Source organism: Anopheles bellator, chromosome 1 (assembly GCF_943735745.2).
Source record: "Anopheles bellator chromosome 1, idAnoBellAS_SP24_06.2, whole genome shotgun sequence".
Classification (NCBI taxonomy): Eukaryota; Metazoa; Arthropoda; class Insecta; order Diptera; family Culicidae; genus Anopheles; species Anopheles bellator.
The window spans coordinates 37,913,170-38,201,527 of NC_071285.1; the positions used below are offsets into that span (position 1 = coordinate 37,913,170).

The following is a 288,358-nucleotide window of genomic DNA, read 5'->3' on the forward strand; positions in this document are numbered from 1 at the left end:
GGCAAATCGAACTAGCCCGCGAAAAAGAGTAGACGAATTTTTATTCGTGTGTTATTTTTACTAAGTGCGAATAAAATTTGCTCATGCGGTGATCTCAACTATAATAAATTCAACAACAGTGTTTTGCGTACTTACCGCTAGGGTGCGCTAGTATCGCACGAAAGAGTCATTTGAAACCAACGTTGAGAATTTTTGAATCTAAGTTTTACGGGATCCCAATTCTTGTTTACTTGGGTTTTATTTTAAAATTGCACAACTTAAGTTTTAAGAAAAGGTGCACGAAATCACAGGTTCATTTCATAAACTCTTATCAACAAAATTTAGAAATGTTTCAACCCTTAGAATGCTATTAATTCAAATGCTATCATGAATGGCTGAACTTGGTTAGCGCTTCCATTCTTGTGCTGTTCTCGTAAAAAAAAATTTCTACAATACTCATAGAGGGTTTATATCTGTCATGGCAAGATGTGTTTTTGCCAGTAAAATTCAACTGCCCTGCATCGGCGGAATCCGTTTCCCGATTGAAAAAGTTCAAAAATACGATCCGACGAGTGCGTCGTTCGTGCAGCGTTTCCGGTGCACGCATGTGTTCAACTAATTAAATAAATCAACGCCCCAAGAGGCCGGGCTTTCATCACATCACGGTGCGCCGGGCCGTTTCGGCGGATATTCAATAATGTAACACATGTCCCGGAAGGGAATAAAATGGAAATAGACAAACCAATAGAACCCCGCGAACCGATAGCGTGCCCTCCGGCGGCTCTTCGCTCGCGTGTTTACAACCGTCCGTTTTGAATTTAATGCCTCTCCCAAAAACACGTCGTCATTTAAATTTGACCAGCACCGCCCCAAAAGCCCTTCCCGCCGACAACACCCTTTGCCCGAACATGTGTCCCGACCCACCCGGGGAGATGGCGTTGCTGGTTGTTGGGAAATATTTTTTCACTCATGAAAATTGAATAAATTCCCATAATTCACCCAAAACAACAAACCAAAGGCGCTGGTCAGTGTTGCGGGACCGGGCCGAATTCTAGTGCACGCATACACACACACACACGGGGACAGGCGAGCAGGACATTTGGTCCCGTTTCGGTCGCATCCTGATGGGGCACACACGGGCACGGGCGGTGGGAATTATTATCTCCACATTGGGAACTCGAAACTGCGGTTTTGGTGTGTGCATTATGTGCACTACGGCCACCCGCCCCCACCTCCCCCGCAGCATTGCGTGGACACATCCGACGCCTTGGGGTATTTGCACGATTTTCCGTCTTCTTTTTTGTGTTTGTAGCTGGATTCCTGTTTGTGTGTTAGCTTTGTTGTAGAGAGCGGCCATTGCTGCGGCACAGGACCGCACGTTGACACACGGCTTCTGCGGTTTTGTGGTCCCCAATTCCCGGGGGTGCCATGGTGGGTGGTGGGTGAATCCGGCGTGGTGTCATCGTACACATGTCCCGCTTTGGGGGGCCAGCGAACTCTCCATCGCTTTGGGGAATGCACTTCCCGCGGCAAAAGTGCAGCATGCGCTGTATGCGTTTTTTTCTGTGATCCTGACCGTTGTCCTGACCCCGGCAGATGACGAGCCTGGGGGGTGGTCGGTTGTGGGACGCGGGTTTGGTCCCTTGCAACCGTAACGCGTCACGCGTACGCGAGCAAACAATTTCGATACGCATGAAATGATATGAAAATATTCATAATACATTTCAAATTGACATATTTTCCGATGTTGCGGAATGCGGGCCGAGGGCCGGTCGGCTTGGTCTTTAACCCCCCTCCGCTCCTTTCGCCCAGAAGCAGGGCCCCTTTTTGGGGAGGGTTTTGCAAGTCACAGTGTCACAAATTGGTGAGCTTCATTTAATGCTATTTCAACCTTTCAGTTGCACTGTCGTTCAGATTGATAGGTGCAGCAACGTTTGAAACACCCAACAATAGTGTTTGTGAAGTGAAAATTTACAATTAACACCGGGATGGGGGTGGCATTTCGCTCGAACCGACCGTTCCATGGTTACAATCACTTTATAACGATCGTTAGGGGTTACTATTGTGTCGAACTGGTCGATGTTGAGTGGTGGTGCCCAATAAATGGACTAGCAGTGGGGCGGGCGGTCACTAAATTGTATTGTCCGACGTAACGACTGTCATCTCGGGGTCACTAACGAATGGCATATCAGGAAAAGCCTGTCGAATGGGGTCCGATCGCGAGCGAATGCTTGATGTGCTGTGACTGGAAACTGACAATTTTCCATTTTATATACATGGGATGAATAGAACGGGGAGCAGTGTGTAAATTAAAATGGCTGCAAATGATACCATTTTGTTACTAGACAAATCACCGAGTACATTTGCAGATTTGCGAGACTTTTACGATGGTGACACTGTCAGGTATGCGTCAATATTATGAATGTTTTCCATACAGCTTTGCAATTCAATTGTTCTTATTCATATAACAAAAGCTTAATGATATTTATACCTCTAAAATTCACCACATGTATTTAAAATCAGCATTATCTGAAAGAACGAAAGAACGAATATCATATCTGTTTTGATGTATATTTGCTAGTACATTTGTTGTTAACTAATTGACTTTAATCGCTAAGAGTTTTCAATACACAGTATCCTCTAAAACCTTTCAGAAGTAAACATAAAATAGTGTTAACGGATGTGATCGTAAAACCAACGTTTAAATCGATCACATGATGAGCCATTTGACGATATTCTGCCAAGGACATAATAAAAGCCCACGCTACGGAGCAGGGCAAAACAGTAAGATTAAGTCTAAGTTTTAATGCAAATGGAGTCAACTGAAGAAAAAAAATTTATTTTCTAAATCAAACACGTTTTTTACTCTCTAATTCTCCAATAAGTCGATAGTTAATTTGCCGTTTGTTAGTTTGTCGATGAATAAGCAAACTAACGAATCATCGATCCATCCAGGTCGATCCATTATTGATCGACAATCAAACACAATTTGATCCCAATTTTTACGTACACTTTGTTTTGTTTCGATAGAGCGAGGAAGATGGTAACCCCTAGAGAACTGCCTGAAAAATCTGTTTGCCAAAAATCATTAAATTTTAGTGTCTGCTCAGGAGCGTAGCGGTCCTTTTAATTTGCAAAAGTGGCCGGTGTAGCGTTGTGGTTCAGCATGGTTTCTCACACGGTGGCCTTTTCGTGCATTTCTCGTCAAACTCGGTGCACTGGTTTGCTGGATGGTTGCCCAGCATATTTTCGCTAAACTATAATGTTGCACGTTGAATGCCGTTCTCCGGAGAGAGCCCATTACCGAAGTTATCAGCTTTCAATTCCCTGCATTGCTCATCGCATTTCAAACAACCTCACAACAGTTTCGAAAATATTCCTTTGATAACACTCGGCAACCATGCTAGTTTGCTGCTGGGTGTTCCAAGTTGCCGTTTTCCCAATTGAATGCTCTCCTTTCCACGCTGAAACAATAGTGAAACGAGCATGACACGCTTTTTCTTGTTCTTGGGATTAAACGGTGCAGGGTGGAGAGGTGTGAGCAAATCAGGGAGTTTCATTCGACAAACTTTTGCGCCCGTTACCACACACTCGGACTTCGCTGTGGCAATAAAGTTGTAACTTCCGCTTCCGGTAGGTTGTCGAAGGCTGCAGCGGCGTTAGTGCACCCTGCTAACTGGGCGTTCTTTATCAGCGATGTTCTCGCTCCGTCGGTGCAGTGTTTGGCGAAACTATGCTTTGTGTTTGTTTCACAAAAGTTTCGTTTGGTTGGCCTCCGGCGCTTGGGCTGCATGCCCGCTAAAAGAACATCTTGATCCTCCGGGGTTTGGGCGATCGAGATAACAGTGGAGTAGCTAAAACTACAAAACGATTGGATAAGTTTCACTGTTCGAATTATAAACATAGTTAAACAGGGACAAACAGTAAAACAGTTTACAATTCGTAGAAAATGCTTCGCTGATTGGCGGCACAACGGCTGCCCCTTGGCAGAGCAGAATGGTAAGCGAAGAATGCCGTAACTAATTGCCAACGCACAATGATTGGGTGTAATGCGCTTATGTGCCAACATACTTTCACTGTTAATGGAACATTAAGTGAGAATCCATGCTTTAATAAATTCCAACGCATACAGAACGGGTCAATAATGCCAACCGTAAATGAAACGATGATGAATGGCCAACCGAATGGAAAATGGGCTCTCCGGTGGAAAATTGTAAAGAGATCAAACCCGAAGCAATAATTAACATATTTACAGCCTGCATGACTGAATTACGGAAAATTTCACATATTTTTCTACACTACTGGTCCGTAGTTTTAATGCTATTTCCTTATTCTAACGACTTAATAAATTTAACGGCTATGAATCGTGGAAGAACAGTGGCATTTCCTCCACCGAGCGCGCCTTATCTCGAACATGGTTTGTTGTCGAATGTCGAATCTTATTGTTTATCGTGTTGGTTTTGTGTTCTATTGTTGGTCAATTGATTTCATTTTCAAACATAAATCCATTGACGAGCTGGTGATCAATCGCTCCGTGCGTGTGCAATTCCCAGGTGCTCGATGACCTATGGATTACCATCCAACGACCGTTGATACCAAAGGTGTTAAATTGTGTTGAATGCAATATTTTAATGTTTCAAACCCTAAAAAGTCCCAGCTGATTAGCGTTCGAAAGCTCTAAAACCAAGTGTTAAATAATGACGAAACCCCTTTTTAAGCACTTTCAGGAGCTAATGGCTGCCATGTGGGGCGAACATTTACTTACATTTCACATGGCAATTGATGGGCCATTATTGTGGGGTCCTCGGAAATATAGACAAATGATGAACAGGGAACCCATATATTTGAACAGACAACTTTAAGTGTTGAAAAATCAACTGACTATCATTGCGTTAGATTGATTCTTTTGACATTCACAATAGAAATTCAGGGAACGAAACAGTCGGCAGTTATAATAATAACTTTTCCCACTTTCTCTTCAAGGCACGCGAATTAGTTAGGAAGCTGGAACACAATTTTTTTACGCGTGCATTTAAAGGGATGTGTGGGGCCGCAACTTCCAAACGCTGCGACCGACTGTAAGTGACAGAGGCAAAATCTATCGCTCCGGAAGCGGGCGAGCATTTCGCTCTTTCGATCCTTACCATAAATCGTCACGTTCGTCGCATAAATATACCGCAGTATGATACTCGGGCGCGTCCCCTCGAGATAGTGGATAAAAAAGATCGAAAGCTCTTTTTAAGTTCATCACCGACTGGGGCGGACTTTTTGCCACCGTTCCTTTCTTCAATCCTTGTTGGTGCCGTTCCGAGCCTCTTTCGGGCAAAAAAAAACCGCCGACAGCGGGTGGTCGTGAGTCATTTATATTTATTAAGTGCGAAATAATCCGGCTCGTTAGTAAGTGCTCGCCCATTAGCCCGCCGAAGCCGGCAGTCGATCGGTATTGGGCCAAAGATGTCGCCGGAAGTTGGTGGCGCCGCGCGATGTACCGGGTCCTGCCTGGCTGAAAGCCGATGGCCCCCTGGGTCACACCACTGGCAATTTCCTATTCCGCACCGCCTCCGACGGCCGGGGCTGTGGTATAAAGTGGAAAATGATGGTAATACTTGTGGCTGCCGCGAACGCAAGCGAACATCCGCCCGAGGAACAGGATATAAAGTGGACCGAACCACAAACACACACGCGCGCGCGTATGCACGGGTTGACGAGTTCGCATTTGTGCCGTCAGCCGTGAAAACCAGAAAGTCAGTCCCCCGAAGGATCGATCCTCGCCCGAGATGATTGTTCGGAAAATGAGTACCCCTCGCTCGGCGTGAGCCACCAGGCGCCTCCATCGGTCGATTAATGGTAATTTTATCGTCGCTTCTCTCTCTCTCACTCTCACTCACTCTAGTTTAGACCAACGGCACGACGGGATTCGGTGGGAAACTCGTTGAGAAAGCCGTTTATCATGCGCTGCAAAATGGGGCAACCGGCGTACCTAAGGGACATCCGTAATGATTGAATGTACGTAACGCAACGTGAGTTGTTAACTTTAACTCCAGCAACATGGCCACACTCTGCGGTGGCTTTACAAAACACTACCATGGCGAACTTCAGACGGTATTGTAATTTTCCAACCGTTGATAGTTATTATAATGTGACAATATATTACGTTCAATCGGCAAACGGCGTCGTAGCTACCCGAGGGGAGCCCGGGGACTCACGGAGGGCTGTGGTTTCGAGCCATAACGTGTCAATTATAAAATGGAACCATGGCAGGCGCCCTGGGTGGTCGGCAACTGCCGGAACCGAACGATCCTGGCGACAGGAGATAATTTCCCGTAATGAAGTAGCTCGGTTCAGAGTTCGAAGTCGGGGTGAGCATTAGCGATTCCTCTACGTTGAACGATCGGTGTAAGTTGCGTGAGCATGTCCCTCTTTCCACGTTGCCACATCACGACAGTGATGGAGCTTGATGCAGAAGCATAACTTCTTTACATCAGGCGTGCTTCGTGCAAATGAAGCATAAAGCAACTGAACATAATCATTAGACTCACAAACAGCTTAAAAAAAAAATAACTAGTTAAAATTAATTGAAGAATGACGAGTTTGCAAAAATTCGTTGTGTTTTCTAGCCGGTGCACTCTTGTTTAATAAAACTCACACAACGCACCCAAAATCTACACTCATTTTGTGATGCAAAGTGATCCTCACATATTATATTTATCCGCACATTAACACACGCCTCATCGACTGATTGCGATGTTGTATCAACGTCTGTTTGCACATTGTTTTCGCCAGCTGCTGTACAAATAAACATTTTAAAATGAAATGAAATATCTAAAAACGTAGCGAAAAAAGCTCCGTTACCATCCCTTCTGACAACATTGACACCCTTATTCGGCTCGTGCCACTCGTGTTTGGAAATGAAACGAACGTTCATAAAAAGCTCGCGTTGCCCTCTGCCTTTGAACCGCTTTCCGGAGTTCTGCATCGGTTCCGGATCGGCCATTGGTACGGCCCAATCAACCCCACCCGCCGGCCGGGTTGGCGGATGTCTGGTCTGTTTTCGTTTCATTATTCATCACATTTGCCGGAAGAACCAACCGTCCATGGCGAGGGTTTAGTTAGATGGTGGGCAGATTCATCGGGCGACCGGTGCCCCTGGTGGAAAACCTATCCACTTTTCTATTTGCGCGAATTGGAAAATAATCATAAATTGTAATGAACATTTTCAGCACATGATTCCGATGAAATTTTAATAATGCTCCACCATGCGCCTCCATCGAGCCGGGTTCACGGCCAGGCTCGTGCTCGTGGGGGTTAAGCCTTAGTGAGGGTTCGTTTTTTTCTGTTGCATTCTACCCCGTCCTGATGACACTGCCAGAACCTTGGTTCGGAATTCGAATATGATACGGTCATTTGTGCTCGGTCACAGCGCTCGCAGCTGGTAACCGCAACATCGGGTGGCATTCGACAACAGCCACGCCACGGCGGCCGATGAGCTTTCGGGCAGCAGCTTTTTTTTGCCGGCGTTAGATCTCAAGCAGTTTTTATGTGCTCACCGTGAAACGCCCATCATAAAACGGCGGGTTACGACGGGGGTTTTCGGTAGCAAACCTCAGCCGGGCATGTGCTGCAAACCCGCGGCTTAAAGAACAATCTGTCCATTTGATACGGAAAATGGAAAACCACCCCACTGGGATCGGGCAAACAGAAGTAAAACAAGCCCCGGCATTGATGAGCCGGTCAGCGGCGTACACCAATCAATGAAACTCCATGCATCGCCTTCGATCGGCCACCAAAGGGATCCACCGCTGCAGGTGGGACTTTTGCAAAGTTTTGGTGACCAACGGCGAGCTTCGCTTGGTGATCGTTGTATTCGCAGCTTGCGGTTTTGTTCGTTTTGCATTCCAGTGAGCAATATGAACAAAATCGAAACAGCTTGTGTATCAAAAAAGGGGAAACTATGATAAAAGAGTTGGCAGTTGGTCGTTCATAGCTGTTCGGAGGCAAACATTTCAGTTGCTGAAATCGGTGATCTAAACACAATAAACGAAAACATTATTAGTAATTATTTGACATGGGGAATAACGAAGAGAAGCCACAAATTTCTTTGTTGGCAGTTAGATAAGCTATTTAATAATAATATTAACGACGAATTTGACTTACTAGCAATTCAAGCTGAGAGCTACTAGCGGATCTTCACTTAGTTACCATTTTACATTTCTATTTAAATCATCATCCTACAGCAGGATCAATTTCTATGTCTACACACTAGTGGTTTAAGGTCTCTACACTTCCACTGTTCCTTCAAGTTCGAGCCGGTTTAAATAGATTCACGAAAGGTATGCGAACAATTTGTCGTTCAATGTGCGCTGCAGATGCAAAATTTCACCTCCCTTCGGTCGCTACTTTTTCTGTAACGCATTCCATGTTATGTCGAAGTCAATGTGGGACAAAATGCGTTCGCTAATAAGCCACCGTCGTGCTGAGCGGTATGCCCGATTGGTTTTGGAATGTATTTATTGTGTTGAACGCCAAAATAGTGGACGAGATGCACGGTTTCCGAAAAATTAAATTCTTCGAATGCTCCGGTGTAATATGGATGAATTGTTGAAATGATTGTGGCCTAGCTGTGGTTAGATCCTTTACACATTTCATAGCTCACATTTCTTCTATTGAAATGCAGTCTGGCATGAGCTAATAGCTAAAGGTTTCCTAATACAATCCTTTAATCATCCGCAAGTGAAGCATTTAAACATTTTCAACTCCAACTAAATGGATGTTCTATCTCCTGACGTATTCGCCATTAACGACGTTCACTTCGAGTTTCCCCAAAGAATAACTGTTGGAAAATGGCGACCAAAATACTCCGCGACAAAAACAATCGTCACGGTTTATGCCACTTGAGTGTGTTTCTTGAACACGGATTCACAATGTAATGCTTACGCACGCACCGATGTCTGTGTCGTTCGCGGAGCATGATACGGACGGATCCTGTCCAGGGGTTCATGGGTCTGTCTCGAAATTTTATTGATTTGGCAAATACGTGGCTCAATACGCGACGCAAGACACGAACTAGAGCTTTAACTCGAAATCCTAAGCGTGGTCTTTTCTTCCTCTGCTCTCGGGATGGCCACTCTCTTTCTGTGGAGCTTACCGGATGAATGCAACGAATTCAATCGATAGGCACTTCCAACAACTTGAACACAAGTTCGAGGAACTAGAATGTTCTGCTAGACACAAATTGCAGAGTTGTTGCGGTGCTATCGTTCTAGTTCTGATTGCTGGCTGAATTCAAACGCGTGGCCAGCATGTGTTCGAATAAATGTCACGGCGACAGGGCGTATGTCGCGGGACCAAAAGAGTTAACTAACCACTCGGCTTGTGGGAGAAAATTGGGAAAAACAAATTCGAAAACTATTCCCGAACCAGAATGTGTGCAGTGAACCGTAGCCAGAGCCGCCACTGCAAACGATAGGCCGGTGCGGCTGGTCGGACCAGCCCATAGAAGGCTGTCCGTGGCCGTTGGGTGCAGCTGACGACGTCGTTGAAAGCGATTTGAAGGGTGGATGCTAAAAGTTGCCCATAAAAAAACCGAAGCAACCAAACGGATTGACGTTGTAAACCGAGCCGGTCAAGGCTTAAGGGACATAGGGCGGGTTGACCGTTGGGCCACGAAGTGAAGTGCTGCGGTGAGAGGCGATTTGCATCTTCATGTAAAGTTGGTCCTCTGGGTACAGCGGTCGGTGCATCGAGTCCCTTTCACAGGACCGCGGGAGCGGGGTTTCAATTCACATGCGATGTGACATGGTCATAATGGGCCAACCATCCACCCAGCCTTCGGTTGGGCAAACCCTTATTTGGGTTTGGGACGTGATCAATGAATCCGACGCTAGTCGAGCGGCCAACGAACCGAAAGGAGAGTTGCGGAACGAGCGCCGAAGCACAAAAAGTCGCCCAAAAATGCGGCCCGAGAAAGTGAATCTTTTCGGTTTCGATTGGAAATGGCATGCGTTTGCTGCTGCTGCTGCTGAAGGAGGCCGGCATTTTACCACCAACTCAGCACATGGGGAACCGAGGTCGGTGGCGGCGCTGGTCGACCAAACTTTGCGGGCTCGAAAACGAGCATCCAACGGTGCAGGACGAATGTGTGGTGAAAAGGAAGGACTGTGGGGCTGGCTTCCACCGCCGGCTGGCTGGCTGGATGGACGTGCCCGTGTCCGAGAATTTCCATATGTTTCACATAAATTGCACGAGTATAATACAGTAAAATAAATAACACATAACCGGAATCCAACGGCAGCTTGTGGAAGACCCACAAGCAATCCTCGTAACGCAGGCTTGGTTACTTGTCGAAAAGGACAAAAAAAAAACGCGTCCGTCTCCACTATCTCCGGGTTCCGGGTTCCGGGCTGGTCTGGGCAGCGTAATCGTGGCCATCGTCGCCTTTCGCTGGGTGACCATTTTCTGCACTGTCACCGAAATACGCTTTTAAATTACCAGCTCCATCGGCAACACGGGGGGCAAAAAACCCGTAATACGCCACCGAAACTCAGCCGTGGGTTACAGTGGGTTCCACGTTATGGGCAGTAAATATTCCAAGTGATGAAAAGGCAGAAAATATCCCATTATGATGTTGAATAGATTCATTTTGTTTTAAGTAAATCGAAGAATTATTTTTATTAAAAGATTAAATTTCAATAATCAATCAATAATTGTTTAACATTAATTAATAAATTAAAGAAAAATATGTGTAAGCGTCACTTAATTATTATTTCTTCAGAAAGAACTGATAGAGTCATAAATATGGCCCGGTCCATTCTTCTAAGACAAAAAAAAAATGACAGAGTCGTATTAGTACCAAATTATAGTTTGTAGTCGAATTGATGCCACGATTTCGGGTTCGAGCTGTACCACCTAATATGTTAATTGTACCAAATCGTGGCTTAGATTCTCTTTTGTAATTTTGTAGCTATTTGTAAAAATATATAAAATATATCATTCTTCTAAAAGAGAATCGTCATCAACTGATTTCCAGATACTTCAGGTTCGGCGTATTTGTTTGGAAGAATACGACAAAAAACTTCTGACATATTTTCAAGAAAACAATTTTTATTGGCAGCCCATCGCGTTTAGGAAGTTCAGTAGATGGAAGCTTCGGTTGTTTCCGTTAAAAGGGACAAACCACCATCAATGGGTAGATTGACACAACTTAATAATAATATCGATACCCTGGCGAGCAAAACTTTGCACCGCACTGTAGTCAGGATGGGCTTCGCTTGCCAATCTTTGCTCTGCTTTCAATGTGGCTATTCGGTTTTTTCCTGCCGCTGATTTTCACCCGGTTGGTCAGATTTTGCCCTATTTCTGGATTGGGTAGTGTCTGCAGTCGCCAATGGTGGCCAACCTGCTGTACATAACGTATGGCCGGCGAAAGGACGAAAAAAATGTCATACAAAACTCAGAAGAGACAGTTAATACGTTACATAGTTGCAGTGGCCGCGGTGCCATCGAGTGAAGGACACTATGCTCCAATTGCACTCATACGCCGACGTTAGGCGGCTCGCTGTAATAGAGATCGCCGATGTGCCGATAGGCGATCCCTTTTTTCCATGCGCTCACCCTATCAGGACGCAAATTTTAGTTCCGGAACAATTGAAATCTTTCTTCGGTCACACTGTGTGATGACAGGAATGTGCCGTCAGTTAGATTGGTGTAATTTGAATCGCGTACCCTATCGGAATGTCCAGTCGAAAGTCAACCGGACGCGTGTTTCGGCCTTCGATTTGACGTTTGAATGCATATTTAAGCCATAAAATGTGCTGCTTTGAGGGGCCGGTGTATTGGTTTCAAATGGTTATGCAAGGACCATTGGCCGACCTAGAGCTTTGTCTCTGTTTGTTTTCAAACTTTAGTAGCCCTCCAAACGCTATTATGTATTAAGTAACAACATAAAAATCATAAGGAGCAGTTCAGCGTGAAACTTTTAATTTTTTTTTTAATTTTCCAACGTGACACAGTGAAGTAAGACAACTCTCAAGAAACTTCACAGGCACGCTTCACGTGCACATCGATGTTGCCATCTTAAGCCGCGGAGCTGGAGGAGCCATGGCGTAAGCCTTTCATCGCGCGAAACGTTGTCCCAATTTTTATAAAAGCATCGCGCAAAGCAACAGCACCAAAAAGAAACAGGATCCGCCTGCCTGAAGCATAAATACCGAACTACGGGCGGGGGCTGAACCAAATCCGGCCACCGGCTCCGGGCACTTGGCATGTATTAATTCCAAACAATTAGGTCGTCTTCTGTTTTGAGCAGCGAATCCTGGTTTTTGCCTCACACCCGGTGGCCATTATCGAATGTTACAGTGAATGCTTATGGCTGCCGTTTCTATTATTGCTTGGCGTTGGCGTTGGGCGTGCAGGATGAGCCTGGCATGCAGGATCTGGGCATGTTTAGGTGGCGCTTCAATTTGTGGCGGGTGCTACTTTCCGTTTCGGCAAAGAAAAGCCCATTGTACACATACACACTCAAAGAGAAAAAACCATCGGCTTTGTGGTGCCGCCGCTACATAGTTGGTTTTTATGCTCTTCGCTTTTTCACATTTTTCAGCATTTTGCGCCTTCTGTCAGCCGAAGGACTAGCGCAGTGAAACGCGTTTTGTTCGTGTTGTGGTCTGCAGCGAAACAAGTTGGTGGAGGCTTTTCGCGCCCCCTCATAGAACCCCCTCTCCTCCATATTACACTGTGATCTTCTTCCAGTTGAATACCACGAGTCAGGCCTTTGCGGCGGGCTTGCGAGAGAAAATACGGCTTCATTCTGTGTCTTGGAAATTGGAACGAAAACTGAAAAAAGAAGCCCTGTGCAACGCAAAACAGAAACCTAGCGCCGTAGAAGGCAGATGGCTGGAAGAAAACGGAAAGCTCTCCTTCGATGCTGGGCACGTAAACATGCGAGTCCCGGGCTTGGTAGAGGCGTGCAAGATATATGAAGTGAGAAACGGTTTGTTTTTATATAAATCATCATCTCAGCTCGTCTTCTCGCATCATACTCGGCATCTGAAGATTTTTCTTTCCCTTTCACACTTTCTCTCTTAGTTTTAATCTGCTGATAAATTGGGTAGCGGTAGTGTCCCGTTTGCATTGCAATGGCGAGCTTAGTCGGGCTCATTAATTTGCAACGAAGCCAACAGCATCCGTGCGCCGGTAATGGAAAGTGGAAGCTTTACTGTTCCGCTTCCAAACCAGCTCCGTCAGCTTGGGCCGGGTCGAAGTTAGTGAGAAGTTCAGCGCAAAAAATGGTGTTCCAAATTGTTGGTAAAAACCCATTCGAAACTCGGCTTAATAATCTGAAAAGTGATTCGCAAAGCGAACCCGCCAACGAAGCCAGCAACGAAACAAGTATCATTTATTGCACTCGTCCGCCAATTTAATTACAGCAAAAGCGGCACGGGGTAAAAAGAGTCTCTCAACAAACAATCAATTAAAAAGTTGGTAAAGAAACGAACACCAGTCGCATGATGGATTCACAAGACGTAAGGTGATGCACGGAAGAATGCAACCAAAAAAGTCGTCAGCGTCTTGCACCATGATTACGTTTTGTCGTACGACAAAACCGAGAGCAATGGTTGTGTTGAATGTTTTTATACCAGGCCTTTTCGTACGAAATCAACCAACTAAATGTTGAAAGCCAACACACGCTGTAAATAAGCAGAAAGCTAACATCGGGAAGCGAATTGACCGCACGACGAAAAATCAACACTCAGAATGTTCAGTAAACATTGGGACTCACAGGATGTTCACCAAATGATTCTGTCCTACTGCGGTAAGTACGTACATAAACCTGTGTGGTAAAATGCATTAGCCAAGTCTTCGGGTCTCCTGGGCGATGTGTTGCTTTATGCACCGAAGCGGTAGTATCATTTTGGTTTTTTCATGCCCCAGAAGACGTCCCACGGGGCAGATGTTCCTGCAAAATAAATTCGTATTTACTTACGTTTCAGGTTTGCATACCGAAAACAACCTCGTTTGAGGTAACTCGAGAGATGAAAGAATTGTAGCCATTTTTATGCTGTTGAAATGTTTAAAATTGCTTAAAATTTACTGAGATTGTTTAAGTATGGAAGAATATAAAACAGTTTTTGACTAATTAGGCACTTCAGAATGAGTTTGTTTTAGAGTAGTTTTTTTTTGGTTGAGCTATAAATTTCAGCCTCAATTAGGCATCCGGATTGCAATTGTTAACGTTACTTGTTTAAAATCGAGTGAGGAACTTTTCATAATTTAATTTCAAAACATACTTCAGATTTATGGTGCAAGTATATGGTTTCGTGATTCGTGGACGGGCGGTCCTCTCCACGTCACTCAATACGTAGCTAATTTTCATGCCCGTGTTGCTTACCTAAACATTCCGGCTCGACCATGGCAATCGACGGTCGTACCGGTCGAATGCGTTGCTCTGCGTTACTCCACAACTTTTCACCTCACGCCGACAACATATCCGTGGCAAAACAAACATCAGACATCAGCCACATTTGCTTTCCAACGATGGAACCGTTTCAGACGAGAACTTTCGTGAGAGCGTGGCGCTTGAAATGGAACCGCTAGTATCGCAAGAGCGCGATCATTGCCCGCATTTGCGCAACTTTCGACTGTCTCGAACACATTCGAATCGATGGTACGTGACTTGGCATCGGCAGGAACATGATTCTCTACATACGATCGGAGAAGGAGCTGTTGGAGCCCGCCAGAGTTTATCAAGTGGTTTGGCACGTCCATCAACGGTGAAGTCCCGATGACACATGGATGGACTATTGCGAGAACAGCAAAAGCTTCTGCCAGACTAACACCCATTACCGAAAGACATTGCAGTTGAAGTTGAAAGTGGGCTAGTTTGCATGACCGATTAGCTCGTCATTGTTTGATGCCGAGCCTTGCCGTGCCTTCGGTGGAAAGTGAATCCAACTTGGTAGAAATTTTTATAACACGATTCCAGTGTTAAACAAATCAATCATTTCGTTATTTCTTTCTGTTAATAATGTTGTATTTAGTTTGCATATCTATATGTGTAGAACATTAGCAGCAATTCTTATTCTGTATTTAATTTTTATTTTGACAGCAATTGATTAGTAATTGATTCGTGCTTCTTAGTTGATATATTAGATGCGTTTTAAAGCAGTGACTGACAATATTGAAAAGGGCATTGCCATATGTGAAACAGTTAGAATGCACTTCAAACCTAGCCATCGCTTGGTAATTCCGATCATCAAGAGAAGAAAATTGCCTTCTTTCTAACTACTCATCTATTCTCTAACGATTCGAACTGATCAATTTTGTGGGTCAGCAATTTGGCATTTGCGAGTTTAACTTTCGAGTAATTTGTGGTTCGGATGAAGCGCGGTTGCGTGGCAGCTTGCGCTTCGTCGACTGAATCATGAACTGATCAGCACTCATGTTTTCTTGCCAAAGTGCTTAATTGCTTTTGCGGCAAGCTCAATGATGATGTAAATACTTGGAAACACAGAGCAGCGGAAATTAAAAACCCAAAAAAGGGTTTGCCTATGCCGTATGATAGTTACTTTACGAAGCAATAAAAAACCAGCTGATGGTAAAATTAATTTCAAGCTTCATGCAAGTTTCTAGTTTCATTCGGCACTGCGAAGGGTTTCTTCCGTAGAAAAGTAATAAACTTCAGTTTTTCCTCATTTTTCATTTTTTTATGGATTGCAACGCCGATGCGCACGGTGCTTCGGACAGCAGAGTAAGGCACTCGGTGCGTTCGAGTACGCCAGGCAATCAAAATGGTAATGGATTCGATTGCACCGCATTCGGCACCGTCAGCGTATCGGAAGTGGGCCATTCGGGCGCTTTTTGCTCCGCTTATGATCTCGCGGGTCTTCGGAGTGCAAAGGTTTTTCGATCGAAAGATTCATCGTTCATGGCGGGGAAGATAAATTTTTTAATTGCATTCTACGCTGCGATGATTCCGCGACCGCAGGCCATGGCGCCTGGCGGTCGGTTATTGCAAATGCCCATTCAAATGTTTGTTTTATGCTAATTTGCAAAGTTTCCGGCTCGTTTCACGGTGGCTTTCTTTCGGCGCTACCCTCGCGCAGCGGGCAGCGTTTCGTTGCGAATTAAAGAAAGTGGCCCGATCGCTCGTTCGGGAGCAGCGAGCCTCAAGAAAGGCTCAGCGGTTAAGAAATATGGGCAAATAATAATGAAAAAAATGGCCCGATTTTTTCTCCCCCTGGGGTCCCTGTGATCGGTGGCCGAGGAAGTTTTGTTTAATTTTGTCCCATTTTATGCTGCTGCTTTTTCTTCGCCACCCAGCGCAGAGCCTTGATTTCTTCGGTCGCTCCGAGCTCCGTCCGTCTGTCATAATTTTTCCGTTGTATTCGCCCGCAAACTGTCAGTGGCAGCAGTGCCCACCGTCCGCCAACATCATCGAGTTTCCTCCAGTTTGGGCGCACCGGCAAAGAATGAAACGACAAAAGTCAAACGAAACAACATAGGTAACGGTAAAAAAGCGCTCCAGCATAGCGGAGGTAAGTGTGCGATAGCATGCAATTGAAGGACCAGAGGGAAAAAAATGGGCCATGATCACAATGTGGCTAGTGGAACCGAATGTGGTACAAATAGATTGCAATATCAATGGAGTTCTAACTATTTGCAGATGAAAATGTTTCGATTTATTAATTACTGAATGAAAGGTTAACCATTGTCAACCTTTAAATTTGACTTAGATTCGTAGTGAAATCTCGAAGCTGGTTGCATGAATTTCGTGTCCATTTACTGCTTACGAAACCGTTAACCAGTCGGGTGTGTACCACATTGGTGGCCACATAAAAAAGAGAAGCGTTATAAATAAATAGCACCCCTAACGCGGGTCGCTTGAGTGTAACGGGCAGTTTGCGGTTTCCGGACTGGACTGGCCGTTGGTCTGCAATTTTTTGTGCTGAGGTATCGGCCCAAAATTCTTCGCAGCGTTCGCGGGTTCGCTCGGATGCTGATTATGTTGCTTGACGTTTTAATTAAAATTGCTCCCCGCGGGCGGAATTGAATTGTGATTTTCGTACCAACCGACCACCGTACGCTCGAACGCAAAGCAATTCGGCGCGCAAATACAATCTTTTAAAGTAATTTTTGTTGTTCTTCCGAAAGGCGAGAGGCGAAAGTTTGAAATTAATATTTTAATGTATGCCGTTTCGTGGTGGGTCCCGTGGGAAGGTTAAGCTGAGTTGCAATGGTTGCAATGGAAGAAAACTGAAAACGATAAGAAGGAAGCAAATTAATAAAACAATAATTTTTTTCTGTAAAGTTTGCATAGATTTCTTGGTCAGGTCAGGTCAGGATAATGTACACTTTTATGTTGGATGTTGAAATGTCTAGTGTCGATGTTCTACATGATGTTGCGTGCATTTCTAATGCTACCTTTTGGAAAGTAAAGTCATGCAGGAATGACGACTCGAAGATATGAAGCATTCTTCGCGAGAGATACGGGAGACCTGGCGCCTCCATTCCGACACCGCACGCAGACCGTTTCTTTCATCTCCGGATCGTTGTTTGCAAAACAAGACTGTTCATTTACTAGAAACCATAAGTGGCCTTCGGCTGGTAGAATAAAAAGAGAGAGAGACAGGAAGAGCATAAGATATAAGTAGTGCATCCACAGGGCCCAACGAAGATTGGGCAAGCACCAAATTTAACATTCCTTTGCTTGGCCATCGCTTTGTAGTACGATCCCTACGCTCACCACACATACACACGCGTGCGTGCGCAAATGCTTTGAGCCTGCTTACCCTCGAAGTGAAAGAAATTTAATTAAGTTTTCCCGACCGTCCTCCGCGGGGTACTGGCCGGGCCAAGAATCGAGATTCTGAGTTGCGCTGAGCGAGTCCCGAATTCGCCGCACACAACAGTACGGTGAAGCTGCCCGGGGTCCGGTGTGGAATAATTTACTACCGTTTGTTGTCTTGCACTGGGGCCCTCGCCTTACCCTCGATCGCTCCTTGTGCTTTGCACTCTGCTTGTACCGAACCGAGGGTGTTGCTGATGAACAACAGTCAGCACCGGGGACCGCATCGGCATGATAGAAGATGTGAGATTAGCCAATAAAGTTCTCAGTCGAAAGCTAACACCGTGCTCCTGCTCCTGACAGGGCGACGTTGCGCTGTGCGTGGTCGTATCGCGTCACGTCAACTGCAAACGCGAGTACACCGTTTCAATCCGAGGCAACCGGAGCGACGCTGAAAAGAAATCAAAGAAGAGCAGATAAACGTCGTCAAGATGCTAGAATTGAAGCGAACATTTCGGGAGCCTCGCAAAGTAGTGTTTACAGATTTACAGTAATTAAAATACAGCAACTTCATCATCTTCCATGCTTCAATTGAATGAAGATGTACCCAAGCAAACCGAATTCGCAACATCGCTCGCTGCCGAACGAATTATGCTCGTAGGTGAAGCAAGCTGATGTCCTCTGACAGACAGCATCGGCAGGACGAACAATGGTTCCCAATCAGCGCCAGCCAAGGCAACAATTTTCTCCGTGCGAGCTCTGTGAGATGCCGAAATGCTGGATCCGGCAAATCGACAGTGAACAGGAGTCAGGAGTGCCTCGGAGTGATGGATTCGGTGGCAATGACTTCAGTGAATTGCTAAAGATTTTTCGTCTATGCCTGTGTGGGATGTTTCTGCTTACACCACAGACCGATTGCTGACGTCCGAGTTTGAGGAGCCAATGGAAAGAATCGTTGCTCGTTAGGCTGCCTGACTTCTGGTCCGAGGCTAGACTTTTCTGCGTGGTACAGTAACCGAGTTTTGGTCGTTTCATAACGTAATCAGGGCGTTCCGAGCGATCGATTACCCCGTTTTGCCGGAGGATAGATTCGATTGCATTACGCAAATTGACTTCTGCTATTCGGCGATCAGTTGGAGAAGCAGAAATCAATATGCAGTTCAGAATATCGCGCCGGGTACTGACTGTGACCAAACGATGTCTCTACGAATATGTTTTACAGAAAGTAAGAAGGCAACCAACGAAGGGTCATGAGGCCGATCGAACAGCGCATAGATTCGTGATTTGTGGCTTTTTGTCCGACGACTGGAAAAGCACAAAGTTTCCGTGCCTTGATTTACTACCGATTGCTCACAGACACGAAGTCCCCCGGAAAAGCATAACTTGGACCCATATTTGATTCCGATGAAAATAAAAAAAAAGCGAGCCGTGCGTGGGGCACCAGTAATAAAGTTATAATTAGCACGCCCCTAGAATGGTATTTTCTCACCTGGTTGAAGCAATTTTCCCACCACCACCGAGTTTCGGTTCGGTGCTTCGCGAAGGCTGGTGCGTGATTTCGATCGGTGGCGAGGGCGAAAGAACGAAACACCACCAATTTGAAATGTGCGTGCGCCACATGGAGGAGGGTATACTTTTTATACCGTCGAAATGCTTCCCCCTTATTCCGGAACGGTCGGGAATGCGAGAAATAGAGCCGGGGAAACGGTCGAAACGTGCGTACGAAATAAAATTCACACAAAAATACTCAATTAAATGTAAATAATCCTGTCACTCAAAGGCATTTGCCAGGGGCGTTACTTTGCAAACTACTGGTGGTCCCGAAAACTTTATGGTTCGCGTACCATTTGACTCGGCCACACGCATATCGTGGAGCCGGAAATGATTTGGCGCAACAAAGGAAAACTGAAGCGGGAAAAAGAAAATATCGATCGATCGATCGGACGGAGCTCGCCGTAAGTCATCTGTTCCGTTTCGTACCGCGTCTCGCTTGTGCTCATATTTTGGTTTGATTCTAGATTAAGTACTTACCGGCGCTAGTGTCGGGCGCTTTTCCGGTGACATAAATCTCGAAACGTGTTTCACTTTTCCACCCCAGCGGGCAGGGCGGACGTAATAACTCTTCCCGCGAAGCCACTCGGCTTTCGGGCCGTAAGCGGCCGAAACACCCTATAACTATGCCGCTATGCTGCTGGTATAACACAAGTTTAATTGGAATATTTAAAATATCACTCCACGCGGTACAGTAAGTTGAGTTTAATTAGCAGCGAAACACGGGCCGTAGGGCCGAGGATACTTTAAACGCCGAGCAAGACAGATGAGCGTCATTAAACCGGCGTCCCCGCTCCCCGGTAGTAGTAGGACCCCGTGGCTGGAGTCGCGCCAATCATAAGGACCGCCTAGGGCAGCGCCTTTTTTATGTTCAGGCAGTGGTGCAGGACTTGTGACCGCGCAGGGCGAGTAGACGCACGGCGAACAAATCCATCATTAAACATTGCCTAATTAACAACTTCCGCACGGGGTGTCGCTTTTTCTTCGCACCCAACGAACGACGGGAGCCGTCTCCGGCGGAAGCCGGCTTCCGTGACCGTGTGGACGGTTTCCACTTCATAGCGTGAAATGTAAACGCCAGACGACACCTGAGCCCTCTGCTCTGGTCGTGCCCGGTTGATATGTGAGACAACAGACGAAGGAGACAAAAAAGGGAGAAAATTTCATTTCTCGAGAGTGGTTTCTAGAGCACCGTGGCCGTGGCATGAAACGGAATAGAAACAAGAAATCGTAAAAGTAACGCACCAGTATCGCCATGGTAGTACGATGGAACCCTTATCATGTCCTTGCGAAGAAAAGAAAAAAAAATTGTCAGAATCCTGGGAAGTCCCTTCAAAACTTTCTTGATGAGCGCAGCAGCGTGAATCCGGCACCAAGAACCAAGCATCGAAACAAACGGTCGGCGGCTCGGTGGAAAGACGGAGAAAAGAAAAAAAGGTCCTCTCTCCGGGGCGGGGCGGCCAACAACATAACCCATCCGACAGCCGAAAGCACATACGCACATGCACCACCAGCGGCAAATGAAAAGTATATCCGCGCCGAAAAACCGCGCGGTTTTCTTATCAGTCAGCCGCGCGAACGAAATTATGACAGCTATATATTTCACATTATGAATGTCGCGCCGGTAATATTATTCTGATGTATTCAAATTTCGTGGCGTGGCGGGGTGGGGAGCCACTCCCCACCAGCGCCCGCGGTCACACGACACGGATCGTGTGAATGTGAGCGGAAGGAAAGAAATAAATCTTTGAACGGAACAGCGAAAAAGTAAAGGGAGGCACGGCACGCGCTCACATCCGGGCTTCCTCCCGGAATATGGGACCTGCCGTATTATGTTGATGTTGATTGGAGACTCCCGCGTGCCCCACGCCGGATGTCGCGGCTGATGCTGGTTGACAGCAGGAATGCGGCGAGAGTGACGAGAGTGAATCCCGGGACCAGGAATGTGACGTTTGTATAAATAACGCAATCGATGCGGGAAGAACTTTGGCTTGCATATTCATTATGGTGTCCCCGGGGCAGGTGAAGTCGGCGCCTTTTAGCTTTGCCATGCTGCCATCGATTTTCGCTTCATAAAGAAAACATTCAGCCGGCCGGGATGGGGATGGGATGGGAATGGGATTTACGTATCCGTCGGTTGAATGTTGGCCACCGAATTGGCAGCGAATTTTGGCGAACCGAGCGAAAGTAGCAAATATTGGGTTCCAAAAGCGGTGCAACGATGCGCAATGCGTGGCCCACAACAATGTAGTCATGTTTTGCGAATGGACACGGAATAAGTCGGTTATCGGTGGCTACTCATTCATGGGTGCATTTCCACTGCCAGCCAGTAACGAAAGGACTGCATTCTGGCCCGTAAGTCCAAACCCGTGCGATTTCCTAAAATACAATGAATTTTTAACCGTAGCGGCTGATATCACGATTCGTTAGTGTCTGGAGATAAGCAGTGCAGGCTGCACCGTTGTGGTTTTGTTGTGATGTACATTTTGGGCTGAAATCGGGCTTCACAATTTGATGCTCAAAAGAAGCGCCACCAGATTGTGCTTTTTAGTAGATTCGTTGCGATGAGTATAAGAAGTGAATTGAAACCTTTTTTCAGTACTTCCTATCGGACGGTTAGCAGAAGCCCACAATGTTCGCCGGCAAACCAATTTTCGAAAGTTCAGAAAAATGTGCTTCAAACTCGCGGCACCGACGGCAAATGAGATTTTTGAAATTAGTGAGCTGCGGTGCAATTGCATTCGGAGCCCTCATCCAGCTCCGACTTCGCGGTTTGGTTCTTTTCATGTATTTTTTCTTTGCGGTTTTGGGTGCTTTCGCTTGTCAGGGTTCTATAATTTCGCAGTGCGGATCTTCTTCGGTGGCTCAGCGGGCCGCGCAGCGCAGCAACTGTGACCTCTTTTTGGGGGACAGGATAACGACAGAGCGATCGGCTTACGGTTCATACTTTCGGACTTATTTTTGAAACAAATTTTAAGCAGACACAGCACGACAGAAAGGAAAATAGGGTATGCACAAAAGAGAACCAGATTCACCGACACCGTGAACCGGCGGTATCGAGCAGGCCGAAAGGGATCAAGAAATCAATTCCGCATTTTATTATTTCTTAAACAGCGTGTCCTTGCTGCTGGTGCTCGGGTGCTCGGTGCTCAGCCGCCGGGCCGTATTAAAAATCTCATTGGCGTATTTTCTGCTTACCGCAATCCGATCGAAACCGAGACTTATAATCATATTACCCGGAGCGAAACTTATTTGGCAAACGTTCGATGCCGGGCAAATCGGCGGAGATTGGCCGATTTGTTCGCTTTATGCTTCGATGCGGTTTTGATAAGTTTCATTGTCGGCGGCGGCGGCGGTCTCCCGTCGGCTGTGCTCACCCGTTTTCAGCATAATGCTGGGGCCATAGGAAAAAACGAAAACAGCAACGACGCCGACGGCAGGACCCGGTGGTGCTTTTGAATGCATAAATTCGAAGAAAAGATGGTTCCATCGTTTGTGCCATTGTTTCCGTGGCAAAGCACGGTATGAGATAGCGGTTTTGTGTGTGTTTTTTAACATCTCACATTTAATGGCCGGTTTTGGAAAGAAATCATCGATCAGTTTGGGCACGGTGGCGATATCGGGCACTGTATTTATTTTCTCCCGGCACGCACACAACACGGGTGGGTTTTTTCACATCAGAAACTTGAGAAATAAATATTTGAATGAACTTACGTTGCAAGACGATCTTTCACCTCGAGAGGCTTCGGTAAACTTGGAAATAAGCCGTACATTCTTTGAACATGTCACACCAAATGATTCTGACTTTCAGGAGCTTATCGTACTCGTTTGGGTTTGGAATCGAAAAACTTTGATCCTTTCTGTTGGTGTTCCGACTTTTTCCGTGCATCCGTAGATGGCAATTTAAAGTTGATTGGTACTTTTGTCCATTTCTAAGAAGATATAGCTAAGTAAAATGCTTAAAACCCATCTTCTAAGAAAATTCGAATTAGGTCTTGTGCACAAAAAGAATAATAAACAGTTGAGTGATCGTCATGATTATTAATATGATTGGATGTTACGAGAAAAAACGGAAATAAAACACCGGAAAACGTTTCTCATGTTGAAAACGAAGGTGAAAAGATTCAACTTGCGTTTTGTTTTGTCATTGAAAAGTGAAAATATATTTAAAAAATTCATGATTTTACTAAACCACTACCATTTATTGGACCCCCAAAATTTTTGTCACCACAACAATGCTTAGTTTAGATTCAGCAATTTTGTCCGTGCCATCAATTTGCAAAATAGAACACGGAAAACACCCGGTCTTAATAACTGCAAACAACGCAAACGCAACTTCTTGAAGCGACAAGCCTCGCGAACAGTACAAGATGGAATGACCAATCCTAGATTGTGCACGGGGCGCACCAGATGGAACTCAACATCAGGGTAATGTCCTGTGGTGGCGAAAAAATGGGGAGATATAATTAAAAAAAAAACTGCATTAAGAAGGTCGAGAAAGGAGTGAATTAATTAAAAAGTCCTCAAAAGAAAGAAACGGTCAGAAAATTAAAATGCTTTCGCTTACTTCACTCGGCCGTCTCACTGACCCGTGGTGGTCCGAGAACTGTGTTTGGTGAGCGTTTGGTATGTCGTGCTGGCGGCCTGCAATACGTTTAATAAATTTCCTATAATTATGAAGGATTCGTCTACCCTTCCGGGTGCTTGGAAGGGATCACTTCAACTTGATGTCCGAACCTTCTTGTAATGGATAATCCTAAGTGATGTTTCCGGCGCAACGCAATCCGACCAGTTGATGGGATCGTTGCGGAAATTATTAATCTTCCCGTTATGACTTGGCATTAGTGTTGTTTTGGTTAATTTTTTTCCCCCAAATTGGTGGGCTCTAGGGTTCGGGTGTTTTTCTTTTCACAATAATTGATTAATTATTTTTGCGTTATGCATGTTTTTACTGCAACCGTGTTCTGTTTCATGTTTGGGAGGCTCGTTAATAAAAACACAGAGAAATCACTGAAAAGTAACGAGTGCAATGCGAGCCTTGAAATAAAATCATATTCGGTTGACGAATGCCAGTGACATGTCGGGGTGGCCAAACATAAAAAAACCCGCTCTTTCATTTCGACATTTTAATTTGTATCTCACCGATGTGTCTGGTGTTTCCCGTTTCATGTAGCTACCGGAACGTAATTTTCCGAGTGGCGTTGATCCTTTTGCAGGCTACGTCCTTTCAAAACCCCACTTCAAAGCATCGGCAACGACGACTGGTCGATGTAATGAGTGTAACGCACATTAAACCACTGTTCACAACATTAATTGCCATTGATTCGATACCATTGTCATTCGGATCATTTACAAGGTTGTCCCATTAAAATTGTTGCTTAACATTATGATTGTTGATACATGTTTGGCATAATGTAACGCTTTTTTATGCTGAAAAAAGGGGTTTCGTTGTTGAAATAAAAAACCATAATGAAGATTCGACCTTTTAATAATAGCCAGCAGGGAAGCAAATTGAAGTACAAATCATACGAAATCATTTTTACGAGGAATTGTAATGTTTTTTTTACCAACATGCTATAAATTTCATTTCTGAAAACATCTTTTCAATAAAAACCTTTTCAGTGTTTCTTTACTGCAAGTTATGCTTTGTTTTATCCGATGTTAAAGAAACTGAAAATTTTCCTTGATTTCTTTTTTATTATTAAATATTGTCGCACAAGAGTTGCTTCTGTGTTGTCCCATGTTGCATTCCACCAGCTTGGGTTTGTCATGTCGTAGGTATCTGTCTGAGCTGTCAAACTCATTCGCAAAGCTTATTTTGGGCAGCTTATACTGCGAATCATCTTCAGCTCAACGCAGTATCTGAGCTTCTGCAAGACAAGACAAAACTTACTGTACTTTTACGTGCTAATCAAGTTTGAGAGAATCATGATGGTCTTAAACATCAGACAGACATCCAGGGCATCGTTTGGCAAAAGTATCTTTGTTTTATCACGGAAATGAGCAGAACAACAATTTGCTGTTGTGAAATGAAGAGATTTGGCGACGTGTACTGAACATTTTGAATGAACCGACTTTCTGAAGGCACTATCCCCAAGAACACTTCATTTGCATCTTCTCTTTTTTGAGACTGGCCAACAGTGTCCATTGGCGACACAACTTTCTTTTCTCTAGACTGCTTTTGATAAAAACGATCCACAAACACTATTTTCTCTCCTTACCTGAGTAGTGAAGCTATCGGGACGGCGATACTTAACAATCAGTGAATGGCCATTGTCGTTGTGAAAAGTGGTTCATTAAAAATCTAGAAATTTGAGTTGAAAAGCCATCACCTCTCGACGTGAGCACCCTTTGATTGGGCGTTTCGGCCCGAAGACAAAGCGGAGAGCAAATTAGCTCGACTTCCGCGAAGGATCAGCCTAATCCGGTATTCAAAACGGCGACAAAGACCCACAACGAGCCACGGCAAACCCAACTGGGGCGTCGTTTCACGATCCGTCGGTGACATGTCCAAAAATTAACACCCTTAAGGTAGAGAGAAGTGCGTCCTTTCGTGGACGGGAAAAGAATAAAATTAATTAACGCCCGTTCTTTCAGGCGGGCCTTATGCTTACGCACAGCACAGGCGGTACCGGATTTCACGGCAGTCGGAGGACAAAATGGACAAGAAAATCGACGAAGAAGGATCATGCGTCGACGCAACGTTTGCATGGGTTTTAATGGTGGCGCACGATGAAACGGCTCGGGGATTTTAACTTCGCAGTTGTGGGTTTTCTTACATCCTTTTTTCCAGCGCCCTCATCGTAATCAGCCGGAATGAGATCGTTAAAACTTTGCGGCACGGATACACACCGTCCAGGCTCGCCACGTTTCCGGAAGGAAGGTTTCCTTCAAACTGCTCGGCGAAAGAAAAAAGGGCTCGCTCCGTGACAAATTCGTAGCCTTGGACGAAGCTCCTTTTTGCATCGGTCTGCGGGAACCGAGTTGCTTGTAATTCACCTAGGTGTCACTGCGGTGATTCAATTAATAATAAAGACTTTTGGCATAACTTTGGTTAGAGTTGAGTTTTTTTTCCAACATTATCCTGCTACAGGCGCATTGTAAAACGTAATGAAGTTGACGCAAAACACCAACTTGTAAAAAAAAATTCAAAAAAGGGTACACATACAGTACAGTGTAGTTGTCTGGTGAGATAAGGTGTACAATTCTAATGCTAAGTATTAGCCCAAACAAAGTCTGGAATTGCTTATTGTGTTAATAAAATGGCTGTCAAATGCGTTGCACTGATGATTTATTTTCACTTAGCTAGATGAAAGGGGTTTTTTCTTTGAAAGTGCAACACACTTACTTGTATTTAGTGATAAAACTTTCTTTAAAGTGAATGAGGTTTTTTCTGAAATTCAGTTAGCTGCTTATTGTCAATTCCATGGATAGAATTTCTTTCACAAAATAAACATCCCGAAACGCACCATTTACTCGTTTCATTTTTTACGAAAAGAAAGTTCAGTTTTATTAGACTTTTTGTTTGCGTTTTTATGTTTTTTTTGTCTCTGTCTCTTGTCGATCTGTTTTTCCCAGTGTTGCTATGCACGGTCAAGTTTTTAACCTTGTAACCTTAGGGTCCATGTTGGGAGCTTTGGGGGTCGTGATCGGTTGTTCTCAACCGGAGAAGCACAGTTATAGATTGTGATCATCTTCTGTGATGCTGCGCAACGCTTGGTTGGCGCGTCGACAGTAAATTCCTGTGAGTAAAGTACACGCAATGCCCGAACGTCCAAAAGAAGGACTCCTGGGAAGTGTGGCCTGTGGCTTCGGTGATCTTTCAGCTTCGGTCCCTCTGTGTGCCGAATACCAAGCAGGCATGCTTCGTTACAATTCCACGACACATCTTCATAGCCCTTGTGTCCACAAGTAAGGGTTCTCATTCTTCTTCGCTTGGCGTAAGAATTTCACTATTTGTTGGTAATTCGTTTTCAATTATTAGAGTTTTTGGTTGGGTTTTTCCTTTCTTCCTTTCCACTGCTTAATGATTTCTGTGTAAGGTGTAATTATTTTACTAGTTTTTTCTTGTTTTCCTATAGTTTCACGGCCGAAGAGTGTTTCAGTTTCAGTGTGTTCCGCCATCCGCTTACCAACAGAAAGTGAGCTTATATTACAGCATTCGATTGCATCTGATGCAACAACTCTGGTCAGACGTCAGAGCGATGCTTCTGCCCTACCCACGCGAAGAAGTATTTATTGGTTTTCCCGCCTTTTTCGCCATCTTTTTACATCGCTGTAACAGAAGTGCTATGTATGTGTTTATACCGCTTACTAGAATCTGGAGAGGATGGTAACAAATTCAATTATTTTCTGATTTCCTTTCGCTAACCTTTTTTTTAGTTTTAATCTCTAACGTTTGTAATCCATTCGGTTTGCTTTGTATTGCCCTAAACTCATCATCGGTGACCAGCGTATGGGTAAGTAACAGTTTTGGGTTTGTGCATACATTGCTCCATCGATGATTTGTTTTGAAACATTTTTATTTTACATTACGAACTGAACGAGAAGTTATTGCAGGTCAGAAGAAACGGTGTGTTACAAAATGGTACTACTAAACGTATTGAACTAATTTTTGTCAACAAAATCCCGCCACTGTTGCGGTCGGGCCTTTAGCGTTAGTCTCGTGCTATCGTCTCTTCGACCGAACGATAGAAAGTAACTGATTTGACGCCGACTATCTCCCGCCCAATGAAGCTCTAATACTTAATTTGAGTTACTATTTACAGACAGTGTTCGTCCTGCTTGAGTCTACGGGGTAGCGGATTTCGTGGACGATGATTCGGTTTCCGTCTACGCGTCTTCCAATGAGCCTTTCCTTCATGAACCTTCGTTTGTGGCCGGTTTGTGGTGGACTCACTTTTACACTCGCTCGGTTGTCTTATGAAGTGAATATGAATTTCCTACAACGTCACTGCCGGCATGAATCAATCCCTTTCACAGCACAGTCCCAACTCTAGTGGGAACGGGCTGTCTGGCACAATGCCAGCGATTTAGCATGATGGTGGCGCCTCTCAAAAAGGGCGAATTTTAAACTCCCGATCCTTGACTCCCGGCTTGAGGCGCGCCCTTGATGCACATTTGCAAGTTGCTCCAAATTTATCCATTATGTAAATGTTCCTTTTGTTGGGCGAGAAAATTTCTTAACCAACACTTTCCGAGAGGCTCCAGCAACTTCTGTGCTTCTGGATACCACCAAAAATAAAGCAATATTCTTTGCAAAAAGTGATACAATGGAGCGCAGGAGCGCATTCGTCATTTGCGTTCGAGTTGGGCGAAGATTGTTTCTAGAAAAGTTTCCACACCATTACGGTGTCTGGACCCGATTCGCGATTTCGGTGGCGACACCCGATTGGCCCCATTTTTAAACCATTCACCCAGTACCTTCGAAGGGGCAGAGCCCCACAAGACCTCTCTCTCAAGGGGCCCGTTTGGCGTCAATTACCCGAAGCCGCGGGGATTCGAAATGAAGTGCAAAGCGAACTGTAAATTGTACTTTTGATGAGCTTTTCATAAACCGTACATCATTGTTTCGTCACGATGGGGTTTCGAGCGCCGAGTTCTTCAAATTGAATCCACTTTTTTGGCGCCAAGAAGTGTTAAGAATTGGCAGGAACAAAAAAAGACGGCGATCGAAAGCGAAAGAGTAACACAGTTCTGTGTCTACTTTCATTTTCACTCGCCGCTCCCAGCCACGCCCGGTGGGTTGTAAAACTTTGGGTCCCAATCGGGCGAACTTTTGCCCGGCGAAGGGCAAAATGTGCACGAGATGTAGGAGGCTGATTATGAATTTCCCGGCAGCCCGGGCAGTTTCGCATTTCTTTCGCCCGAGCCGCGATGAATTCGGCCCTTCTAGCCGGGAGTCACTAACAAAACTTTGCAGCCAGCACGTGTCACCGAGACGGGTGGGACAAAAAAAGTGGAAACGACACGGTGAGAAAATGTGAAAAGAATGGAAATCATTCTGAAGCGCTTTTCATTTTACAACACGCGGTGTGCTCAATTGCTGGGTGGCACTTTTCTTTTTTGGTTTTTGCTACGAAATTGGAATTGGGTTCGAATCGATTTTATGCATTCGGGCACCGGGTGCGAGAGAATTCAATTTGCGCGCTGAAACAGAGGATCATTTAACTTTAATGCAGATCGGTGTACTGTCAGCGATTCATAAATGAGTGACTGTTGTGAGTGCGGCTCGAGGAGTTTCACCGGCGCTCGCCCGCCGTTTGCATAATTAACGGCTGGTTAATTGTGATAAGCTTCAATTAAGCGTTAATCCCCGCGTTGACCGCGTTCGAAAGGTTATGTACGCACCGACAGGAGAGTGCATTCGCACTACAATGCGCAAAGTACTTGCACTGTTGCATTGTTGGAAAGGATCCCTAGCTTATTGAACTGATATCCAAATCGCTTCTGAAGAGGCCCAAAACCGCTGCTTTCAAAGCGAATGTTTCAGAGCACGTTTTCTAAAATCAATCGCTCGCTCAATGAGGCTCACACGAAATATATTAAGAGTTTCTCATCAAACAGAGTTCGGGTTCGGCTTCATCAACCTTGGACCGGCACAGGTCCACCGTGAAGAGCGACCGAACATGTTCCGGCGCTTGAAACGGCAATGCACAAAAGGGTCAGCTTGAAAAAGTGGCTGACCCAGCTTCGGTGATGATGTTCGGTTCATTATCTGACTTTTGACCCACTCGTTTCGTTCACGGCGAGTGTTTTAGTGCTCTCCGCACCAAGCCCAGGGTTCGATGCATTATTAACGCACCCGAGCCGCGTGGTAAAATCGAATCCTGGCAAAGGAAGCACTTACAACGGCCGGCAAATTGCACTTGCTGTGGCACACGTGATGGGGTTTAACATCTCTTTGACCATAAAATAGCTTTCGAAACGGAGGATGGCGTAGTGTTTCATTAAAACTCCATTGGCCTCATTCACCACCCTTTTGTGGACTTCCGACCCGGAGGGGTGTTTAATTTACCAATTTTTTGGTTAAAAAAAGAACCTCTGGCTGATGGTTCAGTGTTGCAACATTTTCTCTCTCTCTCCTTGTGTGAGTTAACATTTGTTTTAAATTTCGCTCCGTTGTTTTGTAGTTTTATTCATTCGATTACCGAGCGCCCTCAGCCCCTCAGCTGGGTCGTTGGGTGAAAAGTTTGGCCGTTTGTTTGCTCTGTTTCGCTGGCGAAGGCTTTTGCTGCCCGCTTCGGCCATTTATCTGGCCTTTTGCATTTCCGGCAATTTCGCTTTCTATTTTTAACGGCCACCCCACACGGTTTTTGTCCTTAACAAGGCGTACATACACACCGGAGCCATGTTTGATTAATTCATCGGCAAGTACAGCAGCGCAGCTCTTCAATAATGCTGGCCCCGGGTGCCCCGATGCACCGATCCGTGGCCTTTGTTGTTGCCGCCCTGTTTAAGCTCTCGATTTATTTACACGTGACCGAAGTATTGGATGGCTGGCCCTGTTGGCCGTTATTTTTACCGATGTTTCCGTTCGATCTGTTTTCATTTGTTGTTTCGCCGCTCCAGAATTCGATATTGGCCTTCTTTGGCCGAGTTGTCCGGTACCGGTACCGGGCAACGAGTTAATTTATTTAATAGGCTCGGCTTGGTAGCATCGCACGACCCACGGCCCAGGCCCACTGGGTCGTAAAGCCGGTTTCCGGAAATGGATGATTAGTTTAGCAGTCCGTTTGCTGCGTGATTGAACGATCGACTGAAATATTTATTTCTCTTGATCCGTTGCACGTTCCGAATGTCCGAAGGAACACGGGACAAGTCGAGCAAGTCCACCACCAACAACACCACCGACACGAGGTTTGAAGTGAAGGCTTTAAATGGAAACAAATAGCTACTTATTTACAGAAAGGATACTCTTGTCCGCTCACGGTGTTCACGTTTTTCGCGTTCGCCAATACCCGACACTGTTCGGATGAGAGCACACACGTCACGAGAACGTTCGATTTTCTAGTCACATCGCGGTTCAAGATGCGCGCGGTCCAAACAAAACTCTAGCCACCATTCCGGTCCGGAGTGGTTATCCCTGTTTGCTGGCTGGCTCGTCGTTCGGTCGCACCCAACCGGCATCTGCATCCTTCGTCTCGGCGCTGATTAACTCCGATCCCGTCACCGCCGTCCATTAGGCATAGCTCGACTTCAGCAGATAGGACAGTATCACGCTGGGGAAGAACAGACACTCCAGCAAGATGGCGGACAGTTGGGCCGTCGCCGCGGCGCCACTCGTTTTTCGGCGCGATATGGCGGCCGTATTATCGCCTGAGAAGAAAGAATTAGAACGACGCACTGGTATTACTTATGGCTGTCGGATTGCGGGGTTTGTCCTTGAAAATTAAATCTTCAAAAAAAAAAACACTATTTAAAATTGTAATTGATGCGCATCCTTGGAAATGATTAAATCGATTAGAATTATGTGCAAATAACCTAGCAATGGGTATATGAACAGAAGGGTAAATTAAATAAAGATTCAGTTGTTTCATTTATTTCCAACCTTCAATTAGTGCATCTCCATCTATACGAATTCATAAGACTTTATGCTACAGTTTCGAAGATAATTCAACAGTATTTATTTTGGCGTTAGCTAACATCACGAAAGGACGCTGTACAGGACGCATCAGAATCTTCGCTGGCCGCCGAGCGGTGCTGGCCTGCAACAGTCATCACAATCGGTGTAGACTCAATAACAGCGGTTTTTGCAGTTTTGCGCAAACAACGTTGAACTACACTACTTGACAAAATGATACTCAACGAAACTGCGTAAAAATATTGAATAATGTTTAAGGCGAAATTGACGATAGACGCCAGTTGATTGACTTCCTTTAGATCAGTGCCCTACGATTGACCTAGAACTTTGATGCCACCACATTAATCGATACGAATTCCTTTCGTCGGTGTGTTTAACGAATGAGTTTCTGAGCGGCACACATTCACCCGAGCACTATCGAGCGGAACAGCTGGTCCACTGTCTTATCAGTAATTGCGACCTGCATTCGAGGCATCCTCGAAGTATTGCTCATCCAACTCCATCAGTCAATAGCGTGCGGTGTTGGGAACAGGTTCTCAGTGGAATATTATTTGAAGTTTAGCGATTTTGTGCCGTTGAGTTGAGGCAAAGTTGTGAGTGAGCATGGCAAAGTCAGCCTGGTTTGTACTATGTGGCGTCCTGATAGTGTTGACAGGTAAAAAAGTGAACCGGAAGAGGGTCTGAATGCAGCTTGTACCGATGGTTTCTTCCCTTTCTCGCGTGTAGTGGTCAATGGATCACCGGTCGCGAATCCCGAGTCGTCGGAAGAGTCGGAAGAGACGAAGGAAGCGCTGCGAGAGATGCAGGAACTGTGCCGCAACAATAGTGGTTCCGACCAGGCCTACACGAATGTGGTGGAAGAGGTCACGAAAACTATGGTTTGCTTCGCGAAATTCGACTTCGAAACGTTCTTCGAGGACTTCGACCAGTTGTCCAACGAGACGCGTACCACATTCTTTGACAAGTGAGTTTCGGAACAAAATGTACCGCATCCTTGTGGACATCTTATCTAATGAGAGCACCGGGGGTTTTCGTTTCCTGTCTGGTAGCTACTGTCCAAAGCTTCGGTCGGCCGTTGCGTGCAAGAACGGGCTGATCACGGCTGTAAGACCGTGCCTGGATGAGGACGACTTCGGCATTGTCGAGGGACTCGTGGGCATCATACCGGACGCGGTGGAGTTGTTGTGCAAAAATAATGGAGAGATTGTTTTCAGTAAGTGACGGTGGAACCATTTTGTAGTCGGCACATTCTGGTAATGTTTTGTGTTCCATATGTTTGCCGTAGAACTGGAAGACGAAGACGTCCTGGAGTGCGCCATAAAGTCGATGGACCAGTTCATGGAATGTGGCAATGCCGTCATGAACATGGCCGAATCGTGGGAACTCTCCCATCTGACGCAGGAACAGTGCGGGTAAGTCTGATGACCAGGTTTACGTTACGACGGCACTTACGACACTTACTCTGCTTTCAGGGTTGTAACCGATTTGCGGAAGTGCTTTAAGGAGAAGCTGGCTGTTTGCAAGGCACCGGACCTAATCAGCATCTACGATCTCTTCCACAACGCCCTGATCCGTATGACACCGTGCCGTAATGTAAGAAGGAACACCGAGTGTGTGCCGTTTCCGTGTCAGTATTAATGTGTTCCCCATCTATCTGTCTTCCAGTACGTGGAACAGCCGAAAGTCACTATGATTGATAACAACGCGATTAACGAGGTCTAGGCGGACGAATCGCAGGGGAAAGTCCCCCTAGTTGTTTGCAAGTGAGGCCAAGGTCGTATGATTCGCGTTCAGTGCAGTTTGTGGTGTAATAAAAATATGTTTACTTTTGCACACCAATTCCGGGTGATTTTTTTTTTGGGAACATTGATGACCTCTGTGCAGCGGGTTTTGTAGTGCATTGCGAGCAGCAGTTTCAGTGGGACTCCCTTTTTCAATCAAAACAATTTCGAAGATGTAACCTTGATCCGACAGTAACAGTGTCTGTCACGCATAGCGCAATGATAACAGTTTCCAAATTAATTGAGTCCAAAAGCAAATAAAACATGGCATTATTTTGTACATTGTTTTTAAATCTAGATTAAAGAACCAATTGAAAAGTCGAAGAATTTTTAAGGTAGCGTGTAGTGCGAAACCGGAAGTGATTTATAAAGATGTCGGCTTCCAACACAAAATTGTTTCATCGTTGTTGACAAATGACGATAACTGCTCTTTCACAAAAATCTTCAACTAAGTGAATTTCGTTCCGCAAACAGTGAAAATGTCTAGCTGAAAGCTTCCGCCATGCCATGGTTGAATCACGGCGTCTTGTGCAGCCCTGAGGCAAGAGATTGGCCATTTCACGAAAACCAGTTTCATGCCGGTTGTCTTCCTGACGACGGTATCGCACGGCAAAAAAATGACCTTTTCAGAACAACTTCCGCCATCTGCGCGCCGTCGGGCCACTTCGAAAACTGGCACGATAAAACTGATGGAACAAAATAAAAGCTTTCACCCCGAGGCCACGTTGCGAGCCCACACCCCCCGGCGAGACGATGTCGATCGTCGAAAGTTTAATGCAAACTACGGTGTACGGTGCTCAGGGTTTGCAAATGCATCTGCCGACGGGCGTAGACATCGGGATGCAACGCGAAAACTTTCTAATGCACATTGAAAACTTTCACAAAACATTCGCCATTATACTCCGTGACGTCGTGCGTCATCGGCGTCTGTGGAGCTCGGGAGTGGTTCGGAGACTGACGGCTACTAAATGGTTGCCTTTGGCTGAAGGAGTCGAATTTCGTGAAGCTCGTCCGTGGCGAACAAAAAAGTCACGCTGCTTGGAAGTATGCTGATGAGAGATTCGAAAATAAACAAGTGATTATGCGAGCAAATACATTTCACTCACACCGAGCCGCGCCTGACCTATCCGTCTCCGGACCCGTGCGTTGCCGAACGGAACTTCTTTGCCGTCCGAAAGGGGTTCCCTGGAGGAAAACGGCCACACAACTAAGATGTTAGTGAGTGCAAAAACCAAATTCTCAAAACTTTCACCACTCGGCCGCTTCGCAAGACACTCGAGGTGGCTTTTTGGGCCGAGCATAGTAGCATGGCCAAGAGAGCGGCTGGCGAGACACATTTCACTAATCAATCACTCGCCCTCCACTCCACTGATTCATATCCTTCAAGAGCTTTTCGGCAGCGTGATTCATGATTTCGTGAGTGAAGTTTCCGTTCGTTCCCCGGCTCTGGGTTCTGGGTTGTTTTTCTGCCGGTCTTTAAAACTCCACAAATGGCCGCAGCCATTTTGGAGTTTCGAGCACTTTTGGCGCGAACGGAGCTGGGTGCCCCGGACATTGTCTTTCGCGTGGATTGGGTTCGGGAAGTACTGCCGGTGTGAAAGGGAATATTTAAAATGATAAACGATCATGCCGGAGATGTCTATTATCACGTTTTTTTTGGTTGTTAATTTTTTGGCAACGATCAATCCTTCGCTCCTACGTGCTGGAGGTGCTCGATGACGGTGCTACGAAAAGCAGTCTTAGAACCATCATTTATTTGGCCATTTTTTCTTCATTGAATTTAGTGGAAAGTGAAGGAAGAAAAATGGTGGTTGGTTTGGTGAAATTTCTCGAGTAAAACTCAAATTTGGACAAGTCTACGAATACTGCATGTGAAAGGGAACGGCTAGGACTTAAGTGGTCTCCGTTGGGACATGCACGCTTAAGTGGAATGGAACCATTTTCGCGCTCAAGAAAAGAAGTAGAATTCATAGAAGAAGAAACAAGTGCTAAACTGCAAAAGTGGAACTGCTGTACGACATTCGTTCGAAGTCCGTTTGAAGCGCACTGTTTGAGGGGGGGAATAGCCTGTGCCAACTTGCTCTGTTGGCGCCATTTTAAAGGAAGGTGCAGTTTATTTTTAGTGTTTCTCGTGTCAGTATTTTTTCGAACCGATCACGGCGTTTAAAAAGGCAAAATGATTGATTACTGGCCGGATGAGTATCTTAATCTGTTCGCCGCTCCGTCGTCATTCCGGCGCGAGCCGAACGTATGCGAGCGAAAATCCGCTTCGGATGTGATCCGCAGTTTGGTGCTAGCCGTTTTACTAATGTTTTTTTTCTTTATTTAGTCCACTCTTTTTGCTCCAAAAAAACGAACTCACTGAGCGGCTGACGGGCACATTTGACGGGTTTCCACTAAATGTTCGTTTGAGAAGCCGGAATACCCGGATCACCCGGAAGGACACCTTCAGCGGTGACATCTATCCCGCTACCGAAGTGGGTCAACAGCTTTGCGAGCACAGTGCTCACAGAGTTGCGAAAGCGATGGTGATGAGTGCGCGAAAACGGAATCTGGCCACCAGCCAAAGGGCTCGTCTATTTTTCCGGACGATGGGCCAGCTTTTAAAACGTTCCCGCATACCGGTTTATTAATTTCATGTTCGAAAGCGCAGATGATTTATCGATTCGCCGTTGAGTGCGCTAGCGAAGATAGATTAGAAAGCATCTGTCACGATCGGCAAACATTTAGTATAGCCGGGGAGAGATAATTTTTTTCACCCTACGCTGAGTGCCTATCAAATGGTAAACGTTATCGGGGCAGATTGAAAAAAATGCTTCCTGGAAGCGTTTCATGTTTCAGTTCTTACTCCAAATTGTTGATTTTGTGTATTCGGAGCCTTCATTGCGTAACGGTTTCGATGAGTGATTCGATGCTCTTTGAAGTGGTGGCCGGTTTGGGATAAATTTACTAATAAGTTATCAAACAAGGCAGTATTTAAGCACCTTTATTTCAATTAGTTTTGTTACGCTGAATAGTAGGATAAAATGCTTGATGAAACACTGCTTATGATACATTGTAAAACAAGTCGGTTATTTTAAAACTTTATCCTGTGTTTAGCCAAATGAAATGATTACTTGACAAAGCATAGTCTAGATAGAGTTAGTTTGTTTCAATGCTAAGTGATGCAGCAACTACACGGTTCTTTTCAACTTTCTCTGAACGGGTTGATAATTGATTTATTAATTTTATTTTCACCAGGACGCCGAGGTGCCAAAACATGCATCAGAAATGCTTGCATCCGTGAGAAGATAAAATGGTACTGTGGCTCTAAGCGTACGAGCAAATGGCCTAAAAAATTGACAGACCAGTACTTCAAACGTAGGTTGAAGCGCTTTGTAAACAGGAAACAAAGTACATCGTTCCCCTAGTTGTGCACTAGAAGTCCACTGTAAGGCGCAATTGTTCGCATGCTGCTGTGAACAAACGTTCGGTGGCCTTCGAAGAGGCAGATTGGCCGACCCATAATCACGGACCGTATGTTTAGTTAATGAATGCATGTTTGCCGCCATCGCCGGTGCCTGTTTGAGGTGGCTCCTTAAGCAATTTGCAGTTGCATCCACAACTCGGCCCATCGGGTGTCCCTTTTTAATGTGATTCGTCAATTCGTTGCACACCAGCCCCGAGCGCCTGGACTGGCTGATCTGGATAGTGCCTTGACGCGTTGGAAAGTGAAGGAAGTATTAAACACCATTCACTCACGAACCGCTCCCCACTTCACTTGCAGGCGACGTGGATTCACGCCGCCCGTCACGCACGGACACCGGCAGCATAACGCTGACGACGACGGCGACGACGACGACAATGATGATGATGATGATAATGATACTGACGATGATGGTAAAAGCTCATTCAGTATGTTAATATGCGATTCCGGGAGTCACGAACGAGCCACGGACATTCGTCGGGGGCCGGGCGGTGGAACCGCAACCCCTCAAGCGGGCACCTGGAGGTTGACCGACGAATCGTCCTTTCGTGCCGTTCCGTGCCGGTGAAACGATGTAATGGAACCCTTTGGAAACGGAGGGCCTACTTCCGTGGCCGTCGTGTCCTGTCATAAGACCGGCGCTGACCATGCTAACCGCTCGGTCAGGTGCTGCTGGACGACCCCTACCCTCTGGCTGCCTCGTCCTGGTGCCGTCCTACGCGCAGTTGCTGTCACAGGACCCTGGCGCCTTGCGCGAGAACGACGGGAACGTGATTGCAATGGAAATTAAAAAGTATAACGCCAACGGAGATAGACCAAACCTAACGACGGTCTGTGTGTGTGTGTGTGTGTGGTTAAATGTCCTTTGCATCCTGCCCTGGCCGCACCGACTGCGCACGCAACCCAAGAGCACGCACCGCAGCTGGAGGGACCGGGCAAATTATTATTATTCCACTCAGCCGGAAACGGACGAGATGGAATGAAATTTGATTAACCTGGCCCAGGAATGAATAATTTAATGAGCGGCCCGTTCCCTCGTTCACCGATCCTGCGTTCCGTACCGTACCGCCCGAGGGAGTAGCAAAGCGGGATTGGAGTAAAAATATGATTCCCTTTTGATGGGTGTCGCTATCACGATGGCCCGGCCCCAGAAGATGGGCTGGGCAAGTGAAATGATGAGCATGTTACACTAATAAATATTAATTTGCCACAACGCCGAGCCGTCCAACCGCTTGAGACGGGATTTGTAAATCCGGCTTACGGCCACTGCACTTGGGTGGGATTAGCGGAGGGATGATGCCGTCTGACCGAGGACTAAACTGGCTGTTGCTGTCATATTCTCACACCTACAGAATAATTTTATTTATTTACTTATTTATTTATTTATTTATTTATTTATTTACTTATTTATTTATTTATTTATTATTTTTTTTATTTATTTACTTATTTCATTCTTTACTTTTTTAATGACACACAATTCGTGTATTGTCAGAAAAACGTTTTGATGGCTCGAATCAGACTGGCACTGAGGGTTTGGCATGCATTCCATCCACACTCTCTGGCAACAGCAGAATGCCATTCGGAAACTGTAACGAACAGTGTTCGTTTCACATGAACAGCTACGTTACACTGGCGGCGGAAGTTCCGGCTGAATTTCTAAAATCTACATTCCCGTTCACATTCCCACCTAAACCCTACACCAACGGAGGGATTATTTTTGCCCGCACTCGCACCGTATCTCGTACTAACGGTGCACCATTCCAACGCGGCAATCACCCGGTTCCGGTGAGGTGATTCGTGAATATTGCGCCGTAATGAGCGCAATGCTCGATGCATTTTAATGCACCGCTGCATCGTGCGCCCGAAACATTTGAATGCGCCCGTTCATGTGTGCATTGCATGCGGCTCAGCCCACCGACATTCGATGTGTCGACATTCGAGTCCCACAATTTTACTTTCTGTCACCATCGCCGCGCGGAGTGCGAAAATCACGAGACGGAAACTGAAATATACGTGCTGCGTGTTTGATTATATTTTACAGGCATTGGCGATGTTGCCGAGACGGATATAAGCGGATAGGAATCAATGAGACGGGAGATTGCGTCAGCCAACATCGCCACATTCTTTGTGTAAATTGCGCTGCAAAAACAAAAGGATAATAGTTTCATCTTTCGTGGTCGATTGAGTTGTGAGCTTGTTGGATGCACCAATTTGTACGTCATCAGCGTGAGTAAGCATGAATGTAAATGTGTGGGAAACAACTTTAGTTCCCGCGAGAAGCTCCAATCAGAAAGCGGCGGTTCAGCCACGGCACGCAACATTAAAAAATAATGATCTCTCGTAAATCTCGACACTTGTCACAACGAAACACTAACCACGGGTGGTAGCATATTTTAATTTCAATTAGCCATCCCCGTCGATCGGCCGGGCTACGCTCCCACGTGCTTTTGGAAGGCTCCGCAAACGGATCCTTGGTACCGTAAAATTACCACCCAGAAAAGGGATCGCGCGAATCGCTTGAAAGTAAATAAAATTTAAGTGCTTCATAAAATGTTTCGCAAAACCCATCCACAGAGCAGAGCGGTCGCACCTCACCGCGGTGGCCAAAGTGAGTGACGCTGGAGTTTCGGGCGATTTTTTCTTCATGCAGTTGGCATTGTTTTCCGAGTGGTCCCTTAGAGTAGTGTCCAACGAGGGAGCGAACAGGGAACGATAATTTTTGGGGAAGTTTATTTATTTGTTTGCTGTCGTTCTGCTCGGTGACTTAATTTATAAACTGACGCCGACGAAAAAGGAACATCAAGGAAACGCTGCGTTCCTGGCCACACAGCTCCCGGCGTTCATGCTTTCCGCGGGCGCGATGCTGAAACGGCTTTATGTGGAGGTGCTTGACGTTGGTTTTTCCTTCTTCGCTCGCTCGGTGCCATCGAAAATTCAATCAAACTGCACAGCCACAGTGTTTAGCGCCGGGAGACCGGCCCGCTTTCGGCCGTCTGCCCAACTTCCCACCGCGCGTGAACGGAAAGCCATCAAATTTAATTTCCTAAGTTTAATTTTTATGGACTGCCACTTGCTGCAGTACGCGCTGCTTGAACGCTTGTCATTCGGTCATCGACTGTAATTGGTTTTCGGGGCTACCGAGCGGCTGTACAGTTTATGTTGGTTTAGGTTCTTTTTTCGCTCGCGGTCGTTGTTCGCCTCGCAGCCTCACTGCCCGTGGAGAGCGTTCGCGTGGCCAAAGCCGAGTGGGCCATAAATTGAGTTGATCTCGATTTATGGTCACGAACCAACGGCACCGGGCGTCCTGCGACACTCCACCCGGTCTAGCTGAGGCGTGAGGCCAACGAAACAATAAACGTTTGCGTCGGTTAGCTTTCGATCTATTGGTTTTTGCAGGCATCCGTCGGGCCATTTGGTGTCGGTTGAACCCGTTGTGTCTGATTTTCTTCGAAGCCGTATTTCGGACGCCACTTTAGGAGCTCGGCAGCGGGAGAGTTGAGACACCTCAACCAAGTGGCCGCGTTGTTTTGTGAGTCCTTGATGAAATTAATCCGCCGAGAAGTGCCGTGCGATAAACCGATTCCGCGGGAGATTATTTATTTCCATCGCTAGATCGCTCAATAAATATTGCGAATCAACGTGTTGCTTGTAAGCGTTACGCTCATTTCGCGCCATTTTGGTCTCGAAAATTGATGAATGGTTCATTTCTTGTGAAAGACAAGTGGAGCAAAATTGTGAAGCCATTCAAGCGGGCCTCACCATGCCTTCGTCCTAGCCTTACACGAGTGTGTCAGTGGAAAGACTACAAAATGAAATTTTCATCGGGGACTCATTCACCCAAATCGTCAATAGTTGATTGGAAAATGAAACCATAAACTGCGCGCTCAGCTATCTTTTGGAATAATGCCCTGAGTCGAACAAACGTACCAGGAAATATATGGTTTAACATACAGGCGTCGTGCCCAAGCGGGGTCCAAAGGAACATTACCGAAAGCCTCCCCCGGGGTATCAGTTTCCAAGCTTCGTCAGCAGTAACATCCTTGATTTCCTGGGTTCCCGAATCGTCGAATTCCGTTGTGGGTTCGGATTCGAAAGTAAAAAAATAATTTCAAACAGAACCGCAGCCTGTAGAAAAAAGTTACAAAGTGGGCATCTCGCTTTGCACTTCCATTGTTGGGAGAGAAAATTGCTTGCGGGTGAAAGTTTCCGCTTCATTTTCCGCTTTAGTTCGATTCATAATTTAGCCACACCAGAGACCAGTCGGGGTAACTATCTTTGTCGTTTTGGGGAATAGTTTTCGTTTGCGGCTAGCCTTTTACGGAGGATGCTTTCGGCATGCATGCACCCGATGCTGTGCTCAATGTGGAGTCAGTTTTGTTAATCCGATAGCAACTCAAAATTGAAATATGAATGCGTTTTTTGACGCTTTAGAGTCATATATGAAATGGTGTCATTCTGTTCTATATGCTGATTTGGACGTAGGGAATCATTGAAAAGTAGCTCAAAAAGGGCTCACCAAAGTTTTCTCGTCTATAACTTGGGCAATTGTTTTGTAAAAAAACGATGAAAATTATTGTTTTTTGTCCCAATTTAATGATCGTTGCGTCGTCGCTTGTTGACTGTGTTTTGTAGTGTGGCACCTTTCCGACACACCGTGGCTGAGTTTTGAACATTCCAACGCGAATCTATCAGAACGGCTACTAGTAAATCATTTCGCGACAGTAGCAAAGAACCCACTTCACGAATTGCTTCCAAAAAACAAAAAGATATTCCTGACAAACCGGAACACGGCACGGAATCGATTCTGGCTCGCCCCTAGCGTTGCGGTACAATGTAGCCGAAGAGAGAAAACTTTTAATTTTTCTCGACTTTACAAAAAGTGCTTTCCTCGGTGGGTTGTGATTCCGGCACTCCTGGCCCCCCGGCGGGCGCGGTACTGTGCAATCGAAGTTTGGCAAAGAAGTTAAGTGCACCTTTCCGTGTTCCGCAAGCTTCTCCGGGAAGCTAGTTTGGGAACGCCGCCCAAAAGGATCGGCGTCAATCGGCGGCACCAACCGACGAATTTTACACCGAGAAAAGTGGCTACCGATTCGGACCGAGCGGGGAACCTCATTTTTTGTTGCTCCTTCCCCGGGCCGGAAGATCAATTTTGGAGCAAAAAGTTTACGCCGGCGTGGCGGTGATGGCCCGAATCAATATTGACTTTGGCCGTTGCGAAACTTTCGTTCGGCTCGCGGCTCGTGCATTATTGTTATTACTTTCATAGTTTCGCCGCACTGATAGTTACCAGCCTGGCCCGAGCGCATCCCTTCCGGAAGCCGGCCATTTCCGCCCAGATCAGGCGTTCTTTGGCGTTTGTTGAGAAAAGTTTTGCGCTCCCTCGGGGAAGAATCGCTTACACCACCGGAGCTCTGGATTTATCTTGGCCACCGTGCGCAGGATCACTGAGGGACGATATCCAAGGTGGAGTGCACAACTTTTGAACACGTGGGCAATGCGTACAGAAGTTCCTTCGCTTTTGCTTGGGCCAATTCGGACAGAAAAGGTAGGCAACAGAAAAAAAACCTTGCACAGCTCGCCTCCGGTTGAAACATAAAATATTGCTCGTCTCCAGATATCGGTTTTCCGTTCGGCGAAATTATTAGCCCCGTCGTGGCGGACACTAAAGCGCTCGTTATCCGCCCGGAAATGGACCCATCAGGCCGGCCTGTCCGGCCACCATGTTGGCGTGTTGGCTTCGCTGGCACAGTCAGCTTAACGAAACAGCCAGACCCTCATCCTTACAACTTCACTGGACAGGGATGTGGCATTATGGACCAAATGATTGCGATTCCCCGATTCGCGCAGCTCGCAAACGGCCAGTTTCGGCAAGTTTCCAGGAATGTCAGATTGCGATGCCGCTACGCCGATGGTAGATAGCACACTTCCGGTAGCCCACATGTCCTAGTGTGTGTGATGGATGATCGACAGCAGAAGTAAGCTCTCCATGCTCCCGTTTGTGTCCTGGGCACCGTGGCTGCCAGGATCGCCAATCATGACGCAATTTTATGGAAAGGTAATCCGCTTACTTTTAAATCCTTCTCCGTTTTTTGTTCCCCGCCCGCTCCAGGCTTAGCTCGACTGCATATTGCCAACGGGGACCGTTGCGGAGTCCGGTTTTGGGACTTTCGAGAACATGTATCACACTACCGGATCGGCATCGTACGATGATCTGTTTACGACAAAACGATGAACCAATAATTGAATCCTGGAACGAAATCTTCTCCCGGAAAAAAGGGACACGGTATGTGTGCGACTTCCGGGAAGGCTTCCGGGGCGCATAGCCTTCGCTTGTTGACGACGATGGCGTAAATGTTGACATTACGATTACGGTGCTCGTGCCGAACCGGGTTTGTAGAATCGGTGGTTCGCGGAGCGACTGGTGGCAAGATGGGCAGAATGCCAAAAGTAATTATTATTTGTACATTATTAGAGCGGACTGGGCCGCATTAAGCACCAAGTGAAAGTATGGCACTCAAGTGGATGCGCTGTCAGGGTACGAAAGGACGTCTTCGGCATAGAAACCGATGCATCGATTGGATGACCTTCGAATTAATTTTAAAGTGGCTGAACTTTTAATGTGCAGTTTTTCAAAATGGTTGAGAGCGGGGTTAGGGTTTCGTTTCAACTTGGAACCTTTTATCTTATCACAAACATCTGCTTCTAATTACGGGGCAACAAAATGCTCCATGCTCCTCGGTACTCCAGTATTGGTGGCCTCGACGTCGGTACGATGATAATTCCTTCATTTCCGAGACCCCGCGCAAGTTGGGGAGCACACCCGACCGCACTTCAATTAACCTTCGCACCTGGCGGGGAATGGAAATTAAGATTCGCCGCGTTTACCGGCCATAAACTGTAGAAACCGATTTCCGGTCGGCTGCGGACGGTCGACCGAAATGAGAACTCCGCACGCAAACCGATCGTCGCGGAAAGTGTATCGCGGAAACGATCCTGTGACTTATCTACCGATCTAAGCACACACACACACTGTACCGGATGTCACACCGTGTCCGGACTTCCGTCGCAGCGCGGTTCGCTAGCCTTCGTCGCTGGTCACGGGAAAAACCGTGGCCCGTTGTCCTTCTTCGGGGCGCCTGAAGTTAGGCAGCACGCCCAGCATCGCCCGTGGATCGTAAGTTGGCGGATTTCCTACGAATTTCGATCTAATTTCGGAACGACACCGATAAGGCCCGGCACAAGCCGGACGGATGGCCGGGAGATAGGCGGGCACCGCCACCCGCAGCCGGTATTATTTTCCAATTTGCGCTAATCGCGTTCGCGTTATGCTCGGCGCACTTCCTCTCGGCACGCCACGCGGCACTCAGTTTTTGTTTTTCAACTTACCGACCGTGCCGGAAATAGGCCTTATCCTTCCGGTCGGCCGGCAAGTGGCCGGCGTTTGTTCTTATCGCCGCTAGCGTGCCAGTCGATAATTGTGTTTCGTGGAAAATGGCGCAATTCAATAAAGTAATTAATGCGCTGTGCTTCGCGATTAGACGCGACGGCGACACGGGAGCCGCGATAAAACGAAGGTCCTGTTAAGATGCGCAGGGTGATATTAAATTAAACGGTGACTGTAGTACGGCGTGGAATGAAATTTGTCAATCGCCACCATGGTCGGTTCAGTGTTAGTTCCGGTCTTATGCAAACATTCCGAGAGACGGAGCTCGCAGCGGGGTCCTTTGGGGGTCCTTGGAAGACCAGGAACCAGCGGAGCAGGAACCGCGACAGGAAAAACACTTTCAATCTGGTGCCACACCGGTGGACCGGTGGGAATAAGAAGCTCGTTTTTGTCTTCTTTGCCTGAGCGTATGCTCTCGCTTCGGCTGCACAGGTTGTTCCGGGAACAGTGAGCCGTGTAAACGCCGTTTAAGGGCGAAGTTGGTGCCGCTTCTGCTATGCCGCCGCCATCAAACCGAACTCAAACATTGCGGCGGCCATCAGCAACTCGGTCATGCTTCGGTCATGGTTTCGTTCTGCTGCAGGACGTGGCCGGCGTTCGCTTTCGGATGGTCAATCTCATTTTGCTTAATCCGGAACGAATGTTCGTTTTAATTAAAACTTGTTGCTACCTCCGTTCCATTAGCACTGCTTTCACCAGGCAGCACCATCCACCTAACCGCTGGGCAACGGGCAACGGGCGGCCAACCCTGTGCGAAGCTGAAGCAAAATTCCGGACGTTCCTTCGGGATTTGAGGATCCGTTTAATCAACCCAACCAAGCCTCGATCCGGGTCCAGGGCACGCTGCCGACCCCGCGAAGGCAAAGGCACCATCCTCGGGCGGACGGTGGACCAACTTTTCCGGAAAACTCCCAAGCGATACAATCACCACCCATCGGCATCGTAATCATTTTCCAATTTTTAAGGTGAAAGAGCTTCAAACCGGGGGCGAGTGTAGAAATTTACTTCCGTCGATTGATTAGCAACCTACCTCCGGGGTCCGGTCGGTCGAGAACCGGAAGTTTCGGTGATTGAAAAACCAACTCCTGTAGGGCGGCCGCGGAGCAAGAACAAAAAATCGCGATCCCGAGAATCTGGGAAAACATTCCGCTTAACGGGCTCGGTGTATGGGGACGCGTAGAAATATTTCGCGATTTTCCGAAACGGTTTTCCCGCGCTTTTCCGGACGCCTGGGTTTTTTTTTCCCGTGGGCTCTCGGTTCAACGTTTGGCCCGGGACCCAGGAGTTTGGAATGTTAATAATTTCTTGTTAATGCCAGCCCATTAAGCAGCTCGTTAGGCCGGTCGTCTGTTTCGATTTTTCACCCAAAAAGTTTTCACCACGGCGCGGAGCAAAACTTTAATTTCCACCAACGGGATCCACGGAGTCCTTCCAGCGGGCTTAATGCGGTCACCATCGTTCGTTCGGTTTCGGTGATAGCGGGCGAAACGATTCTGAAGTTGCCTTGGTTTTTGCGCTCGTCTGCGCTGCATCGGAGGAATGCAGCAAACTCGTGGGTAGCCTTTTTTTTCAAAGCCATGAACCGGAAGCCGCACTCTAATGCAATTTACAAGCATTCCGCACCTTCGCCGCGGGAGGTTTTTCCATGTTTCTCGCGCGGGTCGAATGAAATTGTTAGAAGAAAGTTTCACACTCTGCAGTTCGAGTGCAGTTCGGGTGCTCGGGTTTTTTCTTAGCCACCGGCCATCGGAGAGATTCCATCGGAATGTTTGAGCGTAGAATGTGTATGCCAAACGAAAGGGTTTTTCTCCATTTTTTTTTGCATTGCACCCAACGTGCGTTACGACCCGAGGCTCGAGGTTGAGTTTGTCTTCCGTAAGGCCGTGCCCGGGAGAGAAGGTTCTACGAGTTCCAAGCGATCGGCGCTCACGAATGCAAATACTTTGTACTGTCTCGGGAACTTTCAAAAACAAAGTTCCATAAACCCTTTTCTACTTCAGTCGAGCAGAATGCAGACACTAACTTTGCTGTGCGTATCCACTTCAGCCGGCCAAGCTGGACAGCCATTTAATTGTCTGTCCTGTAACTTTGCTCGCTCCAGACAGGGTTGTCATTAAGATGACTCACTTCCAGTGCTACGTTAGCGTAAGCTCAGTGGAAACGACTGGTTCGAGATTGTTTCGAGGCCCATTTTGCATCGATTGAGTTGCAATGGCCCGATGCGTTCTGGGCAAACAACGCTGCCCTAGGGCAAAACGTCCATTAACGGAAGTAAACGATTTATTCGCTGTGCTTCCGCTTGCGCAAGCAACTGCCCCTGTTCGTGCCACGAGCGGTGGTCACGCAATCGAAGTTTCACGAAATGAGCCACGGTTTGACGCAAGGTGCGAAACGACGTGCACTTTGCCGTCGTTGCACTTCCGGAAGCGGGAGGAGCACTTTCGACGAGCATTGTGTGATTTATTCGCCCCACTCGGGCACTGGAGTGGAACAGTAAAGGTCAAATCTTGAAAACATTGTCGAGTGAAGTACTTGACTCGGTGTTGCGTCGATGTTGTATGCTGTTAATGTAATGTGAATATGTACAATGATAGGGTTGTATTTTTTCCAAGAACATGTACCGGTGACTACTTTCCATCAGATTTCCGTGGCTAAAAAATAACGAAAACCAATTTCTTCGTTTCTCGAAGTTTGCTGCATTATGAATTCTTTCCAAATTGCCCAATTGTCATCAAAGAATACTATTTGAGTATTATGCGTGATTTGCGTAATGTTTCAGGCTATTCTTAAAAACAATTTTTCGGAAAATTTTGAAAATTGGAACAAATGGAGTCGTAGATTGTATAGAGTAGGGATTACTTTATGGTTGAAGAATAAAGTGAAGTGAAGTTTAGAAGAATAAAGCAATATTTTTCGGGTTTTAAGCGAGTAGCCTGATATTGTTTGGCCACAGAAGTATGTGACTCGGAATAAGATACATAATAATTCAAACAATTTTAATTATATCGAAGCATTTTTATCTTAAAATTATTACATTCATTGCTTCATTAGCAACTTATGACAGATTGAAAGATGGGCACCTTTAATGTGCAAAGTCCAAAGTCTTTCCGAGCACCATCCAGTTCCTGTTCGTGCACATCAATGAAAACTTTTGACTCGTAAGAAGTTTTCCAGTGAAAAACTGCTCGAACCTCCGTCCTGGCGTTGGTTCACCTGGTCGGCTGAACGGCTCAATCGAAGGGTCGATGCCGTGAGGTTCACGCCAATCCGGTGCACAGCACTTCCGGAACGTGCGACCATTTCCGGCCATCGATCTGTATCCGTCAAAAGCGGAGGAAAAGCAAACATTTGTGTTTGGGCTCGGGAGCGGTTCTGCGGTTCTTCACTTCCGTTGCGTGCCTGTCCAAAATGCCACCACGCGGGTCGGTTCGGGCTGGGTGTTGGGCCGTTCACCTTCTTCCGGTCGTTTGCCAAGTGGGTTTTGTGGGAAACCCCCGGATCACCAGGGGTGCTAGGATAAATAGCTCCCAACGAGCCCCGCCCAGTGAGGCTAGTAACTCAATCCAGGTCCGCGTGAAGGGTTTCGCCGGAAACACAACCGGCCCCCCCCCCTTAAGTATAATAGCCAAAAAAAGGACACGGTGAGGTTCGTGGTCAGTGTGGGAAAATTAATTTCCTCCCATTTCGCATGGAAAAGTTCACTCGGTGGGTGGGCTTTCTTCACCATCATCCCTCTTGAAGAAGATCAAGTTGTTTCGTGGACCTGGAGCGATTATGGAGTGCGATCCGTCGGAGCATAATGTAGCACGTGTGGCGCAGGGTGCGTCTCATGTGCCGATGACAAAATGGATCGGTCAACATAGATTACCCGGCACGTGTAGGTCTACGGAACCACCGCACCTACGGACTCAGCAGAACGATGCCATCAGCATGTTCGCTGCTGATGATGTTGACCTTTCCGGTGTGATTTATTGTTTGCTCGGCACACGAGCTGAGCCTGGCGCGAGGATCACCGTGGGGGTCACAATAAAAGCTTTATTGAGGCAAAGCGTTCCATAATGTAATCTAATTAGCGTGTGTTTTACTACACGTTTATTCTGCGTTTGTTGCGCGTCGAATTTCAACGCACGTTTCGGGATACGATCGTGCGTTCACAATACACCCGAGAATACCCCCCGTGGTGGATCGCTTTTTTCAGGAAGCCATTTGTGTGTGAGCTTAATATCGTAATTGAAAACACATGTCAGGGATGAGTATTGAATGGCGGGCAGTATGATTAGCGGTAAGGTCAACATAAATCAACATAATTAGGGATGACCCTTTCGTGCGTAGTATTGACGGGACGGGGTAATATTACAGCACACTGTCCGGGTGGTGGCATACAACGAAACAAAGCTTTTCTCTTCCACATACACCGACTTTGATGTATTGAAAGCATTCACCAAAATGGATGGCTTTGGTTGAGTTGAGGTAATTTTCTTTTACTTTGCTCCCAGCTAATTGCAGCAAATTCATTCGAAGACTCACTCTATCGGTCGGGGCTAGCGGCCCTATGTGAAAGAAAAGCTCTCAACTAGTCCAACTAACCTGGGAAGGTCCGTGATGCCTCCCCTGGGTACTACGTAATCTTTAACCTTCGCAGTACATCGCCAGGACCGGGCGGGCTCAACGTGGCCAGGAGCAGGACACAAAACGAAACTTTTGCCCGAACCCAAAGTCCCCGGACCTGATGCTGGGTGTGGAAAACTTTCGGGCATAATTAAGTCTCTGAATAGTAATTAGGCGATAAGGTGTTGGCCTAATAAATTTCAACAACTTTGCCCATTCATCAGCAATGGGGTGCCGACGCCGAGGACAACTATAGCAGTGGCAGCAGCGATGCGTTTGCTGAGCGCAGGTGTGGCAAGCCCTTCCCGGGTGGCGTGTCAGCCCGGTGTGGAATGTGTGGCCGACGGAATGAAGTTGTCCAATAAGTCTCTCGGTCCTCGGACTCGGTGTGGCGAGAGATTTGTTCGATTAGATTACACCCATTTGCTGGATGGATGGGCCGGACCTCACCGGGCCTCAGTGCATTACTGGCGGTGGACAGTTTATTCGGACAGTCCAGAGGACCTTCGTCTAGCAAAGGAGCAATGCTGCCCGATCTGCATAAATAGAACACCAGTTCGTGTTGAGGGTGGGTTGGGTCCCCGGAAGCGACCCAATCTGCCGGCCGTTCCGTCAATTCGTCCAATAAAACATAATCAGCGCACGAAATGAGCAGGCAAACTGGGGCCGCCCAGATCCTGTGTTGATTGGCAAGAGCGTAGGAAAACAAAAACTCAGAAAACCGAAGGCGAAAGAAAGTAAGGCTTACCTTTCGACACGAACACGTATATGCTGGCGGGCTCGGTGTTGCTGGCCGAGCAGGTGTAGTTGCCCGAGTCGTTGATCTGCGGCTCCCGGATGATGAGCCGGCTCTGCGTCCGCGGGCCGGGCGTCGTTTCGATGCTAATGTCCCGCCTCGAATCGTCGTAATTGATCATCCGATCGTTGCGCTGCCAGTAGACGTACTGTGGCGGTTGTGGACTCTGCCGAAGGACGAAGAAAGGTAACAAAAAAAGAGGTCAATTAATCACACGGCACACGCAATACGTCGTTCGATGTTTTGCACAGGTTCTGGGTGAATCTATTTGTGTGTGCCTATGTTTTCTTATTTGCTCTCGGAACATTATGTTGTTTGAAAAAAATATTGAATACGTTGCTGGAAGCTCCAAAGCCTTGTCTGTAGATGAAAAAACCACGATTGCCACGAAACCACGCATTATTACAGGCTGTTTCATTAATGGCACATTTTTCATTTGGTTATAAAAAATGGCTGAATATTTTTCGATGCTTGAACATTTATTGTAAAGGTTGATTCTTAAAATTTATGAAAATTGGGAAATATGAAAAAACTATTTCCAAATTGGTCGCCAAATCATTCGTCTAAAGCACATTTCATTGAAGCTCATTTCCAGCTCGGTGGCTATCGTAATAAGCAGAATTGTTGTTTTTGGGGTTCAGAAAACTCACACGTCGTGCAATGGCAGCCAATACACCCATAAAGAGTAACTGTTTGGTGCGGATTTTGGCTGATTGGTTCTTCGGCGAAATTGAAGCTGAGAACTTGGACGGCATTTGATTTCAACAGGGCGGCGCTATGTGCCATACAGCGACAGTCACAATCAATATTTATGTTAGGCGAACAAACCGGCAACCCCAAGACCGAAATTCAAGTTGCTATTATCGAAATAGAACCAGATACAATCGAAAATGTACTCAAAATAGTTCCATCAAACGGGTTACTGCCAAGCCAATCGTGGTGAACATTTGACCAAAATTGTTTTCCATTACAAAATCTGAAGAATCAACCTTTCAAATAAAAGTTCAAGCATTGAAAAATGTTAAGCCGTTTTTTATAACCAAGTGAAACAATTTATCGACAATGAAACACCCCGTATTATTCAATTACGATTCCACGATTGTATTGGAATCGTTTAATAGTTTTTCCGTTTTGGGACAGAAAAGATAAGATTTGAAGCATTTAAGCAAAAACGTTCCGTGGTAGTTTTGAAGATAGCGTCATCGCAAGATGTAATCAATAATTACGACTCACAAGTTAGTTACGCATACGCTACGTTGGACCGTTTAAATCCGTCTAATGTGCTCCACATTGGAACGCAACGTGCGTTCGTCGGAAAGTGGTTTATAAAAGCATTCCAGCATTCGATTGCCAATCTGGTCGGTCTGAAGTGGTTCCTAGCTCTTTTGGCGTCCATCGCACGAACTCCATTCGCAGGCCGATCACGCGTTCAATTCCCCTTCGATTCTCTTTCGTATGTATAATTGCAATCTTGGGAGCACTTTGAACAGCAGTCAGAACACTAGTCGCCGTTATGACTTACACCGTCTATGTGGTACCATCTCGGAGCTCCGAATTAGGGGTACCGCCGGCTCTCGAAATGGCCATCCAAAAATGGGTATACCATTAATCGATTAAACTGTTCAATGGCAGCCAACACAGCTATAATGATGCTCGCTGCAATAATGTACAAATGTAAACAATGGTTCCCGTCTGGCCTCCCCGGAGCACGTCAGTGGAACGGGTTTTGCTTTGGGGATTTCATTCTGTTCTTCTATTGCTTGTCGTACGTGCCAAGCGCACAGGCAGCACGGCAACTAAACCTGGTGCTCATTATGCGGCGACGCCGTCAAAGGCAGTACACCATTTTCCTACACATCTTTCGGGTGGGTTTCACTCCCCCAACTAGACAATGAGGTTAGAACCGGGTCGGGCCACCCCGATGGGGAGCTTAATTTCCTGCCCTGAAAGGACACATGAATGGAAAATCAATTTCCTCAGCATTTTCCCATTCCGCGTCCGCGCGTGTGGAGGGAGCCATTGCGGTTCCTTTTCTTTTTCGGAAGCGAAGAAAATCATTGCGGATGAAGGAAAATGGCACAAAATAATGAAGCAACCACATGAAGCCAGCGGCAACGCCAGCGTTTAACTCTTTCGACGTGAAGCTTTTGCAGCAATCGAGTTTTCGGTTTCTCCGCCCTAGCCACCCATTCCTGGGTTCCCGTAGCATTCGATTGCTTTGTAATGGCCCCGGTTTGAAAGTTCGTTCGTTCGTAAGAACGAGCGCTGGCCCGGGAGGAACCGGGAGACGATTGCGTTGCCGTCGATATTGGCGGTGGAACTTCCGGAACGCCGCAGCCAGCCAGCGCTCCAATAATCGGGAGCAGAATGCTTTGGTTCGCTGATTGTTTCAATTTTATTTCAGAACCAACAGCAACAAAGAAAAAAAAACTAAACGCTGTGGAGAAAACACCCCGAGCCCGGAAGCGCGGAACCAATGGGCCGATTTCGAAGCCAAACCATTTCCATAACGACCAGCGAACATTAAGCGTAATTGGAATTCGGACGGAGAGGATTCTCTTGGCGTTCCCGTTTCCGCTTCGCTCTGTTTCTCCGGCAGGGTGTTTTCATTCGTCTTGCTTTGCTATTTTAACCGAGCACTAACGCCAAACTCTCTAATGGCCGCCGTTCGCACACGTTTCCCCGGACGGGTTGCCCGCCGCGCGCAAGCTTCTTTGAATTTTCCCCCGAAAACGGGTTACTCAATTTACAGCGTAATTGCTAGTTAGGCGAACGATTCTCTGTTGTCGCCGGGCACCAGGTGGCACCGGGGCATGAAGTAATCATGTAGTCAATGTTGGTGTTCGTGGAGCTGATTGGATTGTTCACGTAGTTGAAATTTGACGTTTTTGACGGCTCGCATCGCCGGGGAACTATCGATCGCTCCGCGTGACCACCATAAGAGCTGGTTCCGGTTTTCAATTTGTTGCTTAATTGTTTCGCCTCGGGGCGTTCCGTTGTGCCCTTCAGCCAACTCGGAAGCCAGCGCGAACGGAACGTTCTATCGACATGTAACGACTTTTGTTTCAACACTCTCTCTTAGCTGAGCATCGAGCTTTGAACAGGGCCGTTTCGCAGTCGTTTCGGAAAGTGGTGTAATAATTTATAGAACTAACAATTCGTTCGGTTCATGTAGATTCCGATGCTAAAAAAACGTCAGCACATTGAACCATGACTGACCATAGTAATCGTAGTTCAATGGAACGAATTTTACCGTTCGATCAACATTAATCGAGCTCAAAACGAATGACAACCGAAATTAAACAAACGAGAAAATTGCAGCCTCTTTGCGCTGAAATAACACATTCCCATATTATCATTAATGGTTCCGTGGAAAGCGCATTGCGGGAAGGAAAATCGATCGACCAGCTAACGAAGCTACCCGCCCGGCGCATGCATTCGGTGATTGGTGTAAACGAGGTTTTCACCTTTCCACGCCAGGAATTGATTCGATTTTTCATTCGCCCACTTTACGCGGTTGCCGAGGAAATTCGAAGTAATTGCAAAAACGGAGGAGCCTCGTGTGGGAAACACCGCATGCAAGTGAAAACATATTTTAATTAAAAATCATACGAGTGGAAGAGTTGTCTGCTTCGTAGCTGTCGATTCGCGTTACACTTTACATAACTCATCGTGAGCCGGTATCCGGTGCCACGGTGCGCAGAAATATTACCATACGTTTGCTCGAAAGCATATAATGTTAGTAAATTCAAAACAATTCACAAATACCGCTCCGTCGTTTAGAGTTGACCAATAAAAGGAGCACCGAAACTCGCGTCGCAGGCCAGGATAAACTAAACAGGATTTATACCAAGGCGAACGAATGACTGAGAGTAAAGGAAGAAACAGCATGGGATGGGCAAAGGCAGAAGGGATCCAGTTTCGGGGAAAACGGAAATACCCGGCGCTCGTTTGCGATCCGACACCATCGCCGCGAACGTTTGGAAATGCCACCGCTGCGTTGGCCACACAAGACATGGGTTTTATTCCCGGTGCCAACGTTGTTGGCGCAAGTCAGAAACATAGTACTAGTTGGCACATGTCAAGCCACATTCTCGTCCGTTTGCATGTGACGCAATTCACAATGCGCTGGAGGCTGAAAAAGCAGAGAATTTTTTGCATTTCTTCAACTCGCGAACGCGACGCTGGGACGGATATTAATTTTTATAGTTTTATAGAGAAGGGTGAGCCTTGGGTGTGCCATCGTTTCGGTTTGACCTGCCACAGTTAGACCGGCAGCTCGGCCGTAAATTGTTTAACAAAACACCGGTAGAAGCAGCGTATGCTTCAATGAAGACTTTTAATGGCTTTTCACTTTCGCGTCAACCGATTGACACTCTTTTTGACAATCCCCCGGGATTGGCGATATCCTTAACGCCTCATCGCTTCCCGTGACATGCCTCATTTGCTCTAATGAGCCATTCTGAGCTCTGGATTCGAAGCCACTGTTTGTATTTTTGGCCGCATTTCGGGGTTCTTCCAATCAGCAAGACAGTCAGCAGAATGGTGCACGTGGGCTTTTTGGCGTGATTATGGCCAACGTTTAACGGTTGGTGCTGCTGATGTCCTGCTGTGTAACTGACGGCAAAGCATAGGTCAGGCTGATTGAGAGGGAAATTCGGAAGGTGGGGGGAAACGTAGCACACAGACAAACAGACGGGGGTCCAACATCTTCCGGGTTCGGGCCAAAAAAGCCGGACACCGGAAATCGCCGGTCCGGACCGAAGCTGGACGATACGATAAGCCTAATTTGGTGGGCGATAAATTTTGATCGGAAATGGGTGTTGCGCGTTATTTTATCCTATTTCAGTGCGTCTCTCCGTGCGTGTTCGGTATGCTTTTGGTTCGTTCCGAAGGCTCAACGTAGGACCACGGAGGATGGCTTATTACACGCTTGTTTTGGCACCGGTTTTCCAACAGATTGGCTTACATGCTTCATTACAGTATGGGCGTTCGGAGTGGATCTGGACTTTGGTCGGAAGCCACAGACACCAAGCGCATCGGATCGAAGGATTAGCAAGCGACAAACGGGAGCCTGACAGCTAGCGAAAAACTAATAAATAAAAGCGGCGTAAAATTGATTTTCTGTGAACAGAAGGGCAGGACGACGGTATGATCCGTTTCGGGATCGGTGATCGATGATCCGGATGAGATTTTCATGGCCAGTGAATGGAGTACTTTTTAACACTATCAGGACGACAGCTTTTACGCTGGTTGGTTGTAAATTTTGAACATTCGTTATCGAAGTCTTGCTTAACGAGATTATAATTTTTTGCAGTGCAATTGAAAGAACATCAACTCCATAAGTCCTATACTAGCTCACGTTCGAAACTAGGCTTCTGACATGCATTTCTTCTGCAGTATTATATGCATTTCCTTACATTTTGCCTAACGTAAAAAGGTTATCCTGCATTTTGATTTCCTAACAGCATGGCGAGCATCAAATCAAATATCAACCATAATGTATGCATTTTAAATGAGATTACAAGCTGACTACATTTTTTCAAGCATTATATCTAACGAACTTCAAGCAGAGTCCCGCTCTGGTTTAACAATTTCAGTGGACATTGTGCAAAGCAATTACGGTGTCCCTTCGAAATGGATCGCTCGTAATGGTTACGTATATTGATTTTTGATGCTCAATATCACCAGATTAGTTTAATCTTCCACCTCGTAATGTCTTCGAAGTTATCGACCCGGGAGTTGCCCGGGATGAAGGATGATTGAAAAATGGGATGTTTGACTTTGTTGGATCAAACAGTGAAATATGAATTTCTTCATTACCGACAGGGACGACGGCCCTTAGGACGGCGTTTGCCCTTTTGTTTTATGGCAAACGCCACAAGAAACGGAAAGAAAATCCATATTTCATCCTGCGAACGATAAGGCGGCCAAGGTACGTCGAACCCCTTTTCACGGCCCGGTGCGCACCAAGAAACACCCATAGAACGGTTGAGAAAAAAAAAATACGAAAAAATATCCCACTGCAATCGAAACTCATTTTATGAACTCGCTGGACTGGTAATAAATATCCCAACACATCCTGCGAGCTCCTTCGAAGTCCTCGCAGCGTCCGTCCGCCCGCGATTCGGACTACTTTTCGAACGCCATTGTCGTTCGGAGGATCTTTCGACCATCAATTATCGCTTTTATCACTCAATTCACTGCACAGCGGACCGGAAGTGGACTATTTCGAAGGATTTCGCTTTTCAGGACACCGGTTCCGTTGTATTTTTCGTTCGGCCACCGCTCATCTACTTCTTCTGCTCGGTCACCGGAAGCGGAGCATCATTCCGGTGCCGGTCGGTGGAACGCTGAGCCGGGGGGGGGGGATAATCTATCGCGCAGGAAAGACACAAATGGACAGCGAGTTGAACACCATTCGGCTGAGCCATTTTGTTTTCCGTGCTTTGTGAGAAAGGTTCGGTCTCTTTGTTCGTACATTTGTTCGGATCGGTTTTCCGCCAATCCGCGGAACACGCTTAAGAACTGGCCGTTTTGTGCGAGTTATTAAGTTTGTCCCCCGTCGTCAACGTCGAGTGCCATTTCCGGTCGGAAGTGCCGCCATCCGGAACCCGGCCGGACCGCGTTGGCCGTGGGACGAAAGTATTGAGCAAATCTGCTTTGCTGTGATGGAGAGAATCGTAGAGAGCTACTCAAACGGAGTTCTTGATTTCGTCCATCCCACAAACGGGAGAGCCAATTTTGGAAAGTTTACTGTTTAAATTTCGCAGTACGAGAAAGTGAAGCATTTTCACAACACCCGGGTAAAATATTTTCCATTTTTGCGGAGCGTAAAGCACGCCCGTTGGTTACTGTTTTCTACTTCGAACGTACTAGTCATAATCCTGCCCCGAAATGAGTTCCGGTGGAGTCTGTTGCAACCATCCCGGGTGATTTATGCTAAGCCTACCGATCCGGTAGGTGCTCGGCGTGCAGTTTGTTACCGGGAAGCGAGCGAAAGTCTAAACGTACCTCGAAACAGCATTGCTGCATCGTGCGGTTACCATTCCACAGCGGCTCACAGGACGCGGGCAGCCTTTACGGGCCAGGGGGATTACAAGGCCCAGTAGCTGCTGCGATGAACAACATACCAAAACGGCACCGAAAAATGTCGGACCGGGCAAGTACTTGGACGTGTCCCGAGAGGAATTTAAGTCACTTTCTCTCCGGAAAACGGCCCGGTTCCTCTTCCGCTGCTAGACTTCCGTTCGCACGATAATCTTATTAAAATAGTTTAACAAGACAAAAAAAGGACGAAAAATGGGCCAGACAATGTAACAAAACCGGCCGGATAGATGGTACGTTGTGGGTAGCTTAGAGCCGATTGCGGACCGCTTGAGAGTGTTGAGGGACGAAAATTGAGCCATGGACCGTTTCTCATCGAGATAGATAAAGTAACAAACAGATTTGAAGGCTTGTTCTTCCTTCTTTGTAGTAAAGATACAGCATTTTTACTACCTGCAGTACAAACAGTGAATCTGTAGAGAGATTTTTTTCTCGGTAACGAAGCCGAAACTGGCTTCAGAATTTAGGCTTCCGTCTGTGGGCGATGTTTTGTTTTTCGATGACGGACAAGAGTTTGTAGAATAAAATTTACACAAAACCTCGCACACATACACACACACACACAAGTGGACAGCTTACCTTCTCAATTATGCAAACTAAGTTGATGGTTGATCCCATGTCCACGTGCAGCTCGCCGGATCCGAGAATGAACGCTTCCGGAACGACCACCTGCAGGTTCACGAAGTGCGAAATGATGCCGGTCGGTGTCGAAACCTATGACGGACGAAAGGTCAAAATATGGTAAAATATGGAATGTTACTTGCCGTAAATATGTGAATATGGAATGCTTAAAGTTTTACAGCTTGTTGTGCAGATGTTCAAACAATTCATTTTTCACAAACGTTTCTGAATGTTACATGTTTATTTTTAGCTGATTAGCTAGTCGTTATGCATTTGGTTGTTGGTTCATTTGTTGTTTAAAATGAACGATACGAAATACTAGGAACCAAAAATAATAGAAATCAAAAACAGACAATGCAATGTTAACCCCATTGTGAAAACGGAAAATTATGTTTTCGGATACAGTAACAATGCTATTTTGTTGAGCTGCTTTCCGGAGATGAGGAGCTACCGATATATATTGGCATCGTTTTGAAAGTGGATTGCTGACCAATTCAATCATTGTTTAATTGAACAAAAAAATAGCTTTGCATTCGATATTGAAAAGTTGGATGTTAGTAACGCTTTCCCAGAAGTTTGAAAAATTAGATCGTTGATTCGAATTTCGCCTAACTTTAAAGTGTGGCTATGCTTGAATCTCAACTTTAATAGTTTCCATTCAAAATTATCCAATGTTATTCGCACAAAAATACTTGACACAAAACAAAAACATGGGCACGGTTTTAAGCCTGCCACTCCGACGGAACGGCATCACCCCGAGACTAGGTCGCTGATTGAATAATTTCTCAATCTTCTTTCTCGTTCCAGAGCAAGAACACCGTTCTTGGTTGCAAGCGACCTGAAACAACTCCGCCGCTGGGTAATGCAATTCGGCAAGTGTCAGGGCGATAGTGCTTCGGGACGGAGTAATCTATGTGCCCCGATCGTGGAACAAGCAGCAGCAGGAAGTAGCTGCTCACCGGACCGTGCTTGTCTGCAGTGCACAACAATAACAAATTTGTGTTCCATTTTACAGCAGCCCTCGGGGGCCAGGAACAGATCCCTGTCAGGCTTCCGTACAACCCGGTGAACGATGGAGCTCCAAAGGAAGACGTTGCAGTTCACCAGAGGAATACAGAGAGCGTTAGAGTGAGAGGTAGAGAAAGCGAGCGTGCGAGCGAGGGAGAGAAAGATTTAAGTTGTAATGCCATCCTGGATGAGAGGTGACGTCGGTGAACATTTCCTTATTTTCACTTGCACCTGTAAGCTGCACGGGGGAAACGGAGTCGAAAAGGAGCGTAAGCAGGCAGAAGAAAGCATCCGAAAAACCCTATTACTCGGCCATGTTGAAAGATAGCTTTCGCCGGGGATCATGCATATTCCGTACTGCAGTGCAATGCATCAGCAACGAGAGAGAGAGAGAGAGAGAGAACGGGCCGTAGCATAATTTATGTGCGAACGTGATTGAAATACGATGGGCGTAATACTACGCTGCCCGGCCGGAAGGTTGTCGGAGCATCGAGCACCGTCGGGACGCCCCGTTTAATAGACGAGCCATTTTGTGGTGAAGATGTTTTGCCGTCGTGGGATTTCCTCGAAGCATACCGAAGACGGCGGAGTGCCGTGACCCCGGCGCAGCAGTAAGCCTACTGTGCCTTTCTTCGGTCATTGTTTATGATATGATCTCTCGAGGACTTATGAACTACTAATGAAGTCGACCGATCCCGTCATTGCATCGAACGCTGCACCGCCGGTGGTGGCCGGTGGTGAGCATACGGCTTCCGTGGTCCGGTCCTTGCGTTTTCGAATAAGTAATAATACTAAGTGATTCCAGGAACTACAAATCGAGCGCCGGATTATGATTTATGAATCGTATCGTAACCAGGCAGAGACCAGCTTCTGTGGTGTAGTACTTATGGCTCTTGAGACGAGCCGGACCATTGACTCTCGGGTGACTTCTTCGAAGAGCACCGGTTGGTATTTAGTTGGGCATATCAGGGCATTAGTCGGGGGGAGCTCTCGGACCGATGAAATGAGAAATTTACATAAACTGCGACACATGCTGGAAGCCTAACCGGGAAATGAGTTCATCCCGGTCCGTTGTTTGAAACGAAAGCCAATCATCCACTTCTGGGCAGGGGCAAAGGTCGAGCAGAGCATCGATCACCTCCACATCGGTGATCCGGCAGGATTACATGGGGTTTGAGGATTTTATAATAAAGTGTCGTTCAGAGGCTAGTTGTATGAGTTATTGGTATTGACTTTTCCAATTTATGATTGAGCGATGCTTTGCACGGTTAGAAAAGGCAAGCAACCAAGTCCAAGCCAAGTCCGGCAGCACCTGAAAATGACAATTGGCACACCAGTCATTAAGACAGTGCCTCGTAACCTTAAGTGTCACAAGATTACATTTGTTTTCTTCAACATGTTTTGACAGAAGAACAATGTTGAACAAGGGAAAATAGTGTCCCCTCCGTTTGGTTGGCATCATTGTCTGTTTCTTTCGTAAATAAAGTAAACAGACCATACGTCGGGAAAAACGGACTGACCGTTGTATTGATGCCCCAAACAATGGTGTTTTCCGCATAACTTTTGTGCGGGGCACTTCCTTTGTCGCTGTCGGTCGCTGCCGGCTGCTTCCATTGTTTTTGATGACCTCCATTCACGGGGTGGTTAGATTGTGCAATTTACTATAACCTTTATGAAAATGGCTTTCCTCCGTTTTCCCTTCCAACCGGCGAAGGTTGCGTGAGTCCGACTCGAATGTTCCCATGATTGATTCGGCCATCAACAACATCAACATGCTACACTGTCCGTAAACGGTGGCGTTCGCGCTAAGGAAGCCCTCGAGACACGCGTGTGGCTCTCGGGCAGCGCTTGAAGGTACTGCCCCAGATTGATTGGACACTGGGGCCGAGCCCGAGGGGAACGTTTCCCCAACACGGTCTGGGTGCATCCTCTGGGAGCCAAAAAAAAAAAACGCGACGCGGAACGAAAATTGTGCATCCGCTTGATGCTGGCACAACAATGTCAGCTTTGTCCGTGCTTCATTATGTGGTATGCTGCTGTTGCTGCTGCTGCTGCTGCTGCTGCTGCTGCTGCTGCTGCCATCCTCCCATTCCGGTCGATGGTCTCTCTCGCACAATAGACTCGGCCTCGTTCCCGGCCGCTGCGCGTATCGCCAGCAGTCCCAGCCAGCAGGCAGCGTGCCTTTGCCGCGCTGGTCGTCGATTTGTTCGCATAATGAAAAGCTCGAGCTCGAAACCACATTGACTGCAGGAACATCGACCGCCGTCGACGTCGTTGTTGGGGATTTTCGCCGATAGAACAATGGCCGTTCCTGGCACGGATCGCAATCGCGGTGCGCAAGGACCCGGAACACAATCGTTTGGCGCAGTTTTCCCGACGCTTTTCCGGGGGCGCCCCATTTCCCTCCGCGGAACGGAAGAGACCCGGAGGAGCTTGTTTTGCAGTAGGTTGCGTTGGCATTTTTGTTTTGTATTTTATCCACCGCGCCTTCCGCGCAACCGTTTTTGCAGCCAAAGGACGCCGTCGAGGGATGCAGGTCCTTCTTCGCTTGAGGACCGCTTTGAAGGGGAAATGCACACAAGCACACGGCCGTAAGGGGAAAAATCAACAGCACCGTTCGCGTTGATGATGATGACGATGGCCTTCCGGGAGTGCGGGTGGCAACAATAATATGTGCAGTAGCGCCACCAACACCAGTGCACCGTGGCGTACGGAGCCGTTTACCACGCTGCTCTGGCCGTTCGCGCTGGGCCGAGTGCTGGGTGTTTTGCAAGTTTCAAATGCAACGGCATGTTTTCCGCCCACAAAATTCCTCAGATTCGCTACCGGGAAGCGGGTTTCTTTTTATTAGGTCAATTAAAAAGTATTGCCACGGGTTTGGAACAGGCGTCTGTTGGTATTTCGGTCATGATATTATTTATTTGTCTTATTTCATCGTTCATCGTATTATTATTTATTACTAGCATCACCGCAACAATTGCTAAAGAAAGTTTCGAGTAGTTTTAAGGATGTAAACAAGCCATGGAATTATGTTGGTGATGGCGGCATTTGCTGACACCCTTAATTGTTACTTAATGATCGAACCTGCTGGTAATGGTGCTAGTAATTAACTGAATTCAGTCTCATTTTCGATAGTTTTTTTTACATGGGGCGCATATCCAATGGTTGCAGAAATATGAATAAGAATAAATAAGTTGTACACAAAAAAACCAACTGAGATCCTGAACGAAATTTGAAAGAAAAATGAAAAAGAATGAAATGAGCTCGTCGTAACTTTCGGGTCGCCCTAATTCGTTACGCTCTCAGAGCAGGGTGCTTAGAAGAGCTGAAGCAGTGGCGCTATTTTGCATTTTCTTTCACCACCACTGCAGTCAACTTAGTCAAACTCACCGCCAAATGGGTGTCGGTGTGACTGGGGCCGTTTTCTTAAACAGAGAACGCACACCGCACACCACAAAGACTCCGCGACCAGGGATTTTCTTTTATGCTTTTCGCCCCTTTTTGAACCAAAAAATAACTCTCTACATCGCCTGTGACTGATGCTGCGGTCGCCTGTTACTAAAGTACCGCCCTGGGAATGACCCCCTCCTCTGCCCCGTCACTGCAAGCCGCTTCTTCTTATCATCAACCCTGCAGCACCAAAGCAAAGTGTCCTTCGCCCCACGTTCGTGGATGGCTCGGGGCGATACTATCGGGCCGGTTGTAACGAGCAGGAAAAAAAATTATGCTACTCCGAAGCTCGGGTGCACGAGCGGGGAAATTATGCAGCACATGATAAGCGGTGGCTGCATGCAAGCGGCACTTACTTTGGTCCGTGGCATGGAATAATTATGCTCGTGGTGCGCGATTACACTCGCAGGGCGTGCGCACGGCCGCAAGAACGACTGATATCCTTGATTTATCTGCCTTTCTTTCCGGTCTCGTGCTCTTTGGAACGTTTCTGGAATAACTGCACTGGCTTTGTGTTGCATGGTCCAAATGGTCGGTTGGCCGTGATTCCAGCGGCCACTAGTCCTTGAACTTGGGAAATCTTTTCACCACACTTTTCACCTAAAATACCAGTGACACAAAACTTTACCAGGTTCCGAAAAAACGCACTTCCGGTAGATTGCACTCTGTGCTGGCCGAGAAGTTAGGTTGCATATTTTCAAGCTCGCCCCACAAATCCACAGCATAAAGAAGTGCATTCAACGCATCCTCTCGAGTCGCAGAGCTGGGGTCTCGTTTATGGTACGTACCCAAGGGTGACTCGGTGCGACAAAGCTGCACCGAGAAATATTGTCATTATGATGGGTAGGATCCGGCGAGGAGTCAGTAAATCCCCGGCGTTCCGGATGCCACGGGTGTGATTCGAGGGAAAAGCCGCCAGTCATCGTAGGCATCGGCGACATACGTCTCCGCGGACTAGAACGGCGGGACACTCTTTCGTCCCGTCCCGTCGGACCAATCTTCGTTGCCCTAAGGAAAGGCTCCATTTCAGCCAAGACGACGTCAATCCTGGGAACGTGATAGATGTGATGGCAGCGAGGCCGCGCGCGCAGGCTGGCAGGCTGTGTGTGATGTGATTGCTTTGTGGGTGGCAAGCAAAAATGGGAAGCAATCGGCCACCGCATCGGCCCCTTTCGCATTACGCTTGCCGTACCGCCTTAGGACCCAGAAAAATGACAATCTTCCGTATGGAGCCCTGCCCGCGCCACGGAAATGGAACTGTCGGCGGATCGACCGCGTCCTGGTTGGTGTGTTGGTTGGATTGTTTGCCCGGTGACTGCTTCTTCGTACGTTTCCGAGTAACTATTTACCATTCCATTATTACGAACGATACCGACGCCACGATTCGTCGCCGTCGCCATCGATCGGCGGTGGCGCTCGGAGTTTTTATCGCTCGTGATTTATTTGATATTATTTATGAACCAGTGGCAACATTTATGGCAACATTTGTCTAACGAGTTTGACACAGCTCAGCACAGTGATTTTTATGTTTTGCACGAGTGACCACAAAGGTGGAAGGTGTGATCTTGTAGAAATTTGCATCTCGACAGTTTCGGGGACTTTCAATGCCAATAATTTGGAAGCTCATCACTCCTTTTACCAATTGCATATGAAGGCTCTTCAAAGTCATTCAAATTAAAAATTTGACGTCAACAAGCCAAAAACGATTCAACACATAATAAACGAAAGTGAGGCGTTAAAAATACAATAAGGGTATAATCTTAAAATATCTTAATAAAAGCAATATCTATCATAAAAAATAAACATGCGAGCAACAAATCCAAATTAATCAAGAAATAATTCATGCCCAATAAATCAAGAAAAATTTAACGTGAAGTATTTTAACAGGAGTCAGTGTGTAGAAAAGTGTGAAAAATATAGAAAAAACGAGTGCCATTTTAAAAAAGAGTTAAAATCACAAATTTTGTGGTCATTTGAAACAAGTGTACAAACTTTAGTATAATTGCATCCGTTCTGATGTGCATAACAATTAGTTTCTATTACTTAAATCAATTCCCCTCCAAAAACCGCTAACTCGTTCTCATTCATATCACATATCCCAATTTTCACCATCACAAACTCCGATTTCTCCAACCAGCGGTGTGAAGTTTTTTATCAGCCAACCCTCTTACGTTCGGTTGATGGAAACGCTATTTCGCAAAATGTAAGATGCCCTTGGGGACACTGATAAAAAAAACATTCAAAACGAAACGGTTGTCCCTCTTGAACCATTGTCAAAAAATCCCTTATCCGGTGCGGATCTGTCACTCTGGTGAAGTTTTTCTCTCTCGCTCTCTCTCTCTCGTTTTTCTCTTTCTGGTTTTCTGTGGCATCAACCCTCATGTTGTAAAAAATGGCCACTTCCGTCTCAGCACAAGACCATACTTTATCTCATTAAAAATGCGAATCCTTCTGATGCGTTTTTGCACCTTGCCGGTCGGATGCCGTTGCTGAATGTGGGCGGACGGGAGCTGAAAACTTGCCACAAGATAGTCACGGTGACTTATTTCTGTTGGCGGACAAAAACCGAGATTCTCCGTTTTTCCACTTGCACATAGCAGAGCACAGCACGGCACAGCATTACCGCAGGGCACTCTGCCGATAGACGTTGTCGATCGTCACGATCGCGGAAGCCAGCGGCGGAAAAAGGTTTACGCGGAAGTTGCCGAAGGTGCGATAATTGTCACCCCTTTGGCATTTCACGGTCCCGTGGTTTCCGGTTCCACGTTGCTGTTGTTTTTTCCTAATGGATGTGATTAATTTTGCCGTGGCGTAGCAAGTGCTCTGCAAGTGCGAAAATATGCACTAAAAATAAAAATTGAAAACATTCCGTGCGGGTAACAGTGGGACCCGCCCATCAAGGACACCCGCCCACTTCACGGGGCCGACGAATGGTACCGGATTTTCTTTCAATTCTACCGCAAGCCTCACTCACAACCCTTAATGGGCGATTGAAAATGCCATTAGATGGATTTAATGAACTAAATTTGGGAGAAAGTACCCCCGGCCGAAAGTACGTCAGCCGGGGTGCGATGGTGAATGGGATCGGCTTCTTGCTGGCCTGGTGGCCTCTCGTCACTCATTCCTTAACGCTACACTTTTCCGCTTAGCACACACTCTCACGGTGGACTTTGGACTGCTTTCCGAGCCCCGGTCGGAGTGTCTCTTTTCCGCTCGGAGTGGCCCTGGGCTGCCGGGTTCCCGGAGGCTCATCACGGACCCAAATTGGATCCGTACGGGTGATGAAAAATCCACCACCATTACGGGCACGGAGTGGCCCGTTTTTCGGAGGCGGTCCCGCCGAAAACGGAAGCGAAAGCAGAAGCCCATGATTTCCGTCATCCCGGTGATCCCGGTGATTCCGGTGACGACGACACAGGCAACGGCAGCGGGCTCCCTGGAGCCCACCGCACGGAAGTGCCCCAACCGAACGGCATAGTTTGGCTGATAAGTTATTTGGTTCACTTTTTATGAGGTTATTAACGTGATATATGGTCGGCTGGCTGCAAAGCGGTAGTTTTCGGTACATCGCAGGCGGAACAATTTTTCGCACACGGCTCGTGTATCGTTCGACCCGGGGTTTGCTCTTCCGCTCCGGCGGTGTGGGCCAACTACCACCGTGAACTATGTGGCCGTGAGCATCCACGTGGGCATCGTCGAAGCGTTGATGTGGTGTGCAATTTTTATGACGCACCGTATGTGTATGTGTGTAGTAATCCGAGCCGTCATGAATTTTAATCACATTGCCACCGGCTGAAGGTGTTGGCAGAACGTTGGCTTTTGAGTGTTTTCCCGTTGTGCGGGCAGGGCCATTGCGCCGGGGAGGCATCTCTAACCAAATCACGAAGAAAATTTCACCGGACGATGAAAAGGAAATTTCGGTGGAAAATCCAGCAGCGCCGTAACATTGGTGGAGAAACTCGATGTGATCTTCCAAATGTTTAGAATATCACGTTGATCGATGGTGACCTTTCAGATAAGAGCTCTAGAATTAACGTAATAGAAAAGTTGTAGGCTGAAAACTCCTTAGTCGCTTATAGATTTAAAAGAATTTGCTTGAGTCGAGGCATTTCGATCGAAGAAAAGCTTAAGCCAAACTTGCGCTCTCAAAACAATAGCTTTCAGCTTTACTAACTTTTGACAGTTAGTTGGACAGCGTGGCATTACAGTTTTTAAGAGGTGAAACTTCTGAATTTCTTTCAAATCAGTGTATTGCTTTAAAATCTGAAAGTACTAATGCTGAAAGAAAGAAGTTACGAATTAGCTTTCAGCTCAGTTCAACGAATCTTTGAGCTGTTTAAAACAAAAACGGTTATTAAACTGAACGGCACGTCCAACTTAGCCAACGTTTCATCTACTGGTACCCGTGTAAATTATAAGCCTTTCGGCCAAATTTGGAACAGAATTACATCGAACGTGAACACGATACGGTACAGCTTCAGTCAATGATGAACACGGCTCAATGCGAATCAGCACAAAAGGCTTCAGGTAATGTGTAAACAATATCGGGCCCAAATATTGACAAGCATTGATCCGCATCCAAGGATTCCGGCCATATAATGAACTCGTTCCGACAGGCTCATAATCATAATTTGATGTTTGTGGCTTACGAAGTTTGTGGCTTAATAAACAATCCAGCAGCACGGCTGGGCAGCACACAATCCGCACCCTTCCGCGGTGTCGTTTGATCTTTGCGTTTGGTAATCGTCTTAATTTACATTCGACTTCCGATTCCGGCCGGCAACCCACGGCGCGATTTCGCTACGGTTTACGGCTACGGGTTTTTCGGTTTCAGCGAAGCGCACTTCCGCCAATATCTTCCAGATCATTTGACCTTTCGCGTAGCAGCGAAGGCTCATTCACCAACTCACGGGGCTCACCGAACCGAACAAAGCATCACTGGTGGGGCTTCGACTGTGAGGCCGAACAATTTCACCACAAAACTGTGGTTATTAATTCTGTTCGATCGTTCGTTTCACGAAAATATTTGACAGCGAAATCGGTTTATCGATGCCCCGTGTCCACGGAGCCGACGAAAAGGGAAAACATTACAACCCGTGGTTGTGTGTCCATCCGTGATCGCCGCTGAATTTAGCCCCGAGAGCTGAGAGCGTGGCAAGGGCCACAACGTTAAAACCCACATTTATCATCATCCACTTATCGGTGGAGTGGCCAATAAATTTTCCACGTTGACGTCGGAAAACGAAATAATATAAATGCAAACAAGACGAAAAAACACAGGTTAAAGGGTAATTCGGAAAGCCACGCATTGTGGGGCACATGGTTCCGGCCGGAAAAGTAGGTCATAAAAACTGGATGGTACGCCGTGGTTCTGAGGTTCGAGTTTCGTTAACTTCAAGGCGAACGAAAGGGCTTATTGGCACATTTTAAGATATTTCCATAATAATTCTCACATTTTTTTGAACCAATTATGTGGCTTTGATTATTCTTCGGCTTTTTGAAACAAATAAAGATAAAAATCTAATAAGAATGAAATAAAGTTCATCATATGAACATTTGAGTAATATATGAAAATATGTGCGGATATGGATATGTGGAATCGACTTTTCAAAATGTTCAATGTTAGTTTAAGATTCTGATGGCAACGAAATAATAACGAAGATGCTAATATATTTGACAAAAGCGTGTCAGGAACCACCTAAACAATTAAGATTCGGGTTCTTCATAATCAAGCTGGTGGGTGTGCAATTCGACACAAATAGAGATCAGTGTAAAAGTAACATCTCAACTACAAATCCTCCTCTATTCGCTAGCAATATTCAACAGAAAACTTCGAAAGAAAAGAAATCCCTTCTTTGCATGTCAACCGACGTAGTCCACAAACGAATGCTATTGACGATCGATATGCTTAGAAAGCTTCCTTATTCTGGACAAAGGAGTAAAGACCTAACTAAAATTAAGAGGAGTTAAACTTTTATCCTATCAGCGTACCAAGCCCTAGATCCTGTTCTTAGAAAGTAGTTTATGATTTATTAAAACAGTAATAGTAGATTAGTTGTTTCCAACTGTTGCTGGAGAGCAATTAACGTTGACTGCATTCACGAATTGACGTGAAATCGGCACTAATCATCCGAGCTTCGAGGAAGAGTTGAGCACGAGAGTCGAGATTATCGTGCCAACAATCGCCGGCTGCCACCCGAACGGTAGTGCTTTCATGCTCCAGATAAATGCCACCGAGGTTTGGTTCATTATCGGGTAAATCTTTGATTTATCCTTCTCTGAACGAGGTACGCAACAGTATAAAAACATGTATTCAACGAAGAAAGAGTGAGTTTCTGGCGGCCGCCGGGCCACAATGACCACATCAACCACCACAGGGCTACGTTTATGGCCTTCGACGCGATGTGATCGACGACCAGAGCGATGGCGGGGGGCCTGGGACCCTTGAGAACACGCTACGGAGCCCGCTAAGCATAAGCCGACGGAGAAGGAAACTACTTCGAAGCCATTACACGAGCGCCGTGAAGGTCGTAGTGCGTGAATTCGAGCTGGCGCGAATGTCGTAAATTCTCTCACGAGATTTATTCCGGCAACGTGTTGAGTGGCATTAATTACATCAGCGTGACACTGCTCCGTTGGTCTCCGAGGAGTTTCACTGGCCCACGGAACCGGTTGCGTACGAAGGCACTAAACTTTACACCCCAAGGGCAGTGTCTACACAGGGCTTTCGAGCTGGAGGTGAGCCTATTTTTCACGACCTCGTTACCGATGTAAATGGGCCTTTCGGGAGCAAATTTTCAATATTTCCCAAAAGCCCGCCGACCGAACCAACGCCGTTCGGCGATGGGTTGAAATTGAGGTCGCTTGCCTGCCTTCCGTGCCGTGTCCTTCAAGCCTTTAGCAAGGGTGGCAAGGTTCGGCAACTGAAATGGCCGCTGCGGCGTTTGAAATGACAGTCGTAAACAAAAAAGCGCAAAAAAGCGATGGCAGGCAAAACAGGGGGTTAAGGATTGGCATAATTTGGGCCGCTTTATGGTGCCCGACCTGCCCAGACCCCAGCCAACCAACCAACCGGTCTCGCACGGACGGTAGTGAAGACAGTGCCAATATGGTTTTAATTAGTTTGTTTATTTGCGGAACGTGTGAAAATTTTGGTGCATTTTTCATTTTTAGCAGATTGCGGGCCGTTTGATGTACTACTCGGCAGATTTCGTCGTGTGCCGCTGGGTGGCAACCGCTGAGGTCTATTTTACTATAACATAAAACAGTGAGATTGCTGGTAATGAATTGCTCACTACGGTAAATTGTGGCAACAAAGCTTCCAACTTGAATGTTGTGAATGATTTGGACCGTTTTGTCGAGTGCCGTTGAAAAGCAGTTAAGATCCTAGAACTTCTTTAGTTCGAAAATCCAAAGTAATCCAAACGAATTAGGTATTTAAAAGCTCAATGAATCAACCGCTTTAGTTAACATCCTATTGAAGTCTACGCAAAAACTTCAAATCTAAGACAAATCTACATCCGACCAATTCCATTACTAAGTCAATTACTAAAAAAAATTGCACCACGCATTATTCATCCTTATTAAAATTTAGGACCTTTGGTGGAAGTGAACTGGATCTTAGTTATCAAGCATTATTGAAATTATCTACTATTAGTTATTAAGTAATCAAGGAAATATGAATCAAGAACATTAGCATGTAAACGCTTTAGTGCTATGATAATGAATTGTTAGAACTCGAGTTCCATTTGCTTGTTCTGTAGTTGAGAAAGGATTATCGTACAACTGATTAATCTCTTACGGTCCCAGCTGCAGTTGAATGGCTCGAGTTCTCGTTTAGATCACACCATTTACTATGCACAACCAAACGCAGCTAACGGGTTTAGGTCGCTCTTTTGTCTGGATATCGACAAAGAGTAGCTGTTTTCGTTTTATGGCACCAACGTTGCGATAAACTTAAGTGAAATGCAATTTGGCCCTCCTTCGGCCGTCGGCAGCGGTGGAGTCGGAGTTTCAGCGCAAAGCAAACACCTCGGTCTCGAGGGAAATCATTGATTAATTACTTGCCGGAGAAGATGGCGGCCGCGGGCTGCTTTCGGGCGTGGTGTTTCGATCAGAAGTAATTACTTATTTTAAGACAATTTTCTAAGACAATGAACCTCCGGCTAGAAGTGAGATCGAACCCCTTTGGGTTGGGTTGCGAGCGTAGCGTTTACTTTAATGTCCCGTGTTGCTAATCTCCCCGAGCCCCGATCCAGGGTCCCTGGAACGCTCCCCCCAAGGGGGAAGCATGGTCACATTACAAACTTATTACCATGTCTGGCGAGTGGAGCTTCGTTGCCCGGCAGCCGTTGCAGCGAAACCGGCTCGGAGAAATTTGGCCACCGGTTGCCGGAGGCTTATGAAGCAATTTATGATGACAGACGCAGCACCGGTTCGGGTTCCCGCGGGTGTTCCGATGTTCGATATCGAGGTTGCGCGCTCCGAGCTCCGTCACGATGTGCCAAAATGGAAAAAACACGGCGACACGGTCAATAAATTAGCGCCCGGCGCGTGGGCTAGAAACGGCCCGAATGCGCCGGCGAACGAAGCGAAGCCCCAATTGTAGCCCGCGGTTTTTGGTGAATGTTTTGCAAATTCACAAACCTCTGACCAGCTGCTTGGGATCGTGGGCACTGGCGAGCCGGCGATTCGGCTTAGGACTTCGGCAGTAGAAACCATAAATTAGGGCGCATTTATTTTGTGTCAAAATTGTCGGAACACCAAGGATCCCTGCGGCTGTTGCTGCCACAGCCACAGCGGCACCGGTGCTGACGGCTAATGAATCCATCGCAGCAGAAGTGTCCCCAGTAGTCGGTCGGTCAGCGGTCCTGGTCCACTGGCTCTCTCTCTCTCGCTCTCTCTTTAGAATATTTAATGATAGAACAATGTTTATCCAGTCGTTTCGTCCGTCAGCTCGGCCGCTCTCGAGCTTGTCGTGTTGTAACCCAGCTCAGCTGCAGGAGTTCATTAGTATGGGCGAACTCCCCGTTCTGTGTATGTGCGAGGCGGTTCGGAATGCACACAAATTACCGCGTGAAAATCCCCAGAATTTCTGCCCACTCTTGGTGGGTCGGGACCGGGGCTGGGAGATTATGAAAACGGGTAGCAGCTTCCGGTTGCCGAGTTAGTCGGCCGATGGTACGCTGTCGGTTAGTTTTGGGGAACTTATTGCGCAAAGGCTTACCACCGAAACCGCACGATGCATCGAAATTGGGAAGTGAAAAGTTTGGGTTTGGCGTACCGTATCGGGTCGGAAGGATGAGGGAGGCGGCGACGGCAAACTGTTTGCTGTTGGCAAGGACGAAAGCCCAGTTTCGCTACCGGCGACTGTTTTATGGAACATCTTTTATAAGTTCCACTTTTAGAACAAATTTATGCTGAACGTAGTTTGATTGAATTTATGGGGAAGCAAATTTGGGAATAACAATTGGTTTGAAACGGCACAGTTTGGTAGCAAATCCGATCTGGAGGTTCACACCAACAGGATATTAGCTTGACTTAACACAAATGTTATAGAAACATTGATACTGTAACGCTTGGCGTCGCAGGATATCAAAAATGTTTTCGTTACAAAAGTTGAATTGAATGTTCCAACAGTACCGAAAGGGAGTCGGGCCAGCGGAGCAGCACCCACGGGTTGACCACAAAACTGTCAACTAACACCGTGAACGAGTATGAGTTCTTGTTCGCTCGGGCCGGATGCGGAGCAAACGGAAAATGTTGCCCCAACTCGGGCCCACCAGCAGCCGGTGCAACTGCTGTCGTTGCATTTCGTTGTCATTTTCACCACTTCCTTGGCCACTCCACCCCGCCTGCTTGCCCACCGGAGTTGATTGTTCAGGAAAATCGATACATTCAGGGTGACAGCAGGCAAAAAAAAACACGAACAGAGCCACCAAAGAGCTGTAAAACTCGGTCCCACCGGTGCCGAGGGGCGTTCAAGAGATGGTGAGCCGTTTGGCAAAATGTATGCAGCCATTTAAAAACTTTGACAGTTAATTTAATTTACTGTACGGCAGGAAAACGTATAGATTCGCAGATAGTCCCCGCACGGCACGCCCCGGTGGACGGTGGACGCCTAGAAAAAGGACGATTTCCGGTGGCTGGCGGGCTGACGGTGCAGTGTCGCAGCTGGGTTGTAATATTTCACCAGGTTGTCAGTGCCAATGTCACGTGCGATTTCGCCGCCCGATAGCAAACTGAATGGAACAAAAGGGGGAATCCAGGAGCGTTGACGATCACGTACGCAGAGAGTCCCTTGGTGCTCTGCAACAGTGCAGTGAGAGAGAGCGAAAGCACTGGCGAGGTGGCCCGTAAGCTACATCCATCATGGTAACGATCTTTTCGAAAACCAAAAGCACCAACCGTCACCCTCTTTCGGCCAAACTACTTCTGGTTTCTCCGGCGGCGACAGTGTTAATAGATTGTCGGGAGAAAACTTTTGTTTAAATTAATATTTAATCTAATCGACTATCTGTACGATTCCGATACCTGTTCCGGGGACTCCGGGGTGCTCCGGGGATCAAGCAGCATACAATTTACTTGAACTTTGCGCTCCGAGGGCTTTTGGGCAAAAGTTCCGAAGCAATAATTTGATTAGATGCCGTTCACTGGCGGCGTTCGATGGCACTCCGAAACCGGGCGAAGGCTTCTTCGCCTCTCACTTTTTGCACTCGCCGAAAGTTAGTTCCGCAAACTTCCGGAGGCCGAAATAGTTTGTGCTATGGGGGGGTGCAATTAGGGCATTTTACGGGGCCACGCGGTGCTTTACGGTGGGCCCGAGCGTCGGGATTCGAGGGCTGCCAGTTTTGTGACGAGCAAAAGTTTTCGCTCAATAGTATAAATTGAATCAGTCATCAAATTGGTTACATTTGGGTGATGAATTTCGGCGGAAAGTCTCGCCGGCTTTTTGGGACTACGAAAAGGGTATGTGTTGGCGTCGTTGTTCGCTGTGTTAGTTGCGGTTCGAATAAATTTCTAATACGAACCAGCTTAATGGAGAACAATGTTCGAAAGTGCAATGTTGATTCAACTGTAACTATTATTGAAAAGGAGCAAACTTTTAAACGGCCCAACAAAGTAAACTGAGGGGATTAAATTTAATGCATCAAGCCGAGAAACGGAAACTGAGTTCTTTACACTAAAAATCGTTTATTACAGACACACTTGACAACATGGAGCAGATGGTAATAAAACGGAGCGAAGGATCGTTGATGATCGATCTTATCGGGGCTCTTCTATGTGGATTAGCATTTTATTCGCCACATGGCCGGTTATGCGATTGCGATAAGAGAGGAGCGAACCATTCCATCTTTCATTCGACGAAATGTCTACGACTTGCCACTCACTCGTGCCTCACGCAATACGGGCCACTCCCTGAGGATTCGTCACCGCAGGATACCGTAAAAGGGGCGGATTTTCGAGCCGAAAGTCCACACCTCCGTGGTGATCGTAAATCTTTCACATTCATGAGTTTTAAATTGACTCCTGCTATCGCAGCAGGTCGTGGCGGTCGGGTCGCCATCGGGCCATCAGGTTTGATAACCGCCGCGACAACGCCGGTTGTTGCCACTGCCAAAGCCTCACCAATCATTCATCATTCCTCCCGGGGTGCCTACAAAATGCATGTTTCTGCTTGTGCTCGCGACCTGTGCTCGAAGGTGGATCAGCGAGGCCGTGCTAAACGCGGTCAAAGAATTTATCACTTTTTGGCCAAATAAAACGTCGCGCCAACGACGTGAACGGTTTTACGACAAACGCCTCCGAGGGTCACGCTTGGCCACGGAATTTCACAGCATCGCGATGCCGAACGAACGAGACATCAGTTTGGGTATTACAAGTGCTAAGTAGAAATAAATTTTCATTCCACACGACCCATCCCATCCACCGAACAATTCCGCAAAGCGCCCGTTGGTGACGGTGGTGTGATTTGCCGCCGGCACCCTGGCCGGAGGTGCCGCCACCATTTTATGCTGCCAACGACGAATTGTTCATTGTGAGTTTTTGGAGAGGAGTTGTAAAAAAAAAACTCTTGGCGATCCGAAGCGTTCGATACATTATTTTTCGGTGAGTTTATGCCCTGCGATGCTTCGCGCGTACACTAAAGTTTCGCTCGTAAAACACCAGGCGCCTCCATCGTCCGGAGCATGGCGGTCGGTTGGCGGTCCCGTTTTTAGTCAAACGATCCAAGTGCCAGAGGACGAAGCAGCAGAACATAGTCCAGTTTAAGTTCAGCGCACTCTGTGTTTATCGACCGCAATCTTGTCCAACGAATCTTGAACGATTGTAGTGGTTCGTGCATTAATCAAGAGGTGCCATAAAGTGCTTCAAGCTCTAAAATTTTACCCTAACCATCGGGTGATTTGTAAAGTGGCTCACCACCACGGTTGCCAATCAACAACTTTGGGGTAATTTCCACAACACCTGATAAGATCCGTCGGATATTGGAGATCCCTAGACCGCATTGGTTCTAAAGGAGTTGGCCGAAGGTTCTATATTTCCATTTTTGTTGCGAACTGCCCTCCCGAATTTAACCTCTGTCTGGCAGCATGGCACCACACTAAAGTGTTTGGTGTACATAGTTTGACCTTGACGATGAAGTGGATAAAATTAATTTAAATCAAAATAATTTAAGAGGTAAAATATAAAAGTAAACATAATTTTTAAAAGTATATTATTACATTCACCATTTGATAAAGATGCAAAGCTAAATGAATAGATATTTGGTTATTGGTGTTTTTAGCATTTTCCGATGTCCTGAAGTAATGTTACCATACATATCAACCGCTTCTGGTCTTTTGATTCCAAGCAAGTGCCCATTTGGGAATGAAACAAGCTTGATATTTCTACTACGGTTTAGTGATCGTAAATCTTACATGAATTGCAACATAATTAAAACAGATTGGAAAGATAAACGAATAGCAAACAAGTTACCTGCAGGTTCGCTTAAATCAGAAAACAACAACCAATAACCGTACCAATAATGCTGCAACCGTCATGCATTTGTTTCCTTATTCTCATTTACACAACTGTTACTTCTCGTTTCTATGGCTTAATCCAATAACACCAAACCCGAGAAAAAAATCCAAAACAGTTCAATCTCCGGATCGCTGGAACTACAGAGCGTAGAATGGTGGTGCACTGAAACGCCGCCGTTTCCAGCGTCGTTGCGGTCGTGCTGGGCTACAGACCGAAAAAAGGCCGGAAAATCGAGCAATGCTCTCTTCATCGATTGCAGCTTTACAGTCAGACGTCGGGCCGGTTTTCGGTACGATTCGTTTAAATGGTAATCTGCTTTTATTGATTTATTCACGTGCACGGTGTAATAAAATCGAGGTGCCCAACCCGGGCCGGCTGCTGCGCAAACAAACAGACCGCCCAAAATGAGGCGCACACCTGGCGGCGGTCCCCAACTACCTTTTGGCCACCAGGAGCTTTGTTGGGCTTCTTTGGGGTGCCTCCGACGATCGTAAATCAGTGCGGTCTTTTATTGGTCGTCCTGCGTTTAGGCTGCGTTCGGGTTGATTCTTTCGATCCGCCGCGTCCCGGAGAAGCATAAAAATTGGGGGTTTCCTGGGCCAAAAAGTCGTCACGAGCGTGGCACGGCTCAAATCACGAGAATTGCACCGAGCCGATGTTGAACGAACGGATGATGGGCCGCCACCGCCGTTTTCAGCCCCGCCACACTGAACTAATGAAGGAAAGGTTGTAATAAAAATGCTTTCCTTACTGGCGGACTGGAGCGCCGGTACGCCAAAGTGGTTCCATGTTGCCTCGGCTGGTTTGATGCTATTTTGGAGGAGAGCGAATAATTTATCTATCAATAGATTGCAATTCCTTCTCCTTTCCCGGCCGAACCAAGGTCGGCAGCATTCGGTGGCTGGTTTGTCGATTGATACGACCCGCAAATCAATTGGCCACATTGACCAGCAAAGCAGGGCCGGTCAGTGTTGGCAGCGAGTTGAAAAATGGGCAGCCACATTCTGAGGAGAATCGTACCGAGGAAACCTTGTTTGGAGTTGGCTTTTGGCACCGGAAACGTGCCCGTTTCCGTTGGACCGGTGCACGATGTGGCTCTTTTCTGTGCTCCCGAAACTACTTCAATATGCCCGCGGCTCACGCAAGATTTATCGAATAAACAAACGGACCAATATACCGGGGCAAACCTGAAGAAGTGTACGTCCTTGCTCGTCTAGGAGCCGGTCAGGAGCAATTTGTTATGCTCGCGGGCAGTACGACGTGGACATTTTTCTACGTCACTATGACTTTGTCGCTTGTTGAGGCCGTAAGATGGGCGATCGCGGGCTCCTGGTACTACTACCAAATTGGTGGCCATTTTCTTTGTGCCCCTTAGTGGGGCCTTAAGATTTTGATTGGAAACTTTCTCCATTCGTGTAGTAACGATGACGCATCTATTGTCGAGCATCCATCACAGTTTTATTGTGGCGGGCGTGCAACCGGAGAGCCTGAACCGCCTAAGGAGATACCAATTAGGAAGCAAAATTTAAAGTTCATGTAGCAATAACAATGACCTACAACCTCGAGTCGGTCGGTGAGCTCTAAACTAATTGGAGCCGATGCAATTATAAATCACTTTAGGAGGTTTTCGGGCATGTAGCCAGGTTGCTTAATACTATTTGTAGAGATTCAATTACTTTGTCACAAACGAAAAAAAAACAATTTCACATAAGTAGTACTTACAACCAATTGGACAGCGAGATACCCTCAAACTTTTATCATCAACTTTGAGATCGTGACCTGCAGCCTTCCAACGGCTCCTAACGCCATGTGTTAATTTAGACTAGAAACTTTAAACATTCCAAACGGAAACATTTGCTGCTGCAAAAGGCTCTGAGTTTCATTTTGCTTCCAGGAACTACATATATCGAAATTCATCATCCCTTGACGATCGTGTCTGGCAGTTTGCCTTATCGTTATTACGGAAACTTTGACACGGCATTCTAAAAAAAGCGGTGCAGACAGTGGTTAGCAAACTCTGGAATGTATATTTGCACCGTTCCCGGTATTCGAAAATGTCACTTCAATTTACGAAAAGCTTACAGCTCCGTGGGGTAGCAGATTAAACACTTCGCCAGAGCACCGAAGGTTCCGTTCCGTCAACGTGTCGTTAGTGGTGCTGCTGATGGTGACCGAGGGATTGGAGAGGTGGTGATGCTCACACCCCACAACCGACTGGTCGTCGCTACGACTCCTTACGGTTTCCCGGTTCGAGGACCCGGGCAGCAGTGGCATCAGTTCCGTCTGCTTCGTTTGCGCCACGTACGGGAACGTTTCGCCGTAATGTCAAGATAGTAATGGTCCCAATGGTACCATTACGTGCATACGGATGACATAGTGGAAACGATGCATTATTACTTTTACGGCCCGCATCGTTCGCCTTGCCAAGCGCCCAAGCAATATGTGTGTACCAGAGCACGTAATAAAAGGGAAACGAAACCGAAAGAAAACGTCCCACTGAAACGAAGGAAAAACCTAGGTCCGCTCGCGGGCAAATCTGATAACGGTTTCGGGTGGGTTTTGGTTTACAGTTTCCAGCCCGGAACGAGCTTTTGTCACGATGAATTCGTTTATCGTGACGCCTTTTCCGCGAGTTCTCAATCGCGCCTCGTAAACGGCGTACGGTCGGCCGGCCGCGGCAGCGCCTACGGCTAAACGCCCGAAAGTATGCAATTTGCGGTGCGCTAAAAGTCAAACCAATTGCTGCGACGTCGGTTGGAAAGCGGTCCGTTCTAAATACATAAAAGGAAACGAAATTGTGGCGTCCACGTGCCAACTGCAATCCGTTACCGCTTTCGCTCGGATAGCCGCTGGTCTGCTTCTCGCCGTATGCTTAGTCCTGGCCCGGTAACGGTTGAGCGAAAACCCTTTCGCGCACTCTGCTGGCAATAGGAACGAAAGTGAATCATACAGTGCCTGCGCCGAATCGCTGTGCCACACGCAATGTATCCACCCGGCCGCAAGGGTGCCGCCGTCAACTGCACTGCCTCATGGCTCGGCTCGGTAAGTGTACCACTACGTTCGCGGCAGTTTTATGCAACGTGACTTTGATGCTGTTCGCGGTTTTCGTGGTATCTGGAGACTAGCGAAAGCGATTCGTTTGGTCATCCGTGTGAACTGGCCCGGCCCGCGGGTCTACGAGTGGCGTCCATCGGTGTCGTCCCTGTGGCGGAGATGAAAGTGCTGCACAAAATTCCACAATTACCTCGGTCCGATTGCAACGCGATGCGCACACCTTATGCGCTGCGAATCGGTTCAGATTTACATTCACCTCTGGTGTACCACTCGCTGAAGCGGAGCGCCTCGGCGAGTACTGGGATTCGTAATGTCCTTTCGACATAAGAAACCCATAACCAAGCACCACGTGGTTTGGGGGACTGGCAGTTGGGAATTAAATTGCAAAATATTTGCACCAAAGCGGTGCGCTATGCGGTGACATGTCAGCGTGCGCATCCCGCGCGCTGCAATGCCGAAGTGCGAAAGGGCACATCCGCATCCGGTCGGGTCACTTTTGGCGGGGCCAAGACGATGCACCACTGAATGATTTATTACCGGGAAAAGTAACCCGACCGTGACACAGCTCGATGCCGGTGCCACGCTTGAAGTAGCATCGTTCAAAGTAGTTTATCAAAGACGTTCCGTTCCGTCCGACCATATCGGTCATCCGCGCAGCGTACTCACCTGAAAATGCGACAAGCGAATAATGCATCTGTTTAAAATTCGATTCACGATTAGAGTGTAAAAAAGAGTATGGTGAAAAAAGTGCCAAGATTTGCAACAAGATTGTCCCAGCACGGGCGCTCCGGGCATCTGTTTGAGGGTTGCAGAAAAGAACGAACGTCCCTTAGAATGGAAGCTGATTTTGTTTTCTCAACGTGGAACCTGATTCGTCTTCTGAGCATAGATTTGGCCGCAAGCAAGGCGGTCAACGTCACGACCTCATTTCAGGAGCGAGCGAAGCGAATGTTGCTCTTCGCAGCGCTCAAGGGCTCCGGGCTTCCGTCGGAGTTTCTGCAAACTCCTTCCCGACCGGGTAATCTGGAAATGAGCGTTTTTTAACCCCTTCGAAATAACATTTACACATGGGATCGTGCGATCCGAAAGAAAAACAGGGGAACGGGAAACGCCAACATAAACAGAGCCCAAAATAGGTTTCACGAGGGCCGTAGATCGTCGGAACGGTTCTGAGCATCACTCGAAGTCTCACCTACAGCCCCACACTGGGGCACTGTGGTCGTCCTTCGGCGGCTGTTTGGCTAGGACGCGTTAGTTCCGGTTCCCGCAGTGTTATTCTTTTCTTTTTATTGTGTGTCTCGGTGTGTGTATACTTTTTTGTGCGAACGGATTTAGTTTAGGGTTCGTTCTTCAATCCCCCGAAGTGGTTTTCTATCCCACTTCCAACGCTGCGCACGGACGGAAGGTGCGCTAAATATAGTTGAGGAACGTGTTTGCGTCCGCCGTGATGTTTGCATTATTTTCCATTCCAAAGTTGGACCTCCACCGACTCTCGGGGGGTCTCCTCCGGGTGGAAAAGTCACTCGTCGGATTTGCGCTGCGGTTTCGCTCCAAACTGGCCCGTTTTGGTTGATATGTACAAATACTCCCATTTCCGTTGAATAAATTTCTCACTTTTGGGTTAACAATAGAGTTGCCCGGTGCTGAGCCTAGTCCATTTCGGTGACTCGGAAAAAAACGTGGGACCCAGCAACATAAAGGATTTGCTAGAACATTCTTGTGCGCCGTTGAAAAATGGTGCGTTCAGAGTGAATTTCAATGAACGGTTTGGGGCCAATTTGCACAAAATTCAAGATGGCTCAGGATTTTATTCTATTGCCGCCAAGTGATCGATGTAGAGCCCCCGTGGAGAAAAGCGTTTTGCCAAATCGTTTGTAACCGTCAGAATATCAATTGCCTACAGCGGAAGGGTTGACTTGGTCATTTCAATCAACAACCAACGACATAGTCTATGTTACAGATTCTTTCCACATATTTTGTAGCCTTTTAACTAACTCTTAAGATCTTGAATCGAAGCACAACCGACGGTACCGATGAGTGGCGCAATGGAAGCTCTCCACTATATCTCACATTTAACAGGCGATACATTTTCTGTAGCCTCTATAACCATTCACCATTCGCCATTCGTCCGTGGAGAATCGGCGTGATGTATAGCCACGAAAGCGATAAATCGTGTAACTTTCATTGAATAAAAATAGGACCTCTCGAGCAGTACGGCACACTCTATTCAGCTGCGTTTTCGAATTCAGTCAACCATTTCGCGAGCGTGTGAACCGACCCCGTCGTTGCATCGAGAATGGTTGAATATGGTGTCTCAGACCCAACTGTGGACTGCTATAAATATTCATGGAAAAGAAACTCGCCGGAATCTTCACTGCATAAAGGGTGCATCAGCGTTCCTTATCGGGAAAGGGGTTTGAAACTAGGCCGAACTGTACCCTTGACAATAAATGGTAAAGTTGTACTCCGTGAATATGACCTCGGAATGACTGAAATATGGCGTTTACATATTAGTCGCCGTTGGAGAAGTTTACGAAATCACTGATCATGAATATTCTTTCTCAGCTAAATAGATCGTTGTAAGGAGCAATAATGGCACAGGTTTTTTTTTTCGAAGTTATCCCTTTCTTCTTAACTCATCTCAACACTTGTCATTTTCAAAAATAAAAAAAAATCTATACATATTTATCTTAATCAACTATACGAAGCACGAGGCTAAAGCCGAAAACCGGAGGCCATAATGATGCAAAACAAAAATATTGTTAAATATTGATATGATTGAAAGCTTTCCGAGGCGCCGGGCAATGGCGCCGGATTTCCAGGTTCTGCCGGCGGATGTCCTGTCTTCTCCGTCGGCGCTTCTAAGTCGCTTCGCCGCACGCTGACTGTCTTCCGAGCGGCCAGCATCCACCGCCAGAGCTGGCGCTACACGCTCATGCGCGTTTTATTATTCATCGTAATCGGATATTGCAAATATTTACGCATTCGCTACCGAAGCAGAAGCATAAATATGATTGTCGTTTCGTGAAAACGTGCGCACGCGATGCCGCAAGGTTCCCGGGACCGGTACCGGCGAAAAGCCGGAAGACGAAGCCTTGGATTTAACGGGGTTTCATCGTCGGCGCTCGGTGTCTTTGGCGTATCACGCCAACAATGGTGGTGGTTTGATGAAAATATATTTGTATTATCATTGTGCTTTTCCGTGCGAAGGCTTTGGTTCAGTGGCGGCACCATTGTGCACCGTGGTTCGTTATATCGACAAGGCGCAAAACAATGAAGCAGCAGGAAAACCATCGTGAGGGAAATGAAGAAATTCTCAGCGAAGCTATACAAATCTTGATCATGTCTCAAGATTCCACGAGGGATGAAATTGACCGGGAAATTTGCCGATTATCCTCCCCAGTGTGATCACATTGGGCGATGATCAATATTGATAACAATGACGTGTGAAAAATTGTATTTTGCAACATAAAACGGTTAAAGAAAATGCCGTGTAAAGGAAAACCAGATCTTATTCTAAATTTTTTTTTTCGAATAAACTTGCTAAATATTCAAGCTTCCAAATAGTGTTTTGTGTATTACAGCAACCATTTTAACATATTTCATAAGGGCGTTTTTAATGCCTGTGCTCTCTCCTGGGTACGGAGCGTTGTGTTTGGAAGATTCATACTGACGTGGTTGTTGCATGAAAACAAATCAATTATTCCGTTTGATCTTTGCCAGCTAATCCTCAGGCACACGAAGCAGAACGCCTCCAGGCGGAAAATTATATTACACCGGTTTGTATTTTTCTTCACATTACAGTCCATGTTGTTGGGCATGGGCATGTTGTTGGTTTACGCGAATTTTGTGTTGGTTATTGAAGACGGGAACCTTTGTCTTTTTTGTGAATACCTTACTCAATGTGATGTGATATTTTGATAAATATATATATAATATCACTTCATCATGCCTGATAAATATACTAATAAGTAATCTATAAATGTATTATTACAAATCATTTGACTTTACTAAAAGAGTACAGAAAAAAGAGTGAATATTGAGAGTGTTGAAAGTAAATGTGAGGCAAATGGAGCTCTTCTATAGCTGAAATAGAGATGATATGTGCAACCCTAAATCAAAGTCTTGTACCTTACTATACCTAAATGGGTCAGTTGTAGGTAGTTTACCTACGTTCACCATTTAATAGACTGCACTTATGAAAACCACTTCAAAGACGAATTTATAGTGCTACACAGGTTGTCGTCGAAACGGGTCTGTTTGTTGCCCGACCATGTTGTTTGTTGAACGTGCCACTGTTTGCACTCCAACTATTGCACTGCGACGCTGTGCGTTGACCACAAGTAACCAGAGTTAGAGTGGACTTTCGTTCATATCGGGAAGTTTACTTCCGTTGAACTTGATTCGTTATCCGAACAGGATACCATATGGTTTAAACTTAAATCACATCATTCACTAACTCACTAATCACTAAATCACTAAATCACATCAATCACTAGAACAGAGACATAACTAGCTTTTCCGCTTGATGTGATGAAGCCGTGTTTCTTAGAAGTCAAATTCTGATATCGTTTCATGCACTATCTTTTCGGTAAGCCATCGTAAAACTCTTTTATGAATTCTGATTGCGTTAAATGATTACTTACAAACGTTACAACTTGGTGACCTGTGACTGTGTGTAAAATTCCTACCAAATGAGCCATAGATGGTAATGTTTCAGACTACTTCACAAATAGCAATCACGGCACGGCATGCATTGGCTTTTTTTGCACACCACTGTAATGACTCTGCCATTTACCGCTGCAATGTAACCATCCAGCCGGGTTTGTAAAGTGCCATGTGGCAAAATATTGCATTCAGGCGCAAGCGTTGCCGGAACGAGGAAGAAAAGCAAGGGGATGTTTCCTTATTTGCATCTTCCGGTGACTCGCCAAGGAATATATCATTTCGCACGACGTTTAGCGATTGCTGGGTGTATGCGCGCTCGGGTGGGTGCCTTGACTAGGGGATGGCATGTTGTAATTTCCGCGTCCGTGGCAAGACGATGCATCATCGGTGGTCTTCTTTTCAAAGTGCATCATAAGAGCGTGCCCCCTTACGAAGTTCGCGTCATCACGCGGACCGTGATCGCGGGCGGAAGTGATACGACGGAACGAGACGCTCAATTAATCATCTTTTGCTTGATGAAAATTGCAATCATTGCTTGCCCTCGTCGGGCACCGCGGGTTTACAACCTTGCAAGTGTGGCAAAGGGCGCATCACGTTCGGCGAACGGTGGCAAGAGTATGCAGCCCTTAATGTGCATCTGCTTCTGAATTGCTCTTTCAAAAGCAGCGGCGGCCCTCAACACGAGACGCTGTTCTGCTGAGCAATGTTCTTTGCCCCATGAAGAGTGGACCAATTCAGGAGCCTTGCAGAAAATTGCACGAACATGGAGTAATTTTGAAGAATTTTCTTTCGAGCGAATACTTAAAGTTGTTTTGACTTGCAGTATGGTGGGCCATTAAATTCATTTTGTTCAGTTAAAAGGTTTGCCGAGGGCAATCTTTCAATTAGATCGTTATCCTTAGTATACAGCAGAGCACCTGGCACCAGGATTACATAATTAAGCCCTCGCACAAAAGTCCCACCAAAGCCAGAGAATGAGTATGGCAATATTACTCTTTCGTCAACCTAATAAAAAAAAGCCTCTTCTATAGACTGATCGTGGAGCGCTTTATGGAAAAAAATTAGTTCTGTATGCACTTTTCCTCACACGCGCACAGTTCAGGCACTGGGTCCTTATCAGAGCGTTCCAACGCCGACGGTATATTTAGCGCCACCATGACGGGCCGATGAAAGCTTTTGTGCTAGCGTAGCATAAAATTCTTTCGCCCTGCGGCATTTCACGGGGGGAAAAAACAGAAAGCAAACTGTAAAGAATCGCTGAGTGGGTGGCACGAGAGCAAACATGTAACGTCAATTTTCTTAATGTGAGCGAACGTGATTCCACTCTCGATAATGGGCTCTTCGCGAGGCGCAAGAACTCGCCCTGATGCGCGAGTCAAAGTCGAAGCCGTGAGGTCAGCAGTTTTATTGGCGCGCCTTGCTGAACCCCTTCTTCTTCTGCAGCCCGTAAGACAACGGACGGTGCCGGTGAGGTGCTCACAGATTGAATTTAAATATCTTCTGCCAGAGTCCGTCAAATGTTTTGAAAAATTCATGAATCTTTGAAACGAACTCATTTGCCAAGTCGTTGGGAATCGTGAATCATTCGATGTTTATTAACTACAGGCGGGCGGCGAGTTTCGCTTCGCGCAAATTTGATTTAAAGAAATAAAATATGTAGAAAGGTAGATAAGAGATGGAATTTTTGATTTCTTAAAATAGACATCAAAACCGCAGCGTTTGTGTTACACAGCGTATGCCACAGTTGCAAAACAGTTATATCTTCATTAATAATTACCAACCGTAGATAAATGCATCGCAAAGACGCCTAACATAATTATTTGAAAAGCATTTTTGGAAGACAGGTTTCCTAAGGAAATGATTTCGTTTTGATGCGCATAGAATCTGTCGTGATGAATTCTTTAAATGAACTTTCAAAAATTAAACTTTTTATTTTATATAAGCACAAGATTTGCTTTCTAAAGTTAGTTTCTGAAGACACAAGTGGCAATTATATCTCAGTAATTTATCGAACTCCTCATACAGATAAAGAAGCTTTCCACATTATAGGAATACAATGCTTGTTACTTTGCTCCGTTTAAATATTTTATAACAAAAATCATCAAACATCGTTCGTTGGCAACGTGAAAAATTGCACCGAAAACTAGTTGATTGATCACATGATCACCTTCTTTCATCATCATCATCATCATCATCATGGTCACACATCTTTCAAAATACTTAATTTTTTCTGTTGTCGTTCGTTTCCACGTATAATTTCATAATGTGAACGAATGTGATAAATTCTTTTACAACGAATAAAAGAGATCGACCGCATCCGGTGTAGCAACTTAATGTGGCTAGATTACGATTATTCGTAGAATGAGTTATAGCCGTCAGTTCCGACTACGGCCAAAGCGCCATTCATGTACATTTTACAGAGCAACATGAGTCTGGTGATGGCTTTGGGGAAGAGTGCAATTACATTATTTCTTTACCTTCATTATTTGCACCAAACTTTGGCCCGGCTTTTGGGTCGTTTCTTTGAATTTATTCAAAAGCATGCTCGCCTTCGTCGAAACTATCCTACCACCGGTGCCGGAGCCTCAGTTCCTTCAATTTGCGAGAAGTTTAATTCCACCAACTTCTTGACCAGTTGCCACGGTAATCCACAATTCATGCTGCACAAACACACGGCTCCGCAACGCTGGTAGTAGATTTTATCACCAAACCAGCAACGAGACCACACTTTCTAACCGATGAGCAGCGTTGAGCAGAAAAGAAACAAAACTAGGAAAACATTCTCGTTAAGCTCAACAGAAATGAGCCAAACTTTGTGCGCCAACAACACGCCAGCCTCGCCCCGGGAAATTCTCGGGCTCGGTTTTCGTACTTTCTTTTGGGTGGGAAAAATTAGCAACTAAATCGGTCAGCTCCGGGGCGCTCTCCGGGGTTTTTCGCCAACCGGTAGTTTTCCGGTGAGCATTTTCCGATGGAAAGTTCCGATTTTTCCGGGTCCAGACAAAGCCGCGCACACCACCTCGCAACAAACGGCTTCGTTGTTGGCGAACCCATTTGTTCGGGGCGAGCGGTCGGGCGGCTTGGCTGAAAAACCGGACCAAAACTGGACCGAAATTCTGCAACATGCTTTATGTGCTCCGCCCGCTCTGAGCTGCCGTGTTTTCCGTGCTCCGAAGATGGTTTCCGTTTGCCGGCGCTACGTTTCTTGTGACGCCAGTGCGAACGTCTTTCTCTGGCCGAACTGGGAGGGTTAAAAGCGCGATAGAAGACGAAGCAAAGCGCAGCGCAACTTCCCGGGCTTGCCGCTCATATGTATTCATTTGAATAATTTAAGACAAACGTCCGGCCCGGGGGCATGCTACGTCACGGTGGATATGTTGCTACATTTGTCTCGAAGAGAGTGTATTTTTCGGGCCCCCCCGTGGATGCGTGAGCGGCAGTTTCGTGGCCAGCGACCGTGGAAAAGGCTCACAAGTAAATGAATGAATAAGTAACGCTTCCTTTCTGCCGGTCGCCAGGCCAGCTCGCCTCTCTTATGCTATTATGTTCATGTTTTATCTTCCCGTTGGGTCGACGCCCACTGGCGCATTAGTTTCGTAGCGTTCGAGGAGGTTCGTTCAATGCATTTTTAGGCCACAGCATCGCCAGTCGCCACAACGCTCGGGAAATTCTCGGGATTTTCTTCTTCTTCTTAGTTTGCGCCTTCTTGCTCCGGAGGCCACATTAAAATTCAACGAAAATCCACAAACCCAACATCCGGGCTCGGGAAGCCCGGGAGTGCCAGAATGCCTGCAAACGACCGCACGGCTTCTGCTGTTGCGCGTTGGAACGCGTGCCGCGGTCCTTCGTGCGGAACCGGTCACCAGGCCGTGTATCCTTCCGTGAGATGTTGTGCAGCTCCAGCCACCGAGTGGCGGCGAGTGTCGTGTGTTTAGAAGATAATTTTCGGGCCCCGACTTGGTCCCGTACCCCGAAGGGAGCCTTCGCCCATTTTTACGCTCCACAAGAAGCCGGTGATTTATGAGTGTTTTAAAAAGTACTGTTTACACCGGAGTCCGCCATCGTCCGTGCGTCTCCGGTGTTTGCCATCCTTCGTTGGCCTTTTCAAGCGCTCGGCACGGCCGTTGTCCTTTTCGCCGGCTTCCGGATATCCTTCTTTGGGATTTCCGGGAACCACTTCGCTCCGGTTTTTTGTGCTTTGTTTGTTTGATTTTTGTTTGCTGCGCTTCCGGTTCTGGTGAACTCATCGCCCACCTGTGCCCAGTGGCAGGTAGGAACTTTGGCGATAGCATCTTGGCCCCACAACAGCGGGCTTCAGTGTGAGGGGTTCGTCTGTTAACCCGCCGCAAATGCACAGCGTGTCAGGAGCAGTAGCGCTTGCACTCACTTAGCAAACACTTTGCGAACCCGTTGCTCATGCTAACGGCTTCAGATCAGGTGGCCCGATAGCCGGCGCAGTGGAAACTTTTCTTTTTTCACCACCCAGTGCAGGGTTAACACACTTTTATGCTGCCCACCGCTGCAACGGGCGCAATTCACACCCGAGTGCCGACCCGATTTAAATTGCAAATCGCTATGCATCGAACTGAAGACGCTTCGAAAGTGAACTCGCGCAGCTAGTGGTTCCACTTTGCATGGTGAAGATACTCGAAAAACGGAACGAAGAATCGTTTAACCGAAAGATGCTTCGGTTTAAAGGATAGCATAATGAACTAAATTTTCAGCAGCACTCAGCCGGTCTTGGGATTCTGGCTAAGGACATAGGATGTAGATTGCCTAAGAAACTTAAAGGACAAGCTCTCATTCGGTTTTTAGCATGATCTCGGTGAAGAACGTAGTCACAGGAAATGCTACAGCACTCGTCATCAAAACTACAGACACCTATTTGAGTATTTTTTCTCAATGGACAATTATTCTTGATGAGTTATTAGTATTTTAATTTTATGAATCTCCATTCCCAGTAGCGTCGTTTTCCAGTGCCGGACTATCTCGATCCCGGCGGAAGTTATTAGCACAGCCTCTGGCACGTGTGAGCATCGTTGTGGTTGCGAAATTGCCACCCGCAAAGCAGTCGTGTCCTTGTCCTTGACATCGAAAAAGCAATCTTCCGACAGGCTGACCAAAGTTGCAATTTTAGGTGACGTCCTTCACACCAAGTGTCGCAAGATACGCAACGGCAATAGGAACCGAGCACCGAACACCGTCCTGTAAACCAAAATTTGCAATCGAGTTATGTTTCAATTTCCTTCAACCAACAAGCCGCACGTCCATTGGCTGCGGGCCGTGAAGCATAGCGAAGCGCAACGCTTCGGGAACTGTGGTTTACGATCAATCTCCTGTCGCAGCATGTCGGTCGGATGGTTGGCCCCGCCGGACGGTAGTTGAGCCTGCGTCCCCTCTTGCCGCATAAATTGATGCCAGTTGATGGCGGTGGGTAGTTGCACCTGTTACATTTGCATTAATATGGAAATGGATGTAGTTTTCGCTCGGCAAGCGTCGTAACTACGGCGCGTGGTAGCTGCACTGATTTATTCTCGGTAACGGCTGCTTCCGCGATTTGCGATTCGTATCGTGAGCGTTAGATGTATGGGCGTTAGATTTGTGGCCCGCAAAACGATGGAGGGCTGAGCTTTAACGCTCCATTGTCTATTGTGATTGGGTTTTCTATTAAAGCACGCCATTTGTTGTGGTGTTACTTGAAGCCAGTTGCTTAGGGATGATGACATTAGAATTAGGATTCACATTTTTGAAGCAGGATCATACATTGCCACTCTGTACACGCTTCTCAAACTAGCATTTAGAACAATCCAAAATTCTCGATTACAGAAATGATGGTTTGCAAAACTCGACTAAGTTTTGTTCATGAAACGGTTATGATTTGGCTCGGAATCGGTTTGCGTCATGAATCAGTTCTGAACCGTTTTTGGTTCTGGTGTTGGTTAAGAAGAAAATCATCATCATTTGTATTAGAATTTATAATTGTATAAATTCATGTTTTTATTCCGTGTTTTTTTACGTTCCATTTTCGTGCACTTTTTTGTAGTCAAATAAACCCTGAGCCACCGAATACCACTTAATGAAATTGATTAAACTAATCGAATCTGGAAGTTATATTCGTTAACAGACAATCGAGCATTTTATATAATCCCCGGAAAATCATTTAAAACTGTCCGATTGGTTGAATGCCTTCTAAACAAGAATATTTCGAATTCGGCCCCACTATGTAAGTACCGCTTTTGCTTTCTTCTTGAGCTTGAACTGCTTTACTCCTATGCAGTACCAGTAGCTTCATATCGTCAGGGAAGATTCTGGCCTCCAGTACCCTCGAAGCACGATAAGGAAGCCAACTCCACACGACAGTTGGAGTTGGTCGACAGGTGAAAAAGGAAAAAAAGCTTTTTATTTCTGTACGAGCAGAAGCGCAGGTATCAGACACGTCGATCGAGAGCAACGCAAGGACCGTAGAGTTTTTGGTCGGAAAAGAACAGACCAAAAGCACCCGAGGAGTACCTAGTGATGTGCAGCTCGGTGCAGTAGTGGTGGCTCGGTGGCTTTCGGGGCCATCATCATCACCACTGCCAGCGTAACGTTATGAGTTTTCGCAGGCCCAATTTCAGGGAGCTGTTTGGGTCCTTTTTTGTGTATTCCTTCTTCGACACACCGTTCCCCCATTATCGTCCGAAGCCTGGCGCAAGATTAGTGGCTGTGTGGAATGGCGAAGGCGAAAAACTAGTTCTTTATGGAAAGAAAAAAAACCCGGACGATCCTGACGCTCTAGGAATGCTGGCTCGAGATGCTGGCCCAGCCGGAAAGCCGGAAGAGCTGAGAGCTTTATGATACGGGCAAAGCTGACGGGAAAATGAATAAGTAATTCCTTTGTCACGTGACCGGAGCTGTAGGTTCCGATGGCAGGGAAATCAGAACATGCACCGGCCGGCTGAGAAGATTAGTCCATTGACCGTAAGGCAGGGTGGAATGAACCGCTCCTAGGCGGCCCCAGCACCGGTTCTCACCGGTAAAAGGTAATCAGATTTGGTGGCCTTTCGCCAGAATGATCCTGGTCGGACGCTCTGTGCTGGAGGGCAGCCGTAGGCAACCCATCCCGTGCAGGATTATCCTCTGCACTCGGTGGCGTTTTTAAACTAACGTCACCAATCTCCCGTTCCTCATGATTGAAGTAATAAAACATTAGTACAGCTCAGGGTTATGCACTCCTGCAGGTTCCTGTAGCGGTAGCGAGGACTAAAATTTTAGTTTAATTTCGTGTACAGGTAAAATCAAGTCCTGTGGGTATTTTTCACTGATTGCACACATTGCTTGAAAATAAGCGCTAAATGAATGAACTCATACATGCCATCAAATGATTACTGATCGACTGCTTCTGAGCAGCTACAAGAGCATCAAATACTATTCCAACTTCACGGATTCGATACAAATTTCCACCGGCGTCATTCTCGGTGAAGATAAAATCGACTACTCAGTTGCTGGGTAGCTGAGTGGTCGATTCATACAACACACTTTCAATGTCGTCAAGGAGCTGCGATTCTTGAAGTAACATTTATTGCAACTTTCTACACCCGGAACAACCAGGAGGGAACTTGAGCAGTATTCTAGGGAAAAGAAGTCTTCCCCGTAGTCGCTCTCGAGCTTTTTTTTTGCGCCCGGGCGAAGTTCAATCCGAGAATGAAATAAGAGTACTGAGCAGAGCACGGTAAAGTGTTTCGTATTACCCAACGGTACGATAAAGCGGTTACTAAGCAGTGGAAGGTGTTGGCCACCTCCTAACCCGTTGGTGTCGAAGCTTTTGCGTAAGGGTTGCTACTTTTCGCGTGCACTCGGAATTGAAGGATCGTAAGACCTACAGGCAATTACTTGGCAACGTGGCACTCTTCCAAGGCATCAGGAATAACGAGTGAAGTGACGAGCAATTTAATCAGTGGTCGTGATGTTATAGGTGTTTCTGAAATACTTTTATATCCAATCTCTATCTTACATTAAGGTGTTGCCGGAATCGCGTTCGATGTTGATTGTCTGAATGGCAATTTCTTTGACGATCGCATCCAATATTGTAAATTTGTTTGAACAATGAATGCGGATCGTTATAATTCAATATTTTTCTTAATCCTAAAGTAGCGTCCTTTTCTCGAATTAATTTGACCTCATTTCTTCCGCTGGTGGTATTTCAGCCTGCAAGTCTCAGACTCACTTTGAAATGTCAAGAACCGATTTAAGGTCCGATGAAAATTTCTAGAACGGAAAAGTTTTCAAGCGTGTTTACATTACTTCATCAACCACGCGTAGGGCTTGGCGGACGGATACAGCAACCGTAGGCTGGAACCGTGTAAAACTTGACGCCGTCTTACGTGAGAAACGCGCCCCTCTAACGACCAGTTCGACTCGATGTGGGAGAATTTGTATCGAACTTCAAGTCGAACACCCTAGTTCCAGACACCGTTGGCATCGCCGAGAGAAACCGGTGAGCTCGAACACGTGTATTCCAACACGTGACGCGTACCGAAAGTTCTGGCGTTGCGTGCTGCACTTGGAATATTAAGTTACACGCCGGAAAGTTGCGCCCCAGAAGACGGGGGTTTTTCCACAGCGGGATACCGTGGGGCACAGTTATCTCATTGCATAGGATTCCGACCGACGTGTGGCCCGTTTTGCGTAATGTTACCAATCGTGGTTAACACCTGTTAGGATTTCATTCCGCTGCAAGTTCATTTGGAAGGGAAGCGCGATTGGTAAGACTTTCGAGTTGCTGATGTTGATTGAACTAATTGAGTCTGTATGTGCGTTCGGTGGGTTTTGGATGTTTTGGCGGAGGCGGTTAGAGAAAGTTGTTCAACTTTTGACATTTTCAGGCACAACACCCACCACGAACGAGCCGCATACTAATGAGAAGCGATCGCTAACTCAATTTTCACCAAAACCAGACTGCCCTTGCAGAGAGTAAATTTGAAAATAAATTACAACTCCGAAGCACGAAATTGCAACCTTTCCGAACGTTTCCATTATTCCCGGAGGATTTTAGGTTATCAATCAAAGCGCGACTTCCGTTGCTCCCTCAGGAATTGGGAGAACGAACGTACCGAAAATAATGATTCACCTACAATCAAAATAACCTAGAGCTGGGCCGCTGAGCTGAAAACATTTTTCAATTATCGTAAGCTCTGTTGCTTAGCACGAAAATTCATTTTGCGTATTGCAGCCTACGGGCGCCATGTTTCACTCACTTCACTTTAGGCGCTTTGATGTGCCAAGATGTGCATCGAGGTTGCTTGTTTTTGAAGCGTTTAATTGAGCGTCCAAAGTGGTCCTTACCAGCGCCCGTAAGGTCGGTGGGTGCTTGAGATGAAAACATTTGGCCTCGGTCTTCATATTTCTTACGGCGAACCCAGTGGCAGAAATATAATTACGAAGAGATTAAAAGATTTAAAACCTCATTTTCGGTAATATCGCAGTTACGGCGAAGTCGTTCATTCGTTACGTGTAAGCAGCGCATATTTGCACACACATCTAATGGTTTCGGTACCGACAGAGCATGAAGAATTGGAGTAACCTAGTAAACTTCATATCCGCCTCGATTTTCATAACCGTGCCATCCCATTCGCACCGAAAAAGCATTTTCGCTCACGTTTCTGGCCACCTCGCGAGCATCGACTGTTGGTTGGAAACTTTTGCCAACCCCGGCACTACTTGCTAGTTGCGTGGGGCCTTTTCATCTCTTCAAGCAACAGCTCTCGGCAAGCCAGCTAGTTTCCACCATCCGGCAACTTATACTCCCTTTTCAGGGTGAGCAAAATTTCCCTTTTCTTATGACATCACCAACACGACTGCACGGCCAGCGTTTATGTCTGCTTCGGGATGAAAGTTTCTTTCGGTGGCATCTGCTAGCAACGGTCGGGGCCACGGGATTTGGGGATAGTTTCGTGGCTGAAGACCGCATTGCTTTGCTTGGAGTAAGTGAGTGTTTAAGATCTGTCGAAAACTGAAAGCATGTTGGGTGAAGTTTGCCATCCGTTCACCATCTGGTACTGACGCACAGAGAATCAAGTGTCGAAAATCTTAATGGTTACCTTACGCCCGAATGCTGTTGATTCCGTATTTTCCAAGAAGTCTCTTCAAAGAAATGTTACAATATCAGCTAATGAAGATAGAGTAAAGTTCTCCAAAGCGGCTTGTTAAGTTTCGTGCTTGATCATGTCGCTATGTGTTCATATTTTTATACAAAATGGCTCACAAACTGCTTTGTCGCTTCATGAACTAGTATTTGCAGTCTTCACAAAGCTTTCAAAAATAAATCTACTTCAGACTGAATTGACATAAAATGTATGTGTCTTCGACTATTGAGATCCCATTATCTTATTTTCCATCCGGATTCCCCGATGAGGAATATATAAATACGTAAAAATAAAAACCTAACGTATCTTTTCAAATTGATTTAAATCAGATATTAATTGAAATTTTATTATAAGCGTGGTTTCCAAAAGTCCGGTTATAATCTCGTCCGAATAATATTTACCACTTTGCTGAATCCTTATCCAAAACTGGGCTTTACTGAAACAATAGTTCTGATATCGATGAAGATATTGCAATTGATTCCTATTCATAAATATAATCATTCACTCAATTTGCGTTGATCGGTGAGAAATTGTGTATTTAATGATCCGTGACCGCAAGCAATCAAACAAGCCCGATGGGGCCTTTTAACAAAACGCAAACAAGTCGTACTCGTCGAAGGTCCTCGAAAACAAGGGAGAGGGATGGGAGCCTTCACATATCCTGCCGAAACCCACCCAAAACCCTGTGCCCCAAAGCTGGAACTGTTGCTCGAAATACTCACTTGACACTCGTAGGTACCGTGATCCCGGCGCTGTACGAACTTGATCTGCAGCGTCCACGTGTTGGAGCCGGGCGTGTGAAGAATCGCAAACCGCTCGTCGTTGGTGTACATCTGCGCCCCGGACGAAAGGATATGCCAGTCCCGCCGTCTGATCCATGAAATTTGATTCTGCCCCGGCCGCGGTCGGTAGTGGTCAACAGAAGCATCGAATCGATTCCGGAGTTCCGACGTCCGGCCGATGGACGAAGTTGCGTCCCAGGGCGCAATCGGGATCGGGGTGGGTGGTGTGGAGCGCATGATGTTTTTGGCGCGATTATGGAATGAAAGAAACACACAAAAACCACAACACAATAGAGCATAAGTATCCGATGAACCGTGTGATCGACGATCGGCGATAAATCTTGCGGGCATTTAGTAAATAATACGGTTGAAAAGGCGCCGCTAGGATGAAGCTCTACTCTAGGGGCTCCGAAAGAAAACCGAACAGCAGTCCCCCCGGAAAGGAGGGAATGGGGAAGGAAACCATCAGGAAACATCTCCACCAGCGGCCACATTATGGTTTCGAGTCATGTTTTTCGTCACGAAATTCTTTGCCAATATGCTGCCGTGGAGGGCGGAGTCCTGGGCATCGGAAAATCCGGCACCGAGCGTCGGGCGCAACCGAATAAAGTTCAAAATGAGGGATGAATATAAATGAGTTTGGCCAGAACTTCCGGCGGAATGGGTGGGCAGTGGATCAGGACTGGGTGTTGAAGGAATGAAATATATCTTCGTTTTATGTTTTCTCTCGTTTTTCTACGGCCGAAAAGGTTAAATGTTTTTGCTTCTCCCGTTGATCGAAGGGAAATGAGCATTTCCGTTGGCCAAATTTTAGCATATTGTCGACCGCATGGGCATCACAACCAACGGAGCGTGTTAAATAAAGTTATCAAGCATTTTCAAAGATGTTGAATCGCTCGAGGATCATGTAATAATTGAAACAATATTATTTAGCAAAAGCAAAACGAACACCGTGATGAGGGACTGACAGCCGCTTTAGGGCTGACTTAAACAAACCTCATACATGACGCTCGTAACACCTTCAACAAACCGCCGAAGGATTATCCAAATAAAATGCACACCATCGTATGGTAACCCCTGACAAAGGATCTGTCGTTGATCTGGGCACAAAAAAACATAGAAACGTGTTGCTACATTCGGTGTCAGAATTTGCCGCCAATCATATCTCGGCTGTTCCAAGAATCAATCTCGTCAGCTTGCGCTGGGGGAATGAAATCTTTTTTTTTCCATTTTCGTATGCATTTTAATATTCTTTGCCAGGATTTGTTCTCTTCCCTAGCGCTTTCATAAGGCTTTCGACGCCTCCCAACGATGATGTAAAAAGTCGGTAGCTTCGTCGGGTTGCGAAGAAGCATAGCTCAAGCTGACTGGCGGCACCCATCATCATCCATCGTCCCCGTACATGGGCTGCAGGATCAACGCTCCCGTTGTTTTGTCTCCCACAACTCACGCACACCCGTCTAGGCGTTTCGCTCACCGAAACCGGATCCAACGTCAAACGCCTGCAGCGCACCACTTTTTGCCGTTTCCTTATTGGGGAGCAATCAATACATTTGGTGGAAAATAAATATCTCCATCCAGTATCGGGGAAGGAAATAAATCTTGATTCACTGTTGATTGTTTTCTTTTGCTCGGCCCCATGCTTTTTTGAGGGGCCGCACATCGAGCCGTCCTTTTGCTTGTTTGCTGAGCTTGGGAAAGTAAGAGCCACGGAACTGGGCCAACTTACGAGCACGATCCTGGCCGGGGCTGCCCCACTCCGGTAGGCGGAAACAACCACTTTCGGGAGGATTGCAATGATTTTTATTTCCCATCCGGAGCGATGATATTTTTTCGACAGGTTCCAGAGTCTCTTCCCGAAACTTGCCCCTTGACTTCGTTAGCAAGGTAGAGTGCGCCTGCATGTAGGCGCACACCGCACAGCACCCGCTTCCGGAGCCCCGGAAGCGGTGCATCCGAGAGATGGCGAAATCCGATTTGAGAAATGTGGGCGCATGCGAGCGAAATAAAAATGGCGCAGATTTATCTTACCACCGAGTTTAACTGCCTGCCAGACATGGCGGTGATGGTTGCGAACCGTTTCCCGTTGATCGTCGCGTGGCAGCGTTAGCGGGAGCTTCCGGTCGACCGTTAAATTGCTAACCCCTCGGGGCGGGCCTGAATGCTCGCTTCCGTGTTGGCTAGAGAGGTTTACTTTTTTTTTCACCACAATCTTGCTCCGATCTCACCGAAATGAAAACGGTCGCTGCTCGCTGCCGGCTGCGGCTTACGAGCATCGAACCAAAGTTCACAGCTTCGCGACTCAACGCGCACTTAATGCTCTACTTTATCGCCAATCATTTTTCCTAATGCCCACGGCAACACGAAACCTGCTGCCCTACGGGACCCGTGCTTTGTCTGTGCCGATATTTTATGGGTTCATCGAGCGAAAAAAAAAGGCAAAATTATCAGCAACGATGGAGACATATCCATCACCATAAGCTGCGCCGGAAGCGCCGTCTTCGGAGATTCTCGCACGCGAGATAGGCGAGTCAACAATCGCGAGCACTCTAACGGCCGCGACCATAACTGGCCGTTGGTAATCGAATTGGACGCACAAATCGCCGTTTCACCGTTGCCTCTGGATGGGGATTATTTATGAGATAATATTGAAATGTTACTGCCGACAAATTTTGGAACAGCTTACGGCTGCTGCTCGATTTGTCGTTGGTGTACTGACTGTGATTAATTTGTGTCACAATCTTGTAGGTGCTACGTACCGTATGTTGAGCTTATGATTGAAAATTGTATGCGTTTTTTTTCAATATTTCAATTGATTTCATTAATTTAGTTGATGATTGAAAAGTAGTATACAGAATCGTTGGTAAAGTGAGAAGACGATTTTGAGCCACTAAACCTACTGCAAACAAAAAACTACTTTAAACACACGTTTAATCAATGAAACATCACACTTCAATATGCGGTACAAAACCTATCACTAAGTGGACGATGGTATCCGCTTGCCGAAACAAGATACGTGATTTTGCGCTCACGTGACACATGCTTGTGATAAAACGTACCTAAGGCCACAGAATTTGGCGACAAACAGCGACCGTTTGCCAAATTACTCCGATGCCAAATTTCTAAACTGGCAAAGTTGTTTTAATTACACTTAGTTAAGGGGAAAGTTTCGACAGGCAAGGGTAACCCGAATCGGTTACTGTATTCACGACAGAAAACCTCGGGACCCACATCATAGGTCATGATCCTGTCAACCCACCAAACGGAGGATGGGCGAAGGACGATTGGTGTAGCGAAATGGTCTGCGGCACTGCACGTTTCGCAGACGGTGGTAGATCACGGGACACGTCGTAGGTCATGGGGCAAAAGGTTGACATACCCATAATTGTGGGTTCCCGAGGCCGCTGCGACTGTCACGTTCGGGTGTGCACCGCGCGACTGACCTATTGCCATGAGCAGGCCGACCCAACGTCGTGACGACGAAGCTGCACTTTAAATGGGCGGCAAACAAAACGACAAAGTTCTGTTGTTCGAGCTCATAAATAATCGTTGGTGTATGCAAATGTTGATTTTGAAATATGAAATAGGCGACATAATGTAAGCACGTTCGTGTATTAACATAACCATGAGGTATTGTGTTGCACTCAACTTGCCATTTTTTTTTTGTTAAGAATGTTTTATCGACTTTCTACGTAGCATTTTGGGCCACAGTCCTTCGTTCGGAGTACGCTGCCAAATTCGGTGCCCATTTCAAACATTTACTCAATCCATTTCGTTCCGCATTTAAAAGTGGCAACCGAATTGCACCGTGCATTTGCACCGTTTGCAGACCCCCCCGGCCTGTGGCACACTGGAAATGAGCAAAACACCGAAGGTATAATCCTAATGCCGGCGGCTCTGGAGCCCACCGGTAGCGGATCCGGCAGCAGATTTGCCGTCACATAAATTTCCCTTTCCACCGAACAACGATCGATGCGAACGATTTTCCAAGCTTCGAATTTTGCGCAAAATGGCCAATTTCATGCAAAACGTCGCTTCGACGTTTGCGGTGCCCGTTCCCCGGCGTTTGAATTCGGCTTTTCGGGACACATAGGACCGGGGGATCTGGGGGGACCGTAATAACCCCATCGGTGGCGCAGTGAAAGTTCCTCGGAAGCAACATTTTTGGCTCGCCTCGTTCATGGCAGCCCAAAAGTGCTGCGCCAATGCTCGAGAGAGGTCAACATGCTTTTTGGCCGCGACGGGGCCTAATGAGAGTAAATTTTGAAGGGAAATTGGTATAGTTTTTTGTTGCGGAAACTATCGCTCAAAGATCAAAGAGGAATGCTTTGCTGAAGCATGATAAGTTCTCAGTCACTTTTTATTCTAATCTATGTTTTTATATCGCACAAAAAAATTGCGAAACATGCGTGCAATTTCATTTTCCAAATCATTCTGAGTTTTTTTTAATTACCATTTGACTTGATCTTATATTTACACATCTGAAATGTTTCAGTTTCTACCAGGCTGGTGAATATTTTGTTCTACAACATAAAATTATTAAGAAAAAAATATAGCCCGAGTAAAAGTAAAACATAATTCTCACAAACTAAGTTTCTAAACTTATGATGCATTCGGAATTGCATTAAAAACGTGAGAAAGAAACTGCAATTGCATACGGAACTGCATTCAGGGAGGTTTTCTTTGGGTGCACGTTTGAACGTTTGGTGCAAAACGAGGGTCTAATGGCTAACGCGTGTTACGGATGTGGTGATGGATGTGTGTTTGTGATACTACGGTGTACAGGAATGCAAATCGAACACTTAGACAAACCCAATTTACACCCACTCTGTCCACGCCGGCCACTTTGCACACCAGAAACGCGACTCCACCGAGCTGGACGGTTGTGTTGTGCGCCATCACCTGCAAGTAGAACGTGGGAAGAAAAACACACGGTTAGAGAGAGAGAGACTGGGAAAGGAATTGAGAGAGAGAGAGAAAGAAGTGAGTTTGATAATTGGCACAAATATAAATTACACCTGGGGCGAAAGATGGGCGCCGCCCACCCCGATAGATATTTGTATAATCATCATTTATCTTTCTGATTGATGAGCGCGGTTTCGCTAATGTTGCGGCCATCCGTCAAAGCAAGATTCAAATGTCACCGTGACGACAGATAATAGGAGCTTGTTCCTAATTGTGGCTCTCTAAGGGATCCCCGCGCGGATTGCCATTGCTTAATGAATTTCATCAAGACGCATTACGCAGCCGCGATGATGGATTCGGATCGGTGACAACCGAGTAAGTACATAAAAAACTGCCAAATTTAAATACTATTTTTGGTAGTCACGGAAAAATGTTATTTATTCGAAATCACAATGAAATAATAGGGTTAAAAATAGCACAATTTATTTACTCTGGATAACCTAGCCCACGTTGAGACCTACGCTTTGTTTTTGCAGTTGGCATTTCTGCCGGCTACGTAAAGTTGTGGAAATCACGAATCGCGAGGCACGAATATAAACATCCAGTTTGTGGATCTATACAGATATCGATCCCTCAGAGTCCTACCCAAGGGCCTGGTGTACACTTTGACCCATAAAACGATGCCCTTGGCTTGCATCGTACGAGGGCCACCCCTCACGAAAGCCGTTCCAGTTTTCGACCCACGCTGCTGCAGTCAATATTTGTTTGGAATCGAGTTATATCCAGAGCATCGCAGCTACACTTGTTTGCGGTAAGTAAATATGATTTCAATCATTCCTCATTCTATCCATTGCGAGGAAACGCTGACACTTGGCAATAGATATCCGCAAGCTCTAAAATTTCTGGCTATTTAGTTTGATTTTCCTAACCGGAAATCGTATTCGGTGGATTTTTACGTTTGAAGCGTGCAAGCCTAAATCAGTTCTATTACAACTTCCGCTACAATTCGACCCATAATAACAGTAAATAACGTGTGTGTGTTGTTCTAGTACTTTCCTTTTTAAAGAGTCGTTCAAAGAACAGGCATAAAACACATTTTCTTTGCTCCCGGAAGAATAAAAACTAATTGGCAAATTACCATATTTTGACAAGCGGCACTGAGCCGGCCCCCAACATTAGCACCTGCAGCTAAATTTCAATTTCCTTTCTTCCGTTTTTTTTGTGTTCCTGGCCCTGATGGTTATCGTAAATTTTGCTTTTCCACTTTCACCACGTCATGGGCCGACTTTCGTTCACTTCCGCTAACGAATATCAATGCCACCGCCAAGCACGAACATCGTTTAGACGGGAAGTGTCAGATTGCCGTACTTCACTCTTCGGCTCGGTGCCGCATATTGGACCGGGTTTGAGTAATGGATTTCCTCGAATGTTTTCGGTTTGTCCTCGGTGGCTTTGTCCGGTCCGGCCAGTGGCAAAGGGTGAATCATAAAATGGCCGCTTTAGGAAGGCGAAAAACCGTACGCCGCATTTGTCACATCCGGGAAAGTAAAAGTTATGGCAACGAACTGATATTATTATTCTATCACCCACAAGTGTGCGCACTTGTCATACGTTTACGTGATGGAGAGCATATTTTTTGCCCTATTCTGTCAGGCGTTTACGCCAAGTTCCAATTGCTTTCTCGATGGTCGTCTATTTTACATTTAGTTCGTACCCTCCCATAATGCACCGAGCACCGGTGACAGTAAATCATGATGTTTAATGGATGGTTTCATTTGCAGCGATAGCTTGCACATGACGTTGGGCACAGTGGGTCACAATGCCATGCACTAAGTGTGAAAATAAACCGACAAACCGGACAATATTTTAAAGCAACATACGAATTTAAAGCTGTAAGCAGAGTTCACGGGGTTTAAGCAACAAATCAAAACAATAGGCCTGGCTTTATGAGGAAGGGTTGGGCTAACGTTTTTGGTTCTGCGATCAGATTGTTGTCAGGAAAAACGTCATTCTAAACATGGGTTCCACACAAATCCTTCTCTCTTCCTGAAACAGTCTTGCAGCTTTTGCTGTTGGCACGGATTCAATTGGCCAGGCGTTGTGACACTTCACAACGCCTGGCAACAAAACATTCATCAGCATATTCGTTTTCATGCCTAGAAAACAGGCAATAAGTCCGTACACTTTGCCTAGTGCTACGCAGGCCGATGAGAATAGTGTTTCCAACATCATGTAACATGTGACATGTTCGGTAACACATATTTAAGTGCACCAAAAAGCAACGCAAGAAACGCAGAGACATTGTGAAGAGCCGAGAGAAGTTAATTTTTCACCCAGACCTAACCGGGGTTCCGGCTGTGCTGGATGATGAACGCCTGCGGCTTAGGACTCACCGTTAGCCTTGTGCGAAAGTTGGCAAAATTATGGGTCACACACCAATCGAATGGATGTAGCCCACAAGAGCCCACCCTAGCAAGTGGGCCCTGTGCTGGCCACACCGGGTCAATGGCGCGTGATGATCCAGTGTTATGGTTTGCAATTTTCCAACGGTTTATCTGGAGCATTGAGTGCCTGGGTTACCTTCACGTGCAACGTTGGCCTCCCGTCGCAAGTTGTAGCATAACTAATGTGCTTCTGCAATATGCTGCCACAAATCACACATGCTGTTCGCCTCGAAAGTTCGTCGTCTGATGGGCACGAAGGCTAAACTTTGGCCTTCTTTAAAACAAGTAGATAACTGTTTGCTGGAACTCACTTTACAGTAGCAATTACCTTGGCCGAAGGAAATTGAAGAATCAACTCGCGTTTTCCCCCCCTGATCCACTTCCATTTCGAATGGACCCTTCTTTGGTGGACCGCGTAGGCAATGGTAAAATATGTAGCCCTGCAGTGGCACCGCCGTAAATTGCCGTACATTATGAAGCTCGTTTGAGAAAGTCCGTTTTTCCGGGCGAACTTTCTACCAGGCGAAGAACGGAGCATAAAAGTGCCCGCTTTTCACCCATCGCTCCCGGCGATCCTTTACCCTTTTTTGGTGTGCTCCAATGTTTGACTTTCATTTCCATTCGGCATCAAACTCAAATGGCATAATCATTGGATAACTTTCCACTCTCGAGCGGAACGATAAAAAGTTAATGCGCCCGTCCGTCGGTCGGGCGGGTCGGTCGACGGACGGGACCGGGAACAACAGGGAACAAGTTTCGTTTTTGTTTCGTTTGACAGGGTGCGATTTGTGAATAGTTGTGACGGGCACAAGACACAACATAAGAAAACATTACCACGGAGCACGGGACCGGAGAGACAGACAGGGACCGGGTTTTGGGTCTGCTTTTTTTTGTGCTCTGATTTCATCAACACGACCGCGGCCGTTCGACAGCGGCTCGAAGGCTTATCTAGGACCCCGACATTACTGCCACCAGCTCGGTGGTGTCATTAAACTGACGGCACTACCCGATAGCGCCGTCGCCGTCGTCGTCGACACCAACTTCGAGTCAAGAAACACGGGAAGTTGTAATGTCGGGAACAATTTGTGAAATTGAAAAACTTTGCACCATTACAGCGTGTTGCGCCGCCCGCCGGAGGGTGGCAAAATCAAATGATGCAAAAGTTTCCGCTCCGGCTGCTGCTGGATGTTTCTGTAAAACTCTTCGCCCTTCACGGGTGACGCACGGGCTTTGGGCCCGTCGTGATGAGCCTGGCGGATTCCCGGATCGACTCGGCGAACCCGAGCGTCATCGATCGAGAGTACATCAAAATACTATGCACGGAGAGCGCTCTTCGGCCAAAACGAGCGCCTGCGACTTCCGGTGACTTGCCACCACCGGTGGGCCGTGTTTTTCTTTCTTACATGTTGTCTTCCGGTTCCGGGCGTGGTGATAAAAGTGTCACCAGACTACTCACCGGGAAACACCCTGATCGCGTGTACGGGACACGTGCTGTTGTCATGTTCCGACCGGGACGGGGCACTCCGTCGCGACACCGGCGGCCCTCGGAGTGGCGCGGACATCATTTGTTTCCGGTGCTTCGCATGGCCGGGCCGAGTCGGGGGTTCGGCTTGGCCCGGTGCTCCAAAAGCGTGTTGAAATAGCTATTAAAACACACAAACCATGAGCCGTCAGTCCGTTAGCACCGCATAACGGGAGCCATTCGGTTCCGTGCCGTTTGCTTGGCGCAAAGCTCGCGGGAAGTTTGTAATTAATTTTTACCATTGAATGCAAAGTGCGGCGTGCCGAGGCGAACGCGACGAACACGTTCCAATCGATCAGATGATCTGCTTACGGGTGAGACGGTGGCCGGGGAGGGCCCGTGGGCCCGGGGGTGTTCGCAACATGACAGAAGTTTAATGAGATTGTCCCGGGCCGGCAGCCGGGTACCGGAAGTTCGTCTGCGCCCCCTAACCAGCACGGGGGTTGTGTTCGCATAACTTTTGCGAACAACCTGAAAGGGTTGTTTTTTTTCTGAAAATGGAAAAGCGCTCCTTTTGTCGAACCAAAACGGGGGGGCTTCGCTGCCGGGCGGAACACTCGAGAGAGCGGGGAGTGAAACGCCCAACGGGTGAACTCAAATTATGCTTCGATAGAAATAGAACGCATTCGGTTGACTGGTTGGTGGTGGCACCAGTCGTTTTGCCACGAAACGTTTGACAACAGTGAACTGAAAGTGTTGCTAGTGAAACCAGGATACTTCTAATGGGATCTGAATTTCGTTTGTATGCTTTTGAGATCTCGTTGAAGATCTTCTTTTCAACAGAGCATGAATGGTTGAAAGCGATCCGTAACTCATTTATAGAGCGTTGAGCTGGAAAGGTTGTTGGAAATCGAATGAACCAACGAATTTGTTCTGATTTTTTCCGGGCATCGCAGGTGCAGCTCTTGGCGTGATTTTTTATTGCTCTGCTGCTTCAAATTTATGTCCTGGGGTCTGGTCTGATTTTATGCTGTAGCTGTCATCTGGTGGTTGAGTCTCTGACACGAGCAACACGAGCAGAACACCGTCGCCTCTAAATACATTGGGCCGCTAGTCAACCAACGATGGCTCGAAAGGCAAAACTTTTGCCCATGTATGAAAATACATATACTGGCAACATCTGGAACAATGCAGCCCTGTTGACCAACATCATGTGCAATTAGAAACGGAGCATCACTAGTTGGCCATAAAAACATTCACATTCGACAAACCTGGTACAGGGAACAAGCAAAACAAATTCGACAACAACGATACAACAATACACCATCAACATCTAACAGTTGAAATTGCCCAGGAAAAGGCCAGCCACTTGTGCCGGAAATGCCATATGTGAACTATAAAATTTAAATTTAATATATGAGGCCCAATCCGCTCTTTAGAATGATTGAAACAAAACCGTTTAGGCCACTAAAAGTGGATTAACGAGTTGCGAGCGTTATTTCTTTTGGATTGGTCCATTCATCTTTTTTACATAAACCGTTTTAATGAATGAGTTTGAGTTATTTCAATATTATTCTGATAAAAAATTGGATTGAAGTGTTTGTTATGTGATATTCTCATGAAGGCAAGAAAAAGTAATACACTGCACGAACGTGAAACGTATCCTTCTTCGAGTGTAAGAATGGCTAGAATGGCTTGGAAAGAGCCTTGTTGTGTTTACTGTTGACAATATTGTGACTAAGCCGTGCCCTAATGAGTGGACGAATCCCTGGGAATATGGTACCATTGACTGATGCTCACAGATTGATCAGCGAACATAGAAAAGTGTTATTGTCGCAACGAAGAAAAGGTTGCTTGTTTGGTTTGTGTGTGTTCTCAGTGTCAACATACTCAGATTCCCGTGATGTAGCACATAACGATTGGTCAACTGCAAATACGTCAAGTACGCTCCGGCCTGATTCGCGAAAATCATATCCACATTATATCATGGAATGTCGTACGGCAGCGTTAAACTAACGACAGGTCATTGTACGGAAACAACATCACAGCGCCAGACATCGCATTTCTGTGGAAGGCAACTCACTTTTTGGCCGGTTGTCCGTGGCAATATTAGAAGTTGAAGAGTAATGACCCTAAGGCATCACTGCAAAATGGACAAAATACGTGTAATAAAAATAGAACTTAGAAAGATTAAGGTCCGTTCGACCTCCGGTCAAGCCAGTTAACATGTGGCCTACGCGTTCCGTTGACCTCTCATGACCTCTCACCTTCCACGGCGGTGTGGAAAATAGTTTCCAGTGCGTCGCGGGGGAACAGAAAAACTTTTCCATACACCACCAATTGAGCAGAAAATTGGGAAATTGATTTCCCACCCAGTGGGGGGCGCGCTGGGTCGGTACGGCCCACCAACCGCCCATCGGTTTGCAGATTTGAATCACATGCTGCGGTTGATTTCGTCCGGACTGGCGACCAGGCCGCAAAAAAAAAACGCTTACGTGCGCCATTCCGAGCCGCCTGCCCTTCGGGAGCCGACCCGAAGTGGAAAGGAGGTCGCGGCACGTCGGACGGGCAGTAGCTTCCGGTTTCTGTCGGGGTAAACGGACCGACGAGGGAGTGGCAGCTGCCCTCCCCGTTTTTGGGCAGATGGGACAGAATTTAGTTGCCGGGGCTTGCTTGCTTCCTCCTTCCGTCCGCTTTCCTCCCTCACCCACTAATCACCGGAAGTGTCGGCGTTCGAACGTGCGGAAGAAAGGAAAGTGACATTCTCGTGCCGCCGGTCCGAGCAGGGGGGGGTGCCAGGGGTCTTAACCGTTCAAGTTTCACGGTTCCCTCCCAACCAACGGGGCAGGGCGTGAATGTGGCGTGGACGAAAATTACCCCCAAAACAAGCGAAATCTAAATGACAAATGACCCAAAATGATGGCGACGGTTCGCCGATAGTTGGGTGGCCGGTGGGAAGTATGGTGGGCAGGGCAGTGGCACCATGGGGAAGATAAATTGATCGGCAAGAGAAATATAACCTCAACGTGCCCGATCGGCCATTCGCCCGCCGCGCTGCCTTGACCACCAACGCTAAGGATCTTCGCCAGCTGTCACTTGGAAAGAAAGCGCAGAGGCAGAGCGAGAGAGCGAGAGAGAGAGGGTCGAGCATCGAAGAGGAGGTCCTTTTTGCAACAACAAAAACCTTGCAGACACACACGCACGTACCGAAGCAAATTCGATGAAAGGTGTTTTCTGCACCTTCGTCCAACTAGGCCAAGGTACGTAACCCCCGCCAACATCCCAATGGTGAGCGGTTGACGGCCTCGGAAGGCGACCCGCCGAGCGGACGAAGTGCTGGTCCGCAAATCGGCCAACTGTCGTGGGCTTTTTTGGACACATCCATTTCATTAGGATACGTTTTTTTTCGGTGCTTCGTCCTTCTGAACCGAGCGGCAGAGGTCCTTCGGTTGGCCGAAACTGTCCAAAGCTTTAACATGGGTTGCTGGCGCACGTGTCCCAGCGTCACCGGACGCAGGACTGTCGCGCCGCCACAAGAAAGGATATTAATAGTGTGGATTCGAGGAGTCTTCCGGGGATCCACGAAAGGAATGTCACTGCAATTCAAACTCCAAGACACCATTAGACCCTCACGTTAGGAGGGCGGGAATTCAGATCTTCTGCGACTTCCACCGGTTTCCGGTCTGCCGTATATCAGTGCCAGGCGCGCGTGTGGCGAGCAGGTGACAACTCCTGCTGCGAATACCGGAAACCGGAAATGCTAATGACAGCGGAGGGAGGGTGTTTTTCGGGGACATTGTTGTTGCGTTGCGATGCTACCGTTATGCTTCGGAATGCCGAAAGTGCGATCCGGCCGAGATTGTTCTGAGCATTCTCCAAGGCTTCTCAGGTTCCAAACGAAATCAGGCGGGCCACTCGTCGCGAGTAAATATGCTGTTGAATTACAGACCCAAAGGAAATCTGAGCCGTGCACTAATTTAGACAAGACCTTCTTTGAAAGCCGTTTGATGCAAACATTGTAAGATCTCGGATAAGATACGCTCTATGTAAAATTCCAACAATTTGATCAAGTGCCAAATACGGCGTAAAAGGTACAAGCGGCCCGAAAAACATTGGCCCTAATAACCTGCAACATGTACAATGGTCCCAAAACAGCGAACAAAACACACTTCACCTGAGATGATGATGATGAAAAAGAAGACAAAGCAAAAAATCCCAGAATTATCAATTTTCGGATCAACATCTTCCAGGAGCCGGGAGGCCAAGCAAAATAAGCTTTCGGCCACCCGGGCCGTGCGTTTGAACGTATCCAATCTTCTGCTTCCGGCACCGTTTCCACTTTCTCTGCCACGTGGAGCATAAACAAAGCGTGCCCGGGTCGTGTTCCCGAGTGGCCCGGTAAGTAAACAGGGTCCGTAAAAAAGCCGTCCCCATTCCACCGAGATTATGTAACGCATCCGCCGTCGGACGATGCAGGATAACGGAGCCTCCGTTCTGGTCATCTTCCTCAGCACATGCCGACGGAACGGAACCAGCGCCAGTCGTTATGTACTCCTCGACTCCACCGACAACGACATGATGTTAATTAATTTCCCCCATTCGTAACGGTCCCTGAAATTCCTTCGGTGTGTGTGCCAGGAGTGCAGTATCGCGGGGGCCCTGCTCTGCTGGCCGCGGCTGACAGTTGATTATCTATTTACGGATGATGCTGTTATGATTTTATCCCTCCCATCGCCACGCTCGCCGTTTTGAAGTTCCGTCTACAGGGCGCTGGGTCTACAACAACAACGACGAAACGTGGCGACAAAAAAACAAAGAACCTCCAGAGCCTGATGACCGGGAAACTCGGGTGGCACCATGGCGACAAAGTGAATTCATCGAAAAGTGGACTACGACAAGGTGTATTACACAAACACCTGGTAATTAGCGCACCGGAAGTGTAGCATAAGCTGCGTGTTGTGAGCACAACGCGGTCGCGGCTGATCCGCTGGCTTGGCAAGTGTCAAGATGTTTTGTTTTGTTGTTGCAAACCAGGTTTAACCATATTGTGGGGCTGATCGGTGTTATTCCCCGAATCGTGGCATAAAACAGGAAGATATTGTTTCTCTAGCAAAAGAAGAGCAGATTCTGGTCGCAGAGTTTTATTTCGTATTGCTGTTGTAATGGAGAATGTTACTCGACTTTTGCCAACTTTTTGAATAGTCTTTTGCAATGGTCTTACTCACAAAGTAACAAAAATATAAATTTTAATCTTAGTTATAATTTTAAGAAACAAAAGTTGTAAACTAGAGTAGATTAGCCACAAAATGAACACATAGTTCAAATTGAAATGTGGTTGTGGTGCTGGGTGGTTTGATTTTGTTCTCCATTTGTTGTATTTATTAAACAACAACGCGCTCTGTCTGGTATGCTTTTAATTGATATATTACGAAAAATGTATATTTTATTTATGAAATTGAAAATTGACGTAAGTTAAATTGTACAAAAAGTCTTTCATGAAAAGCTTCTCAATAATACGTTAAATTCGGTTAAAATCAAACAATCATCAATGTCAATTTGTCTGATTGAAAATTGAAAATTTAATTAAATCTGCAGAAAATGTAGTAGAAAATGTTGCCAAAAATGCACAATATTTTAAAATACTTACTCTCAAATATTGCTAAAATTATTAAATTTAAAAAATACTTCCTCTCAAAGTGAAATTTTGTACGAATTGAGGCATTGACGATCAAGACCGATTCAAGACGATTTTTGACTGTGACTATGCTGCAGAAAAGAATGAGCATGACAGCATTTTCAAATAACTAAATGGCAACCATTTGTAGATAAAATATGATGTCTTTTGTAGTTCACCACAGCGTTAAGTTCTTATGAGTGCAAACCAAAGTTCACAAGTTTAAAGTCGTTTTGAAGAACAATATGTTTTCAGTAAATTGATTATTTACTTCCAAAGCGATTCATTATTTCTCTTCCGCTTTCGAAACACTCTAAATCTACTACCTCTCGCATCGGATAGCAACACGGTCTCTAACTGGAACGAATGGTCGATTGGTCATCGAGTGATTTGCCACTTCTTGAACGATGTGATTTGTGTTGTTGACAAAGTGACACAAAGTGCAGTTTAGCTGATGGAGCGATCGGAAATGGAAATCGGCCCTCAGTCGGCGGCCTTTGGGGCGGAAAGAAAGTCATCTCGGGCACTTACCTCGCCATCGTCTATTAGCGTCGAATCACTGCTGTCGAGGTGATTGTCTATCCTACCGCCGGAGGCGAGCGTTCCCGACTCCAGCCACAGCTTCTTCCAGTCCGTGTTGGCCAGTATGGATTTGTTGTCTGCAAAGTGAAAGATAACGGCGCATCGTTACATAAAGGGCAGTTTAGGAAGGAACATCGCATGGAACATGGCACACCGCGAACCGTTAATCAGATAGCGCGAACGGCGACTGGCGAATGGATGGTCACCTGGAGGAGAAGGCTACACACCCAACACTCGGTTCGGCGCCTTGACTTTGGCCGGTTCGTGAGAAGTAACGATCAAACCTGGACAACCCGACCGCCTGGAGTTCCGTTTCGTGAAGCCCCGGCGCGAATTTAGGCGAAAGAGTGTTCAGGTAAATTTATTACCTATTGCTGCGCCATTCGAAAAAGTTAGTGTTTTGTGGGTGGGCAGAAAGTAGGAGGAACCGGAGGTCTGTGTGGGAATGGATACACGAAAAAAAAAAACTCACAGCTGGACGGTTTTTGTCTAGCAAAAGGGCCTCGGGGCGGCCCTCGGGAAGGCCCTTTAACATCTCTATCGGCGAAGCACGTCATTAGCGCGTAACTGGACTGTTTCGTATATCGGTTGTGGATCCGGGGCGGTCCGTCGGTGGGTCGGGAAGGTGAAAAACTTACACCCCCGGCCTTCCCCCAACAACCCACCCAAAGGAGCTCACGCAAAGGATAATCGAAGGTTGCCGGGAAGGATGCCACGCCAAATGTGGCGAAAAGTGATTGCAATGTTCGAACTTTGGCCATTCCGGGAAGGCACCTTCGACTTCGACGTGGGGCTTTTCTCGGAGCGGCCCGCAGGATCGGTTGGGCAGGCTGAAGAAGAAAGACTTGCCCCGCAGCTCGCCACTCTCATCCGCGCAGGAAGCAGGAAGGAGAGTTCGATAATTAGAATTTCAACCGTTACGGCTCCTGGGATGGCCGTCAGCCGTCGCGCTGGGTTACGGGCCGGGTTACTTTTTTATGCTCACAGGCGAAACTTTCAAATGCGTGCGTGATTGCCACTGACGAATATTTCAATTACGGCACGGAGCACCCGACCAAGCGTCCCAGCATGGCGATCGTAGCGCAGAAAGAGAGGCGAAATACACAATACACCCTTCAATCTTGTGTGTCAAAAGCGTTTGACCCGAACGTGACCTCTACGTCTGCCCGTTTTCGTACCGTTTACCGTCCCACCAATCTGAAACTTTCCGAGTATCCTTTTCGTATTCGCTCTGGCCACCTAGTTGCCCTAGTTGGTCTCATTAGGATGTGGCTTGGCGTTTCGTTTTTTTCGGATTTTAGGGGTCCTTCAGCTCAAGGGACCATTCCATAATGTGACCGTAAATCAGCGCTAATTAAAGCCCCGGCCTTGCCCTGGGCGGGGGGTAGCAAAAAGAGCACTTTAACCATAAATAAACTATTTTTCTGGGGATTTTCTACTAGCAGCCCACGAGTGTTGGGTCAAATTGACAACTATTGTGCGGAGTGGTCGTGGACCACAGAGGTTTGAATTTATGATGTCGATTCAAAAGATTACACTAAAAGCGCAGTTGATTGAATGGGCTTGTTTTTACGAATGGGTTGCTTTTTACGAGAAACTACAAATTGTTACCCACAGGAGGGCTCTTAGGCATGCCCTTTGTTGTCTGTCGACAACTGTTGGTCTGCTGGTAAACCGAACTGTTGAATGTATTATTAGCAGTGTTTGACAAATTGTGTTTTAAGCTGCATTTACTGTGGATTATAAATTAATTGATTAGAAAAAGGTTTTCATAATTACAACAGACATCTTGTTTATTGACAAGCACTTAAGGACACATAAGGACAGAAATTAATTTTGTGAAACGTTTAATAACGGGAGCACAGTTATTTTATTTTAAAATAAAGTTTAAAGTTGAACGTTGAACGTTGAAGTGAAGTTTTAAATAAAGAGTTGAACCCATGGCCTACACAATATACCTGCCATTATTAAGGTGTATGGTATCATCTGCTACTTTCCCAGCCGTGAGGAAAGAATTCTGGATGCTTCCCATCCACGAGACAGGCAACAAAGTGGTGAAGTATCATTTCTCAGCATCTACCAGCAGCATGGCTTCGTTCCGCTCAGACCCGAATCAACTAATTTTCTTCCGAACTTTCCGAATGGTTGGTGCTTTAATTTTGAAAGTAGTTTGCGATAGTTTTCCATTAAGTCGTAACCTCGAAACTGGCCAAATTCGGTGTCTGTGCTGCTAAACTGCTCCGCCTCTTACCTTGGACACCGTTGCATTCGTTCTAGAATTCTTTGTCTTCTGTATTTTCAATCCTCGCCTTGGGTCCATTTTTTATTGTTCATCAAAGATCCGATTCTTCAGCTTCTTTTATCTTTTTACGCCTTATGCTCTCAAATTGATTTCGTTTGTACGCAATCCATCTGGTTCCCCTAACCTGTACGTATTACTTGATCGAGAATTCGCCATGACATGTCTCTTAATATCGGTAAGTGTAATGTGATGTCATTTTCAACAAAAAATGACCCGGTAGCTGTTGTTGGGCTTGGTAGGTACGCCTTTGACCAATTGCCTTATTATAATACGCACTGCCTTATGCCACTAGGTCTACGGTCACTTGAGAATCGTACCCGATCGGCTGAAGTCGTTTTGGCATTTTATAAGAAGGCCTTCCGCCAATATTCCTTGTTTAATCTCACTTTTTTTTCTCTGATTCGATGTTTGAGACAACAATCTGTCCTTGAACTCAGCATTTCTGCGTGGCCGTCTGTCACTTTAAGTCGCCTTTAAGTTATGTTTAGTGTAACATAGAAATCATTGAACATTGGGCCATTGTAAACATACTTGCATATTTGAGTGTTGTCGTGGTGTAATTCTTTGCACGTTTAACAACACACTTAAAGTACTCATTGGGTCTGTTCGAAACACTCTCCATCTCCCGTTCCCTGTTACTTCGCGTTCAGTCGCTGGCAGTTGGCGTGAAACTGGCGAAAATGCGTCAACTTCCGATCCAGTGAACGGTGACGGCGTTTCCACTTGGCTTTGCTTTCCGCACACGTTCGCTTTCCATGCAAGACTTCACCAACTTTTGCAAATCGATTCCGAACCGAACCGATTACCCCGCGCCGGCACGCCCTGCGCCACGATTGCCGTGAATGCTGTAAAGTTTCCGATAATCGATTTAATTCGATTCCCGAGCCTACACACCGGCGAGATGGAAATCGAACTCATTTTCAAACCCATTTCACTCGTAAGGCTTTTCCGTAGCTTATCAAGTATTGAGCAAGGTTTTAGAGGGTTGGGATGTGGGTGAGCAGGGAGTAGGCAGCAGACCACGGGGGTTGGTGATGCTCGGCGCGAAAGCCATTCAGCGGAAACACGCTGGGTGGGATCTTGTTCCGTGGAGGTTTCCCGGGTTGTTTGAGGGTGTGCAGAGTTGCAGCCATCGCGCCCCAAGGTTTCGGTCCGTTTCACCCACAACACCCCCTTTCCCGGCAGCCGCTCGTATGTTTTCCCGGCTTTACAATTAGCAGCCTAAGTGCCGAGCCATTTGCACCTCGTGCTCCGATCGGATTCCTGGTGCAGAACCCTGCGCTGCGGGCACCGAGGCCTAATGCTGCTCCTTCCGGTTGCTGGTCGGCTTTCCTGGCCGGGGTGGGGCTGTTCCAATTACCGTTCTGTTGAATTTGTCGAGTTGGTTTAGAATCAATAAAGGGGGCTGCAACGAATCAATTACGATTTGTCGGTCCTTAAGCGCTTCATTATGGGGTTGTTGGGGTTTTCGGCCTCGGAATGGCACGCTGGCCGCGTTAGGAGTCAGAAAGCACCTCGGCGGTGGGGCAAACATTTCATCTACCGCCTGCACAGAATGCGCGCTGAATTGCATGTTTAATTGAGGGAGCGATCATAGTGCCGGCCCGGGATCGGCGCGTTCGCGTTACTTTGGTGTTCCACGAAACGGATCCACCGGTCCCACAGGTCCATCGCACTCGGGATCGGGATGTTAGCAAACCAAGTTTCCCATTTATTGGAGCCCCGGGCACTCTTGGCAGGAATGTGCACCAGACCCGCGTTGGCTACCATTTTTGGTGCGTCTCCCGCTGCCGGCATGGGTGGACCTATCTCGTTCGGTTTGAATATTTCCACTCGATCGCTTTCGGTGAAAGTTCACCATCGATATCCATTACCGTGCGCCGGCATGCTCGAGGAGTGCTTGGCCAGGCCAGCTGTCTGCTGTCGAGCAGAATTTTCACGGCCCGGCGGCGCTAATGAAAGGAGCTTTGGGTTTCTGGCCGCTTGGTCTCGGACTGGCGAAAGTTCACGATTGGCGTCCATCGGAAGATGGATAAATTCCGCGAAAGTAATCCGCATCTCGTCTTGCGCTACGTTGGCGGAAGAACTTTAACGTAGAGTGTGCCGCGTTCTTCTGGCAATAATTTGAAAACTGGTTCTGAGAATAATAAACAAAACTAATCGACGAGCAAAGGGCAGCTCAAATTAAACTAATGAAAGATGTTTTCCTATTTGATCAAGTAATGAGCACAAAAAAGTAAAAATAGCCGCGTTCAAGACTAAAAAGTTATAGGAAAATTAATTGGTAAATAAGCATTGCAGAATTTTTTTTATTTGCAGAGGGTTACAGTCATTTTAATATTTTCCTAAGGGCAAAAAATGCAGGCTGCTTCAGTTATTGTCACCCAATCCTGCTTTCCCAGGCTTTTAAACGGAATAAATGACCCAAATGTGCCCCATTACGGCGAGTCCTTGAAGCCATCAGTTGGTGTAAATTTCTGCAAACATTTTATTTAACTCTTAAAGAAAGAGCATCAAAACGAGCATCGCAAGAGTCGCTGCAAACAAACATTTGACATTGACGTTGACACGGTCGCTCACAAACGTATCCTTTATCAGAAGTGTTTTATGAAGTAATTTCGAACAAAGTGTTAGTGGTCATCAGAAGCGGTAATGAAACTCCGTGGAATGAATCCTTGGACAAGAAAAACCTCATCGGTTTTCATCTTCCAACTCACGATGACCCAAAGAAGCGCTCATAATGCGGTCGCCCGCCGTCGAACTGATAAGAAAATGGAACGTGCGAAAAAGTTGTCGCACATCATTCGGGAACGCCGGCAGGTCGAGAAGTAATTAAGATCTGAAGCGCAACTTTAAACTTCCCCAATATCGCTTAGAAAAGTCCTTTAGACGCAAAGAGAAGATTATCCCCTTTTTCCATCACGTGTCGAGCAAAAGTGGCACTGAAACTCACATCACGGTCTGGCCCGCAGCACGTCGTCCCCGTCGTGCGCCGTCATGCTGCTGCTACCGGCCAGCGCCGCAGACAGGAAATGTTTTTGTACAGATTTTGTTTGCTTATTAGTTTACTAAGGCAAAAGTTTTCGCCCTCCCGGCCCTACCAAGGCAACAGATTTCATCACTCGGCCTCGAGCCCCAGATGGAATTTCTCATCTCTCGTCCCGGGGCCATGTGAGCGCGATGGTGAATATTTGAAAGTCGCAGTACTCTGTACGTGTGTCTGTAGCATCCCAGAACGCACCCTCGAGTCCGGTGGGGCCAAGCCGGGCACCATCCAAGAATTATTTGATTGGTACGAAAGTCCCGTACGCGCTCGGGATGAGAGAGAGCGAAGTTTCTAAATTAACAAAAACAAAATGGACGCCGTTATCGATGGATTCGGGCAAAGTTTTCCAGCAAATGGTTCCCCCTTTCCGTTCTGCCTGTTTCGTGTGGCCGTTTTGTGCATCATACTTTCGGTCAGGGTGTGCACGTGAGGAAAATGGACCCCAAATGGTGCAGGGAACGAGGCATCAAACGATCGGATCGGGGCGGACTGTAACAAACTGCTGACCATCCTGCGCTCGAGCGGCAGACATTGGCGGTGCTGCCAAACTTTCGGCGAACGATATGTTTGCTTGCAGCTGTCCCCCGAAGCCACGGATCGCCGCACTTGACACGTAAATTACGTAAATTCGGAATCAATCGAACGGAACAACGCGATCGACCGAGGCGAAGACTACGCTAAAACTGGGATGCTCATTACCTCGCGGCGCGTTGAAGGCCCAAAGTTTCGTACCCGAAATTTACGACACTTTGATGAAGGCACCGAATTCGTGCGGCGCTATAAATCTTCCGAGCGTGGCCTCTTCGCAGCACGAACTAAGTAATTTTGAGGAGGCAAAATCGGCCTCAAATTTCGGGTGCCTCTGTTTGAAGTTTGCGGCGGCCACGGAAGGCGGCCGATCAGTTCGACCACTGACCCTAATGCTGTTTTTACGCCATATTCTTGTAAATTTGTTTCAATCTACTTTCCAGGCCCACCCAGGGCACGGTTCGCTGCTCACGGTGCACGGTAATTGGCTTGGTCAAACTTTTGCGAGACTCGCTGAGATGTAATATTTTTTGGCGTAATTCCACAAAACAGGCCTTAAGCAGGGTGTTTCGTTTGAATGAGTTTTCCGCATCCCTCGCTTATTTAATTTGCCGTAGACCGGGTGCCGGCGCCGCAACTGAAGTTCCATGATCGATCGTGCAATCTAGGCGACTCACTTGACAGTTGAGGTCTCCGGTCAGGTTGAAAGAAGCCACGAGCCGACCAGAGACGTGGCCATAACCTCAATTTTCACCACTCGTCATTATTTTGGGCCATGTTTCTTCGCCGCGGAGTGATGTCACCGCTCAGCGTCAACTTGTGGCAAGTAAATCCATCATCGAGTGGCGAACAAATCACTCACCAACTACAGCCAAACACACACATACACGCAGGAATTGTGAAGAAAAGTTTTAACCTTCAAGCAATGGCGTCAAGCATATCGGTCACCCTGACGGAGGGTGAGTTGCGAATTCAATTCCTTGTGCCAACTATAGCCCGGATCCTGGTTAGTTCCTGGTCGGTGGCCAAGTAACTGTGTACTCAAGACATCGCCTCCCGAGAGCGATGTAACTTGATCATGGATGGATTTCCCGGAAGTTCTGCAACCAAACTCTCCAGCTCCGCCGGGAAGGACACTGTGCCGCGCCGTATAAGCAAATCAAAGCGAGCCCCCGTCGGTCAGGGTGTTTCGGAAGTTGGAAGTGCTTTTTTTCCTGTCGTTTCCGTCGGCTTGGTCAAGGCACGGCGCTAGTGGCAGTTGGCCAGTACGGTACACTGCAAATGGCAAGGGGAACCAACTTTTTTGTGTGGTGTATGTGCTCCGCTCGAAATGACAGGGGCCCGGATTGATGACAGCTTGCCAACGTCTGTCGGATAGCGGTGGACAGCAAGCGCCGCCGTGGGACGAAGGGACTTTTCTTTCTTGGCCACTGTTTTCAATTTATTTGTTTATTTTTATCTGCGACCGACGATCGTGGCTCGGCCCGTCGGGTGCGGAGGAACTGGGGATGGGCTTATAGCGCATGGCAGTCCGGAAAACTGGGAGTTGTTTTTCTTGGCTTAGCAACTTCTAATGTACTCCGCCGGAGTGAAAGCATTTCACTTGGGACAGCTCTCCCCGAGCGTGGTCTCCCCGAGGTGGGGTGAATGGAAGACGTTCGTGCCTGTTGTGCTTGGGAATACAGCAATGGGTCTGAGTATATGTGTGTGATAACGAGCCCGGACTGCCCGTTGGCCGGGATGATACATGTTTGCACAGTGGTCGTGGTGTCCCTTTATCTTTCATCGTGGATTCGCGTGCGAGATGTGAGAAGCGAGCTCTTATGATGGCATTGTAAGGTGATAGCTCTACCCGGGGCACACTTGTGGCATTACGGTCACCGGCTTACCCGACCCGGGATGGTACGGCATTGTGCTAGTCTTTTCTTCGGGACCACGGGTCATTCGGTTCGGGGTTTCGTGGAGCGCGTTCAATACTGAACATTACCAACATTTTGCTCGAATTTCAACAAGTATCGCAAACGGCGAATCGAAGCTCATCGAAGAAAAGGACGAATCTCGGCAAATGTAATTGTCTTCATAATAATCGAATACATCCATTAGTGGGCAATCACGGGTGAAAGTGATTTTATCACAACACAAAAGTGATAGCTTCCGATTGAATCGGCCACCGGGAAATCGATGATCGTGTCATTAATTTCGACAAAGCTTTCTGATGATGGAATGCTTTTCTTTTGTGATGGTCACCGTAGACGCGCGGTGGTAAAAAGTAAATCATAAACCCTCACGTGATGGAGGCGCATGGTGCGGCACCTTCGTGAAATGGAGGCGCCTGGTGACTGACGGCCACACACCAATTCCAGTGATACCAATTCCTGTTGCTCATGCATTTATTGATCACGAATGCAAGGCTTCGTTTTTAATGCATAATAAATACTGTATGCTTTGGACCTACATTTATACAAATCAGCTTAAATGTTCAAATTTTCCTTTTGCTTTGAGAAAGCATTGTTCAATTCTTTGGACACCGGAACCAGAAACGTGCAATCAAAACAGACACAAAATGTCACTTACATCGATTGGCGCTACAGTACCGCCTTTCAGGGATAGGCAGTAACCAAACATTGGTACCCGCGGCGTAATTCGATTCTTTGTTCCTTTTTGCGTGTGCGTTTGCTTGCTGCTTTAAGGCGTGCTTTCGGTGGAGAAGAAACCGAAATTAAACCGTGACAGTGCTGTGCACGGGAAGCTTGGGTGACTGGGGCCAATTTCGGGGCACGCAGGAAAATATGACCGCCACAACGGCACGTCAGGGATAAAATAAAAATAAAGTTTTATGGTAACGTTCACGAAACGAGGCGATTGCCATCGAATGGCAAAGGGGCCGCATCGGCCGATGGTGTGCGATAACGGATTTTAGCTTATTGTGATGGGTACGCGTTGTGCGTTTCATTGTTTGTGCGCATGATGCAAATATTTGAAGTGGATTTTGCAGAAATATTGGTATTGTAGGTATGCTTCCTACATTTATTTTTTACACTGTAAAAGAGACGTACGAAAACGTCTCAAAAGTACATATCGAGTTAATATGATTCAACAATTGCATACATTTTCACTATAATATTTCGGACATGCGCAAACAGTCTCAAAAATGCCTAACAGTCAACAACCGGAACTAACGGAAATGCGGGTCCTCTGTAATTGATTGTAACAATGGTTGCAATTAGAGGGTAATACTTTGTGACTTCTGGGTCTGAGTGGTTGGCTACAATCGTTTCCTAATTGATGAGGGATTAGCCGCCTTGTGGACCGAACCCGGAAAAAGCTTCCACAAAACCCATCACAGAAAGCCCGGGAAATGAAAATTAATTTTATGACGCCAACCGTGCACATTCGGTGCCACTTTCGGGGCCACTTTAATGGAAAATCCATTGATGACGACGGTGCACCCTTCGGGGAGCCGTTTGCGAACGATCGCGAGCGCCTCGTCCTTCGGTTGGCCCTCGAAAGTGCAGATTAGCTTTGAAATATTGTTTTTATGTCCTCGAATTCGGTCTAATGTGTTTCAGTCGTAAGCTGCACTAACTAATGGAGGCTTTCGGATTTATTTGTAACAGAGCAGGATTAGACGAGTTTCAAACGTTGACAACGTTAAATCTCTGGGAAGGGACGGGTACGTACTGTTTGGATTAATTTTAATTGTTTCGGAACGATCCTTAAAAGGCATCATTGTAATTTCTTCAAAAAGTTTCAACAGAAGTTCACAATTCCGTCTGGAACTAACCCGCTGGTGGTGGCTTCGGGTTTTAATTCTATGTACAATAATTTTCCGGTCCCCTTTGAAGGCTGAACGATGTGTCATCTTGTTGATCTGAGGTGCGAGCACCCACAGTATCGCAGCCACAGCCCGACTCCCTACTCTGAAACAAGCGCCAACGCAGGAAAAGATTTGACAAAACACACAGGCGTGGTGACGTGTCTGGGCCGCCCGAGGTTTTCGCGGAATTGGCGCAAAACTTGTAGGTTTCAAAAGCGTCATCCATGCTGGTTTCACAAAAAATATATGAAAGCGGTAACGAAGCAAACAGCCAGCCAACGCAAAGCGTTCTCTCCGAAACGGAAAATAAGAACCCCTGAACCAGGTGTACGGTTTTTGGGCGAATCGACATGAAGCGTGCTTCAGAAGCATATCATGCGAAAAAAGCAATCACCGCCCATGACGGGTGTACCCGGGGGTGTGTGTTTGAGGGAGATTGTGCGTGAGGACTATTTTTAGAACTGATCGAAAGCATCATTACACTGCCGCCATTACGACGATCGAACCAACAGAAGAGCAAAATAAAGTAAAACAATAGAAGCAAGGATGGCGGGCAAAATGAAACCTTTGTTGTGACTCCTGTATTTGAGCCCAACATCGATTTTTTTGGCCACTGTAACCAAGGCTCATGTTGGGCGCATGTTCGAAGTCGTGCTAGAAAATTACAGGTTTCGGCATTGGTTCAGGCCGTTCCCTTGTTGTGGTGCGATATTAGGATAAGATGTTACCTCTGAGGTTTCAGTGACTAACCGTTGTTCTTGCTACCTGCTGCCTGATATGTTATTCATTGCTTTTCCATGTCTGTCAGAAACGAGTTTTTATTTGTTGAGAAAACATCTGTGCGATGAAATCAAAGATGTGTTAACTTGTATGAAACATTCTCTCGGTCCGCAGCTTTCACAGTAATTGAACCATAATCTTATAGATGAATTGAACGGGAACTAGATACGCATCGCATGACAACATAATTCAATACTTCCGTTATTTGGTGCCTGCCATTCACTCCGATTCATTGTATCTTCGATCGATCGGTTGTGATGCCATTGTTCGAATGGGAACATTCAACCCGGGGCTCATGACACAAAGGTTTCGACCATTTTCTAATTAACACTTATCGCTCCAACATATCCGCTGTGATGTGTCCTGGGCAAGGGATGGATTTCAGCATGCTTCAACGCCGACAAAGAGCTACTTGCAAGGTGATACACCACAGGTCATTGCCGGCATTTATGCGTTGCATCAAAGATGTGTACCCATTGTTTCGTTTTTCCTAAGCAAGTGTTTTGGAAACATTGCTCACTATCAAACAGCATTCAGGTCAGTTGCATTGTTAAGCAAGTTACAATGGCAGTGAAGGGGTTATCTTTCAACAGCCTCCCAGTTTCTTCCTCCAACACCTTTGCCACCTTATAAAGCACCCAATATCCGTAAGTGACATGACCAGCCAGTGAATCAGAGCTAACAGAGAACTCTTTTGAATATCGCCTCGGTCATAGACTCATTGAAATAGCACAACCCGGGACCCATTGTTCCACTTAACAAAATTAATCTCGAACCTTTTGTGAGCCGTTTTTCACAAGGATCATAGAACGTTTGAATTTCCAGCTTCGTTGATCTTGCCCAAAATGAGGTTGATAACAAACTTCCTGCAACGTGCTTCTTGCAGCGTTTTATTTGGCACTGCCAACAAAGTTGAATTAAAAGTACACCTCAAATACCAGCAAAGCGTTGAGGGGCCATTTAAAACATCTAAGAGAGGTTTTTTTGACGCCCTAGCACTCAAACCTAAGCTTCTTAGACACATTAGCATACAGAAACCAGGGGCACAAAATTATGTTTCTAAAATCAAAAATCATACACCACACAGGGGGCGCAGATCCTGGGGCCGGGTCGGGATAAGATTTGCTCGGCCAAGAAAAACAACTTTCGGAAACCGCAACAAAACCCCGACAAGCTGCTTCCCTGCTGCTGAACCCGGAGTGTTGCGCCGGTTTGCCGATGACCCGTGGCATGTTCGGGACCGGCTCCGCTGTTACGCTGTTCGCTCTAAAAACGCACTTTCCTTGACCCGTTTCTCCGATAAACTTCTCCGGTTTGGTGAAAATGTTGATTTTCTCTGGCCTTCGTGCGGCTAAGCTTCTGCTCCGGCGGCAGCAAAAAGGCCCAAACCGGTATTTTGCTCGATGCCTTCCGAGGTCCGCCCGAGGCCCAGTTCGACCCTTTCTCCTATCCTGGGGTGGTGGACAAAAAAAGGGAAAAAGGTTGGGAAAGAGTTTCCACATGTGGTGCGCTCGATATAAGCCGGAAGTCGGCCGAGGAAGGCTCTGGTGGCTTGTGTAGGCGCGATGCCTGTGGCCAGCATTACCGATGAACTAAGAGATCCCTGAAACAGGCCTGTGAGGCGGTCCGGAGTCGCTGTTGAAGGATAATTTATATGATATGGGTCAGAATATTTGACGAACCGGGGCAGACCGGTTAGCGGTGATGGGCTGATTGAAAGGGCTCTCGCCGTTGGATCTGCCCAATCGGAAGGGTTCCCCATTCGGGAGCAAATGAGTTCCGCAAACAGTTAAATGAGGGATGACTTTTAGGTCTAGTCAAACGAAGCTATCAGAAGAGACGACCCGCAGTTTAGTTTTGCGATAAGAAAGACCCCGAACGGCAAGGCTTCGGAGCTTAAAATAACATCTACCGTGTGGTTTGACGCAGATAGATCATATATCGCACGCATCTGATTAACATGCGGAAAGGAACATGTTGCAGGAGTTGCTTGTGGTTTTGGAAATCTCAAACAAAAAGGCGCCCGAGTTCAGCCCGGGTAGCTTTTTGAGCCTGTTAAAGGCTTACTAAATTCTTTTCCCAGGAGCGCATCCTTGTAACGGTAAAAAAGAGAAGAATAAACTTTGCATAGGATCAGTTCATTTTTTTTACCAACTCCACGAGTGGACAAGTCCGTTTAAAAGGATGTTGCTCGGTGGTACACAACCCGGAACCTGGATGTTATGGTCCCTCGTTCGTTTCGCCCAACAGTATTCTCGGTAGGGAACTCCCAGAAACGATCCCTTCCGGCCGGTGGGCAAGGATACCGTCGGATATTCACCCTCGGGAGGGTTTCGAAATATGTTTTTTCTCGGGTTCTCTTGCTGTTTGCTTGTCAAAACTCACGTCCTGGCCAGCCGAATTACCTGTGTGTGTGCTTTAGTGCCTTCCGTTCCGTGCGCCCTAATCTGATTTGTGTTCTGGAAAGCCGCGAAGAGCGAATGAATTTTATTTTCATTCCAGACACCGATCCAGTGTCAGTGTGGTGACTTGTCTTTCTTTCGCTAACTAACGCCGGTCCCTGTTACAGATGGATACTTTACGTCGTGATTAAGAAAAGGTAATGAATAAAACAGTAGCTGGGCGAGCGTGTGCAACATGTCTGCCCACCAACACCACCACCAGCTCTCTTGTTGGTTCGAATGGGGCACCGTGGGGATTACTGATGGGAAGTGGCAGCCGTATTTTTGGAGTCGAGAGTCTGTTGGGAGACCAAAACAACTACCGCGCACCGCAGACAAAACAGGAAAACAAGGCAAGGCTGACAAGGAAGGCACCGGCCCGGCAAGTGATCCAGCCCGACAATCCGAAGTTATGCTCGCAAATGATCATCTTTCGCTTAGTGTTTAAATATACAGAACGTGATTTGCCGACCGCAGACGGTCCCGGTGAGCACTTGAGGCTCCGTGGAGGGACTTCTTAGGAAATCTGTGGACCAAAAATCTCGGGCAAGAGAAACACCGCCCGACAAAACATTGCCAACGTATGGCCGCGGGCAACGCTTCTGCGGGAAGTCATAGCCGATTATTTACCATCACTTTGCTCATAAACCGGGGAGCCCGAGGTAGCGGTAGTTCCGTGGAAAAGTCGCGTTTGGTGTTGGCCGCGCCACGGCCAGGTGCCAAGGCATGTTGCGGTCTCGGGAAATGTAGCAGAGTGGAAAATTGCTTTTTCTTTCGCCTGTCGCTTCGGTTATGGGTAGTGCACATTCTACGTTCATGTGTATTCGTGCATGTACTTTCGCTTTTATGAGACTCATAGACGCAGCTTGAGGTGCAGTGTGTTTGTGTCTGTGGGTTTCGCGTTTCGCAAGAACCATAAATCCGCCGGGAGCATCTTAGAGGAGCGTTACGGGCAATGCACACAAGATGTCAACAAAATACCAGGATCATAAATAAACTGATCAGTTTCGATTCAATGGGCACAATTTTGGTCCAAATTCAGCTTGAGCCGTTTATTGATATTTGTTGCTATGCTGAACATTATTCCTAAAACACAATAATTGCGGATTGCTTAATTGGACATAAAACTTTTTAAACATATTTTTTCTATTATCAAAGTATCTGAAACTCACATACAGTTCTAACGAAGCAACTTTTTGTTCTATTTTGTATTAGCTTAAAGGCTAGTCAAGTTACACGATCCGTTCGACTGTCCTTTTTTATCGGCAAAAGAAGCCGCACCCAGAACAGGACTTAATTTACGACGTTTTTTCTTTAGCGCAAAGTCCTTTTGCATTTTGTCTACTCGGTTTGTTGATATATCGTGGGCCTGTTACGCAGCCCCAAGGCCGTAAACCACTGGGCCTAACGAGTGCCCGAGTTCCCTGACCTTGGTCAGAAATCCACCAGCCACAGCCACCAGCCATGCTTATGGGTATTTTCCGCCAAATTTAGTTTTTCGCCCATTCATAACCCTCTTTATGACAAGTGTGTTCCGACGTCACTTCAAGCGAGGCGAGCTCGACAAGGCTTCAACAGCAACAACGAAACAAAAAAACCCAGGGAACCCAGGGAAAACTGGCCCACAGGCCATGCTGCCATGCGGGCCCCATCTGGAGGATGCGAAGCGGGGCGTAGCGAAATAATAATAAAGGATACAAAAGCGTAAGCCGGGGCGATTGGTTTGGCCACCGTGTTAGGCTGCGAAGGGCCACCGGAAGCACGATGAACGGCTTCGTAAAGGGCCCGGTTTTTTTTTTTGGTACGCACCGGATGTCCTTACGCCATCATCAGGCCGCCAGGTGGTGAAGATGTTGCCCGAAGCGTTGCGCTCGACGTACGCTTGACGTTCTGCCCGCCCGATGCGATGCGAAAAGCAGCGAAGAATTGCACATTTTTTACCTTTCGCTTTCGCTGCTCGTCAATTCATGTCGTGCCGATCGAACGAACGTCTTCGCTCATCAAATAATGTTCCATTGTGGTGCTTGCGTGGCTTGTGGGCCACGCCAGGACAGGACGAACGGTAAAAGCTACACGCGCCAGCCGGCCTCGAACCGCAGACCGCGCCCACTTAGCCAGGTGCTTTTGCCGGGTCCTGCGGCTTTGGCTTTGGCATAAGGACGGCGACCACAAATTGGAACGATATTTTCATGCTCTTCCATTACGCTTCATTCTAATCACCTTCCGATTGCTGAACGGCAAGGAAGCTCGAAAGGAATTGCGCCATCTTTTACCGTCCATGATGGTGCCTTCAGCTCGCTTCACGACGGGCTTGCGTGAGCTTATTGGAAAAGTGCTGATCGCCTATGATAAATGGGATTTACCGGGGCAAACGCAACATGCATAAGCAGATTTCGAGTACAAAGGAGCACAGAAATGGATGGGAAATTATCACACCTTCATCGACACGGCAGGCAGGCAGCAGCATCGAAGCTCATCATTTGTTGCGCATTTTTGATTTTTGGTTTCGGTTTTGCGCCTAATTTTGCTGGCCGAATTTTCGTTCTTTTCGAGAAGGTAAATTCCTCTCAACCAGGGCTGATACACCACGCTGTTGCTCGCCGGATGATAAGTCTCTTCTCGTACGGCATTCGCGGGACTTGTTTGTTCTCACAAAGGTTGACAACGTTTCCTGGGAAAATCATTTTCTTTTCCACCAACGGCCAATCCACTCTCGAGGCAAGGCAAGCGATTGGGCACGGAACGGTGCGTAACCGGCTGAAAGCGGCTTATTGGGAAAATTACACTCTCATCACGTGCTCGAGTGTTTCTCGAGTGTTCCGGCTCGATAGTGTGCGCTTCCTGTGCACGTGTATGTGTATTTGTGAGCTGACGAAGGCGTACCAGCCACACCCAGTGGATGGGCCACTACAGTGTCAGAGGGCCACTGGAAACGTTTCGTTCGTGTCTTCCCGGTCGAAACCGAACAGACTAGAGCTTGGAAGTCGCCTCTTTGCTGGCTTCGAAGTGTAATAAATTGGACCACAAAGTTGGGCCAAAAGTGGAATTTTAATTTAGTCCCACACGGCTCGTGGCGTGTGTAATTTTTCTATTATGAACGCTTTGGCTGGTGGAACCTTTCGCTTACCCGGTCGTGGTGGTTTGCCAAAGTTGATTGGTTGCAATGTGGGCGAGGGTTTCGTTTTTCTCGTTACTTTTGTTTTTCTTACCATGACGATGAGCTTTGTTGTTGAGCAAGAGCGCTTGAGTTACGGAGAACGCCGGCACTCACATGCCGACCACACGAGGAAAAATAGACGAAATTAGATTTTCTACACTTCGGCCGTAAATGAATCATAGCGTGGCGTGCCGTAGGCTGACGCTGCCACTCGTGATGAGGTACTTCCAGCGACCTTGTACCGGGAATTAACTTATTTTTCGACCGAGTGCACAAGTTAAATTTCGACATTGTTTAGGTAAAGTGTTTTCGCGAACAGTGACACGTTACTTGAACGACCGGTGCACGAGACACCGGGCCACAATTAGACAAAGTGGAGTGGCAGCTGTCGGTTCTTCTTCGCTGAATCCGTTTCCAATCCCACCGACCATCCTTGCCGCCCCCCCAGAGGTGGTTCCCGAAAGCTCACCTGCGGTTCCTTGCCGACATTAAATTCGGTCTTTATAATGATTCTCCGCCGATAGCTCGGCGTGTCGAGTGACGTCAGGTAAAACTTTTTATCCTGCCCACCGGAGCACGCTCGGGTGGAGCCGAATGCAATTACATTACATTTGGAGCATTAGGAAGGACTAAAAATAAGTTCGCCCGCAAGCTTCGCGTGCAAAGTCTGGCGGCAGCCATAGCAGCAGCAGCAGCAGCAGCAGAAGAAGGTGAGATTTGCGATCGTGGTTTTTCGCTGAAAATATGATGCGCGATGGGTTTTTGCTTTATGCTTGGAATTTTGAGCAATACATTCCAGCGCTTGAGGCGCGGTACGTCGTGAATATATTGAATCAAAAAGGGCAGAAGTAGGTACCATGTGTTTGATCTTCACCATAACAGAAAAGCATTTAGTGGAAGCAACAACGTAACGTAACGATTTATCTAAAGCCATCCGTTACACAACATGAGATCATAAAAAGGATTTCCAGAGCAACAAGTGAAACTACATTGCTGTTGCTAAGATATCAAAGAAAGGTGCTCAATGTAATGTAAGTAATGTGTTACATTCTTCTAGAGAATCATCGGAATGTATTTCATTCACATAAAATTAGAAATAAAGCTCACCCGTAGATTATTTGATGATAATGGAAGAATACATCGGAAAGCACGCAATAGGATGCTAGGAAATAAGATTTAAGGAGCGAATTTTTCTTAAGATGGATTTTCAAAATGTTTAAAGGATTTTAGGACCTCTACAAATGTGTCTCTGAAAATTCTAACTCTGATACTTTCACTCTACATTTGAACTCTTTGAGGAAAACTCAGCTCGTGCGCTTCCATCATCTCACCCACAGAACTTTCAGGCATCTCCTGACCAACGACTGGCGTGCGTGCGAACTCGGCCGGCCTCGACACCACATCAAACAGGGTTCAAACCTGCGTGCAAAACCCGTCGGCGACCGCAGCGGCCAAAGTTTATCGCGCCCAAAGCCTCCACCCGAAAAGACCGCGTTCATCGATTGCCAGCTTCGCGTTTGAGCCCCCGTGGGGTTTGTTGCGGTGTAAACTTACGTCCGACGCGCCAGCAGGAGCAGCGTTTGCATAACCACCCACACTGCGCCACATTGCGGTCTGCGGCGCTGCGACGCACAGTATCCCGCCTGCCCGAGAGTATCCTCCTCGACCCGCGTTTGACGCGCTAATCCTAGATTTTATTTGTTGACTGAAGGTAACCGGCGCCCGAGCATGATTGGGGTTGGGCGGCTTAGCATTGTGCTCTATTGTGCCACTGCACCGTTGTTTATCGCCGCGCGAGAGGGCGTTCGACGCATCGCGGGTGAGTTTGTAAAGCGATTTTGGTCCGCTTCTCCCGAGCGGGCCACGGATTACAGCGGAACTTTATGCTTTATTAGTTGTACGGGTTGGGTTGAGTGCGCTGCAGGGCAAATAAATAGCCAAGTATCAAAAACCAAGCAGCAACACACCCGCTATCATTAGTGAGGGCAGACGTAGCAAGTTTCGTCCTTTTTCGAAGGGAAACCCCTCTTCCTGCGGCACGCACCGCCCGAGGAGCAGCCAGGATTGCAAGGCATTTCTGCTCACCGAACGGTCGGGTCGAGTGGGTCTCGATGAAATCGCGAGAAAGACCACCGTCGGGTGGATTAAGCCCGTGGCTCCGGCAAAAAATCCCGGCCGGTTGTTAGAGTACGCACAATGGACGGCTTCGTATTGCGGTAAACCGATGAAACTTTGTAGTCCGCCACTATAACTAAGTGATGGCGGGCTCTACGGCGCAAGTTCCTGGGAAAACACAAAACACAAGATCGACGGTGCGGTTGTTGAGATCAGTCGTCAACACATGGACCGTGCTTACGTTGTGAAAATGAACCCCGACTTAGGAGAGTCAAACTGGCTCCTCAATAATCCTGTAGGGAATGGATCTCTGGCTACCACACCAACACCGATCCGGAGACAGTGGCTGGCAGCAATCTGTCTCCGAAATTGTGTTGAACAACTTTTTAATCTATGGCCACATTGGACAGAAGCAACAGTCAGATGTGTGTGCTCTCTACGACAAGCATATCCCGATGGGAGTATAAAGTTCCAGAAGTATCGAACCATTGTTACATTAGCGTTCACTTTCGACTCGACACCAAAGTGGCCAGAGAATCCGCTTCGAACAGCATGTTACGAAAGCGATTACTGATGGCGGGTAAATGGTTCCAAGTTAGCAGCACGCCAGACACGATTACGGCCAGTGTCTCCCAGCTGCTGCAGCTGCAGAAACCATACGGAGAGCGTAGCTGATCTTTAAACAAAAATAAAAAATTAATAATAGATGCCATCTGGCCGGACAGCGACAGCGGTAACGAGCAAAGGAGCGAACGTAGCGACAGCCACGGTAATGCAAATGCAATTAAAATTATGTTAAGCTTATTTATTTTATCGTTTGCACTTAATTGTCTTTTTACGCCACGTGAGGGTCCGAGTGGACGACCGGGTAACGACCCACGCGCTCCAATTAAATTCTCCAGCGAATGAAGTTATGCCTCGTGCCGGGCTGTGTGCAAGAAAGTGTCCATTGTTCACCTGAAAACCGCGCGACAAACACATGCCCAACGAGAGGATTCATTAGCCAGAGAACCCAATGCGGAGTTAGAGCCGAGGGACTAAATCACGCCCGTCACTCATGGTGCTCGGGCGAAATAACTCTAAAATGCTGAATTAACGGTTGACCACACTGTCACCAAAGGCAACGGATGTTGCAGAAAATTACGTTGTATGTCACAAGCCACAATCACTCACTGCGAGCAGCATTTTAATTAAACAATTATGACACCGAGAAAAGTGCGTTCTTTTTTGCGAACATAAAACGTGGCGAATGGAGGCGCCTGGTGGCCGATGAAAATGCTGTCGACCGAATTCAATTTACGGCTGTTAAAGTTTTCACACGTTCGTCCGTAGAGCATCCGATCAGTGCGTTACACCGATTCGCCGGTCAAAAAACTGAAAAAAAATTAATAAAATTCTTCAATAATGCTCACAAATGTTGCAGAAAACGAATCGCATAACTCAAACTCCCAACGGCATATCCGAACTCGGCGCGATTGGCTGATTGGGAAAATCCGATCCCAAAATGCGTCAATCACATCGATCGGCTGCAGCAGATGGCAGCGGCAATAAAGTAAGTTATCTAGTTTAACGCCACATTCATCAACCACACCGACCGCAATGCCACAACATCTGCCCCAAACGGCCCCTTGGCCCGCGACAGCTAAGATGGCGGGGAACCTTCCAACACCTTGCTGTCGCATTGCCTTTTTTCCAACATCTCTCCACGGCGCTCGCTGTTCCGTTCGATCGGAATCAATTCCCAGACGCACAGTACACGCGGCCCGTAGCCAATAAGTAGCCCGACTAAACGGTCAATAAATCTTGGCCGGCAAGTTTTTGAAATTTCCGATACCATCTCGCGCCTTGCACCGCACGCAGATGGCCATAAATCCCGGCCCAGCGGCCGCGCGTTTGTCGTTGTGCCGAAAATCGGATCGGACCCGTTTGAAGCCTCGAGTGACTCTTCGCCGACAGCGTGGTAACACGGTGCGGTAAAGGGCACGACCGGAAGGGCCGCTGATCGATTGCTATCGACATAAATTATGTACCGCGTACATGGTTGTGCTCGGCCGGGCACGTGATAAATAGGAGGGCGGCTACGCGTAAGCCGGTGCCGATGCAACGGTCACAGCCAGCTGAAAACATAACCGCAATGGTCGCACATTTTAAATAGCCAATTTCGCTGGCTGACAGCTGGTCGGGCTGCGTGGCAGTAGCACCGAGCGCCGAAAGGGCCCGGTATCGAAATGTTAATTTGACGTGACTTTCAACCGACCAACCTTCGTCCGTGTTGACTGCCACCGACGATGGGTGCGATGAGTGGATCGAGGAACTGTGAAAATCCGCCCCGCCCGTAGTCGAGGGTGGTACCAGGGATTTGCTTACGCTAATTGACGAAATAATAGTTCATGCGTGAGGTGGTTATTTAAACGATGTGCCAACTGGTCGCGTTCTGAGTGAGTTGCGTTGAATGTACCCATTGCATTTAAACTCGTGCCTCAAAACAACACATCGAGTATTAAATTAGGCGAGGATGTCTTCCATGAACGCTGTACACCATTTCCTAGTTCCTTATTAAAACTCTTCTAGTTAAAGTTGATAGATGGGGAACACATTTCTGGTTCGGCTGCTATCGTTGACGTGACTGCCGCCGTCAAGTGACAGTTTCCGATGCTCGCGTCTAAGGCCCAGCAGAAGCACTCGATCTAGCGGCCACCACCGAAGGAGAGAGAAATAATTTCACGCGAAATTTAAATTTCAATTCAGCTTCCAGTTCGGCTCGGCTAGAGTGGCGTGTCTCGAGCCGCGACACTCCGAGTATCCTTCAGCGCGATGGAAATGGCGTGACGTGCGTTTACTTTTCATTGATTTGCCGATAGCAATTTTCACGTCAACGCCAAAAAACCCATCGACAAGACGAGAAGCAAGGCACACATACAAGTCACACGTACACATACACTCAAGCAGTCATGGCGGTTCGGTGGCGGTCTCAGCGCCATAGAAGGCCCTTGGAGGACGCCTCGGAACGCAACCTAAAACGACACCAAACGAACCGTGGAGCGGTTCGTGTGTATGTGTTGGCTGGTACGTCGGAAGATATGGTCCTCGGTTTGACACCCTCCCGTGAAGGGATCCACGCACACACGTCTTCGATGGCGACGCGGCACCGTTTGGTGACGGGCGACGATGCTAAGTATGAATTTCCGAACGAGATTCAATCAAACTGCAATCAGGCTTTGGAGGTGTCAGTCCGCTGCAGATCGGCCCGATAACGTAGCCCGTCGGGTGTGTGGTTTATGTTTACCGCACGGCGTCAGCAACAACAACACCACCACAAACCGGGCCTGGAGGGCCACCGAGGACCAGTATGAAGGATTCCGATTCCTCGAAGCATTGCGGTGCACACCAAATGGTATGAACATAATCCCTCAAGTCGGGCTCATTGTGATTTAGATATGACAGACAATTTCGTTCAACGAATCGGCTCAGCGGCAGCTCATTGAGCGACGCGACAGCTCTTCGTTTGTGAAGTCAGCAGGATTTTTTAAAGTCGTTGAAACAAGTGTCTGAAAATCTTGTGCTGATGGTTCTCCGATCGAATCGACTCGATGACAAACTGTACATAATTGTAAAATATTGATGAAAAATGCTCTGTCGAGAAGAAAGTGTGGAGAAATAAAAATGCTGCTTTTAAGGGTGTACAATTTCTATATCAAACAAACAAACGGCCATAACAAAACAAGAAGGAAAAATGAGAAACGAATGCATATATGTAACAAAAAGTGATAGAATCACAAAAATACAACATAAAATAGAAAACTTAAATAATCGTAAAAAAGCAAATGAGACAATGCAAAACAAAGTATAGAACAAAATGTTCCATAAATGATCTAAACAATTAATTCCGACGACGTCAAACAGAGAGCAAGAGTTGCATTCGGTTCGGCCACCGATGGCAAATACGAGGTGTGATTAAAAATGTTCGCGTCTTTATAATTTCCGCGGGCTACGTATATACGATCTTGGTTTTTTTGGTGGCGTTAGGTTGCTACACATGCCAGTAACTTATGGTAAAAAGTTTGGCCATTTTTAGTAATCAGTCAATTTTTAACAGTGGTTTAGCTTGGACAAGATTTGGCCCATTGTCGATTTTTGTCTCGTTGAGCCCCAAATTACACTCTAGTGACGGCAAAGTCACTTTATTCCCCAGATCTGGCCCTCTGTTATTTTTTTCGGTTTTTTCCTTTTTCCAAAACTCAAATTTACGCGTCGTGGTTTATTACTTTTGGAGTACACAAAAATCGACGATGGAACAAATCTTTTCAAAGCAAAACAGCTATCAAAAATTGACTAATTATTCAAAATGATTGAACTTTTTACCATAAGTCACTGACATGTGTAGCAACCCAACGCCAAATCGGATCGATCACCAAAAAATCGGATAAACGTAGCTCGCGGATATTCAAAAGTTGCCAAAATTTTTGAACACACCTCGTATACTACCCAAGTAACGCAGGCTAGTGAAACGTCCTCCACATGGTAGGCCGCCTGGGCCCTGCCCACTTGGGGCAGTGTACTGAATTGCACTCTGGCCGCTGGAGAACATCCGCCGGATAATGTTGCAAACATGCTCATTTGCTGTTTGCGAATTTTGCATTCCTAAAACCGGACCAGCCCGCAGCGGTGACATCACACTTTTGGTTCTGTTCATAAATTGGTTGTTTTGCGCTTGTTCGCGGTACGCTACGCATTGTTGTGCCCTTTTTTGCCGTGCCCCATGTTGCGCTTGTTCCCACGCTTGTTTTTCGGATTCGGAACGGGCCGACGCTGGTGGGCTAAAAATGCGCCAAACAACCCGCGTCCGTGTGCATGTAACGGAGAGGCAAAGGAGCAGGGCTTGTTACTACCGTACGCCGCTGACCGGGCGCGACGCGGCTCTGGTTGACGCAGTTCACATTTTTTGCTACTTCCATTGATTATAATAAAATTATGTTAATTTATGCTTACCGCGAACCGGGCATCGGCCCACCGGTCTTGCCGAAGCCGTGCCGGGGAATACGATTACCGGCGTGAGTGCTTCGGGGCGCAACGCAAACGTAACTCGTACACCCATCTATGCTGCGTGCTTCAGTGCTTTCGACCGCCTTTTCATACATCCGAATCGATTTAGCATCGTTTTCCACGCTCTACAATCGACTGTCGGTCACTGTTTGCTCAACAGTCCCCAGTAGAATCCGAATGGCATTGTTCGGCCTTAAAAAAGGACAGCCTCCTTGGGAAGCGGCAGATGAGAGGAAAAGAAACACATAATGCGGACCAGTATTTGCGCCAACAGTGTCCGCATAATCAGCGGCCCGGAATGTGTTCGATGGTGAAAGCTAAGTAAATTGTCAACACTAATTTGCATCTCTCGCCTTACGAAAGGTCCCTCGTTTGTGCGCTGAAAGTCGCTCGGAACCGAACTCAACTCAAGCAGTCTCGCCACGTTGTGCCGTTGAGTGGTGACAAGGAGTCAGTGACGGCACCCGAAAACCCGGAAACATGACAGCTGTCGGTCGGTCGGCGATACCTACGTCATCACGCACACATCCGGTTTTTAGTGCGCGAAGCTTTCAAAGCTCCGCACTTTGATGTGATGGAATCCACGTACCGTGGAAACCCGGTGGAACACTTCCGGCGAACCCGCCCACTTCACGGACCCTCCAGCCCCATTATGCTCACAGCATAATACCGCTGTCGCTCGCTCGGGAGCTATTATGAGCTTACGCGGGTAATGGGTTCACGTTTGAAGCTTGTCGTCTCACCATTAACGGTGCCGCTAATCGCGTCAAGCTTTTTCCACGATATCGCGAATGATTGATCTTCTGCGGAATGCTTCGTCGCTAATGGCATTGGTGGTAATGGAAAAGAACAGTCTTCGACGCGCTGAGTAGCAATTGATTGAATTGATTGAATTATCAAATTCTCATCGACGACACGCAGAACGGAAGTTGTAGGAAAAATGAGCATACAGATGATCTCATTTTTAAAATTATGTAATGCTCGATTCTGCATGATAATAATCAGCTGCAATGAAATGTGCTTCCTTATCACGCGCATCACAATTGGGCCATTATGGAAATTTCAATGGAACCATTACCTGATTCGGTAGCAAACCTGTATGCTTCAGTAACTCTCATAATTAGTTATTCATCCATTAGTGATGCATGGGGAACTCCAACTGCTTAGCGATCAGTTCGTCAATCTTTCGTGTATGGGATCTCCAAAGCGATTGAAACGTAAATTATATTACCTGCAATATGGTTACTTCATCGATTTCTTTTTCTAAACACATCTCATGACATCTTTCGAATAAGGACGAACGTTATGGTTGTGGTGATTAAAATTCATGAATCATTTAAGTAACTGTGTAGCAGCCACCTGAAACAAATCTGTGTCTTGCAGACTGTGAAATGCGCCGAAGCTAATGTGCCAATTTTCCAATGCAAGGAAACGCTGGCTTTTAATTATGTAAATTTTGGCCATCACCAGAAAGAATTTGCTAACCGGTGAACATCCCACGGACCCCACTAGTGGCCGAATGAGCAGCTAAATGTGCCGACCAAACGGAGTGGAAATGAGGCCAGCACTATCTGCAGCAAATCTTAAATTAGTTGGTCGCTTGGCGCTACGCACAGTTCCGGTGCGGTCAGGAAGCATTGGGGAACCCCCCCAAAAACCTGTGGCAGATTATCTTCAAAGCAAATATTCATATCATGCACAGTCCTCGGCGTCGCCGTCGTCGGTTCGATAGAGATTTATAAATTCCCCAATTTCTAAAGACCGATCCGCAGTGGCCCTCGAGGGATCTCCGTACCACCCGGTGGGGCGGAACAGACTGGATATTCCCTGGCCTGGCCTTGCCACATAATGCCCGCGGTACCGCGTGGCGCAGCATAAAATTTATAGAACCTTCCCTCTCTTTCTCTCCACGGCTAGGCGACTTCTTACCGATTCACTATCTCCCAGGACGTGACTTTGCTTGAGAAAGAGATTTTAAATTGATACAGCACGAAGAACGGAACACCCGGCACGTGGGCCGGCTCCCGTCCCGAGCTGCACGTGTCCGTGTGGCCATCTGTGTACGTGTGTATGTGTGAAGAATGGCGGGTGTGCTTGAAAGCGTTCTTCATGCTGCGCTATTCACGTTGCTCGCTGGCTTCCTTCGGTAGCGTTTCGCGCGAACGAACGAAAGAACTGCCTTCTGCTTAGCCCTTGTGAAACTCTCCCAGGGCTTCGCCTTCCCGCTGGGTTTACAAAAATAAAGAACGCTCACGATTTTCCCCAGTGACCGCTCCAGTGGATAGATTCATCGTCACGCGACGCTCGCGATACGTTATCGATTTCCGTCTCGATAATGTGTCGTGGTGCGCCGGAAAAAGCATTCCAAGGCAAACGGAACCACGAACCGCCGCGTGTGTGTGTCTGTGTGGTGACCATGACCAACCGTTGCCACTGGTTCGAGCTGCAGCAGTGCGAAAAACACGTTAAAAAACGAAATGGAGGAAAATCGAACCTATCGAATGACTAATGGACTCGACGGGCACGGGCCCTGAACATGTTCATATTCCTCCCGTGCTGGCACCGACATCGGCTGGCCACGGTTGGCTGCGATTTGCGATCGGAGCGGAAATATTTTGCCGGCACTTCCGGCCACCACCTCCGGCCACCGGAGCCCCCCACTTTCCGATCCTGCCATTTATCTCTCCCACGATTTGACCTTGTTGTGCAATTACTGTACACTCTACAGCGTTCCGCTACAGCCTGTGTCTGTCTGCGTATGTGTGTTTGTGAATCCAGTTTTCGCCTTGTTCCACTCTCTTTCTCATACACCCTCTCTCTCTCTCTCTCTCTCTTTCTCTTTTTCAAACTAGGACTGGGGCCGTTTGGATCGTTGGGATCGTTTGGTCGCGTTTCACATTTTTCCGCCCAGTTGGAGCAATTAATCTTGATGTAAAATATCGTTCCGGCACGATCTTCACGACGAGGACCGGAACCAAAAAATACTATTTATTTCTCTTTCCATTCAACTCTCTCTCTCTCGCTCTCTCTTTTACAATTTTCCCCCCTGAGAATGTGAACGGGAAGAGCCGAGATCGGCCAAGGAGTGCTGGAGAAAGCGAAACCGAAGACAGCCGGTGGAAAAGGCACCAACAGTCTTGGAACTTGTCTCCCGAGAAGAAGTTCGAGTCAACGAGTGGTCGGTGGGCGGCCGTCGGTCGAGAGTGCCGGTCGTTCATCCTGTCCGAGCTGTCCGAGACATCCGGAGCGGATTTACGGGCATGTCCTTCCACGACAGGATGCCATTTGCCTTGGAAATGTTTCCCAGTGGACCGGACGGCCGAATCGGGCCCGTGGCCCAAACTACGCAACGCCACGACGGGCGCTGCGTTTGGTTAGTATTTTTGGAGCTAATTGAAGTGATTATGTACCCGTAACTCTCCACTGGACCGTGTTGTTTGCCACGTTTGCTCCAAATCCTTGGTGAGGGATAAAAAATGGATCCACCGGCAGGCACTTTATCACGGGGTGCTTAAACGGTCGGGCGGCACGTACCGCGAAAGGCCCACTCCTTGCGAGAAACATGTTTGCTGCATGCTGGCCAGGGGGAAAACAGTGCATTGTTTTCTTTTTCGGATGTGTAATTTTTTGCATTCTGGAGGTTATCACATTTGTTAAATCATGTCAACAAACTTTGTGAAACCAAAGGATGTCCTTTAGTTCTTTTCCATTGAGTTTTTTTTCGTTTATGTCATATTTTGGCAATAGATACGACAAATTATAAAGTAATCAACCTCAAACAACCGTCGAAAATCCTATTAAAGAGGCTTGTCGGTCATTTGCAGTAATATCCCTTAAACTACTCTCTCCGATTAATGGTTCCCAGAAGAGGCATACCAAAATCCGACTTAATGCGAAATTATTTCCCATGGCGCAATGAAATTATGATTCCGCCGCGCCTGTAGGCTCATGTTTCGGTTCGTAAGGTATGTTTGCCAGCAAACATCGGTCGCGAAGAATTAAAAACAGAAAAAAAACTACGCCAGTGGGAAGCAGAAAACATAAATTCACTCACCTGAGTCGAGCGTGGTGGCAAGCAGGATGGATGGCAGGCAGAGAAGAATCAATTTAAGCTCCAACATCATTATCGCCGATTCCGTCCGACTTGGCTTTCGAGGCATTCGCTCCTATTTGCTCACCGCGCTGCCTACCGTTAGGCGTTATTCGCGTTCTGCTGCTTCACCGCGATGCTCGGCTGCCTGTCTACTTTCAGGCGCACCAATCTGTAACCGACCGTGTTCGTTCTCGCTGTGATCCTCGTTTCTAAACGAAATCAAAAAAACTACCATCTGGTTGCTCGGCGCCGTGCACTAACGTTTCGCGGGCACAGACCGAGATCACCCAGCTACCGGCACCGGAACCGTGCGTTCAATTTCAATTTATCCCGTTGTAAACGGGCCGAACGTGAACCGCGTCCGTGATGAGTTTCGTGAAATTAATATTTTTCTCGCCCCGGCAAACCGGCAGAGTGGCGTATGTGTGCTCTTTATCGCGCTGCACCGCGAACTGGTTTTTCTCTCTTACTACTCTTCGGTGCACTTTTTCCTCTCAAACACGGCGGTGCATTCGCACTGCACCACCTTTGCGCGACGACGACAACGTGCGGTTGCTTCCGGCAAGGGCGCGGAGTTTTCTGGTCACCGGCTCAAACATTGCCGTAGGGCTCCCGAGGACCGAATGTTAATGTTGGTGTAAAATTTAATTTTCAAACCCGCAAACCAGAGAAGCGATCCGCGGCAGGCGAACAAAAAATCGGTACGTGATCACAATATATGTCCGCGCGCGACAGCATCCCGCACGTGCTGTTCTAACACCTTACGACACGTGTTGTTCGAAGCTACATTTTAAACACAAACACTGTTGGCAAACGTGCACCGAGATGAACCTGAAAAAGATCTGAAAAAGATAGAACAACGAAACGTGTTAGTTGAGCAGGGCTCGCAAATTGTGGGACCGAACGGCCGAATCAACAATAGCTTCATCACCGCGATCAATCATCTTCGTGTAGCAGCGAAAGCAGGATCTGCGAAGGGGGACCAACGGGACGGCCACGGTCATCGTGCGCTCATTAAGCTGGTGGTTTGGTGGCGCTAATTTTGCTCAATTTTCAAAACAGCCATCGCACACAAGCGAGCGAGTGATAAGGGCGTCAGACGCCCCTGTATCCTTTCGGGACCTGGCGCCAGCTCGGACTTTTATTGTGCTAATTAAAATCATCCACTGGCAGTGCGAGCTCGCATGCGAGCCATTTGACGCTGTCCTCGGTGTCCTAATAGGCGCGGCCTCGACTGACGTGTTGAGTGATGCTTCCCCAAAACACACACCACAGTGGTGGTTGAATGTGTGGCATCGCCTCGCATTCCCTTCGAAATTGCCGTGCTGTGTGCGATGTGATTCTTTTGACAGTGCGCAATTACGCGTGAAAGTTCCATGAATATAAATTACCCTTTTTGATGGTTAAAATTTACTGATGGCCTCAATATTGTATACCGTTTAGCAGATGTCCATTGCTTTTTGACTTCATAAACCTTCATATTCAACTACATGTGGTTTAAATTTTAAATTTCGATTTTTGCATAGTTGCAATCGAAATGATTCTTTTTTGCCTACCGAAACAACGGATCAATTTTATTCCACTTTTGCTTTAAGGAACTGATCATGAATGAAACAAAACTGTTTTGCGGTATGAAACTCAGCTTCAAAGGTGTCGAGTGGAGGTTTCTATACATCATCGCCCAAGGCACACGTGTCGTGGGCACTTTAATTAGCACCTCGCCTCTGGTTGGAACCGTCGGAACCGTTAATTATTTAATTTTTCTTTCAACACCCCACCATCACACATGCGGTCGGCACTGTGCAATAATTTCCACTCCCACGCGTGTCTGGCGCCTGCTTTCGGGTGTGACATTAAATTTCGCCCCACAAACACACCCACACACCGAAATACGAAATGGCGGCCGCTTTGTTACAATTCGACGCCACGCTAATCAGACGCGCTTTAATTGGCCGGCCCTTGGCGCCGCGGCCCCAAATTGTCCAAAACCGGGTGTCCTGTGACATCATGCAGTGGGTTTCACTCTGGTTGGTTGGTTGGTGCCGGAAGTGGCACTGTGGCCTCGGTTGACAGCCATTAATCAGCGTCTCGTCAGTGGCGCGTCGGAAACGCGTGGTGGGCGGAACGTAGCGCTCGCAGCCGTTTCGTCCTCCCGCAATTTTCCGTGGTCTGATTGCGCAAGGAAGCTGCTCTGCTTCGCCTTCGCGACTTCCGCCGTTACAACAATCGAGGATGGCTCCATCTTGGTTTTGGCGTGTCATCAATTATTCATTCGCTTTTCTCGCCAGTTAACGTGTCGGCCGCTTTGATCTTTCGGTCTCCCCGCCGGGTCTCCTGCGGAAAATGGGTGTTTGCGGCGAGTTCTGGCTGGGTGGTGCCACCGGGAGGTGGTTTTAATTTGTCACCGTGGCCCACAAGCGCCACCGTTTGTTTCTCATTATCATTAGGCCCGTGTCATTAGGGGACGGCAAATGGTTTGATATACTCGAGCGTTATACGCACGCACCTTGGTCGCACTCGTGACCCCATGTGTGAGGTGAACCTCTTGACACTCGGAATTCCTTTCGCCTGTGCAGCCGTTTGCAATGAAGGCTGGAGTATCGCATTGCTGACCAACCCTCCGGAAGAGGGTGCTTCTCGGAACACTTTTAATGGAACTTGCCGAAGAACTCCGGCCGTGCGAATGTACGGTTTGCGAACAAAGCAACTCATAGTCAAGGTAGACGCACTTAATACGCTATCTGCTGAGCCGTTTGCTTCGAAGGCGAAATTACTTGTTACGAGAGCTGTGCAGCTTTTCCACGAACTCGGTGAGTTATATTGGCTTCAAGTCTTTTGGGTTTCCCTTCGTACCAGTCCACTCACTAGGTACTGTATGGAAGGAATCTCCGCCGAGGCTAATGACATTGAGCGATACTTTCGATGGCTTCTCCTAATCAAATCAAACCACGTTTTCAAACCGATCAATTTAATGTCACTTTTGGTGATGTTGGGGCGTTAGCTGCCCAATCAATCCAGCGGACATCATTATTTGATGCTTGCAAACAGTCGAATATTTTAGTATATTTATTTATGTAAAATTAGAAGCTTGGGAATATACCAAAACCATAGCTCGATATGATTAGCCTCAAATTTATGCCATGCGCAACGAATAACTGAGCAACGTTTGAGTGACACATTAGAGACTAAAAACAAACAAGTGAAAAGAGAGAGATAACCATGGCCCTGGGCAACGACCTGAATCCCGAGTTGGGGCTATTCTCTTCCGAACTGCTCAAAAGCCGGCCTCGTGTTCACTTTCTTTCCTCGATGCATGAAAAAGGTGTTGGAAAAATTCAATTTGCTTCACTTGCTGCAAGCCCAACCGAGTGAGAAGCTTGCCCGGGAGCCAGACACTTTCGGGCAGTGAACCGTCCGGAAGCACTACATATTCAAATGCTGGCCAAGCCCACCGGGCAGGACATGAGAATGAATAATCAATTATTCAAATTTCTGTATAACCACAAATAAAGTTTCCATCGGCCAAAACGGGTCGGCCTGGGTTCCGTGCAGACCGCCTGACCGTGTTCAGCCTAGTGTCTCCCAGTGTCCTTGCTGTGACAGTGGAAAAATTTCACGCACACACCGAAGCACAAGAGGGGCAGCTCACACGTACCACGAACATGAACGGATGTGCCGGTGCGGAACTACTTCAACATCGCTTCGACGCTGGCCCGGCGGCCCCCTAGGACGTGTCGGCTCCGAGGCTCCGAGCAGAAAGGCTAAAGGGGAATCCGCGCTTTTGTTGTTGTTATGGCCAATAGCTAGGAGCCTTTCGAGAGCAGCACCATTTCATCATCCTCATCAACCGGGACCGACAGCTCGCTGTGCCGAGGATGTCCACATCGACTGCAGCCTGCCGGCCGTCGGAGCGATGATGATTTTTCCCGAAGGATTTTCAACCTCTCCCGTGGCAGCATCGAAAATCAACAGAGTAAATTTGGGCAACATTAAGGCGCACGCTGAAAGTGTCAGCTTTTTGTGTTGCATTGCCCGGTGGAAGGATAATATTTTGGCTTGGACCTGGTGACGCTTCTACTAGTCCTGGTGAGCAGTCCTGGAGAATTTGCATTGCAGCAAGCTCACTTGCCACGGTAAATGGTTTGGATCTGAAAATTCGAAAACAGGCTGCCGTGCGAGATGCAGCTCTAAATTCGGTTTAGTTATGCAATGGCAGGCAAATTTAGCGAAATCCTTAGCTTACCGAAGATTACAGCTACAAAGGCGTATGTAAGCTGTAAGGTTCGGTGATTGTGCCACATGCACCGAATCAGGTCTATGTTTGGTGCTCTAAAATTAAAATATCGCTTTTGTTCTCGCTTCACGTTATTGTTGTAAGTTTGGGATATGTTTTGAAATTTCAAACCCGATGATATTAAATGATCGTTCGTATTTAATTATTATATTATGTGGAACCGAATCGTTAACCATTTTAAGTCCTTCTTAATAACGGAGCTGAGTTTGACTATCGTCGAAACTGCCACGCAATGCAATTAAAACTCAATAGGGTTTTCGTTTGTCGTCTACTTTGGGTCTGCAATTTGACACATTATTTTTACTGTTCCTTTGTATGAAAATTCCTTTTCAAACGGTTATGCTTTAGTTTTGTCACAAAATGGCTGAAATTGCGCAACCCTTTTTAGAGTAGAGACATCCGTCACGCTTCTGCCGCTGTAAACGGAAACCAATTTTTTTGGCGCGGTTTTCCTAAGCAATTTGCTGGCGAGCCGCTTCATGTGCTTTTTGCCACCACCGGTCACCGTACTCCGGTTGATGATTTTAGTTTAAATTGGTTGGCTTTCTCTTGTTTCCCTCCAATAGACACCACTGCACACCGTTTTGATGCTCGAGTTAGTGTTTCGTTTCCGTTTTTTTTCGCCACCCAATGCCCGTTTGATTGGAAACATTTGTATCCCATACATTGGGAATTGGGGACAAATGGAAAAAAATGCAAACACACGTTCGTTTGGCTAGCAAAAAATTCCGTGCCTTCTATTCCTCTTCGGTCAAACATCGGCACTCAGCAATCGAATCGAGCGCCACCGAAATGCAGTTATGCATGAGCTTGTCCCGGGTGGCCGTCGGGACGCGCCGGGTCTGGGATTCTCGTTCGTCCCGGCGATTTGTAGCACCACGAGCACTTTGTCATTCGTTTGCCTCCATTTCCGGTAATTCCCGTTCCGGGAGCCACCGGCGGCCGGGCGCCACAATGGCTCGCAATCAATTTCAATTAATTTAAATTTCACATTAAAATTCAAATGATTCAATTAATTCCGTGCCTGGTGGTGTTGCGGGTAGTAGCGCCAACCTGCCGGCGCTCCAGTAATGCTGGCTATGCGGGCTTTTCTATGTCACTTCTAGCGTCGGGTGCTAGGCGAGTGATTATTCCTAACTCCTTACTGCGCGATGCATTGCCAGAAGGCACTTTGCGCTGGACATTCTAGTGGCTTAGCATAAGCGCCCGTGGTGAAAAAAGCGAATGGCGTAAGAAGGAGCGATAGGAACGTTTACTAAAAGGAAACAGTTTTATCTAGAAAAAAAAATCCTGATCAGATTATTTGCAGTGACAGAATTTTCCCTAAACCCTCTTTTATAACATTCGAACAAACCAAGCCAGATTTGTTTTTAAATTCATTTGCCGCTGCGGTTGGCTGATGAAAAGGATAACGCTTCGCACACCGTAGACGGGCGGACTGGCACAGTAAATGACGCAAATTGGTCGCACCGGAGCCCTCGAGACCACGAACGTCACGAACGCAAATTCTGCTTGAGCATGAAAAGTCACCCCTACTTTAGGGGTTAGTTCGTGAGATTAAAGCAAAAACCGAGTCCTTCGTGTGGCGCTGGGCGTCCCCATTAGGGCGTCTGCGTCTTCACTCGCTTCAAGTGCCCACCGACGTGAGCATCCGTTGTCCTTCCAAGCATCCCGGTCTCGTTCGGTGGCTTTGTGCTGTGTTTGTGCGGTTTAGCAGGGAACGGGTGGCGTGGCACAGAATCGTGACACGTTTGCGTCACGAATTAATTTTATGACGCTTCTGATGCAGGGTGGCTAAAGCCCCCTCACCGCCGGTGCAGAAAGCCAGTCAAGTGTGACGGAAGGAAACCGACGGGAACTGCGGGAAAAAATATCAACCCGCACCAAAAGCCAACCTGTGTGTGATCCGGTTTTATGCTCGGCTCAACCCGTTTTCGAAATTTAAAACCATTTCAGCACAGCATAGCACAATGGGCGATGCATTTGATGTCGCTGGGGGTGATTTCTTATGCAGCATAAAGGCACGGTGTGTGCGAAAGAGATGCCCGATAAGCGCGGTGAGTGCACCAGTTGCAGTCACGATTGCGCCCGATGCGATGCGGTGGCTCTCGTGGTGAACTACATAATTATGTGCCTTTGTGAGCTGGTGTGGATGTGAGTGAAGCAGAGGCACGCTACGGAGCCGAAGACAAACTCGCGTTCGTGTACAGAAAAAGGATTAAGGCCCAACACGGAAAGCAGCGGGTTGGAAGTGATTTTCGTCGCAACCTCGTTTCAGGACAATGTACTCTACTGAGCGGTTCAATTTGTCAAAACAGTCAACGGTCCGGGTCCGGGTCCGCGTCCGGGGAGGTCCGTCACCGAAGCCACCCGTCCAGCTGATGCCGGTCGCTGGCTTAATCTGACGCCGGCGTCTTGACGTCGGCGACACCTGCCGAAGGTGCGGCTTCTGGATAATGCCACGCTCGTTACCCTTTGTTGGTAATCTTTCCCTAAACACACCCAAGACAACAAACACCACTCAGAGTGGTGTTCTGGGAAGACGTCTTCGCCGCACCGCTCGGGGTGGCTTTGTTTGGAATGAATTTTCTCCGTAAGTTAGGTTATGTTGACTTTCACACTATTATAGTGGCAGGAAAAGGCAAGCGGGATTTTGACTTTGCCGCCCTGGCAGCGGGTGGATTAATGTTTTCATAATGATAGGTGGGCCAGGCGTTGAAGCATAAACGCACCCGCTTCACCCAGCAGCTGCAGTGAGACACATCCCACTAACCTCGGGATTCTGTCTCTGTATGTGTGGGTCGCAGTGGTTGATAATCGGATTGTACGAAGTCAGCCACCGCCAGCCGTTCGAGTGTTCGGTTGGTGCATCGGTTGCTCCGTTTGACGGGTGAAGAATTGAAGGTACAACAACTTATGCTGCTTGATTGGGTAAAGTGCAATCCGCTGAGTTAATAAAAACATATTTGTTTTTGTGAAGTGTGTGGTCAGTGCATTCAAGGTCATCGCGCAATTGTGTACAAAATAATCGAATTATCTGTGCCGCCGGCAGAAGTGCACGCTAGCCACGCTTCAATGTGTTAGGTAATGTGCACATCGCGATCGGCCATCGCACTATGGGGAAAAGGCGGCCATAAACCAACATTAGAAAGTGTGGCTTTCAGTTATATTGTCCTAACATAGAAATGTTATCCATGACCAATCCAAATTTTTAACGTTCTGCGTTGCGTACACACCGAGAATTCATCTGTTGATGTCGAAAGAGTGATAATAAATACTCCCTAAAACGACACGGTTTAAAATGAACGATAATGATATGAAATTATCAAATATTTACGTTTGGCATAGTTTGTACATTTTTATCGGGAATAAGTATAGGGAAAACCAACCAAACCAGTTTTTCAACTTTGGTAATGCAGCAAAATTTTGACGCGACTTGCTGCAACTGAACCATCAAAATTTTAGTAATTTTAAACTTTTTCAAGTAAGTTTTCAAACCGTCTAGATCCGTCCATGTCCGGTAGGCATATTACAATAACTATAAGAAAACACTTACTGATGCATAGCGAGGTTTCGGGTCTTTATGCAGTCTAAAAAATGGTCATACAAAACAAATTACGTTTATGAAATTTATGCTTTTTCTATTATTTAGTTAAACTAGATAAAATGTCTGTTTTCTATTCGAACAACGGAATGTAAACTTTACAAGTAATAAGTATTTACCAATTTCAGAATATACGTTTGTGTACATTCAACGACTTTTATCATGTAGGAAAACATTAATGACGATATCGCGATTGATCATGTATTTAATCAAGTAGATAATATCGATTTAAGTTTGAATGCAGATTAATAAGTATTCTAACAAACGTTTGAATAATAGTTCATGGGTTGAATATTTCGGATGGCAATAATTACATGTTTAAAAGTTTTCACAAACGCAATGGACAAAGCTCCTCGATCATTTCACTTCCCTTTTTACACTTATAAGGCATTAGCTTTTTATCCGAAATTTTATATTTGCAGACGATTATGCTTTAAAACATTTTAGTGTAATGCAGATTGCATAGTTAAGGCGTTAAAAAACCTTAAATTAGCGAAACAGGTCATTTATTATACTTGAACGAGTGTATCACACAAAAAATGTTGCATTTGATCAAAACACATGCAAGGAAAACAAAAACGTTTGAAAAAGTCCAAAGATTCATCTTAAAACCAAATATGTCCGCCTATCCCATACCAATTCCCCACTGTACATCGGCGAGCCAGCTCAAGGTGGAAAAACAAACAACTGCCAGTGAACATGCGGAATTGTGATTATCTCCATCCCATCCCGTTTGAACAGTCGAAGGCTCATGATTTCGCGGGCGTAATAACAAAAATATAAACCAACCATCGGATTGATGGGTTGAAGTGAATCACTACGAGCTGTCAACGCCTGTGTCAACGAAAATTGTCCCTGATTACCAAATAGAATCGAAGTTCGAGAACCTAACGTGTCACTTCTGCTAGCGGCAGCTCTAATGTTTACGGCTGAGTGCTGCTGTTGACCCCAGTCAAACAACTTAGACCAAGATCACCTGCTTCAGTCCATTACGCATTTTAGGCGCAGGATTCATTGAGTCCACTTAGAATAGTAATCTTCCCGCCACAAGGCTTCTCTAAACGGCCAACATAAGCTCGCTACGGACTACGGTTGCTTGGCAAGTGGAGAGGCAATGCTTTGCAATTACCGGAACCGGTATGAATATTCATGACGATCCCTGCCGCTCCTGCGTAGCAAAAGTTTTGAAGCAGCTTTTGAAGCGGTGTCAGGTGAAATTAAAAACTTCTGCCCGAACGAGTAGTGGCCGGGATTTGGACGTGTTGCTGAATAAATTATCGTTCTTTGTAAGGACTTGTGGGCCGCTCAAACAAATCAGGCTCCAGCAATGGCAGACACAGGCGAACAAAAGTCAAACAGAAGACATATTTCTCAGCTCCCGGACCCGGACAGCCGGAGTTGCAGCTTCAGTTGCAGCTGCGTCCATTTCGTCCAATGAAATGCAAGTATTATTATTGCACCCAAAGTGTCCCTCTCTGTGGGCCATGCCAACCCCAACTTGGTGCTTACCCATTGGAAGTTATTCAAATTTAAATTATACTAAATTCCCGCCATTAAGCTCATCCTAAGCGGATAGCCTGGCTGGAAGGTGCAGCTGACCGGCAGCAGCCGGGAGAATCAAATTTTCATGCATCCGGCAGTGGGTTCGAGAAAAGAAACAATCTTCAGAAGGAACCAGATCTCCGGGTTATTCCCAGAACCCCGATAAAGACCCGGTCGGTAGCAGCGGGTTTCCCCGACCCGTTCCCAGCGGAAGCATTCCAAATTAATTTATTCTAAGATTCCATTTACCAGGTACCTCCAACGGTGCCCCCGGTACACGCGTCGGCGCCCCTCAGCCGAGCTGAAAGTTTTATAAATTTCAATTATGCTCAAAGAGTTTTTCGTAAACAATCTGTTTTGACTTAACACAAACCGTTCGTCCGTTTCTTGGGTGGTTGAAAGTCAGGGAGTTTCGGGAGTCCTGACGACTCCCGAAACTCCCTGGCCGTTCGTTAACTTCAGCTGGTACCTTCGACATTACCGGCTCTAAGCTCCTGGAGAAGCTGAGACCAGAACTCCTTCGTGGAGCTTTCGAGCGAATGTTCTGTACGGAGCCGGTTCTGGGTGGCCGTAGCGGCACGAAAGAATCAATTTCTTCCCATCATAAATAACTCATAATGCTTTCAGGGCCATGCCATGCAGGAAAGGCCAAGTAGGAAAGTTTTGCATCTGCCCTGGCTATGCGCTACATTCGGGGCCAATCATCAATCTAATAATAAGATTACTAGCTTCCTTCTCGCTCGCTCTCTCGCACATTCGCGCACTCGCTTTCTCGCTCGTCCGGGCCACCCGGTCCCGACGATGGCATACTGTACTTTCTCGCTCTCTCTTTCTCGAACTCTCTGCAGCCGAAGTCCAATTGGTCCCTTGACCTGGCATCGACGCTTCGAGAGGATCGCCGGTAACGGGCTGCCACAGCCCAGTGAACAATTTTGAGAGCCAGAGGCTGCCCCTCTGCCTGCGACGCGGCGGAGGAAGGCTGAGACGAGTGAGATCGAACGCCCCTCTGCCTGCGACGAGGCCGAGGGAGGGCGATCTCGCAGCGTACGAAGTGAGCATGAGACGCGTTCGTTGGTTGCCGGGGAAAGAACGGAAGGAATCCCCGTGAGTTTTCAAATCCCCGTGAGTTTGCAGGTCGAAGACGAACGTTGGAGAGAAAGAAAAAGGAATAGAAATAACAGAGACAGCGAGATCGTGGCAAACTCCCGAAGTACCGAGGGTCCGACAGTCTCTCTTTAAGTTTTGGTGAATCGGGACGAAAACTGTGCCTCTGTTTTTTCTAAGTGCCAAGTGTAAAGTACCAAGTGCTTGTGCTTCTCTGTCGATCACGGGTGATCCTGATAGAAATAATTCAGGTAAGTTTATTGGACAGTATTTAGTGACACCCAAATAATGTTGAAATGTTTTCGCTTTGCTCGTTTCAGATGTCCAATCAGATGTCCAGATGGGATGCAAAGGATACGATGCAATGCATTTTTCTAAGGCGCCGAAAGCAGCTACGCACCAAATTGTGAACCGCTAGTGCAGAGTGAAGAGTGTATGCGAAAAAAGAGAGAGAAAATATATCGAAATGTACCGCCCAAATACGAACTGTTTCATTTTGGTTAGGGGGAATATGGGAGAAAGAAAACGAAAAAAGCGAGAGAACACACAGGTGAGAGACAGGGGGCCGCTCGGTGAGAGAATTTAAACGGCTCCTCACTCCATGGACCTTTCGGCTCCTCACAGCGATTCTTTCATATAACGCTATATGGGGGAAGGTATTCGAGACAGCCGTTCGGAACCGAATGAGGACCGGATGAGGATTGGATTTTTTGGTGAGAAGAGAGAAAATGTTCACTGGGAGGCAAAGGATGCTGGAGGTGCCCGAAGCCCATTAGACTCTCATTACTCTCGCTGTGTGTTCCACTTCTTTTTTGACTTCATTTTGGTCCCGGGCCCTCTACCCGGGGCCAACTTTTCGCTAGGCTTAATGTGGATGCGATGTTGCAGAACGTGCCATTGGACCGGGTGGAGCTTGGCCAAGTTTTTCACCTTCTTCACTGTACTCCTTTCGCTCTCTCTCTCTCGCTCTCTCGCTCTCTCTGGCACAGTAAGAAAGATAGTGCTCCCACCCGCGGCGCGGTGGTGATCCGGCCGTCTCAAGAGGGGAGATAAATGTAAATTTATTCTAATGACCACTCGGCTACATGCACGGATGCTGGCGCTACTGCTGCAGGATGATATATACATTTTTAAGGCCTCCCGACGACGATGGCAACTTACTTCATGTGCTTCGAAGTGCTAGGAGTCGAAGTGGCAATAAAAACAGTCCTGTCTCGCCCTGTCGCTTTCTTTGCTTGCCTTTCGCGTTCCACGGTTTGCCATTTGCGTTCCAATTTTTTGCTATTCGCAAAGATCTGGCAGGAGATCGAAAATCGTCCTGGAATTTGTAACGAACGACAGTTGCCGTGAATCACCGGTACGGACGTCAGTTTGATGAAAGCAATGAAACAGCAATGGCCACCGCAGTGAGTCTGAATAATTTGTGTTCTCATGTATTAAACAAATTTCATTACGGCAACCGATCGGAATTAAGGACACTGAAATCGAAAGGTTCCAATATTGCGCTGGTTGAGGTTGAGGATATAACTAAATATGAGAGATTATTCTACTAACGATTAAATGCTCAATACATGATTCAAATCTGTTTCAATATTTAAAATATTCAATCATTCTATTCAATTATGGTAAATAGTTTTAATATTAACCAGAATTCATAACTGACTTTCACGCCATCTTAAATGCCATCTAACGCCTGACAGCCGTCTCACGGACGGCGCCAAGGTTCCGTCAGACGCGAAGGTCAAACGAAGAAGTCGCAAATAAATTTCGTATAATTTGTCCAGCGAGTCCAATCTTCCCGGAGCATCGCTCCAATCACCGTTGCCGATCTGTTTGCCACACGTGTTTCCTGTAAGCGCTCGATGCGCTTGATAGCCCGTGTCTCAGCCAATCCCCGGCATCGCTGTCGACGGTCCACTAATTCATGCAGCATGGCACCATCGTGGTCCGAACTGGACGGAGGACACTGCACTTGCTCGGGAGTCCGGCAAGCGACACAAACAGATTGTGTCCCTTTATCAGCCGTTCAGCGGTGACGCATCCACCCAAAAGGAGTGTCACGACAGACCGATAGGAGAGGCGGTCGGTCAATCACACATCGAGCGAGTTTGTGGCCCATTGGAAGGTTCGCGTGTGTTCGGGCTGCCAATCAGCCTCCACGTCCGCGCGTGTGTTTGTCTGGGTGCTGGGCGCAACGTGCGATAACGGATCGAGTGATCAGTCTTGTCCGAGCCGCCCAACTACTCGGAACTCGTCGGGAGCTTCGCTCCATCGGCTTCGTGATGCAGCTGCTAGGTGTAGTTATTGGCGTAGTCGTAGCGGCACTACTCTGTCCGCTGCCGATCCGAGCCAGTCCTACCCGGGAATGTCCACCGGATCCCTCACAGGAAGCAGCGGCCGTCGCAACCGGCTGGCTGCCGAGAACTCCGGAACAAACGCTGTACGCTTACGTGCGCTGCCTAAACGACTCATCGGCCAGCATCGAGATGAAGATACGGTGGGTGATGTGGCAACCGGACACTTCGCCCGAGAGCCAGTGTTACGTGAAGTGCGTCAGTGAGAACCTCCGTCTGTACGATCCGGCGCGACGTCAGTTTGCGCCGGAGCGGTTCGAGCAGCAAGCCCGTGCTTTCCACGATGAACCGGAAGCGCCGGAAATGCGCCAGATGTACGACGATGCCCGTCGTCTGCTGGTGGGCGAGCTGGCGGACAGTGAGTGCGGCACGGTGTTCACCAAGTACGCCCCGTTCTACGCGACCCACCAGGAGCACATCCTGGCCATCTTTCACGGTGATCTGCGCAAGATCCTCGCCACGTACCGGCGGCTCGGGACGCACGTGAAGCAGATCGGCCAAAGCTTCGTCGAATACTGCGAGAAGCGGTACGGATTCCGGTGGGCCGAGCAGGTCCAGTTCACCTGCCCGAACCGGACCGCCGTCGACTGTGTGCTCCGCGGGTTCCGCTGGATCACGGAAGAGGGCGCTGTCAATGTAAGATCGGACTTATGCGGGGCGTTCGGTGATAGATTGTGACTGTGAGTGTGATGCCCCGATGCTCTGTGTTTACAGGTCGCCGAGATCGTGCGTGATTTCCAGAATGCCGGACAACCGGTGGACGAACTTGAGAAGTGCGCCGACCCCGACCAGCTGTACGTGTGTTTGCGAGCACACGATTCGATGGCCCTTGCGATCGTAATACACCAACGAAACGCACAGACTGAGTACTACTTCGACCAGACGTCCCAGGAGGAGCCGTGGAAGTCGGCGGTGCAGTACGGGAACTCGCGCCTGCATGAAGAGTCATAACCGGCGAAGAATTCATGTTGAAGCATCCAGCAGTCATCTTTTCCGCTCCCAGTCATTAACGATCCAGATCATCTATCGATTTCGATTACCAATAAATCAGTTCATCTGTAACGTAGCCATCGCAGTATTGATAACGTTAAACATATTTCGCCTCAACCAAACTGTTTGCCGCACGTCAATTAGTAACGGCACGGAGAGAGACAGAGATCGGAGTGGGTTCAGCGGATCGGACGGAGATAACCGACGGCTTATCTCGCTCTCGAGACTCACATTAATCTTGGACAAGACGTAACACTGTTACCATTGAACCCCGCGACGGACAATGTCGAAGATTGAGAAGCAGCATAAGAAAGGGGTTGTGTGTCACAGATGGCCGTCCTCGACCGGACCGGTTTATGGTGGGTGTTTCTTGTGGCAAACCTCTTCGCACCTCGCATAAATAGTTACAAAGATGCGATTTACAGCCGCGCGTTACGTGAGCGGTCCGGAGCGGATTCGTCCAGAAGTCACGGAGCGCCGGGTTGTGCCGAATATCGATCAAGCTCCGGGAGCATCGAATGCAGCACTATGCGGGTGTTGTGCAAAGCACAACGTTGGCCACTTAGCCACGCTCTCTTTCCCTACAAAGTCGAAAACAGGAGGTCCGTCCGATGCTTCGGGCAGTGGTAGAGGCAAATTTATTGCTGCCTTTTTACAGCCAGCCCGTACCCTTAAGTCCTTCTCCGCCGGATCCCTTGTTTGGGATGTGGGAGTGTGTCCTTGTGTGTGTGTGTTGATTGCGGACAGCTTGTTGCCCCGAATTCGGCGAAGGTACTGGAATTTTCCAAATAATTTTCCTCATCAAGCACCCGGCACCCGCGCCGTAATTAATTGCCCTTTGTGTAGCCGCTTCGCAGTTGCGGGTCGCGGGACCCGGCGCAAAAAGTGGTCCTCGTGGAGCCCAGCCCAACCCAAATGACCAACGGACCCGTTCCAGAAGTGTCGGAACCGTTGGCAGTGTTGCCGTTCGAGAGCCAAAAGTGGGAAGTGCAAACAACGCGAACGCAAGAACTTATGGTCACCTTCATTCGTCAGGGTGGGGTTTCTGGATTTTTGTTTTTCTCACGCGACCTAACGATCACTTTACGGGCACGATCCTGCACCATATGCAGGTTGCCTTCGAGTGCTTGAGTGCAAGGATCAAGAATTGAAGCGAGCAAACAACAATACGTTTTTTGACACTTTCACCAAACTATTAGGGTATTTTGGTCGTTTGCCGAACGATAGGATTGCATCCAGCTTTTGTGGGATTGTTTTAAGGTGCAGCAGCAGTAGCAATGAAAGAACTTGATTGCAGCCAAATGTAATGGGCAACGGCTTCAGCATTTGGACTACTTTCTTAGTCTCCAGAATGGTAATTTTCATACAATTTCGAGTATTGTTTACTGGGACTTGTGGGGTTTGGATGGGAATTGAGAGTGTTGTTCAGTTTGTTATTTTTATTAAATAGTTAGGACAGTTGGAATGAGGTTTAATAACTTGTTCTCCATTATTGAGCAGTGCATGGAACTTAATTTCTTCGATATGCAAATTATTTGTTTTGCTTTTCATTGATCATAAGAATCCTGTCCGATTAAAGCAGTATAAGCTCCTGGGTATTCTTAGTCATTTCTATATTTTGTAAAGCGCATATAAATTGTGTAAAGTACAAGAATCGCTATACGTAAGATATATCGATCGATTGTTAACAATTTTAATTTTACGCTCGTTCCAAAATTTAAAACATTTTATTATAGCACTGTTCAGTATACTAACGACGCTTGTCATGCTTTTCTAATTGCTCTCTAATTGCCTAATGCTTAGCGTAGAAAGATTGAAAGCTGGTTTAAATTCGTGAACATGTTTGGAACATAAATGCTAAACCGGATGATACGGATTCCTATTCCTGAATCGAACGCAACGAAATTCCCATTCTCTACTCTTGTTCTCCATTCTTTTGTGTTGTATTCAAAAGAAACGTGAGAAGGTTTAACATATGAAAAGATTTGAGATTAGACAATATTAGCCAATTATGCCAGATAGTATCGAACACTTTGTCGATGTTAAGCTTAAGTAGATTTTTTGTTACTTCTGTTCCAGATGATTGAGTCTGTACAGTTGATGAGGGCTGAAGAGAAACGGTTGAAAGCCACGATCTAGCTGGTCGGTGCTGTAGTTCTTGTAGTCTTTAACGTCTTAGCTGTATTTCAAAAAAGCTACTACATTGATTAATCCCAACAGACGGGAAGGTTTATAAGTTTGTCAATATAGTCGAATGCGTAGAATGTTTAAGGACGCAATAATTAAACAAAATTTAATAGCTTTCGGAAAGGGTGACTTCAACAGGTTGTATCGCTTTGTTGCCCAGCGTTACAATTGATGTAGAAATTCCGCCCGAAAAGGGTTGGGTTGACCCATTTCTTACCATCGGGACCAGCCACGTCCACTCGACGAAACGAGCATAACGCTTAAGTGCTCACGGGAACCGGTTCGATGTTGAAACAACACCACATCGGTCACCTTTTAGCCGGCTTGGTCGTTATGTGAAACAAGCGAACTTTACTAATAAATCATAATACAGGGCCACGGTGTGGCACCTGCCGTTGAAAGGACCGTCCCGGATCGGCCAACCGTGGGGACTGAGTCCGGGCTGGTGGGTCCAGGTGCACCATTTCAAACATACCCGTGTTCCGTGGGCCCCGGCACAACGATGATAATTGTCACTCAATTTGAAAACATTTTCCAATTAAAGTTTGCTCAATGCTCCGTGCGCCGAAGAAAGTGGACCCCAGATGACATACAGGGCGCGCGCGCGCGCGGCGGAAATGGATAAAGGATTTATGCGTCCGGGGTTCCGGTGAACTGGTCAGACCGGCGTCCCCTCGGGGACGTCCGACGACCAGCAAACGGTCTAATTAAAAACTCAACTTTAATGACAAAAGTTTCTAATTCTATTGCGTCGTGCGGATGATATGTTCCATCTTGGGCCCGGCCACCGGCCAAGGACAATTGCTGGCTCCTTGGGAGGCACAATCTGCTGAGGGGTCCCATATCTGCTGACGATTCGCAATTGTGAATTTATTAAACTTTTCTCACGATTTGCGATTGCGATTTGCGAATTGTTTCCCGAAAAGGGATTCTAATAACAGTTTCGGAAGTCTTTCGGGCCACTTTCGGTAACAAGCTCATAAAGTATCACAGCTCAGTGCGCACATGCGGATCGAAATAAAAGTAGCACCACACTTGCGTTTGATATTGCGATGTTGGGCCCGTGGGGGGCTTAAGGTAAATCCGTTCCGGTCAGAAGCTGATGTATGAAAGCTTTGCCAGCGAGCTCCAGCCGGCTCAGGATAGAAGGGGTTCCGCAACGCTTGGTGCCCTGCGGCTCGGCGTTATTTTTTCAGTTCGTAATTAACGTGAAAATGAATCCATTTTTGCTAGTTGCGGTTACCTGCCAGGGATCATTCTAAAACCGGCGCCACCCTAATGAGCAGGGCGCCTCTGGCTGACGTCCAGCCACGTATGTGCTAATGATTTTACATTTCAATTACTGACTTTGGCCCAATCCCGTAAGCCGCCGCTAGATCAGTTTCTGGATCCTGCGGGGGTGAGTAGGCAAGCACGCAAATCAAACCCTGACGACCATAAATTCGGTATAATCCTTCAGCGTGTCACTAGTTGGCCCGTGCTGACCACCGGCCAACGGTGGACCAAAGTTTTCAAACGGCCCGTGTGAGTGTGGGATTCAAATAATTTTTGGTCTATTATAAATCCATAATATGGCCATAAATCCTAGCCCCTCGGTGCCGGTGCCGGGCTGCGGTTGTGCTACAACTATCCGGCACTGATCCCTTCCCGGCACACGGTGAGATCCTGGTGATGGCTCACGTCCAACTCCACGTCCGGGCGAGCGGCACACTCATTAAGCACACCGGTTCTCCGGTCGATTTGCCATTTGGTCGATATTTTATACGCCGGACTCGAGGATTTTTGGGCTCCACCGGCCACCACGGACTGGACCGTAGTTTATGCCCGACTGGCAGCGCCACGGATACACCGCCATCAACTGTACATCCCACTGAGCGGATCATTTAGCATCTCTCTCCAGCCACTCCGGCCAGGTTGGCTCGCCGTTTGGGTGAAACTTTTCCGAATCGGATACTTCTTGTTTCTTGTCTGCTCTTCTTGTTATTTCTTTTGCTGGTGGACCGTACCCCCGCCCTGCTGGCGGGGGGGGGTCACTGCTGCTATTTTAAAAATTGCTCCGGACTTTGGTGGCCCACTAAACTGGGTCGGGCGAATATTTTATTCTCAAATAATGCTGTGGCCCCGATGAATTATGTTATCCGGCTTAATTGGTTTTCCTAGTTTGGATTTATGAGCCGAGGCCCTGCCGCATGTGAGTGTGTGTATGGCGTATGCTTGGGAGGTGGCCCCGAAGACACCCGGTGAAACATTACTGGCGCGTTCGAACTTTGGCCGCAAATAATCCCTCTCCAAAAGGAGGGCACACTTTTTTATCTTTCCAATTCGTCCGCGTTTTTTTCGCCTTTTTGCCGAAACTTAATGGTTTTATGCGGTTGCGGGCACTTTTGATTGCGAAACGTTGGATCCACCGAAATTCCGGTGGCCCGACGGGGACGAGGGGCCCGGTAATCTTCATCATCAAGACATGGGGGACACGTACTGCACTACGAGCAACTGTTATGTGCTCGTCCGATGGCTCTTTCGCTGGGAAACCTCACAGCATCCCGACGATCAACTCGACGTGTATTAGTACGACGGTCATGAACTGGTTATATTATAATTTACGTTATCGAATGTCCTCGCCGGGCGTTTGCCGCATAGCCGTCCATCTGTGCGTTGTCCTGTCCCGGAGTCGCAGCAAAGGGAGAGAGAGAGACTGTGTGTACGCTCCCCGAAGTAAGTCAATGCCAAACCAGGGAGGGGCACCAAATGAAGCACTCACGGGACGTGCTGGGAATACGAAGCCCAGCCTGCACCTCGGCCGCTGGCTGCCTTAGTCCCTGGCACGGGCACTGTTTTTATGTTGAGCCAGTTTGCGAAGGTGCTCGATGGCAGAAGAAACGATCTTGGCCATCAAATCGGCACGTTCAATCGAATTATGCGCTGCACAGGGGAAAAGCTCTCTCTCTCTCACTCTCGTATTCAGCATTGATGTGCACGCGAGGGATGGTAAATTTTCAATACTGCGGTCGAGATGACGCTCCCATCCTGGTCCGTTCGCTTAATGTTCCGATAATGGAGCGCCAAAGTGGGACATTAGTGCCGGTGACACTTCGGCCCTGGCCAAGTGCGGCGTTCTGCGATTTGATACTTTTTCGATGAACCTCACCGGCTGAGGTTTAGCCATTTGGCGAAAGCTGGTGACGGTACCCGAAATTGGGTTAAATGATCCATTTTTTGTACTTTTTTTTATCAATTTTTGGAACTGTTTAATGGGATGATTCACAATCCGGCGGAGTGCTCAGGGCGAACCAAGTGAAATGCTTATGTAGTAATGACGAGTCGAAGATAGGAAGCCACGAGTAAAAATGGGGTGAATGTGTTAAATTCATTTGATCGTCAAGGAATGACAACTCTTCCAGTTTGTCAGATCCCTAGGACATTAGGCTATTTATTGGATTCGATTTTTTTGTGATTCGAACTATTTGTGTAACGTGAAGTCTAGCCGATTATTGATACAATTTTTGTTTAAATGAAATTATAAAGTTTAAAATGGATCGCCGCCGATCGTTTGTTGCCATTTTTAAATAACCAGTTTTACTGTGTGAAACATTCAACTTCACTCTGATTTCAAGAGGTCTTCAAAACTTTTGGTTCTTAAACTGCCTCGGCAATCAACTAACTTAGGCCAGACAATAATAGGTGCACTTTTTGTTCACATAACTTTTTTGGCACTCATCCGCTAGATACACCGTAATTACTCTCCATACCGGTGGTCGCAAAAGCAAAGAGCATGTTTCAACTTAACTCTCTTGCTTCACCATCGTTGTTTATGGCCACCGAAACAACTGCATCCGCGGGCGGACGCTCTGTGATTTTCCACTTCATATTTCCATTCCTATTAGTCCGCCGGCTCAGCGCTTCTCAGCTCGCCAGTAACATAGTTTGTCATTCCAGTACGGTGGACCAGTTACCGTAAACAGTCTGGACGGGATACAGTAATTCGAAGCTAAACCGAAAGCTAAGCTCCACCAACGGAGGCAACTCCGGTCACGCTTCCCCGCGCCGGTAGCCGGCTACGCTGCAGATTTCCATTACCGGACCGGACTGCATGCATAAATGCATAAAACGCTCCTGGTACCGTGCCAAACAGCCTTTAAAATAACAAATTTTATGCCGACCGGCAGCCCGGACTGGATCTGGAGCATGGCGCGAAGGGGGCGAAGAAGCGTTCGGCGAAGCGTTGCAGGTGAAAATAATAATAAAAACACACACCGTGAAAGAATATAGCTCGCCAGCCAGGGTTCCGGTGGGTTGCACAGTACGCTCCCGATCTGGGCCCGCGGCTCCCCGCGGGTGCACCGGTCTCGGTCCGGTGCCACCGGTATCGAGGGCTCCCGGTAATCGTCTCTGAAACGCTTCGCTGAGCGCGATGGAGCCGCCTGGTTCCCCGTTCGTTCGGTTAGCAGTTAAAAATATTTGGCTACAGGGCAGGCTACCGGGGGGATTCGCTACCGGTGGAAAAATTGGCGAAGACCCCGTGTGCCAAAAGAGCTCCAGCGATCCAGCTTATTTATTCATTCGCTTTCCTTCAGCGCGGTACGAAAGGTGAGAACGATCTCGGCCGGAACGACTGTTGGGAGGAGCAGAGCGAAAAACCTGACATTTTGGGGAATTTCGCATCAATTATTGATGCACGCTGCTCGTGCGATGGAAGTTTTCTGGTACACACCAAGGGCTGAAGGGCTAAGGCATCGAACGGGGGCCAAGGTCAGCTTACGGACGCGTGCGAGGCACACGGAATAACATACGCGCACAAATAAACCTACTAATCCGGACGGTCCCCGATGATGCTCGCGAGATGATTTTCAAAATTTATGCTCATCGATAATATTTTTGGTTTCTTTTGACAATTGATAAAAACTATCTTTAAAGAATATTATAATCCAAAATACGAAAGACACAAAAAAGGGCGTAGAGATGCGAAACTCGCCCACAGGAGACCTCCAATCTATCAGTGGTGAAGCCCGGCCCTTTGGCTCGGAACAACACAGGAAATGAAAAATGCACCTCTCGTTGGCCTCACGGAGCGTTTTATTAATTTCTCGCCCCTGCTGAAGACCACGACCAAGTAACGGAGCGCAGGGTTCGTAGGGCTTCCGAAGCTTCGCTGAAGGGCCACGGGCTCAACCACGGTCCGTGCGAACGGCTGGCGCCACCCGGTGACGCCAGCTAATGATTATTAAATTTTGTGCGGTTTTTCCACACACTTTGCAGCTTAGAGTGGCTTTAGAAACAACACGAAGGGAAAAAAAAAAATGGCGCACCACTTTGCTCTGCTTGTGTTTTATGTTTCATCTCGCTTTGTTTCAATCAATGGTGGTGCGGCTTTTTTCACAGTGGCACGCCAGCAACTGTGTCAGGGCGACGAGCGTCGCATCACGATGCTCATCAGGATACTCGGTCTGTCGGGGCGCAGTATTTTGTCTCTCGCCCTCTCGCCCCACCGAAACATCCATCCATGCGTTCCGGTGTGGCTTCGTGGTGGGCAGCAACGTTGGCAGGAGCGTTTCGTTTGTTCTTTCTATCGTCTTTCTAGTTACTAACATCAAACAGCAGCGCGGCGAGGCAACCGGCACTGGGGCACACGTACAGCGCACACCAACGCCCGTTTGCGTAGCAATCACCAGGGTGCGGCCCGGGCCGGGTACGACGGCACATGAAAGGGTCGAGTGAAAATTATTGGTTTTTATTGAAGTTTTATCCTTCGTCGCACACAAACACACACGGCTGCCGACAGATTGCAGTTTTCATCGAAGTTGGTGCCACCCCGGTTCTGCAGTCGGTTCCCGCCTCGGCATCAGCCTTCCGAATTTTATGGTGGAGAAAATGCTTCTAAGAACCAGACTTTCGCCCGGGAAAACCGCGTCCACCCGGCTATCAGTCTAGCGCCGTGACCGTGAATGTGTGTGATCGCCGATGTCTCTGCCTGTGTTCGTTGATGCTCCAGGCAACCGTTTCAGGATCGTTGTCTCGCATCACCGGCAACCACCTCTGGCCCAGGCTGGCTGGGCTGCTTTTGTCCGTTCATCTGCTATCTCCCCCACAATAACTGCAATTTCGATGATTTAACATTTTCCACCCTTTTATTTATCTGCCAAATATTATGGCAATCGGGAGATAAAGTCCACCGAGCACAAGGGATTTATTTCTTTCTCCTATTTCAATGGCGACAGGCACACATACTGCCAGCAGGCTCTCTCAAGACCCTGCTGTCGCTCTCTGTCAACTAGGTTAGGTTACGCCTGTTCGAACGAAGGTTGAAGGTTGTCAATGTTATATTGTTCATCCTTTTTTGCCCCATTTTGCTCAGCCTGCAGCTTTGAGACTTTTGGAGGATTACAGCCGATCAAGTGGCTTACGATACCAGTATTGAACCAATAAGTTAAAGGCGAGCGAGTTAGTTCGTTGTATGACTCCTGCTAACATTTAGCAGGGCAAAGAAAACGTAGCCTAGCCCATGCCCTCGCTCGGTATTATCGATTGAATTAATGAATCGCCTGTGCTTTGGCAGCGCATCCGCAACCCACTGACAGTTCCATGCATTTATAATTGGCTTGTGCAAGAACCGTAGAGAAGCGAAAACCGACCGAAATTCGTGTATCTTGATTCCTGTTGTTGGGCCACAAAATCGAACTAGCGGCTGGGAACTTTTTGGAAAGCACTCTCGGTTGACCAACGTCCAGGGTGGTTCGGTGGTTAAATTAAACCTCTTATCGACAACGGCAGCCGTGGCTTTTCTCGGCTTCTGCCCGGACAGGACATTGGAAAGAAAAACGAAACGCATACGGCTGTCTGATTGGCTTGACCTTGGTGTGGAATTCGGGAACGGGAACCATTGAGCAGTTGGGTACCCGGCACCATTCGAATTTAGCAGCAGTCTTTTCGGTGGTGGACGAAGCCAAGTTCGATTCGAATGGAGATGAATCATCGAGGACACCGGGACAGTTCGGAGCAGCAAAAGGACCAGGGCCGTAAGAAGCGAAACGATAAGCACCTGCACGTGCGGAGCAAGTGAAGCAGAAAATTGAAGCGAACGATAGGACGAAAAACACCGAATAGTCGAATCGGGTCTGTGGTCGATCCAATACGTAAACATTTAAAGCCAACGAGTGGGGTGCTTGTGGCCATGACATTGAAATGGAGATCGACTTCGGGGCAAAAACTAACGCACTACGATAAACCGTTCACCGGTTGACGATCCTTCAGACTGAGAAAGAGCATGAACGAACGAGTTTCAATATATGTTATAATGCGAAGCAAATCCTTCTGGTTCCATTTTAATATGTTTCCAGTTTCCACCCAGCACCTTTTCATATGTTTTGGGTCCGGCTCGGCCGCCTTGCGATCAACGCTGTGCAAATTAGAGCGCAACCGGGCAGAAATAATCTCATAAATTCAAACCATGCAGAAAATATATGCTTTCATCAACGAGCGGACACGGTTCATCCTTTTCGGGCTCGTCTAGTGTAGGCAACCCACTACAAAGTTAATAATCCTCTAGGCCTTTCCCAGTGCCTTTGAACCGTCGGGAGTCTTAAGGAAAGGGCCGATGAGCGAAATGCTTAAATTACATACACAAATCATGAGACCGATGAAAGCATACGCACGGCACACAGTTGACCCCTGGGGGCGGTGGGCGATGCACAACGGAAAAAAGGCCGTTGAAAAAAATTCCCAGAACCATCTCGGAAGGTCAAAGCCCAAAGCCAAAAAGGGTCACCCGACAGTCGATTAATTTCGTCGATCAATGCTTTGATGTTGGCGCGCTTGGACCGGCAGCGATCCCCGTGCCGAAGATGTGTCTTTTCTTCGTCATTTTCACGACGCCGAATGTTATCTCCGGTTCGGAGCGCCCCTGGCTGCCGGCGGCAGGGTACTTGTCCATGGACCGATGATGGACCATCATCGGTCCAACGGGTGACAAGGGTTTCCGGGTGCTGCTGGCAATGTGATGAACGCACGAGCGGAGGTCGAAAAAGAAAATGTAACTGTAGATATATTGGGCCAAATCTCACCCTCACCCTTGGCAGCGATTCGTTTGATGTCACCCAGCGGCCGCGGCCGCGACAGCCGGCGAACTCGCTCGAAAAAAAAGCACAATCGGCTCGTGGCGGGCCGGTTCCGGCCCAACGGGACCGGTGCGGAGGAGTTTGGTCCGGTGAACGGGGTTTTCTGCGAAGAAACAAACCTTTCGGGCCACTTTTGGGTTGTCCAGTTTCATTTATTTACAGCTTCTCTTTTTTCGCCGATGAGCTCTACCCTCGCAGGACCTCTTTTTCGCCGGTCCTGGAAATTCTTCACTTCTTTTCATGTTAAAATCGATTTTTGTTTCAAAGTTTCGAGTGCCTTTCGGAGGGGTTCTCGGAAGGGGCTTTGCTCGTGAAGTGGGCAGTAAATAGCTCATGTTTCGGACTCAACCCTCAAGCCTGTGCATCGTTCTGAAGAATGACATTTTATTTCAACTAATGAAGTTGTGCTAATGGAGAATCGGCACAAAGACTAACACGAAAGAGCGTATTAATACTGACACTGATAGTTGCTTATATATTTTTGGAGAATGATGCAATACAGTGAAATAATAAAAATAGAATTAACAAAGTAAAGAAAATTGTTCAAGAAAAGAACGTTGCAAACGGCTCAGGAATTTATACATCAACATCAGTAATTAAAAATCGGATATGAGTAGATACTAAACCAATAATGTAGTTCATGGTCCCGGAAGATCCTACGTTACAAGGTTAACTAGGTTCCAAGCTGAAGGATAATAAAGCTTTAGAACGTAGAAGATTGAATGGACCTCTATTGTGAACTTAACAACAACACTCAAACTCATGTCGAGGTCTTCCGTATGTCGTCTTCGGGAAACACATCTTTACTATCAACTGGGCAAATAAACTGCTCACGGAAAGAGCGCCGTAAGTCCAGCCAGTGGCGCACCAGCCCTTCCGGGAAACGGAAGTGCATCTGTCAACAAGTCAACGGCACCGCCACGTCGGCCACGAAAGTGAACGATAAAAACTCCACCGAGAACCGGTCCGTGTAGGGTTTATGCATGGAAAGTTACGGCGTCGGGAACGAAATCATTTTGATTAATGCTCGATTCGGAAAGCAAACAATTCCCGAAGGCTTTCGGCTCCTGCAAGGCCCTCCGTTTGGTCCTCTTGCACTAGAAAACCTTAGTACAGGGCCACGGCCCGTAAAACGTGAAGCACATAATAATAAAGCGGTAAATTTGTTGCGAAACCCATAAAAGATTACGCTAAAATATGTGTCTCAGGCCATGCGCTGTCCGACTCTCAGGACGAAGAATTATGCGGTTGAGTGGATGTAGCGAACTCAAATTTACAATGCTCCCCCGCCGGAGTGCCGGTGCAATTTTGAGGCATTAGTGGAAGCCTAGGCCATTTTAAGGCGCTTGCGTTGCATGGTCACCGGTTAAAGGCCTTCGTTGTGCTTTCTTTTCATTGGCCGCTTTCCAGAGGATCAGGGAACTTCCATCGCGGCGGGGCGATCAATCGCGCTCACTTCTTTGTGGGCCAGCACGGCGATGAGTAACATGTGCCTTACGGTGCCCGTTTCCGTCGGTGCTATCTGGCCACCAGTTCCGTCCGCTTTCATTAAACAAATAACAGTCATGCAAATGGAGCTAACATGCCCGTTCGAGGCGCATTACGGCACACAGTTGAAAAGTTCGCTCGGTTAAGCGCCAGCCAGCGTCGGAAAAGCGACGGCAGCCAAGCAGCACTCAAACAGGAAAATCCTTTCCAAAGTCGCCATTATTGCAGCGGCAGGTACTTACGCCATCCGGGAGCACCGTGAAGAGCCATTACATTAGATAACCCGGGCCAAGGCGAACAGCCGCACACCTAACCTCTTTTATGCTCGCACGTCTTTATAATGAGTGGAAACATAATTGCAATCTGACAGAGCGTATTTTCCGAGAGATTGTTTTTTTTTCGTCGCTTCGCCCCGGTATTTTCTGTGCCCACCCACCAACCAACGAAATTTCCGACCAAAAGGAAGCGTAACATTTAGCATAGAAGCACGCTCGCAAGTGGCCCTTGGGGTTCCTGGCTATGGCGGAAAATGGTGGTGGCACAAAACCGTACCGGCGAGGTGACGCCATCCGCGAGTGTCATGCTGGCGCCGGAAAAGCGTGCCCCCACCGCACCCGCCCGCTCTTTTGGCAGCCCACTCGGCGCTCGGGGTGGGATTATGGTTCGCTTACACGTCTTCACACTTTCCGCCGCCCGGACTTTGGGAGGTTTTTTTTTCTTCACCCACCTCGAGGAGCTGCCACCCGCCCCCGATAAGGACACCGACGGCCCACTTTCCGGCCGGAGCATAGGATTACACCAATTATAACCGGTCTAACGGTCGAATGGAAATATTAGTGAATAAAGTAATGGCGCCCGAAATGTTGTTTCCACTTTGCTTGGCCTCATTTTTTTGCGCGCGCACTCCCGGTACGTTCCGTCCTAGGGCACGGTGGTGTGTGACCCGCACACACACACATACACAAGAGCGCGTACGTGTACCTGGCGTGTGCTGGCGAGCGTTTCATTCAGCACGTCGGACGCTGGCTGGACGAACATTGTCGATTAATTATGAGTTTCACTTCACATAAAATTTTATCGCACATCGTCGCCGGTCCCCGGTACGCCGGTATGTTAGTGAGCCCCCGGCAGTGTCCGATTTGACCGCCTTTTTTTCTCTGATGGCGCATGGAAGCACTAAAAAACAGGAGTGCCGTGCAACAGGACAAATGGTAATGAGGACCTTTCCTTCCGGGACCGTCACAGAGCGTGAATTACATTACGCAACACGCGCTAGATTGCAGCGCATGAGTGGGAATTAAATATTTCTAAGCAAGAAAAAACTTCAACTGTAATACGGAAAAATGGACAATGAATTTGAAGTGGGGAATTGGAATCATTTGACATTGAAGCCAATTAAAGATGAAGCTAGTTAACATCAGTTGATGCTTACTCTGTAAAACTAAATATCTAAAAAGTCTTGGCCTTTAATAGAGATAATTTTAATGTTCTGTTGCTTTCTGTAACAATGTGGTTTTTACGAGCGGGGATGTACAAGGTGCGTTTCACGGAAAACAGGACTTTTTCAATCGGGACATTTCGGGCAGCGCTATCTCTTGGTGAGAATGTGTGTTGGTAAGCACATCCTTTCCCAACTTCCAGTAAAAATTTGATGACATTTCATCCATTGGAAGTCGAGTTATTGCGTTTTAAGTGACAGTATGTTTGTGTCATCGGTACAAAAATGAGCATCGAACAAAGAGCCAATATTAAGTGTTGCTTTAAACTTGGTAAAACTTTTACCGAAACGTTTCAATTGATGAACCAAGTGTATGGTGCTGATTGTTTATCCCGTAGCAGAGTGCATGCCTGGTTTAACCGATTCAAAAACGGTCGGGAGGACCTAAATGACGACGATCATCCAGGCCCGGAATTTACCGTGATCACGCCAGAATCCATCGAAATTGTGCGTGACTTTGTCAAATATCAGCCAAAATCTTCACTGTCACTTACTCTCATTTATGGAAATGGAATTGGGCATCTCCAAACCATCAATTTATCGCATTTTGACGGAAAAACTGGGCTTCCGGAAGGTGTGTGCAAGGTTTGTTCCGCACAAGTTGACTGACGACCAAAAATTGCTCCGAATTCTTTTGACTCTTTTTGACGAATTTTTGACTAAAAATTACATTTTAAATATCAATCACTCCCAGTATTCGCCGGATTTGGCACCTTGCGACTTCTACCTCTTCGGAAAAATGCATTTGCCCATGAAAGGCCAGCGATATACGGACGTAAATGCCATCCAAAAGGCGTGTACCGACATCCTCAAAGCGATCCCTCTGAAGGACCTAAAACACTCATTTGAAATGCTTTTAGACCGCGCAAAAAAGTGTATTGCATCCGAGGGAGATTATTTTGAATAAATAAAAAAGAATTAGCCCAAAAACATTTGTTTTTAACTTCATTTTTAAAAAGTCCTGTTTTCCGTGAAACGCACCTTGTAGTAGCAACGACGAGCGCTATAGACTGCTCTATCGACGAGGCCAATTCAAGTCTGGAATAGCAAATTGTGCATTAATTGAGTTTAAATTTAGACAAGGAATTGCCGGAAAGCGATAAGTAATCCCAACCATTTTTGTAATCCTTTTTACGTTTCGTTCGATTACAAATAAGTGATCAAAGGTATTGGGCTACTCTAAATTGTAATTCAGCTAAACTTGTAAGTAGTTAGAGCTCAAGTCAATAAATCAGTTAAATTTGTTTCACGAACTCGGCTAAAACTATTTTCTACGTATTCTTTCACGGGCCGTCTGGTCGCTTCAGCAGACACGTTACAGAGCTCGATTTTTTATCGATCGAACTGGCCGGCAGAGTTTTGCGCATCTTCGGACCGGTTCCGTCACAATAAGCTCATAAATTAATCCTGTTTTCTTCGCTTTTCTTCACTTATAAAAGTCACTTGTTTCCCTGCCGACCCGGGAAATGCGCTCGGAGAAACACCATTATCGTGCCCGGTAGCCGGTGAAAGCATCGAAATGACTGGAATCAATTTCCATCCTGCCGTGGCCTGGCCCGGCAAAGCGAAGAGTTGCGAACAGGGGAGCCCTTGGGACAATCCCATGATTCGTTGGAAGCTTGCCCTGCACGTTCCGGGGCTCCGCAATTCAATCTGGACTCCAACTTTATCCATCCGGTGCCGGACGCGACAGTTTCCCTCCGTCCAGCCCGGGTGGGACTTCCCGGGGGGCCTTACTGGAACGTTACTTGGCTGCTACTATCTTAATCCCGCCCAGTGGCGCAGCTGCCGATGCCACAGATTACGTCACCGGCCATCACCGAGACCGGAACAGTAGTGGCTCGAGCGCTTTTAATTAATTATGTCGATTGAGCGGTCTTCCGATGCCGACACCCCGGAGCTCTTTTCCGACGCTTTTCAACGGCGAGCGGGTGGGCTTTAAAGAACACAATTCGAAAGTACAGCGTGAGGTAGAAGTGATTAAATTTTCTGAACTACTTTTTAACACTTCCGATCGGATAAGAATCTTTAAACGGTAACGGGTGATGGAGATGTTTAAACTACCTCTTCTGGATGCTGCATCACACCGCAAACCACCACAGGATATCCTCTCGCCTTCCGCTTTCCCTCTCCGTTGACAGACGACAGCCGGATATAAAACGCCGGAAAGTATGCAATCGAGCAAGTGAACTAATTTGAATACGATTCCGCACAATCCGTTCGATTGGATTTCCCAAGTACCTGTAAATAGAAAACAGAAATCAACCGGTTAGGGTCTGTCTGCAGTATCGATTGGTTGGTGGTGGGGACTTCGACTCTCAACCACTGCTCCAGAATTCAGGCATAATCTGTCGCCTAACACAATTACACAGACAAGCGGTGTCGGGCAGTGGTTGGTGAGCGTAAGGAGGTGGAATGATTACAGTCGGGCGGCCGTGCGGTTTGCCAGAGTAACGAGGCTTATCGGGGGTTCCGGGTCCGGCAGAGTGGCAAACCAACCCTGGGCGGGGTGGAGTTCACTCCGGTGGTCCGACATCTTTTGTTGCCGGCATCTTTTCTCGTCCTTTGCGGTGGACACCGGACCAATCCAATGGCCAGGCCGTTGTTGTGCTAGCATAGGTTTGCTAGCTCGTTGGAGACAAGACCGGTGGTTCTGGCCGGGGTCTGATGTGTTTGCTTTTCGAAACGGAGAGATGGTGCTCTGGCTGCGAACTCCTTCGTTCGCCAAAGGGGACCGTTACCAGCCATGCTCGAAGCATTGTCGCAAGGAAGCACTTCGACAACACCTCGATGAGACAGCGGGCGCTTGCCCTGTCTTCCGTGTCATTGGGTCTTCCTCAAATATTGGCTGTCTCACAGAATTTCTTCCCCATTGCCAGGATGGTTGTATTGTGAATGAATTATTGCAATGCAATTTGTGGACTTCAAACCAGCCGGTTGACAACGTTGAGTGGAGAAAACTTATGTACATCACAAAACGTTCACATCTATGCCAAATCTGTTTCCGATGCGCTTGAACAATTGTTTTGTTAAATGAACATTTTATCATTGATAATGAAAGCGTTAATGTTGCATTTTTCTTTAAATATTCGCACATTGATTCGCGATACATTCGATAGCATTTTATGAAATGATAATATTCAATAATTTAATGAACCTCTACTGACTTTACCAACCATAAACTGCAAAACATGGGCATAGTCATGCCTTCAAATGTGACCCACCCATCGCAAGATAAAAAGAAGAAAACCAGGCTATAACAGGACCACCAAGCATTCAGTTGCACAAATTTGATGTAATATTTCAGTACTGTGTCTCAAAATTTCGCAAATCAAATTGGAATGTTTCTTATTTGCATGTGGCAGTAAAATACCGAGCCGAGCGACTTCAGCAGCGATGCTGGGAAATTCGTCGATGGTCCTCCGGTCAAACACTCGGTGTGCTGTGTTGATGGCCACAGAGCAATGCGAGAAGTAATGAAAATTATAGTCCCTCGCACATGATTACTTCGCATTTTCATTTGCCTGGATTCTCGGTCTATTGATGAACTGACGCCCTAATCCTGGGCTTCCAAACGAACCGAACGATATGACGATGTATGCGATAGTGCTTACCGTTCGTATGACGTACGATCGATTTTTCGACCCTTAAATGTGCGGAACCGGGGCACGCAGATACTGTCTACTTCCGCCGTGCAACGAACGGAGCCTTCGGGACGTCAAACGTCGCTGAGTGTGAGATGCTTTCTATTGTCGCTTTCGTCGATGGCTGGTGGTTGGCAAAGCATCCGTCGCTGCGTTGCCTTTGAAGTTGGCCGCTCCAGGAATTCGATACCTCATGCGGGGAACCGGTAAACGGAAGTGATGTCAACAGTGTGAATTGCTTCTCGTGTGCTGGATGTTTTGTGAAATTGGAGCACAGCCGTTCACGCATTCCCACTCGCCGTGGTTGACTTTGGGCGTTCGTAGCCTATTGCCTACGAACCCTGAAGCGTCGTGTGACTTCAAAAAGATTTTCCAAAAGCTTTCCAACGACTGTTTATTATTTAGGAACCGCTCCGCTCCCGGTACGGCAAGAGCGAATTGCACGGGTAACGCTGTGGCTCGGCCGTGTCGTTACAGACATTAACGGCACGCCATAGAGTCAGCATTTATTGTTGCAACACTGCCAATGGATGTCTTGAGAACAAAGAGCCGAGAACATGAAAGGCACGCCACGCAAGCCGTGTCGAAGAAGCGACTAGAGACTAGATTCGACTTGTTCTAAATAAATAACCAGCCGACTGCATCTGCCAAATAGCTTTGCTTTCTCAAACCACCGGGTTCGCCGGCCGCCTTGTCATGTGGGTTAATCTTGGAACATGAATAATGCTTGTTCTATTCGTAGAGCGAAAGTCAAACAAACGGTATATGCCATCCCCGTGACATCGCCTGGTTCTGCTGTTATCTGTTTAATATTGTACACTTCGTCCGCCAACTCAGTCAACATTATAAACTAAACAATTAAACTGTGCCGAAGTAGTGGAAGAAAACTGCAAAGTCAGATCCGTAAACTTTGCACATTGGATGATTCTGACAAAACGAGACACCATTCTTGGCAACGCTCGTGATGATGATGATTATGTCGGTGCCGGTGCTTATGATGACGATGATAGCGATCACCTTCACGGAGAAAGCGATGACAGCGCGGCCTGCGACCGAAAGAAGCTTTTATCCCCCGACGAGTGACATTAAGGGTAAAACTTTGATCAGTCACAGTTGCTGATAAAGAGCCGACGCCCTGGAACTTTTCCCATAAAATGTCCCAGGTACGCCCCCTGCAATGGGTGTAAATGACCTAATCGATTTGCCGTTCAACGCTTACGAACGCTCGTTTTTAAAGAGTCCGAACGTGCAATGTTTTATGTGTTTACCTTACTCAATATCGTTTGGAAAAATGTCTGTGAAATTGTTTGAAAACAAATAGTTCGAGATTCATTGAACATCAGTAGTGAGTTGACAATTTGCACTGCTAAGGTATACTGCTTTCGTTCCGAGAATATCCCGTTTTAAAATGCCCAACTGTCCATTTACTGTAATTCCGACGGGGAAGACGAGCTACGGCAAAAGCAAATTATCGAATGTTTTGGACCGTAAGCGCTGCGTCAGTGGGCTCGATCTATTTTCACGAGCACCGCAGCGAGGGAAAAGTTTTCCCAACGCTCATCACACGCAATGTACATGTATCGACCATCGCGGAGGACGCGTTCGCGTCGAAAATCCGACTTTCAAATTTATTATTTCCCTTGATGCGCTCGATCGAGCGCAAAATCTCTCGTTTTGGTTGCTTTCCACGGAACGGAGCCAGTAGCGAAGCGTAGAGACCCTAGACGGCCAACAAACACTTATCGCTGTCATTGAACCGTTGTCAACTCGGGCACACGAACTTGCCAAGACCGGTGCGGCAAGTTTATGCTCTACACAAAGAACATCATTTACGCCACAACTAGCTCCACAACAACTCGGAGGGATCTGTTCTGTGCTGACACCAACCCCCGAGAGAGAGAGAGAGAGAGAGAAAGAGAGCGAAGAGATAGTAGCTCGAACGGGTGTGACTAGTTTCTTAGGTTAGCAACATCACCACTAAGACTCATCCTCGTTCGGAGAAGCGCGTCCGGATCCGCCAAACACACCCTTTTGTGACTCGTCCATGGTGTTTTGGCCCAGCTCTGCCCTGCCAATCCGATTCAGAAGACTGCTTATTTATTTATGCTCCTAATCGCGCCTAAGGCTTAGCCGGCCGAAATTGCACAACTTTGTCCAATTACGTTCGTAGGGGCTTATGGAGCAGAAAATTACGAAAATCATACATTTATGAGCACGCGTCGTTCCAGAGCGAAAGTTTTATCAATACCGACGGTGCATTTGTTTACTCCAAAACTGCGTCATGCATGTTTGTTGAATTTTAAATAATCCGTTAGATCAACAACAAACCTACGGAGGCCACACATTTACCAAAGCCACCGAGCCCTTCACGGACGTCGGATGGCGTTGTTGGCGCCTTTCCCGGGTAAAAAGCACACCGGAACCGTTCCCGACAATCGGTACACCGCAATAAATCAATGTGCGAAGGCTCTCTCGAGGGAGCGGATTTTAATAATGAAAACTGACAGCACCGTTGGCAGCACCGTTCCCGACCAAGGCCACTCCAAAAGGACGACCCATAAAAACGGCTACCAAAAGACGCGACCAAGCGACGACGACGCCGGCAACGCGACACGAGCTGATGAACGTCACCGAAGCGGCCAACTGTTTGCCGGGATCGTGGCAAAAAGCAAAACCAACGACACTGAGTGGATTCGCACATCCTGGGCCTTTGGTAGTGCATTGTCAAGCCGCCCAGGCTTTGGCTGTTTCGCAGAAAATAGCATCCGGAGCACGGTGCGAACTGATGAGCCAAACCGAGGCAGGTCGGTCACGAAGGACACCCGTTGCTGAACCCTGGGTTGCTGGGTGGCAACACATGGTGACCGCCGAAAAGTCAGCAAACGGTCACAGCCGAGGACCCGTGGGCCCGGAACCGGAAGGTAAACAAAACATGTTCACTAAACGAAAAATCGATTTCCCCTCGACGTGACTCGTGCCAACGGACGGACCGGCCACATCGAATGGGTTGGGTTTGGCCGGGATGGTTGACAAGCGAAACCGGTGCCAAATGTCGTCCGCAATTCGCAGCATTTGCATTTGCGTCGAATTTCGCGGTCCCCGCCGGTCGATGCCCCTTTTTTCCAGAGCCGGAGCCATGTGTCCCGTTTGGCTGCATTGGGGATTGGCGCACACGCGCGTACCGATTAGGCGTAAACGGTTTTGATGAAAATTGTTGCGCCCGCAGCCATTTTCCGATAAAACTAACAGCAATTTAATTGAGACAGACGCACCAGGCGGGTTTTATGTTTATGCACCGCACAGTTTATGTGTTGTGATTTCGCTAAGTTCACCATTTTAGGATGCAATCGCCGAGGCCGGTGGCCATTCCGTATATCCTTTTACAATCGGTTTCAGAATACGGCAAACGAACAAACTTAAATCGTTTTTTATTATAATATTATCTTTTTATAAATTTCCTTTGTTTTTATTTTCATAAAACCAATCAAAAGATATTAATAAAATATCTTTACGACCGCATATTTATATATTAATTTTTTTTTCAATCAAAAGAACGGAGCAGCATTTATTAAAGCCACTTCTCACATCTATCGACCCGTATGTATCGGAAAATCTTAATGTTCCAACATTTCAGAATATTTCAGGCATTTTCTTTCTGGAGCTGCAGAGCCTTATCGTGAGCATTTTCAATAGAACACGATTGTTTATTTACTCAGCAATTTGTTCATGATGCCGTGAGTTCTCTATCCACGTAAATTATTTTAAAACTAGAATAAAGTGCGTAATCACGACCGGATATATTTAAATGTTAGTTAACTCCGCCACCGCCGCCGAACTTTTACAAATCAACAAGATTTTGAAACGTTAGCCTATGCCGTTTTAGTCGTGAATCAATCAACGCCAAAAAATCGGGCTGAAATTGTAGCGCTTTAGATTGAAAATAATCGATCCATTTCATAAAACTGTGAAAACGGTGCATACTTGTTGGTACTGATTTTCTTCTTACTTCTTTCTGTGGGGCTATTTGTAGAGTAAGTTTTGTGCCAGTCAACCGAAGACCATTTTAGAACTGAAAGCTAACATCACAGCGAAAATTGCTTCTATTATGTTCGAAATGTTGTTAAATACAATTAAAAATTCCCGTATTACGTGTGTTTAACGGAGGCGACCATTAGAAAGATATTGTATTTTGAGTACATTTTAAATAAAAGGCATTCTATACATTAAATAAATCTTGTTTGTCACACATGTGTCTAAATTAACAGAACGGCGGAGTTATCTAACATTTAAATATCTCCTATCGTGATTATGCGCCCTGTACTGTTGTAGGTTTATACTATGGATTTGGATAGTATTCAAGTTGTATAGTATTGTGTTGTATAGTAGTGTAGTATTTTCCTTGAACCTACATAATGTAGTGTTTACATTTCGAGTACGTCGATAAAGACCTAGTTGTCGCGACGAATCGGAAGAGAAACCTGTTTGTTCCATATTTTCTCTAATGACTGTCTATTTTGCGAAGATAAAGTTCATCTAATAATGTGAAATCAGTTTTTGTAAGACACGCTTGAAATATAACCAGTTTTATTGAAACGCTTGCGGCTGGCATCTTCATTTGAGTAAAATATTTGAGCTCTAGATGCATATAGTTTGTCACTTTCACGCTCTCGGATCTTCCGCCAAGCTCCGATCGGAACGGATAGGCCGTCGTTTTCGGCCACGTTTTTATTTACACTTTGGCGCTCCCATAACCGGCCAGATAGATTGCTTCATTCCACCGAGCAAATCCCGGGGAGCCGTAACAAATCAATCGATCCGTCATTCGATTGACTTCTGCCGGCACCGGCCTTAAAACCCACTTTCTCCGACACGACACCACCCCAAAAACCCTTCTCGCTCCGGGGTGTGACAGTTAATCCTCCACAGGAGGGGCTTTCACTTGATTAGGCCGCACGGCCCCGGGAGCCGCCAGACGAAAAGGGCGCTAGTTCGCAGGCCGCACCCATCAGCATATAATGTCAACCACTTGGTAGCGTTAACTGCCGATCATTTGTATTCCCTCACCTCGGGGGTTGCCGGTGTCCGAGCCGCCACCCCAAGGGGAAGATGTCTGAACTGGTGAAACGTTGCGATAAGCACGGGTAACGCAACGGTTGATCGAAGGTTGTTAGGTTTTAGCCCACTTTGATTGAAAAACATGTATCTCATCAATTGCCAGTATCGGGGGGCGAGTTCGAAATTCCATTCTAAGCGATGGAGGGCTGACACATATACACGCACGTGCACGCCGCACGTGGAGCCCTTCGAGGGACCCATTTCAAGTTTCCTTTCAACATATGTGTCACTGTGGTATACTGTGAAAATCGTTTCTACCTCTCTCTCTCTTTCTACCGTTTAGCATGGGGAACCGGAATTCCTAGACGAACGCACCCCATCCTGTCGTTGTCATGCGTGCGACGAAGTTCGTAATAAATTCAGCAAATTTCAACAACACAACACATTAACATCGGAAGCATATTCCAGGCACCGCTCTTGGTCCTGCATATGGCATGCCGTCACGTGCAGGGCGGTAGGAAAACCCCGGCACCATGTAACGGCACCGTGCGACCCGGATCTTGAGAATCTCTGACAGAATGGTTATTTTTTCGGTAAGAAACCCTCCAATTTAGAATCCGCAAAGACGGGAAAAGATTGACCCCACCGGGGACCATTACGGGGGGCTGTCTGGGAGTGTGTAACTTCACTTTCCAGTCCCTTTTTCTGAACCGATCGTTTGCCAGCTTTCCGATACGCTGAGAAGGCAAGCATATTTCGGCGAACATAATTCGGGCAGACCATCCTAAAGAAGGCCAACATATGAAAGGGAAAGAGAAATAAATTTAAACACAATTTATTTGAGCTCGTGTCTCATGTGTGCCAAGGGATGCCGCTGAGAGCCTTCGGGAGGATGGAGGAAAATAGTCTCCGTTCTTTAAACCTCCTTATGCGGGCCGCGCATGCCGATCTTCTCGAGTCGAATGAAGCCATCTTTAATGATTTTCACCCGCTGCGGGCCGATATCGATCGCCTCGTTCGCAATCGATGGAAGCCTTTGAAGCCATCCCACTGCGGCCGGGTTGTGCCAGCAATGTGTGGCATGTTGCACATTCCGGGAAGGCTTCATCCGGGGGTCTTTCGCGCCGTTACATTTTTGTGGATTCTCGAAGCCGTTGGAAGAGGCAAAAAAGCCCCAAATCCCATAAAGCGGATAATACGAACGGTTTACTCTGTCACAGACCCATAATGGAGCGCACGTCGCACGTATTGAGACATATTTAGGATTTTCCGGCGCGCCTTTCGCTATCGCTATCGCTCTCTCGCTCTTTCGGTAGCACCTTTTCATTTGTCGTCCAGGGTCCCGGGTCTCTTTTGCGCAGCTTTGAACACGCACCGAGCAGAGCGATCGAATCGAGCGCTACGGGTTGGCTTTTCATTCGGTGCCATGTTGCTCCGGTTTCCGTTTCCCATTTCCGGGGTTTGTCTGCAAGCCCCCGGGGGGCGTGTGGGGTCCTGGGAAAAAACCGGACGCCAGAAAAAGCTTCCACAAGTAGCGGGGGGACCGGAAAATGGGGCCGCTACGATAAATGATGTTGCCGGCCGATAGCGAGAAGAGAAGAACGGGAAGAAAAACACAAACGCTAGGAAATGTATAAAGGAATGTAATGGGGAATCTTTTAAGCCCCCATCGCGCATATCACGCCACATCCATGTGAAAGTGATAAACGCGACGCGAGCCCCCGGCAGCTGGCACAATTGGGAACGTATCATCTGAGGTCTGATCCTTCACACGGTCGTTCAAGGGCTCGCCGCCTTTGGCACGGCGCCCAACGGAGCAGAGCTGTAATGGGGTCGTCTCATCGGTGCAATAAGATAGATGAAGCAAGCCGCAGTAACGCTGCTCATCAATAATGCATCCGGTTGGTGCTCGAAAGAAGTCTCCAGTTGCAGGACTGCGTAGAAGATCGCAGAGTTTACATTTTAAGCAAGGCATCATTTATGTGGAAAGAATCTTTTCGATGTATTTGAAGGTTGTATTGGTTTTCAAATACCTATCACGCATAGAATCAATAGCAATCAATTTAAAATGTGCTCAGCTCAATTTAGGTCATTTTTAACTGTATCTGTTAGCACAGCATTAATTCAATTCAATAAATCCCTAGGAGTTCTCATCTTTGACGCACTCTTGCCCAATTAAGCAGATAGGGCAAGTTATCGAAAGATATTTCTAACTTGATTCGAAAGCTGTCAAAATAAGAATAATACGCACAACGAACGCCAAAGCTGTAATTAATAAAAATAAATGCAATTTCAAAAAAAGTTAAATAAATAATTTATTCAAGTTAAAGTTGAATAGAGTGTGTAAAGCAAAAAGGCAGTACCTTATAATGACTAACGAAACATGTAAAAATGTCCTCTAAACAGTTGTTCCTGCCGCATAACGCCTTTCTATGTTTGTATATCGTGCACTAAAGTGTAAATCATATAGAACACTTTTTATAGAACAATCATATAGAACACCCCCATTCAAACTACTTCTTGCTCGCTGCCGCCTTCGGGTCTTCGATATTACTTCTTTTACATATTGACAACAAATACGCATGCAAAACAGCGGGGAAACAACGCCCCAGCACACCGGTTTATTACTTTCGTCACCGTCAACCACCGGAGCTAACCCGGGCAAGCTGCTGCCCGGTTTATGACGCGTATCATAAAAAGGACATAAAAAAGCAGCCCATCCTCGGCCCTCGGTCCGCTGGTGTCTGGTTTAACGAAAACAGAAACGCAGCCCGGCCCCGGCGATGGTGTCCTTGCCGGGTGCGTATTTGTTCACGATGGTAACCCCATTATCCTGGGGGAACCACAAAAAAGACGAACAAATTCCCCGTGCGGTCCGAGTCCTTCCGTTCGTTTGGCGGAGCGAATCCAAAGCGTTTGTGATCGGGTGTGTTTGTGAGTGTTTCCGGTTTTCCTTCGGCACGGCTATTGCTTCGTTCGCCCACAAATTTACGGCCGAATGGCCGAGACGTACGTCGCAAAGGATGTGGGTTGTATTCGTTTTTTTGTGCTATAGGTCCAGGTGGAGGAAAGGGTCTAGGGCTCCGAGAACCCTTGCACGTAGCATAAATAAGGGAAAGAATAATAGCTTCGATAGATTTTCTATTTTTATGACAGCCCGGATGGCAGGTGAGAAATTTATGACCCGATACGGTGTGTGGGCCTCCGGGAAGGATCAAAGCGAAATATTTCAGCTATGCTAACCCTGGGCCCCCCCGGACCCCGGAAGTCCCGCCAAAAAACATCCCAACCGATAATAGAGTGATACGAGTGCTGACGCATAGACACTTCACGGGCAAACCCCATAATCGACTTCCTGCCGTGCGGCAAATAAATAATTTATGTTTGAACGGGACCAAATCAAGGACCGATACCGTTCGCGAGCCGTAAACAATCGGAATCGTACGCCACGCTGCGCTCTAGCACCGGTCCAAACAAATTTCTCGTCGACGTCGACAGTGATGGATGTTCGAAAATCGCAATCCCTTCTTAGCTAGTCGCCACTGACGGCCGACAGCTCGACGGCTGCATGTCGGTTCCTGCTCGGACCGAGGTTATTATCGCAGAAGAAATCGCTTAATGGAACTAATTAATCTAATTCACCGAGCGTAGTGCAGTCGTCGTGCACTGCTCACTCGCAGGACCCACCCAGGACATCGGCAAACCGAGAAGGACGGATGGAGCCAATTTAAGTTTTGCAATTGGATTTATTGCATTGATTGCACCGACGGATGACCATTTTTCAGATGGCAACAAGTTTTTCGCGGGATGAGCTTTGCAATCGTTCATGCGACACTGATCCTTGTTGTAAGGATTCCTTCCAGTTCCGTGGCGGACGTTCTTTTTGCTGGCACGCCAACTTAGATCCCCTTTTAGTACAGCATCATTGATGGGATGTTTAGTACAATCTCGTAAAAAACACTGGATCAGATAGCGAGGCGGTTCTGCAGGAAATTAAGGACCGCTTGGTGTGTGTGTGTGGGTTTGACTTTCGACCTCGCGGGTCCACGGTCGGCAATCACGCAAGACACACCCGTCGCGCCGGGCACGAACCATCCGCCAAAGGTGAAGTCATGGGCCGTAAGCAGGGTCGTAAATTATTCACTTCAGCTGTCGTTGACACTCGCGCATTATGGCAACCGGGCTTCGGTCACGCATTCCACGCCCTAAAGCTAAAGCATGGCCCCGTCCAAAAGAGGTCCTTGACACCGACCCGTGGCATTCTTTGACCCTACGCCTCGGTTTCGAGGCATGACCGACAAAACACGCGGCGAGTGGCACTCCCTAGGTCTCTCTCTGTGAAGCAAAGTCTTTGGACCCAGTACGAAGTTTGGTGGTTCATCGCACACATCGACACAACATTTTGTTTTTTGAACCCACCCCAACTAGGTGGTTGATGATTTGCAAACTCCCGCAGCCCCTGCTGAAAGGCGATCGCTCACGACCGCCACGCAGAGTTCGCTTTTCGGGGCGAAGCTTTCCATGAAAGGTCCTTTCTGGAACTTTCTTTCGTTTCTTTTTCGGTGTAAAGTCAAGACGACTGGTGACCCACAGCAGCGACCGAGTGGCTGCCGGCTCGCTATGGTGTAGTTAATTGGAAAAGTTTTTCTCCGCGTAGTCGGGCCGCGCGCGGTCTGCGTAGTGTTCACGGTGCGCCGGAGCCGCCCAATGGAGACGCCTGGTCTTTTGTGTGCCGTCCGGGCGTACTTTCGGGGTCCTGGAATTTCAGCCGCGATCGCTCCGCACCGTCCGTCTTGAGGGTGACTTGTGGCTAGAACAAGTGCACTCCCACCACTTCCCCCTCCGACACCGTTCCCTCCCACGGCGCGAAACAACAAGCTGCGAGTGTGGCGGGTGGCGGCCCCCTATTGTTGCCGTGTTATGATTGGAAGCTTATCACAAAATTACCATCAACAATCTCGCCGTTTTGGCGTTCTTCTTCGTGCCACTGTCGCCAGCGTCGCGCCCTGCCGCCATTTCCGTCATCTTTCTTTATTACGCGCGGTCCCGTTCGTGGGTCCCACTTAATAGGTTAATTTAGATTTTTCCTTTTCCATCAATCCGCTGGCTGGCCGAGGCGTCTGTCGTTTTGCGGGTGCGGGCACCACACTAAGTGACAGGCAAAAATGTTGACACACAATAGGCGACACACCCCGCGACCCCGGCCACTTGAATTCTGTGGGGGACTTTGGGGTGCCAGTTGAATTATTACGAGCGAAAGCAGACGGAAATTGAATGTTTGAGTGAAATTCATCCGCGCACGGCGATAAATAACGCGCGATCCAAAGTGTCATTATGGGCTGTAAACGAGATTTGCGCCGTACGATAGCCCTGCGGGCGGATCGCGCCGTTCGCGTTCCGCGGGAACGAAACCGCAGGTCGCAGGAGTTTTGTTTGTGTTTCGTCGTCGCCCCGCTCGAAACCCGGGGTCGGTTCGTGCTCCGTCTGCCACACTTAAAGTGTGTCACAACATCATGTTCTGGGTGGGATAAAGTAATGCCACGCGAATGATAACGTGGCCCCGAAGATGGATGGCTTGTCTTTGAGCGAAATATCGATTTTTGTCGTCAGCTCGGTGCCGTGTGCCAGGATGTGTTTGCGTTTCTCCTTTAAACAAGGCACACCGCAGCACACGGGGAATTCTGACTTTCGGTCCGCACCGGCCAGGATAAGGATGGTACAAAAATACATCCTTTTCAGAGGTACTTTTTTCACCTCTCGCTTAAGCCGACCTCTGGCATGCCGGGGACACCGCTGCGGCCCTTACACAAACGCGCCCGTTGTTTACCCCGTTTAACTGCGGCCCGGGGCCAAATCTTGCGCTGCAATCATCTTCCTCATTGACCCAGTTTTCCAATTACGCCAGCCGCCACTAACGCGTTGTCCTTGCGGTCCTTGCGCCACGACCGGACCGTGGACCGGGGTCACAGAAGGCGCTCGCAAAAGAAGACAAACCGGACACCGGCGCCAGCGGAATGTTGCTTATCACTAGGGAGGCACCATTTGCTGTACCCTCGTCTCAATTATGTTGCGGATTCTTTTTTTGTTTCTTCACTGTTGTTTCCCCGTTCGACTGCCTGACAGCTCGAGTGAGGGAGAGAGCACAACTTTCGCGCCATCCCCCCGGAGGCGGCAAAATGGTTCATTATGGGGCGGCCACTGTGAGCCTTGATTCTGGATCTGGAGCGCGGACGATGATTATTATGCTGATATTTGCGTAGCATCTAACTACGATTCGGTCGGCACTGGCCGCCGGAGGAGTACATTGTTCTATGGCTGCGCTCTTTACAGCACGTCCATTATTCTTAGGTAATGTTTTATGATTCGCTAGAACTGTGCGGCTTTTCGCGAAAGAAAGCACAAACATAATGTGACACTCGTGAGAGTCTGAGAACCGCCCAAATTGTCGGTGGAGCCGGGTTACTACACCGAGCTCGAGTCACCAGATGGTGCCCGATTCCTTTAAATATTGTTCAAACACCACTTCCGAACATGCCGAAAACATTTCCAATGAATTTCCATCCGCCGATTAACTAACTCATTGTGAAATTCTTCTGCTAAAGCTTTGCAGTCTTTCATTGCTGTGCGGCGATTGAGAGTAATGGACTGCCAACCATTTTTAGTAGGAATTTCGCCTTCGTCACTCGTCGACAAAAGCGTCAGAGATTTCAGCAATCACAAGATATCAGACACCAAGAAATGCTTTGGTCGGGTCTAATGGCAAAGGTCATTTGATCGAGTTGGACGCAGCTTATGATACCGTAAATGGTTCGGAGAATCCTTTGCCCCTTGCCAATTAACACCTGATTGCGGAATTTGCTTCTAATTGATGGGCTGTCCTGCACTGACGTTGAAATAGCCAAACGTCGGAACGAGGAAGGGTTTCATACAAACACCATAAAGGTAGCGTTCCCTTTTCGTCCTTTTGTTCGTTTGCTCCCAAAGATGATTCCGAATCGGCTCCGTGTCATTGAAATCAACACCCACCGAACCACCCAAAAACACAACTGCCGAAGGTCCCTGCCAGCCAGCGCAGGGTCGGGTCGAAGACGAAAAGGAAATCGAAAATATATCTTACATTAAATATTAAAATTAATCCCAATCCACCGCGCGCCATCGTGTGGTGGGGAGCGAAAGTTTTGCTTCTGACGACCAAAAATCCGGCCGCCCTCAAAGCCGACCACCAGCCCCAAAAAGGACATCAGCCCCGGACTGGCGGACGAGCTCGGGGAAGCTGATGAAAAATTAATCACAACCTCCAGCCTCACGGTGCGTTAGACGGATTGTTATGCTTCCGGAAACCGGAAAGTATCCAATCGAAATGGGCTAATGAAGGTTGAGCTCAGCTGTTGACCAACGTTTGCTCCACGGTGCTGGGAAACGGACGGGTCGGTGAAGGAATGGTGCTTCTCGGAACGGGGCCGGCTTCGGGTTTGGCGCAATAAAAGTGGATCCGGCTCCGGACCGGTGACCGGACCGGGTTGGCCAGAGGACGCTTTCAGCGGAAGGTCTCGTAACGCTCTCGCTGGCCAGACGGTGGAGGAGGGGACGGGGAGAAAGGTACAAGGCGGGGAAAAGGGACGGACGAGCGGGCGCCCAGCAAAAGTTAATAATAAAAACCTTAAAATTTGATGACTCTGTTTTGTTCCGGTGCCGAGTGCCGCGCCAACGCTGCCCGTTGGGTCCGTACCGAGGAATGTCCTTCCGGTGGGTTGCTATTCGGTTTACACGTTTTTACGCTCCTATTGTTTCACTTGAGACGCACCGGTTGGCGCAGTGACACCGGCAGCGTTGCATATCCTTTCTGTGTATTGGATTGTTGGAGGCTAGGCGCCGAAAAGGGACTTGGGTCGTTTATGGCCCTGCCTTTGAACTGGCCATTAGCCAACTGGTACACACATACACACACACGTACGTACACTTTTCACATCATTCTTTGCTATTGCACCCTTTCTCGGTCACGGGGGTATCTGTAATGGTGAAAGGACAACCGAAAGGATCTTCGTTAGGAGCAACGCCTCGACTAGAAGGAAACTTGTTTTGGTTTAATTGACGACGGAAAGGTGCAAGATTTTCACCGTATTGGCCACATTACTCCGCTTTAATGGCAAGCATTTATTATCACGCCGCCCGTTTCTCGTTGTTGCCGGAAAGGATACGGCAAATCAATTATTTGTTACTCCGGTGAACCCATTAGAAGAATTCAAATGATTTTAAAAAATTCACTTTCGCTTTACAGGATCGTATGTAACCTTCCAGAAGGATTCATCGGGGCACAGACACACATACGAACACACACTCTAAAGGCCCATCCCGGTTTTCTGTTTACATTCCGTTTCGAGACTTCTTTCAACAGCAACGCACGCCGCACGCGTTCGACGGATCACCAACGATGGCCGGGACGTCGGCGTAAAGCATAAATAAAGCATTCAGCGTCAAACTAATTAACACATTACGCACACATACACACACAGCACACACCCGGACCGAGCGGCCGCACGTGCGTGCCACCCAATCATCAGCCGTCGAAATTGCCGCCGAAAAGACTGACTTTTATGCTTATGCTGCCGGTGGCTGGCCTTGGCGGCTGGCACGATGGGCCGTGGACCGCGGACGATAATTGGAAAAACTTCGGCCGCGTGGTTTGCGTTCTATTTTTGCCACCTTTCCGTTTTGTGTTTCGTTCACGGTCCCACTCGGCACTGGACCTGGGCATCCGCCCTCACGCGAAGCTGGCGGACGGATTGCCGGTGCCGGGCCAAAGACGGCGAGGCCGAAATAAAATCGATACTGTCACGTTCGCACGAACCGCACCAATCACACCACTCCAAAGCACACATACACTGGTGACGATGGAAAGCACGGGGAACAGGGGCGACTTTCGGTTTCGATCGCTTTCCGGGGACTCTAAGGATGGTAGGCGATCCAGGCGCCAATGATTGATTTTTCATTCCACCACAGGACTTTCACCTTCAGACCGGAGGCCACTCGCGTGTGTATGTGTGCGAATGCTAAAGGACCAGCTGGAGGCTGTTTTGGGATCACTACTCTGGGCACCGAAAGGGAAGCTCGATGGTTCGAGGTTCGATGACACCGTCCACCGGATCCTTTTCCACCGATCGGTCACTTACGCCTCCGCCCGGAATGGCTCCTAATCCTCAGGTTGGTCTGGAGCCGAGCGGTGTGTGCGAGCCGACACCGACGAGACACACGAGCCCTACGCGGCAAGCGCTGTTGTTTTGATGAATTTCGCTAAGGACGAGAATTGGAACTGACTCCTGGCCGTGGCGTGCGAACGGTCGTCGGTCTCCCGACCTAGCGCTTCCACCTGCTAAAGGAAGGGCCCGGAGAGCGTGAGAGAGCGTTTCCGGTACTCTCTGCGCTCGTGGTGCAGCCCCAACGGCGAGGCCCACCGCGACCTGTCAAGTGCTTCAGGATTGAGCAGGATCGAGCACGCTCAGTCCCAAAAGTCTGCTCTCCCGAGTGAACTTCGCAGGAACTACGCCCGAATGTCAACCCGGAGAAAGGACATGCGCGCGAAGACAAACTCTCTCCCCACTGGTTCCCTCTCGCTCTCGCACTGGTGCCGGTTCACCGGTTCGAGGGAGAGCGTTCCTCGACTCCAGTGCGGCCCGCGTTGATGTTTATGCTCCTTCTCTCTTACACTCTCCGGGAGAAAACGTCATCGACGGAATCGACGAAATCGACGTCCTGGACCCTAGACAAAACGAGGATTCGTCGAGAAAAGGGCCACCAGCGTGCCGTGCCGTTGTGCTGGGTTCGTTGCCGTTCAACACGTGCCGGTCGTGATCCCGCTCCGGAGTCCTGGCTGGTCATGGTCCTTAATGCTGCGTCAGCTGCCCACTGTGTGTTGGGGTGTGTGTGCGGTGACCTTGATCGATGAATGCCACCCGTCTTTTCGGTGAGTGCCGAAAGGATATTTGTTCATTTTGTTTACCCTTTGCAGTTATTGAAGTGTTTGTTGAAACTAAAGAATAATATCATAAAACTAAAACACGAGAAAATAAAATATGTAAAATAACTAAAGGGGAATAAAATTGAAAGCGCAAAAATGGCAAATAATGTAAAGATATATAATAATCATCGCTTTTATGTTTTAAATTGCCTAACACAGTTTTTTTTCTTTTTCCAACACGGCATAATTTATTGATTTTCTATATCGATGTCTGACCCGACCAAAACGAGTCCACGAGAAGATCATTTTTTTGCTTCTTCGCCGGTCGTGGAGTCGATTCGTTCAGCAACTCAACGTGCAATCCTGGTTTAGCATCCCCACGCTAGTCCTGGCTCGTTTGCGACGCTTCAATTGCATCCCGGCACTACTGGGGCACAGGAAAGAGCCAAAGCCAGCGGTATACTCGAATCTGCATCCTACCATCCGCGTGTCCATTTAGATAATCTGTTTAATAATAAATCATGTGGCCATCAGTTGCAGTCTCTATACTGTCAGTGTGTCGGAGAGTGTCCAAAACCCACCGAACACCGCTCGTCAGCCACCAGCAAAGTCACGGCAGCAGACAGGATATTGGCGGTAACTTTGGGAGGGCTTCAGTTCAGACGAGCCATTTTGGGGGGGGCCAGTCTCGAGACACGCCCCGGAGCAGGTCCGTGTGAAGGGCCCGGGGTAGCGATAAAAAACGCATAAAGTCAACAATCAATTCACTGTCACAGTCGGGAGTTAAATATTCATGATGGCTATCTGCATAAACCGATCGAATGTCCGTCGGGTTTGTCGGTGTCCTCTGTATGTCGCGCCCGATGCCGCTCGACACTCGCGCGCGCTGATGATGCCTAAGGCGAGGAGCGAAATGAATAAACCAAACCCGGCACAGATATTATGCTTCCAGTTCGACTGACATATGGCTCCTGGACCAGGCGGGCCGGGCGTACTCACGGACATAAATAGCAGTGAAATGCCTTCCCGCAGGGACGCTACGAGCCACGCCACGGCCGAACGGGTTAATGGGACACAAATATGTAGTAAAAAACAAATAATAAAGTCGGACCAATCGGAGACACATCGGATGAATGCACTGCCACTTGCCACTACTTGCGGAACATGTTCATCGGAAAAGCGAAAGTCACTCACGAGGAACCCACTCAACATCGTTTTGAACACCCGAAAATGCCGGCAGCTCAGAACCCGAAGCCATCGTGGGCAGAACATCGGATAAACAAGAGTGCCCGGTGGAAAAATCGGTCAGTAGAGTAGTGCTTTTCGCGAACCGTGACGTCATCGTTGTTTTTTCGGTCACCAACAGGGCCATGGCTGCTTCGCTACCTCGTTTGCCTTCTGCCAAGTTTCCGTTTTCCGTGAGTTCGGGTGAACTCACGTCCAGTCAACATCAAGTTTACAGGTGTCGTGAAAGTGGCCACATGTTTTTGAACGAAGGTTGCGGCACCATAGGAGAGTTTGAGAGTTTTCCAATATTAAATAAAATGAAAAGGGCAAATTAATAAAAATGTTCATGCTTCAAAAGTCATTGATATTTGATTTGATATCAATGATTTTAACGCAGTGGTAGTGAGATCGATGATTGAACGAAGCTTAAATCGAAAGATCCCACCAATCGGATGAAGATAATTTTATGCTGCGATGTAGCTGTTTCATGTCTGATAAAAATGCTTAGATAGCCCAATTCTGACTTTAGTTATTAAGCACTCAACCTGATAAGCCACCGTGGTGCTCTCGTCTCAGGTAGGCTGTTTGACAGACAGGAACAAATTAAATTAACCCTCCTGGTTTAAGCAAAAGAGAAGCTACAAAGCAGAGGGCGTAAGCTAACTGCGAAAGGCTTACGCGGTATAATCGTTTAGCATTTACGTTTTGTGTTGCGTTGAACGGTAACAAGATTAGCCTAAAAAGACGCCCTGTGTAGACGCTAACGAATAATCTTTCATGTTGGAACGAAAAGGCCGTGTCCGTGGAACTAATGCAAAGTTTGAGCTGGGGCTACGGTTGCTGCTCCTGGCTTTCTGCACGGCCAACGTTAAAGCCATTAAAGTTTCCCGCTACACCGTCGGTATGATGCATTGCAGTAGCCTAGACTAGCGTGCAAGCCAGAGGGCCAAGAGGTCCCAGGCTTATCTGGGCGATGTCCCGCTCTGTCCTCTGTATAGCAAGAAACCGGGCGAAAACTTTCAACATTTGGTTGGCATCGAGTCCCCGATAGAGCTTCACGATTGGCGGACTGAATGATTACGAGCTACTGGTGCTTACTGCAGCGCAGTGACTGAGATCGGAGAAGAACCGAGGAAGAACACGAGTGCCAATAGTGCGGTTTGCCCTCGCAAAAACTCAGCCCGCCGAACGGTGAAAGGTCTACGTGTATGTTGACGTACATACACGCTACACGAGCGTCATAAAATATGAAAAGGATTCCCGCATGGTCACAACGGAGGCGCACGCATGCTGCTTTGGGGTACGCCCTTGGGAGGGCTTAGAAGATCACTTCGCTTCGCTGTTCCGGTATCTCCAGCACACCAACCTGAGGGCTGGCTGAAGGCTAGCGAACGCACGGCCCCGTCCGGGCAGCCACGACCCATCGCAGACGGACGACGACCGGTCGACGGTGTTAAATCTTCTCCCATCAGCATAAGATTCTAATCTTCCGTCGTTCCGGGCCTCCGCGCGTTAGGTGGCCTGGTAAGAAACGACGCCAAGCCCAGTCGACATCGGCCGTGCACCGAAGGACGAAGGTTGTGCTGATGATGGTTATGCCACCAGAGGTTTTCGGCGGCAGGGTTTTTCGAGATTTTCACCCAAGACGTTCCGACGTGCCCGGGACAGGGCAGGGCCAGAAGATTTGCTAAACAAATTCTAACCTCCGTGCGGAACGGATGAAACTGTTGTTTTAGAGCGCAACGTGCCTCGTGGCACTCTGTAAGGGGTGAAGGTCCGTCGGACCGTAGGCGTGATAAGCGACAAGGTGCACCGGTTTTGGATAGGAAAGTGTAAAAGCTGTGCGAAAGCGAGCGATTTGAAAGAAAAACAATTTTCTTTTTTCATACAGAAAATTATTAACGTGACGGACAGGCCCTTTTTTCTTTGCTCTTTATTGGCCATTGTTAAATTATGGTTCATTATTAAATTTATTACAATTAAATTTTACTATTCAAAGATTCTTTATTATTTTGAATCTTTGAAGCTGTCTAAACTTTGAACAAAGTTGGATGCTTGTTTAAAACGTAATCGTTAAAACGTAAACGTTTCCCCCTAGCACTTTATTCAATTTTCGAAACATGAATAAAGGATTTGCTCTTGAAAATCCGAATCAACTGCATCTGCGAGCCCTGCTCGAGATAGTTCAAGGTCTCCAGCTCCTTTATTGCTCAGTACTGCGGCTGTAAGCCGTGAGCATCCGCACTGGACCCCTGAATTGCACAGAAATGTCACATTCATGCGGATTTCTCGAACGGACATAAAAAGAGAACGAAACTCCCACGAACCGTCAAGAGAGTGCGACTGTAAAATATTGAAGAAGCAAATCTCAACGCCCTCATATCAACTTGTGGCTGCTCCGCGTATGTAAAGGCGACCGTGGCAGGAAGCGAAAAGCGTTCGTTCCGAGGCAAACAAAATTACTCACAAACATTCTGCTACCAGTTTCCGGGCGCTGAAGACCTTCCGGCTTCCCTGCTGCCTGGCGTCGGGGACGAGCGTGTGCTAGCGCTTCTTGCCAAAGATTCGCTGTGGCTAAACTTCGTTGAACCGAACACTTGTAACAAAATGTCACCGTTTACTTCTTTCTTTAAAGGGCACGGCTTGTGGTTGAAAACAGTGAAACTGGAGCGTAAGGACACCGCGTCGTAGAGGCAGGCATAAGTGGCGTTAATGCGCATTCCGATAAGTTTTGATGGTTAATGTGGGGCTAACGCTTAATTACACAAATACACAAACGAACGTTCCTCTTGGTAGTCTGCAGACGACAGCACTTTCGGTCAATTTAAATACAAATTGAAAAATAACGAGGTAGATATGCAATTAAAGTTTATACGCTCTCTACTTGCCCGAGCACTGTATTGAGTTAATTTATCGTTGGTCGAGGTTAAGCGTCGTTTTATAACGCATCGATCATTTGCAACTCATTAGCGCCGCGTTCCTAGTGGGATTTCGATTGCGATGCAATTTATTTTAACAAATGCTGCCATGGGGCGTGAGTCAATCGCACAATCGAGCATAATCGATCGGATCATTGTTAAGTTTGCATCATGTATTGATACGGCTGATTGGTAGCTTTTCGGTTCAAAAGTCGGTTAACGATTCGTTGCTACATTAATCGCTTTACATGAGCACAATGTCTCAAGCACTGCATGGTTGTTTTTTATGCTCGGTTGAGAGGATGTTCCATACTAGCCACCGTGTCACTCGCCAAACAGGGTCCTTCAGCGAAAACGCTGCCGCTCGCCGAGTTTTGTCACACGGTTTGTCTTCACGCTCCGGTTGACTGATTTACAGCCGCCGTCAAGTGGATGTAATGTTCGAGCAAACGAGCGCTTTCGTTTGGAAAATAAAGTTCAACCAGGGCAAAAAAAATGGCCAGAGAGGAAAAAATGGTAATGTTTTACGCACAACACCTACCAGCATCGGCCAGTGGGCTAATGAGGACCACCAGAGCCAGAGTGAGTTGAGGGTTTGCGGAGTTTGTTTGCCCAACTTCAACGGGTTGAGTTACAGCGAACATTTAACTTTTGTTTCTGGGGCCTCAAATGGACCAACGCTCGGCGTGTGTTTAGTGCAACGTGATGATGGTACATTTAATTAACCTTCGCATTGTTCGCATGGAGCGAGAATAACTGTTTCAACTTCGTTTCGAATTCACTTGCGTCAAACGATCCCGAATGATGACTGTTATGTTGCGAGGAAAACAAGTGCCTCGAAATATGATGCCACTTTACATTAGCATAACGCCATGCCGAACGGCCAAATGGAAACCATCAATTTTGCGCTCGCATGACTTAAATGGTAATTATAAATCGCTAAATGTTTTCCATTTCATCCTACAGCCCAAGCCCAAGCGCTGCATCCCAACGAACGATGTGCGTTCAGCGCGTACACCGTACCGCGGAAAGATCAAGGAAATTAGATGCACAATAAATCCTCACTGCAGCTCATTAGGAGCTTGCTCAGCCATGTTCCCACCGCAGCAGCATTTCCGCCCGGCAAGCACGGCAAGGCCAAATTGTGCCATCCCAAGACGACACGATGTTCCTCCATTAGTTCCCGTCTTTCACTCGAAACGTCGCCGGGTACAGAGTCATGTCCCATTAGCGACAACTTCACGAACCACTGCCAGCGAGGGAAAAGACCGCCGCGTGCTGCGTCGCACGGCTCCATCACCAACCTCGGCGTGTAGTCGGAAGAGTGTGTTCCACAATCGACGACAGCCACTCGTCAGGGCGGTTGCCGCGAAGGGAAAATGTGTTTCCAATCACTCCGACAATCCGCAACGTCCTGCGTCCTGGCACGGGTGTGTGATGATCTTTGCCGTAGCCCGTGACGGGACTCGCGTAGGGACTCTCATCTTGTCACTCAGGACGTCGCGACATACATTGACAGTCCGTGAGTCGACAGGAAAAAAGGAACACAGGGAGCAGATGGTGGAACCAAGGAGAAGGAACATGTTCAGGTAAGAGGTCCTACGAGTTCGTCTGTGTGTAACGGTGCGTCTTTCAAGTACACGGATGTCGATTCTTGCCGTCCAGCCAGTCAGAGCAGTCGCTTGGCACTTCTTCGCACAGTGTCACTCTCGTTGGCGCGATTGAGCATATAAAATCACGGCGATTGGGGATGTAATTTCTTCCGACAGCATCGTTTGAGTGTCTCCCATGTTACCGATTGCCCCAACAAGTCCGTACCGTGTGGTCTAGCGGTCCGCTTTGCTACTTGTCAACTCTATCCAAAACTATATTCAAATTGTTTCGCTTTTTCCATATACGTTCCAACCATGAGTTTGTCCTCCGATGCAATTAGCTTTGCATTAGAACGACATTTGTTGTCGTGTTAAAAATTTAAAATGTTATTTATCAATAAAAACAAATAAATTTTATTTGGTTTGGCATCTTCAGTCCAGTATTGAGAGAAAAATTGTTTAACACAGTAGAATAGAAACAAATCTTCAATTAAAAACTGTCGACGAACTACCAACAACTGATCAAATGGAAAAATAATATCTTTCGTTGCATGTAATAAACAGCTCTTTTTGTTGTAAATTAAATAACTGAAGTCTAAAAAAGAATTGAAAGCTTAAAATCACCGTAGAAATAATGTCCATTCAGTGCATCATAGTGTCGATAACTCTGGACGCTGTTTAAGGAAATACTTTCTTTTCATCAAGTCATGGAGCATCGACCAACTTCATATTTATGTAGTAAATAGTAGTATTTATGTATTGAAATGCTATTGACATGCACACTGTTTAACTTCCAGCCTCACTTCTCAACCTGCTTGGGTGCGTGCTCGTTTGGACTCCAATTTCATTTCTTGATGATCCGGCATTTCAGAAGATCGAAGTTCCCGGTGATGTATCCGATCGGCTTCCCTGCCCGTTTCCCGTTGCGAAATTTCACGTGGGTTTTTAAGAAAATTTAAAGAAATGGCGAGAAAGTGGACGGACATACAAACATTATTTTTTTTATACTCGTACATCGATAACATCAAGAGACTATACATTAATTAAATGGTACAGTTTTGGAATCACTTAAGCTCCCGCCAGCTTTAATTTGTGTAAAATGTACAAATACAGAACACAAATCAAACCATATTTGGTTCCCGCTTTTTCTGTAATAGAATTATGTCATCGAATAATTTAAACGAAACAAACGCCAACCCAAAATCGATAAGTTTGATTGGAATTTTGGCTTCTAATTTGATTACGCCACGTTCCATCAACCTGTGTACCGTGTTCGATCCTTCGGGACCCCCCTCGTAATGTCGATGGTGACAAAAACGAAACAATTGAAAATAAATGTACAACGGTACAGGCAAAAAAGGCACCCCTTTGAAACGCTATGGCGGCAGTGGTCTTCCGCTCGCCTTCAAATCACATCCACCACCGGCGAGCCGGCTGCGGCAACGATGCACTTCCGGCACCACATCCAATAAATATTGATTAAGTCTTCATCAGGCGGGGCTTGCGCAGGGTGGCGAGAAGTAAATTGAACCAAACCAGTCCGACACGGCTCACCGCTGCAAAGCTGCAACATGCTGTAAAAATGCTCCTTCCATTTAGTCGCCCTTGTTTCCCTGTCTCGCCCGTATGCATCCTTTTTTTCCTGCTGCACGTGGGTCTGTCACTCACCGTTCGATGGTACGTTTTTCACTCCACCGTGAAACCTTCGGTGTGCTTTACAAAAAAAGCGAAACGTCCAACGTACAAGGAGCGTAAGCTGGAAACGCTGGTGACTGACTAAACACTCGAGTGCAAATGGCAGAACGGGAAAGAAAAACGAATAACAAGGGATGTACCGTGACAGCCTGTGGGTACCTGTATGGTTGGAGCGCGCTGGATTCGGTGGCCCCAGCCAGGCAAAATAGACACTTCGGTGGCACATCCGGTGTGTAAAAAGGGTGTTTCGATACGAACACGGTACAGGGCGGCCGTGGAATAAAAAAGGAAGAGAGAAAGCTTAAGTCACAGTCATCGTGAGTGCATTGCTAAGTCACTCCCGGCGAGGGATTTCCCCCTCCGAACGGGGGCCGGATCCCGGAACCGGAAGAAGGTGCCCGTGAATGGCAAATCCATAAGTACTTGCCCTGATTGGTCAACCGGGCAATCGGCTCTATCACCCGCTCTGATCGACAAGCCGGCTCGTTCCGGTGTCAGTATCCGGGCGCAGGATCACACCGTACCATCCGACGACATGAAAGGACATTTCCCTTGGGGCCGGTGTTTCAAAATTCGGACCAAGCGCGAGGGAAGGGAAAATAAAAAATCCACCAGCCTCTCGCAGTATGGCTCGACCGTTGGGAAATCGGAGGGAAAATAATGGCCAGCCGCTACCGGAGCGAAACCGTAGCAAAAAAACCCTGGCCACCTCCAATAATTTCACACAGCTGGTAAATTGAAATTTTATTTCGGTCTAGTGCATTATCGTTTCACCACACTAGCTGATGGTCCGTTAAATTTGTGCCCGGGTTGCCCGGATCGGGTGCCCAGCTGGCCGCGGGAAGTTTGTTGCAGCACATTGCACCGACAGGATATTGCATCGAAGCCACGTGGACTAGAATGCGGCACGGTGTCGCTGCAGTTGATAGCCTCATGATGGTGGACGGCTGGGAAAATTTTTGTTGCCAATGTTGTTGATTTTTCTGCTTCGACTTCACTGGCCATCGGTGCTTTGCGCACTAACTCGGGCTGTCCAATCGCTAGATTTTTACCCACAGGACCCTCGTACATAAAAAGCATTAGCGTTGCGATAGTTGAATTTTTTAACATCCCGACATAACGTAACATCCGATTTTTACACCATTTCGGCTTACTTTTTGTACCTTTTAGCAAATTGAGATTCAATTACCAATAGAGTGGTGATATTTATGGCAACTTCAAACTGTCAGCATTTGATTGAAAACTTCGATGCCATAATTTTAATACAATCAAAGAGCATCTCGAAAATCCTCGATTAAAAAAAAAAATATTTTCATGCTACACAAAACTTTAAATTTTCATAGACAGCATGGGGGTTGTTTCATGCACATTTCGTGCATGCTTCGGATCACTACAATTAACTTTCATCAGAGCACCAGGCAACAAAGTGGGATTCCCGCAGCACCGACACACTGTTCACGAGGCCGTAGTTTATCATTAGGCGGCCCGAGAACCAGTGTGTGCCGCAGCCCGTGAAACCCGTGATGAAGTGGGCCACCGGCACTCATCAAAAACCGGCCACACCGGCCGGTCCCGGATGCGCCAGCCCAGTCCGGGCTACAGCGCACACCATAATGAAGTCAGCTGGTAACGTTCCCTTTGATATGGAAATTAGATTCTTCGCAATGTACATAATCATTGCGCTGCAAAATTGCAAATGAATAATAATCGATCGATCGGGCCCGTTGGCGGGACCAAAAAAGCCATTGTGGGCGTCTGTGTTGTAGGGGCTTGACGGGAGGAAATAAATGAATGGAAGGACGAACCAAACAATCACGCAAACGCACGCAAATTGCAGTGACAAGTGCATAAGTGAGCGACAAGTGACTGAGCTTGATTTTTCTCTATCATTGATTGCGCGCGGGGCAGAAGGCGGAGTGGCGGCCAGCACGACGGGGAAGCAGGATTCCGGCGAACGTAGCATGTCCTACTTTTATTGTTCGTCTATTGAACATTAGCGTCTACAGTCTGCCACCATTGCCACATCCCACGTACCCGTGTGGGAGGATTCGCGTGACTGGCGAAGGCCGGGATAATTTGAACTTAACAAGTTGGACGTTGGTGCTAACGCAATGAAATGAAGTATGAACGTTACTGCTTGAAGTGCACTTTGAAGTGTCGCAAAAATATGGAAAACTTTTGGAAATTGGAAAATTTGTTTTTGCCAGCATGCTACATATTGCATTCTCCTTGCACGAATCGGTCAGAATTAAGGCTGACAGACAGAAACGAAAACGTTTCCGAATACAACAATGCCCTCCAGTGCATATGGTCTACAGGATCTAGGAACGATGATCAAGAAGCTGTGCGTAACAATGCCCCATCATTGACCGCTGTCTGATTAGATCCAACTCCAGAGCATCAGACTCCGACAGTGCGTTGACAGGATGTCAGCATGCTTAACTGCTTAATTGCATTGCAACTAACAACAGAACACACTCTCTCCTTTCTCTCTCTCTCTCTCTTTCTATCTCTCTCTCCCTTCCTAACTCCTCACAATCTTTCAATCATACAACGCTGAGCATCAATAAGCCACACTTGAAGGTCGTTAACACGAAAGCTCTTCATTCGGTCAACCCAAACCAGGGTGCATAGCGCAGGATGGCATCTCGAAATGGCAACTTCACGCAAACTGTCATCAGCTAACGATGTTTTCGGGGCGGCCGCGACGCCGGCGGAGACCCTAATGTTTCACCGTTTCGAGCAATATGTACCGCGGCAACAACAATGGCTCTGGCGCGCCGCGAGATGGAAGTAATTATTTGCCCATTAGAGAGGGGGGTGTGTTGGGTGTGACCGGAGGCAACCGGAAGGGCAGGGCTACCACCCAGCCAGCCCAGATGCCGCCCGGAAATGCGCCACAATGAACGCGGTAAGCTAATTCACCGAACAAAGCACGCGGCGGCCATCTAAACGTCAGATCCTCTTCGGCCTTCGTGCCTCTCGCAATGAGGGCAGCATCAACTTCTTGACTGCTCAAATATTTGGATCACTTTATGACACCCGTGCCACCCGGTCTTCTGCCTGGCGAGGTGAGCTGTCAGGCAGAACCCAAGGCGTTCTCGGTGCTCCGCTCGGTGCCTCTCCCCGTTCACCCTTAATCGTAAACGACGCGCGGCCAACGCAAGCCAATTATTGCGGTGCGCATTACGGTACGAAATCGTATTATGACATTCATAACTTGAGGCAATGCATTAACTTGTGAACTTTGCAAAACATCATACGCCCTCCGAGGCAGCAGCGGGTTCGGAGTTAATTGCGGCAAGGATTTTATTCGCATACAAAGTGCATTAAATGGAGCCGTTACCTGAAGACGGTCCCGCACATGGGCCACGCGAGCAGATAACAAGCATAAAATAAGCTGCCGACGAAACGGTACGCTCACGTCCGACAACTCCATTCCACGGATTTAATGTATGCTTTATGGATTCCTTGAAAGATTAGGGGCCCCGGTTCAAAAAAGGGAAATTATGTACGTACTCTAACTCTACTCTAATTCTACTCTAACTCTACTCTGAGTAAAAACAAAAGTAGTTTCGGATTTAAAATAATAAGATTATGATGTCGATCAGCTGAAGCGGTTGTTCAGATACAATGATAACAAATCTAACATATTTAGGTTTATCGTTGTTGAATGTTGTTTACATTATGCTGTTGAATTCTTCTCATCTTGATTAAACCTTTAAGGTTTCAAAGAGATACCCGAGTCTTTTTCCGAGAGTTGCTTGAATTTACAAATTACTCGTTACAACTGCCAACATGTTCTAACCTATGCCATGTTATTCTGCTACTCTTGGCACTTAAGCACCAAGATTATTTTAGAGATCACTGTAACAAATTATATGGATAATTGATATGTGATATCGCTCACGCGAAAGAAAGTTCCTTTACTATTCTCGTTTAAGTTGAATGGCACTACTATCCCAAGAACTGACGCTGTGCGCGACTTAGGTGTTGTGTTAGATTCTAGGCTTAGTTTTAATTTTCAGTATGATGATATAATGAGTAGAGCTCATAAAGTGCTAGGATTTGTTTGACGTATATCTAAGGAGTTCACCGATGTCATGTGTCTGAAGAGTCTGTACATTGCTCTCGTCCGTCCTATTCTTGAGCATGCTTGTGTGGTCTTGAATCGTCAGGCCCAATGATGGGTGGACGCTATCGAGTCAGTTCAGAGAATGTTCACAAGAGTTGCCTTAGCCAGGACGCGTTGGTACCCATGCAATAATCTTCCTTGTTATAACGTAAGATGTCTTTTGCTCGGCATTCGCTCTCTCAATCACAGGCCATGTCCTCCTGTAGTTTCTTTATGTTCCAACTCACAACACCTAAAATCAGCTCTCCCATCCTGCTTACGAAAGTGAACCCTTATGCACCTGAGAGGGTCATACGCAGATGTGCCGCTCATGAGTTGGATCTCTTCTCCAGTCTTTCCTCATCGCGAATTGACCCTCTCAACAATATCGCTAGAGCTTATAACGGGGTATCATCGCTACTAAACTTCAACATGTCCGTAAACCAGTGCAAAAATAGTATCTATTTCTTTAACTTTTTTAAAGTTTAGATTTAAGTTTTAACTAGGCTTTGTAACCCCGTTGATGATGGTTCGAATAATACTAATAATAATAATAATAATGAATATTGTTTAAGCTCACACTCGGAGATCGAGTTGGTTAAGCATTTGATTAAGGATAAGGTTGCGTTTAGTACCCGTACTCGATTAGTTTACTCAAAAAGATTAAAGTTCAACCATTATCATGATTTTTTCCAGTCACTTACCAACCAGTAACTCCTGCTTCATGCTAAGCACACCACACAAACCAACCACCATTTTAGAAAGGACTAGAAGGATCATCTTACCTTAAACATTAACCTCGCTGGAGGTCATGAAAAAGGGTCAGATTACAGCTACAGCTGAATACTTCACGAACAGTTTCGAGAGCAATGGGCCGTTCGGTTTCATAGGGTGTTTACTGGCAAGAAGTCGCGAACCACCCGCCTCTGGCCCACCGGCCGCCGGGTATGATAATAAATCATTTATAAACTCATAAAAGCGGGACCCTCAAGAAAACATAATTGCGCTGCAGATTGTGCGCGCTGCCGGAAACCGTCACCGAACGGGCCTCTAGAAACTGTACGGTTGTCCCAAACGGGACACCCAAAGACGCCACACACTCGAGAGCGAGCTCGTGAGAAAACATGGCACAGAACCGTGGAACCGAGGAGTGTATAAAAATGCATCATTACGATCGCTGCAGCTGCGGCACCTCCGGACGACACCCGTACACTCGGGCACCGTTTCATTTGGCCGGAAGAGGAAACAAACGTCTCGCAAACCGGCTCTTCTTTCGCTGAAGTAGGCAACAGGACTGCGACTCCCATCGAGGTGACGGAAATGAATAAATAAGTGCACAAATGTATACAGGTTTGAAAAATTGTACGTTCACTGGCGCTGGCGAAGAATTTATGCTGTCGAGCGTGCACCCATAAAGTAAGAGAGAGAGAGTTCCACATTAAAGTGTCCTTCGCTGGGCTGTGCCGTCTGGGGCTCGAGTGCGAAGCAGCGACCGTGCTTCCGGGTTAACTTGCGTTTGCGCACAGCAAAGTGCTTGGAACTGAGGAGGGCCTCACATTGAAACACAAGAAAAATAATCCCAACTTACTAACTAAGTGTCGGTGGGCTGTTCTCGTTCCGACTGGTTCTACTCCTTGTGCTCCGGCTAAGATGGGTGGCTGGAAAAAGCAAGATCTCAAGAACAGCTCGTAAACACAGTGGGAAATTCTCGCCAGCGCTAGGCCCTAAGTTACTTTCCACAAGCAAAAACAAAAAAATCACAGTAAATAATTGGAACCCAGAGCTGGAAAGCTTGGTTGGGTAGGACCCTTAATAATAATTTTATTAACACCAAGTAATTCGCTGGCCCGTTCCAATAAGCACCGTAAAAGAACGCCTCGGAGGTAGAAAGTCATTTGCCAAATTACACCGAAAAACAAGTGATTTAGTTGGAAAATTGTGGGGCCCGCCACAGAAAAACCAGTAACCACACCAGCCTCAAAAGTTCGCTCCGACGCTGCTGGCAACACGGAAAACGGAAACCAGTTTTCGCATCCTCCCGTGAACCGGCCCCAAGAAAGCCCTCCCGAGAGAGAGAGAGAGGGGGCGGGGGGGGGGGGGGGGGGGAAGAGGGCGAGAAAAACCGGAAGGTGACACTTTCTGGTGCCACCAGATTCCGTTCCTTGGAGGGTTGCGAACAAATGCGAGTTCAAGCGCGACTTGCGCGACACGATTTTCCACTGATCTTCATAAAATCCGTAATAACCTTTTCGGGGCGTTGCAACCAGTGCCGGGGAAAATAAATTGAAAATAGAAAACTATATATTTTATCTCCGGCTGCAGTCTGTAGAGCAGGAAGGAGTTGAAAATTCGGGACTTTTCCATTTCCCACTTTTCCGTACACACTTACCCGGGACGGCTCGGGCTCGAGAACAGAGAGCCCGCGCAATGCTGTGTCAATTTCTGGGAAGGCGGCCCACTACATCGCACATCGCGGGTGCATCGCACACTACACTGCATTACATGCAGCGCCGGAAGTGCTATTAGTTTTGTGTGCCTTCCGCTTTCGATTACCGACGCTGGTGCCGTCGCGGCCGGAAATGCCGACATCGAACGGAGCTGTGCTGTGGAAATCGGTGCGTCGGAAAATTGTCACGAAAAGTTTTATATTATCCAATTTGTCGCCCGCGTGCAGGCGCTGAATGCCGCGTTCCAGAAGGACCAAGGACGAACTTTATGTGCTGCAGTTTTTCACTTAGCCCCGGGGCTCGGGGAGTGTTGAAAGCGCATCCTTCGGTAGGAGTGATGATCCCGATTGCAGCGATACTTTAATTGGAGATTAAGAACATTATCTCTATTCGAATTTGTTTATTCATGAACCATGTCCATTTTTTATTAATTTGGAACTTCTGCTCCATGTCGATCTAATAATCTGATCGTTAAGGTTTCAGTTAGACTTGTCTTTATTTACGAACAACGTCAGGAATACCTGGAGAGAAGGTATGATTTTCATATCATTCGATACTGAAATAAATTAAGATAAAGCAGTAAATTCTCCAACACCTCTTCTTAGCTCGCGTGATGTTCCAGGACTGCCTCGGTATATATAAAAGTTATGATTATGATTATTCCTTTGAGAAGCATTAATTCGACAAAATTTTTAAATGATATTTTAATCAAAAGTATGATTTTCTTAATAAGCTTCTACGTTCAATGAAACCAAAATAAAATAGACAATTCGAAATACAAGATCTAAATTTTACCAGATCCCTTAAAACGAAAGCCAAAAAGCAAATTCTCTAGATAGTAATCGGAGCTGAAGACTGCAAAGTTTAAAGATAAACTACTTTAATAAGCGAAGCAATCTTCACAACGGGTACAGCTAGGTTGTGCTATAAACACGCTATCAGAGACTTCAAACAAATTAATTCAAAGTTCATACTTGAACTATTGTAGCATGAAGTAAAGAATTGTAAATTGGAAATTGATCAAGCCTTCGCTAGGGAAAAGGGAAAATAAAAGACTGCCCAACTAACATTTTTGATGTCCCATTTTCTAGCCGTTTTGTAAATCTGTTCCCTTTTAAACCATAATGATCCTTATTCTAGAGCATCCGTAACCCGCACAACATCTGAGCAAACATGCAAACATGCTGTCCCCGGCATGACCAACACAGCCTTTCCCAACTGTTATACGACCACCAGTCGGTTCCGGAGCAATGCGCGGTAATTTACAATTCATGAATTTCCCGAAGCCAAACCGATACTCCCCGCATGGCGACCACCTTTTTTTGCGTTGTTGATTGTCGACCCGGAAAAACATGCTTTGGGTCGGTACCACCATAAATAGGGACCCGAGATAAGTGCAACCTAGTTGCTGCGCTTTGTCTACCGCCGCCGCCGGGTTTGTGAGATGTCGGTCCTTGTGCTGCCGAAGTATGTTGCCATCAAATGGCGAATGTTGAAATTATGGGAGATGATATCGAAATGAAAATATTTTCAATTAGGAACGCAACATTCAAATAACTACCACGTACATTATGGTTGTACCTTCAAGCATGGCTCAATTTACGATGGCAAGTGTGAGGTTCACGTTTTCTACTCGATCCGTTCGGTTTGTTGGTCTACCTGGTGTTTCTCCTTTATGCCCAGTCCTGGAAAGTACTTTGATTAACCCTCTTAAGCACTTTTTCCCTTTTAATCTTATTCGCTAGACCTGCATAATCCTCTGAACATTAGTATTTTCAAAGCGAAGCAATAAAAAGAGTTCAAAAAATATTGTTGATCATAAGACCGAAAATTGAAAATGATAATCCCTTGAAATGATGAAAAATACATTAACAAAAAAACCAATGGTTGGGACCGAAAAAAAAACGAACTCCCCTCTTGTTTCTCTGTCTCTCTCTCTCACTCTCTATGCTTCTCGTTCTCTTCTAACCCACTCGACTGAAAGGCTAGGAAAATCGTTTTATTTGGGGTTTAATTTTTTCGTTGATTGGAGTTGTACCCAATCAACCGAAGCATCAACCCGCGAAAGGAAAGCAACTGCAATTATGCCATTCCGCGCTAACAACCATTCGTTTCGAAGTATAAAAGGGAACACACGATACCCGTTGACGACGGCATCGAATAGAAGGACCCATGCAAAAGGGGCATTCGTAAAAAAAAAACAAATGAATGAATTAAAGACCCACCAATAGAAGTAAAGTGCAAAGTGAACCTTAAGAAGCGGAACCGAAAGGACGCAACAGACCGTTAAGGGAAAGTAAATCAGTAACATAAAAAGGCTTGAGGAAAAACAAATGGCAGATTATGCTGGGTACCTCGGCATCTCTTTGGTGTGGAAGGTAAGAAAATATTCAGTGCGCACAGTTTGGGCACGAAGCACGGGTGGAGCCCAAGAACTCACCGCTCACCTAGCCTGTGACGGAACTCCAGCAAGAGTTCTCCAGTTTTTGTGCGGCTCGATAAGTGGACAATCGAATTACCATCATTATGTCGACACCGTTGGGCCGGCCGAGAGGATAAGATATAGGCTTAATGTGTCTTGTAGCTAGAGTTTTGGGGAAGCCGAGTTCAAAGACCTTGCCGTACGGTCGATTAAATTCAGGATCACCCGGGCCAAATCAAGAAACCGAACAGACCCCTAAAATAAGCCCCATTCGTTGGATTTGGTGGGATTCTTTTTCTTTCCGAACCACTCCTTTAAGGCCCTTGTCTAGATGCCCCGCACCAGATCGTATGGTGCAATCAAAGTGGCAAAAGTTTTAGTCCATCCCTGCCGGTCCTCACAGAACCATCAATCTCGGTATTGTCCGAAAATTCGATCCTCGAATGCGATTACAGATGCCCCGTTCGCCGGGGCCAATTCCGGCCGCCTGCTTTTGCCGGCCCAAAACTAAGACCCGACCAGTTCGGGGGGGGGGCGCTGGTAAAGAGTTTCAAAATCCAATTTGGCATCAACAAACATCCGCCAAATTGATCCCAAAAGTATTCCCAGCTCGGCTCCATCGGTGTCGTTTTCTTGCGGGTCCCGGTCGAGTCCCGGTCAAGTCCACTTCCGCCGGAAGGAGTCTATCAACTTTCCCTACAACAACTCCCGGTCTCCGGGGTTAAGACGAGTGGTGAGTGTGTGGTTCGGCTAGGTGGAATTTTGTTGGTGGTGAACCCACAGAAACGAATGTGACGTAAGCGTGACCCTTGACCTCGTGTTACTGGCCCAGATGGGGCTGGACATCACAAGAAACCTGAAGAAGGACTGCTGATGAAACAAATGTAGACTGGTTTGTACCGTATACTTGACAAATTACACAATTTTTACATTCTTCGTTTAACTTTGTTCACTGACATTCATTCACATTCACTTTTAGGAGCCTAAAGTTCTTTAAGTAGTAGTATTAAAGTAGATAAATCTTAGTATTGGACAAAAACACTTTCTGTACACATGAATAAAGAATTAACTTCCTTTTTCGCCACCGCGGACGGTGCCCAGGTAGCATAAATAATTCACCGAAAAATCAAACAATGCTCTAATAAACAACAACCAGCATCCTTTCAACTGGTCCGTTCTTTGTCTTCTTCGCCCCCGAACAGGGGATTATGACGCACATACCGACGGAGCCGGTTTCCGGTTTCCGGCTAGTGCGTGAGGGAATAAAACAAGGGTAATTGAAAGGGTCCCCCTTTCGCCAACGCACGGTTCAGCGAGCATTGGCAGGTGAGCAGGCATGTTGAGCAGGCTGCCTTTGCTGACCCGCTGAGAAATTAATCGACTCTAATGGAGACGCTTAGTGAAGCGGCCCAGTTGGCCATAGTCACTGTTTTGCGGCTCATCTTTACCACCGCGAAGCTGGCCGTGTTACAACCGCCCGAGGCACTGGTTGGGCGGTGATGAAAGGTCTCGTATAATTTACCGAAAGAAGTTTCAACGTTAGGAGCTCTGTTTTAGGCTGGGAAAAAAAGGACGGGTTGAAAAGATTCGCAAGGGCTTAATGTTCATGTTAACGTGTTTATGATGAGCAAAACCACGTATTTGGAAAAAGTAATTCACTGGAAACCTCCAGAAATATTTAGGTTATGAACATAATGATTAAAAACAAACTGACAGTACTCTTAAAGTAATCAATAAAATTTAAAATGAAATTTAAAACGTACTACGCAAGCTGGTCTTTTCACAAGTGTTCTTTCCTTCCTGTTAGACATGCATACATAAAATCTAATAATTTTCATAAGCACGCCGCAACTACGTCCCCGGCGGTGGTTGGTCAACGGACAACGAAATAGAGCCAGCGCCGAGCGAGCGCCAGCGCCGGAACGGGGCTCAATCATCGCTAATGAAACTAGAAGCGCTTCATCGTCACCTCCTATCAACATCATCATCCTCATCTGTTCTACTTTGCAACTCATCGTAAATTATAATCACTTCAGGTTTTTCAGTCCACCGATCCCGGCACAGTCCTGGCGGTGGACGGCGTTTTCCGGGGGCGTGATAAAATCTGTACATTAGTAATTAATTTCTGCCATTGAGTGCCTTCGCGCGTGGTTAGGTAGGCATGCTGAGGTGGAGCAGGGCGCTGCATATCCCACATCCCATACCACTCCCAATTATGCGGCCAGGAAGTCCTGACCGGGCCGCCGACAGGCGCTAGATTCGCACCGGAATTCCATAAATCCCACATCTTATTAACTTCAAATTATTCATCGACCTGGAAATAATTCATTTAGCATCCTCATTGTCGGTTGGCTAGTCTCGTGCAAACATTCTCGTCAACTTCCCACTTCCTGGCCGCGCAAGGTAGTAACACATGCGTGACCCACACTTCCACTTTGGTTCCAGGCACCAGAGGAGCTCTCCGTCTCGCAGACATTGGACAGGACAGGGAGCGCCTCCTGTGGAAACGGTAGCTTCTTGGGACAATGGGCGCCGTGCTCGACGTGCCCAAAAGTGGAAAGCCGTAAGCCGATTTGGGCCGCTTATTTATTCATCAATTTATTTATTTGCCATCATAAGCCACGGCCATCCAGCAGCCCGGCCCGGCAAGCTGAGCCTAGTTAACGGAACGGTCGAATGGGGACAAATTTTGCATGCATTAAGCATTGTGGTGTCGGCGAAAGTTTTAATTTCTAAACACAGTAGGCTATGCGAAGGCCTACTTTAACGTGCGTGTTGATATTGGGTTGAGAAAAAAGTTTGTGGTAGTTTCAAACGGTGAGCATCATTTTTGGATTCAGAGAAGAAACTGTAAAAGAAAACTCCCCATCAGTTTTTCTTAAGACGACAATTATGCTACAAAACAATTTATTCAACAATAGATCAAAAAATCTACGGTAAATAAGTATTAACAGTTTATACTACCGAAAATTGTTTGTTTAATTTTTCAGCTCTGAGTGGTCTGAAATTAGTTAAACAGTTTTATTAAACTATGAAAATCAGAATGTAGTTCCTTCATAATTTGTGTTGCTCAAATACTAAAGATTTAATTGCATAAACCAATTTGATAGAATCTATTCGTTTATAGTCTGTTTTAGATTATTTCATTACATACTGAAACATATAAAATGAGTATACAATGATATTAATTAATAATATTATGTTAGAAACGATTTCGAAAATGATTAACTTAAGGCGGAAAGTGAATACAATGTTTAAAGAATACAAACTTAAAGAATATTGTCTTTTTTCTGATTATTAAATGAGTAGATGTTAGGACACTATTGTTGAAATGCACGAATTCGACCTTTAAATATTCCGAACAAAAGAGGTATTCACTACAAGGATTCAAAAAAGTCCGCAGAAATTTCAAGCAATTGCATGAAATTATCATGAATTTGTATTAAAGATTGCGTTAAAATAACTTCTACAATACCAAAATGTGTGTTCCGAATTTCGCAAAATAATTTGAAAAGTTAACAATACCTTTAATTGCCCTATCGAAATCCTCTTCTTAAACTCCCCTTAAACTCCTAAAATCCCCTTTAATCTGGCCTGCACAACCGTTTCAAAGTGCTTCGCAATAGTTTTCCCGGGGGTGAAAAAATGATAATCTAGCATACATGACGCCTCAAAGGGTTCCCCGAAAACGGCCCGTGTTTGAAGTGAAGCGGTCATCTGAAACATTTCATTGCTGCCACAAAGTAGCGCATTTGGTGAGTTTTCATAAAATGTTACCACTTTTTTTCAATTGACCTGAAACGGAAACTTATCTGGCTTTTGTTTTTTTTGCGGGAAAATTTCGGAACCAACGAGGCACAGCATCCAGCGCATTGGACCTTAAAACTGTGCTGCTCCTTATTACGGGCACCATTGAGCCGGCCAAAGGCCGACGGGATTAATGGCGGGTTGGGTTCAAATAACAACCCACACTTTATGCTTATCCTTATGAAAAGATTTAACATTTTCTACACACAATATTGCTCGCCTGCCGTCGTAACAAGCGTAAGTTTATGCTGTTACATACACTCCCGCAGCCATACAGGCTGGCCGTAGTCAATAATAAATGCTCCAAGTGCCTCCCACCGATCCCACCGACACACAAGAGGCAGCATGATTACCCGGACAATGATATCCTGATCAGGTTCCTCAATTGACTCGACATTGTTCCGACTTCCGCACGCGGGTGTTGTCGAGTGCCTGCCACTGCCCTCTTCTCTGTCTATCTCGCTCTCTTTCTCTCTCTCACGCAGCATCCGTCGGGCGTGCCCCCGACACCCTGCAACAAAAGTATGATCAATTTATGAAACGTAAACATGATCGCCTTACGATGCGAACCGTTCGTCGTGCTTCGTTGCACCGGGCCACTGAAGAGATGCACTTGTAGTTTATGCTGGCCTCGGCATTGTTTCGGAACCATCCCTTGAAACGGGTGGGTGGGTGGTGGGCATGGAGGAGGAATGACTTTTCGATGATCTTCAACCGGGCCCTTCGGTTCCGGCCCGTCGCCGCTCGAGCCATCCCCGTGGCGTCGTGTTTGAAACGGGGCAAGCTCCGAGCGTTCCTAGCTAAGCCGGATGTGGCGAATGGGATGAATTGGCAGTAAAGCTAACACTTGACAGTAGTAGCACTTCCACCCCGGCCAGCCTTCCCGCTTCCCCCCCCCCCCCCCTCGCTCGGTCTCGGACCGGGTAGCTCTGGTGTGCGTCATCGTACGATATTTATGGTGCCCGGACTGACTGGACTCTGCTCGCCTTCCGTTACGCTCCTGGCAGTGGCATGTGTTCCTCGTCCTCGTCCACGTCCTTGGCTGGCCGGGATGGCGGCTCCGGGAATGACGTGACAGGTCGTGCTTTTCGGGGAAGATTATTACGGACGCTGACACCGACAATCCTGCGCTGCTGCCCTCGCCATTGGCCCGTTTTATAAACCATAAAAACCATGAATTATGTACACCGGTTGCCGGCACCGGGAACGGGCAACGGCTGGCTTCGTTAGTCACGGAGGCGACCGACGTGGATCGGATCCGGGAGCGAGTGTATGTTTTTGATGATTCCATTTTTGCCCGAGTCCGAGTTTTACGCTAAATTTTTCACACTCCCATTCTTTTGAAGTCGCTTCGAAAGCCTCAACTTTAGTGGTAAAAATTGGATAAATTCTAATCCCGTTTTATTTTCGAATAAATTGTTTCCAAAATTAGTGGACGTGTAACATTCATTCCATGTTTGGCATTATTTTGAATATGTAAAGCTGTTACAGTAGATTCCAATGTAAGTTATAGCCATTAATTTACACTCTTGATTGGAATTTTTTTTAACAACTATAAATTGCTCATGAGGATTTCTATTATTTGATTATCGAAAAAAAACCTTTATGGCAGTATTAATCAAATCAATATCTTCAATAAAGGGCAGCGCGCTAGACAGACACGTAACACACGTTTTCCTAATGGCCGTCATTGGAATTAGTTCCCAAAATAGGCATTGGCCGGCGCCTGGCGATTCATCAAACTCTGCGACCGTTGGCCGATGGCGTGAATAAATCCACTCTCGGTCGCGACTAAATGGGGCCACGGAAAAGGACAAATAAGAAGAAAAAGAAGAAGATAAATAAAACACTATCAGCGACCGTGCGGGAGAAGGAAAAAGCTGTAACGTCCTGTAACCCATCAACCTCTGCAGGCCGCATCTGCATCAACCACCCGCCGCTTGGGTGGCTGACTGGGCGACGGGAAACATGATTGATATTGCCATCTGCAGGCGCACATGCTGCCATCAACACGCCATCATCATCACGCCGTGTGGCATCCTTATCCCTATCCCCGTGCAAAAACCAAAAAAAAGCCGCCGGCCAACTACCCTGTCGGTGGGGCGCCATTTCACAGCCAAATGGCTGCTGCTGTCCACCCATCAGCGCGATCGGTGGAATGTGGAACCCTTTTAGGAGGGTGTTCAAAACCCCGGGAAAAAAAACCGAATCCCCAACAGCCCGGACCAGCTTCCCGGACCTTCCAAACAAGATAGCAAAAAACCGGTACTGCCTTCCCATGTTTGGCAATTTCGCTCATATCTGAGCAGCTCCGCTTAAAAATTCGTCGATCTGTCGTCAACCGGTTAGGTGTCCTTTCTGGCTGCCAACCCGGAGTGACTGTGCAAAACGATGAGTGTTTCGAGCGCTAAGTAGCTAATCCAAAAAATATGAGAAATTTCCAGCACCATACATAGGCCGGAGCGTCCTGACCAGGAGCAGGGTTACATTTGCCATCGTTAAACGTTGGCGGTACCGTTCCTCATACACTCTACCACCGTACGTGTGGGTGTGTGTGATCGATCCTCTCACGGACCCTCTCACTAAAGCTGAGCAGATGATCATCGTTGGGCTTTGCCACGATTGCAGCCGGTACGGTTGCCGGACGGACGTTTATTGGATGAGAGGATATCTGATGGTGGAACGACAGCTGTGACAGTTTGGCCAGGCACAGGGGTAGGGTGGAGTGCTCAGGGTCGAGGAGGCGGGGATTGTCAAAATCACGACGACGTAGGCAAAAACGATATTGCTCGAGACCGGCGGGTCTGGGCCATGCAGCGCTTATATGTTTATGCCTCACAACTGCAGCACCGTGCGGTGCCTGACAGACAGGACTCTCCTACCGAAGCAGAGGTACCACGCCACGTCGCTTACCGCATGTATGGTAATTGACAAAAAATAAAGGTACAGCTATCCGGGCAGTGCCTTACGAGCGGCAGTACCGGCGGTGGCAGTTTACAAAGCTCTTACCGATTACAGCGGCGCATTCGTATGCATTGCATAGCAAATATCGTTCCCCGGATTGCTTGCGGATAAGCATCGGTGTTTTTCCGGTCCCCGGATTGCTGGAAAGGCCGGATTTAAGTCCGCTGGAACGGTGTAGCAACATTTTCATCGCACTCCGCTCCCGGGCGCTCTGTATTTATTTGTTTTTGGGGAAAGCTTTTCAGAAAATTCAATTTAGCCCCGGTTGCATGTTACCTACGTTATTATCATTTCTTACCGTGAAGATGAAAACCCGGAAAGGTCAATGAAGGCCGGATGCTATAAGCTAGGGCTTCAATAATTGCTACTTGCCGAAGAGGAAAACATTCTTTCCGTGTTTCGTCTTGAGTCTTGGACACGGTCTTGAATGTAATAAATACGGCAATGCCCCAAGGATCGTTCCGAGGTCAAAAACACGAGGTCAAACAAAAAGCACGTGAATCAAATTGAAATACTCCATCACGATAACAAGTACGTCATTTTCATCAAACTGTTATGTAAACTTCCTGAACTGTACAAAAATAGTATAAATTTTACGTTTGTGTAGATGTAAATAATTATTGGTTTTTTAAATAAATAAACCAATCCCCTTTTGAACTTAAAATAAATACGACCTGCCAGACACTTACATGTTCACATGTCGATCCAGCATAACGTCCAATAAATACTTAATGCCTTTTCTTAAAAATAAACAATCATTTATGTCTATGTCTAATGTCTATTCTTTGAATGGCTGACTGGCGCAGGAAATGATTTAAAATGAATTATGAATTGGGTCGGTGAGCTGGAACCACTTAACCAAACGAGACAAGTTAATGACCGGGTGTGACCCAAGGAGACAATATATTCACAAACAACGGAGTACCAAATGACACTAAAAACAGGCGACGCCCGAACGTTAATAAGGGAATGTTGGGCGAACAACCATTTTCCCATCGTCAAAATTTTCCCGTTCGGCCAACCCACCTGAAGGAACCCCGTAAAGCATCTGTGCCGAAGTAAAATAGAACCCAAGGCACGGGCAGCAACTAGCCGACCGCGCGACCAGCAGTGCCATGAGAATCACACTGTGTACCCGCGGGCCATTGTACAAAATATATTCGAAGTGAAGCATAAATATTTGCACGATCCCAAGATAAACAAAGTATAAACACGTCTTCGTCGGGGTGCTTTCCTGCAATCTTTGCACACCACCCCGGGGGCCAACCCCACCGAGGAAACCGAGAGGATGTCGATAGGATCCTTGCCGCTATGGTTAATCTTATGTTGTTGGGTCTTCTCGTTTTTTTCGGAATTTCTCAGTGAACTCTCGGTGCGTGCACTGCCGGTAACCTTTGCTGGATGTTTTTCTCCGCTGTGTTACGTCTTTTATTTGCCATCGTTTTCGTTAGGTGCGCAATTCGAGACTGTCGGCGACCGGTCCGCGAATGCGATGCAAATAAACACAGCCACTTGCGGGGCCAGCGGACGGTGACAGAGTTCGCAGAGCTCTGATTTTCCGATCCAACAGCTGCAGTAATATTGGACTGCTACAAAAGACCTTATAGGCGCTATAAGCTGAGTTTTCTGAAACAAACCCATACTTTGATGGTAACAATTTGGGAACTTTACAAAACAAACTGGATAACAAGCGAACTATACGATGTTGCGATGCAGTTCACAAACATTTTGGACCACTTTTGGTAGAAAAATATTGTTTTTCCATCGTTTTAGTTGACAGAGCAATGAAGCAGGATGCCCAACCCGGTTCCACTTCAACCCGAGTCACTTAACGTGGAAATTTACATTTGAAATCGAGGCCTTTAATTATGCGCTGCCACGGAGCATAGTTTGGATAAAGTCAGCCTTTGATTGTACGCCAACAAAAAAAACTAAACTCCAATCTAGTTTCAAAACCATCCTACACAAATATTGTTCCGCTAGTGCGGAGTGGTACGACACGTCAACAAGTTTGAGCTTGAGAAATTAAATCAACTCCAACCAACTTTCGTTCGCTTGGCGGATTTATTTCGCGAGCGGCTTGGACTTGAAGAACGATGGCGATCGGATGGCAACGTCAACAGCAAAACCTGAAAGCAACGAACGGTAATGCGAGAAAACGGCCGGTAAACCATTTATTTGATGCGCTCTGTGCATTCCGCTGTTTGGCATCAAAAGAAATTTAAAGCCGCTGGTCTCCGGTTCGAAGCACACTCGTGGAACCGTGAAATGTGAGAACAAGCAAAATTTAAATCGAAAAATTACAAACCATCTCCAAGGTAAACACGATGGGCCATTGAGCAAAAAGAAATCCGTTTAATAAGGTTTTTGCTGTTCCGAGCTAAAAACCTTCGACGAAGGTATCATTTTTTGTCGTTACTTAACAATTTTGCGCTGCGTACGAAGAGAAGAAGGAAGTTGGGGCGGCCAGTGCTTTATCACGCACACGTATTCTGGGTCACAGATGTGTATCTAAGCACGTGTTGGAAAAACCAAGCAAGAAAATAAGATTGTAACAGTCTTTCTACTGGGCCCGGCTGACCAGGCTGATGGATCCCTTTTTTACGATTCACGTCGATTACCGATGCTTGAAAATGAGTATTTTACACCCGTCGAGTCCTTGCAGGGGTTTGTCCGTTCCTGTGGCTCTTCTAATATTATTACTTCTATTCAATCAACGGTTTCGATTATCCTGCTTCAACTTCCGCCGTGTCCTTTCATTGGCTCACCCCACATGCTAAGTCAACAGAGCGCCAACTTCAGAATAGCTGTTGGCTAAAAATTGTGGCGAAAGCGAGAAATTGAATAAATGACGAAACATTTTTATGACCTATTTTTATGCGCACTTTCGGGCCCCTGGATTGTTTACGAGGACGAGGACGCCGTTACTTCACTGTCCGGTCCGGCCCCGGAACACGTTCACTTTTTTTATGCACCGTCTCCGTTCGATGCAAAACGCGTGAGGACAGATATTTTATTAATACACTTCTGCCCACAGGGGCTTTAGGCTTGTTTTAAAGTACCGAACGGTTCACCGTTCGCGTCCGGTCGAAGCGATTCCCGTTTCGAGCCGTATTCAAATCAGCTTGGTGATCCGATCGGCGACTCGGTCCGTTTATCGTGGTCATTTTCATGGTCACCGACCAGAATGGGTTCACATTTTTCAACACGCTGCTGGACATTTCTCAAGGTACTTTCGGACCCGAAAAGCTCGGCATGATGGGACCGCAAGAATGTTATCGGTTTCACAGTTTTCTACCGGGACACGGCCGGCACTCGGGCGTGATCGTTTCGCAGTCAGCAATCAAAGTGCCATCGTCAACGAATTTTTCCCAACAGTGGTCATCGAATTGCTTGCTCTCTCTTTCTGTCTCCCGTTTTTCTCTTTCTACTGGACGGCGCCGACCACACAACCACGGGGAAACTCTGTCTTGTGCTGTGTTGTGGTAACGTTTTATTGCATTTATTCCGCCGAGTATCCTTTGGCCAACCAGTCACCAGGTCCTTACTGGCCGTCAATTGCCCCAGCCCCAGTGGAACGGAAAGCGGCCAGGGCTTTCTTGGGACGATGATTCAGTTTTACGATTACGGGATTCAAACCAACCGGAAGCGTCCTTGCTGCCGGGATACCGTGGTTTACAGGCGCGAAAGGAAAAGCGGCAAACGGCAATCGAACCGGGATCCCTGAAGCCATTTGGCGTTTTATTAATTTCACTTTTTTGTGCTCTCCCTTGCTGGGGATCCCTTCTGGACCATCAAACTGTCATTTTCGTCCCTTTGGTGGCCACTTGATTGCACCCGGTCCCGGGAGCGATCCCGGTCCGATACAGTGTCCCAGTTTGGGTTCCGGTTTGGCTTTTATTTTCTCAAATTGTCGTAAAAATTCCCATTACTTCCTCTTATCTGTTGGTGGAGTGAGTGCGATTCGGTTCTCGGTTTTCGTAAGGACAGCATTTTCTTACACTCTTGCACTATTCTTTCGTTTGTTTTCATATACCTGAAAATTAGAACTAAACTAAATTAAATACGAAAGATTTATTAAATTTGTTGCATCTCGAAAATGCACGAAAAAAAAAGAAAATGAAATTGAAAGTTGAAAACCTGTTTCGTTTTATCTTTTCGCTGGACAATAGGCGATTAGATGCGTGTGCTTAAACGGCAAAAGCTTGAAGTAATTGTGACATTGGGAAAATGTAAGTATAACGTAAATATAACGTAAAATGGAAAAGTTTAAACCCAATACACCACTCAGTGACGGACAGCAAAAGAACATTCAGGATCCACTTGATAATCTCCGATGACCCAATATGGTGTACATGAATCGTTTATATCGTTCATACAATGTATTATTTCGAAACCGTCCGCCTTATTCACATGTTTGATTAAAATGTTCAAACGGTAGTTATGTTTTTAAAACTAAGGATTCTAACAAATAGATAAGTACTGATTTTAATTCGTTTCGAATCACGTGACGTTCATTCAATTTTGTTTGCTTGATACTGAATGCACAATAGAGACGAGGAAGCACAAATCAACAGCGCACGGCAATCGATTAAACAACGGCGAAGAACGATGAATATTTCATAGTGGCGCGATGCAACGAAACGAAGTACGCAAAAACTACATAAACAACGATATTAATTAACCTGAGCACCATCCGGACCGCTGGCTTTGACGTCTTTGGTCCATTACTGGCCGCGGTGGTTAACTTCACCATCATCACCATCTAGGGCGGGCGGACTCACGGGGTCACGCCTTCGTCTGGATGGAGCAGAGTGTGGCATAAATCATAAAAGTAATTTATTGCTCCACTTTAGCGCATTGCCGCACCGCGAACGACTGGCCGAGCTCGGCCGGTTCGACTAACTGGACCGGGACTCGGAAGCGTGACAGCAAAGTCAGATGTCATGTAAAGGACCAACTATTCACCCATTCACCCCGAAGGTGGCAGACACAGTAAACGTCCTGCGAGCAGTCAAGTGAAAAATGAGGAGTCCTGGCACCGTACTCCCGAGACGCTAGTGTCCCTCCAGTTGACTCAGAGTGCTTGGACGCCTCATGCCGGAGCCATTCCTAACCCGGATCCTTGGGATCTCGGCTGTGAACGGACGGGAAATCAATTAATTGTAGCCGAAAGATGACGAACAGGCGGTCCGGCATTGGGAGGTCACATCAATTACGATGGGATTTCGATGTCGATCCCATGCTTCACCGACAGATCAGAGCATTGGTCATATTTTACACCCAACATCCGGTGCCACGGGTAGAGCGCCAATAAGTAGCCAATAATGAGGCAATCGGTCGCAGGTGATAGTTTGCCCCGGCGGTTGAGTTATTGCCAAACGATTGCGCGTCCCAGCTGTTGGGGAACGAACAGATGAGACAGCTGTAAGCGTAGAACTAGTTAAGTTATTAAATTATTGACCGTTTTTGGAGCCAATACTTCAAAAAACTGAACAGTTTACAAGAATCAAGATCGAGACGTTAGTTAAAGTTATAGAATCAAGATCGAGGCAAAACTCAAGTTCCTCGTCTCGGCGGTATCCTTTTCTAAAAATAACATCCCCGATTTTGGAAGAACCCGGTCTCGGAAGATCTCGTTCCGGCCGGAACTCTGCCCACACACAAAAATGCTAAATTTGACATTCATAACCGGCGGTTTATTCCCAACAGGCCCGAAACTCTTTTCGATTATATTGAACGTTCTAGGAACGAGTCTTCAACGCAGTGAATTGACCAGCCTTTCCATATTTTTAATATTCCAAATTTGATCACTGATTTCGGTCTACCCGTGAACGTTTTGTTGTCGGTAACTTCATTAAGTAATCAATAACATTTCGTCAAACCACGAAACATTCCTCGTCTGCGTGTTCCACGAAATGTCAGCAGAATGTTCCGGAAACACGAGAGGGAATTATTTTGAAAAACCAGTGTAGGAGGTTTACGGCATCCAAGGTATTTCAGGTATCTAGCATTCCGCCGTGGACATAGAACTCTATGGCGATAAATAGTTTGACGGGAACATTCCAGCCATGCCTGTTTTACTACGCATTGTAAAATCAATTTTAAATGAACATTTCATAAACATATTCTTCATCTACAGTCCTTAATTTAGTACACGTGCAATAGTTTGTGTTGGCAGTAACTTAAGGGAAAACATAATGAACTGTTAATAATGTTACGTTTTGTTTTTAGACCATCTTAAAGACACTATAAAAGTTAGGCACATTTAAATCTTTATTTAGGTGAATGCTACGGCCGATTGGCAATAAGCCAAAGATTGATTAATAAACTCGCCTTCATAGTGTTTCGCAAAACGTTAACCGCTCGCAACGTTGCTTTTTAACCTTCTCAGAAAACAATGTAGACACAACCGAAGCGAATGAATGATCGATTTTTATTTCATCTCATTTCATTTGCGATAATCTCTCACCCGTTAATATTGACACACCGTTTGGGTGGAGTATTTATCCATCGGAATCCGATTTTTATCCTTCGAATCCGGTCCAATCGACTCCGTAATCTCACAGGGATGCTTTTGAGCAACTGAAACAAACCCTCGGAACTCTTATGGCAAACTTGACGAGGAACGTAAAATTGAACCCACTCGAGCCGATCGGCCAGAGGGTCAGCGTGATTTGATTACGGCCAAAACTTTGAATTTTGGCTGATCATTTTTCTGAAACTTTCTACGAAGGCCACCAAACCTCTTCAACAGGGGCAGGAAGTTGTTGATTACAAGCATTCACCGAATTCCGACCACCTTACCTCAACGCACACACTGGACACAATCTGCCGCGAGGGAGGATTTTCACTTTTTGGCCGATCGTTCCCCAACCAAAGGTCACCAAAGTTTCCGACATTCGCCAGAGTTGCAGGGCTAGATGGGGGCACTCTGGTGTAAGAAGTTGCCAACGTCTTCTCAGCCTCAGCGGGGTCGACCAAAGTGTGGGGCAAGCTCTCAACGATTTATTTGACTTTAATTTGGAAGGGTTAGAGCCGAAATGAATAATGATGAGCTGTGGGATTTGCCATGCCTAAAAACAGAACAACAGGATCAGGATTTGACGGCGCTTTTTTCTGCCTCTGCCAAGCACAAAACTTCAGCTCGAAAGATTCTGATTAAAAATTCAATTAAACAATCCCGGAGCAAAGTGAACAAGGCTAGACGAAGGTTTTCCGCCGATCCAAAAAATGTCTATTTGCCACTGATAAATACTGAAACATGGCTCATTGTCACTTTAAGTCACCCATACCGAACCTCGTCGTCCAGAACTCATTCAATTTCGAAAAAAACTGTATTCCGTCACAATTATTTGCCCTGAATCCTTGCGTAAATTTGAACTCCTGCGGTCCCCGTGTTGACTTCGCCGGGTTTGGAGAGATTATCTTTCCCGGGGAGTGATCGTCGGGTGTGCATGATGTTAAATTATGCAACGTTCCCGGATTCAGCCAGCGTGCGGCTCACGGTGATTGTTTTTAATCAAATTTATTTGCTTAATAACGATTACTGTGATAAACCCGCCGGAGAGGACTGATTTTCCGGTGGATAGGCGGTTGACCTGCGGCAGTGGTTTCCCGTTTCGGCGCTGGTTACAGGCGCGGTTGGGTGTAGCAATCGCTTAAATAAAATATGCACCAAAGCTCGGACGGCCGTACGATGATTGACCGCTGCAGCTGGCTCCGTGCCAGGACGATAATCCACTTTTCGAGCAACAGAACAAATGGCATCGGATGGCGCGTAAAGACAAAAAACATGCCGCTGCAACCTCGGCATCCTGCCGAGAGTGTGTCACCAGGGTCAAGCAGCGCACGCCATGGTTTCCGATTGAAGATGCATTTTCGTCCCGTTGTCTGTTGGTTTATTGTCGAGCACAACAGAGGATGACCAATTCAATCAAATTTAAAAACGAATCTTCGCATTCCATCGTAAAACAAGGTTTTCTGCGTTTTCGGTTCGTGTTAAACATCGTTTCCGATGTGGAAGACCAAAGACGAACGGGATAACTTTGTGATTTATATTTTTTGCAGAACGTGAAAGCTTCATTTGGTCTTCACAGTTGCGTCAAAATATCACCTTCCAGCATGACAATATTCTAGGGTCTTAAAACTCAATTTCAATTCTTGTTTGCTATCAAATTTTATTCTATTTTTAGTGCGTTTTGTTACGATGAAAACGATGAATTTTAAACTATATTTAAGCTACCTGAAATCTCTACCCGCAAAAGCCAAGCTACTTTTTCGAAACACTCACTGCCTTCGTGACGCAACTGTCGATCTCGTTAGTGGCGGAGGATTGATCCTGTTTGTCACGTCGGCCGGTCGGTCGGCGACTATTCACTTGATTAACTTTGACAGCGTGCTCTATTTCGAGTCCGGGCCACCGGGATGTAGCGATCGTGGAAAGCGCTAGCAGCATCGATAGCAGTCAGCACGACCCGAAGTTCTTGAAAACTGAACAAACAATCAGGACCAATAGCGGGACGAGCATGGCATCGTCCCTTCCAGCGCTGGTACGAGTCGTGCTCACAGAGAGCATAACCAAGAGTGACAGATATTTATTATATAACACTGACCATCCATTTTAGCGGCAACAGCGAGCTACGCAAGCGAACATCCTTCCGGCCAGCCAGCACGAGTGTGTGTTTGGCTGATGACCGCATTGTTCATCGTTAGTTTGATTACTTGCTGTAGAGCAAAGCCCGCAGCCAACTGAACATGCTTTGGGTTGTAAAAAGTATTTCGATCGCATCTTCTGGCGTTCGTGGAGAAAATCAATACACACTTTAACCTGGACGCAAACGCCCTAAACTCACCTTACAATTCGGTGAGTTACGAATTGTAACTCGGTGAACCCAAAACTTTCAACAGTTAGTTAAGGCCTAATAAAGATGAATTAACTTCGCTAGTCAATCCACTTCGCGGTAGATCGCTCCGTGATGGTAATTAATTTCGAAAAGAGTATCGAAAAGATGAGCAAAACGCTGAAATAATTACCTATCACGCGAGCTCCTTTTTATGGGAGCCACCGTTTGATCAGCATTCTTTCCGTCAAAGCAAAGAACCCAAAATTAAGAAATAATTAAGCAAGTGATTAATGGATCGCTTCCATTTCTCGCCTAGGCGCTCCTTTGTCGGGTTTGCTGCAAAGTTTTGACCATCTAATCACCTTCACCGTTAACGAGAAAATTGGAGCCAAATTCTTGCAAAAATGGGACACTTGACTACAAGTTTCCCTGCATCTCGACTGTTTCGTCCAACACTGGCCCTAACGTGACATTCGGCTGATTGGAACAACGCCCAATTTAAAGCTCTCCCACGAGAGAAAGTGGGGCTTAAGTTCGAGTGTCATAAAACATTCATGCAGCGGACCTCCAAATGCACCGATTCCATGGCATCAGTTGCGGTGACTGCGTCGTTCGCAACGCACTGCACCAAAAGCGAACTGCCCGGGAACGTTCGATAAGTTTGTTTTATAAATTCATGAGCCACTCGGTTCCTCTGCTGAATACACAAAATTTGAATCCCCGCCTCGGTGGTGATTGGAATTAGATGTACGATGCTAACGGACAGCACAAACATGCTAAACAATCTCGGCGTTCTTCTGAACATTTCAACATTTCAACCACCTTCTTCCAATGACTTTCCAATAGGGAAAATTTTGCCCAAGCTGAGCAAGAAGACTAACTTCTTTCGTGTAGAAAAAGCGATAGATTATGGTGCGGTGTTCGGTTCCTCTGGGATGTGGCAAGGATGCTCACCATCCTTTCGGGGCCGTAGTACAAACCAAGCCGTAGCATATGCCGTTCAGTTCGGCTACCCGAACGGTATCATCGCCTGATTATGACCCCATCTGACCACCGGCATCACAGGCGCTAAAAGTCCCAGCAAGGGACAAAAAATAACACAACAATGACCTGAGTCCGTCGCAGCAACTGTGAGAAGGCCAATCGGGCTTGTCTGTCGGTGGTTGACGGCAAAGAAAATGAACATAGGAAAGTTCTAATCAAGACCGAGACTCGTCCATCGATCCTTGTGCCTCATGATATAACACGGCCAAAGGGTGACCCGACAGCCGACAGCATTCCCGACGGGCGAAAAGGATGAAACCAAACCGAAACGCTCGACGGTTCGTTCGGGTGTCTCTGCTTTGCATCGCATCGCTGTCATCACCATCCTGAGACGAGATTAAAAAAAGAGGTAAAAATGAATCGAATCGAATTTCATTGAGAAAATCACTGGATATTATTTAAATCATCGGTTGCTGGGGGAATTCGTTTCAATTGCATTGCCACAATGGTCGGCTACACTGGAGATGGAACGGTCAGGGTAGGAATATCGGGCTGGTCAGAGAACTAAAGGACGTTTGGTCGTTGCCAAAGGGTTCGTTCGGTGATCGTGTAAGGCAGGGACAGCCGCCCTTTCCATGCCAACATGCTGGTCAGGCGGCTCGGTTGCATCGTGTTTCGTACCCAAATGTCGACCGTACCGTTCCGTTGCGAATTGGAGATCGTTCTGTGTGTGTTTTTTCTCTGCCCTGCCTGGTTTCTGGTTATCCTTTTGGGTTTCAACTGAAAGGATTCCAGCGATGGGCGATTTCTAGCTGATAGAAGCAGCCGAAAGCTGCATACGTCAACCTTTCGGCACAAACGTTCGATATGCTCCGAGGGAGTTTCAGAATTTCAGCTTCAATCGAACTGCTATTGAATAAATTTCTCGTTTTGCGCCAAAATGGAGCTCCATTTACAGACGGCGTGTATCATCGCTCGGTCGTGTCATGGGTATTCAGAAATTATTGGAACTGTGGCTGCCGTTGTGCATGTTTGATTCCATACAAATTGCCCCGTTTTCGTTGGTTATGATTACCGAGGCACGGAGGGGATTCGATTTTCAACAGTCGCCTTGACCGAAATCTATAAAATCAATCTATTGGCCAACCGTTAATATAAGAAACGTGCATCAAATATCGCAGGTTTTGCACATATCAATGGATATATAAATAATCATGAAAATTAAAGTATTTCATTAATTCTATTTGTTTATTGGATCAGACTTGCCGATACAATCTACAGCTGAAAAATAATTAGAAAGTCTTACGACCAGCATTTGGTATTAATTATTTCTTAGCGAACTAAACCACCAGTCTTTAAATATCGTATTCGCTGTTCGCTCATGTTCGGTTTTAAATAACATAATTCATTACCGTTCTATCAAAAGCGCACAGTACGTTCTAATAGCAGAAACTAGAAACTCTGAAGGGAGAACAAAATTTGCATTTTTATTCAAAAACTCTAGTGACACTTAGAATGTATTTCTCTGTCAATCAAACGTTATTTCCATTCACAATAACCAGTGCAATTGATACGATTGAACCTTCTGCTCTCCAGTTTCTGCCCAAAACAAAAAAGGGCTGGATGCAACCATCCATCAATCGAAGGAAAATTATTATTATTGCACTTGTCGGCGAAGCCATAGACATCGTCTCTACACAGTGTGAGCGGTTGAGGAAAAATGTCATTCCCATCGTGTCGTAATAAAGCACCAATAAATCGTCCGTCAACCGGCTGGAGCCGTGCACCGCAGTTCGGTTCTATTCCGTGTGCCCAGTAACACCACGACCCAAATGAGCTAACAAGGATGTCAGGAAAGGAAATGAGGTCCTCGCTCCATCAAAAGTGCTTATTGCACTGCATCGCTCCAGTTTTTGATTGGCTTTCTCTCTCACTCTCTCTATACCTCTCTATCTCTCTCTATTGCTCCACGAGAGTGCAGTTCATCATTTTATCACCGCAAAAACCGAGATGATTCTGGTAGCGACCCCTCACTAGGATCCCAATCAGTTCGATCAAGGGCTGCATTCCCGGCAGGTTTCGCACTCATCATCAACCGACAGTCTGATTGCACCGGAAATCGAAGCTTCCAATCCACGGGAAACCAATCCGCTTGCACGAAAAGAATAGCCACCCATCGAGACGGCCGCGGTCGGGAATCGGCTGGGAGGTCCCATTACTTCGCTTGATGGTTTCGATAAATTTTAATTAACTCCCAATCGTCCTTTGGTTGGGCTAAACCGATGCAGAAAGTGGTCCCTGTTCTCGTTGCAAACTCCTCAGGGTCGGTGCCGCTTTGAAGCTGAAGACCCACGAGGGGCCAAATCGTTACCCCAGTGCCGAAAAGGTCCGTTGAGACTAAAACGAAATTGAGAAAAAAAACCAGCGGCCATCCAGGAACGCGTTTATGGTTATCGAATTTTTCGAAAACAATTTGTCAAGAGCTCATTAGCTGATGACACTTTTATCGCCACCCGGCCGCTACCCACGCCGACGCGTATAAAATGCGAAGAGCCAGACGCAGCCCAGTTTTATGGCAAATCCCGGGATTTCCGTTACGGCCTAGACGGGCAACCAGGGCCAGCCAAATGGTTGCCCCTCAATGTTGCAGAATGTTAATATTTTCCACCCGCCCAATCATGGCGATGGGCCGCTGGCTTTAACGCCGGGATACATTACGGTGCTTCGGTGTGTCGTTTGAAGCAGCAGATTGAATTCGATTGACGGCTGACCGATCGGAAGAAGTTTCCGGGGCGGGTTTCCGTCTCAAAAGCTGGGCCCAGTTTCCGACCCGAAAGCGGAGCCGGATTCGTTCTGCTTCCGGCACTGAGAGGATGCTGATTTAGGTTGAGATGAATATTCATGGGATGGGCGCAGCTGCGCGCGCTGTTCTCCCATCAACATTAGAGGGGTCAATCTGACGGGCCGCTGACGATATCTAATGAATGAGGTTTCTCGTCCTTGGGGCCACAGGTGGACCACAAGTCCGAGGGATAGTAATCAGCCGAGCCGGCCAACTGAATAAACCACAATTATCAGCATAAGTAGGTTTGCGTTACAAACGCGCCATAGAACCGTTATCTGGCCGGACTGACGGTTTCCGGTGACAAAAGCTTCATCCGGCCACCATCCAGACACTGTGTCTAATTGGTCATGTAAATCGAACGCCGTTATCTGACAGAAACTTGATGTGCTTCGCCGCGCGAAAGCTTCGTCAGGCGTCGATAAATCATGGTCCCTGCGTGTCATTTGACAAGATTAGAGCCCTGCGATTCCAATTGTGGTGATTAGTAGAGTGGCCCGCGTATGAGTGAATCAGATTATTAGTGTACGGGGTGACCGAGGGTAAAATGGTGGTTGCCCTTTGGCGGCCGTATCCAGTTACGCGATAGGGCGTATCGTGTGGCTTTTGACCAGGAAAAAGCCACAGCATAGCCACAGTGACACAGCAGACATCGCAGCACCCGCGGGTGTTGTTGCGATACGTCCGTGGAATGATTGCGAACAAAAATAAGCAATAAAAAATGATGGAGCATTTTAAACTGACTCACATTATAACGTTAAGCATACAACAATATTAACAATGCAGAATCTGTAATTCCCTTTAATCACATCGAATATTGAAGCTGCAACAAAACATGCAGTATTCTAGCGAATTGATAGACAGAAGGTGAAAATATCATTCAACATCATTGCACATCGCTAATTTCGTAGAAAAGTGAATCGATATTTTTAAATGTCGTTCATTGAAATTGTACAGTCTTTCGAATTTCATTAGTTTTTACCAACAAAAAATGAAGCTCCAACTCTCATATTCTTAGGTAACGTAACGAAAATGCTGGAACCGAGAAGAAAAAAACCAAAAACGGAGAGAACATTTAAGGAAAGTTTATCTTAATTAAAAAAGGTTAACGTGAAAATCCACTATCCGCCGTTGCCGGTACCGTCGAGTGAGCAAATTGAAAATGTGTTCTTTTTTGTCCGCAACAGCGGCCCTAGAAAGTGATGCCACAGGACATGCACGAGCCGGAAAATGACTTCGTGAAGAGCACTTCCACTTACTTCAAACAGATTAGACTTAGCATGGTGGGATAAAGGGTTTTTTTCGTGACATAATGAAAAGCGCGCTGCGCAGGAAAAGAAGGGACGGGCCACTTCCCACCGTTCGTGGATTCTTCCACTAATTCGATGGGAGATTTTAATGCCACCGCAGAAACTTTATCTTGTCCATTAAGCCCTTCACCTGCGTGACGCGAAGACGACGGAGACAACGAAGAAAGTACACTGTCTCACGGTCACGGTCTATCCAGCCCAGAAGAAGGCATAAGAATTCATGTCCGCCTTCCACGCCATCCCAGTGTTCCAAGAGATGCAGATTCTGTCTGTGGTTTTGTGGCACCCTGTGCCTGGTCCGACAACGCGCATTGAACGTGCCCAATGGGCATGGTTTTGAGTGGCAGCATTACGATGATCCAGGTGCATCTGGTCCCGGCTACTCTTGGAAGGTGTTTCGCTGGCAGCAAAGAACAGCCCAACAGCCACTGTTACCGGTTGACAGGCTCGCACAAGAAATACGGCACAGAAAGGACGAAAAAACGGAACCTTATTCTCGGTGGCCGTAAGATGCTTTTTCTTTAGTCTCATTCCGCTCCGTACGAGTGAAAAGCCCGGGATAAAGCGCCATTATGGCAGAGAGTATGCAAATGGAAAATTGAAAAAGAGGAAAACTAGGTAAAACCGAACGAAAAAAAGTATGGCGCATTCTCATAAATCATACTCTAATTTGACAATCACTCCGGTAGTGAGGCACTGGAGGGCAAAAACCGCCCGTGCGCTTAACATAGTTGGCCCGCGAAAGAAGTGTGGAACAAAAGAAAATCAGCAAATGAAAAACTTGTGGGAAAACTGGCAGCCAACCTGGTCACGGAACGGGTGGAAAGCGGGCCAAAGGAGAGCGCGAAACCATGATCACCACCAAATACTCACTAAAAAGTGACTTTTATAAGCATGATAGTGACACGGAACGGAACGACCAACGAGGTTTGAGGTTTGATCTGATTCGTGCACCGTGTTTTATTTCCTTCTCCTTTGCTCCACAATAGTTATCTACTTTTAATGGTCCGGTTTCGTTTTTCCTTCAACCGAAACCAACGACTTTCTGGACCGCCGGAAAATGGCCCTGAGCCGTTGCTCTTTCTCATTATCACACCCGCAATGGTTGATTGTTCGTTTGCCACCGAGACAACGAGCCGGCCTGACTTGACGGTGGTTTGCTCTTATTAATTTAATCATCGTGGTTACAATAAAAAAGAAAGTGTCGGTCATTTTTCAACCCATCCGTGTGCGTTGCGCATAAAATTGAAGGTGAATATTAAACGGCGCCCGTGTGTTTTCTGAAGTTTCTGCACGGGAATGCAAATCCGCAGTTGCCGAGTTCCACGAGCTCATGGTTTGATAAAATGAAAACAAGCAACGAAGGAAAATCGCTTGCCATTACGTGAGCGATCACCATAAGACATTATCAAGCGATCAAGCGAACGCCACCTGCCACATAAATTAAAAAAACTGTTCATCTTCGAAAAAAACTGGAGACACCTTGATTGAGCACATCAAATAAGGAACATTATCTCCCTTCAATCTACGCACGGATTTTACGAATTGAATATCTCGCACCGTTCGCGAGAAAATCGGCGGAAGTGTCGGGACAACGTTGTTGCGGCTCCAATTACATGTTGAATTATCATGACGTTTCCCTTTGTTGCAGCGTTAGGTTACCGAATCGTGACCAACACCGTGACCGTGGGTGAATCTATCTATGGCTTTGATTTCGTGGTTCGATTTTCGCGAACATAAATCATTAAAGTCCGGCGGGTTGAAAAAATAGGGCATCAAATAGACCATCGCTAAGGGAAAACAATACTTGTATGGAATCAATGGAATAATGGGAATCCGAAAGCCAAACATGAGCACATGCCTTTATGTTAAATGTGGCCAATCGATCACTAGTGTTTGGACAGAGACAGATCATGTTTCGAGTATAAACAAGAAACTTCAAGCTATGAACTTTTTTGAACTTCAAGGAAATAAGACGAACGTTTGCATTATAGTAAATGTTAGAAGCCTTTTTACTTAAGTATCATGTTGTGTAATAAATAATAACAAAATGAAATATTACAAAACCTGTTCAGTATTTACAAAGCAATGTATTAATGTTCCTTAGTTTTTCAAGATGTGCTAGGCCAAACTAAGGCGCCACATGACTAATGTTTGAATTTGATTTTGTTTGACCATCCGCTAGTTTTTCATGCATCCTATATCAAACATACAGACGACTGCAAAATCGTTTCGATATTTTTTGCTAAGAAACTTTATGTAGTTCTTTATCATTCGTCTACAAAGCACACATTAGAAAACGACACATCAAACCAACCGCAACATGATATGAACAAACATGAACTGGCCCCACAGAAACCTGGAATTGATTTTGCATCTTCGAAATATTACTTTTTGTGTTCCAAACCACTCGGCCATTGCGGGGCCAAAATTGAAATTTACTCCGCACACATTCGAACACCCCGGACACAAAGCGACCCCTTCTTTGGCTCCTTCGAAAAACGAGCCAAACTTTCAAACTTCTTACCATTCAACTCTAAATTACGTAGAAACCGCGTACGTATCGGGCTGGTCATGACAACGAAGCGGGAAAAAAACCCTCCAAAACCAGGCGGCTAGCGAATGGCGTTTACCCGACCCGACGGCCGACCCGGTGGTGGTCGGGAAATAACGATTGCCATTTCTGGTGAGCCAGGAAGTTTGCACGTGGCAAAGAAAGTTCTTGCCGCAGCCGGGGGATGCAAAATGGCACCGGCCAGGAAGAAGCAGCCCTTTCGCCGCCATCATCATCGTCGGTACGTCCAAAACGGGCCCCTAACGAGCAGGACGACCACGGCCAGGTGCGCCAGGACATGCGCCGCCACCGGCGAACACGCCCGTAGCGCCGCTCACTTCTTTTCCAATAAATGTATTCATTTGATTTATTTACTAAACTTTTCCCAATAGTCGGCTCCTTTTTATGTTTCGCTTTGTTTTCGCTGGTCGCCACCGAGCGACCGAAACAGGGCAACCGGAACGGCCTGCCAGCCACCCGCAGCCAGACCCCCGCCACTCAACCCGCGATTTACATCCTCACCCACAAGCGGGTTAGTGTAGTTGCTTTCTATGTTGAAACTCCTGGGTGCTGGCCACAGCCGGCTACACACACACCCACACACTCAAGATAGATGCTGATTCGTTTCATTTCCCCCTTTTTTGTCGTCCTTAGTTTGTTGTCCTCACTTTGTTCTTGGTCATGTTCATGTGCCCATGAAAAATGTACACCGCTTCCTGCCTAGCCGATCCATCTCCTGGCCGGAGTTGCAGGTGAAGTCGTAAAACAACTTTCACAACCATGCCACACACACACGCACGTACACTTCACACTTGTGCGCCGAGGCAAAAGGACACCATCGTCACCGACCGACGAGGCCGGACCAGAAAAGGACCCCCAGCAAATGGACGGAAAAAGTTGCACCCCAAAAACCCAAAGTCTGCCGAAAAGGATGAGAGGAAAATGAGCTGCAACCCCACTAAAAAGTGATGGCGATTTCCCTTCCATAATTTTTCCCACCAACATTAGGAATAAAACATGTTCTGCCACCTTTCGCCAGCTCCACGTTCCACTAATCCTGGTGAGTTCCGGTGGTTGGTTCTTTTGGTCGCCACCGAGCAGCTTAGCAGCTCACGGGGGAAGTCGGAAACAAATCTCCATCAAAAGGCCCGGAAAAACCCACGAGTTCTTACGTTCTCATGGTTTGATTTCCGGTTGTTGCGGAAGCCTTTTTTGCCTAAAACACCCGCCACCCTGCACGCCCAACCTGGTCTGTTCCCAGCACAGCCCTTGAGCATAGAAAATATTCCACTGATCGCTGCTATGCTTCCTGCTGCTGCTGCTGCTCGTGATGTGCACGTGATTTATGGGCGGAAATTGTGTATTGAAATTTTGCTTTCTTCGATTTGAACCAAGCCGATCGCTCGACGAGGGACCGACCGACCGCCGGGGAAAGAACATCGGTGTTCGCGTTCGTGTTGAAGTGTATCGTACTTCCGTTCCAGTGCGGGCTTCCAGTCGCACGCAGCGCGAAAAATAATAATAACAGGCAAACCGAAAGCTCGTTCGGGTTAGCCTCCGGGGCCGGGCCATGGCGGAACGGCAAAGAAAATATGGAAATATTCAACCCCCTCGAGATCAGGCACTTTGAACGAGTTCCTGCTTCTGTTTATTTTTTCCTTTTCTTGCACACTTTCAGTACCTGTTCCCATGCGCTAGTTTTAACGAGTTTACAGACACACTTTTGGCCGATCGGTGTGGGTTCGGTAAAAGTTTTCACCCCCGGTTGGCCACCACCTACCGAAGGATCGATCGATATCACCTTCCCCGAATTTGCAATCGAAAATTAAACTTGGCGTGAGTTTTCCGCGAAACCGAACAGAAAGCGATGTGACTAGAAATTAACCACAAAATAATATCGACACATTGAAACCCCACTTGGCTTTGCATTGAAAATGAATAGCTTCCGCTATTGAACAATAACATGAGCTACAATTTTTCTACCTCCAAAAAAGCACGAAATATGCCTGCAAACTACGGTGCAACAGTTCAAGCTGATGGTGTTCAACAATGTTACCATCAATCTGTCCACATTTTCCAAATAACATTAAATGTTTTGTAACATGTCTCCGAAATTTGAATGAATAGATAAAATGAAAGCTGCTTCAACGTTTCAATGTAACCAGCCTTTTTTGTGTGAACGATTGCCTGGTCCCATTCTGTCGAAAATTCATCCCAATTTGCATGGCTTTTGTTGTTTTGCGATACTCACGTGCAATTCTCTCATGAAACGCCACGCTGTCGACGGCTGCAATCGGCAATCGGCTGACTGACAAAGGTCACGGAATGACCACCGATACCGGGTGACGGCACCATGTTGCCCCTTAAAAAAGAAAATGCGAACCAAAATATGATCGGTACTGTTTCGAATTGGGTTCGGCCGCCCATCTGTGTGCCGCACGGGAGGGTGACTATTTTGGTCCTATCCGACACCGACGGGGGAAGTGAGCCATCCATCCCCGAGGAAAACGTTTGACGTTCTACTGGCGACCGGCCATCGGAGGGCCGTTGGAAGCGGCGCACGATGAATACTAAATATACCGTACCAAAGTGGACCAACAGTATCATAACCCGGCCAGCAGGGCGGGCATGGCCGTCGGTTCGGAAAACCACACACCAAGCACCAAAGGAGAATCGGTTATGGTCGGCTGTCGCACGTTTTGGGATAGAGTGTGAAATTAAAACACGAAATGTAAACAAGCGTACTCAATTTATTTAACTCCCAATTGATTTTATTTGCTTAAACGTGACGTAATGTATTCCACTGATTATATTTCGACGCCAAACATATTTGTACACCATCGTCCTGTTGGCCTGATGTTGGCCCCTTCTTTCGTTGTTGTTGAAATGGACACTCATTCGGTGTTCTTGTTTTGAAAAAAATGTTGCTTCATTGTTGATATTACTTTAACATATTGAAGATGAAAAAAGAGAACTTTGAATAGTTGTGTTGTATTACGCCTAACTACCTGTACTGTACTACATTTTGCAATGCAAATTCCTCTGCTTTCTATTAGCGCTGAAACATCTACGATCCTGTTTAAACATTTTCTAAGATTTTGCAGCATGATTTGTTGTATTAATAAATTCTTACTTAACTATTTGATTTGATTGATAATGATGATTTAATAATTTAATATGCGATGAAAAAAGAAGGATCCTTAACCTAAAATGGCTTCTAATGACTAGTTACGGAATTCCACCTCATCGTATGGTTGTCTAGGCTTGACTTTTTAAACCGCCTGATAACGTGGTAAGTACAATTGACTTGAACCGCCTCGCCAGACGATGGGCAATAAAACAGTCAGCCAGTGGAGCCCCAAATCGGCCACTAGCCACTCGGTCCGATAAAAGGCCACCCGACCTCAGCGTAAGGGTGATGAAAAATGTTGGACATAATTTTAATCCGTCATAAATCGCCCGTAGCGTTGCGAGTGGTCATATTACGAAAGCGTGGCTCTTAGCTAACCTTTCATCGTGATTTTTTTTCTGTTACTCGCTACTTTACGTTACGCCACGGCACGGTTCCGGTCAGTGTCTTTACGTTCGGGCGATGATAACGGGCGACAGTTTATGCATACTTATTAACCCCTCCGGCCCAGTCGGGTTTCACGCCACCGTCTCGTGCGGCTTTCCCTCGTGCGGGTCATGCTCATGTCGGCCGACGGGGCGACCCGACTAAACTTATGCAGCCGACCCCATTTCACGCCGACTTCCTCCGAACCGGAAGGATTCCGATCTGATAGCGCGCCGACCGCACCGGCCAACCGGGAAGGTCCTGACCACCCCTGGCCCTTCGTGGCGAGAAAACATGAAATTAATTTTGTGTATGTTTATTTTATCACGATTGCGTGGCTCATGTTTGCTTGGCGCACGTTTATCGCTTGAAATCGTTTCCGAAGGTATCTCTCCGGCTAACTGCCGTTACTTCCGTTACCTCCGCTGGCCATCGTGGCCAGTGAACCCAACAGCCCCCAGTTGGGTGGATATGTGCGTTGGCTGCCGGAAGCACCCGATGTGCGTTCATCGTTTTATCAGTTTGTGCAGCACGGATGGTCCTTTCGGGCGCGCGGGATCGTCCCGTCACTTGGCCCACGGAGAGAATGAGGCTTAAAAGGGGAAGAAAAAAAAATCACAACAAAGTTCTCGTACCCGGTGATTCCCATTTCCGATGGGAAGCCATTCAAAACCAACCCGGGATTTCCTTTTTCCCGTGGTCCGGGGGACACGGTGTTCCGCAGCGGACAAAGGACAGAGAGAGAGAGAGAGAGGTCTCCTGCGCCATCCCGTTTCCCTATTCGCCCTGCGCTCGGTGTGATTAATTTGCATACCTTTTAGCGGACCGCAATTAATTTATTTTAATTATTTTTATGCAAGGCAATAAATTTAAGCTAGACTTACAGTTTTCGGAACGTTTCGTCGGCGCACTGATCGGCGCCAACATGACCTTCCACCTTCGGCCGGAGGTCGCGGACGATGGCCAGTTAGCGAGGGCTGCAATCGCACCCAAAAACCCTGCCCAGCGGGCCGCGTGGAACTGTCGCATCGTGTGGTGAGAAAAATTAACTTTCACCATCCGTAAAATGGGGAGCACGGTATAGGACCATCCGCGTTTGGGTCGCTGAACGAGATGGACCCGGAATCCGGAACCGGAACTGGGGCTTCCGGCGATCCGGCAGGCAGGCAGACGGGCAGGAAGCTTGACGCTTTTGACAGCGGGCAACCTCCTCACTAACCTGGGCGCCCTTTCCCGATGGGGGAGCATTGTGGGGAACTTGTTAATTAGTAACAAGAGGAAAAGCCTTCGCTGAATTTGCTGGTATTTTTTTGGGTTTGCGACAGCCTTTCTTTGTTTCTGCACTTTAGTCTTGCGCCTTTTTACGCTCTGTAAGGAGCAAAACAATTTATTTAATTTTTGTTTTGGGACGGCGTTAGGATGTTCTGGAAGATTGGTCCGAGTGAGTTAGTTAGGATTCCATAAATACAACATTAGTGTCGAAAGGTTCAGTAATTTACATTTTATTTATCTTCTTTTATTAGTGAAGTGTTTTCCGAGCCACTAGTTAATATACGAAGCATAACAACACTCAAACTAATTATTAGGGTAAATAGTAAATTATATAATAATAAAATATGGAATGTTAACCAACTAGAGACCAAATTAGAAAAAGTACCGAAGTTAAAGATGAATTATGTTATGCTTTATGTTAGGATACCAAAATATTATTTTTGGTTTGGTTAATGAAGAGAAAAAAAATTAAAAACCTGAGACCAAACTCTTCAACGCCGTATTTTGTTTTCACCTCAAAGAGTGTAATTTGAAGCATCATGTCAACAACCCTGAGGGATCCATAGCAAATTCATAAATAGTGCATAACTTGATGTTCACCGTTCACACTTTTACTCAAGGTGTTCAGGTCACCGCCGTGCGATATGCTTCGATCCCCTTGGATAAGCAACCGGCAAGCGTTCTGTAAAAGTTTTCCCCCTCAACAAACACAAGCACAGCCTTCGAAATGTTTCGATAAAAGGCGGGCGCCGCAAAAGATGCAACGATCAAACGATGTTCCACTAAGATACACTAGACACTTCCTCCAAGAAGGGCGTCCCACAGCCGAGAAGGGTATGCCGGTGCCTCTCGCCGGTGGCATACCTAATCTATTTTCACTTCTTTACAAGCTCGTTATCACTGGTATGCCGGCAGATACGAAGTAGAATGCAACCCAACTAACACCGCCCGGCAAAACCAAGGCATCGTTGGAGACCATCTTCAAGATCGTTTGGCCTCGCTTCGCTTAATACACAGCGAAAGGTGGGCACGGAGGGTCCCGATTGCAAACCGATTTCGAGACTGACCGAGCCAATAAGCAGCATGACGCGCCGTTCGTCGTTGGCAGCAACGTTGTGGTGCGAAGTAGGAAGGATTTTCAGTCGCAAGACCCAAGATGCCGATCGTCGTCGTCGAGAAACGGGACACGTCTGACACCCAAAGCCGCCAGCACGCCATTTCGGGCCTCGGGCCAGAGGATTGTCACTGCAACTGCACTGTCGCAAGCCGTCGTGCAGTCGCATTATGCACGTCAATCGATGCAAAAACGATGGGATGAAATTGAGCGTAATTGGCTGCATAAAGAGATCGTGAGCGCGGTTGGCGGCGGTGTACTTGGCAGGCAAGAGATGCTAATTTTATCGACCAGGTATTAGGCGATTTTGTTCGTAAAACAAGCGGAGCGATGTCACTTGTCCTCTGAGCAGTGTTTTGCGATGCTGTGCTGAAAGGTATGTTAAATAGTATTGAACCCCTTTTGAATACATTCAAATGAAGTCCATTTAGATGGTTCATGAAACGGACTCATTTTTATCCAAAGAATTATAATATTTTATGAAATGACGGACGTTACCCAAACCATTGTGAAATACTGGAAATGTTTTTCCTTGATTTCAATTTGCACTTTCTACGTATTGTCTTATAATCGATGATAAAATCCAACGAACATTCTCCTTAACAACGCCGTACAAGAGATGGTCACCAAGAAGATTTAAACATATAACAGATTATTCTGCTGACTACCTACTGCTGTTGTGGCCGTGTCCGTGTATCGTTACATTTGTTAATCTAGTACAAATAGGATTGGTTTGGTGTGTTGCAATCCACCACGAACAATGTTGTCGGCACCAATAAAGTTGTTATCACAACCATGAGTTATATTTTGTTGGGACACTCAAGAGCTCTTTTATTTACGAGACCAGCTTGATATCAGCTAAAAGTCTTCCGTTGTCACATATTCTATGCACCCAAACAGCATTTGATGTGGCTTTGCTGTGGTTGACCCTGTCATGGAATCATAAAAATTGTTTCAGTGTACATTTACAATGTAAACAATTTTTGATGAAAAATTCCAGCTTATCGTCATACCCACGGCAGCTCAAACAACTATTGCTACGTCGGTTGGCGTAGGTCGGAGGCCCTGTCAGTATGAGTATTATCGGATAACAAACAGAGTTTAACATTGTCAGCCAATCTGCCGACTAAATAGTCAGCAACAGATGTCAAAGCCAATTTTTGTGACTAATTTTGCAGCTGATAGCAGAAATACTAATTTTCACTATCTGAAAGAGCACAAAAAAATGCAGAAACTCGTGCCCGTGACACCGGTGAAAGCTGATGCTGGGATTGCTATAGGGTGTGATGAATTTTGCCACAAAAAAATCCTGTCCGATCCCTAAATCCAACAAAAACGTCAACCTTTCCGTTTGAACTCGCCGGGTGCCCGGCTGCGGTGCCAGATCTTGTCGGGTTAAATCCGGCATGGGTTAAAAATAAATAAATGATCAACAGCACTGCCCGAAACTGGTGGCGGCATGACTTTCCCAGGATCGCCTCGAAACGGCAGGACCTGCAGCAGCAGCAGCAACACAGGCCGCATTTAGATGCAAATTAGATGACGTCTGCTGCGTGGCGCACAATATTTTGTGCCCCGGAAATGCTGACCCGTCGGTGCAAAGGTTGGTTGAAGCCCCACACACCCCGTAATTTCGATTCTCTGTTGGCCGTTTTAATTGCTTGCATCAAATTATTGATCAATCGTCGCTGTGGAGGAGAAATTATCATACAAATGTTTTGAAAACAGTTCGCTGTAGAGGCCATACAGCAGCGCCATAGGAAGGATGCACTTTCAGTGGCACTTTAATGGTGTCAACGCGCTGGTACGCCACCGCACCGCGCCAAACGGTTTGCGTTGTTAATTATCCTCAAATGTGCCAATCAACCAAATTGAATGTCTCGCGTGCGCGTTGGTAAAATAAAATTGGCACACCATGGGAAGTGGAGACCCAAATTGCTGTGATGAATATTATCGATAAGTCCACCCGTAAAGGAAGCGCACCTTTTTGGTGGACATTTTGCGTGCAAATTACGCAACAAGCGTTGAAGAGAAAATGGGTACACATTTTAATAGAAATTTATAAAGTTTTTATTCCTTAGGCTATCAGCTCAATATCCTTCAAGTATTCAATTTGTTCCTAAACTCTGTGGAGCTATTCGCAATGTATGATTAGGGAAACGCTAAATACCTTTATTCCCCTAAAAAACCAGCAGCGCTACCGCGAAACAAATAACAAACAAGTTAGCGACATCGTTCCATCGGAGAGATCCACCGTATGTTCCGTTACATTTCCTTACAGTGTGAACCTTAAATTACCGAACCCAAAGGGAGGATTATGTTGCTCCAGCGGTATGTCCCTTAATATACGAGCGAAACTTTAGCTGGGGCACAGCGAGATATTTACTTTTCCACCTTCGGGGGTAGCTCGATAGCGCACACAACGGTCGCCGTACCCTTTGGTTCCCGAAAACCATTAGCATCGGTCTTGGGAGCAGCGAACGAAGACGGGATGAATTCTTTGAAAGCATGCCCCATGGCCCTGGTTATGGCAGTTAGGTAGTTCCAAAAGTAGTGTAAGTTTTCTACAAACACAACAACTGTTTCCTTCGGTAAGCAATAGCGCGACCGCTTTCGTGCCGACCCAATGTTTTGCTTTGTTTCCGGGGAGCGTCGGTTTTACGCGAAAAACTTCGGAACAAACTTTTCCCCTAACTCGCGCTCGCGTCGAAGCGACCGCAGTCCTTGCTAAGATCCGACCGACGTTCCCGTGGGAAGTGATTTTTTGCATCCCTAATCGAGGCTCGAGTCTAGGCTTTTCTCGGCTCGTGACAGTCATTTCAGCAACTCTGTCCCTTTGGCACAAGAAACGAACATGTGTGGAGCCGACACCGAGTGCAGGATACGAGCTGCGGTGGCAAAAGGTCTCCCAAATATAACAGCAAGACCGCCCGGTGCCACCCGGTTTACCAGCGCAAGGATCGAAAGAGAGAGAGAGAGAGAGAGAGAAGTGGTCGGGATCGAAACGCACCAACAACAACTTGCAAAGAACTAACGGCTGGGTGTTAATTACTATATCTCGTCACCGCAGAATTGCTGCGGTTTACAGCAATGTGTCGCACTTCCGGCCCACGGATCGTTGGCTAAAATACACTTGACGGAATATTTATGACCACTGCTGAGGTTTGCCCCAAGACTTACCGGAGGTGGGCGACAGGATACGGCGCGGAAATCTGGCCGGTCCGGGCCGGGGTTGAGTGCTAAAAACTTTCTGTTTACTAGAAGGAAAACTTTCTGCGGTATACTTGCGTGCTGTGCTTCAGCTGAGCCGAACCCGAAGTTCTTTGGGATCTTTGGGTAAGCCACATCGTCGATTCAACGACTAATTTGCGATTGAATGTTAGAGTTATTTTATAAACACTTTTTAAACACGTTTTGCTAGAAATTGGAAACCATCTAAAGTTTACGTTAAAAGTAAACTATCTAAACATGCGTACCAACAACTGGAAGAGAACCATCGCTGGAATCCCATTTTCGTCACTACATTGTGCAGCTTTCCTGAGATTGATAAGATTGTGCCAGTGTTTGAAAAAAGATTGGTGCACTTCGGTCTCTAGCTTCTGCTAGCGGCTAGCGAGTGCAATTAAACCCAGGGCACCATCAACCGACATCAACGTCCACCGCCGGTAGCTTAACGGATCAGCCAGCATGGCAGCACGGCGGAAATGCGAACAATGTGGAGCTGTTGACATTGTTTCGAAGTGAATGATTGCTTTTCTCGCAACGCTGCCAGAAGATTTAGTCACTTCCCTTTGGGTTTCGCTGGTTTTGCGATACTAAACGCCGCTGCCATTGAGATGTATGTGGATCTCGGTCGACACTTCCTTCGGTTCCACTCAACGTGTTCACCATTTCCGGGACGAGGAAAACAGTTATTGAAAACTTTGAAAGACAACGCCTGAAATCGTAAAAAACGGATATCGTACTTGAAAATCGCTTAAAGAGATTAGTGTAAGGCCTAGCCATCGAGCAGTATAACCAACATTTTGACTGAAGTTTTGTGTTCCTGAATGCTGTTGCCAAATTGGCTGAAAAAGAAGTTTTGTTGGTGGATTACTTGTAAATTAATAAAACAATAAATTGTGATTATTGTTGTAACCTTTTAGACCAACTGAAAGCGAAAATTGGTGAAAAACGTCCCGGTTTAAAGAAGAAAAATATCTTTTTTCATCAGGGGAATGCACCGTGTCAGAAGAGCATTTTGAAAAAGGCTAAAATCCATGAATTAAAGTTCGAATTGTTGGAGTATGCACCGTATTCACTAGATGTTGCCACTGACGATTTTCGTTTTCTGTTTTCAGACCCAAAAAATTATGCGTGAAAAGCGTTTTGCATCCAATAAAGACATCATAACAGCTGTAAAAAATACTGTTATATGTCGATACTAATTGGCTTGTAAAACATTATTCGGTGACCGATTGAAATAAAGCTTCACAAACGTTCATATGAAGAGTGTATCAATGTTACAAAAAAATAGGCTCTTAGCAGCGGCCTATGATAGGGACCCGCAAAACTTAATACATAAGCTAGTACATGATTGGAATTCATTTTTTTATTGGATATTCTATAAAATAGTTTGTTTCGCTGATGTAAGGTGTTTATATTCCATCTACCGATCAATACTTAGTCGATCAACTATTGAGACTCACAATATTAGAACGATTTCTTGAAAAGTTCTGTCCTATTGAATTGTAAAATAATCGTAGTAGTGTGCTTTAAAATTTTTTTTTCAATCTAGTCTTAAGAGAAACGCATCATCAGGATTCGTCGATACGTAAGATCCATCACCAGCCGTCGGTGGCCCCGTTTTCCCAGCTTTAACCGTGTTCGAGTTTCATCCTATTCAAAGTTTTTTTGCTCAACTTTATTAGTGCTAGGCCAGGCCATGCTAACGTGCCATCGAGGCCGAGAGCTAATGATGGAACCGTTACGGCCGGTGGCAGCCACCGAAAGCACCAGCCACACTCAGTTGTTGCAAGTCCAACCAAACCGAGGCAAGCTCATTTGGCGTATTTTGATCCGCTTACGTGCGAGAGTATTACGTTGAACATTATTCAAGAGGTTGTTAATGATTCAAGAGCTGGGCGGAACCTACGGTTGGCACCAGAATCAGTGTGCCGCGCACGAGTGGCGACAACACACAGAAAAACAATGGCAAGATAAACACACAACCACGAGACCAACGGGCGACGTACCTAATCCTCTTTCCGTTTAATTAAAGGCACCCGAAAGCACTCTGCTGCATCGCCGAGTGGACGAGAAATTCGAGACGACACACCGGATACGATCTCACATGCTGGGCCGACCTAAGATCCGAATATGGCGCACCTGATGGTCAACCTGTCGGGATCGTCACTTCTTGCGATGCGATTTCAAGTGCGGCCGGAGCGAGCCGGCCCGGAACAAATTCGACCAAAGCGCCCGGTGTCGGAAATTCGAGCCCCGAATCGGCCTCCTGTCACGAGCCACACCGAACACGGGATTTAGCTGCACTTCACGGAAGTTGTGTTGGAGGAGAACACCTCTCAGCCGCGGGTCGAGTGCCATAGTAACACACTCTCACGCTCGATGAAATGGACGCCAACGCCAGCCACTACGCCAACGCAAACAGTACACCTCGTCGTAGCTCGTGTGTTACACGGAAAGTATTCCTATTCGACACGAGCCCGGGAAGGGCTCTTCAATGGGTTTGCCGCGAAGTCCTTACGAAGAAACGACCTGAATGGAAGCGAACATTATAAATTGAATTGGGTTAGAAAGGGCTGTCGGAGAACAACAGCTTCTCGCAGCTGGCGAACGCAGTGTACAATCCGTGGCACCCGTGTGTCGATGTGTGATGCGGTCAACAGGCGACAAAAATCCTTACATACAGCTTGGAATGCAAACCGAACCGTTGCCAGCGACACCTCAGTTATTTACACGCTGCATAAGTGTAAATTACTTGTCGTACTTTTGCGGTCAGTCTTCCTCAAGTGAAAGGGCCTCTGATAATGGCAACTAATTTTTACCAAAGCTTACGCGAAACACAGCGAGCTGAACTATGAGCTACGTACCGTGCAACGCATAGAAAAGATTCAACAATTTACGTGTTTCTTGATCGTTCGAGATCTTTTACTTTCGACTATCAATCTTCAACTGCGACACAAGAAATCCGTAGCTTGTTTAGGAATTAAATGCAATTTCAATATTTGAAAAAACAAACACCCAACGATCGCTTCTTTAAAACTGTTAACGTTCGACAGTTCTTTTAACGTGAACGAATAAAACCCTCTATCAAAAGGCGTTCTGACAATTTATAGTTTCGCAACCTAGTTTTAACGATGATACTAATTTAAAAAGAATGATAAACATTGGTTCTTGAGTTTCGTTAATGTTTTGTTATTCTAGAAATGCCGTACTTTTATAAAAGAATTGTTAAATATCCGATAAAAATTTTGTAGTATCTGATAAAATCCTTCATGTCTGTGCAAAATATTTATAAATGTATATAAAACCAAGCAATCACAACCGAGACAACTAGTTGCTGCCACTGCCATGTCGAAACCGCCCCAAAGCAGCGCTTAAGCATGGCGCCGTTTCCTCATATTTGCACTCTCGTGATCAGGACTCCTCGGTTTCGTTCCGCAAATTCCCCGGAACATCGCAAAACCACGTCCCATCCAAAGCGCCCTCATAACAAAATCTAGTTACGTCCGGTGTACAGATTCATTCCACGATACGAGCGAAAGCACGAAGAGCCAATTTTGCAGTGCCTTGGAAGGAGGTCTGTCGAGGCGCATCCGCATCGGCAACCCGGAGCTGGTCTCCGTCGGAGATTAAACGGTCGCCATTAGGAAGGCCAAGTGTGAGAGCATTTAGCAGCAACATTTTGCTGACGCCCGTGAAGGTGATGCTGCTTGAAAGTTCAAAGTCAAGACATCGCTCGTACCGGACACGGTCCCTGGGCGCGGCTGCAATTCTATGTTTGTGCTGCCGCGTTGAAATTGATGCTGAAGCACGGACCCGATGCGCATATTCGGGCTGGTCAGCAGAAATCATCGGCCATCAATTCGATTGCTGATGTGATTCCGATAATTTTCCTGAAATCGTCACGTTGCTCCAGCGAGGGGTTCAGTTGCCAGCGATACTGTGCGTTCAGGATGCACACTGCACGTGCATATCTTTTATCTGTCGTTTCTCTCCCGTCAAAAGTGCATAAAATCAGCCAACATCTGCTTTTTGATCGCTGCCATTCGAGATCATAAAACCTCTCATAAATCCCCAAGGTGTCCTTCCCCGAATAGCATGCCCCCGTTTACGATGCCCAAGTGCCCATCCCATTCAGATGGAGGATGGTGTCAATCAATTAGCTGGTTACGATCGCTCGTTTGCAGGACTTATCCTTGAGCCCACATCCCAGAAACAGTGTAGCCCCACAGACGGTGGCAAGCGTGGCCGGAAATTATAGACATCACAGCCCGTGCACGATTACGGCGTCTTGGAGGATCCGGAGCAACATGCTTCTATTTTGGGATGCATCATCATGCGCCACGCCCGGCTGGGCAAGCATAACCTCCGTTCATTAGGGGCTACTTTGGGAGGAAGTGAGCAAAAGCATACACCGAACCCGGCGTACTATTGTCATCATAATTAATACTATCACACGCTGCTCCTCTATTTACCGTCGGAGGGTAATTATTCTCGGAATCTACCCTCTGCGTGAAGCGAGGCGAAAACACGGTGGCGGTTGCATGTTACAAGCTCCTCACGGGCTATTCGTGTGCAAACAGCGTGATTTGTTGTTGAACCGCCCGGCGATGGCTGAAGCTCCTCTCGGCAATCACATTAGCGCATGTGTCAAGCTTAAGCAGTAACAGTGAAACTGGAAGTTCAATGTGGAGTCGATTTTAATTAATTTCAAGAAACTTCACCATCACCGCTGGGCCAGTTAATTATGCCATTACCGTTCCTGCAGTGCTGCGTTATGCTGGGCAAATCTAGGGCGCCTTAAATGACAATTCGCTTCGATAGAACCAATGTGTTAAATTTTAAAATAATTTCCTTACAACACGATGATTGAATACCTTCGAATGTTTGGATCAAAACGACGTTCATAAATCATAAAAAAAATTAAAATTAAAAAATAAATGAGTAAAATAAATTCACGGAACGATCAAATAGAAATGTAGTGGCTTGATGTAGAATTTGTAACTGTGAGTGAAGGTCCACAGCTTGACGAATTGATGCACATTGAATAGGATTAAGGCATGACTTGATGAAAAATAGATATAAGTTTAGATAAATCGATTGCTTTTATCCATCTCATATCCTCTTACACTACGAACAGCTCCTATAACCTTGGTTTTCACCACACCATTCCGTTTCATCGTTTTGTAATTTTAACTCTCGTTTATGAAAGGTAAAACCAGTCCATTTAACAGTTTGAAAACTTCCGACGGAATGAAAATAAATTAAACATCAACGCTGCAGTTGCACAGCCCAACAACAATCACGTTTCACAACCACTCTAAACTGCACGAGTTTGAAGACTTTAACAGCGTACGCCATAATTTAGCACTTAAAGCTACGACGGGCGCGACAGACGACACTTACTTGAGCTGACTTACTTCCGTGGCTTGGTCTGAGAAAATTCCCTGCACGAGCCATTTCGAGACCAGCGTATGCTTCCCAAAATAGGATTACCGCCAGCCGGCCGGTGACACGGAAGCCATCAGCGACCGTCAAGGCCTCCTGAAGTTGTTCGTGTGTGTGTGCGTGTTACCGTAACGACTCCTTACAAAAGCTCGTCACCGTTGAAAACCCGTGACTGATGCGCTGTCGTAATGAAGTCGACGCCCAACAACACGGACGGGCTCGGGCTCAGGACGTGTATGTAACACGCTGGCCACGTTAACCGGCCAACCGCCTGCCTGTCGAGCCCGAGTTCGCATGTCGCATTAACGAAAGTTTCGTCGAAAGTACGAAAGACGGCAGGATGCACTCGTGGCCTTCGCCGGATGCCGTCACCCGACACTGCGCCATGTGCGCCACCACACCGCGCGAAATATGTTAGTGGATGAATAATTAATCCCGAAAGGAAAATGTTAATTAATTCATTGCCCGCGGAACATGCGCTAATTAAATTTATATCACAATTATCATCTCATTAGATGTGAAATTTATTTAATTTCGCTCCCCGGTTCACGCGTGGCAACCGTTGGCGCCAAGGCGCAGCAACCCGCCTCACGCGGATTCCGTCATTCCGCGGCGCGAAGTGTCGGCGCCGACGCCACTATGGTCCGGGTGCCCCTTGTGCTCGTGTGAAAGATACTCTCGCGGTTGAGTGTGACTTCCACCGTCCCCACGGGGGGCCACCAGGATGCCTCCGAAAGCTCATAAGCTTCTTTGGTACGCAATTGTCGCTGCCGCTACCGTACGCCGTCTTGCAGCTGAGGGCGTTGCAGGAGATCCCATTTTTCATCCACCACCCGCCACCGGCAAGGGCAAGACATTCTTTTAGCAACGCTTTCTTTCGCTCCACTGGCAGGCGAGCCTCCGTCAGCCCGGACGCCATCAGCCACGCTGCGCTGTTACCACAAATTCCTCATGTAATTTCAACATTATAATAAAATACTTCCGCTGGCGCTCTGTGTCTCTGTCTCTGCCCTCTGCTCGAAAGCGGTAAGTGGTTGTTGTCTTCTCTCTCATGCTCTCTCTCTCTCTGTCTCTCTCCCTCTGCCATATGAATGCCGGAAGTTGGTGGTGCAAAGTAAAGTTTAAGAAGTCGCATTTCTGTTTGTGTGCGAAACTTTGGCCCCGTGATAAGCACTCGAATTAGCCACCGACAGTGCACCTCCCGAATGCGGGCGGAGTTCTTGCTGGTGGGAACCGAAAGTTTTGCTTGAGGGCGAAAAAGATGACTAATGGCGCAAAGTCGAGCAACGGGTTCCGTGTGATTTTTTGCAACCACTTCCGGTGTGTGTTGTGACGAAGAAACCGTTCAACCTTTCCTTGGTACAGCGCTGAAGGATGCGCTTCGGTGCGATTTGTTAGCCAACGGATGTCCTTTCGAGCCAATTGCTGGGCTTCGGGGGGATCAATAAAGCAGAAACTTTGGATAAGATGATACACCCGCCGCGCTTCGCAAATGGTTGGCAATCGGGTTTGAAAATCTGAAGCTGCTCCGGAGCACGGGACTCGAAACGAGAAACTTTCCACACCGACCGAGCACCGAAGCGTTCGATGACGAAACCCATTGCCAGTTAGCTGGCCGGGAGCTAGTTTTGCCCCACGAAGGCCGCTTTGTCTTTTTGAAACAGCTTCACATCTTGGACCGGGCCGAAAAAAAAAACCCGAAAGAAATATACAACCTGCACGTTGCAGGCGATGGCGATAAAAGTAACATAACCAAAGTTCCGTCACGCGAACACCGAAAGTGCATTAGAGTGAGCCAACGATCGCGATCCGGAGCTTTTCCAAACGATTAACCTGTTTGCGCGGGGCTGCGGACAAAGACGGTACCATCGCACGGTGAAACTTTTGGGCCATTTCACGAAACTCCTTACGAGGCAAGCAGTTAGAAAAGAAACCTCATTTTTGTGTCCGCGTGCGACCGACGGGCGGACAGTTTCTCTCGAATAATTGAATCTAAGTATTTGTCGAATCGAGCAAATAATCACCCCCCCACAAAAAGAAAGCCGGCCAAAGGGGCTGTTCCGGTGCAACATATTGGCGGCCGAAAACATAGAAAGCTTTTCCCGAGGGTTGCCCACGACACATGCGCGGTCCTTACATAGGCACTCGCGGACACTGTAATTAGCCCTATTCGCTACAGCCATTCGCTTTTAGAAGGAATACAGCTAACGATTCCATTGTTTGTCGGCCAAGAAACGGGCAAAGCACGGCCAATAACGCAGCGAAAATTAAACAATTAGCACGTGTGTAGAGTACGGCAAGCAAACTGCCGTCCGGAGTAGGAACGCTCTCAAGAAACGCGGCGTTTCCAATTTTCTAAGGCCCCCGCTAGAACATGACTGCCACCGCTGAACGGCACTATCGGGCACTGTGAACTGAAGGGCTCTCGAAATCGCGCGTTTTACAAGGTACAACAGACAACACTTTCTACTTATTTGTAGCCGAGTGCCAGCGGATTGTGGAGCAGAACAAACGAAAAGGATACGGTCGGCTACGTGTAGCGCTCAGGACACCTCCCAGAAAGTGGAGAAAAAAGGATTGGTGCAACTTTCCGAAAAGATGCCTTCCTATTCAATCCTTCGCGTACGTACGAGAAACGCGGAAAATAGGATGTCTGTGGCCGTGAACTACACAACTCTCTCTCTCTCTCTCTGAAACGACGGAGCCTTCCGTAAGCAGACATCTTGAGCAAAGTAGTAAACCAAAGTCACTTGGCTCGTACTTCTGAAGAACCTGCCCTTGACTTCTGTCCCACGAACATTCCGGGCTGCCCGGTAAAAAGTCCTAAAGAATGTCCTGCTGATCTCACCCGTACGCCGCAGAAGCTTCCGCATTTTGGTCGACCGGCGCTATGTTGATCGCGCCACGGTCCTTTCATATCCCGCCCCGGCACTCGGTACGGAGTGTATTATTGGATTGTAGTTGCGGTTCGCCACCCCGGAACAGTCCTCTGAGTAGCCAACCCGTCGACACACATAAAAGTATCATAACAAGTCGGAGGTGCTCCCGGTCAACAAACGACGAACGCGCGCGTTCCAAAACTCCCGAATGTGGTTCCCGATTCAATTTCGCAACAATGTTTGACCGAACGAAAGAAGTGAATGAATAGGGCCGCTGCCGGCTGCTCCGAAGTAACGTAGGAAGCTTTTGATGTCGGCAGGCAGCGTGCCGTGGACTCCGTGGGATTGGGATTCTTTCTTTCAGCTTTCAGCCGGGCTTTTGATATTGGGATGCCGAATGCTACAGCATCATCCGTAATGCGGTTTGGCGCAGGAAAACTCTCCATCGACTCTCAACGCGCTTTCTACGACGGAGGGTGTCAGCAACTAAGTCAATCTGAGAAATGTACTCCAAGAAAGAAGAAGCACACTGGCGGTTGAAAAGTTCAGTACCGCTTTCGGAACCTTCGGCGGACGGGCTGCAGAATTAGCACGAACGCCTTGTCTTGATGTGTAGGTTTTTTTGTTAATTAAACGCTGCGACTTACACTGTCGTCAAGATGAATGTTAAAAGCATTTAGCAATCAAAAATTCCTGAGAATGCTATATTTAACCGTCCCAGGAAACAAATGCACTCTGCGCCAAATACTGAAGCGTTTAATCCGAAATTAACAGCAACCCAACGAGTTCTCAAAAAAATATGGAGAAGTTATTGAATAAAGTGCTCCGTGGAGAAATTCATGGAAAAACTCGTGGAAACAATCAAACACTAGTTAGATGGCACTTGAAGTAAACATTTTGAGAGAAATAAATTCACTCCGCAAACTGGAGAATAGCTCAAAATAATTGCCCACTTTCAACATCGAAACGATTTTACTTCATCAGTCTCTGGTTTTACGTGAAAATCCCACAAGCATGGCTTTTACTGCATATTTGCTGAAGTTTGCGATTTGTTTTGTTTTGGTCTACAGTTCCATTACGAAAAATTCTGAGAAATAATTGGCGGGCCTAAGCGAGTCGAGCCCCCGTTTGAGCCACACATTTTCCTTTGGGGCATCCATTTTTGTAAAAACCTTAACAAGCACGAAAACCTTGTCAACTACCTCAAAACATTTGTCAAACATGTCTCAGTGAGACACCTAATGCTGATCGAGTGTTATAATTAAAGAACGCATAACCAAAGCAGGACGATTGTGACAAGAATAATTCATTAGCCTATTCGAAAGTTATGAGCGAACCAGCTCAATCAAAGTTTGTTCGTTTGCTCCTTCACAATCGAAGATGTAACGTCCCGGGAGGGGTTTTTTTTGTACATCCGTGGCTGGCAAAAAATGCTCAAATCCCCGAGCCAAACGTTGGACTCATCCGTCGGGCCGGGCAATTGATCGAAGCGCCCGTGCGGCAAGTGGTTTGTATTCCATTTTTCTTCTGATTTTTTAGTCTCCCCCCCCCGGCAGGGCAAGGTGGATAAATCATACGCCACCGACACGTGCTTCGTCCGGAGGGTCCTGTCTAGCGTCCCGGGGGCTCGGGGGTACGTTCGAACGCCTTCAAACGCGTTCGAGAAGCGGCAGACGATCTGCCCCGGCCGCCCGGCCACCCTTAGATAAATTGATCATCAAGCGGCCAGGCCTGGGCCCCACCGGGGAGTATCCTGTGAGCGTTCGGTCGCAGAAGCATTTCCAATGCGCCCGAGGCGGCCCGGTCCGGGAACTCGGCTCAACTCGACGGTCGGAGATTTTGTCTTCTCCCGTAGCGCCAGCCAAGCAACCCGGGCGAAGGTTTTCCCATTTTTTTTGCCGTATCCCTTTATCGGCAATTCTTTCCCGGCACCGACCCCGGCAGAGAGGCCGGCGGATTGGAGCTTGGTAGAACGCGCCATCAGCCACGGTATGATTGCATCTGGCACGCCGCCGATGCCGGTTGCCGGAGGCTCATTCAATCTGAAACCCTTTGGACTGCAACGCCGCCGCCGTTCGGCTACATGTTGCTCATAATGTAAGTGTATAATAGAAAAATAAGCACTCCCCTGGGCAGTGCTTCTGGCGGCGTCGGCCTGGGCCCCGCTATCATTGCAGTCGATAAAATGCGCAGGATCTTCGCCGGTGCCCCAGTGCAGCCGAGACCGACCGAGATCCGTTCGGAGCTGCGAGTCCGTGTTTGGACTCAAATAAAAGCCCGCAAAATACGCCAGTCAACGACGCCACAGCAGGGGGCCGGTATAAAAATAGGAACGACGCTCGGGGTGGGCATAGTTTATGTACTGCGTGCCCGGGAGCATCCTTCGAGATCCTCCGAGCACACCCGCTGGGAAAGTCAAACCGCACAGCCCGCACGACCTCTCGGAACGACCACGAGCACAAGGGCGCCTTATTAACAGCCGCAAACGACAAGCGCGCGAAGGTGGAGCCCAGCACGTCCTTGCCACCGACCGAGCACCCACCGAAGTGCTGCCCCGTGTCCTTTTATTCCATCAACCGAGATTTGTGGCGCTATGAGCCGGACTAATGTCACTCCGGAGACTCCGGTTGCAACTAACCCCCCGAAAACAAACACACATGCACACAGGACACATGGATGAGAAGGATACGGCCATTCAAAACCAGAGCTCCTTGGGGCCGATCCTGGCAATGCAGGCTGGACGACGATGCTGACGGTCCCGAGCGTTGCCTTTGTTTGCCATCCATCCGACGCGGACAAGGACATCTGAGGGGGGGAGGCCACCAGGGCGATGGAGTGTTGCTACTTCAGCAACAAAACGATAAGGCTAGTTAGTGGGTGAGAAGAAAAATCGGTTTGATCCACTCCGGCCCCGGCTTCGGTTCCGTTCCCTTTCGCTTTTTCTCCGGGGGTTTCCTCGTCGAGCGATTGTGTATTTGTGCCGGCACCATTCTAGGCTCGCCGCAGGATCTCACTCATCAACAGTCTCGTTATTTAGTCAACAGTCTGAAGAATGGCCCGAGCCACGGCAAGCTCCCGACGAACACGAATTGTTGTTTCCGGTATCTTCGGGGCCTGGCCGTTGTGACGGTGGCTGAAGTTCAGATGTTATTTCCACTCCATAATTATCGTGCCAGTGCTACTGGAAGTCCCAAATAAAACGAAGGGAGCTCGCTCCGATTGCGCTAATGAATGGGGCATGATGAGAGAAACACCCCCTCGGTCACGCACTGCGCCGTGGGAGAAACAATAGAACTGTTACCAGTTCGCCACCAGGACACCCGTATCCTGGCCAACCGTGGGAAGCAGCACTCCAGAGGAAAAAAACCCACATCACGCTAGTGGGCTCCGAGCCCGGCTGAACGTGAAGAAACAATACTTTACCGTCCAACGTTACCCAGCCCCGGCACTGCGTTCCGGAAGTCGCACAATACGCACCCCGGTTGTGGGCGGACCGTGGGAGACAGCAACCGTTGGGGTTGGACTTTTAATTAACAATATGCCGTAGCGGGCCGGCCGGCAGTCGCTCGATAAAATCTCTTTCGACCAGGGGGCGACCGTACATCGTGGCTCGACCCGATGACCGGGACGTCAATCTCCGTGGCCGATCGGCTAATGGATGTAATGTCTGGTCAATAGGACACTAGCTCGTAACAAGCTCGTAACCCGCAAACCGCAGCGCCCACCACGCAACAGTTGGGTTGGGTTGGGTGGCGAGGACGTGTTGGAAGGGCGCAGTAAAAATCCTGGAACCGACCGGTTCGCGCAACCTGCCTGGCGGACCCATGATGGTAACGGTGATGATGATGATGACGATGATGATGGTGGTGATGGTTCAAGTGAGGACGAATTATTTCCCTGGATGCGCCGATGCTAAGTGCCAAGCGGAGTGTCATTTTATGCTCAAGTGTGTGATGGCTCCCGGTTACGGTACGGTGCAGAGAGTGTCCGTGTCCATGTGTGTTTCGTTTGGGTAGGTTCCGGCCTTCGGAGGGATACTATTTTTCTGGGTTTTATGGAAAGCTTCGGTCGTATCAGATTGATCGCTATCAAGTGGTGCGGACGATTGGAATTCGCCGCGCTTCCCGCCGTTCGAAGGCCATCGAAGGATGTTTATTGGTTCGGCAAACGTGATGGCGACCTAGAACCGGGACTAGAAACACACATACACACGTTCTAGGCGGCATTTGATTTGGGCGCAAAAGTGAGCAGAATCTTAAGTGGTGCCATTGATCGGCTAATTCATTACGGTAGCATCAGCATCAGCGACCAGATTACAGCTGATGAAGTAGGTCAAGTGCTAACCATTCAAGTGATTGAATAAAGTCCAATCTATTGGCATTCTCAATAAATGTACGTGTTGAATGATGTTAAAAAGGATGAATTTTTGGATGTGAAACACGGAAAAATAGAAATACATTGATATTTTTTTCAAGTAGGTAATAAAATATGTTAACTTGAAGTGTTATTTATTTTGTAAAACACTGATGATTCTTAGTGGCCCAATATCTTAATGCAGGGAGCACCTAACCTAATTAAGTTAAGTCTACGTGATTTCTTTGTTAACATTGAATTTTGCAGTAATTTATCAGCAACAAAATAATGCCATTGGTTCCAAAACTAGGATTAAAAGTCTGCGAAGACTTGCTTCACCAACTACTTAAACCTAAAAATCTATAATCCAATTTGATTCGAGGATTCATAAAGAAGATTTACATCGAAGATGCATCACTCTTTTCGGTTATAAAAACAATTCTATATTTAATTTTGTGCCGGTAACGAGTGTCTATCGGCCTTCCGCCTAGGAAAAACTAATCAACAAATTTCACTGTTATTTATGCAACTCGATGGTCTCGAGCCTTCAGCCGCAGCCTCAGTGCATGCAAATGCTGCACGGCAGCAGCAGGTCCTCCGTGCGGCACCCGAAAGAACGGTGAAAGAATCGAAAACTGAACCACACGGTACTTGGACCTGGATATTAGTTTTGAACGGGTCGACCGATAGGTGACGACAGAATCTGCCGGCGAGACCATGAACACTAACCGAGAAAATTTGTTATTTGTTTGAAATTTTATCGATTTGAGAAAACTCCACCCGAGAACGCCAACACTAACTTTTGCAAATCATATTATCTCTCCGAGCCCTCGAATGTAATCACGGGACTCCCTTTGGCCGGCACCGGAAGGTGGAATGGGAAAGCAATGAGCTCTAATTGAACACATCCTTGTGTACCGTACCCGGCCGGACCTGGATCGCATTACAAAGTCGGGACGTCAGGCAACCGGTGCGGCGCCCAGGCGAGGATGCGGAGGACTTAAATTATGATCTTTATATGTTGAATTATTTAGCCGGTAAGAAAGTTCATCCCGACCGGTGCACTATCGACGACACCTGCAACGGTACGACTCGGGCAAAAGTCTCTCTCCGTCGGGCGTTCTTCTTCGTGAGACGCTCAGTTCACCCCTCGGGCAGTTTCTTAATTGTCTTTTCTTGGCGCACTGTGCAGCAAACTTCCAATCCCTTACCGGAGGGGTCAACGGTGTCAGCAGCACTGGCACGGAGTGGGGAGTGGAGCGCTGCCGAGCGCCCCAAAAAAGGGACACTCGCACACCGCCTCAGGGGAGAAATTAAATTGCATGTTTATACGTAGGGAAGATATGCAGCCGTACCGTTGGACGGTCGGCAAATGCAAAGAAAGATACGATCCGTGCTGTGGGTAAGTTACCTCGTTGGCGTCGGCTAACGCCAATGCCATACGCCTTTCTCGCCGGGATCCTGGAGGAACGCTTGCTTGTCCTCTAATCTGGCATTCATGGCACATAAGCGTTTCCACTCCACGGCCCGATTCGTTGATCTCTGATACAAAAGTGCGCCGAATGATGAAGAAACAGCCTTCAGCCGGAGCCTGTGGAAGGCACGGAACCAACGGAGACACGGGGGAAAACATTACCCATCGACCCGGGTTTCGAAACGAGAACTCTCATAACCAACCCGGACTTCATCAGATGAACATTTTCCTAGCGGCCCTCGGAGGAGTTCGAGGCCAAATGGCACGCGGTCGGACCGAACTAACCGAAATCTTTCGCTCCGTTTGAGGTTACCCCTGATGTAAGGTGCAGATTGTGGTATGCAAAGATTTGACACCTTCACTCGGGCACGGACTGGCCGGTCGATGTGGTTCGGCGGAGGTTTTCCACAAATGTTTCCACAAGAAGCGAACCAAGCACCGGAGGCGAAAATGATGGTCTGTTCAAAGCAGGATTATTCACTGTCCTTCCTGTGGAACTTGGGAGCATTGCACGCATAAAAAACCGAACCAAACCAAATTTACAGCCATGATAACCTTAAGAAGCCTAACATATCCTAAGCTAACAATTGACAGGTTGAAATGTTCCAATTGTTACATTGTATGGACCGCAGGTACACAACATAATCACCATTTGTTCACCGTTCCGGATGTCAGCATTCGAACATGGTTCTACTTTACGGTGCCCGTCCAATCTCCGTTCGGGCCGTCGTAAAGGGAGCGCAAGGTAATTGTTTCCTTTCGATCAATTTCCGTAACCAGCACCAGTTGGTCTTGGCCACATCGTTTCGAACTCTGCCATCTGGTAGCTTGTAGTTGCTTCCACTCTCAAGCCAGCTCGTCAACGCATAGCTGCCAGAGCATACAGAGCTCACGTTGAGCATTATCGTCCTTTTAACGCACCGGAGAATAGCTGAATGAGTTGCTGTTTTCCCACTGGAAGGGACTTTCGGTTCACCGAGACCACTCGATCCGAAGCCTTGAAACAGAAACGCTAGCACACGCTTCCCGGGTACCAGCATCTGCCATGCCGCAGGACGCAAAGTAATTGAACATTAATGCTGCTTGAATATTTACGATTACAAAATCTGACGCGTTTATTTTACTCCACGGTGCGATTACATGGATTTATATTCCTTTGCTCGCCGCCTCACACATACAAACACACTCACTATACTAGCTCCGGATTCGATTCCGTGCTGCCCTCCCAGCTGCTCCACGGCACCAAAAATAATCCTCCCACAGCCGGCAAGCGAGAGAGAGGATAAATCCACAGCCACCAGCAATTGTTCCTACACACTACAAACCTCTTCCACTACGATGGAGCTGAGAAGTTGGCATGCTTCGAGCGTGGCTTCCGCATTACCTGCAAGAGCTTGCGGCCCGGCCCAGTCGCTAGGAAGCTCAATTGGAGCGTGGGCCCCCTAACACCCAGCGGCGCGCACTGTGCACCGCTACGTAGATAAAGCATATTTGGCTCCGTTCGAGCTACCCTTAAGAGTCTGCTCCGTGCTGTCGTACGAACAACGTGCGGTTCGGGGTTTGTCGACGGCCTTCAGACGCCATTAGAAGAATGGAGATTACCGCTCGTATAAATTCCGTCCACAATCTAGCGGCGCATCTGATTTCTTATCGGAACGGGTTGCGCCAGATCCACCGCCGGTAGAGTGTACTACTAGCAACGAACACCGCGTTACATGCTGTCCACGATCGGAACATACTTTCCTTCGGTCGCCCATTGTTCGCCCACCATCCCACCATCACCGAGAGAGCCTCGGCGGTTCCGTTTTTACTTTAAATTTTCACGCGCTTTCCAACCCTAAAATGCCTGCATTAAATTGCTAAACTTGCTCACTGGAAACTCTCTGCGCTAGCCACTCTGCGTTATCGTTAGCTTCGTGCCGAGGGCATCGTGGAGGCGCCTGGTGCTTCACGAAAATCTTGGCGGCACCCACTGAACGCGCTGAACACGACTGCCCCGGCTGATGTTCTTCGATGCGAAATTCAAGCGGTATTCATCCCGCGTACACCCGTTTCACTGGAACTGTTTTACACTGAATCAAAAAGCGCTTTCAAGTGTTCCAAGTCAATGCCTAGAATATGTTTCTCTTTAGATAGATTCTTGTTGCAGTTTTCTTCCCTTCCGTACTTTCCATATGCCAAATGAAAACTCAATTCTCTTTATAAAGGTACGATAAACTAGCGTACACTAAAAAATACAATTCAAACGCGCAACCATGTATAATCGATATTTTAAGTTATTGTAAGGTTTATATTAAAAAAAATTCTTTTGCCGTTCGATTCGATAATGCAGGTCAATAATAAAAATATTGGGAGTCATTTATTCAGTAAAAAAAAAGCCACACCAGATTTACCTAATACTCTCCTAAACCTTCACGGGTGTTTTTTTTATTACAACGGATTTCAGTCAGCCACAGGCTTCGGCGGAACTTAAGTCCTTCGTTCATTTATCGCTCAATCATGCTGTAGTGCACTTCGCCAGTCAGCTTCCAGGTTCGCCCAGAACTGGCAGCAACGCGAAACAGGAGAGTAGTCAGTCGTCAGAACGAACGTAATGCGTCCATTATTGAAGCGCATTACGCAAACGACGATAGAATACATAATGCACGGGACAGGAAACCTAAGGCCGGCAGTCGGAGACGGACTTCGGAGTCGGATCAGGACTGGACCACGACAGGACTGGTCGGAGCGTAGGCAATATTCGTGTCGTATTAATTTTGGTTTCCTTCTACGCTACTACAAAGCGATCGCCAGCTGACTAAGGAGTGGACACCAAGAATCATTATAATTGTCCCATTATGTCCCAAGCACCAGACCCGGACCCGGACCAGACTCTTGCGTTTTCCCGAATTTCCCAGCACCAAGACCAATCTCGGACCCAAGGAAATAAAACACAAACAGACGAGAGAACTTTCGGCGATGTAACAAATTAGTAAAATAGATTAACCACGCTTCGCAGACCCGAGAGTCGGCCGGGGAATCTGGGCAAACACTTAACTTGAGCTGGCTACACGTCCCGTGCGAGACCGACAGAACGGATGGAATGATAAAAGCGATGTACGGGTGCGCTGGGTGTTCTGCTCCTGGCTTGCCAAGAGAACCGAAACTGTGTGATTCTTAAGCCAACAGAGCTGATGAAACGAAATCGAATAGCACTGGGGCTGGGGCTAGCGAGATTTGGAACGCAAAAGGGCTGCCACCGGGGGTCGGTCACGGCAGTGCCGAGAGTTCGATCGCCACAGTTCGATGCCGTTAAGGCTAATGTGGCCATCGGAAAGATCGTAGCGCAGGGACAGGCATCATACATTATGGACGGGTTGGTTGAAAATCTTGTCAGCCTGGTGACCCAGTCCGGTGGTCGGTTCACAATCCTATTAGATTACAGTTTAATTGGATCGATTCGAACGGTCGAGCTCTTAATCGAGTTGCAGGTGAACTCCGAACCGTTGCCCGTTGCCATAAAAGCGAGAGCTAAGAAGCAAGGACCACGAGTCACGGGCTTCAAAATCGCATCACAGCTTCAGTTTGGCCGGACCGCTACTCGGTGAATGTGGCTAAAGGTGGTTGAAAGATACACATTGAAGAAAGAAAATTGCTGTAAGAGAGAAACAGTAACTTGCGCCATAAACGCGCGCTGAATGGGGATTGTCTGCCGAATGACATTGAGTTAAGTCTTGGGCTGAATGCATTTGAGGACTGGCGATACTTAAAGCCATCGAATCGGTAATGTCGGATTATTTGTCTTTAATTTGTTCAAGCAGAAAGAGCTGTACAAATTTGAACCTCTGGGATCAAACTGACTCCTTTCGCCTACGGTCTAGTCATTGGTACTTTTGCCGATAAATTCAGTTTTGAACCACACAAAACATCACTGAGAGGCGGAATGAAGGTGCTTAAAAAATGAAGGTAATTAAAAAATGTTAACACCAATGTGAAGAAAACGACATGCTCTGGTTAAAGCTACTTTTGATGTTCGTTTGACATGGTTCTCACCGATCGATCACACGGCAATCAATCGATAGCGCTAATAAACTGCATAATACATGAGACCACGTCCGCACTGAATATGCATGTTCTTGGTAATGATTTCCCTTTACCGAGTATAAGGTGTCCTGCAAGCCGCTCGCACAGCGGGCGCTCGCACTGAAATTCGATAGTTTTCCGGCACCGACCACACTCGGCCGCCACGCCTTTTGCGGTCAGCATGGGGTCATGGAGTTTTTTTTATTACACTTTCATTCGTGTCCACCGGTGTTCGGGGCCAGCAGAAGTGGCCCGTTCGATGCGTCGCGAAAAGTTTGTTTTTTTTCTCTTTTCTCACCGGTTTTTTTTTTCGCTGGCAGACAGCGAACGATGATAAATATTTTCCTGGCAAACTTTTCGATTATGAGCCCCGGGGGTTTCCCGCAACCATCGTCACCACAACCCGGGGTTTGGGCGGAAAGGTTCTGGCTTCTGGTGTTGCGGGGCCGGTTAGGGTGTGTTTGCGTTCACCGGGAACAACGTAACGCCAGCACCAACGTTCGCTGCAGTTCGCTCCCGTTCACTGTTACTTCACGGGGTGGTGATGATGGCCGAGGTCCGAGACGAGCACCACCATCACCACAAAAAACCATCGCCGCTCGAGAGTTTGATTAAAAGCAAACACATATCGGCCATAAATAATGACCGGTCCTGTTAGCGGTCGGCACCACGCCGAATGGTAACAAATTTCAACGCTAAATGGTTGCTTTTCGACGTCCTCCTCCGTTGCAGCGCACCGGTGAAGGTGTCAAATTGTTTTTCCATGTTAATTTTTATTTCCATTAGTGTTTGGTTAGCAGCGATGTTTTTGCTTGTGCCGTTGTACGACAATCAATTGACATGGCCCGCATCCATTATTGAACTGCGAGTACGATAGAGAACCATGCGCTACAGTCGATTCCTGGAAGTGCCATTTAGATTACCTCAATTTACATATTGCTAGCTGTCTGTTCAACTGCATTGTATTAGGTTTTAGATAGTCAAGCTGTAACGAGTGCTATTTTTAACAGCGAAAAGATTGTAAAAATGCACGGAATCTCCGTGCATGGTTATAACTTCTTGTTTAATACAGCAATGGGTAATGTTTTTGAAGGATTTTCGATCAACCAACTAAACGAACCAAGTTCAACCAAACACGGAAGCATTTTATTCTAACCCATGCGAACGACTGAACGAGTGGGTGAACTTATACCAATCAGGCACCCAAACATAATGGCTCCCGGGAGGCATACGGCATGCTGGCCATCTTGATACCATTTCCCCAGCCAACGCACGAGCATGTTGCTGCTCAATTTGCAACTATTCGCAGCATCATTCGCTGGATTTGCGCCATTCGATTTCGTTTTCTGACAACTTTTTCCGGTCCCCACCGTTTGTGACCATTTGCGCCTCCGCAAGCACGGCCCGTGTTGATCCCTGTGCGTTCTTCAGGTTCTGGGCTCGCATTTGCAATGGAAATTTACCGCCAAAACCCGAACGCAAGATGTCTGCGTTGTCTGCTTCGCGCTCCGTGAACATAATCTGATTCCGACGAAGGATCCGTTCGAATTAGAAATCACCTCGATGGCGCGTATCTTCGCGCCAAGCTCCCACCGATCGGGATTCTCAACAATCCGCAGCTTCGACCTCTGACCAGTGTCGCCATCGAGGACAGCAAGTCGAGGCGCTCGACCATCAAAGTAGCAAATAGTCCGACACGGCTAGGAGCGTGCTCATGAGAGGCCTATCGAACGAAATCGGCCAAATCGAGCTGCGACCGACACCAGACGACCGACAATTTGTTCCTCAACCTATGGCCAGTTTTAGAGCTTCATGAGGATTGCGAGCAGGCTGACTGTGCGATCGAATGCGGAAATCGAAACACGAAACGCCACATTCCATTGCCCGTCGTCTCGATGATTTTTGTGCAGGCAACACTCCATTTCACGTGATGCACTTATGCTGCGAGGCAATCGATTAGCAACAAAGTGCATTCGGTTAGCCGCAGCTTCCGGTTGCTTCAAGGGACACAATATCCGAGGCGTTCGTGTGGCTATCAATAGGTGCATGCTATCGTCTCAGTCCAGGTGTAAGGCGGATGATACATCATAATGCGACAACGACAGCAAATAAACACACGAGATAAACTAGCCGTAGTGTTGCAACGGATGTGTTTTGTAAGTAAAAATTCTATCTGTAACCAATCGATTAATTAAGCAATTCAGTAATCGGTTATTGAATTTAATGAAATGAATTTAATGAATTTGTAATTAAAAAATAATTTAATTTAATTAAGTTCTATTAACGGATTTTCCGAGTAAAAAAACACAACTGCGCTTCTTACAGTCTTTGTCCATCAGGAACAGGGGCCAATTTAAAATTGACCTAATTTAGCCCCGTGCAATTATGCAACAAGAAACCACGTTATTGGCCTCTCACAACCGCTTGCGCGTATCAATAACGCAAATATAGAGGTAATAATTGCACCACAATTGCGCAAAACAACAATGGCGTACCTACCTACAGACACTAGACCGCATCGTCCTGGCTCCGGAAATAAACAAAAAAAAAATACACTCAACAAAGCCCACTCATCAATGAGTCGCCGCGAATATGGAAGCATACTCTGCAGCGGTGGCCGCATGCTGTAGTACATCTGCTGCGGTACATCTGTGGGCGTTGGACAATATCGCGGACTATTCCGCTTAATTAGAACCAATATCTGTTATCATTAGAATTGATCGGCCATCGAGGCCGGGTTTGCTGGGTACGGCATCAGTACGTGGTCCATCGCATCTGCAATACGATGGAACCAATAAAAACGGATATTTTCCAACGCGGCCCGTGGTCAATTCCGGAGAACAGCTCGGCCGAGCACGCTCTGCAGCGTATTAGAGAACACAAGAGAGTTCTCGAAAATTATATTCATAATCAAACTAGAGGCACATTCGAAGCGATTGGACATGCGAAGACAGGGGCGAAGGCAAACAAAAGCAAGAGACACTCACAACGGTAAAGCATGTTTTGAACTAAATATCATTATTTAGTTTCGATTTGAATAGATTTCAATTGAACAATTTGAAATCTAATTAAAGTAATTGTTTTCAGCAGCAGTGTTACTGTTACAATATTGTTTTGAATTGTTTAAAATTACATTACCATATGTTTTCTAACCACCATCTACACTTGAGACATTTCAATGACCTCGCTATATTTTGTTATTGCTTTTAATCATAATTTTTTAGAGTTTCTAAGATAAACTATAACAATATTATGTACACACCGAACAGTTACGCTTTTTCCAAATCAAACAATAATCAAATCCAAACGCTATATCTCTTAGTAAATTATATAACTAATCCTAATAAATGTTTTATGAGCGTTTATAAATAGTTTGCTGAAGTAGTACGAAGAAAGGCAAACAACCTCATGAAGCAGATGGTGATCAGACTGAACACCAGTGTACGTTCAGCGAGTTCATTATGCTGCCCAAACAACTCATTGAGGGCTTACTCATCACTTATTCAGCGACTAATAAAATGTCGGCCACACTCTGGCATCTGGCCCACCGGGAGACATCATCAAGCAAACAAATCACGCAACCACACGATGCTAGTGTTGGCACACATTTGATGTATCCACTCCCAGCGATCATTAGATGCTAAAGAATGATTCACCCACTTCTTCCGGCACCACCGTATAGCGAGAAGGTTAGAGCATAAAGAGCCATGTAAAGCCTCCCAGGGCGTAGGAAAAATCCTTTAAATTACCGATGTACTAGAAACGATGGCTTTGGGTCGTAATCAAAAGATTATGTTACCGCTACCGGTGGAGCGAAAAGACCTAACCGACAGGCAATCTGTCGCCGGCTAACGGCTAAAGAGTGAGCAGAAACTGATCCCAGATGGGCCGAGAATGAAAAGTAAAAATACCCCATCGTTCAACGGCTAATGGACAGGACATGTGTAGGCAGTAACCGAAGCCACCGATTTCGGCTATCGTAGGATGATAAATTTTATGTCATTTTTCACGCACGAACGGGCAGCAACCGGCAAGCTTTGCTGGGATCAGCATTATCTGCCTGCGAGGCAGGTGCTCTATTCGGACGGACTCGAACACCTCACTCAGAAGAGCATCCGCAACGATTGTCGCGGATCATCAAAATTAGTCATTTGTATGCAGCTCGCGGCCGGCCATCGTCCAGCGCAGCCAGGGTTAGGAGTAGGTCCTTCTCCCTTTCGTATCGCCCTCTAATGACTGCCAATTCCGGCCGGATGTCCATTTTCAGCAAGATAAATGAAAAACGGGACTCCACTGACCACTTGGCGCTGCTCCCGACTTTCGGGTGAAAGGATATGGAAATCGTGAACCGTAAGGCACGTGCCGGGCGTTATGGCCGTAACATCGGGCAATCTGGACGCCTGCAAGTCGTCAGCTTGCCATAAGAGCGGATTTTTCGCACACCACCCCGAACCCAGGATGGTACCGGGGCCTAATGAACGGTTTTCGGTTGATGGATGGTTTCGGATGTTTCATAAATTGTGTCCGTGAGCCCGACACTAAGCTGATCAAGCTGGGCCGTGAAGGGAAACATAAAAATAAAACAAGCAATGTACTAATCATTCTGAAAGCAAAATGGTGATAAGATGCATAAGCCGGCAGCCCCGGTTCCTGGTCGTGGAAGTTGAAGATAAAATGTCATTAGCAAATTCAAACAAAAAATCGTCACTATTAAAGAAGCACATTACCCAGAGGTACGAAACAAGAACATCTTTTCATACACCGAGCAGCCTTATCGATGTCGACCGAACGTGTATGTATATCAACTCACTGCAATCGAAAAGCATCATCTTTCTTTCAATGAAATTTCCTTGCAAACATGAATAAAGCAAACTATCAATCATCTGCCAATGAGGTTCCTTTTCTTTCCCTTGCCGGGATTCCTTTCACTTCGTCGATGAATAATGTAGCAAAGTGCTAAGTGAGCTGCACGTTTCTTGACGCGGGATTATTCAATTAATCAATTATTAATACATGCTTATTACATTCCAGCTCCGTTTCATACGCTCTTGATAAGTAGCGAATTGGTATTCAAGTCAATAAGCAAGTCAATTTGATTATTCATTCTTTTTCTGAACGTCTTTCATGGAATGCATTGAAAAATGCACGTCACGTCGCTTGCTCGCAATCGCAATCCAGCATTTGTTGAGTTGCTCACAACGAACAGCCTTTCTTTCGCAGTGAATGATTTACATTAATGTAGCGCAAAACTAAATGTAAATGTATGCTTCTCCTTTGAGAGGCAGATTTGTACATCGAACGCTGAATCTCGTCCAGTTGCAAGCGACAAACTATGTTTCACGACACAAAATGTGTAACATGGTTTCATTATTTTGAACATGAGTCATGAGCATAAAGAATTTTCATATAAAATTATGAGCTACCACCAAAGGGTGCGAAACATAGAGACGCAAGCGAATGAAATTGTAAATCAACGCCTAGATCAATGCCACACTAGCAGTAGGAACGTGAGGCCACCATGCCATAGACAGATTGATAGGCTTCGAGTGTATTGATTGAAAGCTGCTTATAGATTCGCAATCCATTCAGCCAAACCGTTCGCATCGAACACTCACGGTGAAGCGGCTTTGTGAATAGTTCCCCTGCATGAATGGTAACCATCTCGTCGGAAGCATTACAACATACAGTGAACGCTGGCAGACCTACGAAATATGCAAATACGTGCTAGGAACGCCAAATCCTGCACGCAATCGGCAGGGCAACCCCGCAACGCACGTGCTCCATGGTAATGCCTTCTGTCAAAAGCTTTAGGATGGGTGGTTCCCGGTAAAAAATCCTAGAATCAATCACAGGCTAGAATGCGCTCCTGTTGAAGCAGAAAACCCTCGAAACATGCGTGCAAGTCTATCGTACACGTTTACAGCTGCGAATTTTCTGCTGAAACTCACCGTGTGCTTTTTAATATCACTGGCGTTGTTCCAGTTTCTACTTCGAAAGCAGATAGAGCTGCGAAAACTAGAGAAACTTTTCAAAAAATTTACCAAGAGTAAAGTAATAGATTCTACAAGTATCGATAATCGATTACGCTAAGAGCAGAAAAGAAGAAGATTAGCAAAACCAATTCCAAAACTATGATACTGTCCTTAATATAAAATGTTGAATTATTATACTATATTTTGGTTTGGTTGATTACACCGGTTGGGAGACTGTCTGATCCTCTGAAACAGCTTGTGATGGGCTGTCGTCGACCATCTGACGCTTTCATTCCTCACCACAGGGTGCATTAGCAAACGTCCAACAATGGACAAAAAAGTGCCCGAACTGAGAGCGTACGCACGTGCAAAACGTACGTTTTATATCCAACCCTTGCGTTACGCAAGCGTTCGTTTCTACTTCCACTGTCATCATACATCAATCTCTGCCGTAGTAAATATCGTATAATGTGCTCAAATTGTTGCGCTCCTTTTTGGGCCCTTCGGGAAAAACCCGTTTCCCGAAGGACCAATCGGTTGTGATGAGACGTCCTCGGCACCATGAAGGGCCCCATTTGAATAGTGAAATATTTTGACACTTAACATCGCACTGATTGACTAATGGTCGACAGTTGGGCGGATTGAATTATGATGGTAATCGTCAATTCGGTGGCCGAAAACCCTCGTTGGCACGAGCTGGGAAATGGAACATGAGCGCATGAGGCTGCTTCACTATACAATGGAGCACTCGTTTGTCGTCCGCCATGAAAGCGTCTAATTAATGATATGAAGCATCGCATTGCAGAGACAACTACCAAGTGCACCATCTCGAAATGCCAACTAGCATGAGGATGCGCTCTTTTTCAGCGATTTCTTTGCCAGGAGAATACAATGTAATTAATGAGTTAATCTTCTTAACATACACCCACTGTGTTGACCGACCCGACGGAAGCCCACCTAGTCCGCCAGCGAAGAAAGAAAATGCTTCATTTAAATTAAAGATCTGCCACATGTGATGGATAAGCATCAAACGGGAACTCACTTGATTATACGAAGTGAGACATAAAGGGAAAACAAACACCAGACGGGCACGCAACGGCGGTTTCGTATTTCGCTACGCTGCGGAAAAATGTCCCCAATTAATGACGTTGTGGTCCCAAAGCCCACTTCACTGGGGATCACGTCACGAGCAACACTTGGGGGGCCTACCGGCCAACCTCGGTGACTCAAATTCCGCCTCGTTTCTCCGTAGCGAATACGTAATGTTTCTCGCAAAATACTTAAGGTAAGTGCCTCTCTCTCCGGTGGAAAGTAGTTAAATGAAATAATTACTGTTTAATTATGTGGCACTAGCATGCACCGGCGAGCGAGCCCGTTCCCGTTAGTCATTGGGGAACGGGACGGAAGCAAATAAAAACGGTGACCTTTTCTACGGGTTGTGAAGTTGGAAAAATCTCACATCTATACCATTTGTGGCCGTGAAGCCGAAACAAAATGAAGTCATCCTAGGTGTAATAATTAAATGGGTGGGTAAATTGGTGCCCATTATACTAGCCAAACATTTGATTACAGATTTGACTGTTTGCATGTGCTAAATTTATATCAATTTCGAATGAAGCAAAGTGGTGTGGTTTTGTTTAAATTACATATTTGATGCCAAAACATATTTACCATTCACGATAACTTTATTCATCTACAGCTATTCCAAAAGCTAAATCGATAAGCTAAATCTAAATAAAACTTCTGTAAACTCACTAAAAAATGCTAAACTAGACTAAACACACTAAAAAAATTGCGTTTCGCATAAACATTAACATTGTACATTGGGCTGCAGAACCTAAAGCAGGGACTCGCCAGAAACTCCGGGAGCTTGTTTGGGAAGTTTTAATGCATCCATCGTATAATCCGGACCTTGAACTAAGCGATTCATTACTTTTCCACGCATTGCAAAACTTCGTAAGTGATAACAAATTGAGATCAAGAAAGGTTTGTTAAAATCGACTGCTAGAGGTTTTCACCAATAACGACCAATACTTCTATAAGAGAGGAATTATGAACCTACCCTTAAAATGGCAACAAATTTGACAACAAAATCGTGCATATTTGACGTAAATCGAACCATCGGAAACATCTTAAATAAAGTTTTGAATTTCACTCATAAATAATGGACTACTTTTTGTCAGCCTTTTAAAACTGCTGAAAGAATATGTTCATTTTACTATGGAAAACTCAAAAATCATGAAACGATATCATTCCATATTACATTATCTGGTAATGAGATCATTTCATGTGGACTAGATTGTGCAATAATTTAGAATCATTGGTCCCGATATTCGAACCAAAACGTAGACGTTTCATACAAAAAGCATTAATTATTACCGGTATGTCAACTAATGAAACTCGTACAATTGAATCGCAGCATTGTCTCTGCAGCGTGTCAGATTCCGCAGTCATCTCGGGTTCGCTTAATTAAATCTGTATTTGGTCATTTTAACATCCATTGACCTGTGTGGGCCGAATTTATGGGATCAGACCGTTGCTAGGTAGAGCAAAGGCATCCACCCATTAACCACAACTTCATGTCAGGACTTGCTACTTAAATTTAATTCCATCCACTTGCTAGAACATACCAAAACATTACAGATATTGTTGTCAGAGCTACACGATGTTTATTAAGGCTACATTAGGGGGTCATGATTTACCGGCAAAGCCGTTGCCAACACCTTGGGTTCCGATGTACCGGAACCACATCAAAGATCGATTATGCGAGGTTAGATCCTGGAGCAAGTTTTGCCAGCAACAACAACAAAAAAGCGCTTCGGAAACCGTGTTCGCACAAGAAGGTGCCTTCACCCGCGGTAGATGTTTCCAAACCGAAGCAGCAACCAAAACGGTGCCATCTCGAACTATGTAATGCACCACCACGGAACCATGCAAAGGCTCGGAAAGATGAGCTCCGTCGTCGACGCGGCCGACGAGACGATACGATAAAATCCTTTCGCATCTGGTGCAGTGTGAAACTAACATAACGGGGGTTCGCTCGGACGTGGCCCATCCCGTGCAATTCCGTTTCCCAAAACAATGGACAAAACCGTGGCCTGTGTGAAAGTGATGCTTGTCAAACAAGCCAACCGTGAAACGAGTGGATCCAAACAATGTGCCACACGGCCTGCCTCGGCCGACAGTGGCAGGTCCTGGAGTCCCAGAAAGGTCACGGTGGTTGCAATCTTACGACAAACGGTGGCCAGAATGCTCCACCGAAAAGCCCACCAGACCGGGGCGATCCGGAAGCTCAAGAAAGACCGTTTCAGCCCGAAATGGGCTGCGAACGCCAGCTGCTTCCGATGCGCCCTTTGCACATTGGTAGCCGCCGGCTTGCCGCTGATGCTGCAGCATAGACCGAAGCTGCGCTGAAGATCATCGCGCGTTACTGGGAAAGAAGAGCTCCGGATGGTATGAATATGATATGAGGTGAACTTTGTACGATGCAATCCGTAGTGCAGGGCACCAACGTCAGCTTTGGCATAGTTTTGGGAGTGGGAAAAAAATAAAAGAACCCGAAGTACCAAGTGATACGATAAAAGGAAAATTTACTTTGTTTATTGGAAAACCACTTGTCCAAAACCTCAACATCCAATCGCAACTGGCGACCAATGTTCGGTCGGTGTATCTGGCGCACGTTCTACGGTACTTTCGGGGAAAAACCAATAGAACACAACACCTCTCACATGCGATCGCAGGGCTCAGCTGGTGGTAGAATATGCAAACCATCGGCATACACGGTCGCTTCCACCGATTGGTAAACAAATGCGAACTGCACTTCTAGCGCTTCCGGAAACCCTTAAACGCCTGTGACGCAACTTCTGACGGTGCATACCCGGAGCTAGACCACCCGTTTGCTCGAGGTCCAAAGTAAGTGTTGAGTGTGTTAAATTCGACGCCACGTGCCCCCGGAACTATCGTTGTTGGCGATAGTTGTTGTTCTCCACAAACTCTATCCTGCCGTAGTCCCTCGGCGTGTCCACACCGCACGCTGGGAGTTTGTCGTGCCCAGTAATGTAATGTGTAAATGAGAACTTTCTCCAGCAGTGTGGCAGTAAAAGTTGTTCGATAGATTTTGCATCTTGCAACCCCGCCGGAGCGCCGGCAAACTGTGTCGATGTCCTTTTTGTAGAGTCTTGTGTCTTGTTTTCAATTTTCGAACGCTGTAGAGTACGTATTGAAAACCTCATTTCTACAACCGGAACCATTCCGGGTACACATTTTGCAAGGATGCCCTTTTCAAAGCATGCAATTAAAGCTCAAGTTGCGAATCTCTCTGTTGGTATTATTCTTTACAGGGTACACGTTAGCGGCTTTGAATACTCAAACAAGACACCAACTCAATAAAAGAATTGGGTCAAATACGATAAAGTGACCGAAAAATAATATTCAGAAGATAGTTTAATAATTTGTGCCAGTTATTATTGTCTATAACCAAAACTCAGTTAACGTACATATATTTATTCAATTTGAAGTGAAAATGTAATGCCCAGAAAATTTTAATTATATTGTTAAAAAGATTTCAAATTTTATCAAACCAACTGCACGCACAGTATTTTAGTTCCACATCAAAAATAATAAATCGTTTTATTTTCAAAAAAATTAGATCACCGCTGTTAACAGTCTTCCATTCTGCATTTAAAAAATTGGCATATTTTTCTTCTTGCCATATTGCTGTGTTTATCGAACATCGAATACTACAGGCATATTTAAGGATAATTGAACTACTAGCACGGCACATCGAACAGAAGTCATCCATTGTTAAATTTACTGTAAAGATTTACTAAAAAAAAAATCGACCACAATACATCTCGAACACGAACCCGCAAGAAGCACTTAATTTTCACCATCGCCCAATTTATTGCTTCCCGCTTCTCGATGGCCACCCATTAATCAACGCGTTCGCGTATCATTCAAATGAGTTCGTTGTTTCGTTGCAACTACAACCCCACCAACACCGGTTCCGAGGGTGTGAGATAGTAAAACCATACAAAGGAGAAAAATAACGGATCCTCGACCACCACCGAGGGCTGTTCGATGGATTTTCAAGTGGTCACTTAAGCACAACATCATCGTTAAAGTGAGAACACTCTCAGCGAACGACAACAACACAGGACAGCAACGGTAAACCCCCGGTTTTCCCTCTCCCTCTGGGGACAGCCAGTGTCCAGTCGGCTCAACAGCTGTAAAACAATAACGCAGCCAAACCGCAATCGCAGGCGATGCAGGTCCCTGCGCGGAAAGTATCGCGTCCTGCGTCCGTTCGGAAAGCGGAATGCCCTCGCACATCGGCAGCGCTGAATTATCCTATTAATTACCATTATTATCTGCATTAATCACGATGACAGTTTAAAATTGATTATTTTTCAAACACTGCTCGCACCGAGCACCGCACACGTGTATGTGTGCGAGCGTGTCACTGATGCAACTACAATGTACCCCGACTGGGCCACCATTTCGCAGAGCATAATGAATTGATATTGGACCCTTGCTCCGCTTGAACCGGTGTCCGGTTGTGCGATCAGCCGGGACACACCGACCCGAATGCCGGAAGTTTTTCACCACCCACCATCACCATCGCCGGCCGGGAGTCAGTGTGAGTTGAACGATGGCCAGATTGTGCCCCCGAGATACCGTGGCCCGGCTGGCTGGCTTTGCGAGGGTATTAAAAGCGCATTTCAAGCGCATTCTCCCGAAATGGGCCGAGCTGAATCAGCAACAGCGCCACGCCAATCGTCACACGGTAGGTCACCGGGGAGGATAACGGTCTCCTTTTTGGAAGAGATTGGTGACACACAAACACACACATACAGATGAAGGATCATAATTCGGCCAACAGACCGGTGGCGGTGCATTATTCTTTTCACATTACATATTTCATGCGGAAGCACTGGAACATAATAACAAAATCTTTCTTAATCCATCGGGAGCTATTTATTTTCGGGAACCATTTTGTGGCCCATCGAAACGACGAGGCCCAACGTAAGAATTAATTTTTATACTTCAAATTCATCGTTATTATTTTCACATAAGTTAGCGACCTATCTTTCACAGAAAAGAGAATCAATTTGAGACGATAAATTGGTAGGGTATTTTAATAATCTTCTGCGAATGGAAGCGAATGGACACGCGAAAATAAAAATATTGAGTTGGCGATTTTCTTAATAATTATGTTATGATTTTCTGATAACTTAAATGATAAACAAATATACCTCTACATATTCCGCTCATATTCACCGGAACCAATGAAATGTTCACACCGAGCTGATAAATTTGACACCATCACTAACAAGTTAGCAACGTGTAAACTCGCCAATTGGACCCTCCGTTCTGCCTATTTGGGAACATTTTGCGCACCCAATGGCAGCCACCAAACCACCCAAAAGGCAACCACGGAGCCAAGCAGTGCTGATTAAAATATTCTTCCGACCACCACCGGACGACCATCGGCACATGGCTAGCCACCGCGCACGATGAGTTCGAACTGGTCGACTAGACATAATTATCATGATGATGATGATGTTAATGATATTTAAAATCACCACAACCGGTCTCGGGAACTCCTAACCTCACCTCACGTCAACGGAACGGGATTTAGCACACCTGGAAGCCCGAAATTGCGGTGACATAAGCTTCCCGGCCATTGTGAGGCCGAATAAGCTCTTTCGGACGATCAACTGGCGAGAGGGCCCATTGGGAGGTAGCTCTGCAGTGTATGACGATGACGTAGAGCGAGAGCCCCACCCGAAAGGATGCAAGTGCACCAAGTTGTGCATCATAAACAGGGCGGCTGTGGTACGGCGCGATACGGCCCGACACGGGTGTAATTGATTCTGGGACGAAAAAAAAAAACGCACCTCACCAAACAATTCCTGTTTCCGTTTCGCGCTGTCGGGAACAGGTGGTTTCTAGCTGGTTCATTTGGGTGTACGTTGCCGTTTGGCTATTTCACGCCAAGTTGGTTTAAGGTGCGAGTGGCCAACCGCAGCCCTCGGTTGCCCTCGAAACGATGCGAAAATTCAATTCAGCTGCACTTTCTCCGGCGCTGACGGGTGCTTAAGTGCAACGCGTGGCCACTCGGTGCAATTTGTTCGCTTTCACATCCATCAGCTGCAGAGCTCTGTTGCATTATCGTTAGCAGCGCCACTTTCGATAACGGGTACAGATGTCCGCTGTTCAAACACTGGCCCCGTACATTGGGTGAATTTTTCCGTTTCCGGTCATGCGTCTGAACCTATCAAATATGGGTTCAACTTAAGATTATGACTAGACAAGGGGCGACGTTAGCATTTACGAGTCAGGAATACTGTTTGAACATCTAACTGTTTGGCATCTATCAATATCGGAATTAAGTTCTTAATTCCTGTTCTCGTATTGAAGTGGCGAATAGGGTGGTTCTTAATCGAAAGTGTAGTTATAGTACCTTACAATTATTATTTCATCATAAAATCTACTTCATAACCAGCGATAAGCTCAATGTTTAATGATATAATGAGTAGTTTGCCTTGATTTGGTTACACAAAAATCCTAATCAAAGCTGATCAATGGCAAATCAGTATAATAACTATGCAAACGTGGGCTAAATATATTGCCAATAGTAAAATTAATGGACTAGCAAAACGCACAAAACAACCACAAAAACCGGAAACACTGTAATGGATTGCATATTATCGCTGTCCCAACGAATTTAGAGAAAACAAAAATGGATTCCTAATGACGGTTGCCCGCTGGCACCGTGATTGTGGACGCATAAATTTCAACAAACCTGGTTGGTTCTGGTTGGTGGGAAGCCATTGTTGGCCTTTTATTGTTTTTAAAACATTTTTTTTCCCCGTGTGTTTGTGTATGTGAGCAGGGTGTGAATAACAGGAGTTAGTTTATGGAACTAATTGGTAAATATTTATCACGCCGCATTCCAACGCAAACCATCCATTTCGATTGATAAATTGTCCAACCGATTTTTATGTTCGTGCTTTTTTTCCATTCGCATAACTTCATGAATGCGGTGCTACGATTAGCTGGGAGGGTTTTTTTTTATGGCACCAGTTTAAGGTCCTTTTTTGTGCCCTTATGTTCCACGCACCCGGCAGGCCCAATTAGTCTCATTGTGACCGATCGATTGGTCCGGACTTCCTGTTCCGCATAACAAATGGCCGGGGGCTTTCGGGAAGAAAACCGACCGAACCGTTTCACGTTCGAGCGCTCACCGATTGTGGTCAACCATTTGTTAGCACGTTAATTCGTGTCACCTCGCGGGTCACCCACGTAGGTCAACCATCCCTTCGCTTTGGTCCACCACCGTTCCACTTGACCCGTTCGAGACCACAACGAACCAACCGCGGAGTACCGCGAGATCGGAGCCGAGAATCGAAATCCGGATACACGGTGAACACTCGGAAAAAGCCCGTTGATTCGAACCCGGCCTGTCTCCGTGCCGTTGTTGTATGCGTGTGGTTTTGTGGTCAACATGACCAACCCCTGCCGCCGTGTTTGTGTACGTGTTTGCTTTTAATCAAATTGCTTCCCTTAGGCACACATCCACGGATCTACCGTGCATGAGAAAGGATCGAATGAAGTCCCGTCAGCCGCCACTAGGGATCGCTAATCACCTTCCCGACCACGCCGACGGTTTTGATCTTCACGCACCTCGTCACGAATGCCATTTGGAGCCTAAATCTAGGAGCGCCAGGAGCCGCTTGGGACGTCAAAAGGGTGGCCCAAAACGCTAATGGCGCTCCGAGACTGGTCCGCGAAACTTACCGTGGTTCCACGGTGAGGTAAAGTGGCAACGCTTCGTTTAAACCTTTCCCGCTGGCCTGAATCGGACAGCATCGGAAGCACCGCAGAGCGCGCAATTATCCTGCGGAGCAGTATTCACACCAAAGAATGTAGCGTTGTGGCAGTAGGGCCCGATTGCCCCGCGGTGGTGCTAGGACATCGGTAGCCACGAAGCTCGCGAAGTCATCAGATTGATGCGCTGCAGCGGACGCACGGATCAGCGACATCGAAGAGAGAAGAGATCACGGCCCAAGGATGAGTCGCCGAGATGTAAATCCGGATGCACCGAACCGGAAAACCCGGACGAAAGAACGCTAAGCCGCACTCGCAACTCGGTTCCTACCTGAGCGCCAGTAATGGATGGGCGTTCTAATATGGTTAGCTCGGGAGTCCTCTGCATGTTGGGGTCCGAGTTGTTGCGACTGAAAGGACTTTGTGCTGCAGTGCCACACCGGACAGCAAACAGCAATACTGCCATCAACGAACGTAGCCACACGCACACACACTCACTGGCCGCAAATGAAAGGTCTGCCGAGCGCGATAAGGCACGCTCATTACTTTGCAATGCACCTTTCCCATAATTCTTCGAGTTGTGGCTCGTGTTGGCGAGCTAATTTTGGGGAGGCAAAATGCGTGCGGCTAAACCAATGCCACAGGCCAATGTGTTCCGTCGCGGCCTTTGCGGGCCTCACATTTCCCCGGGATGCGGTTGGTTATCTTCGCCGACGCCGACGCCTCGTTCGAGAAGCGTCCACAACAACGCGTCCAACCTTCGAGCGGGCGGACGGACGATACGGCGATCGATGGCGGTTTTGTTATTGAATGTTATTGCCAGTGCCGCAACAGCAAACTGGCTACTGCTGTGGACGGGCCGGAATAGCCCAATCAAAATTCAGGCTGACCCGCGAGGTCTCATTGGAGAATTTTCGCGAAAGCCACCAGGCGCCTCCATTATCGGTTAGGTTGGTTGGATGCAAGTGCAATCGGGAAGCACAGAAAATCAATTGTTTCTAAGTTTTTACTAATTGTGTTACGCTTCTGCAGCCAACAATTAACGAGCATTTCAAAAAGCATCGTGAATTCTGTTAAAGTAAAATATACTATATAAAATACTATAAATATACTATATAATATAAATATATAAAATATACTTTCGGAAAGTAAAATTATCTGGAAAAACAATTAACGGCATAAAATTTAACTGTTAGTTAGAAATAGGAAAGCAGTAGAAATAAATTTAAGGTTAAATTGTAGCTGACACGCTTTCTGTCTTTATTTCGAGCTTTAGAACGCCTATCAAATAATTTAGTCTAGCAATAGAAACATACCTCAAAAGTATGTCAATTCTGTGCTTTTCGTAGTTTTATTTAATTTAGTGTAACCCATTTGCGGTGAATAACAGAGCATTTGCGTTTTAAAACAACGCAAGGCAAAGTACAATAGAAGGAATGCTGCAAACAGTAATGTTTAAGCTTGAAAAATCTAGAAAAAAACTCTCCAATAAAATGCTATGATAATGTTTAGGCTACAATATTTCTAAGAAACGATTCAACACGATCTACACAAAGAAAAAAAGGACAAGGATCATCTGTCGCATCCAATAGACCAACTTTCGAACAACCTAGTACAGTTCCAACATACAAACTTTTTAAGAAATGTTTAATGCTAAAAAATTAAGGATAGCTAATAAATGCTAATGAAACAATTCGCTTGTCTCCATATTCGATTGTAAGTAATTTACTAAAATAATTGCAACTTTTAAATCTAATTATTCGTCCATTAACTAGTAGCGAAACATTTTGCACGACGGCGAGAAAAGTGCCGCTTGGGCTGCGGATTTAAAGGATTCCGTCGAAAGTTCCACTTTTCCACCTTCCCCAGCACGGTGTAAGCAACGGTGGCGCAAGTGAAAAAGGCCAAACTGTAAGCTACACAAAGATTATCTTCAGAAACTTCGTTTACGGGTAGTAACAGAAAAATGGCGTGGCCTTTGCCGGAAAAAGGGTCGGTGTGGTCGGTGGCCGCCACATCGACCAACCATCGACCGAAATTCAGGTTTTTGGGCAGAATTATCGTTGCTGCTTCCGGCAGAAGCTGGGGCCGGTCGCTAATGTTCCAGCCGGTTCCAACAACTGAAGTGGAAAGAATTCGCCCCCGAGTTGGCCCACTTTTTGGCCCACCCGGGTTCCGGAGCGATAAGCCCACTCACACGGGACGTGGTAACCGTGGAATCGAAAGCTGGGTTTGCGGTTTTGCATCGGATCGGAAGTGCGAAGCGAGTGCCGGCCGAAGCACAAACCCGTCCATCGATCGATGGCACTGATCCCCGAGATTAGCCGAAAGGCCCTGCCCGAAGTTACAAAGTGCCCGGAAGTTGTCTACCGGAGCCCATACCGTAGGGCTCAAGAAATCCAGGGAAGGTTCTTGGGCCGTACGGAAGGCCGGTCAGGCCGGTGATCAAAGAGTCGGTGACGTTAGGCTCGACCACTGCCAACTCTTTGATAAGATAAACCGCGCGAGTGAGAAGGCACACAAAGTGACGCAGTTGGTATATGCAACGAACGCACCTAACTGGTGTGCACTGTAGCCGTGAGTCTGTGGTACGGAACACACTCCACGCACGTAATAAATTTGCTATCGAAGCGAAAACGGCTTTGGTGAGTCATCCTGAGAAGACTTGTAGACGTCATTGTTGATTATAAACGAAGATCCACTTGAACCTTTTCTGTTTTTATTACTAGCCTTAGGTGTTAGTAACCTCCAAATTTTAGCTTTAGTCTGCAGGAAGCCAGAACTGCAACTGTCGCTTCCATAACTGTATTGCCATGCTGCTCCACTTCGCTTAACATCGCGTCATGTCACGGATCTTGGCCGATAACTGCGAACCGTGGGCCACACACCATTACAGCCATTACAGGTTCCGATGGTTTGGTCACTCACTTAACCCGCAATCGCTCGGCCTCGGCAGGTCTCCTCACCCACGATCTCAGCCCGTCCGCCTGTGCGTGTGTCGCTGGGCTTCCTTTGGGCGCTTATCGCACGGCCATTCGATTAGAGATGCCACCGGGCCACAAGCCAATATTAGTCATCCGTAATGGACCGGAGCGAACCCGGCGCCGGTACCTGTGTGTGGTTTGCGGGCGTCGATGGTGGTGGTGTTGGTGAGATGGTGTTTCACTTCGCCCCCGATCGACCTGATCCCCGGTCCCGGTTCGGGGAGAGCTAGATAACGGCGAGCGACCGTCCGTTTTGTGGCCACCGGAACAACTCGAGCCCCGATAGAAGTGGTATCGGTTAAGTCAGTCAGTGTTAAACTTTGGCATTGATAACGGGCCTGGATGGGAGGTTGCCACTGCACGGTGGTCGCAAATCGACGCAACTTCCCGGTCGTTCCGTGTAGACTGCATTCCGTAGGACGCAGGGACGTTGTGGCAAGTGCGCTCTGTGCATGTAATACATTATGACGTTTCTCATCGAGCGAAAGTGAAGGAAATAGACCACTAGGGGCCACTAGGGCACTAACAAGGGGCTATTTGAAAGATATTAGTTCACCGAAGGGAGCCCAACGGAGTCGCAGTGAAGAAACAGGCGCAAGCGGATAAATGGCGGACCGGATATTGAACATCGTGGTGGTCGGTGATGGTGCCGTCGGAAAGACCTGTCTGCTGCACGCGTACACCGATAAATCGTTCAAGCATTTCTACCAACCGACCATGTAAATAGTGCCACTTTAACCATACAGTCGCTCTTTGGGAGGTGTGCAAATATGGAAACAATAAGAGCAAACCCTTTCTTTTTTCCTCTACGTTACTCACTCACTACTGTCATCGTTGCCATACGGCCAGATATGATAAGGAATCTATTGAAATGATACTCGATGGGCAGCGGTACACTATTCAGCTACACGACACGGCCGGCCAGGAGGAGTACGACAAAATCAGACAACAATTTTACAAGCGGGTAAGTGTAGGAACGTTGTGCATTTCCATCGGTTCTACCATTTGCGAAAAAGGATGTTTCCGGTAATCACTCCGGTAATCCGGCAATTGAGGATCCGGCAATTCGCCAATCTCCATAATATCTCCATGACTTATCCAACGTTTCAAAAGTATTTTGTGGAAAGACTGTTTTAAGCAGCTCCAAGTTGGACGATTTTATAAATTTCATGAATGTAACGAGATGTCAACAAATCCTTGTTTTGAAATACGCCAGATTTCACAGAGAAATCAAATTAAGTTGAAACACTTCATGTTCCATTCTTTTGTATATATTCGTATCGTACCACAGGCCGATTGTTTCCTTCTCTGCTACAGCATCGACAACAGTGTTTCGTACGAAAATGCGGCCACAAAGTGGGTGCAGGAGATCAAAACGGATCCACCCATCCCGATCGTGCTGCTTGGTAGGTTATCTCGAAGCAGGCAAAACACCGGAACCCGTGGAAAATCCACTTTTCTTTCTCTTTAACATCACCACCAGGCACCAAGTTGGATACGCGACGTGGTGGAAGCAAGGAGGTATCGACGTCCGAGGGCGAAAAGCTGAGCCGTGCCATCAACGCTAACTCGTTCGTCGAGTGTTCGGCCAAAGCGGGCACTAACGTGGAGCTGGCCATTGAGGAGGGAGTCAGGGCGTGCCTGATGGGCGTCCCGGAACCGCAACCCGATGACCGGTGCTGTCCCATCAACTGCTGCACTCAGTCGTAGCGTTTCTTTCGACGACGACAACGACGATGACGATCGACCGATAAAGACACTCGTAGGACGCCCGTAGGAAGTTTATTGTTCGGACTACTAATTTAATTGAATTTATTTCCTAACCTAAACGAGGCTGAAAAGTATGTACACACAACACTGCGAGGGAAGCGCGTTCGTTGCTTGTTTATGGTCTTGGCCAAAGTTCACGGAGCTGCCTCGTCGTACACCACAGAACACCACTGAGCCCGCCTTTTCGCTCTCACGGAAGATAGAATGTGTCAAAGTCGATGAAGTGCCAACATGCTGGCCGCAGAGTATAAGTAGTAAAACTAAAAGTATCGTTCGTGAAAATGCCAAACTTAATGTCTAAGAAAACCAGCCACACTAAAGACAAAAACTGAATACCATTTCTTTTGGCAAACACACTACAACTCTTTCCAATCAAAACGCATAAAGGTGTTCTGGAATAGTAATAAACTAATAGGAAATGCTACGAAATGAAGTTACGAAAGTCGTTTATATTATTTTAGCGAAAGCAATAGTAAACAAAAAAAAAAAGAACAAGTATCTCGTCAACATGGAGAAAAGTTGTGAAATAGTAGCAAGCAAGTAGTAAGTAGCAAGCAGTTTATGTGTTTCCTCTTCATTTGATCACATGGCGACTCGTCTCGGAGAAAGTACTTAATGCGGCGTACGCATATAAAGAAAAGTTCAACAAACAAGAAAATATGCGCGGGCCCAAACGAGGGCTGAATTGAAATTTATCGCCAACGAAATGCAGCGATGGTCTACGACGTTTCGTTTCATCTTTCATTTCCCGCTTCGCTGGAATTCGTTGTCACATTTCTACTACGCACACGCTGAGGTATTTACAAGTAGCGTCGATTAACTCGCTTCTGCGGCGATATTATCGTTGCATCACCGTAGATCGGTGACCCGAGGGAAGTTCCGCTGGTGCTAAAGTCGTGACTTAGATTGCCTAAACCGAGGGATAGAAAACCGATTAGCAATGAAGGATTGAAATGTATTTTTCTTTAAATATAAATGTGTGATAAACTTTGTGAAAACGCAACTTAACATCACTCGCCATAGCTCAATGATGGAACGCTGGAACAGGGAAAATCGCTAAAAAAAATTACGAGGACGAAATATCTTCAATGGCAGCCCCGTTTCAGTGTTTTCTAATTTGCACGCCTTTCGGGCTGATTCCAAACTCAAACTGCAAACCGCCATTCGCCGAACGGTCGAAAGGTCGAGACAAAGTGTAGCAAAATTATGTTAATGCGCCCATGCGCTTGTTCGAGCGCATGTTCGTGTACTGATTTCCATATCACCGTGGCACTGTGTTCGCACAGCGACTTGTGCCCACCGCCAGTCACGCAAGGTCCCGCCAACGGTTCATGTCACGATACGGTCAGGGTACGGTTTCGCGAAAAAAAACAAACTTCTCCAATCACCTGCGCAAAACACGCTGATTTTTCTCTCTGTCTCTGCCAGGGGACGGTTGAGGGCAAATACTTGAATATTCTTACCAGCACACGTGAGTGACGCGTGCTTGAAGGAACAGTGACATTCGAAACGCTATCCAGAACCACCCCGAACCAGACATGACAAGTTGAAATGTGTGAACCAAGTGTGACTTGTTCAAAAACTGCAAATATATTCCTAACTTTAATGAAGCATTCGGTTCTGACACGACACTCGAGGTCCTTGATTTTCAGTTCGCCATCCCGTGGCCACAATCTCAAAGTACTTTATTCACAGACTTCCTTTCGTTGAACGGTATGTCGTCGTTTAGCGTGGAGCGATTGTTCTCAAAGGAAGCGCACTAACTGCCAAAGAAACCGAGAACATTAATCAAAAGCTGATCGTAGGTTTTTCACCAAGATTGTAGACCATCCACTTTCGGTACAAATTTGGTTCAGCCTACAAATAAAGACAATTTTCTGTAACCTCAATCCGGCCAATCAATACTTTAACTACACAGTGCGGGTCCCAGTCAAGCAAACAGCGCACACACCAATCTACAACACGAAAAAAGAGGATCCTATAAAAAGCAAAGCAGTACAATTGAATTGCACAGCACATCCTAACGGAAACCGTATCCGTGCGAACACCCACACACACCCCTGGCCAGGAGCAGAACAATCGCAGGCGCTTTCACGCTTCCCGGAAGGTGTAACCGAATGTCATCAAAATCCAATCAATCAAATTTCACCGCAAACTACAAGCCGCCAGCGGAACTGTGCTGGGCTGGGTTTGCTGTAAATCATGGCCGCGCACGTCCGTACTGGCTCCTGTGCCCTAGCCTTACCACCCCTCCGAAGCCCATGACTAAGCAGCATGGCCGCATCAGAAGGCGGCCCAGTGCGTGTGAAGGACGCCCGAGCTTCGCCTTCTTACGTTCGAACGATGCCTCTCTCGGTGACGCTTCTTCTGCATCTATCGACTGCTTAATCATGGTGCTGCTTGGTACGGTACGCAATGTGCGGTGAGGACACTCAACCCTCACACTTCCGTTTCTAACTCGCGAAAAGTGCTTCCGTTTGTGTTCCATTTTTTTTCCTTTCGTCTCCACATTGCGTGACAGAACTTCCACCCTCCCGTTGGAAGTTCTACATTTTCCCGGCGTTCGCCTAGCGCACCGCTACGAGTCCCTTCATGTCTCAACAAAAGCTTTGTAAGAAAAGTGAACTTCCGAGATTTCGGGAACACATATCAGCCGAATGTCAGCAAACAAAATGAAATATGCAGATTTAGAAGCAATGGGCTATGGGGCTCATACAAACGCACGCACGAGTTTCCCGAGCAGTGGGAAACTCGCCCGAAGTCGCGGGGTTGTCCCTATTCTGCCAAACACGGGGATACGGGTTTTAGCGGAAGTCGCGCTGAATGCTAAACATAGCGAAAAATCCACAATGCGTGGAGCGGAACATCGGAACATAAAAAGCAGATCGTGTGGCAAAAAAATTGTGCTGCCAGTCACATTCCCTTACCGACTGTGATCTTGCTGTGATTTTTTCGTTCGAATCCCCCAAGAAAGGGGACACTTTGACTTCGACGTGCGTGTGACACATACGCACAATCGCAAGCGGAATCGGTGCGTTTCAGAAATTCAAATGTAAACGAAACATGAACGATAAAAATCGGGACACCAAGGGTAACTCCGTGGCTTCATGGCGCAGGGACCAGGCACAACACCAGAAACCATAGCTAGAGTGGGAATTGAAATGAATGGTAAACAAATGGTGAACAGACGATTTCAAGAACGCCATGCCAGTTCTTGTGCCGGTACGGAAAAGTTGGTCATCACACATCGTCACTTACGCGGACGCCCTGTCGTTTGATCAACAACACAACAGCAGATCTCTCGATCCATTCAGGTGTTATTCAGGTGTAATGTTCAAGTAATTTTGTATGGTTTCACATTGTTTTAATTGATCCTATCAAGCACACGGCGCCGCGAATCAGTGTTTTCCTCTCAATTATATTATTAAATTTACTAACATAAATTGATAAATTACTTTCATTACTTTACTCATTCAAAAAATGTAGCAAAGTTCGTAGTCGTTGCGCACCCATCCTGACCGATATGCACGTAGACGCACGCCCGGTTCTAAGCGGGCCGCCATCATATCCTCAACAAGACTACATTTTAATTTATACCGTTTCTTTTGCAATTTTACAACCGGTAACGGTAGCCCCTGATTCGCGCCATAGAACGAGGCGGAAGGTGTGAACAGAAAATATGGCACCCATTTTTCACGTCCTTTCTTTTTTTGCAATCCGTGCACTGCCAAACGGCGGACCCTCCGAGAAGAATGTGTGTGTGTTTGTGTGCGGTGGGACTTTTCACCATGAACCGCTTATCGCTTCTGAAGTAGTTCCGATCGCATTCCATCCGAGGCCGAAGGCCACTGCAGAAAACTGGAACGCCAAAGCCCGAAAAATGCGAAATGGGATAATCTCCCGAAAGGAAGAAGGGGCACATGGGGCCCCGGGCTTCGAATGGCGGAAGGGAGCCAGATACGGCCGCCTGCCGGCACAAAATATGGCTTGCTCCACTTATTTAAATGCTCGTTTTGGACATATTTTCTCGTTGGCGCTTTGTTGTGCAGTTTTGCTTCCCTTTCGCTAAGCTAATGGCCAAGGATTCATTACCTGGATTCTTTTCTCTTTCACCGGTTGTTTGTTTTGTTCCATTTGTTCCGACCCCCCGCTGGTTTGTGGTGGCCTTTCATTTACCGTAATAATTTCTATATTCAATTTTCAACATCCTCACACCGAGTACCGTACCGAGGGCCTTATCGAGCATAAATTAATAAACCTTCCCCCGAAGGGGAGGCAACATAAAAGGGGATGCTAAACAGAAATCCCCGGGGCGTACGTTAACACCCGTCCTAACCCGGATTGTCGGGCCTGCCGATGGGATCTCGGGTTTTGTTTCTCTCGGGGATTTGCCATTTTTTTGCGAAACAGACAGTGGACAGTGTCAGGCAGGATCTGAATATGACAGCGATTTATTGTCGCACCGACAACAGACGACGAAACCCAAGCGAACGCCGTAATTTAGATCCAAAGGTTTGTTTTGGAACTAAAATCACTTCCTTCTTATTTAAACTTTTTAGTTCGATTATTTTCAGCGCAACTTAAAAACTACTTAAGAGTCTCTCCGTGGGAACGTACCTTGAGATCCGCCAAAGCTGTGCCCGGGGCTACCGGAGAACGGCGACGATGAGTGCAGAACGTGGCTGCGTGTCTCTAATGGACTAGCAAATGGACCGCTGCTTACCCTATTATCGTAGGATGATAAATTGGGTCCATTTTTAAATGGCGATAGCCCTGCTAAAGAGAAGCACGAAAAGAGATCAGAAAAGGGGAAACGATGGCCTCCGCGGAACGGAGATAAAAACACCCAAAAGCGAAACGGTCAGTCGCAGCGCTGTGTAAATTGAGAAACACTTTGCCGAGCCACGCCAAGCGTAAGCGAATGGAATGTGGCCGAAGGGTCGGGGTTGCCAACAAGTTGCCTGCCCCGTTGCCCTTATCCGACTCATGCCCGTTTTCTTTCGCAGTGCACTTCAAGCTGAATGTGTCGTTATTTATTTTTTTAACTTACCACTGGCATCCGGTGGGTTGGAGGCTCTCTGCCGCGGTGGAGAGCAAAATACGATTACTGTGAAAATTTCGGAGAGAAAACGTAAAATGGAAAAGAAAAGATTAATTGAGTGAACGGTGTAACACAAACATTTCGTCCGAGGTCAGTTTCAAGTATCGCGATAAGCACGGAAAACATTAGTGACAAATTGCTCTCGATGAAGGAAATTAAATAAACTGTGCACAAAAAGGAAATAAGGGTGATAAAAGATACGAGTGAGAAAGATGATGATGTATTATCAAGGTGGGCAGGATGTATGATCGCAAATCTTTCGACGGGTTTAAAGGGAAGAAAATCAAGGCTCAAGACTTCGAAAGAAACTTACCCCAAACGGTCGCCGCTATCACGACGACGGTGGATATGACCAGCCCAATGTTGCTCATGTAGTGCAACAGCAGATCCGGCGTACTGCTGAACGGTTGCGTGGCACACTTTCGCGGAGCCAACGGTGACAGTATCGGAACCTGGTGAAAAGAGAACCACAAATCATATATTAACTCCTGTCTTCGACAAACATTTCAAGGTAAAATCCTACCTCAACGGTTTGCTGTGTGAGCGGAGAAAGTACCGCTACCGACAAACTGTCGGCCCACTCGTCGCGATACGAAGAGAGCAGTTCCAGCTGGTACTCGTTCATGCCAGCCTGTTTCTGATGCAGCTTCACAGCAAGTACGTCGGGTTTCGATGACTTTACTTCCACCTTCTGCAGTAATCTATCAAGCCCCGTGACAGTGAGCATTTGTTTGCCAATTTGCTCCACCGAGAATGCTTCCGGTTCGATGCGGACCGCAGGGACAACCATCAGCGTAGAGGTGTCTACGAGTCCGGACGAGCCCGCCAAACGCACTTCCAGCACGAGGCTGTACTCGTTCGCCTTGATCTCGTTCGTCACATCATCGATCGTCGTCAGCAGATCGATGTTGCAGCTGTACGCACCGATCGTGGTATCGTAGCTCGGGTACGTTTTGAAGTGCTTCAGCAGCTCGACCGTTCCCACCTTCACTAGCAACTCGCACTCGAACAGTCCGCTAAATGAGCGCTCGATCTGCTCGCGGCAACTAGAAGCATTCAGTGCAATAACGTTAACCAGCTTGTCGTGCTGTTGATGATTTTTGATCACCAAATGCCCGCGGTACGAGTGACCATTGAGTATGTCGTAGCTTTTGAAAAACTCGATCCGATCCGCTTCCAGCACCTCGATGCTAAACGCTATTCCACCAGCACGACGATCACCATGACTGATCAGCACCTCACCAGTCGCACCAGAACCACCGCGTGAGCCGATCACTCGTGCAACGCCGGTTTTGGGATCGATGTTCACCAACGATTCGTCCGAACTGCTCCATCGCAGCTCACTGCTCAGCAGGGGCGATGAGAAACAAACGACGTCACCGACGGAAAAGAGTCGCTGGTTGGGCGTCACAACCGCTCCGCTCTGCTCTCCAACCACCAGCTTGATGTAGTCTTCCGCAAACTTGACACCCGTCTGATCACGCAGTGCCACCACCAACATATCGGCCGTTTCACGCATCAGCTCCAATGCCACGCTGTAGTTGGTGCCGGTGTTGAGTAGTACGTTGCCGCGCTTCGACAGTCGATGCTTGAGCGAAGCGACGTCCTCGAGGCCGTGGGAAAACTCGTTGCCCAAACTGTCGTGCATAGACACTTTCAGAGTCAGGGCGAACCCTTGCGGGATGCTGTGCTCGACCTGCTTTAGCTTCACCGTCCCCGGTTGCAACGATATCATTACGTACTGCACGTGCTTCACCTCGAGCGGGATCGTGAGCGACTGTTCCTGGCAAGAGGCAATCACCTGCACCCTGCCGACAGTGTCGCCACTCTTTACGAGCCCATCACGAGAAACATGCACCAGCCCACTACTGGCGGCACTCTCGTTCTCCAGCTGATAAAAAGCATCGTCCAGATTCGCCTTGAGTTGTATCGTGGCTTTTGGCGGGATCAGAATCGAGTCGTAGCGGAATGATTTCGGTGATTCCAGTTCCAGCAGCCGGAACACAGTGACGTCCGTTTTGGCCATCAGTTGCTTTCCGCTCGGGGTTACGAGAGTCACGTGCAGTGTGGCCTTTCCCGGAGCCAACGCTCGCACGCGCACAACAATCGCGTCCTTCTCCAAATACTCCACACCGATGTCCTGGAACACACCACGGATGTCGAGAATGTCGGTGTGATCCGTTGACCAACGGATATTGACTCCCTCAACGGTGCCAAGGATGAGTGGCGAAATGCTAGGGACGGCCCACACGTAAGCAGGCATTACGGCTCCAGTTTGGATGCGTGCCAGGGGCGCTCGCAATTCGATCGCATCCAACGGCACAACGTTCACGTTGATTGTGTCCTCGGAGAAAACAATCGCGGCTCCGGTGGTTGGATTCGTGCCCACACAACGGCCGGTTACTTTCGAGCGGCCGACGCGTAACCCGGACACTACACCCGACTCAACCTCTGAGTAGACAGAGAAAAAAAAACATTTATAAAAAACGAAACTTTCATTAGACCGATTCAATCACTTACCAATTACGTCGTGCTGTTGAACACTGTAAACAATGTTGGAATCGGGTGTAGGCCCTCCTTTTGAGTAGATTTGTAACGTACTTCCCACGACGATCGTGGCATTGCGTGGCAGTAGAACCAACGGTGGAAATACCTGAACCGTGGCTGGTGCACTGGACACCTTCTTGTTGCCACTTCCGGAACTGACACTAAACTTCGTATCGCCCAGTTCCATTCCGGTTACGACGTACCGCACCTCACCAACACCCAAACTGGCCTGTGATCCGTGTGCGACACTCAGCACCGTGGGATTATACACCTCGGTGCGCAGCTCATACAGCTCCAACCGATCTCGTTTAATGTCCAACGGCTGATCATTGCTATCGTAAAGCCGTGCAATGGCATCGATAACTTTCGTTTTTTCAACCCGATCCGGAGCAAGAATCGTGATTTTGCCTACCGTCACGACCGAAACGTAGAGGAAGCTTGGCTCGGTCGCTAGGCATTGGTCGGTAATCTCCAGTTTCACCTCGCCTGCCTTCCGCGGGCTAATGACTAGCTGACGGGTGGTCGATTCGAACTGCGCTGAAACGATGCCGGCCTCCGATGCCTTGATGTCGTAGAAGCCGCTTCCCTGAACAATCTTGATACGTTCTACGGCGTCGCTCGTGAGGAAAAGCGTTAACCGATCGTACGGCAGCAACGTTCGGTTGACGGCCAAGAAGTTCAGTTCGTTTTCGATCGTAGGCTTAACCAGCGCGGTTCCGCTTTGCTTCTGCACACCGAAAGGTGGGCTTTCCGGCCTTATCGAGTGTCGCTTCAACACCTCCGCACGGTAATCGCTAACGACCGTTTTTACCTTCAGACTAACATCCAGCTGGCGGGGAAGCGTGAGCGTCACGTAGTCACGCACCGGAACTTCGACACCATCCAAGTGGTCAACCTCTCCGTTTTGTACGTATGGCAGCGTGACTGGTACCTCTCCCTGTTCTTGCTGAGCACTTCCCGATTGCTGTTGCTGCTCCATCGCGAAGAACTGCCACTCGAGCAGCAGTGAAGAAATGTTAGCCAATCGTCGGTTGTGTACATCCAACACCTCTATATCGATCACCATTTCATCGCTATCGTCGCTCTTTACGTGCATCATCGAATTACGGCGCTCAAGCGGACATCCCATCTTCACTTTGTCCGCGGTGATCAAGTTCACGAACCGTGGCTTCACGCAGTACACCTTCGTCACAAATTCGGCCACGTACGGAACAGCATTCGTGGCGCCCAGTGTGTTGAACACCTCGAGCTTCAGTTCGTAATCGCCAAGCTTCTTACAAAGCACTCGCAGTATGTGTTTGTCTTTCGAGAACCCACTGCCAACGATCGTTACGTCGAGTCCTTTCAGATCGTACAACAGTTGGCGCTGCAATTCGGCTTCCGAATTGTACATCCGCTCGGGGCCGTTGTAGTAGAACAAGTTTCTCGACGAACCGATCGGTAACACAACCTCGTTCTCCATCGGATTCTCGATTGCCAGCCGCTCGAAAACGTTCAATGTGACCTGATCGGTAAGCGGTTGGTCCTGATAGCGGTACGTGATCTTCAAGTTTGTTTGACCGACCATCGTCGAGCGGAGGTACAGTATCCGGCACGCATCACCTGCCAACGGTTCTTGGGTACCTTCCTCGTCGGCGTTTGCGGGACTGTCTACGACGGTGAAGATTTGCGAGCTGAACTCCAGTTCAAAGTGAAGGTTTTCGCACGTCGTGATCGGTTTCTGGGTCCCGTTGTGCTGCGCCCACAGTCCCACGTGCAGCCGAACGTAATCTTTTACCACCGTTTCGAAGTTGTACCGCACTATTTCCAGCCGGATTGGCGACAGAAACACAACCTGGGCCGAAGCAAAGATTCGTACATTTCTCGACATTGCCACCTTCACTTGCGTCGCTTTGATCGATGCAGCAGCGTGATCATCCGCGTTCTGATCGGCGTGTACTTTTACTTGATCAATCCGCGCTTCGGCCAAACCGGTTTGCGTGACAGGCACAACGCTCGGATCGAGGGAAGACCAGCTGTAGGCATCATCGCCTCCGGTCGCGGTAAACTGAAGCTTCTGGCGGCGTAGGTTCGGATCGAAGGGCAGAATTACTTCCGACGGACTGATCGCCAAACGGTTGTAGACGATCAACGACGCCTTAGCGGTGAGCTGCAAATGAAACGAAAACTCGAATGAGACCGATGTTTAACCAAGGATCGCCTTCAAGATCAACCTTACCTTTTCGAACTTTCCCGTCACCGGACTACTGCCGGTTGAGATCGTCTCACCAAAGATACTGCTTCCGTTGCCGGTTACCCGAATCGGATAGAACAAGGATTCGTCCACCGTCGAGTGAATCTTGTACTGTGGCCCGAGCGTTATCGGATGATCGTCTGCCGTGAACAGATTTAGAGCAATCTCGTGGTTTTCGCCCTCGACCGTAACCCAATTGTAATGCGGCAGCAGGTTGATGGTTAACTTTTTCGCATCGACTACAGTTAGCGAAGCTTTCGGCAATGTTGCTTTGGCGTTCGCTTCGTCGTTTGCCACACCATGCGGTACATTACGATCGCGGAGCAACACAAACGTCCTGCCGATCTTCAAGCCCCGTGCCTCATTTCCACTGATCATGGCGTACCGTTCGTCTTCCATCTCCAGATAGTACTGACTATTGAGAGCGATCTCGTGCAGTTTACCCTGCTTCAGCTGCAGCACCTTAAACTCGATCGTGTCACCGGCCAGAATGTAGACATCACTCGGATCGAGGATTAGATTGGCCAGCACCATAATGTTGACATCCACCGGTGCTACGTGCGAATATTCTGCGTGCGGGAGACGAGCCGTGACACGAGCCGAACCCGTGTTAATGCCTTCCAACAACACCATGTACCCTTGGACACCGGCCACCTCGAGTTTCTCAATAGCGCGCGGAACAACGTGAAATTTGCTCTCGGAGAAGGTGAGAAAGCGCAACACTTGGCTCCAACTGCTGTCGCCGTCATCGCCACGTATGTCTTGTGCCCTGTGCGAAGCGATCTGCCAGTTAAACTCAATGCCCTCCAGCGTCGTAAACGCGTTGCCCTGTGCATCCTGAGCCCACAGCTCAAACGTTTCCGGTGCTTCCTCGAGGTACAGCTCGCGGGTCGTCGTCAGCACTCCGAGCTGATCGATCACGTCCAGAATAACGTCACAGCGGAGCACCTCACCGGTGGCCAGATCCTCCGCCAGCACAATGGCCGTGTTGCGGTGCTTCTCCTTGTTGATCACCGTCACCGTCACACGGTAGGAACAATCGTCATCGATGTCGTCGTAGGAGGGCGATATCTGTATAAGATCTAATCGTGACGAAGTCCTAAAAATAGAAAAGATAGCGAAAGTGGTTGAAAGCTAGAACCGCCTTACCGAGTCGGTTCGAATTGAGAATTCCAACCGGAACGATCGGTGACATCAACAAACTACAGTCAAGGCCTTTCCGAAGCACCGAAAGATTTGTTTATTCAAATGATGTCACCGGCATACCGGCATCTCGTCGTAGAGACGCCAGAAGCATGCGGATTTCGAAGGTTAGAAACACACCTCAGCGGCCCACGCCAAGCAAACTTACCATTTAAAGCACCCTTTCTCAACAACCTCGAGCGTAAAGTTTACGGAAATGTGGTCGAAAATTGGTAAAAGAACACGCGGATAATTCAGTTTGGTGGCATCGCCGGAACGCGTGGCTAGCAGTATTGTGACCGCGGCAGCTAGCGTCAGCCGCAGCCAAGAAGGCTTCATTTTAAGGCCCAGATGTTTCCACTATGCTATTTAACTCCACTTTCGGTGCAGTAGATGAACGATTTCACGTTAAATACCCTAAAATACTGTTCTGCGGGATTAGCAGCGTGATTTTGCGGTTAATCGCTTCTTGTTTTCACATTGAATGTCGCGGTTGTGAAATGTCAGAAACGACAATGAACGAACGACAGAGACAGCGACAGAGGAGCGAGAGAGCAGCGCAATGTTTACGTGCGTAATTCTGCAAGATAGCGAACGGAAACCAGCGATAATGCTGGTTTGATAATGATTGCAGTGCTTAGAGGATCGTAATCCGTAGACTTGTGGCCGTATCTGCAGGAACATTTTTCATAATATCCGTTTTTATGTTACTCTGCTTCTTCTAAACACCTTGGGCCTCGGAAGCAGAGCTGTCAAAAAAGAGCGCGCTTTCTTTTGTGTTCAGCGAACTGCTTTCCTACGCGAAAATCAATGAAAGAATGACAGCTGTCATCCAACCGAGAAGAGCCTGGAAAACGAAAACAAACACATCATCCGCTTGTTAGAAAATAATCAATGGCACGGAAATCGGCACAGTTTAAAATTTTCAAAATAACCAATTTCAACGATGTGACCGTCAACCAACTGTGTAGTTACGTTCAGGGTCTGCACAGGCACATACAAAAGCAACAAGTCCGGATACAGAAGCTGAAGCTGAAAATCAAAACGCTGGTAGGTTTCCTTCAACTCCATCAGATAGATTGTTATCAAACGGCTCAAATTCCTGGATGGCCTTTACCTTTCAGCGAATACTGCGAAAACGTTATAGCCAAGCGGAGGGGAACGTAGTGCAAGACACAAATGAACATCAGAATCAGGCGCCTAATGAGAAAGCCGACACAAGAGAAGAACCTCTCGATATCAAGGCGTTTGTGGAGGACATTAAGAAAACTGCCCAAGATGTGGATATTCAAAATCGGTACATCTACGAACCGACCTCTGGCATGTACTACGATCCAGAAACCGGATACTACTACAACTCCGTAAGACTGGCAGGAATCTGCAACAGAGCACCTGCACTTCATGGTTTCATTTCTAACTTGTATTCCTCGCCTTTAGATCTATGGATTGCACTACGATGGTCAGAGGGGCTGCTATTTGAAGTATAACGATACCACGCAGGAGTATGACTTTTACTCGCAAGTCATTCCAGAAACTATGCTAGAGCCGGAAAGCAAAGCCAAGAAAAAGGTACACTTCGGGGTGAAATCGTTGCTTCATTCCCTGTGGTATTAATCTTTCTCTTTGCTCCCACAGGTTCAAAATTCTTCCCTACCTTGCACTTCACTAGAAGACAGTCTTGTAGCTCGGTTCTCTTCTTTAGAGATCGAACGTATACGCCTTTGCGCGCTAGGTAGGTGACGAGTGCGGCATTGATAACAGCGGCCCCCTTTTTCTTTCTTTTTTTCTTAAACCATCGATGAACCTTCTGGTATCCGGCTTCAGAAGCAACCAGCGGAGTCCGGCAGTAAAAGTACGTCGAAGAAGGCTCGCGACAGTGACGACAGTCCCGAACGCAGTCGGCGGCACCGAAAGCACAGAAAACGTTCTCGAAGGCGTCACAGGTCACGGTCTCGTTCTCGGGGATCGTCCAGTGACGACAGCAGCGTTAGCAGTGTCAGCTCAACTGCAAAACGATCCAAAAAGAAGAAACGTAAATCGAAGAAGCGTAAGCATCGGAAGTCCCGATCCATCGAGGCACTGGAAGAGGGCGAGCTGACCAGCAGTGACACAAGTTGTTCAAAAGCGCCATCGGTGGTACTCGTCGAATCGAGCGGTGAAAATAGTGCCGACTCGTCCGAACAGTTCAAAACCAGCTACAAAGGTACATGAGCATCGAAAAAGGGGGCCGCTGCATTTAGATGAATTTTGTTCTTCTTTACCAACTCTTATGACAAATGCATTTGTATCGTAGACGTGGCCAAGCGCTATCCCCCATCGTTGCGAATAGTGGTGAAGGACACTAATCTGAAGGATTTGAAAGTCGGTTCACTGTTTATCGTAACCTGCAAGGGTGGAACCCTCGGGCGGGAGGGCAACCATGATGTCATCATCCCGGATATCAACATATCCAAGCGGCATCTGGAGTTCGTGTACAACGATCAGAAGGCCAGCTATCAGTTTGTGGATCTCGGTTCGCGTAACGGCACGCTCTACAACGGGGTGCCTGTGAAGATGTCCAAAAACCAATCACAGAGTGATCCGGTCGTTCTCTTGCACGGCAGCGTTTTGCAGCTCAATCAAACCAAACTGCTGTGTCACGTGCACGAGGGAAATGCAACGTGCGGCAAGTGCGAACCAGGTCTGCTGGTAAGCAGTGAACCGACTGTACCTCTGGAAAACGCATCGAAAATCAACAAACCCGTGTCTCACAAGGAAGGCCTGAAATTAATTCAAAAGCGCTTTGGTTTGGAAAATGAGAGTAAGTTCCAGGTGGACCAAGGTTTCTTTTAAAATGCATTTTACAATGTCCACTATCCTTTCCGCAGAATATATCGGCGTGGGGGACGGCCAAGGACGGAACCAGCGGATTGGACCGGACTACCAGGATCGGGCGGCTACCCGACGCAAAGTAAAAGGCAGCTCGAACGAGCACGAAAAAACGCAGGTAGCATCGCTTGATCAATCGATTGCCAGCGACAACAAGGGCTTCCAGATGCTGTCCAAGCTTGGCTGGAACGAGGGTAAACCCCTCGGTCGAAACGATGACGGCCTAACGGAGCCGATTACGTTAACATCGAACGTCGGCACGTCGGGATTGGGGTGTCAGGGTCAGCTGCAGCTGGGCGCTAATGTGCATCCGGTCAATCCCAAGCGCCACAGCATATGGCGTAAAACTCAGGAACGTTTTGAGCGATCGGCAGCCTTCAAAGCCGAGAGTAGCGATGGTTCAGATTAGTTAGTTTATATTGTAGTAATTAAAATAAATTTTGGACATGTTGTAGTTTTGTACTGGGCGATGTTTGATTTCAAAATGAATGTCAATATAATCTGTGCTGTGTTGAGAAAGAAGTTTGACACTAAAAAACCCTAGGACGCGGTTTTACAGTCATGTCATTCGTATTTCCATAAACTATTTTTGAGAAGTGCCGACATGTGCATCGCACTTCCACGTTAATGTTTTAAATACTAACAGGAATCGATACTCATAGCCAGCGCAGCCAAAACTTTTGCCCATGAAACAATCCTCATTACCGGTGAAGAATCTCTTCTTTCGGTAAATCAGCCCGCTCTGTTTGTCTTCGTTATCCGAGCATCCAAAAGATGTTTTTTCCACCCACTTCGGGCCCATTCCTTCGGCCCGTTAAGGACCCGTCAGACGGCGGGCCTCGGTTGCTTCTATCTTCAGCTGTTTTCCATTGGATGGTACTGATTTTTCCTCTTTTCCTTGCGCCTTAAGAAATATGAATGAAGAGAAAAACGAGACGAAGATGCCCAAAATATGCTCCAGCCCGAAAGGATAATAGAATTACCGCGTAACGATACATATCCGCCGTCTTGGACCGAACTTTTACCCGACCCCGAGGGTCGTGGGAAAAGAAAACACTGTTTTCACGGCTAGACTGGCACGTTCGGGGGCAAGGCTACGAGCGTGGCAAAAGTTTATTTAACAGCCACAGACGACAACCGGCAGAAGAAGTATGACGAAGATTGAACTTGAACTCGCGCCCTCCATGATGACGGTGCGTAAGGACTCGAAAGGAGTTCATGGTTTTTATACGATGGTAGCCGGTTTTCTGTTGTTGTTGGCGGCTGTATTTGTTGCTTTTTGCTCTCAGGGTTTTTTTTATTTTGTTTTCTTCTTTTTGATGACAATGGCCGAGACGGAGAAAGTGATAATGCTTTAACTGTTGTCGGTTGTCCATTACGCCAAGTTTTGTTGGTGTTTCATGAATTTGTTAGAAGAGGCCTTCTTTTCGAATATTTTAAAAACACTTAATTAAATACCTGTAAAGCATAACTCGAACAACAGTTTCGCTCAATGAGTGGAACGCTGTGCTGTTTTCGAAGAGATGATTCCTCATAATCAACCAACCCGTCAGGCCCAGTCAGTCAGTTAGACGACCAGTCCGTAATTACTCATTCTGGCATCCCCGTGAAACTGTCAGCCTGTCCGACCAGCATATGTGGAGCTTGTTTCTCCAAAAACCGTCTGCCAAACCACGGATGGGGTTCGCACTTGAGGAACCCAGTTGCCCCGAAAAAAAAACGACCGCATTAAGCCAAAAGTGCAGCTTGCCAACCCGTCAAAAATGTGCACATGGTTGCGATGCAATTCTTGCCGGTCGACCCTTCGACGATTTCCTTTTTCTTTTGCTTGTCTTACATTTGTTCTGGCCACAAAGCTGGTTTTCGAGCCAAGGCGGGTACGGGCGCAGTCGTTTGGACGTCGCTCATAAGATCGACATCATCCTGTCTTCCCGTACCGAATCCTCCGCACCATCGTGGATATACACAGGATCGTCCCGTCCCCAACACCGGCCGCCTGGGCTGGTTTGCGTGTTTCATATTTTTGCCTTCCACTACCAGGAGGGTGACCAATGATGGCTGAATGACTTCGACTTTTGGCGAAGAGACCGTCTCGCCTCCACCGGTCTGGTGAACTTGAACTTGAGCGCGGCAGGAAACCGAAATGACGTAAGATGGCATAAGCGACCGCAGCCGCATAAATTGAATAATGATATTTAATGGCTGTGTCAGCCGTTTCGTACGGAGCGTCGGGCTCTCGTGGCTGAAAATAAAATGTCCTTCTTTCCATTTTTTCGTCACTCGGAACAACCTCTTTCGGCGCAGACGGCGGTGCATTTAATTAGGACACGTGGCGCGCACGCCATACTACGCCAGCAGCAGCGGTTTTGGGCCCCGGCGCGTGTTTGGCAGCATGTTATTTTGTTCTGCCGAAAATGATAAGCCCCGAAACAAACCGTGACGGATCGTGCCTCGCCTTCAAAGGAACGAGAAAATTCAATTTAAAGGTGGTTAAAATGATCCGTACGAGGCGTAAACGTAAGAAAACTCTTCTATCTGATATGGCTTCGTTCTTGACAGTTTTTTTGCGTCACTGAAAGGTAACATTTATCTGCTCAATAACTACAATAATCTGAAAAAAAAATGTATGTTGAGTTGATAGTTTAGTTAAGCGATTTACAAAGTTAGTCAACGACAAATTTTCTCCTTTGATAAATGTTTTCAATGAGTTTTTCATGAGCTGATCGATTTACTTGCTACCGGTTGGAATTCGAAACATAATGAAGTTATTCATTGCTGAAAACAAATGGGCATTTTACTCTCCTTTCGTTTACATGTCGTGTCCGAGTGGCGGCCATATTACGAATTATTACCAGCTAGGCATACTCCGCGCACATAACTGCAGCATAACGGTATGCCATCGAAGGAATGGCCTTTGTTGGAACAACGCTACCACGCGTCCTGCGAATGCGTTCCGGCAAATAAAACCATCACAGAATGTGGTGAAGTATTCAGGGCAATCAACGCCACAATTTAAACGCGTCCACCTTTTGCATCTCGGTGGGAATAATAAAATTAAACCGTACCGTATGATCGAAATGGCAAGGTCCGCCGAGAGCCAATCGGTAATCTTATCAATAAATATTTATGGTAAAAATGTTTCTTTGCAACAATTCGCTGACAACGCCACATTTTCCCCATGCCATTACCACGTTGTACGGTGCACTGCCTAGCGGCTTGGCCACTGGCCGCAAGTAAGCAACTGTCGGCCGTGGCCGGTAGAATTAATAAATTTCGAGAATTTATTCAAACCCCTCTACCGCAACCGATGAGTGTCGGAAGACGCTCGGTAACTTGCCCGGCTCCTGATCGATCGGTCTGCCATCTCACGGAAAGGCGCCCGCCCGGTCGGCCGACCGTTGATCACACGTTAATCGAAAACATAAAACCTAATGGGTCACCGGCGGAGATAAATCTTTATAAATGCTGCTTAAACTGCTCCGGTTCGGAGGCGAACGGTTCGTGTCTTCGGTGGATGCTGAACGATGCTGGTCGATGTACTCATTCTTCTGGCGCGATCATGCCGATGCTCGAATCTATGCGTTTATTTACAAAGCATATTCAATACGATCCAATACGCAATTGGTTTTAAACACAAATTCATTGGTTGATAAAACCATTGATAAGGTTTTCCAGGATATTTTATGTTTTATTTGTTGTTTGCGTTTGAACGCAGAAAAGTTCCATACTCACAGCGAAAAGTTTGCCTGGCCGGAATCGAGTCATAACGGGAATCGAACACCTGACCTGAACACCTTCGGTGCTATCCCTTGGCAATAGACAAACAAGTTGACACCGGAAGATAAATAAGGCTCGACAAATAAATAACGTTCCGCTGAACAAACATTTGTTTTACTTACAACATGGAGGGACCCTCTTCGGGTGTTGAGTAAGAATTATAGGCGATCGGCGCGTATCGCAATGTGTGGCGATGCGAAAGATTTATTTGCCCGCGATCGCCAGCAACAAGCCAACAATTCCTCCTGCCAACATTTTGGCCCTTCCAGGCCAGCGAACGCTAGAATGCAAACAGTTTGCGAGACAACGGCACGTAGCGTAAAGTGGCGTGGCGGATAACCAATTGTGCCGTCAGACAGCGCTCAAGTTCGTTCGCTCATCATATTTTCCGGCGCCCGCAGGAGAAGAAATACTTTTCCAAAAAATGCACTCCGCTCCGCTGTACCTTGCCCGGCTTGCGGCCCGGCACGTTCGGATAAGAGCGTCAGGGGGCGAGACAATCACGACAACGACGCCGACGACCCAAGACAGCCTCAAGTAGGAGCCTCGTTGCCCGATAGCGTATAATGAAGTGTTGTCTGTCGTTGAGAGGGCAAATCTCCTCTTTGTTTTATTTGTGTTTTGTTTTTTGCTGAAATCTGGAACGAGCCAGTGACGTCGGGACGCGAGGCAGTAGGAGTAACTTGTTGAATTCGGTCGAAGGATTCGTGTCGGGATCTTTCCCCAATCCGTCCCGGGGCCGGCGCAACCCATCGCTGTCGGTCGCTGGCGAAGGGTCACGACCGCCAAGGCCCGGAGCAACAGTTGTGTTCCATCGACGATACTTGGATCTCCAAAGATGGATAACGCACGCTCCGCAAGCATTCCAGGTTGGAGTATCTTCAACATCTCGTCCGACGAGCAGAGGTTCCACGACGCGGAGGACAAGATGAATAATTATTATTACAAGAGAATATTACTTAAAATTGCAGTTAGTTCAGCGAAACGACTGATGGTTCTACAAATTCGCAGCAAAATATTACTATTATTTGACGAAATGGAGTGGTTAGCTATTACGCCAATGCCTGTAGATCTGTGGCAGATGCGTTTTTCGTTAAATTTTATCATTAACATACGGCTAATGTAGCGTTGACGAGGGTGAGCCAGCACAAGGCTGAGAGGTCATTTGGATCAAAACTTGAACTTCGTTTCTCTCTTACGGCAGCGCACGATGAAAGAAATGCAAACCCAAATCTGTCCCCGGCCGGGTAAGGTAAGGATCTCGACTCACCCTCTCCAGCATACATTGCAGTTTGCTGCAAAATTTGTGAAGATGTGCTTATCGGTGAGAAACCCCAACTGCGGGCGAAGGTAAACCACTCCGAAAGGACAAGGGTCACCGTAACATCCACCACCCGTCCGCCAGCAGTCTGCGACCCTGCCCGACAGTCGGTCTAGTGCTGTCTGGGGTTTTTGGGCAACTTTCTTCGTCGCCGCCACTGACGACGACGACGGTGAGAGATCATGCCACAAGTGGTGCCATCGCAATACTGGGGCAATTACGTTGCTTGTTCGTGCTCCAATCGGATCGGGGGACTCCTTTTAGTCAACGTGACTCGCAAAGAGTCCCCCTGCCGTGGATGGCTGACGGGATGAACGGAACTTGTAAGAAAATTTAATATTTAATCGCCATCAAACGGAACCCCACCGCCACTGATTTAGCTTCAAAGGATCGCAAATCATTTTAAATATTAAGGGTCAAAGGTAATACTGGGTCGATCACGATGCAGTGTTAATTTTTTAAACCTATGTAAAGTGGTTCGACAAGTTTTTCGTTTTCCACTGTGTAATGAGTCTCGCCCATTAAAAATATCCATCAAACCTTATTTATATATTTATTTACTTATTTATTTCTTTTTAAAACTGTGGCAAAGGACATCAAGAGTTTCTCATTCTGAAATATAGTTCT

At 47.1% G+C, this 288,358-nt stretch overlaps 6 protein-coding genes across 6 annotated transcripts; 4 read left to right on the forward strand and 2 right to left on the reverse strand.

Annotated features, from left to right (window-relative positions):
• Positions 1–31,493: 31,493 nt before the first annotated feature.
• Positions 31,494–136,244, reverse strand: LOC131211675 (hemicentin-2). Its single transcript, XM_058205253.1, has 7 exons — positions 136,175–136,244; positions 108,841–108,968; positions 98,637–98,726; positions 93,765–93,932; positions 57,677–57,811; positions 49,943–50,156; positions 31,494–31,630 (listed from the first exon to the last, which is right to left on the reverse strand). The coding sequence occupies exons 1-7, from the start codon at positions 136,242–136,244 to the stop codon at positions 31,494–31,496; spliced, it is 942 nt and encodes a 313-aa protein (XP_058061236.1).
• Positions 32,389–33,735, forward strand: LOC131211686 (27 kDa hemolymph glycoprotein-like). Its single transcript, XM_058205265.1, has 6 exons — positions 32,389–32,550; positions 32,622–32,859; positions 32,945–33,108; positions 33,181–33,307; positions 33,368–33,488; positions 33,561–33,735. Exons 1-6 carry the CDS (start codon positions 32,499–32,501, stop codon positions 33,615–33,617), a joined length of 759 nt encoding a protein of 252 aa, XP_058061248.1. The 5' UTR covers positions 32,389–32,498; the 3' UTR covers positions 33,618–33,735.
• A 10,045-nt stretch (positions 136,245–146,289) lies between the features above and the next one.
• On the forward strand, positions 146,290–150,186 carry LOC131215539 (uncharacterized). The gene is made up of 4 exons (XM_058209929.1): positions 146,290–146,395; positions 147,950–147,963; positions 148,803–149,747; positions 149,826–150,186. Exons 1-4 carry the CDS (start codon positions 146,290–146,292, stop codon positions 150,060–150,062), a joined length of 1,302 nt encoding a protein of 433 aa, XP_058065912.1. The 3' UTR covers positions 150,063–150,186.
• Positions 150,187–267,256: 117,070 nt separating this feature from the next.
• On the forward strand, positions 267,257–269,628 carry LOC131206765 (rho-related protein racC-like). Its single transcript, XM_058199427.1, has 4 exons — positions 267,257–267,651; positions 267,782–267,896; positions 268,224–268,338; positions 268,416–269,628. Exons 1-4 carry the CDS (start codon positions 267,539–267,541, stop codon positions 268,640–268,642), a joined length of 570 nt encoding a protein of 189 aa, XP_058055410.1. The 5' UTR covers positions 267,257–267,538; the 3' UTR covers positions 268,643–269,628.
• LOC131206750 (nuclear pore membrane glycoprotein 210) lies at positions 268,833–280,104 on the reverse strand. Its single transcript, XM_058199426.1, has 8 exons — positions 279,935–280,104; positions 278,569–279,682; positions 276,324–278,499; positions 274,327–276,254; positions 274,117–274,255; positions 273,753–273,809; positions 273,320–273,475; positions 268,833–269,612 (listed from the first exon to the last, which is right to left on the reverse strand). The coding sequence occupies exons 1-8, from the start codon at positions 280,102–280,104 to the stop codon at positions 269,503–269,505; spliced, it is 5,850 nt and encodes a 1,949-aa protein (XP_058055409.1). The 3' UTR covers positions 268,833–269,502.
• Positions 280,105–280,659: 555 nt separating this feature from the next.
• On the forward strand, positions 280,660–283,042 carry LOC131216043 (angiogenic factor with G patch and FHA domains 1). The gene is made up of 7 exons (XM_058210441.1): positions 280,660–280,815; positions 280,890–281,126; positions 281,203–281,334; positions 281,435–281,440; positions 281,590–281,968; positions 282,059–282,565; positions 282,633–283,042. The coding sequence occupies exons 1-7, from the start codon at positions 280,660–280,662 to the stop codon at positions 283,040–283,042; spliced, it is 1,827 nt and encodes a 608-aa protein (XP_058066424.1).
• Positions 283,043–288,358: the final 5,316 nt, after the last annotated feature.

Coding starts and splice junctions, on each gene's coding strand:
- LOC131211686 (XM_058205265.1), top strand. CDS start 32,499: ATGGCAAAGTCAGCCTGGTTTGTACTATGTGGCGTCCTGATAGTGTTG. Junction 32,551..32,621: donor CGTCCTGATAGTGTTGACAG/GTAAAAAAGTGA, acceptor TCTCGCGTGTAG/TGGTCAATGGATCACCGGTC. Junction 32,860..32,944: donor CGTACCACATTCTTTGACAA/GTGAGTTTCGGA, acceptor CCTGTCTGGTAG/CTACTGTCCAAAGCTTCGGT.
- LOC131211675 (XM_058205253.1), bottom strand. CDS start 136,244: ATGATGTTGGAGCTTAAATTGATTCTTCTCTGCCTGCCATCCATCCTG. Junction 98,727..108,840: donor CGCTAATAGACGATGGCGAG/GTAAGTGCCCGA, acceptor TTCTACTTGCAG/GTGATGGCGCACAACACAAC. Junction 50,157..57,676: donor TAGTTTGCATAATTGAGAAG/GTAAGCTGTCCA, acceptor GTCCTTCGGCAG/AGTCCACAACCGCCACAGTA.
- LOC131215539 (XM_058209929.1), top strand. CDS start 146,290: ATGCAGGAAAGGCCAAGTAGGAAAGTTTTGCATCTGCCCTGGCTATGC. Junction 149,748..149,825: donor CGGAAGAGGGCGCTGTCAAT/GTAAGATCGGAC, acceptor CTGTGTTTACAG/GTCGCCGAGATCGTGCGTGA.
- LOC131206765 (XM_058199427.1), top strand. CDS start 267,539: ATGGCGGACCGGATATTGAACATCGTGGTGGTCGGTGATGGTGCCGTC. Junction 267,652..267,781: donor CATTTCTACCAACCGACCAT/GTAAATAGTGCC, acceptor CCATACGGCCAG/ATATGATAAGGAATCTATTG. Junction 268,339..268,415: donor CATCCCGATCGTGCTGCTTG/GTAGGTTATCTC, acceptor CATCACCACCAG/GCACCAAGTTGGATACGCGA.
- LOC131206750 (XM_058199426.1), bottom strand. CDS start 280,104: ATGAAGCCTTCTTGGCTGCGGCTGACGCTAGCTGCCGCGGTCACAATA. Junction 276,255..276,323: donor TCAACAGCACGACGTAATTG/GTAAGTGATTGA, acceptor CTGTCTACTCAG/AGGTTGAGTCGGGTGTAGTG. Junction 274,256..274,326: donor TCACACAGCAAACCGTTGAG/GTAGGATTTTAC, acceptor TCTTTTCACCAG/GTTCCGATACTGTCACCGTT.
- LOC131216043 (XM_058210441.1), top strand. CDS start 280,660: ATGGCACGGAAATCGGCACAGTTTAAAATTTTCAAAATAACCAATTTC. Junction 281,127..281,202: donor CCGGATACTACTACAACTCC/GTAAGACTGGCA, acceptor CCTCGCCTTTAG/ATCTATGGATTGCACTACGA. Junction 282,566..282,632: donor CTTTGGTTTGGAAAATGAGA/GTAAGTTCCAGG, acceptor TCCTTTCCGCAG/AATATATCGGCGTGGGGGAC.